The sequence below is a fragment of the Pelophylax lessonae genome, assembly GCF_965119305.1.
Source record: "Pelophylax lessonae genome assembly, chromosome: 4".
Classification (NCBI taxonomy): domain Eukaryota; kingdom Metazoa; phylum Chordata; class Amphibia; order Anura; family Ranidae; genus Pelophylax; species Pelophylax lessonae.
In genome coordinates, this window is record NC_138771.1 from 360,296,088 (window position 1) to 360,584,445 (window position 288,358).

Genomic DNA, 288,358 nt, shown 5'->3' on the forward strand with positions numbered 1-288,358 from the left:
CACTGGTGGGCGGCACTGATAGATGGCAATAACGGCACTGGTGGGCAGCACTGATAGATGGCATTGGTGGGCAACACTGACAGGGAGGGCACTGGGGGGCTCTCTGAGCCCTGCTTGCCATCCCTGGTGGCCATGGTGGGCATCCCTGGTGGTCATGGGTGGGCATCCCTGGTGGCTTAGTGGCACCCCTCCCCCCCCAAGGCTGTACTGGTAATCAATCATCTGATTACCAGCACAGACCCCCCCTGTGATCAGTGAGTAATTAGAAATACTCACTGATCACCCCAGCAGCAGCACCGATCCTCTTCTCTTCTCCTCACTGACAGGATCTGTCAGGAGGAGAAGAGATCGAAGCCGTTACAACGGCTGTATTTACATTACATGGACACAGCCGTCATGGGATCAGGAGGGCCAATCACAGGGCCCTCCTGCCGAATGATGTTGCCGTGTGTCCGAGGGACACAGGCACATCGAGATCGCGCCGCTGCGCGTGCCCGCGGCGGCGCGATCTCTCTCCTTCTGAAGGACGTTCCGGAACGTCCATTCAGAAGGAGGAGACTCCCACCCGGCCGTATATTTACAATGGCCCGGGTGGGAGGTGGTTAAAGAGCACTTGCACTTTTTTTGCAGCTAGCAGCTTTATTAAAACACCTATTTATAGCACTAAGTAATTAATCATTTTTTCTAAAATCCATAAGCGCAGGGTCCCACAGTTCACATGACAGTGTTGACTACCTCACATTTATAAAAATGAATGAGGCATGGATCTCTGAGGAATTCAACACATGTGACCAGTAGATCATGTTTGATTGCAATTCCTCATGACAGGCCACAAATATCCGCCAGACCGCCATCCACCCACAACAATTCATGGTCCTTGTCTTCGGTAAATACAGCGGCATACAAGGCATTTCATGTCCACTGAATGCCTAATTTTTGGGGCCTTTCATGGCCGACAATTATTTTTTCTGTCAATGCCTAATGTACCCCCAGCCACAGAATACATTGTTCTTAGCTGTCAGGTAAACGCATGTGGGCTAATTTTTGGGGCCTCTACTGGCCGACACTTACTTCTGTATCCTGTGAATGCCTAATGTACCTTCAGCCACAGAATACAACATTCTTAGCTGTCAGGTAAATCCATGTGGGCTAATTTTTGGGGCCTATACTGGCCAACACTTACTTCTGTATCATGTGAATGCCTAATGTACCTTCAGCCACAGAATACAACATTCGTAGCTGTCAGGTAAACCCATGTGGGCTAATTTTTGGGGCCTATACTGGCTGACACTTACTTCTGTATCATGTGAATGACTAATGTACCATCAGCCACAGAATATAACATTCGTAGCTGTCAGCTAAACGCATGTGGGCTAATTTTTGGGGCCTGGAATGGCCGACACTTACTTCTTTATCCTGTTAATGCCTAATTTTTCAGACTGGAATTGAAAATCAATGGGTCTGTAAACGTTCCACCAAATTGTGGAAGGGATGCGGACCCATTTTACAGACGTGTGAATGGACCCTATATGTATTTGTCATGTATTTATCGGCTGCTGTCAGTTCTGGCTGATTTAGGAAAAAAAAATAAAAAAAGTTTTTTGCTGTAAAAAAAAATAAAAATGTTTTAGGGCAACTTTTACTAGTAAGTATTTTGTGGCTGCAAATATGACCTAAAGGTTTTTAAAGTTCGCCTCCCATTAAAGTCAATGAGGCCCGCCGCGAACTTGCGGTTCGCGAACATTTGAGAAAGTTTGCGGCTAACGTTCGCAAACCGCCCCAGCCGATGTCCGTCCATCACTAATCCCCATGAGTTTAATTCACGATAACAAGGCAGAGGGAAATAAGATTTGGGAGATTTCTCCCCTTATAACTATTATTAATAATAATTATTATCACAATTCACAATATATATTATATATATATATATTGTGATTTTTTTATTTGGAGTTTTTCTCTTTTTATTTTCTTCTTATATATTTGTATTGATGGAAAAATTAATAAAAACATTTAAATAAAAAAAAAAAAATGTTTTGCCATTTTTTCAGTTTGCTATTGAGGAGATCCTTAAGGCCATCGGGCCAGGATCAGACTGTTCTAACCATTTAAATGACCATATTATGGACTGTTTGGGCCAACGGGCCAAAAGTGGAACTGTGTTCGGCTGCCATCTAAAGGAGGATGGAGAACAACCAGAAGCTTGTTGGTGGGGGCTGCCCTGGTGCCAGGGACCCCTGAACAAATTGTTGCCCTCGCAGGTTGGACAGGTTGCTCGGTCTCCAGCAAAGAATGCCTGTCAGAGAAAGACTGGTTGTCACAGTTCTGCAAGCAGAAGGGAAGCTGCAGGCACTGGCCATTGGACATCGCATGTCTTCTTGACCTCAGGGCCATGGCCGGAGTAGGTAGACAGATTAAGGTTTGGTGTCACCTTTCAGTAGTGGCATTAGATCTTCGAGTCAAGACCGGTGGAGAAAAAGAAGCTTGAGGGATCCCTTAGTTAGGGAAGTGTGTGAGAAGGTTGCCTCTGCGGAGAGGATCTTCTTACCGGCCTTAGTTAGCAAAGATAGTGCTGATTATGTGCTTTTGCAAAAGTGTCTAATTTGTACTTTTTTCCTTACAGGATGTGTAGGGCTTGTATAGTGTTAGATAGTCAGGAAATTATAGCACCTACCGAACAGAGTTTGTTTGGTGGGGGGTGCATTCTTCTAATGTGCCTGATGTATTTGTATATTTTGTACAGCAAATGCCTCTATTTTTTCATGTAATTTATTATTGTATATTTGTTCTTTCCTTTTCCAGGTTTGTGGGATACTCCGTAGATTTTTCCAGTGGGATTTTTGTAGGGGGCGGCTGCCCCAAAGCCAGTGGGGACATGGCTCATTTTGGAGGAGGGGTGGATGTAGCACCCTCCTAGGTAGGTGCTAGGAAGAGAAAGTATAGTTTCTCCGTCTGCTTATCAGGGGAGCCTGATTAATAGTTAGGCCCGTTGCATGTGTCCAGGGTGTGATTCATCTGGGCTGAGGGAGTGTCCCCATTGTATACCATAGGGGAGCCTGTCGGACAGTGCAGGAAACCCAGCCAGTGACACACAGACTTTTGTAACTATCTCAGTGGGCTGGCACAAACAGTGGTGCATTCTGGGATATGCTATAAAAGCCAAGGGCGCACGTGACAGGGCATTTTTGGGCAGGAAGCCAAGTCCTATAAGGAGGGTGATGGCTGTCTCCTCTTCTGAAGGTGTGGAAGGTGGTCACAGGCAGTCGGCCTAGTGGACCAGCAAAGTGTGGCTTAACCCAGAGGTCCAATGAAGTTGACTGAGGAGGTGAAGGCAACTCTGGAAAAACAGTGTCTGTGAGTACAGGGGAGCCTGCCAACGAGTCTGCCCAGGAAGGGGACCACTCCAGTGGCTAGAGTCAGCGGACAGGTGTCAGAACACAGGCAGTGAGAGTAAAGGGGGTGCCAAGTCGTTAACCCTGAAGAGAATATTCAAGCGGCAACAGTCAATTTATCTTCACTTCCATGGCAGGGTGAAGCAGCGGCCTTGCCGCATTCTACAGTCAGTTGTCCTCAGAGTTGTGCATAGTTACTAGTTGGAGTATCCCACTCATCCCTTCTACCAACCCAGTTCTAAATAAAACACAAAAACCAAATCCCTTGGACTGATTATTGACTGAGCCAAGAACTTTTAATGCCGTGTATCTACTGTCAGTTGCTATTGGTAACCCAGGGGAAGTGTAATTCTCAGCAGCCCTCTAGGGGGCAGTGCTACATATATATATGACTGAGGATTTTGATACTCCCCAAGAACAAATGAGGAGGCGCGCTGGGACCCGGTCCCCCCTTTTGGGCATCGAGCACCCTTTCGCCGGGGATTCCACATGGTAGCTGCAGCTGGGGATTAATCATCCCCTTAACAGCACGTCCTCTAATGAGACCGCTGGTGCTAATTTACTCATTGGTGAAGACCTCAAGCAGGCATATAACATACACCATTACAAACTTGCCTCCATGGCGGAGACATCAGACCTGTTTCAGGAAACATTTCAGGACTTTTTAGTCCCAATACTATCTGCTCAAGAAAGTATGATAATTTGTTTGACTTTTTCATTTGATTTTGTCATAACTTTAAAAAACACCTTTATTTATGTTTTATTTTCCATACTACCCTTTATATATATTAATCAGAGTGACTTTGCTGGAAGTATCAGGTGAATATCACCTGGTCATGCAGTCACTGATTCCGATTATAACTATGAAACATATATACATCTTCCATGTCCATCTGTCTTTTTGTACATACCTCTGTTACACAACCATTATCATAACATATCAGTATTATTGTTTATTATTATTATTTCAGGCACTTATATAGAGCTGTCAATTTACACAGGGCTTTACATATACATTGTACATTCACATCAGTCCCTGCCCTCAAGGAGCTTACAATCTAAGGTCCCTAACTCACATACATACATACACAGTAGGGCCAATTTTTTTTTATACAGGATCCAATTAACCTACCAGCATGTCTTTGGAGTGTGGGAGGAAACTGGAGTACCCGGAGGAAACCCATGAAGGCACAGGGAGAACATGCAGACTCCTGGCAGGTAGTGTTGTGGTTGGGATTTGAACCAGTGACCCTCTTGCTGCTAGTTGAAAGTGCTAACCACTACACCACTGTGCCGCCAGTATAAGATGATTACCATATATCTTTGGTGAAACTTTGCTTTATATATCCAAAGACAAAACCTCTACCCCTTTTTTGCCTTATAGTTACCCGGTTGAGTCTCTTTTTGGACACATGGACACTTATATTTTTGTGTCCATTTGGAATCCTCGTGACTTTGAGCATACAGCGGTCGTTTTTTTTGCCATATAGGAAGTGCCATCAGTGGTGAAGTGCTATGACACAACTGCAACATTTTGAGCACCTTAAGCCTATGATTGTTTATAATCAGATGCTACATCATCCTGGGATTTATGTTGTTGAAACCGTTCCTGCATGTGAATTCTGTGCTGATCTATACGTATGATACACAGCACAGTTTATCGATACTATTACTACAGTAAACTACTGAGATATCTTGTTATTACTAGTATAATTTTGAAAAATAATTTTCTTATATTCATAGATACTGTGAACTAAAAAGTCCAAGGTTAATCAGTGCCACATATACCTTAATACAGTAATCCCCCGCTACATCGCGGTTCAGTTTTTGCGGTCCCGGTAATTCGCGTTTTTTTTTGTAATGTTATTTTACTATATAAATCATTAAGAATGAAATATTTTTGTGTTTTCCATAGCTCTTGCTATGTCTCTTAGTATCTTTTATGTGTTTAAATGAGTTTCTATTGTTTTAAAAGTGTGTTTAAAGACCTTAAAATGCTTCTACACGTACAGTGACAGTAAAAAAACATGCCTACAATGCATTTTAATAGGGTTTTCCTATTTCGCGGAATTTCACTTTTCGCGGCTGAGTCCGGAACGTAACCCCCGCAATGGAGGGGGGTTTACTGTAGTTCGAAACGTGTCAGGTGCCGCCTATATACCAAGAGACTTTCAAGTACAGTAAAACCTTGGTTTGAGAGTAACTTGGTTTAAGAGCGCTTTGCAAGACAAGCAAAATTTTCAAATAAATTTTGACTTGATATACAAGCGATGTCTTGATATACAAGTAGCCTCAAGTCACAGCTAAGTATAAAAGAGAAGAGAGGCGCCTCTAAGTGTAGCAATATGGTTAAATTTAATGAAGGTACAACATTTAGCAATTCACATGGTTGATGATTGGAACAGGCACATCTAAGGATGCAGGCATCTGGGGGTCAAGCTGTCCACATAGACCATCCTCCGCACCGCCATCTACGTCATCCTTTCCATGCTGCCCCTCGCTTTCATATCGCTTTACTGCAGGGTGGTCTTCCCGGTCAGGATTACAGACTGGCAGCCGGCGGTGCAGAAGATGGTCTATGTGGACAGCTTTACCCCGGATGCCTGCATACTTAGATGTGCCTGTTTTATTCATCAACCATGTGAGTTGCTAAATGTTGTACCTTCATTAAATGGAACCATATTGCTACCCTGTAGCTCCTGCTGGATTTTGCTTCCAATCCCCTTGTGGAAGTGGCTATTTGTGGATGGACATTTTATGGTTACACAACCTATCGCAATGCTATAATCTTTTTATATGGACTATAAATTGAAGGATTTATGAATAAATGGTTGTGGAACGAATCATCTGAGTTTCCATTATTTCTTATGGGGAAATTCGCTTTGATATAAGAGTGCTTTGGATTACAAGCATGCTTCCGGAACGAATTATGCTCGCAATCCAAGGTTTTACTGTATATTGGCTCTACTAAGTGGGAGGCACATATACAAACTGTTGTAATTCCTACACCTTTCCCCTGATTTGGATGTAAATACCCTCAAATTAAAGCTGAAAGTCTGCAGTTAAAGCACATCTTGTTTGTTTCATTTCAAATCCATTGTGGTGGTGTATAGAGCCAAAAAGATTAGAATTGTGTCGATGTCCCAATATTTATGGGCCTGACTGTATTTTCTGAGCAAACTGTGGACCAGTTCTCAATGGACTCAAAGTACTTTCTGGCACACCATAAAGAGGCCTTAAAGTTAGGGTCCTTTCACATGTATTTCCACCTGGCGGACTCAGTTTTTCTCAGCGGGGATCGATCCGCTGATCTCCACAGAGCAGGCAGATGACAGGTCCGTCTTCGCTCTCTGTGCTGAAACGCACCTGTCAAATCTCTGCTCTCCTCTATGGGAGATCGGATGAAAACGGACCGTCTGTCCGTTTTTCATCCGATCCTATCCTCCAGATGGATGGAAAAAAGGGTTTCCATCTGTCTGGATTTCATGGACAGGATCAGATCAGATAGCAGCGGGTGACAGCGGACATGTCACCACTGACATCCACTGCTCCATAGGGGTGCATGGAACATCCGATCAGGTCCACCTGAAAAACAGACAGGCGGACCTGATCGGAAAGCCTGTGTGAAAGGGGCCTAACACAACAACCCCCAGGTGCCATCAATATCCTCTTGTGTATATGCATCACAAAATAGTACATCCAACACCCCAAGGTAGATGATGCCTGCTTGCAGTGAAAAGTCTTTGGGGGGGGGACTTTACTAAGACTAGAGCAGACAGAATCTGTCTTGTTTTCCAAAGCTTAACTGAACAAGCTGAAGCTAGAAGCCGGTTGGTCTCCATGCACAGCTACTTTAGATCTATCTGCTCCAATCTTTTTTTAAATTCTCCCCTTTGAGCTCATGCTCCAGGGCCTCAACAGGTCCTGTACAAGGGGGCACTCCCAAAAGACTTGCAAAGCAGTTTCTTCATGGATGGTACAAAAGGGGCAGTTGCCCACAATGTCCTTAACTCTCATTAACTTGTAGAGTCTTTGGGATTAACTTCTTCCACCCCCTGCTTTTTGATAAACTTAAAAGTGTCCAAGAAAACACAAGGAGTGTCCAATGCATGGTTCCTCTAAAGAGGTAAGAGGAAAACATGAGACATGAGTTGCCACCTGAGTCTATTCTTCAACCAAAGTGCTATGGATACAGTTGCAAACAAAGAACACCCTCAGTTGAGTGGCGATATTGGGCACACTTATCACCTTTTGAGGGGCTCCTTGATTGTGACTGCCTGCTTTACTCTGCCCACCTTGGAGTCCCAGATGAAGTAAGTAAAACACTGCCCTGATGATCGCTTTACAGGGGTTGACCTGGGGTAGGTGAGGTACTGCAAAACAGGGAGGATCTTCCTGCAGAGCACCAGTGTCTTTCCTTTAATGGTGAGTTCTCTGAGGCTCTGGAATACAAATTTCTGCTTAACCACTTGCCTACTGTGCACTTAAACACCCTTCCCATCCAGGCCAATTTTCAGCTTTCAGTGCTGTCACACATTGACTGACAATTGCGCGGTCATGCTACACTGTACCCATTTGAATTTTTTATCATTTTTTTTACACAAATAGAGCTTTCTTTTGGTGGTATTTAATCATCTCTGGGTTTTTTATTTTTTACAAAAAAAAAGAATAAAGACAGAAAATTTTGAAAAAAAAAAAAAGTTTTTCTTATTTTCTGCGAGCAAATTTTGAAAATAAATTTTTCTCCTTCACTGATGTGCGCTGATGAGGCGGCACTGATGGGCACTGATAGGCTGCACTGATGGGCACTGATGAGGTGGCACTTATGGGCACTGATGAGGTGGCACTTATGGGCACTGATGAGGAGGTACTAATATGCCGCAATGATGAGCACTGATAGGCGGCATTGATAGGTGGCACTGATAGGCGGCACTGATAGGCGGCACTGATGAGCACTGATAGGCGGCACTGCTGGGCACTGAGAGGTGGCACTGCTGGGCACTGAGAGGTGGCACTGCTGGTCACTGAGAGGCGGCACTGACGGGCGGCACTGATGGGCACTGAGAGGCGGCACTGATGGGCACTGGCGGATGGCACTGATGGACACTGACGGGTGGCACTGATGAGCACTGATGGGCGGCACTGATGAGCACTGATGGGCAGCACCATCAGTGCCCACACTCAGTGCCCATAGTGCTGCCAGTCAGTGCTTATCAGTGCCTAGATGAGCAGGCACTGATGGGCACTGATTGTGGGCATTGATGGGGGACACTGATGGCGGGCACTGTGTGTGTTTTTTTACCTTTTAGTAATCAGGGCACTGGTGATCAGTGCCCTGATTACATGTCTCTGTGTCCCCGGCGGCTGACGGCTCCCCCTCCTTCCTCACACTGCAGTCTCCGTGTGAGGAAGGAGCGCCGGCGATGAGAGATGATCTCATATGTTTACATATGAGATCATCTCTCATTGGAGGGTCTGATCACGTGGTGAATGGCCGCTGTGATTGGCCATTCACCACGATCTGTGATCGGCTGTGTCCAAGGGACACGGCCGACACAGATTCTCCCCGCTGCGCGCTCGCGGGAGCGCGCGGGGGGCGTGTCACTGGGAGGCCGTTTAAAAACGGCCTCCCGAAAATTCGAGTCCACGCTGCAGCCGTATATAGGCTGTAGCGCGGATGTGAACAAGTTAATTTTAGACAGTCTCTCCTCCCAAGACTTCATGGCTGCACCGTCAGCTACAAACTAGACTCTAAGGATTTTGATAACACACTTTAAATCTGGCCACATGTACCAGGGGAGAAAAAGCCACTTATATACTTAATCCGATTCTCAAACTAATAAGGTTGAGACACTGGTCAGTGTCTCTTTTGGAAGGAGAGGCAATGTCCTCAACTCCATCGCTAGCCACACATGGTCAGTATCCTCTATGCAAGAAGTGGCAAGACAACGTTACATAGCAGGGTGAGTATTTCCTGTGAAAGGAGAGGCAATGTCCTCAACTCCTTTACTAGTCACTCATGGTCAGTGTCCCCAATCGAAGGAGAGGCAATGTCCTTAGGACCTTCCCTGGTCACACATGGTCAATGTCTCCTATGGATGGAAATGCAATATTCTAGCTCCTTCACTAGACACATGTGGTAAGTGTCTCCATTAGGACAGGCAATGTTCTCCACTCCATCACTAGCAACACATGGTTAGTATCCTCTATGAAATGAGATGCAAGACAATGTTGCATAGCAGGGTGAGTATCCCCTGTGAAAGGAGAGGCAATGTCCTCAGCTTCCTCTATTCACTCATAATCTGTGTCTCCTGTGGAAGGAGAGGCAATGTCCGCAGCTCCTTTAGGCTCCATTCACACCTGAGCATATCGTTTTCTGGCTTTTTTTAAACATTTTTTTTTGGGCGTTTTTCAGGTGTTTGGAGGTAGGCATTGACATCTAACAAAAACGCTTGTAATCTGCCAAAAAAGAAGCTCATGTACTTTTTTGAGCTTTAGGTGTTTTGCTTCAGGCGACAAAACGCTCAGATGTGAACAGGGGTCCTTGAAATGAATGGGATTTTGCTTTTTGGGCGTTTTGAGACTTTAGAGATGAGCATTTTACGAGCTGAAAAACGCTCGGGTGTGAACAGGGCCTTGCTAGTCACACATGGTCCTGTGTAAGCAGACACAACTTCACAACACAGGTTGAGTGCCTCCTATGGAAGCAGAGGTAAAGACACAGAGCAAGGTAAGTGTTACCCATAGAAGGAGAAAAAAAAGCCAGAGCCGGGTGAGTAGGTAGAGACAATAACACAGAGCAAGTTGGGTGTCCCCTATAGAAGAAAAGGTAAAGTCAAAGAGCAGAGTGAGTGTCCTCTGTGTAAGGAGAGCGAATGTCACAGAGCAGGATGAGTATCTCCCATTGAAGTGACAAGGTCAAAGAGGAGGGTAAGTGCCCCCTGTGTAAGTAAAGACAATAACAACAGAGCAGGTTGCCACATAGCAGGGTGAGTCAATGGCGTAGCGACTAAGACAATGTCAGAGCAGGGTGTAGGAAGAGACAAAGTTACAAAACAGAGTGAGTGTCCCCTGTGTAGGAAAAGACAAAGTTACAAAACAGAGTGAGTGTCCCCTGTGTAGGAAGAGACAATGTCACAAAACAGGGTGAGTGTCCCCTGTGTAGGAAGAGACAAAGTTACAAAACAGAGTGAGTGTCCCCTGTGTAGGAAGAGACAATGTCACAAAACAGGGTGAGTGTCCCCTGTGTAGGAAGAGACAATGTTACAAAACAGAGTGAGTGTCCCCTGTGTAGGAAGAGACAATGTCACAAAACAGGGTGAGTGTTCCCTGTGTAGGAAGAGACAAAGTTACAAAACAGAGTGAGTGTCCCCTGTGTAGGAAGAGACAAAGTTACAAAACAGAGTGAGTGTCCCCTGTGTAGGAAGAGACAAAGTTACAAAACAGAGTGAGTGTCCCCTGTGTAGGAAGAGACAAAGTTACAAAACAGAGTGAGTGTCCCCTGTGTAGGAGGAGACAAAGTCACAAAACAGAATGAGTGTCCCCTGTGTAGGAAGAGACACTGTCACAAAACAGGGTGAGTGTTCCCTGTGTAGGAAGAGACAATGTCACAAAACAGGGTGAGTGTTCCCTGTGTAGGAAGAGACAATGTCACAAAACAGAGTGAGTGTCCCCTGTGTAGGAGGAGACAAAGTCACAAAACAGAATGAGTGTCCCCTGTGTAGGAAGAGACACTGTCACAAAACAGGGTGAGTGTTCCCTGTGTAGGAAGAGACAATGTCACAAAACAGGGTGAGTGTTCCCTGTGTAGGAAGAGACAATGTCACAAAACAGAGAGAGTGTCCCATGTGTAGGAAGTGACAAAGTCACAAAACAGAGAGAGTGTCCCATGTGAAGAGAATGTCAGGGTGCACAGTGAGTGCTATTTAATGTCAGTGTTATGAGAGTGCAGGGTGTGTGTGTGTCTCTGTGTGGGGGGTGTGTATAGATCTGTACACACACACAGTACAGCCCGCCCCATGCAGTGTGTGTCTCTGTGTGGGGGGTGTGTATAGATCTGTACACACACACAGTACAGCCCGCCCCATGCAGTGTGTGTCTCTGTGTGGGGGGGGGGTGTATAGGTCTGTACACACACACAGTACAGCCCGCCCCATGCAGTGTGTCTCTGTGACTGCGGGGTGTGTGTTTCTGTCAGTGCAGTGTGTGTGTGTATAGGTCTGTATACACACACAGTACAGTCCGCCCCATGTCTCTGAGTGGAGGTGTGTATAGGTCTGTATAAACACACAGTACAGTGCGCCCAATGCAGTGTGTGTCTCTGTGACTGCGGGGTGTGTGTTTCTGTCAGTGCAGTGTGTGTGTGGAGGTGTGTGTAAAGGTCTGTATACACACAGTAAAGTCCGCCCCATATTTCCTCCTCCCATCTCCCATGTGAGGCCTGTGTACACACACACACACGGGGCTGTACACTGAATGGCCGTCCTGTCAGGCCGGTGCCGGTTCCTGTGTGTATCGCTCTCTCTCGCCGGGCTCGTCCTCTTCCGCTCCCGCCTCTCCCCGCCCGCCACCAGCCATGCGCGATTACGATGAGGCGACCTCTTTCCTAGGAGAGTGGGGTCCCTTCCAGCTGACCATCTTCTTTCTGCTCAGCGCCAGTATCGTCCCCAATGGCTTCACCGGGCTCTCCGCCGTCTTCCTGGTCGCCACCCCCGAGCACCGATGCCGTGTACCGGACAATGCCAACCTGAGCCTGGCTTGGAGGAATGTCAGCATCCCCTTGGAGGAGAAGGACGGCGCTCTGGTACAGAGCAGGTGCTGGAGATACAAGCTGGACACCCTGAGGAACTACTCTGATCTGGGACTCCTTCCTGGACTACATATCAACATGAGTGACTTAGAGACGGAGAAGTGTCTGGATGGATGGGAGTATGATAGGGACATCTATCACTCCACTGTCATCACTGAGGTGAGGGAGGGAACAATGGGGGGCAGGTGGAACCTTTCCTCAGCCTGGAATACATTTTGCTGTGATCTGATTGCCCTTGATAAATCTTGGCAGGCAGCTTGCTCATGTTGCCAGTTTCCTCTTTCTTTCAGGTCTGGTTTCACTATCCTCTCTGCGTTGAAGGAAAAATAAATCACATAGACCCAGCAACAGGCCATTTATTCCTAAGCATGTGTTATCATCCTCTTCCTACACAGGGAACACTCAATCCTGGTTCACATATATGCGATTTGGGAACCCTGCGAATACACTGCGGGTTCCCACATCACACTAGACTCACAGGCAGTTCACACTGCTCTATGCGAATCGCTGGGGTGTCCGTACAAAGTTACCGACACCCCCAGATCAGTTCGCATATCGCAGTTCCAACTGTTAGTTTGGACATTGCATTCGCACATCAGTGCACTCCGAATCATATGCTGTGTCTGTCATCTCACATATGTGAACTGGGATGCACTCTGTTCTGTGACATTGTCTCTTCCTACACGGGGGGCACTCAATCTGCACCCTGACATTGTCTCTACATACACGGGGGGCACTCACTCTGCACCCTGACATTGTCTCTACATACACGGGGGGCACTCACTCTGCACCCTGACATTGTCTCTTCCTACACGGGGGGCACTCACTCTGCACCCTGACATTGTCTCTTCCTACACGGGGGACACTCACTCTGCACCATGACATTGTCTCTACATACACGGGGGGCACTCACTCTGCACCCTGACATTGTCTCTTCCTACACGGGGGGCACTCACTCTGCACCCTGACATTGTCTCTACATACACGGGGGGCACTCACTCTGCACCCTGACATTGTCTCTTCCTACACGGGGGGCACTCACTCTGCACCCTGACATTGTCTCTTCCTACACGGGGGGCACTCAATCTGCACCCTGACATTGTCTCTACATACACGGGGGCACTCACTCTGCACCCTGACATTGTCTCTACATACACGGGGGCACTCACTCTGCACCCTGACATTGTCTCTTCCTACACGGGGGACACTCACTCTGCACCCTGACATTGTCTCTTCCTACACGGGGGACACTCACTCTGCACCCTGACATTGTCTCTACATACACGGGGGCACTCACTCTGCACCCTGACATTGTCTCTACATACACGGGGGCACTCACTCTGCACCCTGACATTGTCTCTACATACACGGGGGCACTCACTCTGCACCCTGACATTGTCTCTACATACACGGGGGCACTCACTCTGCACCCTGACATTGTCTCTTCCTACACGGGGGACACTCACTCTGCACCCTGACATTGTCTCTACATACACGGGGGCACTCACTCTGCACCCTGACATTGTCTCTTCCTACACGGGGGACACTCACTCTGCACCCTGACATTGTCTCTACATACACGGGGGCACTCACTCTGCACCCTGACATTGTCTCTACATACACGGGGGCACTCACTCTGCACCCTGACATTGTCTCTTCCTACACGGGGGACACTCACTCTGCACCCTGACATTGTCTCTACATACACGGGGGCACTCACTCTGCACCCTGACATTGTCTCTTCCTACACGGGGGCACTCACTCTGCACCCTGACATTGTCTCTACATACACGGGGGCACTCACTCTGCACCCTGACATTGTCTCTTCCTACACGGGGGACACTCACTCTGCACCCTGACATTGTCTCTTTCTACACAGGGGGAACTCACTCTGCACCCTGACATTGTCTCTTCCTACACGGGGGACACTCACTCTGCACCCTGACATTGTCTCTTCCTACACGGGGGGCACTCACTCTGCACCCTGACATTGTCTCTACATACACGGGGGCACTCACTCTGCACCCTGACATTGTCTCTACATACACGGGGGCACTCACTCTGCACCCTGACATTGTCTCTACATACACGGGGGCACTCACTCTGCACCCTGACATTGTCTCTTCCTACACGGGGGGCACTCACTCTGCACCCTGACATTGTCTCTTCCTACACGGGGGGCACTCACTCTGCACCCTGACATTGTCTCTTCCTACACGGGGGACACTCACTCTGCACCCTGACATTGTCTCTTTCTACACGGGGGGAACTCACTCTGCACCCTGACATTGTCTCTTCCTACACGGGGGACACTCACTCTGCACCCTGACATTGTCTCTTCCTACACGGGGGGCACTCAATCTGCACCCTGACATTGTCTCTTCCTACACGGGGGGCACTCAATCTGCACCCTGACATTGTTTCTTCCTACACGGGGGGCACTCACTCTGCACCCTGACATTGTCTCTTCCTACACGGGGGGCACTCACTCTGCACCCTGACATTGTCTCTTCCTACACGGGGGGCACTCACTCTGCACCCTGACATTGTCTCTTCCTACACGGGGGACAGTTAAATGAAAATCATACATTCTGGTATCATACGAGGAAACATTTTCTTGTTTGTCCCTTCGGATAATATTGGATGATGTGTTGTGTTGGGCTCTCAAGCTGTTAAGTAACCATCAAATTATTGTAAAATCACTTCCAAAGCTGTATTTTTCGTCAGATTTTCCGATTGCGTGTACAAAAATACCGCTTTCAAAGCGATCGTACAATAATATAATGGTTGGTACACAGTTTCCGAGAGCCAATCACAACACTTCATCCAATATTTTCTATAGGGACAAACAAGAAAAGGCCTTTTAGACTGCATTCACATCTTTTGCTTTTATGTCTCATGTGTCTTCCATTGAAATCAATAGAAATGCACCAACACGTGCATAAGGCCTCATGCACACTGGACGTTCCTCTCTTAGACGCCTTTCCTCCTGTCAGAATTGTGGCAGAAAAAACACTTGACGCTTGTAAACGCGTTTGGGCACTAATTAATTTCATTGGCCAAAATGGTAATTTATTCTGGCCATTGAAATGAATTCACACTCAGCGCTAAGCGTGTGTTTAGAGGCATTTACATGCATCAAGCTGTTCTGCCAAAATCCTGCTGCTCCTAGATGCGATGGCTGTGGGTTTTCTTCCTTCTGCCTCTAAAGATTTGAACCATGTTTGGGCAGGCTGAATGTACCCAAGTTGATCAATCGATCAACTTTGGTACAGCCAGCCTGCTGGATTTTACAAACATTTATTGCCAGTGGCTGGTATAGCTACTTTGCAGTATGCATTGTGTTCTCCCAGCGGGATGAACCTCTCCCGCCGGGAGAACACAATAGTCCTTGGGAGGGATTCCTCTGTCAACACGGAGTGTATTGATGGGGGAACCAAGCAATTTTTCTATCCTGCATCCCTTGGTTGCAGGATAGAAAATCGTTTTGTCTATGGCTGGCCTAAGACACACGTTGTAACCCACGTCAAGGCATCATAATACATATAAAGTGTATCATTCATAACACACATGAAGGCATTCTAATGCACAGAATACACAATGTAATACCCTTCAGTAGCTTCTTTACAAATTGGTTGTATAAGAATAAAGCAAATTGTTACAGTTGAAAGATATGGTTTCTAATAGGCAGTGACCAAACATAATATAGGTACAGATGGTTTCATAATGTGATGTGTGCGTCATCGGACAAAGTACATATCATTTCAACAGAATTGCAAAGATTAGGGGGGGAGGTTACCACTAGTAAGGATTTTGATGTGCATCTGCACACAATGATGGTAGCAAGAGAACAGAAAGAGAGAGGAAAACAGTAAGACTCCATTCATACTTGTGTGACTTATCATGCGACTTTGGACACTAAAGTTGCATGACAAGTCACACCCCATGTGTTTTAATGACACATTCAAATATGTATGACTTAAAAAAGTTTCCTGTTCTACTTTGGTCTGACTTTTTGGTTTGCGACTTGAAATGCTATAGACTGCAATGTAAACCCTCAAAAGTCACATGACAGTCCCACGTAAATGTTATACATGCAACAGTTGTCCATTATCATTGGTCAGAGCCAAAGTTGCATCTAGGTTGCACCCATAGAAAATTGCGTCAGGCTCCATTCACACTTGTACGACTCCAGCTTTGACGCAACTTTAGATGAGTGTGACTTGTTGTCCCTCCTGTAAAGTTGGATCCACTGTTCAGGTATGACTTTTATGTAACTTTTGAGGGTTAACTTTGAAATCTGTGGCTCTCAAGTTGCATGAAAGCTTAACCAAAGAAGTGCATGAACTACTTTGAAGTCGGTGCCTCTTTAAAGTGGAGTTCCACCCAAATGTGGAACTTTTGCTCATTTGCTTCCTCCCCTCCTCTGGTGCCACATTTGGCACCTTTCAGGGGGGAGGGGGGAACGGGTACCTGTTTTTGACAGGTACCCTTCCCCACTTCCGGGAACGGTGCCGTGGCAAAGTGAGGACCCCTCCTCCTACCCTCCGATGCCGAGCCAATCTGAATGCGCAGCGCGCTTCGCGCATGCGCAGTAGGGACCCGCTTGTGAAGCCGCAAGGCTTCACTGCGGAGTTCCCTCACCAGCAACGGCAGCAGGAGCACCCGACAGCTGATGGAAACATCGGCTGCGGTGCCGACATCGCTGGACTCCAGGACAGGTATGTGTCCTAATATTAAGAATCAGCAGCTACATTATGTGTAGCTGCTGACTTTTAATTTTTGGAGGGGGGGGGGGGGTGGCGGAACTCCGCTTTAAGTCACACATACAGTATATGAATGGTTATCATTGGAAAACATAACCTTGATCTTTGATGTCTAAAGTCGCATGACAAGTTGTACAAGTGTGAATAGGGTGTAAGCATTGCACTCCAAAGTTGTGGGAGGAGGGGGAATTAAGGGCCTGTTCACACTAGGTGCATTGGACAGGCTTGTTCAGGGGAAGGCAAAAAGCCTTGTTCCCTTTGATGTCATTTTATTCCACCATGCAGCATTGGTGTGGACAGAAAAAAGTACAGCATGTAGTAATTTTCTTCAGCACACAGGGCTGCCATCAGGAGGGTACAGGCAATACACATGTCCGAGCGTCAGGAGGTGCCAAGGCCCAGGCAACCAGGTAGTGTGCAAGAGAGAGGAGCCAGAGGCGGCTGGTCCAGTCTTTGTTATTCCAGCCCTCCCACCTGCATAGTAAGCTAGCTGGCAGGGCTGGGAAGCTGCAGGAGGTGAACTGCTCCGCCTCTCACTGCCCCCTTAGCCAATGGGTACAAAGGGTGCTCTGTCCATCACTACTGAGCCTGTGGACAGATCCCCTGCTGAGAAAAACTGGTTTGGGCCCGTGTGAAGATTGCAGCTAGAGTGCCATAGACGGTTTGAATCTCAGCTTGTTCAGCAGGGACTGGCCGAGACTGGAACCATATATGGCAGGCTGAATGTACCCGAGTTGATCAATCAAACAACTTTGGTACAACCAGTCCCTCGCGATTTGCATACGATTATCGCTAGGAGCTGTTATAGCCACTAGTAATAATTAATGTGTTCACCCGGTGGGGATGGCTTCCGCCTCTCCCGACACCGGGAGAACACAATGGCTCTGCAGGAATGTTGATGGGGGGAATCAAGCAATTTTTTTTTCCTGCAATCTGTGGGACACAGATGGGTGAAAAAAATGAGTGGGGTTATCCATAATTTAGTCAAAATAGGGAAAAAAAGGGCTGGCTTTATATGTAAAGTAGTGAGTGTATAGCTTGTATAACAGTGTAAATTTGCTGTCCCCTCAAAATAACTCAACACGCAGCCATTAATGTCTAAACCACTGGCAACAAAAGTGAATACACCCCTAAGTGAAAATGTGGGCCCAATTAGCCATTTTCCCTCCCCGGTGACTCATTAGTGTTTACAAGGTCTCAGGTGTGAATGGGGAGTAGGTGTGCTATATTTAGTGTTATCGCTCTCACTCTCTCATACTGGTCATTGCAAGTTCAACATGGCACCTCATGGCAAAGAACTCTCTGAGGATCAGAAAAACGGAATTGTGGCTCTACATAAAGATGGCCTAGGCTAGAAGAAGATTGCCAAGACTTTGAAAATGAACTGCAGCACAGTGGCCAAGACCATACAGCAGTTTAACAGGACAGGTTCCACTCAGAACAGGCCTCGCCATGGTCGACCAAAGAAGTTGAGTGCACATGCTCATCGTCATATCCAGAGGTTATCTTTGGGAAATAGATGTAGGAGTGCTGCCAGCTTTGCTGCAGAAGTTGAAGGGGTGGGGGGTCAGCCTGTCAGTGCTCAGACTATACGCCGCACACTGCATCAAATTGGTCTGCATGGCTGTCGTCCCAGAAGGAAGCCTCTTCTAAAGATGATGCACAAGAAAGTCCGCAAACAGTTTGCTGTAAACAAGCAGACTAAGGACGTAGATTACTGGAACCATGTCCTGTGGTCTAATGAGACCAAGATAAGCTTATTTGGTTCAGATGGTGTCAAGCGTGTGGGGCAGCAACCAGGTGAGGAGTACAAAGACAAGTGTGTCTTGCATACAGTCAAGCATGGTGGTGGGAGTGTCATGGTCTAGGGCTTCATGAGTGCTGCCGGCATTGGGGAGCTACAGTTCATTGAGGGAACCATGAATGCCAACATGTACTGTGACATACTGAAGCAGAGCATGATCTCCTCCCTTCGGGAGACTGGGCCACAGGGCAGTATTTCAACTTAATGACCCTTAACACACCTCCAAGACGACCACTGCCTTGCTAAAGAAGCTTAGGGTAAAGGTGATGGACTGGCCAAGCATGTCTCCAGACCTAAACCCTATTTAGCATCTGTGGGGCATTCTCAAACGGAAGGTGGGGGAGCGCAAGGTCTCTAACATCCACCAGCTCCATTATGTCGTCATGGAGGCGTGGAAGAGGAATCCAGTGGCAGTGTTAATTTCGTCGACTAAAACCGACTAAAACGTTTTTGTCGACTAACATAATTCAGATGACTAAAATACGACTAAAACTAAAATGACATTTTAGTCTTAAGACTAAAATACGACTAAAACTAAAATGGCATTTTAGTCAATAGACTATTAACTGGTACTAAATGGAAATTTGCTGCCAAAATTAACACTTGTGCATGCTCAAAGCTTAGTACCATAAATAACATATATTCGATTTTTCACTCCAGGACCAGCAGTAGTATATAATGAGTTTGGAAATTGTAGAGAAATGCTTAAATAATGCATTACAAATTACAATTGAACTACACCCATTCGATTAGAGGACTAAAATGAGTTTTAGTCGACTAAAATATACTGGAGTTTTAGTCGACTAAATACGACTAAAACTAAAACACTTGCAGAAGACTAAAATGCGACTAAAACTAAAATGCCATTTTAGTCCTAAGACTAAAACTAAATTGAAATTTGCTGCCAAAATTAACACTGTCCAGTGGCAACCTGTCAAGCTCTGGTGAACTCCATGCCCAAGGGGGTTAAGGCAGTGTTGAAAAATAATGGTGGCCACACAAAATATTGACACTTTGGGCCCAATTTGGACATTTTTACTTAGGGGTGTACTCACTTTTGTTGCCAGCGGTTTAGACATTAATGGCTGTGTGTTGAGTTATTTTGAGGGGGCAGCAAATTTACACTGTTATACAAGCCGTACACTCACTACTTTACATTGTAGCAAGGTGTTATTTCTTCAGTGTTGTTACATAAAAAGATATAATAAAATATTTACAAAGATGTAAGGGGTGTACTCACTTTTGTGAGATACTGTGTGTGTGTGTGTAATATATATGTGTGTGTGTGTGTGTGTATATACAGTGCTTTGCTAAAGTATTCGGCCCCCTTGAACTTTTCAAACTTTTGCCACATTTCAGGCTTCAAACATAAAGATATAAAACTGTAATTTTTTGTGAAGAATCAACAACAAGTGGGACACAATCATGAAGTGGAACGAAATGTATTGGATATTTCAAACTTTTTTAACAAATAAAAAACTGAAAAATTAGGCGTGCAGAATTATTCAGCCCCCTTAAGTTAATACTTTGTAGCGCCACCTTTTGCTGCGATTACAGCTGTAAGTCGCTTGGGGTATGTCTCTATCAGTTTTGCACATCGAGAGACTGAAATTTTTTCCCATTCCTCCTTGCAAAACAGCTCGAGCTCAGTGAGGTTGGATGGAGAACGTTTGTGAACAGCAGTTTTCAGTTCTTTCCACAGATTCTCAATTGGATTCAGGTCTGGACTTTGACTTGGCCGTTCTAACACCTGGAAATGTTTATTTGTGAACCATTCCATTGTAGATTTTGCTTTATGTTTTGGATCATTGTCTTGTTGGAAGACAAATCTCTGTCCCAGTCTCAGGTCTTTTGCAGACTCCATCAGGTTTTCTTCCAGAATGGTCCTGTATTTGGCTCCATCCATCTTCCCATCAATTTTAACCATCTTCCCTGTCCCTGCTAAAGAAAAGCATGCCCAAACCATGATGCTGCCACCACCATGTTTGACAGTGGGGATGGTGTGTTCAGGGTGATGAGCTGTGTTTCTTTTACGCCAAACATAACGTTTTGCATTGTTGCCAAAAAGTTTGATTTTGGTTTCATCTGACCAGAGCACCTTCTTCCACATGTTTGGTGTGTCTCCCAGGTGGCTTGTGGCAAACTTTAAAGGACACTTTTTATGGATATCTTTAAGAAATGGCTTTCTTCTCACCACTCTTCCTTAAAGGCCAGATTTGTGCAGTATACGACTGATTGTTGTCCTATGGACAGAGTCTCCCACCTCAGCTGTAGATCTCTGCAGTTCATCCAGAGTGATCATGGGCCTCTTGGCTGCATCTCTGATCAGTCTTCTCCTTGTATGAGCTGAAAGTTTAGAAGGACGGCCAGGTCTTCATAGATTTGCAGTGGTCTAATACTCCTTCCATTTCAATATTATCGCTTGCACAGTGCTCCTTGGGATGTTTAAAGCTTGGGAAATCTTTTTGTATCCAAATCCAGCTTTAAACTTCTCCACAACAGTATCTCAGACCTGCCAGGTGTGTTCCTTGTTCTTCATGATGCTCTCTGCGCTTCAAACGGACCACTGAGACTATCGCAGTACAGGTGCATTTATACAGAGACTTTATTACACACAGGTGGATTCTATTTATCATCATTAGTCATTTAGGTCAACATTGGATCATTCAGAGATCCTCACTGAACTTCCGGAGAGAGTTTGCTGCACTGAAAGTAAAGGGGCTGAATAATTTTAGACGCCCAATTTTTCAGTTTTTTATTTGTTAACAAAGTTCGAAATATCCAATAAATTTCGTTCCACTTCATGATTGTGTCCCACTTGTTGATTCTTCACAAAATATTACAGTTTTATATCTTTATATTTGAAGCCTGAAATGTGGCAAAAGGTCGCAAAGTTCAAGGGGGCCGAATACTTTCGCAAGGCACTGTATATGTGTGTGTGTGTGTAATATATAATATAGCAATATTTCCAGGCATTGGGCCTGATATGGTTCTGTCATTGTTACAGGTAACACTTCCAACACATTAAGTTGAAAACCCTAGTGTGAGAGCTGGGACAATGACCATTCCGGCATCTTTTGGTTTGTTTTGTTTATTTTGTAATGGGGATGGGAGAAGGGAATGAGTGGGATACTCCTCTGGCTCAACTAGGTTAAACTGGGACACTGTACAGAAAAATGCCTGTTAGCATTGTCTTGACGCCAGCTGAATGCCAACCAATTCTCCCTGGCGCTTGAAGATACTGTTCTGCTGAACTGTGCTGAAACTTCGACTTTAATACTCAGATTAACTCAGAAGATCCAGAACTGTAAGACATTTGACTCCTGACACTCTGTTTAGCTCAAAAGTCCGGTGAACGGCTCCCTCCAGCCCTTCCCTGACTAAGTTAGCTCCCTGTAACTGCTGCAGCTCTTAACACTTAACTCTTCAGGGCCCAACCTCTGGCACCCTGTCTAACACTTCAGGGTCCTCTCGCTAGGCACCCCCTCTAACCTGATATAACCCTGTTAGATGTTCTAGTGATGTATAAAACTAAAGTATCTATAAAGCCATCATGTTTTCTCCCATTTTGGCTAAATTATGGAAGAGTTAAAACATGTATGTATTTTTCCCTTCTGTACTGGAGTCCCTATTGGAAGGTTTCTCTCATTTCCTGCTCTGGGGACAACTCGATGTTTTGGATTTTCCATATGGAGTCACTGGCACAAGGATCTATTTGTCCTGGTGACCAAAAGGAAAAAAAATGGAGTTGTTATGAAAAAGGGGGGGGGGGGGGTTCTAACCTTTCACTACTACATCCAAAACTAAGATAAAAATGTAGATTTACTTTCACTTTAAAATGACAGGTTTCTGAACATCTGTAGTGTGATCCTGGGATATGACGCTGTGTTCATACACTGCTGATTGTGTCTGTTCATTATGTCTGCAGAATTAAACTCCTGGAGGGGATGGGGCTGGAGGAGGACCTGGGGTGGAGTGGATGGGGCTGCAGGAGGACATGGGGTGGAGGAGATGGGACTGGAGGAGGATATGGGGTGGAGGAGAAGGGACTGGAGGAGGAAGACATAGGATGGAGGAAAAGAGACTGGAGGAAGAAGACATGGGGTGGAGGGGGATGGGACTGGAGAAGGAAATGGGATGGAGGGGGATGGGACTGGAGGAGGAGGACATGGGGTGGAGGAGTTGGGACTGGAGGAGGAAGACATGGGATGGAGGGGGATGGGATGGAGGGGGATGGGACTGGAGGAGGAGGACATGGGATGGAGGAGTTGGGACTGGAGGAGGAAGACATGGGGAGGAGGATATGCTATAGAGGAGATGGGACTCGAGGAGGAGGGCATGGGATAGAGGAGATGGGACTGGAGGAGGAGGGCATGGGATAGAGAAGATGGGACTGGAGGAGGACATGGGATGGAGGAGATGGGACTGGAGGAGGAGGAGATGGGACTGGAGGAGGAGGAGATGGGACTGGAGGAGGAGGAGATGGGATGGTGGAGGAGGACATGGGATGGAGGAGATGGGACTGGAGGAGGACATGGGATGGAGGAGATGGGACTGGAGGAGGACATGGGATGGAGGAGATGGGACTGGAGGAGGAGGAGGACATGGGATGGTGGAGATGGGACTGGAGGAGGAGGAGGACATGGGATAGAGGAGATGGGACTGGAGGAGATGGGATGGAGGGACAGAGGACATTGGATGGAGGAGATGGGGACGGAGGAGGAAGAGGACATTGGATGGAGGAGATGGGGATGGAGAAGGAAGAGGACATTGGGTGGAGGAGATGGGGACAGAGGAGGAAGAGGACATTGGATGGAGGAGATGGGGACGGAGGAGGAAGAGTACATTGGATAAAGGAGGAATGGGATAGGGGAGCTGGGATGGAGGAGGAAGAGGACATGGGATGAAGGAGATGAGACTGGAGTAGGAGGACATGGGTGGGAGGGATGGGACTGGAGGAGGAGGACATGGGATGGAGGAAATGGGACTGGAGGAGGAGGACATGGAATTGAGGAGTTGGGACTGGAGGAGGAGGACATGGAATTGAGGAGTTGGGACTGGAGGAGGAGGACATGGGATGGAGGAGTTGGGACTGGAGGAGGAGGACATGGGATGGAGGAGTTGGGACTGGAGGAGGAAGACATGGGGAGGAGGATATGCGATAGAGGAGATGGGACTGGAGGAGGAGGGCATGGGATAGAGGAGATGGGACTGGAGGAGGAGGGCATGGGATAGAGGAGATGGGACTGGAGGAGGAGGGCATGGGATAGAGGAGATGGGACTGGAGGAGGAGGGCATGAGATAGAGAAGATGGGACTGGAGGAGGACATGGGATGGAGGAGATGGGACTGGAGGAGATGGGATGGTGGAGGAGGACATGGGATGGAGGACATGGGATGGAGGAGATGGAACTGGAGGAGGAGGAGGACATGGGATAGAGGAGATGGGATGGAGGGACAGAGGACATTGGACGGAGGAGGAAGAGGACATTGGATGGAGGAGATGGGGATGGAGGAGGAAGAGGATATTGGATAAAGGAGGAATGGGATAGGGGAGATGGGATGGAGGAGGAAGAGGACATGGGATGAAGGAAATGAGACTGGAGTAGGAGGACATGGGTGGGTGGGATGGGACTGGAGGAGGAAGACATGGGATGGAGGAAATGGGACTGGAGGAGGAGGACATGGAATGGAGGAGATGGAACTGGAGGAGAAAGACAAGGGGTGGAGAAGGTAAGACTGCAAGAGGAGGGGATGGGATGAAGGAGATAGGATTGGAGATGGAGGATGTCCTGATGGCTGCCCTGTCAGCACAGCATGGTTATACCACCTCAGTGCACTGGCACTGTTCCTCCCAGCCTAGACCAATAGCCGTGCGTTCAGAACAAATGCTGGTGTGTACGAGCACTAAAGTAGGTGGGAATAAGGCCAAGGCATGGGGGGGGTTAAGGATTAGGGAAGGTAACTAGTATGACATCAGATGTGGGACTCAAAAACGGCCCTGTCTGACTGCAGAAAACCACCATCAATATAGAATATTGGGGAGTGGATTATCCAATGTTTGCAAGACTATGGATTTGTCAAGAGAGTTAAGTTGTCTGGCAGTGAGCAATTCCATTACTCATACATCTGTTAAATGACAATAAGCCCATTAATTGTCAGGGGTGTGTTGGTTTCCATGTCAAAGCTATTAGACTTTGAGCTGCTGTCAATACACCTGAGATAAATTTCCATAGTTGGGAAGACTTGCCACTCATGGGCTAGCACAGAAGACGTGTGAGGAGGTCATTGACCTGTCACCAGGAAGGAATCAGAGCCCATCAAAAACAATAGATGTGTGCCAGAGGTTTTCTGTGTGTGTGTTACCTCTCCAGCATCCATCTAGATCGCTGTGGGTTAATTTATAAGCAGTATAATACAAAGGCAAGAGAATTTTGTAGGCATTTTCTTTCTATATGATGTGATGACAACTCTCTCCCTAGGATATCCTCCCATATTTTCCCTTAGACCGTACGTTCTTATTAATGATAGTTGGGTAAGGTAGTCAGTGGCTGAAGTATGACTCCATCCACAAACAGCGAAATCACAAATGATTCCCCATATATTTGTATTACGAATATGGGCTGCTAAGGTTTCAATGGATAGAGCAAAAATTAGACACGTTTTTGTAAAGTGACTGTATGTTAGTAAGAAGAGGTCTATGGATTCCTGTTGCTCTGTGGGTCAATAGTAAAAAAAAAAAAAAAGGCCAACTTAAGTGATCAAACACTTTATTGGCATCCAGACTTAAAAGCAAGGGCTCTTTGTCCCATTTGTTGAGGATATTGATGAGGTAATTGATTGTGTTGTCTCTGACTTCTCTAAAGAGGATGAACCCAGTGTAATCATTGTGGATGATATGGGAATGTCCTGCAAAATGTTTTTAAATGGATCTATAGGCAAAAAAATGATTTGTTTTTTTTTTCGAAATGGGGAAGGGTTATACCCTCTGTCAGATTTTTCTTTTTAGAAAATGTTGCTGTCTGTGCCCCCATTGGGAACATTGACCCCTTTTTTCCTTGATGACCAACAACTGTCTAAGAGGGAAATTCACTCTTAATTTCCTGTTGCATTTCTAGGAGAGGAAGTGAGGGGACAATTTTGCCAACAGACTGAATAAACAAACTAAACCAGAGAGGCTGTAAGTATTCATGAGGATGTCTTTAAAGCAGAGTTCCACCCTGAAAAATTTTACTTAGGTAAAAATACCCCCGGGACAGTCGGGGCTAGTGCATTTAAGCAACGATAGCCTCTTAACTGTCCCCTGTTTCACTTACCTTTTAGAAGAAATACTTACCTTGAAAAGGTCTTGTCCAGCGCTGCCATCTCAGGTGTGGGCAGCTGAAACCGGAGCGTCCTCTTCGGTGTCCTCTTTGGTGACGTCGGAAGTCCCAGAATGCCCTGCTTGTCACTTCCGGTGTAACGTTAGAAACCATAACTCGTTAGAATTCCATACCCTCGTCACTTCCTGTCAGAAACAGCTGAGCAGAGTAGCAGTGCGCATGCTCAGAGCCCCGGATACATCATTGAACAGCGGAGAAGCTGACAAGTGCGCATGCTCGGAGGGTATGGATTTATGACGGTAGTGTGTGTAATGTTTTACTTGGGGCAGTTACATTAAAACAGCTCGGCTGCAACATGAGTCATCTCCGCTCCTATCCCTGTCACTTCCCAGATGTCGGCTACTAAATATAAAAGCGGTGGTGGGTGTATGAAATGTAAATGACGGAGATCTCGGCTCCGTGATCCGCTTTTATATTTATTAGCCGACATCAGGGAAGTGAGAGGGGTAGGAGCGGCGATGACTCATGTTGCAGAGGAGCTGTTTTAATGTAACGGTGGCAAGTGTAACGTTACACACACTACTGTGATAAAACCATACCCTCCGTAGGTGCACCGGAAGTGACGAGGGTATGGTTTTCTCACGGGTATGGTTTTTTCACGGAACACCGGGGCAGGCGCGCCATCACTGCACAGCTTCTGGGCATGCCCAGAAGCTGTTCAGCAGGAAATAACGCGCCTGCACCGGAAGGGACGAGCAGGGCCGGTGCAGGTGGATTGATTCCAGGGATCAATTACGTAGGAAGTGACGTCGGCGGCCATGTCTGCAGAGGGAGGAAGAGGAAGGAAGGTAAGTATATTTTCTTTAAAAACAAGGTAAGTGAATGAAAAAAAAAATTTTAATTATCCAATTGTTTTTCAGGTGGAAAAAAGCAAGTGGACGGGGAAAAGTAAATTTTGAGGGTGAAACTCTGCTTTAATATTCATAGGACAGTCTGCCAGGTCCTGGGACTTTGATTTGGTAGCTTTTTGATGATTGCAGTAACTTCTTCCATCTCTACAGAGTGGTTAAACGATTCTGCCCATTCTCTTGTTAATTTGAGAAGGTTAAGTGTCAGTGTACACATAGGTTTTTAGCAGAATTTAGGAGCTGCCGCATTTAGATGAGCTTCACCCTCTCTCTCCTGAAAGTGAAAGAATTGCGTTCAGGATAGGAACGCTTTGACTGCCGGCCGCGGTAAAACGCTGCAAAATCGTAGCATGTTTTTGCTGTAATTTTGCCACATTTTGCGTTTTTCTGTGGCCTCAGTAAATGTAGGCTAGTGTACATGAAGCATAATGGTATCTAGGTAGACGTTTGTGTGTCCCAACCTTTTCAACCAGATTGCCTTGGCAAAATGCCTAAAACTTGCCCAAAGATTGTATATAAGCCAGTGGGTGAATAAAGCCTGCTTTTTAGTTAAACAATGCCACAGGTTTTCATTGTGCACTATTACAACCTTCTAGCCCCAGTGTCCTAGCATCCAATTACATCATCGGTTGATACGGAGGAAGTTGGGCACCTGCATAGCATCCTTGTTTGCCCCTCCCTTGCCCCCCCTCCGTCAGCACTGGGGGTCACATTAGCTGAGTAAAGCCTGGCACACAACTCTTTTTTTCATTCAACCCAGCAGGATTAACAAAAAAAAAAGGATCAGCTCCGATCTCCCCCGCTGAGCTGTTGTTCTGACAGGGGGATCCCCCCCCAGAACACTCTAATCAGCGCTTTCCACCATTGGCTGAGAGTGCTAATCGGAAGCCAGTTGGCTACTGGTTTTCCAGCATGCTCATCCAACAGAAGCCGGCCAAACGGATCAACTCGCATACACATGGGCCAAATGTCGGACGGTTTGTTTTTGACCGGCCAATATTGCCCGGCAATCAGCCTGTGTGTATGGGGCTTTAGGGAGGGGAATATTGGGATACTAATCGGTACTAGTGTGTAAAGGTGTATTTGCTTTGGAAGAATATATCACCTCTATCATTGGGTGTCCTATGTTTGTGGACGTTGCTGCATTATTTAAAACTATTTGTTTAGTTTCTTTCATTTTAGAATGAAATGCAGCGAGATTGTTCATAATTTTAACCACTTTCCAACTGCTCACTGTGCTGCTATTGCGGCACAGTGGCAGCCCTGTGTCCAGCGACGTAGACCTATGTCACTGGACTCCTGCCTGTCTCGTAGACCTACGTCACTGGACTCCTGCCTACCTGCGCGCCGCCGGAGGCTCGCTTCCGCTGTGTTTAGACACAGCGGGAGTCAGGCCGGAGGAGGAGAGGCGGTGATCACCTCTCTTCCCTGATCGTCGGGGAAAGAGTGAGAAAATCCACCCCCTTGTGTAAACAAAGGGGGCGGATCTTCTCTGTGACAGACAGGGACAGATCACAGGATTCAACATAGCTGAACCTGCGATCTGTCTCTGTCACAGAACCCCCTCGCAGATTGCCGCCATTACTAGTAAAAAAAAAAACAATAAAAATGACAAATCTTTCCCGTAGTTAGTAAACGCGATAACTTTTGTGCAAACCAATAAAAATATGCTTATTGCGATATTTTTTTTTACCAAAAATATCTAGCAGAAAACAAATTGGCCTAAAATGTTAAATTTTGATTTTTAATTTTTTTTTTGGGAATGTTATATATCAGAATGTGAAAAATATTGTTTTTTTTTTTTTTTTTTTTTTTCAAAATTGTCATCTTTTTTTCAAAAATTAAAAATCGCACAGGTGATCAAATACTCCCAAAAGAAAGTTCTATTTGTGGAAAAAAAAAGAAAGTAAATTTAGTTTGGGTAGAATGTCACACGACCGCGCAATTGTCTGTTAAATTAATGCTGTACTGAATATATGGTCTGGTCAGGAATGGGGTAAAATCTTCCGGTCTTAAAGTGTATAAAAATACGCTCATTGAGAATTTTTTTGTCAAAGACATGTAGCTAAATACATTTTGGCCTAAATATATGACAAAAATTGAATACGGTATATTGGATATTTTTTAACTGTCAAAGTAGAAAATGTCAATTTTTCGCAAAATTTTCGCTCTTTTTTTTTTTTATTAATATCACAAAAAATAAAAAGCACAAAGGTGATCAAATAACACCAAAAGAAAGCTCTGTGTGTGGGGAAAAAAGACGTAAATTTTGTTTGGGTACAGCGTTGCATGACCGCGCAATTGTCAGTTAAAGTCACGCAGTGCCAAGTTGAAAAAAGTGGCCTGGTCATTGAGCAGCAAAATCCTCCGGGGCTAAATTGGTTAAAGGGTGCCTTGACTGAAAAAAAGTTGAGAAACACTGGTCTAATGTAGCTTGACTTGATCCTTCGTACTATATAAATGGCTAAAGTAATCACCATAAATATCTGCTATGGCTTGAGGGATGGGATGTCCCTTATTGGTGTACCATTATTCTTTCTAATGGCTGAAGGAAAAATCATCTTTGCTTGTAACTTCTGAGCAAGGAGAGTGTCGGCCTTGTTGCCTTCATTATAAAAATATTGTCTGGTGTAAAGCAATGCTTTTTCAATGTTGCTGATACACTTCTCTACTTCTTTTGATTGCTTATGATCACTATTTTAGCCGTTTTGAGGGGTGGAAGGCCAGCTTATTTCTATCTAGTGCAAATCAGTTGAGTGTAGGGTATTACGGTGAGCTGTATCACTTTTATGCATGGACACTAGAGCATTGCACATAAAATATTTTGTGAGCCTTTCATAATGTAACGACCTGGGGGGACTGATCCTACATTTTTTGTAAAATATTGGCCAGTAAGGGAGCATTGTTCATTCACCGATGACACATTCTTACTTTTTTAGGTTTGAAGCATACTTCTAAAGAAATGGGAGCATGGTCTGACCAAGGGATCTTGGGGGTATCTTTGGATTTTATATCATTCTTAAGGGTTGGTAGGTTAAAAAGGAAGTAATATGCGTATGGGCTTGACGAGGAACAAAAAGTGGTTGTCTTTAGGGGGGGGGTCTTGATTAGGGATGCACCGAAATTTCGGCCACCGAAATTATCGGCCGAAAATGAGCCTCTCTCATTTCGGCCGATAATGGGTTAACAGTGCCGAAAATAAAAATGGCCGCCGTGGGGAAGGAGGAGGGCGCAGCGCAGCGCAGGGCAGGTTTCAAAAGTCCCGCCTCTGGCCGGCCGTCCGCCTCTTAATAATGTCCCTACTACTCTGTGCATTATGAATGGACATACTAGGCGGGGGGCGGGGCGAGCGGCCGCTATAGAGAGAACTATTGTGATCCTTCACTGTCAGCTCCTCACGTCTATGTATGAATGAGAACTGAACTGAGCTGACACCGGGCGGGGGGGCGGGCGGAGCGGCCGCTATTAGCTGTGACTATGTGAGAGCTTCTCTTCACTGACAGGCACGTATCTCCGCTGACAAGGAAGAGAAGCTCTCACATAGTCACAGCTAATAGCGGCCGCTCCGCCCGCCCCCCCGCCCGGTGTCAGCTCAGTTCAGTTCTCATTCATACATAGACGTGCTGAGCTGACAGTGAAGGATCACAATAGTTCTCTCTATAGCGGCCGCTCGCCCCGCCCCCCGCCTAGTATGTCCATTCATAATGCACAGAGTAGTAGGGACATCATTGAGAGGCGGTGCCGCCGGCCAGAGGCGGGACTTTTGAATGCAGGAGAGGACACCCGAGGAGGAGGACGCTGAGGCAGTGGGGGAGGGGGGAGGGGAGCTGAGGCAGCTTACCAATGCTATTAGTATTATGAGGCATGAGGGGTTAATGTATTGTCACTGCTGGTCACTCATCTATTAGTGACTGACCAGTGGCAGTTAATTAACCCCTTTTGTGCTGCATTAGTGCAACCAGTGTCAGTGTTAATTAACACTGGTTGCACTAATGCAGCACAAAGGGGTTAATTACCTGCCACTGGTCAGTCACTAATAGATGAGTGACCAGCAGTGACAATACATTAACCCCTCATGCCTCATAATACAAATACCATTGGTAATTAAATTAACCTCTTGCCAACCCATCACAGTACATATACTGTGACAGGGTGGCAGCGACAGGTTTAGGTGTACGTCGCTGCCTGTTTTTGGTTTATGTCCCTGTTCTATCCATTTCAAATTTTTTTGGGGGAAAAAGTCATTTTCGGTTTCGGTTTCGGTTTTCGGCCAAGGGCATCCTGCATTTTCGGTTTCGGTTTCGGCCCAAAATTTTCATTTCGGTGCATCCCTAGTCTTGATGGAACATAATGGTTATGCTGTAGGCATTGTGATTGTGTGAATGTTGTTTGGGGGGGGGGGGGGGGGGCTCAGGTGAAGGCCCACATGTTGTATAGCTGCTATTTCCAAGGCAGGCCATCTTGAGGCCTTTTTTTAACTCCCTGCCAGCTTAAAAAAAAGTGTCCTGTAGTTATGCGGGCAGAGATTATTTGTGCAAAGTGCTACGATATTGTAGCAGGATTGGAGCTCCGTTGTGCAGAATCGGATTCCGAGGCCATCAAAACCCAGGGTGGCAGATAGGGGGGGACCACCAGCCTGAACAGCAGGGGAAATCGCTGTGGTAGGGCGGAGGGGCAATTACAGAAGAATGCCCTGTGCGGCTCTGCGCAGCAGCTGAAAGCCTATTTTTCTCCCTCCCGCCGGCTTTCAGCTGCTGCAGGGAGAGACACAGGGCATTTTTCCTGTAATTGCTTCCCCAGCCCCCGCCCAATTCTGTCTGTTTCTGACCCCCCCCCCTCCCCATGTGCCCCCTTTCAGTCTGACACCCCCAGGCTTTCAAACATTGTAATCGATAATTTAAAAAATGTGTAAAATAAAACAGTTTAAAAATTGTAAAAAACAATTAAAAAGGGGCTATTTCACACAGGTTCTCTGTTATGTTTGTGTCCGCTAATAATGATTTTAGTGTATTTTAAGTGAAAATATTACTTTAATATATTTGGGGGGGGCCTGCAAGGTAGGCTGTACTTGGTTTCTCACAGCAGCCCTGTCTAAACCACTCCCTCACCTGCGGTATATTTGACAACACAGAGCAACATAATGCACAGAGTATGCATGTCTGTTCATTGTGGTACACTATGCCACAATACATTTCTTCTTACTGTATATGTGCAATAAGGTGCCATTCAGTATTACGGCAATACATTCAACCATAGAGAAAAGAGTTTACCATTGTTTTCAGTGGTACTGCTGGTTTCATTTTGTTACAGTTTAGCAAAATGCAGCAAGCAGCTTTTATTCTTTCAATTTTGCAGAAAGGCCGTACGTATTGGATTTGATTGCAGAATTGGAAGTCTACATTTAGGCTCCATGTACACGGGACATTGTAAATGGCCATTTAGGAGCAGTTGGGCGTTTTTTTCAGAAGCCCCTGAACCCATCTACATTTTATCTTATCTGTCCATGTACACAGGGTCGTTTACAATCATTTGCAGGCAGTTGAGTTCAAGCACGTTTTTTGGAACGCAATTATTTGCCTTCGACCGCGTGTTTCCCGGCGTTTCAAACGCAGAAACGCGGCCGAACGTGATGAACGTACGTTTAGCCACGTTATAAGTTTTTTTTCTTCCATTCAAAATCAATGGTTCCCTATGGGAGCCTATAGATTTGAATGGAAGTCGCACCGCAAGTCGGATCAGGATGATCCGACTTGCGGCGCAACTTGCACTGTGAGAATCTTGAGGGGGAACTCCACGCCAAAAATGGGGAAAAAAACAGTGTGGGGGTCCCCCCCAGGTTCCAAACCAGGCCCTTCGGGTCTGGTATGGAATTCGAGGGTAGCCCCACGCCGAAAAAACGGCGTGGGCTCCCCCCCAAAATCCATACAAGACCCTTATCTGAGCATGCAGCCCGGTAGGGCAGGAAGGAGGAGGGGATGAGCGAGCGGCCCCACCCCCCCTGGACCATACCAGGCCACATGTGTTGGTGCTTTGGGGCAGGGGGAGCTCTGCACCCCCCACCCCAAAGCACCTTGCCCCCATGTTGATGAGGGCAAGGGCCTCATCCCCACAACCCTGGCCAGTGGTTGTTGGCGTCTGCGGGCAGGGGGCTCATCAGAATCTGGAAGCCCCCTTTAACAAGGGGGCCCCCCAGATCCCGGACCCCCTCCCTATGTGAATGGGTATGGGGTACACTGTACCCCTACCCATTCACCCCATAAAAGGCAGTGTATGTAAATAATGACAGGAGACGTTTTGGAAAGTTTATTAAAAATCTTCATCTGTTCTTCTCTGCTCTGGTCTTCTCCCTCTCCGCTCTTCTTGTCTTCTGCTCTTTTGCTGTCCGCTCTTCTGCTCTTTTGCCCTCGGCTCTTCTCTTCTTCCTCCGGTCCTCCTCCGACGGTGTCTCCGGTGATTATGCCGGTCTCTGGTCTCTGCAGCTTGTTATATAGCCATTGTGGGCGTGTCACCGATGATGTCATCAGGGGCCACGCCCACAATGGCTATATAACAAGCTGCAGAGACCGGAGACCGGCATAATCACCGGAGACATTGTCGGAGGAGGACCGGAGGAAGAATAAGAGAAGAGCCGAGGGCAAAGGAGCAGAAGAGCGGACGGCAAAAGAGCAGAAGACAAGAAGAGCAGAGAGGGAGAAGACCAGAGCAGAGAAGAACAGATGAAGATTTTTAATAAACTTTCCAAAATGTCTCCTGTCCTTATTTACATACACACTGCCTTTTATGGGGTGAATGGGTAGGGGTACAGTGTACCCCATACCCATTCACATAGGGAGGGGATCCAGGATCTGAGGGGCCCCCTTGTTAAAGCCCCCTGCCCGCAGACCCCCACAACCACCGGCCAGGGTTGTGGGGATGAGGCCCTTGTCCTCATCAACATGGGGGCAAGGTGCTTTGAGGTGGGGGGTGCAGAGCTCCCCCCCGCCCCAAAGCACCAACACCCCCCCCATGTTGAGGGCATGTTGCCTGGTATGGTCCAGGGGGGGTGGGGCCGCTCGCTCGTCCCCTCCCCCTTCCTGCCCTACCGGGCTGCATGCTCGGATAAGGGTCTGGTATGGATTTTGGGGGGGAGCCCACGCCGTTTTTTCGGCGTGGGGCTACCCTCAAATTCCATACCAGACCCAGGGCCTGCAGTTTTTTTCCCATTTTTGGCGTGGAGTTCCCCCTCAAGATTCTCACAGCGCAAGTCGCATCATCCTGATCCGACTTGCGGTGCGACTTCCATTCAAATTAATAGGCTCCCATAGGGAACCATTTATTTTGAATGGAGGCAGAAAAAAACGCTGCTAAAAGCAACGTGGCCAAACGTGCAATAACGCAAATGGAAAAAGCTACTGAAGGCACGTTTAACAGCTGCTTTTTCCCGGCGTCAGAACTAGCTTTGCAGCACGTTTTTTCTAACGTCCCGTGTACATGGAACCTTATAGTTCACTGTCTTGCTGCATTTTTGGTCCAATTTGCAGAAAAGCTAATTTTTCAAGTGAATGAAAAGTAATGCCTGTAAAATAAATCTAACATTGTGTAGAACACACAAACGTCCATGAAAAATGTAGAGAGGTGAATGCGGCCTTTGAGACCTGTAAAGAGCCGTCTCGCTGTAATTACATAATCCAGGCATCAAGGGGATCTTTGTTTATGCCCATTCTTTGCTTGATGGCCTTCTTAATTTGCCTGATGTTACACAAACATGTTTTGGCAACTTTCAACCAGTTTTTTATCTGAAAAACAGCCGAACAGATAAAGACCTCATACCAACAATAGCTTCTGTCAAAATCATTAAACAATGTTTTGCTCAAATATCAGGCAAAAGCTGGTTGGCATGCAGTCTAAAATGGCAGAAAATTAGGCTGCATTCACACCCGAGTGTAGCAATTTACTGGCGTTCTTTTTTTAGCATCCTTAGAAGTGTAATACAAGCGTTTTACAGTTTTAGTGCTAGTTCACACTGGTGTGATGCGGGAACCCTGCGAACCCACTGCGGGTCCCGCATCGCACCCGACTTGCATTTAGTTCACCCTGCTATATGCGAACTGCTGGGAGTGTCAATACAAAGTTAATGACACCCCCAGATCAGTTTGCATATCGCAGTGCGAACTGTCAATTCGGACAGGAATCGGATCGCATAGTTGTGCACACCCATGCGTTTCAATCCCGGAGCGGTCAAAAAAAATGGTCCTGTACGACTTTGGTCCGAATGCCATGTGAATTCAGCCATACAATCTGTATGGCTGAATTTGCAATGCACAGACATTGCATGTGATTTGCAGAGCAGTGTGGTGTGAATCACATGCAATGTCTTACATCGCTTTAGTTTGGCCCGGCACTCTGGTTTTTGTTTAGCCAATAGAAAGCACTAGGGGGAAGAGAGTTGGAGGAGATTAGGGGTGGAGAGCTGCTGCTTGAGCAGAAAATGAGAAACCAAATGCTTGTAAAACACTCATGTCGCACATTTTCAATTGTTCCCATTGAAGTCTATGGGCCCAGTCTGCCTCCAATCTGCCAAAAAGAGGCTCATATAATTTTTTGGGCGACAGTCGTTTTTCTTCAGGCGACAGAATGCTCAGATGTGAACACGGGCAATTGAAATGAATGAGATTTGGCTTGTTGAGCATTTAAGAGCTTCAAGCAGAAGTGAGTTGGAGATCATTTCCAAGAACTTGGTGTTACCAGTGCCCATTACTAACTGAAATGATATTGGGGGGCACACCCTAAAAACGCACAATTCTCTGGTTGGTGCTGCTAAAAGACCAATATACAAATTGAACAATATAATAGCGCACACATACACAGAAAGAAGTGGTTTTTAAAGTTTGCAAGGCTATTTAAAAACACCTGTTCTTATATATTAAATATGGGGATTTAGTCCCACCATATGGTCACACTGTGCTTAAGCCCACCACTACGTCAAAGTACCCCATTTTCAGTGGGTCCTACACTATCCATAGAGAAGATAATCCCACTTCTCAAAACCATAGGGCAATACTCACTCCTGTGGTGGGAAAAGTTTGCAGGCTGCAGACTCCTCTGCTCAAACTGCAATGAAGGGACACCTCCTGGAACTACTTACAGGTGGACCATGCTGATGAGGTTTTGGTGTGGGAGAGTGGGGTGCTCCGCCCATAAGTCTGGTCAGGACTATACATGAAACAAAAATGATATTGGGGGGCACACCCTAAAAACGCACAATTCTCTGGTTGGTGCTGCTAAAAGACCAATGTACAAATTGAACAATATAATAGCGCACACATACACAGAAAGAAATGGTTTTCATTTAGAAACACCTGCTCTTATGTATTAAATATGGGGATTTAGTCCCACCATATGGCCATACTGTGCTTAAGCCCACCACAGGAGTGAGTATTGCCCTATGGTTTTGAGAAGTGGGATTATCTTCTCTATGGATAGTGTAGGACCCACTGAAAATGGGGTACTTTGACGTAGTGGTGGGCTTAAGCACAGTGTGACCATATGGTGGGACTAAATCCCCATATTTAATATATAAGAACAGGTGTTTTTAAATAGCCTTGCAAACTTTAAAAACCACTTCTTTCTGTGTATGTGTGCGCTATTTTATTGTTCAACCCATTACTTACTGCAGAGCATGCATGGCCTTCGTATTGCAGGGGCCAATTTACAGCAGTGATTGAGCAGAGCTGATGATTCGTGTGTTGCAGCCACTTCATTTTGCAAAGGTTCGGGTTCAAATAGGGGGGAGTTTAAAGAGACCCTGACAGGTTTCTATAGATTTGAAAAGGGCAGCTCTCCAAGAGAAGAGAGGCTCACTTCTTTGGTGGTCTAAATCTTCTGCCTCCTTTTCATTCCTACTCTGTCATTGTCTTCAGCATTTTGTACTTCTGAGAGTGTCTGATTTCTGGGTCCTTCGCCACACACTTTGGTTTCATCCTCCAGCCTCTTTGCCACTAGGAAACTCAATAGTGATATGGGAGTCAGAGGAGCAAACCATGACATGACAGGGGACACAAGACATCCAACATTGGTGGAGGCTGGAGTGAAGAGGAGATACAAAACATGGGCAACCAGAGGGTGAGTATACTTTTTCTTTTTTCTGAAAGCTGCCTGTTCTTTAGAAACTTGACAGGGTCTCTTTAAGTATAAAGGCCAGGTTAATCATTGGTGTTAGGTTGCAGGTTAGGGATGTTTAGGGACATTGTTTATTGTTTCTCTGATGGACTTCCAGCCCCAAAAGCAAACGTGTTCTATCTTAGTAGCAGGGATATTGGTGCAAAATTTACACTAACCTGGAAAATAATTAAGGCTTCATGCACACTGCTGCTCCTAATCTCACGTTTAGGAGCTTTTGGCATTTTTTTGCCAAATCCCCTAAATTCAACTTAATGAAAGCCTATGTTTCCATGCACACATAGGCTTTTACTAGAGTTTAGAGGCAGTCAAAGTGTCTCTCCTAAACGCAGAAGAATTGCGTTCAGGAGGGGAGCTTTTTGGGCATAAAAAAAACTACTAGGTGCATTTAGAACTTCAGCATTTATCCAGTTGCTGACCCCGCCAAGTACATATACTGCAGGGAGGCGGCTCTTCTGTGCAAAATCACGCACAGATGAGTGATTTCGCTCTTCTGGGTCTGCAGTGCACATGTGCGCTGCTGGCGACCAGCTCCCTCTGTGATTGCACACAGCAGGAGCCAATCAGCGATCATTCCTTAGAGAGGCAGAACGGTGGTCTGCCTATGTAAACAAGGCATATCGCTATTCTGTGACAAGATGGTGATCTTGTGTTTCTACTAAGCCGGAACACGCATCTCTGTCTTCCCAGGATTAAAGTATCCCTTGCACTCCCTAGGGACACATTTAACCCTTTGATTGCCCCCGGTGTTAATCCCTTCCCTGCCAATGTCAATACAGTGACAGTGTGTATTTTTTAGCACTGATTACTGTATAAGCCCCCGTTCACACTGGGGCGACCTGTCAGGCGACCTGGTCGCCTGACAGGTCGCCGTAGGTCGCCTGCCATAGAGAAGCTGTGGACCCGTTCTAATAGGAGCTCCGACTTAGAAAAAGGGTCCGGAGCTTCTTTGGGGTGACCTGCATTGACTTCAATGTTATGAAGTTCGTGCTGGCCGCTCCGAGGTCGCGGTGCGAGCAGCGTGCCGCGACCTGTGAGGTCGCCCCGGGAAGTAGCGTCGCCCCAGTGTGAACGGGGCCTTAGTGTCACTGGTCTCCAAAAAAGTGTCAGAAATGTCACTTAGTGTCTGATTTGTCTGCCGCAATTTTGCAGTCCCTGCTGATCGCTGCGATTACTAGTAAAAAAAAAAAAATGAAAAAAAATTATTTTTTTAAATTCCATAAAAATATCCCATAGTTTTTTGACGCTAAACCTTTGGGGCAAATTAATCAATATACACTTCTTGAGATTTTTTTTTTTTTTATCAACAATGTAGCAGAATACATATTGGCCTAAACTGATGTAGAAATAAATTTTTTTTTTTTTTTTATTGGATGTGTTTTTATAGCAAAAATTTATAAAAAAAATATATATTTTTTGTTTATAAAAAATAGAAACTACAGAGGTGATCAAATACCACCAAAAGAAAGCTCTATTTGTAGGGCAAAAAAGGACATCAATTTTATTTGTGTACATCGTCATACAACTGAGCAGTTGTCAAAGTAACGCAGTGTTGTATCGCAAAAAAATGGCCTAGTCATGAAGGGGGGTAAACCTTCCAGGGCTGAAGTGGTTATTCATTTCAATGGCCGGAATAAATTAAAATTCTAGCCAATGAAATAAAGTCCCAAACACTAAATGCTGCTAAACCCACCTTAACTGGTTTGAAAAATGAGTACTACTACTCACCTATTGCTGTTAAGAAATATTAAAACCAATTAAGGTTAAAAAAAGCACCTTGCCAAACCAAAAAGCAGTCCATAAATAACTGAGATACATCCTTGTTCTCAGCTATCACTGTTTTTTGTTAGCTATGTAGTAGAGTACAGTTGCTGTAATTTGCTGCAATGCTAGCGATCAACTAAGATTCTGTGAAGGCTGAAATTGTGTTGTAACTCTGGAATGGATACCAGCATTAGGAAATGTCACCCTGTCAGCATTCTTATCAATGAGAAAATGTGATCCACCAAACAACCACAACAGCTGACTTTAAAATGTGCACGTGATATGGCTCATGGGCTCCTGAACCGCCTTCTGTGTGCTCGGCACTTCTGCCTTCTGATAATTATAATCATTCTTTTTTTTTTTTTTTACTATACAACATATTTACTATTTTACTACAATTTACAAAGCTTTATATCACTAAAGGCAAACCATGTACAGTGATTTAGTTAGTAACTTTTTTTTTTTTTAATATAAATAAAGTGTAGATATAGGCAATACATTAAACTTTCCTTACAAAAAAAGTGCTGTACATTTTGCCTTTCTTCCTTGGCTTATCTTGTTTGTTCTGCTATGTTGCAATAATGCACATTGGTGCGTGTTTTCAGATGTAATGTTCTTCTTTTTTTTTTTTTAAGGACCTTCTTCTATTTCTTAAGGCCATTTCAGGCGGAGCGGATCTGCCTACTTAGCGAGGTATCTCTCTGCTAATTCCCACTGAGCAGGCAGATGACAGGTCCATGTCCTCTATACAGAGCGGACACAGACACAGCCCGCTCTCCTCCTCAAAAATTGTCCGTTTCCATCCGATTGTCATCCGACCCCATCCATCTGTTTTTAGTGGCCCGGAACAGATGGCGGCAGGTGTCCACTGACATCCGCCGCCCCATAGAGATTAATAGGTGGCCTCATCGGATAAGCCTGAAAAACAAACTGGCAGACCCGATCGGTCCGCTGGTGTGAAAGGGGCCTTAAATTTAAAAAAAAAAAAAAATGCAGTTCAGTGCATCAAAATGCAGCACGTAAATGTTATTTTCATGTCAGTATGTTTTTGGTCTACTCTTGATAACCGCTCATTATTTAATAATGCATTTAAAATTGGAAATCTATTAAATAAAAAAGGTAATACCTAACTTTTATAAGACTGCTTTGGGAGAGGTACAGTGGTAATGTCTAGTGGTCCTTGATGATGATATTGTTATTAAGGATTTATATAGCACCAACAGTTTTTACAGTGCTTTACACTATAATGGGGACTCTATAGTTGCAGTACAATTCAATACAGGAGGGTTAGGAGGGCCCTGCTTGTGAGCACTTACAATCTTAGATCCGGTTCACACTAATCCGACTTGTCAGGCGACTTGGTCGCCTGACAAGTAGCTCCCAATATAAAATAGCAAACTTGTGCGCTAAAATAAGGTAAACGACACCCTGGATCTAAAAACGTAAATGAATAAAGACAATCGTGGAACAACACAGAGAAAGCAGCCGATTTGGTAGTGTCACCACATATCCCAGTAATATTGAAAAGCAGAAAATCAGGGCTCCACTCTTTAAGATGAACCACTCTAACTGTATCCACACGAGAAATAAAACTGGATAATTCTAAAAAGCTACACAATGCATAAAAAGTGGGATGATCCAAAATAAATATTCCATATATAAATAAAACCCAGTCGGGGATAGTGTAAGTCTAAAAACTTCCAACCACAATTATTTAAAATCTCCAGAGATATCTAAAAGCACGGAGGTGATGTAGGCGATGATAAAGGAAATAGATCCAAATAATATTCTACGTATAATCAATCAAAAACTTGATAATAGATAAATTGACATTAATAAACAGTGAATATCAAATTAATTGGTAAAATGTGCAAAAAAATCCTGATTAAAATATTCAGTGATAAACCATCAATAAAATGAATTACAGCAAAAATGAATAATCGGTGTCAATCTAAACATACACTTGTGAATAAATAAAGTAGATATAAAAAGTGCAGTAGTGCTACATAAAGTGCATAAATGTCCATACAGTCCTTCAAATTATATTTAAGGTGATTAAAGTGCAGGGTGCCCAGGAAATTCAATAAAGAATTCAGGTGAATAGAGGAGTGCGATCAAACTTCCAATCACAGCCAGGTGGATGTGCGCAGGTGAGCAAGCAATCCGACGTTAAGTGAAATGGCCGCTCACCTCCATAACACTCAAAACGATTTTTTTGATGTTTTATGATGTAATCTTAACTCTTCTCAGGCCTCTCAATCTTCAGAAATACACTCGTTCTATCTCCAATGGTTACAGCTTACTATTTCAGGGAGAAATCCACTGGTCCCGGCTTAGCTCCCAATGCTTTCTAATCAGAGCGACTCAAGTCGCTCCGACTTTGCCAAAAAATAGTGCAGGAACCTTTTTCTAAGGGCTCTTTCACACGGGCGGTCCGATCAGATCCGCCTGTCAGTTTTTTAGGCGGATCTGATCGGCTCCTCCATGCAGCTCTATGGGGCAGCGGGTGTCAGCGGAGACACCTCCGCTGACACCCGCTGCCATCCGCATCCGATCCTGTGCTGAAATCTGGACGGATGGAAACCCTATTTTTCCATCCGTTCAGTAATCGGAGCGGATCTGATGAGAGCGGACAAGCGGTCCGCTCTCATCCGATCCCCCATAGAGGGCAGCGGGGGCTGAGACACCTCCCTCTCCGCTCTGCAAGCGGAGACAGAGCTGTCATCCGCCGGCTCAGCGGGGATCGCGGATCGATCCCCGCTGAGCAACACGGATCCACCTACGGAGGCGGACCGTGTGAAAGAGCCCTTAGTCGGAGCGACTTGCATTGACTTCTATTATGAGATGTAGTTTGCAAGCTGTGATGAAGTCCCGCTGCACGGGCGACTTCAAATTCGCCCGAAGTCAGGGCGACTTTGAGTCGGATTACTGTGAACCGGCTCTAGAAGGGGGGAGACAAGTGGTACAAAATGTAACAACTGTGTGGGATAAGCTGGATAATTTAAAAGTTCAATAATACGGACAGGGGGATTGCTTAAAGGTTCACAGAGTAGCAGATGGCTGGATAGGTTGAGGTAGGGAATTCCAGAGGATGGGAGAGGCTCAGAAGAAGTCCTGGAGACGAAAATGGGAGGAGGAGACGGGAGTTAGAGAGCAGGTGGTCTTTGGAAAAGTTGAGAGGATTGTTTGGGTGATATGTTGAGACAAGTTTGATCCTGTAGCTGGGGACAGCGTTGTGGATGGCTTTGTAGGATGTTGTTAGTATTTTGAATTTTATTTATTGGGTGATCGGAAGCCAGTGGAGGGAGAAAGGAGTGGGGGACACAGAGTGGCTGGTAAGGTAGATGAGTCTGGTAGCAGTATTTATGATAGACAGAAGGGGGGATAGTATGTCTAGAGGTAGACATAAGAATAGAGTTGCAATAGTCAAAAGTGACCGATAACCAGGGCGTAAAGGAGTAGCTTGGTGGTTTGGTTAAGAATGGAGATGTTACAGATTTGGGCAGCAGTTGGATTTGGGGTTGAAAGAACAGGTCAGAGTCCCATATAATACCTAGTACCCAGGCATGAGGGTAAGGACTGATAGTTGTAATAATAATGTTTTAACAAAAAAAAATGGTAGTTTATTGAATAAAATAGCATGATATGTTTGCACACAGTGGTAAAACAAGAATCAACAGTTATGAGAGTAAACAGATTCAAATAGAACATGTGATATACAAGTTTAGGAAGAACACAGCACAAAAAGGGGAGGATGGGGGTCCGCGTAGGCTAGATAGGAGCCCACCTCCAAATGTTGGTCCTCAACAGCCAAGCACAGGATAATTCATCCCTTACGCTGTCCATGGCTGCCAGACCCTCTTGAACTTCTTAGGACAGTTCCTATTCATATGTCAGTTTGTACATCGGTTGTGCGAAATTAATTGATTTTTCCTACTTAACCACTAATGGGGGGGGGGGGGGGGGGGTGGTGCCGCCTTAACACAATTGGGGAGATATGAGACGTTTGGTACATCTAGGCCTCTGATCGTCATCCTGTATACCCTAAAGCGTTGGAAAACTCCAGAACATATGGAAATAAGATCCCACAGCAGAGTGACAACGTCCACCAGTGGTGTTACTTTAAGGATATAGTCTCTGCAGTCTCTGGGGAATGTAATGCACCCTATGAAGGAATTTAATCTGGATTAGTTGGTCTCTAGAGGAAATGGCCAGTTTAGAGCTGCTCTCAAAACAGTCCTCCCTGTCCAGGCAATATCCTCCTTCCAAACTTCCCGTAACCTCTCCAACTTAGGGGGGGTCCAGGCTCAAGAGTGCCAGGTAGAGGGAGGAGAGGGGCTTAGGCAGGGTCTCTTGAGCCAGGAGCTTCTCTATGGAAGCCATAGCTAGTATGGGGTGGCTGAGAGAATTGTGCACGGACAGCATGCCTTAGCTGGAGATAGCGGAAGTACGGCCACCCTGGCAGCTAAAACCTGCTTGAGATGTTCCTAAATGAAAATAGCCTTTCCATGGGCATAATGTCCTTCAGCACCTTGACTTCATACCTAGCCGAAACCTGAGGGCCTGGAATCGATCTGAAATGTATAAAGATTTATATTACCCCGTAATGGGTGATATGGGGACCATTGATCTGGTTTAAGAAAGTGCCTCCTAGAAGATGCCCACACCCAAAGCGTTGTTCTGGTCAGATGCAGGAGGATAGCATAGACCCTAGGACCTCTATATATCAGATTACCAAGTTCCTAAAGAGATCCCAATATCGCCGCCTCCAGGCACACTGCCGTATTAGCAGAAGAGTTGACAAGCCAACCGGTGAACTATGACCAATATAGTAGCCAAGTAATATACCAGGAAGTTAGCCAATCCTCGCATCTCATCGGAAGAAACAGAGTGGCATTCGCCCGAGGGTAGGATGGCTCCCTTCCCAATGAAAGTACCAATGCAACGTTCTGTTTCCTTCAAAAAGGACATAGGGATCCCAATTGGGCAATTTCAGAAAATGTAATTGAATTTAGAGAGGAAAACCATCTTGATAAGATTGATACGACCCATCAGGTTGAGGGTTAGAATGCCCCACACCAAGCATTTGTCCGGCAGCTGCAAAAGTGATGGATGCAAATAAAGGTTAAAAAAAATTTAATACTGTCTACCCATATAAATGGGAACACCACTGAAACCTCCTGTTCCCGAGCATCTAGCGGAATTAGGACAGATTATGACCAACTGATAGGAACCCTGGAAAATCGCCCAAATTCTTCAAAAAGATCTATTACCACCTTCAGAGAGGAATTTGTGTTGTGTAGTTAAAGAGCATCATTGGTGTATAATGTGCTCTTTTCTTCCAGGAATCCAACCCCTCAACCCAATGGGAATTCTAAACCAGGATGGCTAACGGCTCCAGGGCTTGAGCAAAGAGGGAAGGAGACAAAGGGCAGCCTTGGCGTGTGCCTATCTGTAGGGAGAAACTCTGAGATTGTACCGTTGGTGCAGACACAAGCGTATGGTGACCTATAGAGCATACCCAACTACCCAAGAACATAGAGCCAAACCCAAATCTAGTTATCACCTCCGAAAGAAACATCCACACCACAGAGTCAAAAGCCTTTTCGGCATCCAGAGAGGCAGTGACTTTCGTGCCACTGTTGGAGTGCTCCAGTCCATAGATAAGTTGAGGAAGAGATGACGTAATTTAATGTCAGTGCCCTTACCAGGCATAAACCCAGTCTGATAAATATGAACAAGCTCGTCGAGGACCAACGACAATCGATTAGCTAGTATTTTGGCCAGAATTTTTGCATCAACGTTGATTAGTGATATTGACTGGTAGAACACAGTCCTCAGGGTTTTTGCCTGGCTTGTGCACCAGCACAATCAAAGCCTCTGACATTGACTCAGGCAGAGACTCCCTAGTGAATGCCTTGGCTGAAGTGAGTCTAGGGACTAGATCTAGATCCTGGTACAGGGCATAAAATTAAGTAGGGATGTATTAATAATGTTGATGGAAAAGTCAGGGATGACACATGGACAGGGAGAAATATTATGAGATCAGTGTTAGAAAGATTTTGTTTGAGGAAGTGGTGTGACATTCATTTTGATATGTCAGTAAGTTAGTAATGTGTGAGGAGTAGAGAGACCGATTTGGGTGTCATCATAGGGATGGTTTTAGAAGCGGTTCCCATGTGATAGGCAGGATGAGAAATAGAAAAAAGCAGAGTTTTGAGAAGAGCTGAGTTTTGGAGGTCAAGCAAATTGAGTTTTTTTTGAGAAGGCGCAGGTGGTCAACCATATCAAAAGCAGCAGAAAGGTCTAGTAGTAGGAGAATGGAGTAATAGCCATTGGTTTTAGCAGTTAGAAAATCATTAGTGAGCTTTAGTAGGGAAGTTTCTGTGAGTTTTTCGAGCGAAACACAGACTGTAATGGGTCACGAAGGTTGTTGTCAGCGATGTAGGAACTTGCCATGGACAGCGTAAGGGATGAATTATCCTGTGCTTGGCTGTTGAGGACCAACAGTTGGAGGTGGGCTCCTATCTAGCCTACGCGGACCCCCATCCTCCCCTTTTTGTGCTGTGTTCTTCCTAAACTTGTATATCACATGTTCTATTTGAATCTGTTTACTCTCATAACTGTTGATTCTTGTTTTACCACTGTGTGCAAACATATCATGCTATTTTATTCAATAAACTACCATTACCATTCATTAAACTACCAGAAGAGAGGAAGAGATTGAAGGTGTGAATGAGAGAGTAACGAGAATGACCATAGTAGTTGCAAGGGAACAGGGTTCAGGGGATAGGTGGTTAGGTGGGAGTCTAGGTAGAGTTTGGTAACCTCATTAGTAGCATGGTCAAAAGAGGAAATTATTGAATGTGGTTTTACACTGTGTTTTTTGATTGGGGGAGATATCTGCAAAATGAAGATGTCTCCACTATTTGCATCAGTCATGGAGATAGGAATTGAATTTTAGGATGGCAGATTTGTATAGGAGCAAGTGCGCCCAGTGCAGGTGAGTGTGAACTGTTGTAAACAGAAGTGGACAGGGCAGAGGTGAGATTTGATCATAGAGGGGGTCAATAGCATAATTGATCAGGGAAAGGAGGAGGTGGTGAAGGTTTCTCTAGGAAAGCTGTTTTCTCGTTGGAGGGATATGAGTTAAAGACAGGGGCACTGTGAAACTGATGAAGTTGTGGTTGTTGCAAAGGTTGCAAGGCATGCAGAGATAGGCAGACACAAGGCCAAGGCTGTTCCATTGGGGGGTCTAAACGTTTGTGTGTTAGATTAGGTCAAAAGATGAGGGTAAATTTAAAAGTTGAGATGTAGCCAGGCTGGTAAAGTGGGAGAGGGCAGAGCAGGGAGCCAGAGCATTGTGTGTATAAGGCATGTTAAATACTTGTTAGGGGTTCTAAATTGTGAGTTTAGCGGTCCGTGAGGTTCAAAAGGTTGGCGAGCACTGAGCTAGATTAGGCATGCACAGTCCAAAGAGTGGCCAAAAAACAGGGCCAAAAATAGAACATTTTGCACAACTCTGAAGAGAAATGTGAACAATTAGGCCTCTATCACTAATGATCTGCAAGAAGCCTTGGGCAGCTCTCTGCCTTTGTGATGCTATCCGGCGTTCCCCCCACCCCGCCCCAGCCCTCCTCCCTGAAGTGATTGTAAACGATCACTTTGTAAAACAACCCATTCAGTTTAAAATAATGAAAGGGAAAACATTTTTGTATAGATATAAAAATACAATATAAATACCTTTTTTTCCCATTTCCATTTCCTCTGTTCTCAGCTGCATAATAGCTGGGGGGGGGGGGGGGGGGAAGCAGCACACTGAGCTTCCCGGTGAATGGCTGTGCAGCAGGGGCGTGTCAGGACAAATCTGATCATTGGAGGAGAGCACACTGAGCTCCCAGCATAGCTAGAGAACTGACCATGGTGTGTTCTCCTGCTTAGTATGGTCAGTTTTTAATAGGAAAGCAGAGGGACTGGCAGGAACACCAGTGATTCCATACAAAGGAAGCAATACAAGGAGAGCTGGATACTTTCTCATACAAGAACGTGGTACAGTAGCCACATGTCAGGAATATGAAGTGTTGGGGTAAAAAACGCTTTAAGCTAGCTGTACACTGATCAAACTGGCTGAATAATTTGACTTCGGTTGACCAGCTTTAACATTGGTCCGATTCGAAATCGCATGTCAAATCATAGCCAATCGCTGGCAATGGCACCGTCTAAATTACAAGGCATATAAAACATGTTGAACATAGTGGTAAAATAGCAGCATTGCAGCAATTTAGACATAATGACAGCATATCAACATAGATATTGCATGACAATAAATAATTGGTATAGAAAAACTCTACGCATTTCGTGGGTCCCTACGCCCACTCATCAGGAGTATATAAAAATGTATATAAAATGAACAAATAAAATGTAAATGCCTGCTATGCGTTAAGTTGGACAGAAAATATAAAGCTTCAACAAATGTGTAACCCAAAGGGAAACCACACTTACATCTAACTGAATCGAACTGGTATGCGCTGCCAAAGGAGGGGGTATCAACGTCTTATCCGGGAGCTGAAGGGGCAAGACCACGCCGCAACACAGTGGGGAGCCAGGTGAGGAAAGATATGTGATAAAAAAGGGGGAGTATTTTTGATGATTGCAGGTAAAATGACACTGGCTGAAAATACATAAATGAATATATCAGAATATCAGACTATGAAAAAATAATAATATATCTTTATTGTATCACAAAGTGATACCAAAAAAGGGAGGGAGTATTCATGTATGAAAAGTATATTACAGCAGAGCCAGTGTCAGAATCAAAAAAGGCAAAGGAGGGCACAACCAGAAAAAGAACAGGGGGAGGCTTTGAACCCAAGAAGTGCTGATCTTAGTGCATTTGATAAGTAAAAGGAGTAGTAAAAGTGTTGTGACATAAAAGTTTGAGTGAAAGTGAGTGGGCTTGTTGAATGTATAAAAACATTGGTTGAATTGACACATGCTGGAAGTGATAGCACAAGATGAAACTGATACAAAGTAGCGATGTGATGAAAATGTAAACAGATTGAGACACGTATTAATATAAGAACCATGAGGATATTAGCCTCATGGAGTAATACCTGAACTTGGATAGAAAAAGCAGCAAGGAGTGAGGAGACAAATATGCAGGATGTTCCTAGAAACGGGAGCTCAAGACAGTGATAAAGACAAGGTGAATAGAGGAAATTGTGCGATAGCCAATGAGGTGACCAAAGAGAGGAAAAATAGAAAGAAATCAGAACATGAGAGCACACTTTTGTTTACAATTGTTTTGTTAATGAGCCAAAGAGTGGCAAGAAAAGGACTGCAATGCTTCAGTTGCAAGAACTAGGCCTTTATTACCTCCCGAGTGAACAGTAATGAGCACTTCCTGATGTCCTAGAACTTTTGTTAATGAACGTTATCCAACTTTTTTCCACAAATCTGAGGATGAGTTGGACCCACTACAGCCACCCTAAAAAAGGGAATTTAAATAGAAGGTATAGTATTTTTTTCGTTTAATGTGGTTGTAAACCTCTGACCTGAAACATGATCAAAGCATATCCTTCTATAGTGTGTACTCAATCCAGAGTACTTAGTGTAAACTTTGTTGCCTTGTTCCTCTGCTATCTGCATAAGCCACTTCTGACAGGTTTTTCTGAAGCCAAGATAAAAAAAAAAAAAAAGGTGACAGGGGAGAAATGTTCCGCACACAGCCTGCGATTGGCAGCCTCAGCATTGTTCCTGTGTGCTGTGTGAAGGGGTGTGTTTCTTCCCTCTAATCGGCTCTGAGTTCTCCTCACTTCACTGGGTGTATGCAAGGGTTTATAACTGCTTTAATTTTCTTTATGTTCAGGACAAAAATTGTTTAACAGTGTATTGAGCAAACCTGAAAGGAAATAGTGTTTTTTTTTTTTTTTTTCACTCAGTCAGCATTTTAGGCGCTTAAAATTTATCTCTAGGCAATTTTTTTTTAGTTTTGTATGGTGTGGGCAATGATTGGACCTCAAATTTTAAACATATTAGACTAGGTGGGACTTTATATGAGACCCAAGCTGGTGTTGCCCGGCGTCTCCATCCCTATAACAAAACACAAAAAGAGGTTTGAAGGATTGTAAGAGGTGCATGAAAGTCAGCCAGCCCCCAGTCTGATGTACTCACCCTCCAGTCTGTCACCAACCAAATAAACCTGTCTCTTGGTACAAAGAACAGGGGTTTAGTTGACACACATTTACAAATGCATGTGAAAGCTGCAGAGCCACTTCACGGCACCCTGTTATATCTGCAGTCCTACACTCTTAATTTAGTGTCCTCACACTGGAGGCACATGGCCGCTAATGGGTGGATGGGGGACAGGTGAGAGGGAGACAGCCCAACCTCCCCCAACCCACCCTCATCCATGACTGGCTGTTGTCTCAAAGACTCAAATAATTAGGTTTATAACCATGGTGCAAACTGGAAAAGACCAGCTGAAAAGCATTACACCTCCATCCCCTTGGTGGATGCAGTATATAGATAGGAAGGGATTTTATGTATGGGGCATGGCCTGTAAAGCTCACTGCCTTTGAAATCCCTAATTTCCTTTTGGGACTTTATATGAGACAAGCAGGTCATGCTATTGGTCTCCATCCCTGTATACGGAAAACACTAAAGTCTGGGGGCTGGCTGACTTTCATGCACCTCTTACAATTCTTAAACCTCTTTTTGTGGACCTCAAATTTTTGCTGCTGTGCATTGTGAAGATTCACTCAGCTCTTTGCACGTGGGCCCATCATTACTGATGAAGTGAGGGAGAAATCCAGAACTCTTGAGTTGTTCCAAGAACAAGAGGTAAGGGAAGTTTACCAAGGAGAACAACTGTTATAAGAGGGACATTTCCCAGAATTCCTTTAACTTCCGGTTGCATCTCTGGGATGGGAAATTTAAGGTGATCTTCCTTAACCACTTAAAGTGGAGTTCCACCCTTAAAAGACACTTTGCCCCATCTGCTTGATCTGTGTCACCTGAAAAATAAATGGATAATCACGATTTTTTTTTCTTTACTTACCTTGTTTTAGAAGAAAATATACTCACCTTACTTCCTCTTCCTCTCTCTCCGGCTGTGGCCCACACCGTCACTACCTGCTTGCATTGATTCCTGGGAGCTGAGCGTCATCGCTCCCAGGAATCAATGCGCCTGCACCGGCCCCGCTCTTCCTTTCCGGTGCATGCACGTCATTCACTGCTAAACAGCTTCTGGGCATGCCCAGAAGCTGTGCAGGAATGACATGCCTGCACCAGACATGACGAGCGGGGCCAGTGCAGGGCATTCTGGGACAAAGAGGACACAGAAAAGGACGCAGAAGAGGACGCGCTGGCTTCAGCTGCCCACACCTGAGATGGCAGCGCTGGACAAGACATTTTCAAGGTACGTATTTCTTCTAAAAGGTAAGTGCGACCTGGGACAGTTCAGAGGCTATCCATTGTGGAATGCACTAGCCCTGACTGTCCCGGGGGTATTTTTATTAAAAAAAAACTTTCCGAGGGTGGAACTCCGCTTTAAGGACCGGGCCTATTTCTGATACATGTTGTTTACAAGTTAAAATCAGTACTTTTAGCTAGAAAATGACTTGGAACCCCCAAACATTAAATACATTTTTTTTGCAAAGACTCTGGAGAATAAAATGGGGGTTGTTGCAATATTTTTTTGTCATGCAGTATTTGCGCAGTGGTCTTTTTTTTTTTTTTTAAACGAAAAAGTAAAGTTAGCCCAATTTTTTTGTATATTGTGAAAGATGTGTACATGAGCTTCTTTTTTGGCAGATTATAGGGGTTTTCATTTTTTTTTTCCTTGGTCACTTGTCAACCTAAAAATGCTGCAAAAACGCCCAAAAAAAGCCTGTAAAATAGCAACGCCTAGATGTGAACGTAGCCTTATACACAAGCATCTGTATGGATTTTTAGGAAGTGAATAATTGGAACAAACCATTCCAGGTTTTCTTTTTGGACATTGTAGCATGCTCTGCAAAAGAGTGTTATGAAAGCACCCTGTGTTAAAGCTCAGCTCCAACTTTATTTGTACTAGACCTGAATAGAACAATTCCCCACACAAGGCTAATGTAAAGTCTACAGCAGGGGTATTGAATTCCAATTCACAGAGGTCCGGTCAGTAACATTTTCTTCTAGCAGAGGTCCGAATATCATGTCGGTACAATTGTGCATTTTCACATGCGCCGAGCGGCATGTTGCTGCAGCAGCATGCCCACTTGGTGCGGCGCAGTTTTTTTAAAAAGGGAGAAAGATATCTTTCTGTGTTTCTTGCGGGTAGTGCAGCCCATGATGTGTGCACCTAATGCACATGCCACATGCACAGATCTTAACCCATTCTTACATTGGCGTCCTCAGTCCCCAGTGCACGTCAGTCCCCTCCCCCCACACATCAAGATCCCCTCTTCTTAAGTGTCTTCAGCTCCCCCTTTACATCATCCCTCTCCGCCCCTTTCACAGTAGTGTTCTCACACTTCCTTGACATCAACTCCCATTACCAGTAATGTCCTCTGCCCCTATTTACACCACTCCCCCACATTCCAGTCTTCAGCCCCCCCCCCCACATTCCAGTCTTCAGCCCCCCCCCCCACATTCCAGTCTTCAGCCCCCCCCCAACATTCCAGTCTTCAGCCCTCCCCCCCCAACATTCCAGTCTTCAGCCCTCCCCCCCAACATTCCAGTCTTCAGCCCTCCCCCCCCCAACATTCCAGTCTTCAGCCCTCCCCCCCAACATTCCAGTCTTCAGCCCTCCCCCCCAACATTCCAGTCTTCAGCCCTCCCCCCAACATTCCTGTCCTCAGTCTTCAGCCCTCCCCCCACATTCCAGTCCAGCTCCCCCCCACATTCCAGTCCAGCTCCCCCCCACATTCCAGTCTTCAACTCCCCCCCCCCCCCCCACATTCCAGTCTTTAACTCCCCCCCCCCCCCACATTCCAGTCCTCAGCCCCCCCCCACATTCCAGCCTTCAACTTCCCCCCCCCCCACATTCCAGTCCTCAGCCCGCCCCCACATTTCAGTCCTTAGCCCTCCCCCCACATTCCAGTCCTTAGCTCTCCCCCCACATTCCAATCCTCAGCCCCCCCCCACCCACATTCCAGTCCTCAGCCTCATCACTGCAATCATCGGCACCCCCCCCCCCCGTTCAGTTCTTAGCCCTGTTTATCTTCATCTCCCTTACTGTCCTACCATACACGGATCGGAGGGAGACATGCTGCGCTGTCTGGATGGAGGTGGGTGTTGCAGGATTGGCTGCTAGGACTGCCCTTAATCCTAGCAGCCAATCACCTGCTTCTTAACCTCAGGCAGCTCCGCCCTCCATCCAGAATTGTCCCACCTCCTGCTGTCGGCTCTGTGAGGATTACAGAGCAACGGCAGGGGGAACAAAAGGCTCATAAATAGCGGGACCGTGGCGGTCCAAATAAGAGAGTGACACGGTCTGCATTTGGCCCGCGGTCTGCCATTTAGTGATGCCTGGTCTACAGGCTTGAAATATCAGTTTGTAACTGGGTAGAAAACTGGCTAAAAGATAACATTCATAGAGTAGTGGTTAATGGTTCTTTCTCTGAATGGTCTAAGGTTATCAGTGGTGTTCCCAAAGGTTCAGTGTTGGGACCCTTACTTTTTAATATACACTGAACAAAATTTATAAAAGCAACACTTTTTTGTTTTTGCCCTATTTTTCATGAGCTGAACTCAAAGATCTAAGACTTTCTATGTACACAAAAGGCCTATTTCTCTTAAATATTGTTCACAAATCTGTGTTAGTGAGCACTTCTCCTTTGCCAAGATAATCCATCCACCTCACAGGTGTGGCATATCAGGATGCTGATTAGACAGCATGATTATTGCACAGGTGTGCTCTAGGAAGGCCACTCTAAAATGTGCAGTTTTATCACACAGCACAATGCCACAGATGTCAAGTTTTGAGGGAGCGTGCAATTGGCATGCTGACTGCAGGTATGTCCTTCTGAGCTGCTGCCCATGAATTTCTCTACCATAAGCTGTCTCTAAAGGAGTTTCAGAGAATTTGGCAGTACATCCAAATGGTCCCACAACCACAGACCACATGTAACCACACCAGCCCAGGACCTCCACATCTGAGACCAGCCACCCGGACAGCTGCTGCAACAATCGGTTTGCATACTCAAAGAATTTCTGCACAAACTGTCAAACTATCTCATGAATGCTCATCTGCATGCTCGTCATCCTCATCGGGGTCTCAACCTGACTGCAGTTCGTTGTAACCAACTTGAGTGGGAAAATGCTCAGATTCGATGGCGTCTGGCACTTTGGAGAGGTGTTCTCTTCTCTTTCACTGTACAGGGCAGATAGCATGTATGGTGTCATGTGGGTGAGCGGTTTGCTGATGTCACTGTTGTGGATCGAGTGGCTCATGGTGGAAGTGGGGTTATGTTATGGGCAGGTGTATGTTATGGACAGCGAACACAGGTGCATTTTATTAATGGAATTTTGAATGCACCGAGATACCGTGACGAGATCCTGAGGCCCGTTGTTGTGCCGCTCATCCGGGACCATCACCTCATGTTGCAGCATGATAATGCACGGCCCCATGTTGCAAGGATCTGTACACCATTCCTGGAAGCTGAAAACATCTCAGTTATTGCATGGCCAGCAAACTCACCGGACATGTCACCCATTGAGCATGTTTTGGATGCTCTGGATCGGCGTGTACAAGGTCCTGCCATTATCCAACAACTTCGCACAGCCATCGAAGAGTGGGCCAACATTCCACAGGCCACAATCAACAACCTCATCAACTCTATGTGAAGGAGATGTGTTGCACAGCATTAGGCAAATGGTGGTCACACCAGACACTGACTGGATTTCGGACCCCCCCAATAAAAACTGCAAATTTTAGAGTGGCCTTTATTGTGGCCAGCCTAAGGCACACCTGTGTAATAATCTTGCTGTCTAATCAGCATCTTGATATGCCACACCTGTGAAGTGGATTGGTTATCTTGGCAAAGGAGAACACAGATTAAGGGCTCTTTCACACGGGCGGTTCGATCAGATCCGCCTGTCAGTTTTTTTAGGCGGATCTGATCGGATCCTCCATGCAGCTCTATGGGGCAGCGGGTGTCAGCGGAGGTCACCTCCGCTGACACCCGCTGCCATCCGCATCCGATCCTGTGCTGAAATCTGGACGGATGGAAACCCTATTTTTCCATCCGTTCAGTAATCTGAGCGGAGCGGATCTGATGAGAGCGAACAAGCGGTCCGCTCTCCTCCGATCCCCCATAGAGGGCAGCGGGTGCTGAGACATCTCCCTCTCCGCTCTGCAAGCGGAGACGGAGCTGTCATCCGCCGGCTCAGCGGGGATCGCGGATCGATCCCCGCTGAGCAACACGGATCCACCTACGGAGGCGGACCGTGTGAAAGAAGCCTTAGACAGATTTGTGAACAATATTTGAGAGAAATAGGCCTTTTGTGTACATAGAAAAAGTCTTCGATCTTTAAGTTCATCTCATGAAAAATGGGGGCAAAAACAAAAGTGTTGCGTTTTTTATAATTTTGTTCAGTGTATTTATAAATGATATAGGGTTTGGGATTAAAAGTACCATTTAAGTCTTTACAGATGACACCAAGCTTTGCAGTGCAATGCAATTTACAAACCATCCTCAATGCACTGTTTCATTGGGCAACTATGTTGCAAATGAGGTTTAATGTTGATAAATGTAAAAGTTATGTACATGGAGGCCAAGAATATGCATTCATCATACATGATAGGGGAAGTACAACTGGGGAAACCCATAGCGGAGAAGGATCTGGTTGTTCTGGTAGCTCCGAAGCTTAATATTAGCATGCAATGCCAAGCTGCGGTTTCCAAAGCAAGCAAAGTCCTTTCTTGTATTAGGAGAGGTATGGACTCCAGAGTGAGAGATATAATTTTGCCCCTGTACAAATCATTAGTAAGACCTCATTTGGAATATGCAGTTCAGCTTTGGGCACCAGTTCTCAAAAAGGATATTGGGGAACTGGAGAAAGTGCAGAGAATGGCAACTAAACTGATAAGAGGCATGGAGAAGCTCAGCTATGAGGAAATATTAGAATTTATTTATTCTCTCTTGAGAAGATGAGATTAAGGGGGGATTTGATCAACATGTATAAATACATAAGGGGTCCATATAGTGAACTTCGTGTCGAGTTATTCCCTTTTAAGGTCATCACAAAGGATAAGGAGGCACTCTTTTTACATCTAGAAGAAAAAATATTTTTTCTCCAAATACGGAAAGGTTTCTTCACCGTAAGAGCTGTGAAAATGTGGAATAGACTCCCTCCAGAGGTGGTTCTGGCCAACTCAGTAGATTGCTTTAAAAAGGCCTGGATTCTTTCTTATATGTACATAATATAACTGGGTACTAATATAAATAAATATATATACCGTATATAAATATATAGGTAAATTGATCCAGGGAATATCCGATTGCCTCTCGGGGATCAGGATGGAATTTTTTCCCCTGCTGTAGCAAATTGGATCGTTCTTTGCTGGGGGGTTTCACCTTCCTCTGGATCAACTGTGGGCATAGGATTGTGTATATGGGATTGTATGGTTTGTGTTTTTCTTTTTGATTAGTTGAGCTGGATGGACTTGTGTCTTTTTTCAACCTGACTAACTATGAAAGTCACGTGACTTCCAGCACCACTATCATTATCACACAGAAAATGCGTGCTTTTTCTTGCAGATTGCCCTGCATTTAGAAACTCACAGATGTGAAGGAACGGTAATCCAAGCACGACATGCTTTTCCACAGGTTTTCGAAATGCACAGCAAAGCACACGATTTCAATGCAGGTTACCACTCGTTTGGAAATGCACAGATGCGAATGCAGTCTAAATTGTAACACATTGCTACACATTTTCAAACACATGGCAAAGTGTGTGTTTTCTTGCTGTTTGGTGTGCATTTGGATGCGATCGAATGGTAATGCAAGTGCACTGCACATTGCCACGGATTTTCTAAGTGCATGGATTTTGGTTTCAAAACACGGCAATGCGTGCGTTTTTTTTGTAGGTTGTCATGTGCTCAGAAATGTGCAGATGAGAATGCAGCCTAAATGGTAATGAAAGTACAGCGTGCATTGCTACACATTTTAGAAACGCAAATCAGGGCGTGTGTTTTCTGTGTGGGTTGCCGTGCTTTTATTAACAAACAGATGCAAACCCAGCCTAAATGACACTGTGAGAGTGATGCATGTTTGGTGGGATTAGGCATGCATTTTCTGTGTGGGTTGCATGACTGCTTTCACCGCAAGCGGCAGTGGAGGAAGATCGGGGCTGCTCTCTGCAAAACCATTACAGGCAGCAGGGAAGTAGAACGTGTTGATTGGTTTTTAAAAAATCTCTTTAGAATCACTTTAATTTTCTGACTAAAGTTCCACTTCCTACTTCTTCCCTATTCACTGCATAGAGGAATGGAGTGTGGGCGGGGATAACCCAATTCCATTCCTTCCCTATTTACCACCCACATTAAGGGCCAGAAACACCCACAGTAACCCTTAGACCTACCCATATCAACCTGCACAGCTGCTATAAGTGACTCCCATAGCCTGCCCTAAAACTACAGAGGCTAAAAGGATCATGGGACATGTAGTATCAGGACTGGTATAGCAAGGGAAACAGGAAGTGAGAACTGAGAAATTCAGCCAGGTAGAGGAGTGACATCACAGAGGCACAAAACCTGCTGCATACAGCTAAGCTAAAGGAGGTAAGATACAGAGAAACTCACTGTGGGGTTGTGATTCATTTTACATGCACAATGAATTTGTTGTTTTTGAGAGGAAAAGCTGGAGTTCTGCTTTAAGACCCCGTTCCCACTGGGGCGACTTGTCAGGCGACCTGGTCGCCTGACAAGTCGCCATGGGTCGCCTGCCATAGAGTAGCACAGGACCCGTTCTAATAGGAGCGACACAAGTCGCTCCGACTTAGAAAAAGGGTCCTGAGCTTCTTTGGGGCGACCCGGAGCGACCTGCATTGACTTCAATGATATGAAGTCCGTGCCGGCCGCTCCGAGGTCGCGGTGCGAGCTGCGCACTGCGACTTCACAGGTCGCCCCCGCAAGTCGGGTCACGCCTGTGTGAACCGGCTCTAAATGTTTCTCTGAAATATGTTATATATAAAAAAAAAAATACATCCTGTATAAATAAGCCATAGGAAAAAATGTTTTTAAGTGGAAATGCTTTAAAAAAATGCTATGATTAGTAAAATCTGTAAACTTTCAACAAATTGCAGTAAATGTTAAAACAACATTTAAAATAAATCTATATGTGGTGTGTTTACATTTGCCCTAAAATTCTCAGCTAAGTTACATGCATGGTTAGGTTGTTCCAAGAAGCTCTTTTCAACCACAGACTGGCTGACTTGCTTCCTTTTGTCTTTACACATAATCCTAGACTAGTTTTGATGATGTTGCGATCAGGGCTCTGTGAGGGCCATGCCATCTACTCCTGTTGTCATTACTGACAGTTTTCGGCAGTATGTTTGGGGTCATTATCATACTGTGAATGAAGTTAGGACTGAACAAATGCCTGCTTGGTTTGATGGATAAAGCTAGCCATACGCTGTAATTATTTTGGTTGCTTCTAAATAAACCAGACAAAATTTGCTGAATGCGTGGTCCTATTGACCACTTTGAGCCCCTAGCCACTGTTTGGGTTTTTGACAGCTGTCACTGGTCGCTGATCAGTGTATTCTGACTGTCTGTATACAATGTCATGGCAGGGGAGAGGAGTAGCAGGGATTTTGCTAGTTTTCTTTAAGAGGAAGTAAAGCTTCCTCTGTAACTTGTACCTATAGGTAAGCCTATGATGAGGCTTACCTATAGGTACTGTAAATATACCCTAAATGTGTACCGTTTAGGAGATATTTACTTTGCATGCAGTCAGTGACTGTGAAAAAGGAAAAAAATTAAAACAAAAATTTTGCAATTGTAAAATAAAAATCCAAAACAAGGGTAGATTTAGACATGTGTCGAAATCTCCCTCGCCTCAGAAGCCTGAGTCTACTGACAGGAGTTGAGCTCCCACTGTCTGCGTTTTGGGGCCATGGACCTACACCCCCATGGATGTCACATCTGTCCTTGCAGCTGCTGTGTACCAACTGACATGAATAGGACTGCCTGCAAAGGCATGCACAGAATACCTGGGTATTTGTGTGCAAGTAACCACTAGGGATGTAACGATATCAAAATCTCACGGTACGATACAATTTCGATATTGACCTCACGGTACGATATTTATTGCGATATTGTGGAAAAGCTCATGGTATTGTTAAATAGCTCATGATAGTGTTTGTGATGATAATAGCAAAAAAATACCGACATTTATTCTGCCTTTGCCAGTCAACAGGCAATTTATTGTTGTATTTATGGATCCATGACAACATAAAACACTGATCACATAGTGCTTTTAAAGTGCAAGTTGTAGTCAGGAACATCAATATTCTGTATAGTAATATTTGGTTGCATAACTGATTCTTCTGTGCAATATTCAAGTTAAGAAGCAGCTAGAACAATTGTAAACAAACAATAGGCAATTCCCTTTAAGTGCAAACAAAGATCAAGTTAAGTCAGGTTTAAATGTGCAAGGCAAATAAAGGCAGCCTTTTAAAACTGGTATTTAGGAACATAACTTAAATAAAATAGTCAGTCAAAAAGCCTTTAAAAAAAACATTGACCTATCATTTAGCTTATGTTCACGTTTTTCATCAGAAAGATCAAAATATCTACATTGCAAGAAAAAAAAAAAAAAAAAAAAAAACAGTAAAAAAAATCCTTAAACTCTGGTCTATGTAGTTAACAATGATTTGTTCCGCGGGACTGTGTTTATTCCGCTTGCTTTTTGACGGACACCTGTCCTTTTAATATTGTAACCCAACCACGACGATATCGAGACACGACCACGACGATATCGAGACGACCACGACGATACGATATCGCGATATCTTCGATATCGTTACATCCCTAGTAACCACAGCCCTACATGGGTGTACATTGAGCACACCCCCACTAAACGAGGCCTTATTAAGTTATATTATGTTATGTTTGTGTGCAAATAAGGATTTTAGTGTTTTTTTTCACAAAAAAAAAAGGGGGGGATTTGATAAACATTTGCACAACTATTATGGGGCCTAAAAGAAATCAGCTCCTTCCTTTTATTCCACTGGTCATGAGAAAATAATATATATTTTGGGTTTTTTAAAAAGTCTGAAAGCTCGAAGTAAAAAATGAAAAATTCCAGAGAAATTTCGTTATTTACAGTTTTGCATACGTTTAATTTTCACTATTTCGCAAAAAGGCGCAAAAAGTTTACAAACATTTGTTATTAACTTAACCACTTCCCGCCCGCCCTATAACAGATTGACGGCGGGAATGTGGTTGTATTATCCTGACCGGACGTCATATGACACCCTGCATCTCCGATCTCGGTAAAGAGACTACTGACGTAGCTCTTTACCATGTGACCAGCCGTGTCCAATCACGGCTGGTCACATAGTAAACAGGAACAGCCGTTGATCGGCTTTCCTTAGTTCGTAAAGACAGGCTTTAGCCTTAGACAGGCACGAGTAAAGGAGTGCCGATTGGCGGCTCCCCTGACAGGGGAGGGGTCGGCACTGGTAATCAGATCATTGATTACCAGTGCAGACACTCGGGGGGGGGGGTGCCACTAGAACCCCCAGGGATGCCCACTATGACCCCAGGGATGCCCACTATGGCCACCAGGGATGGCAATCAGGGCTCAGGGAGGCCCCCATTGCCCTCCCCATCAGTGCTGCCCGCCAGTGCCCTCCCTATCAGTGCTGCCCACAAGTGCCCATCATTGCCATCTTTCAGTGTCGCCCACCAGTGCCCATTATTGCCCATCAGTGCCGCCTATCAGTGCCCGTCAGTGCCACCTATTAGTGCCCGTCAGTGCCACCTATCAGTGCCTATCAGTGCCGCCTATCTGCCCACCAAAGCTGCATATCTGTGCTACCTATCAGTGCCACCCCATCAGTGCCTCCTCATCAGTGCCTGTCAGTGCAGTCTCATCAGTGCAGGAAAAAACTTATTTATTTACAAAATTGTATAACATAAACAAAACTTTTTTTTTTTTTTTTTTCCAAACTTTTCGGTATTTTTTTATTTGTTTAGCAAAAAGGAAAAAACCCAGAGGTGATAAAATACCACCAAAAGAAAGCTCTATTTGTGGGGGGAAAATGACATAAATTTGGTGTAGGTACAGTGTTGCATGACCGTGCAATTGTCATTCAAAATGCAACAGCGCTAAAAGGAGAAAATTGGCCTGGGCAGGAAGGGAGGAAAGTGCCCTGTATTGAAGTGGTTAATACAGGTTTGTCTATCCCAGAAGTAACTAAACTGGTCACTACGTTTTACTGGAGGCTACAGGCGGCCAGTGCAGATCCTTTTAAACTGGCCATGCGCAAGTGGGTCACGCTGCTTCCTGTGCTGTCCGAAGAGGGGTGGGATGAGGCCTCTGAGGTGTGCTTCCAGGACCCTATTAGTTCTAACCACAGATTCATACAGTTTAAATTTATTCATCATCTACACTACACGCCTCACAAATTGGTCCGTATGGGTGTTGTCCCGGGAGCCGCCTGCCCTAGATGTGGTTGTCCTGCAGCAGATCTCCTCCATATGTTCTGGTCTTGCCCCCATATTAAGTGCTACTGGACGTCTATTTTTGATCTTTTTTTAATGATAAATTACACCTGCTGGTCCCGGAGGTGGGCTTGTTGGGCGTCTTGAATGACTTTGTCCACCAAGTACATGCCCGGGCCCTGATCCACATACTACTGTTCTATGCTAGGAAACTTATCTTGTTACATTGGAAAAGTGTTGAACCGCCTACAGTGCAGCAGTTCTATGTTATTGTGCGAGGAGATGTTCACTATATAAATTGATCTATAAGAGTAGAGGATGTCCTGGCAAGTTCTCTAAAGTTTGCCAACCCTGGCTTAATGTGGATGATTCGTTCTGGGCGGATACTCCTCTGCCTTCAAGCTTGTCTGTTGACTGAGACCGTGAAGGTCCGATGAGAGTTAAGCATTCTATGGCCTGACTGTAGTGTAATGACTGTTCCCTCTCGGGGGGCTGGACTGTTGAGGGTAGGGGAAGGTGTGTGAGTGTGTATGTGGGATTGCAAGTGTGTATGTGTGTGAGTCCTTGTCTGTATCAGCCATACCTGGCTGGTTGTCTTTCCTGTCTATATAGGGTTGGGACCACTTAAGATGCCCTGCTAGGCTCGTACCACTGTTGCTGCTACGGCTCCTATGACACCCTGTCTTTGGGGTCCCCCCATCTCCCCCCCCCCCCAGGCCACGTTGGCCTGCTGTTGAATTATCTGTGATGCAATGTTTTCCATTGATTCGTTGTATATAACCTGATATGTTTTATTGCCATTGCTGTAAAATTTGGTATGCTTGTATCTGCTTAAAATGATTGTAATCTATTTTTAGCAAAAAATTGCTTTGATAAACATTTGCGCAAATATTCCAGGGTCTTAAATTAGTAGCACCTTCTTTTTATTTTACTGGTCATGTGCTTTCAGAAAATATACAGTTTGGGTGGGTCTTTTAGAATTTCTGAAAGCTTTCATTGAAAAATGAAAAACAAATTTTTGCGTACGTTTTTGATTTTCACCATTTTGCAAAAAGGGGCAATTTAAAATGTACAAATATTTGTTATTAACGCAACACAGGTTAAGCTTTTATATTTAGTAGGAATTTAGTAAAATTTGCTGTGTTTACCTGCTAATACTTTTTTTGTGTTATGGGGGGTCATTTACAAACTCTAAAAGATCTAAGTGAAAGATGAAAACCTCCAGATTTTTAGAGAGATTTAGATATTTCCAATTTTGCATAAAAATGCAATTTGAAATTCACAAATATTTGTTATTAACTCAACACAGGTTAGGCTTTTTTATATTTAATAGGCTTTTGTAAAAATTGCTGTGTTTTTATCTCCTAATAACGATTATAGTGTATTTTTAACAAAAAATATTGTTTTGGTAAACATTTGTGCAAATATTGTAGGGCCTTAAAAATCAGTAACCTTCTTTTTATTCTATAGGCCACGTTCTTTCAGAAAATATATGGTTTGGGGGGTCTTTTACAAACTCTGAAAGCTGTAAGTGAAAAATATAAAAACAATGGAAAAATTGCAAAAATGGTCCAGCTAACTGTGTTTGAAAGTGGAGAGCAGGGCCTGGCAATGAAAGGGTTAAAGGAGAAGTATGGTCTTAGAGAAAAAAAAAACATAAACATGCATATACACTAACCTCTATGCTGCAGTAGAGTGATCACATGACTGTTGATCGTTCAGTTCTCAGTCTGCTCAGAGCAGAAAGCAGTGACTCCAGTTTCCTCCAGCTCTCACTGGAGTTCCGAGTTGTTGAGCAGTGTTTGTTTTGAAAATTTTCATTTTAGTTTTAGTCATTCATTGTATTGTAGTCATCTGAATTGTTTTAGTTTTAGTCAACTAAAATCTCCAGTACATGCGCTACAGACACAGATTTAGCCGTTGATATACTGTATAACCAGTGTTATTTTGACGTCAAATTTTGTTTTAATTTTAGTCATAGTCTTTTAACTAAAATGCAATTTTAGTTTTAGTCCTATTTTAGTCATCTGAATTGTTTTTTAGTTTTAGTCGACTAAAATAGTGTTAATTTTGTTGACGAAAATATTTTCGTTGAGGAAATGAACACTGCTGTTGTGGGGCTACCTCTGACTCTCAGCCATTCTCTGAAAGGCTTAGCCAGCTTTCAGTCACGCAGCGGGGTAAATCTTGACAATTATATCGGGATCCTTCCTGAGCAAGGTGTTGCTCTGCCTTGTCAGCTGATAGCGGGCAATAGCCTACCATCGGCTGACTGTGGGTGACGGGGGGCTGATTATATTAGCAAAAAAAACTTTAATGTGACATACCTTCGAGCATCAAGCAAACATATTAACTAAAAACTAGAAATAAAGGTTGTTGCAATCATTTGCAGACCATCTAGTAATATAGTTGCATTGCTTTTAACTTTTCATTGACATTGTACTATTGTGTAAACTAACCAGTGTTCATATTGTGTAATCTATTAGTATGACCTCCTTTCTGCTGCTTTGCTTGTGTTTGTAGTGTAACTTGGAAGTAGGTCAATAATGCATAACTAAAACAGTGTCTTGCGTTGTTAAAAACATTTTCAGCTGTATTCATTCATTTTTATATTTGAAACCTTTTAACCACTTGCCCTACGGAAGATTTACCCCCTTTATGACCAGGCCTTTTTTGCGGCACTGCGTTATTTTAACTGACAGTTGCACGGTCATGCAACGCTTTACCCAAATTATATTTGTCTTTTTTTCCCCATAAATATAACTTTCCTTTGGTGGTATTTGTTCGCCATTGGGTTTTTTATTTTTTGTGCTATAAACAAAAAACTGACAATTTTTAAAAACAATATTTTTTACTTTCTGCTATAAAACTTAGTGTTTGTAACCCTAAAAAAAATTATCCTGTTCCCTTAAAGCATGCATAACAGCACAGTGCTTGTGCTGTGTAATTTTGCCCCTTGTATAATCTAAAATACTTACTTGATCCTGCCTAGTTCTGCCCTCCCCCCTGTAAACTGACCACGGTTTATTACAACTGCTGGGTCCTGACACAATGGTCAGTTTACGTGCCTCCGTCATCCGCTGTCTCTCCTCCCTGCCTGTCAGCTCATGTCAGTACCGCTCTGTTCCCCACCCCTTCACATCCTGCTGCTATAATAACTGTTCGATTCATACAATTCCCAGTGTTAGATAACGATATGTGCCCCACTGTATGTGCTTTAAAAAAAAAAAAAAAATTATGCCGATTTCTACCTTATTTCAGAGCACCTTCTACCACTCACGTGACCGCTCTCCTCTCTCCTCCTCGCCTTCCCTCCTCCCAGCTAATGTCAGCAGGAGTTCTCGGCCTCTCCTGCTGTAGCTGACAGACTAGGAGAGAATAACAATGAGCAGTCACGTGAGCGCCGGGAGGCATTCTGAAATAAGGTAGCCCCACATAGCACCTTTCAGGTACTTCACCCACCTCACTCTCTGTCACTTTCCTCATTTGAGGCACACTGCATTCGTCTTTGCTCTCCAGTTTCTCTAAGGATAGCTGTGATCTACCGCCCCCCTTGGACCAGTATCAACCTTTATTGACGACTTCTCTGCCTGGCTAGCCTACTTTCTCTCTTCTGAAATCCCCACAATCATTCTCGGCCAACATCCCTATTAATACTAACACTCCTGCCACATCCAGACTTCCAGTTTAACCTCCTCCTTTGACCTGAAGCAGGATACATGAACCTGGATATATGCTTCTACTCACTCTGAAGGCAATATCCTTGACCTTGTTTTCTCCCACCTATGCACTCTGTGCAACCTCTCCAACTATCCTTTCCCTCTCTTATCACTACCTTATTAGTTTCACTCTCTCCCTCTCCTCTTTCTCCTCTCCCTCAGCTGCCTTACAGTTACCCGTAGAAACTTACACCATTTCAACCCTTCTCTTCTCTATTCTGCTACTGACCCTCTCTATGACAAATCCGCACCTCTGTCCTGCACCAACCTAGCCACTTCTGTCTACAATGCTTCACTTTTAGCCTCCCTGTACACACTGCCCCCCCTCACTACACATCGAATCAGGCCCGACCCCTTCAACCTTGGCAAACAGAGAATACTAGAAAGTATACTATAGCCGTATAGTATACTATAGCCGTGCTCTTGAGCACCTATGGCGTAAGCCTAGGTCTCGGAAAGATTTCAACCAATATAAATCTGCCCTCCAAAAATATAATTCTAGTCTCCACACTGCCAAGCAGACCTATTTTATCACTCTCATTAACAGCTTATCATCCTGTCCCCGGCAACTCTTCTCTACCTTCATTTCTCTACTTCCTCCTCCACTGCCTCCACCCACTAACTCACTCACAGCCCAGGAGATCGCCAATCACTTTAAACAGAAGATTGATACAATTCTAGAGGAGATCTCTGCTGTTCAGATACCCTCCCATGCTTTACACTTCATACTAGGGATGCACCGAAATGAAAATTTTGGACCGAAACCGAAAATGCAGGATGCCCTTGGCCGAAAACCGAAACCGAAAATGACTTTTTCCCCCAAAAAAATTTAAAATGGATAGAACAGGGGCATACACCAAAAACAGGCAGCAACGTACACCTGTCGCTGCCACCCTGTCACAGTATATGTACTGTGATGGGTTGGCAAGAGGTTAATTTAATTACCAATGGTATTTGTATTATGAAGCATGAGGGGTTAATGTATTGTCACTGCTGGTCACTCATCTATTAGTTATCGACCAGTGGCAGGTAATTAACCCTTTTGTGCTGCATTAGTGCAACCAGTATCAGTGCAACCAGTGTTAATTAACACTGATACTGGTTGCACTAATGTTAACCCATTATCGGCCGATAATTTCGGTGGCCGAAATTTCGGTGCATCCCTACTTCATACCCACAGGTACAATCACTACTTCCTCATTCATCCCCACCATTACAGACGAGGTTACTAATCTCCTTGCTAACGTCCAGCTAACCACCTTCCCTCTGGATCCTGTTCCCTCGCAAATGCTACGTTCACCCTCTGGCTCTATTCTACACTCTCTAACCCACATCTTCAATCTCTCCCTTTCTTCTGGCATCTTCCCCAACTCTCTAAAACATGCACTAGTCAGCCCCATACTTAAAAAGCCCTCACTGGATCTTACCAATCTTAACAATCTATGCCATATTATTTGCTCCCCTTTTTATGCAAACTCCTTGAACGTCTAGTCTACAACCGACTGAGCGACCACCTTGCTGAGAATAGCCTTCTTGATCCCATCCAGACTGGCTTTCGGCCTCAACACTCCACAGAAACTGCTCTCCTAAAACCTACAAACGATCTACGAATGGCCAAAACCAATGGACACTATTCTGTACTCCTACTCCTGGACCTTTCTGCTGCCTTTGATACGGTTGACAACCCCCTCCTCCTCAAAAAACTCCACGCCTTTGGTCTCTGTGACTGTACTCTTTGCTGGTTCTCTACCCACTCATTCAACTGCACCTTTAGCATTACTTACAATTTTACTTCCCCCCTCTCCTCTTCCTTTCTCTCTCTCTCTGTTGGGTTCCCCCAAGGTTCTGTTCTTGGACCTCTCCTATTTTCAATCTACACCTCCTCTCTGGGTCAGCTTCCAATACCATCTCTACACTGATGATGTCCAAATCTATTTATCCACCCCTCAGCTCACTCCCTCTGTCTTCTCACGTATCACTAATTTACTAGCCGATATATCAGTCTGGATGTCACACCACTTCCTCAAACTCAATCTATCCAAAATCCAACTAATAATTTTTCTTCCACCACGTGCCCCTTCCCCGGATCTCTCTGTCAAAATCGATGGCAACTATCAGCCCATCCCCGCATGCCAAAGTCCTAGGTGTAGTCCTGGACTCTGAACTCTCCTTCAAGCCCTCCATCTAATTACCTGTCCAAATCTTGCCTCCTTAACCTCCGCAACATCTCCAAAATATGCCCCTTTCTAACCAATGACACAACAAAGCTCCTAGTTTACTCCCTGGTCATCTCGCGCCTCGACTACTGCTTTTCATTTCTCATTGGCTTACCTCTACATAGGCTATCCCCCCCCTTCAATCCATCATGAATGCTGCTGCCAGACTCCTCCACCTTACCAATAACTCAGTGTCCGCTACTCCTCTCTGTCAATCCCTCCACTGGCTTCCCAACTAATTTAAATTCAAAATATTAACATCTGACAAAGCCATCCACAATTTAGCCCCCAGCTACATCACTAGCCTAGTCTCAAAATACCAACCCGATTGCTCTCTTCGTTCCTCTCAAGGCCTCCTTCTCTCTAGCTCCATCGTTCCCTCCTCCCATGCTCGCCTCCAGGACTTTTTCAGAGCCTCTCCAATCCTATGGAACTCCTTACCCCAATGTGTCCGATTTATCTCCTACTCTATTAGCTTCCCTGAAAACCCTCCTCTTCAGAGAAGCCTATCCTACCCACACCTAACAACTGTACTTCCATTTTCTCCATCAGCTCATCCCCCACAGTTTATTGCCTTTTGTCTCACTTTACCCTCCCTTCTGGATTGTAAACTCTAACGAGTAGGGCCCTCTAATTCCTCCTGTATTGAATTGTATTGTAACTGTATTGTCTTCCCTCATATTGTAAAGCGCTGCGCAAACTGTTGGCACTATATAAATCCTGTATAATGATGATAGATGATGAAGGGGATTGTATGTTTATGACATACAGCACAACCACTTTAACTATTTAAAAGATCTAATTTCTTTATAAATTTAGGCCAATTTGTATTCTGCTACATATTTTTGGTGAAAAAAAAAATCCCAATTAGCGTAAATTGGTTTGCGCAAAAGTTATAGCATCTACAAACTATGGGATATATACTGGAATATTTCTTTTTATACTAAATACTGTCTGTAAGTCAAGATCATCATCCTAATTGATCCGACTTGTGCTCTGAGGATCTTGAAGGGGAACCCCACGTCAAAATAAAAAAATAAATAAACTGCGTGCCCCCCCCCCCCCCCCCAAAGACAATACCAGACCCTTTGGTCTGGTATGGATTTTGAGGGGGGAAACCCCTATGCCAAAACAAAATTTAGAAAAACAGTGCCCCCCCCCCCCAAAATCCATACCAGACCCTTATCGAGCATGCAGTATGCCATGCAGCCTGGCAGGTTAGAAAAGTTGGGGGGACGAGCGAGTGCGCCTTTACCAAGGTGGCCCCCAGATCCTGCCCCCCCCAAGTGAATGAGTATGGGGTACATTGTACCCCTACCCATTCACCCCCCAAAAAAGTAGTGTAAAATAAAAACAAGAGACGGTTTTTGACAAATCCTTTATTAAAAATGAACAATGTCCCCTGTCGTAGCTCAAACATGTTTTCTCCCTTCGCGGCTGTCTTCTCCCTCCGGTGATGTGTTCTCCCTCCGGTGATGTGTTCTCCCTCCGGTCTTCTCCTTCCCCTGCTGTCTTCTCAGCTGCCGACCTGGCCCTCCAAAGCTGGCTCCTACCATTGTGTTATCTCCGATGTCTGCCAGTTCTTTTATAGCCAGGGGCGTGGCCATCTAGTGACGTCACCTTGAGACCCTGCCCTTGTGACGTCATGAGGGACGGAGCCCCATGGGGACATCACTGGATGGCTGCGCTCCGTGGCTATAAAAGAACTGCCAGACCTCGGAAGAGACACAGCAGAGGGAGAAGACCGTAGGAAGAAAACCTCAATGGAAGGAGAAGACCGGAGGAAGAGCACATCACTGGGGGGATAAGACCTGGAGCTACAACGGGGAACATTCTTAGTTTTGAATAAAGGACTTGTCAAATACTCTTGTTTTTATTTACACTACACTGCTTGTTGGGGGGTAAATGGGCAGGGGTACAATAGTAACCCATACTCATTCTTATTTGGGGGGTGGGATCTGGGGGCCCCCTTGTTAAAGGGGCTTCCAGATTTCCGATAAGCCCTCTGCCCGCAGACCTCCACAACCACTGCCGAGGGTTTTCGGGAAGAGGCCCTTTTCCCCATCAACATGGGGACAAGGTGCTTTGGCATGGGGGTGGCAGAGCCCCTTCTGCTCCAAAGCACCCACACATTCATGTTGAGGGCATGTGGCCTGGTATTGGCCAGGAGGGGGGGGGGGGGTGGCTAGCTCCCCCCCCCCCCCTTCTTTCCCAACCTATCAGGCTGCATGCTCGGATAAGAGTCTGAGATGGATTTGGGGGGGACCTCACGCCAAAATTTCTTTCTTTTTTTTTTTAAGTTGTCCTGGTGTTCTCTCTCAAGAGTTATACCAGACTCAAAGGGCCTGGTATGGTCGGATTGAAGTCACACTACGTCGTAGAGCAATGTCAGATTGGAAGTCATCCGACTTCTGTGTCGGAGCAGTGTGAACTCGGCCTTATACAGTGATCAGTTGCACGGAAATATGCATGGTCACTGTAGTAGTGACACTGGCTGGGAAGGGGTTAAACATCTAGGGCGATCAAAGGGTTAAATTTGTGTCAAACCAGTGTTTGTGTGTACTTTGTGTGCTGCTTTTACCAAGGGATATGATGGATTTTCTTCCTTGCCTTGCATTTACATAATTTGCATATTGTATATTTACATATTGCTTTCTTTTTTGCATAAATTGGTAGCCCATCATTTGTGCCGTTGTAATGACCTGATTAGCTTAAGTGGTGTTTACCTAGATATGACTAACAATGGCTTCCATTGAAGCATCTTTTTGTGTCCTTAGATACAAAAATATCTAAGTGTGTTGATAGATAGAAATATTACATAAAAGCTTTGTGCACTTTCACCTACATTCAGCTTTTCCATTTAATCGGCTTTCCTGAGGCTAAAGTGCACTGTAATCGTGATATATTTACAAACCCCAGCTTTTGCCAGTTGATTAATTTGCTGTTTTTACAGCACTTTGCCCTATGATGTCTAATGTAAAGCAAACACAAGACTGATAAAAAGCTATAGTGTAATATAAGAATTATTCTTTAGTTGGACGTGAGAAAATGTTTTGGTATATGAAATTCTTGCAGTTCTGTTTCTGAAGTTTTACACACCCACACAAACGAATAGGACTGTAAGTGCCGGTTCACATTGGTGCGATGCAGGAACCCTGCGAATCCACTGTGGGTTCCCGCATCACACCTGACTCGCACGCAGTTCACACTTCCTTTTTTTTTTTCTTTTTTCAAATATAACTTTTATTAAGGGTTTGTAATAAGGCTGTACAAGCATCAGAAGGTAAAAAATAAAAAGAACAGAGCACCATATAATCATATACTTTAACAGTCAACATAAAGTTCTTATTACATCACAATTAATACAGGTGTCTAACTATCAGGGTCTCCTCTCTCCTCTTAATCTTCATCAAATCAATCTCTACCTCTTACCCTGCTCTAATCTTCCCCTCTCGGTCTGAACACCCTCTACCTACCCTATCTTTTCTATTTTATATATATATATATATATATATATATATACTAACTCAAATAACAGAAAAATAAACACAACCCCCAAAAAAAAAAATGAATAAAAAAAAAAAGGGAAAAACAAGGGGAAACACAAGGGGAAACCTATCTCTTCCCTCTCTTATTAAGACATTAAACAATTGGCCCAAGTGTCTCTCGTAGTTTCATATTTGTATTCTTTCTGGTCCAGAAATCACATTTTAAATGGGGTTTTACCTTCTTTCGAAAGGATAAAAGAATTCCATGTTCCCCACGTCTCTAAATATTTTTCCCTTTTTATGGTGAGCTGTCATTACCAGGTCTTCCATTTTATTTATTTCTTCCATTTTCTGTATCCAATCTGCTATTGTTGGTGGTGTTTGTTTTTTCCAATTTAGGGGTATACACACTTCCATATGTGAATTGCTGGGAGTGTCAATACAAAGTTAATGACACCCCCAGATTAGTTTGCATATCACAGTGCGAACTGTCAATTCGGACAGGAATCGGATCGCATAGGTGTGAACACCAGAGATGTATAGTAACGAAGTAGAACTACTTAAGTACTGTACTTAAGTACCGAAATGCGGTATCTGTACTTTCCTAGAGTAGAATTTTTTTCTCCTACTTCTACTTTTACTTCACTACATTTTTTTGATGATTTCGATACTTCTACTCAAGTATTTTTTTTTTGTGCTGCATAGTTACTCGTTTAAAAAAATTACCACTGCCAGAACAGTAGATGGCAGGTTGCATAAAGCTCAAAAAAATGTGTATAATGTCATTTGTAAATCAGCGCATACGAAAATAAAGGCTGTGTATAATAAAAGCTGCTATACCAAATCTTTCCAATAAAAAGAAAATATGAAACAAACAAATAAATGGTGCTACAGCGCTTAAAGTGCATCAAGAAACTACTAACAAACACCGGTTAATCATTTGAATAAATAATTTGAAATAATAAAAACAATATGATGTTCATACTTTTGACTTCTTTCTTTAATAACTACATAACACAGTACTTGTACTTCTACTTTCAGTACTTGAGTAGAATTTTTTTTTCAAAACTACTGGTACTCTTTACTTTTAGTACTTAAGTAGCAAATTTTTTGAAAAAACTACTTGCAATACTTAAGTAAAAAAAATGTTGAATACTTTAGTACTTCTACTTAAGTAACTTTTTCTGCGAGCACTTCCACTTCTACTCAAGTAATTTTTTGATCGAGCACTTGTACTTTTACTCAAGTAGAAATTTCGAGTACTTTATACAAGTCTGGTGAACACCCATGCGATCCGATTCTGGTGCTGAGGGTCCTGCACGACTTTGGCCCGAATACCATGCAAATTCAGTCATACAATCTGTATGGCTGAATTCGCATTGCACAGACATCGATGTGATTTGCATAGCAGTGTGGTGCGAATCACATGCAATGTCTGACATCGCTATAGTGTGAACCGGAACTCAAACAGAAGTGTAAATGTTTGACCAGGGGTGTCAAACTCAATTTCATCGCGGGCCGCATCAGCAATATGGTTACCCTCAATGGGCCGGTTATATCTGTAGGATTAAATGTCCAGAGCACCCCACATCCCCTTACACTCTTACACGAGATGTCAAGAACCCCCCACCATCAGAAGTCAAGAGTCACCCACTCTTCCTTACATCACAATGCACCCCCTTACCTTGTGCTGCTGCCAGGAAGAAGATGCGGGTGGATCTGGGAAGAAGTGCAGGCTCTGAAGGAGAACCAGAGGAGGGCTGGAGTCATCTTCCAGAGTCTGCTGAATGCTGGGACCAGGGGAGGAAAAGGCAAGGTGGTGTTGCAGCCTGCACAGAGAGGTACAGGATCTGTAGGAGGAGTTCTGCCCTCCTATCTGCTGCGGACTGCTGAGAAGGGGGGTGGGCAAAGACGAGCCTTTCTGCAGCTGCACAGAGAAGTGCAGGATCTGGCAAAGGAGTTCTGTCCTCTCTGCTGCTGACTACAGATACAAGATGGGGCAGAGACAAGGGGGGTGCCACAGGTGCAGGAGAGGTACAGTACGAGGGCCACATGAAATGGCCTGGGGGGCCGCGTTCGGCCCGTGGGCCTTGTGTTTGACACATGTGTGTTAGACACTTGACTGAAGATTATCATGTAAATTAACAGATTGCCAGATGATTTATGTTGAAACAAGCACTTGTATGTATATAGAACATGCACACTTTTAAATTATAAACATATTATACTTCCTTGTTCTGTGTAATGGTTTTGCCCAGAGCAGCCTAAATCTTCCTCTTCTCCGGTCCCTTTTCAGAGCTCCTGGCACCTTTCTCCTATTGAGTGCCCCTAAAGCAAGTAGCTTGCTATGGGGGCACTCAAGTTGAGCCACAGCTCCCTGTGTCCATTCAGACATGGAGCAGCAGCCTGGCCCTGCCCTGCCCCCTTTCTCTCCTCATTGACTAGCTGACTTTGACAGCAGCGGGAGCCAATGGCACGGTGCTGCTGTCTCAGCCATTGAGGAGTGAAGTCCCGGGCAACTGAGACACTTCTGCAACATGGCTGGATCTAGAGGGACCTCCGGCAAGTATTAGGGGGGCTGAGGGGGCTGTTGCACACAGAAGGCTTTTTATCTAAATTCATAGAATGCATTAAAATAAAAGACCTTCTGACTATACAATCACTTCAAAGTGTCCGAGGTGGAGGATCAGTTATTTCCCTTCCAGCCCCCCCCCCCCCCCAAAAAAAGAATATTCTTCCAGTAGAGGTGTCCATCTGCAATCATGGGGTCCTTATGTTTTCTGCTCCAATATGCCCACTTATAGGATAACAAAGAGGTGGCCCACGAGAATGTATACCCTAGAATCGGAGCAGAGCAAGTCCAGATGAGGTCTAAACTCTTGTCACTCCTGTCAATTTTCAGAGAACCTGAATATATTACATCACTACTACTTCAGTTTGCAAAGCTGTTATGGGTATGCCATTTTTCCCAGCTGGTAAGGAAGACCAAAGAGTTTACTATCATCTCATATTTGTACACCAATGTTCTGATGCATTCTTGAGCATATAAGACTTCTCATACGAAGTTATATTAGTAGCTCTTATGAACATGTACAGTACATATGGTTTAGGACCTCACTTTCCGTATCTGTATGCTGCATCATATGTGCAGTTTAAAGTGTATCTAATCACAAGAAAAAACAGCAATATATTGTAGCTTAAAATTGGATGTAGTTTTTTGATTCGTTCTCTTTTTTAGGAGGGCTTTTTTTCCTTTGTTTTTACCTGGTAAGCCTACCAGTAACGTCCTGTGGCAGGAGGGCAACCCTATACCCCATGCTCTCATTTATGGAGGTGCAGTACTGTTATATTAGGGCAGAAAGTGTGTTAGGACTATAGAATACCCTCCCCCTCATTTCCATAACAAGAAAAAGAGGGGGGTGTTCTGTAGTACACAGAGAGAACTGGGAATAATGTTAATTGAGAGTTAACAGAGTGTACAGGAAGTTATCAGTCAATTACATTTTTGGCAGATTTAATGGGTTTTCTTTTGCACTTGCCAAACAGATATATACCATGACACTTTCGATGGTATATTTAAAGCGGAGTTTCGGGCAGAGAAACGTTTTTTTTTTTAACATACCCCCGGGACAGTCAGGGCTAGCACATTCCACAATGGCTAGCCTCTGATCTGTCCCGGTTCGCACTTACCTTTTAGAAGAAATACTTACTTAGAAGTTTTCTTCCACAGCGTTTCCATCTCGGTTGTGGGCAGCTGAAGCCGGCGCGGTCCTCTTCTCTGTCTTCTTCCGCGTCTTCGTGTCCCAGAATGCGCTGCACCGGCCCCTCTCGTCACTTCCGGTGCGGCGCCGCATTCCTAAACAGCTTCTGGGCATGCCCAGAAGCTGTTTAGCAGGGGAATGCGGCATCGCCCGGAAATGACGAGCGGGGCCGGTGCGGCGCATTGATTCCTGGGAGCTATGACGTTTAGCTCCCAGGAATCATTGCGAGGCAGGAAGTGAAGGGGAGAGCCTCGGCGCTGGAGGAGGAAGCTGTCATAGGTGAGTATTTACGATCGTCAATTACAAGGTGAGTTTTAAAAAAAAAAAAATCTAACTATCCAATTCCTTTTCAGGTTAGGCTGAACTAGCGGACGGGCACAAAAAAAAAATATAGTTTTTGTGCCCGGAACTCCGCTTTAAAGTAGAACTAAAAGGCAAAACTTAAATGTTGGATAAAGTAGGGGGGTTATAACCTCTGTCAGTTTTCTTTTTTTTTTTTTTTTGCCATCTGTGTTCAGTTGGGGAGATTTTTCCTCACATCTTGTCCCAAAGCCAAAACAGGACCTGAGAAGACATTGCTTCAAAGTGAGCCTAGCCCCTGGTTGTGACCAGCGTCACCAGAACTAGTGTCCACATTGGACTATTTCCCCTCTATTTCTGTTTTGTTGATGACCCAAAATCAGGGCTTTTCTTTTATGTTTGATAATGGAAAACAGGACAAGTAGAGAGGGTGAATATCCCTAACAGGGGGACAAAGAGTAATAAAAACATGACCGGTGTTCTAATCCCTCTCCACTCTATCTCAGACTAAAAGAAAAATGTTGCCCTTAGTTATAATTTAACTGACCGAAATGGTGAAAGTAAGAAAAATTGTTAGGTCTACACTAACCTGAAATATATGGCTTTGTGGCAGTCATAAATGTCAATTAAAGGTTTTTAAAGTTGTGCTACCGTTCACGGTTACCCAAACCATCAGCTGTTTTTGTCCCAGTGACCAGAGACCCTTCACCCCCTGCTCAATCACAAATATTAGTCCTCCCAAAACATGGCATGGTGGCAGATAGCATTTTCTGTTTTTAGCCAGCCATCCAGGTCACTGTGCCACAATGGAACTTTCACTAAATGCTATATTAACCACTTGCCGTCTGCTCACTAGAGCTCTACTGTGGCAAAGTGGCTCGATAACGTCTGGCGACATAGTACTACGTAACCAGACATTCCCCTCTCTCGGCGGCGCGTGCTGCGACGGAGGCTCGCTCCCGCTGTATTCAATCAAGGCGGGAGTCGGGCCAGGGGCCGCTGCTCTTCTCTGATCGTCGGGGAATCGAGTGTGGAGATCTGCCTGCTTGTGTAAACACAAGTGGGCGGATCTCCCAAGTGACAGGCAGGGACAGATTGCAGGGTTCAGCGTAGCTGAACCTGCGATCTGTCCCTGTGTCACTCAGTCAACTCCCCCCACACACGTCAGTAAGCACCAGGCATACATTAACCCCTTGACCACCAATAAAAATTAACCCCTTCCCTGCCAGTGTCATTTTTACAGTAACAGTGCATATTTTTAGCACTGATTACTGTAGTAATGTCACTGGTACCCCCAAAAGTGTCAAAAATGTCAGTCAGAGGTCCGATCTGTCCGCCGCAATGTCGCAGTCCTGCAAAGAAAAATCGCAGATCGCCGCCATTACTCGTTAAAAAAAAACACCAAAAATGACATAAATCTTTCCCTTAGATATTAAACGCAATAACCTTTGCGCAAACCAATCAAAATACGCTTATTGCAATTTTTTTTACCAAACATAGGTAGCAGAAAACAAATTGACCAAAAATTTAAAAAAATTTAGATTTTTACATTTTTTTGGGGGGGAATTTCATATAAAAAAAATGTGAAAAATATTTTTTTTTCAAAATGTACGCTCTTTTTATGTTTATAGCGCAAAAACTAAAAATCGCACAGGTGATCAAATACCACCAAAAGACAGCTCTGTTTGTGGGGAAAAAAGGACGTAAATTTTGTTTGGGTACAGTGTCGCACGACCGCGCAATTGTCAGTTAAAGTCGCACAGTTCCGAATCGCAAAAAGTGGCCCAGACGTAAGACAGCAAAATCCTCCGGTGGTAAAGTGGTTAAGCTTGCATATACAGGTGGACTTGAATTTAGCTTTAAATAAATAAGCAGATTATAATGTATTTTCCGTCGGTATACCCTAAAAGTCAGTAATCATTATTCCAAGCTGTTTTTAAATGCCAAAATATGTGTTAGTTGTATTTATTTTAAAGTAGTAAGGCCTTGTTCACATCTGAGCATTTTTCAGCTTTTATAACATTCAGCTCTGAAGGTACCGAACGCCCAGCAAGCAAAATCCCATTAATTTCAATGGCCCCTGTTCACATCTGAGCATTCTGTCGCCTGAAGCTCAAAAAAAGTACAATAGCTCCAAAAGCTTCTTTTTGGCAGATTATACAAGCATTGTTGGCCCCATAAACTTCAATAGAAATGCCTGATTTGAGCAGAAAAACACTTGTAAAACACCCATAAAGCCCATAAAACACTCACACTCAATGCTCAAATAGCAGCTCTCCACCCCTAATTTCCTCTCCCTCTTCTCTCCCTAGTTAGTGCTTTCTATTGGCTATATAAAATGCCTGAAGCTGTAAAATGCTTGTAATACACTTCTAAAATGCTTTAAAAAAACTAGTAAAAAGCTGCAAAATAAAACTTTAAAAAAATGCCAGTAAATCGATATGCTCAGGTATGAATAGAGCCTAAAAGGAACCAAAATCATTTGAGAAAAATGGGAGCTCCTGACTCCATTCTGAAAGCTTTTTTAGTTGCCTTGCTGTCTCTTGCTTCAATAATTATAGTTGTTGCCCTGAAATAATTATGCAGTAAGCAAAGTCAGAGTGGAGTCAGAAATCCTAATCTGCATGCTTGGTATGCGGAAGTAGGCTCAGAAAGTTTTGATTTCATTAGATCATCAGAGCCAGTCAAAGCTAGCATTTTAAGAAGGGGTTAGCTTCCATATTTCTTACAGCTTTCCTATAATGGGAAAAGGGCATATGCTAATTTTTTACTCTCTGCTTTCTTGTAGTGGGACTTGATCTGTGAAAATGACTGGAAAGGACCATTAACTACCTCACTTTTCTTTTTGGGAGTGCTCATTGGTTCATTTGTGTCAGGACAGATGTCAGACAGGTAAATTCAATGCAATACTCTTCCTTAAACTAGTTCTTGAAAAATTTGCATTAGATTATACAGTATCTCATTCTTACCAATGATACTCTGAAACCATGTAGGAAAAATTCAGACAGCTATTTTAGGCCTTGTGCTTGTCTCCTTTTTTTATTTTTTAAATTTCAAGCCCAACTCTGGGCAAATTTGGCATAGCTAATTAACGATTTCATTAACAATTTTTTTTTTTTTTTTAAACCCTCCCTTGGCCGTTTTCTTACTGACCTTCACCTTCAGTCACGGGACCCTCTTGGGTCTGGACCTGCCACTGACCAATCTTGTTTTTTACCCAAACCTCTTCCCACTCTCCCCTTGTCTTGATATTTATAATGCCTCCACTAGAGGCTTTAGGACTTTTTAAGGACTTCACTGATGGACCCAATTAGAACGGTCTATGTCACCAGGCGGTGACATGGGTCTTCAAGGACCCTCCTACTCTGCAGTTCAGAAGATACCAGACTTGGGATCCAGGGCCCTATGTGACCAGAGATTCAGGTAAGTATTTCTTTTTTTCTTTAATAAGGTTGCTAGAGAGGGTGGGGGTAATAAATAATGGTGGTTAGGGGCATCTATAGCGAGACTTCAAGAATTGTAAATATTCATTGTAATTCATCCTCAAATTTTACAACAGAAGTATTTAAAAATGTTCAAGTTGTTTTCTCAGCAGCGCGGTACGCTGAAACGTTTCTCCACCTACCCCTGCCTCATCTGATGTCTCGACTTCTGAGTCTGACTCAGCCGCCACAGACAGGGCCCTCCCTGCCAGGTTTGTGCCAGCCAGACCTTGCGCCCGGTCTCCTCGGATAATGAGGATGACATTGCTACCTCCCCTGCCGCGCTTGATACAGGCGCTGGCGGATGCACTGGTTTTCGGGGCGTGACACCCTGCAATTGCAGGATGCAGCAGTGGCTGCGCCTTGGGCGCGGGTTGCATCTGGCACACTTGCAGTCCGGAGCAGCCTGATTTGCTAGCATGCTCCTAAAGAATGTGACCATCTGAGACGTACCCCTGTGGTGTTGAGCGGCTGCTAGACGTTACCCTTTTGCGGAGTCTCTGGTAAGGGGGACTATAATGCCTAAGGTGGACCTACGGTCTCTAGGCTGAATAGGACTACCGTTGTTCCGGTGGAGGTATCCCTGTCCTTTTAAGGACCTTGGGGATAGGATGGCACGGGCTGTGGCCCACGATCTGTACTCCCTGCGGGGTCTGCACTGGGAACAGTGTTTATGATTGCCCTTGCCAAGAAGACTCTGCCTGATGGGCAGAGTTCCAATGCCATGACTTTGAGGAGCGAGTGCCTCCTGCCCTGAGGGAGCTGTTGGACAACTGGCGCGGGGGCTGCAATTTGTTGTGATGCTGCGCTGGGCACGGCTCCCTTATTGGGTCACCTGTCGGTTTCGACGGTGGTTATCCGGTGTATCCTTGACCGGAGTGTTGGTCTGCGGATCGAGTTTCTAAGCAGGCCTTCATGGATCTCCCTTTTTCGGGGGATCGCCTGTTTGGCCCTGGATGACATTATATAAGGGTCTCACAGGAGGAAGAGTGCTTTTCTTCCACAGGCTAACAAGGGTAATGGCCTTCGTCGTAAATGGGGTCCCTCCCTATCGGCTCACAGTTTCTTTGTGGCGCAGTCCTTCAAGAATTCTTTGGGTCATTCCACACCACCCTGGTCTGGCGAACCAGAGATAATTTTTCTTCCAGACCGGCGCACATGGCATACCCGGCCTGAAGGTGCGTCCTCGCCCATATCCAGACGGGGGAGACATCCTTGCCGGTTCTCGGACCTGCGGCTGGCCCAGATCCCAGGCAGCTGGGTTCAGAAGGTCATGCGGTCCAGTTGCACGATCGAGCTTTCGATCCGTTTTTTCCGGTAAGGTTTTCCCTTCCAATGTACGGCTGTCCCCGGATCGCTTGCAGGCGTTCTATGGGGCCATTTAGGCTCTAGTTCAACAAGGCTGGACCTACTAGCCTTTGGTGGTTCCATGCGGATCAAAAATTCTAGATGGTATCTGTTCGCACAATAGTGGCTTCCCTACATCAGGGGGATTCCTGGCCTCCATAGACATCAAGGATGCCTACCTTCACATCCCCTTTATGTGCAGGACACCAACGGGTTCTCTGTTTTTACTGTGGGGAGGGATCTCTATCGTTTTGTGGCGTTACCCCTTGATCTCGCTTCTGTTCCCAGTGTCTTCACATAGGTGTTGGCTCCGGTTCTGGTGCTGTTGCCGCAGCGGGGTGTATCGGTCCTGGGTTCCTGGCCAATCTGCTTCTCCGTGGGGAGTCCCCTATGGTGCTGACAACGAATTGAAGTCGCCATGAGAACTCCGGAGGAGTTCGGGTGGGTTCTGAACCTTCAGAAGTCATCCGTGGCCCCTTCAATGAGACTGGACTATCTGGGCAAGATGGTGGCACCACGGATCCGAAGCCCAGCAAAGAACCAGCCCATGTGTAGACAGCGCTGGACTCCTGGACTGGTAAGTGATAAATGCCTTTTGTTAAAACTTTTGAAAAGTAATGGAAGAGACTCTTCACGTTTCTCCTAGGCCCTCATATTCTCCTATTTTTTAACTAGAAGCATGAAATAGTAGAAATATACAAGGGCATGTTATCCTCTAGATACTTTTCCACCACTGCATGTTCTATTAAAAAAAACAAAACAAAAACCAAAGCCTAGTGCTTTATCTATATTACCTCCTACTGTCCACTTAGCCTTTTAGGGTGATGGGGTATAAAATGAGTGTACAGTATGTTTCACTCCTCCACACTTGACATTTCTGTGGATGCGTGGGAAAGCAGATGATCAATATTTGCATGCCACATTAATTTCCCCACAAAATACTTAGATTTGTTCAATGGACCATAATGATGATGTGCTGCTCATTAAAGTTTTGCTCATTTATTTATAAAGGTTTGGAAGGAAAAAGGTCCTGTTTGCTACCATGGCTGTTCAGACTGGATTCAGCATAGTACAAGTTTTCTCTATCAATTGGGAGATGTTTGCAGTCTTATTCCTCATTGTTGGCATGGGACAGATATCCAATTATGTGGCAGCTTTCATACTTGGTAAGGATGCAGTATGTGTAATCAAGTGCTTATTGTATTTTTTAATATATTTTTTTTACAGGTATTTATATGTCATTGATTAGAACGCAGCACTTTTCAAACTGTATATTCACTTCAGTCCCTGCCTTCAAGGAGCTTACAATCTAAGGTTCCGATCTGACATGCATGCATACATACACATACTAGGGTCAATTTAGACAGGATCCAGTTAACCTTCCAGCCTGTTTTTGAGTTGTGGGAGGAAACAAGAATACCTGGAGGAAAGAACAGGGAGGACATGCAGAAACTCCATGCAGGTATGGTCCTGCTTAGGATTTAAATTGAGACCATCTCTTTGCTCTCCTGCTATTATCGTGTTCTTTGTCAGTACATGTACATGCAGCGAAATTGAAGGCTGCTAGTGTTGGACTTTCTTTTGCCAATCAGAGTGTTTCTGTAAAATGGATTACAAGAAACTGAAATTAAATCAGTTTCTTTATATTGGTTGTGCAAAAAAATAAATGTATGACTTTATAGTATACACTATACATACAGTAACTTTATTCATTGTTGTCTTCTAAAACGTGCCTGAAGTTCTGCTTTTAGTAGAATTTATCTTGGAGATCCTCAAATTAGGATTGCACAGATACCGTTTTTTTTACCGCCGAATATGAATACTGATACTTTGTACACAAGTACTTGCCGATACCGAGCACCGATACCTTTGTGGTGCAATTGTGTGAACCCAGGCTGAAGTACTATGACAAGCCTGGATACACACAGGAGCAGAGTGGCAAACCGCAAAGGTATCGGAGCATTTGCACAAGTTCCTTCCTTGGGCAGCAGATATTCGGGGCCAGAACGCAGTGAGCGAGTGGGAGCATGCATGCGGTCCTCCCTGCAGGCATGCACGTGGCACACCTTGCATGGGCAGTAGCGGCCAGAAGCTGCAGGCGCCCATGTAACTTAGGTGAGCAGTCTGCTCCACATTGGGCTCCTGTCAGGTATCTGCAAGGAACACAGAGCAGGCTATCCTTTTTGGCATGTGAGTCCTTGGACGTGTGTGATTGCAGGCGGTCATTATGTACTGATACCTGGCTTAAGTGTTGCATCTTGCAGTTTGGGCTGTGATAGCTGCTGATTGCTGGATTACAACACACATAGGGGTGCTGAGTTGGTGGTTAAGTGTTTTATCTTGTCACAAGCCCCGTTGCATTTCAGTTAGCTTTGGAGTAAGCAATGTCTTCCAGAAAGCGGAGTGGGAGAGGCACAGCAGGAAGGGGTATATGTGCAACGCCATCAGGTTCTGAGGATTCTAGTCGTAGTTTCGCTGTGGTGACTTCTCCTGAAAGATCAGAAGTGACTGGTCAATCTGAGCTGCAACACTTATTCGGTATTAGGGCTACTACCAGTACGCCGGCTTCAGCTTACGTTACTAAGGATCATTTTCCTCCAATGCTCTCATACCAGTTAAAAGGAGAAGTAAGCGTCCATCTTTAAAGGGCTTATCTGCCTCTATGCTAATTCCTCATCTTGCAGGCAGTTTCGGCACCCTCAGGCATCTTCAAGGCCAAGGGCAGAAAAAGCCCTTGGTTCAGAGGTCCTCTAATGCAGGCTCCCTAATCTATGCCTTTTAATAAACAAGAAAGAGAATACGGCACCCCAGGATCACGTTGCTGGGTAGTAACACTGCCAGCAAAATTGGGAAACCGACTCACCTAATAAAGGTGGCGCCTAGCCATTCAAACTTCAGACAGTAGCCGAAAAGGAAATGGGGAACAGAAACCCGAAGGAGTTCTATAGTGGAGGAAGGGAATCAGTCAGACCGCGGTGACCCCATGTAAAACAATCTTTATTGTTGCATAATATGTAAAATCGAACACAGATAATGATAAGAGCATACTACACAGAAGGGTTAATATGACAAAGTTGCCGATAAAAAAACACACAACCCAGGATCACTCATACACCAGTATGATACAGCAAATAGAGCAAGTAGTAAAGATTGCACAATGTATTGATCTGGCCACGGTGAGATGCAGGAAACCTCAGCAGTGTCAGCTAGGTGTCAGCTGTACAAACCTAATGAGGACATCTGCACTCACCAATTGCCAACGATCCCTGCGGTGCCATGTAAAACAATCTTTCTCTATTGTGCATTGACAGACACAGCACCATATTCTTCTTAACCATTGGGTTATGCTGCCCCCTACAGTAGTAGGACACTAGGCAGGAAAAATCTTTACCACGCCTATGGGGCAGTCCCTGAGGGTATACACCCACTCACTCTGGTATAGGCATTTCATTTATTTTTTTGTCTAGTCAGGAGTAAGGACCTAGTTCCCTGCTGGGATTTCAGTCCTAGCATGTTTTTTATGTAAAAAGGGAACTTTTTGTCAAAATTATTATTATTTAGCTAGTTAAGTTCCTGAGAGGACTTCAATCAACAGCCAAACTGGATATTCTAGATCCTGATGGTTTCCCAGTCTGGCCAGCAAGCATGTGCAGGTCGCATCCCTGGGCTAGGCCTCGCCACAACATAGCCCCACTGGAGGGGGGCTGGCCCACGATTAAAACACCTCGCCGGGATGCACAGGACCTAGTTTGGCTTGAGTCGCAGTGTATTCCTTGTCCGTCAGCACCCCCACCCCCGGTGGAGAGGTGGTCTGCCTGGAGTGGCGCCCACCCGAATATCGTTGGTATGGTGAGTGGTGTCACCCCATATCTCTTGCGGTCTCGGGGTGGACATGGGCCTCTCCCTGGGACGGTCAGACCCTCGGGTTACCCCCATGCCCCCCTTGTATGTGGGGTCCCTAGGGACCATCCCCCATCAACCATCCAAGGCTCCCCCTGCAGGCCATCCTCCCCACTATTTCATATGCGGCCCCTACCTATGTCGGGTAGGGTGCAGGGTCCCTGGGGGGGGGGGGGGGGGGCGATGCCGCTAATCGCACAATTCGCTGGGGGGGCTTAATCCTGGTGGGGGTCCCAGGGCCCCCCTATGCCTGATTCATCACTGGACCCCTCAGGGGATCCTGTAGACCGCATGGCATACCGAGGAGGCCACCATTTTCTTGTAGATCAGCTGTACAAGGCTTGGCAGCCATTTTTTAGTAGCTTTAGTATTTTCCCATTGAAATGCATTGGACGGCCATTTTGCTGTGGTCTCCCCATTGAAATGTATTGGGCTGCCATTTTCTTGGAGCCCGAGAACGTTTTACAGCAGTGAGTGGCAAGGCTTTAACTCTGGTGCTGACCCAGGTACTTCCTCTTCCTGTGAGGATCGTTTTTCTGCACATGTCAGGCCGACTCTCCCTAATATCGGGTGGTGCTGAGTCTATTGGGGTCCCTGTAGGTTGCTCTCTCACTCTGCTATATTGCAGTTTAGTGTGCTGGGACTTATAGTATTGCTGGTGCAGCAGTGTGGGGCCGTTTTTTTTGCAGTATTCTTAAAGTGACACTGCGCTGTCCCCAGGTTAAAATAGAGTCCCAGGAGCAAGTATCACCTACTGATCCCCTTCTTGGGGTTGCGGGGACCTCCAGGTCGCAACCCTTGTCTGCCTTACAACGGTTTTGGAAACCCTGGTGTCAAAAGTTGATTTGGTCCTAAAAAAGAGGACTAGTAAAAAGCGCCCACTGCCCTCACCTGCCTCATCTGTATCCTCAGAGGTTGATATGGCTGCCACGGACGCGAGTCACCCTGAGGGATCTGCATAATTGCACTCTGATGGCGAGGATGAAATATCCTCATTTGCAGCCGCGCAGGAAAACGTTGGTGGAGGCACTTAGTGTCAGTGCGGGAAACTCTAAAAAATGATGGATGATTCTACAGCGTCAGCGACGCAGGTGTCCTTTGGCACACGCAAATTCCCAGGTTTTCCCTTGTCAGGAACTTTTTGACAAACCACATGTTAGCGCTGCCGAATCGCTTTAAGAGGCGTTACCCCTTTGCGGACGCTGTAGTCAATAAATGGACCGTTCCACCAAAGGTGGACTATCTAGTCTCCAGACTGAACAAATCTACTGTGGTCCCGGGGGAGGAGTCTCCTGTCTTTAAAGACCCTTTTAATAGAAGGATTGAGACTCTGTCCCACCACTTGCATGTGATAGCAGGCTCAATACTTAGACCGGTCTTCGCTATCACTGTGGTGTCCCAGACCATAACAGAATAGGCAAAGTTACTAAAAAGTGATTTGGAAGCAGTGATTTGGAAGCAGAACAGTTTCCCCCGGGCCTTGCAGAGCAAACGGACAGGATGGTCCAAGCCTTACTATTTATATGTAATGCATCTTTAGATGCGGCCCCCCCTTGCGACTAGAGTTTCCGCGGTAGGGGTTAACCTTTAGACGCATGATGTGGCTAAAAGCTAAAAAGCTGGTCTGCGGACCAGGCTTCTAAAATAGCTCTGTCAGATACCCCCTTTCCCGGGGACCGCCTATTTGGTTCTTCATTGGATGAACATATCAAAGGGCTTACAGGTAGGAAGAGTACTCTTCTTCCTCAATCTCCTACAGGCAAGTCTCCATGTCACAGATGGGGTCTTTATTTTTCAGCACACAGGCGGCCCTTTCGTGCCTCCGGCACGCAGGAGAATGGATCAAACCCATTTAGATCTTCTGGGGTTTCCAAGAAGACGTGGTCAGGTAAACCGAGAGCAGATCCCTCCAGATCTGCAGACAAGTCCCCTTCTGCATGAAGCAACGCCCTCACTCCTAACTGGGGTGGGGGGACGTCTTTGTTTTTGAAACCATGGACCTCCTTGATTCAGGACAAATGGGTCGATGGACTGCTCTGGTCGGGTTACAAGATCCAATTCGGGTCTCGATCGTCGGACAGATTCTTCCTGCCAAATCTAAGCCTATCTCCAGATCGGTTAAGGGATCTACGAGAGGCAGTACAAGATCTGCTGTCGCAAAGGGAGATTTTGCCGGTTCCCTCTCAGGAACGCTTTTAAGGCTTCTTTTTAAACCTGTTCACTGTTACCAGGAAAGAAGGCAAAGTGTGTCCAATCTTGGACCTCAAGGCTCTGAATCGCTTTGTGCAGGTACAGAAGTTTTGAATGGAGTCCATTCACACGGTAGTGGCATCCGTACACCAAGGGGTCTTTTTGGCCTCTATCGATATCAAGGACGCATATTTGCACATCCCTATAATATGTAAAATCGAACGCAGATAATAAGGGGAGACCACACAGAAGGGTTAATATGACAATGGTACCCTGAGGAAGTGCACGCCACCTAGTAAATGAAACGCATCGGTGCATGTGCCTCTGCACCAAGTGTTGGGGTAGTTACTCAAAAAATTTAATTAGTTACTTTTGTAAATTGTAATGAGATTACTTTACTAGTTACTGCATTTGAAAAGTAACTTCACTACTTATTACTTTCTACTTTCCTTTTTCTTAATTTACCGTGTAGAAGAAGATACATGGACAAACATTTACTCTTTCTGCATAGAGTTTATTGTATAGTTGCTGGTGGCCACATGGAGGCGTGTATCTGTGTGAGATGAATGAAAAAAGTATAAAGTAAGCATGTACTATATAACGCTTCATACTGTGAATGAGAAAGTGAGAGCATGAACTGATAGAAAGGGTAACTGAGAGGTAAGTGCAGTGTAATATGAGTAAGAAAATGACCGAGTGACCATTCAGACTGGGTGTGAAAAAACTGAAAAACTAAGGAGGTGTCATAATGGACCAAAATAAATAAGCGCCATAAAGAAAAGGAAGGGAGTAAGTGATATAGAATACACCCAACTAACCGCAGTGCCTGGGGTGTTACCAACAGAGGTGAGGTGGGGAAAGTGTATAGAGAAGACCAGGAGATGAAAATAAAGAGAAAAATTACCAAGAGAGTGGATGCCAAGATGTAAGGGACGTGTGTTCCGGATTCGCCACAGGCCGCTGACCCTGATGCGCCCAGCGTCATGTCAGTGCACGTGTGAGGACCCGTGGGAACGGCAGGCGTGGTGCCAAACCGTCCAGCGGGCTGCCTCAAATGCACTGGGGTGGAAATGCGGCTAGACGGTGTGTTGGAGCCAAAATGATGTCACGCGCTGGCACAGGGCGTGGCGCCGATATGCAGCGGCGTCACCCACCCGATCCCCAGCGCTCAAGAGGAGCATAGGGAGATGTCGATCTCTATGGCAACGGCGGCACACGCACCCATGCACGCCACGCACGCATTACACAGCTTGGGTAATGCAGGAAAGCACATTCCTATAGCCTAGTAAAGTGTAGTTACCAATATTAGTGTAATGCATTACTTTACTTCGTTACCCAAAAAAGTAATGTAGTTACTGTAATCCGTTACTTTGTAACTCGTTACCCCCAACACTGTCTCCACCTCCTGTCTCACTTTTGCACCTTTGTGCTATATCCCCTCTCCCCCCTTGGATCTGCTCTCTGAAGCCCTCGCATTTACTTGATGGGCTATCACTAAGGAAGTCATTTTGGGCCCCTATGAAGCTCATATAATCAAGATGAATGCCTTTGGAATATCTCCCTAATGGGATTCAACACAGTGGCATCTGTGAACGGCAAGCTCCATGCGCTACAACGTTGATTGAGGCTACCACTGGCGGCCTCTCTGCTCCTACCTTCCTAGCATTGCTCTAATGAGAGAGAAGTGCTCTCTCGGGCTGTTAGGGTGCAAATCATGGTAGGTGTACATCTAGCATCTCTACTGATTTACAAAACTTTGGAGCCTCCTGAGGCAACTCCTGTTTAGGAGAATCTATCACCCTTCAGTGAATTTGGCTAGCAAGGATAAAGAGACTTTCTGAACTGCAGATTGTAGCACCAGCCAGAGTGACCCCGCTATCCGTGGTATTCTCAGCCATGGAACAGTGAGTACTTTATTGCCTTGTCTGGGCTTGGCCCCGTTTTACCTTCAGTCCTCTTGCATTTGATGCGGCTCAGCCCATTCATCTCTATGGGTTTTCTCCCCCTTGTAACTGTTTGTTTGACACTGTGTACCAGAGCCGGCTCCTTACGAGAGACACTCAGCTGACTCAGGGTTTCTGGAGGGAACTTTTTATTACTACATAAACACAAGCTTACACTGCAGGGATCGTTGGCAATTGTTGAGTGCAGATGGTCCTCGTTAGGTTTGTACAGCTGATACCTAGCTGACACTGCTGAGGTTTCCTGCATCTCACCGTGGCCAGATCAATAGATTGTGCAATTTTTTTTGCTACTTGCTCTATTTGCTGTATCATACTGGTGTATGAGTGATCCATGCAAATTAACGTGCGCATGCGCACTCACATTTGCATGTTGCGTGTTTTTGTCATATTAACCCTCCTGTGTAGTATGCGCTTACCATTATCTGTGTTCGATTTTACATATGGGGTCACTGCGGTCTGCCTGATTCCCTTCCTCCACTATAGAACGCCTTCGGGTTTTTGTTCCCCATTTCATTTTTGGCTAATCTATGCCTTCCCTTTGGTTCAGCTTCTGCCTTGTCTATTGCGCAGAATCCGAGGTTAAGTAACACCAGTGATATTGGTAAACCCTGTCTGGCCCAGGAGGGCTTGGTATGGACAGAGTAAATCTGGCTGCGGACAGTCCATGAACACTTATGGTTAAGCCAGACCAGCTTTCTCAAGGTCCAATATTCCACCCTGCTTTACATTCACAAAATTTGACAGTTTGGCTATTAAAGCCCAAATCTTGATTGATCTGGGGGTCTCAGGCCCAGTTATTTCCACTCTGCTAAACAGCCAGGAGGGCGGCTTCTAGGAACGTCTTTTACAAGGTCTGGAAATCTTACTTTTCCTGGTGTGAGGCCATGAGATGGCATGAAAATATGTCATTGGGAGAATTCTCTCCTTTCTCCAGTCTGGTGTGGCTATGAAGATGGCCTTGGGCACTAATAAGGATCAGATTTCAGCTCTGTCAGTATCTTTCCAAAGGCATATTGCTTCACACCCTTTGTCTTTCCGTAAGGGATGATTCATACTGTCCCTTTTCCGAATATTTGCAATATTCCATTTGTCCTTTTGACATGGAAGGTGTTTGTTTTTTTGTTTTTTTATTGCAATCACTTAGACAAGAACGTGTCAGAGCTGGCAGCTCTTTCTTGCAAGGAGCCATTTTTAATTGTACACCATGATCAGATGATGTTGCGCCCTCATCCATCCTTTTGTGCCAAAAGTGGTTTATAGCTTTCATTTGAATCAGGACATTGTCCTACCCTCCTATTTCCCAAGTCCTCGGTCTACAGGAGAGAAGGTGCTGCATTCCTTGGATGTAGTACGAGCCATCAGAATCTGAAAATGTCGGCACAAATCGGAAGGTCCGATTCCTTTTTAGTGCTACCAGAAGGGCCCAAGAAAGAGCAGGCGGCGTCTAAAGCAACTATTTCTCATTGGATCCGCCAGTTAATCATTCAAGCCTATTGTTTGAAGGGTAAAACTCCACCCTTTCGGGTCAGGGAGCATTCTACCAGAGGTGTAGGAGCCTCTTGGGCGATCCGTCATCAGACTTCAGTGGCTCAGGTTTGCAAGCTACCTGGTCTTCAGTGCATACATTCACAAGGTTCTACCAGGTGGATGTTAGAGCTGCAGAGGATATGGCCTTTGGTCTCAAGTGTGTTAAGAGTGGCAGAATAGGTCCTTGTCTGGTGACGGTTTCTGTGATTTGTGTCTCTCTCCCTTCAAGTGCATTGCTTTGGGACATCCCAGATAATAATGAATATAGCTTGCTCTGTGTCCCATGATGTACGATAAAGAAAATTTTGATTTTTTAGTACTTACCTGTAAAATCCATTTCTTGGAGTACATCATGGGACACAGAGGTCCCTCCATTCTTTCTGGGATTTCATTGCTTGCAATAAAGCTGAAATACTTCCTGTATAGGAGGGGTTATATAGAAGGGGACTTCCTGTTTTGTTCAGCAAGTGTCCATTCACCTATAGGTGGCGCATAACCCAGATAGTAATGAATATAGCCTGCCCTGTGTCCTGTAATGTCTTCCAAGAAATTGATGTTACAGGTACAGTAAGTAGAGAAAAATATCATTTTTTTGGGGATAGAGATTAAAGGACATTCCCATTCATTTCTATAGCCCAAATCTGTTCCTTTGCAGTGTAGTGGAGGGACCTGGCTCCAGACAGACTGTAAACAATACTTGGTGTGGCAGAGCTCTGGGAAGTGAAGAGCAAGTCCACACTGCTTCGGTGTGTTTAATTTCAATAGGGAAAATGGGGTTTGGTTGGACACTGACTGTTTTTTGTTGTTAATATGTAGTTACAATTAATAAGGAACGGTACCTGTGCTGCCTACATTAGCCATGTGAAAACCAATGTTATAACCCTACTATAAAGACTTCAATGGGCATCTACGTAGATTGCAAATTTCAATTGTAATTTCATTTCAGAAATTCCCTCATAAAGGGATGTTTGTATTGTAGCATATCTTAAGATGCTATCATAGTCATTTTTAATAATGTAACTTTCCGGAAATTATTTTCCTAGGTGCAGAAATACTAGGCAAGTCCGTGCGCATTATATTCTCCACGCTGGGAGTGTGCATATTCTATGCCATTGGATACATGCTGCTGCCACTTATAGCATTCTTCATTAGAGATTGGCGGATGCTTCTGCTGGCCCTCACTATTCCTGGATTGTTCTGCATTCCTCTATGGTGGTAAGTTAAGCCTTTGCTGGGCGTTTCTTTAGAATCGATGATATTTGCTCGTTACCCATATTTTGGATTGCTAAGATACTACATCTGTTTTTAATGTTATCTGCATTCTTCATACATATTTTTTTTAATATTGAGATATACAATTAGTTTTTAAATGTGACAGTTTTTGTTACAATTATACTGCGTCACATACCGGTGGATCTCAAAAACCTAAATCAAAAACGTAATTTATTTAAGTAATTCTGTTCAAAAAGTTAAACTCGTATGTTATATAGATTTTTTTTTTTTACAAACCGAGTGATATATTTCAAGCATTTCTTTCTATTAACTTTGATTATGGCTTACAGCTAGTTAAAACCCAAAATTCTGTATCTCAGAAATTTTGAATAGTAAATAAGTCCAATAAAAAAATAAGGATTTTTAAAACAGAAATGTTTGGCTATTGAAAAGTATGTCTATGTACAGTATAGTTTGCACTCCAATACTTGGTCTGGGCTCTTTTTGCATAAATTACAGCATCAATGCAGCGTTGCATGGAGACGATCAGCCTGTGACTCTGCTGAGGTGTTATGGAAGTTCAGGTTACTTTGACAGCGGTCTTCAGCTAGTCTGCATTGTTGGGCCTGGTGTCTCTAATCTTTCTCTTGACAATACCACACTGATTCTCTATGGGGTTTAGGTCAGGCGAAAACCAGGTATTGGTACTTTTGGCAGTGATGGCAGGTGCCAGGTCCTGCTGGAAACTGAAATCAGCATCTCCATAAAGCTGGTCAGCAGAGGGAAGCATGAGGCTGCGCTGACTCTGGACTTGATAAAACACAGTGGACCAACGCCAACATATGACATGGCTCCCCAAATTATCACCGAGTGTGGAAACTTCACACTGGACCTCATGCAACCTGGATTCTGTGCCTCCACACTCTTCCTCCAGACTCTGGGACCTTGATTTTTTTTTATCTGAAAAAATGACTTTGGACCACTGAGCAATAGTCCTGTCCTTTTTCTCTTTAGCCCAGGTAAGATTCTTCTGATGTTGTCGCTGGTTCAAGAGTGGCTTGACACAAGGAATATAACAGTTGTAGCCCCATTATGGAAATAAAATAACAGTTGTAGCCCATGTCTTGGATATGTGGTGGCTCTTGAAGCCCTGACACCAGCCGTTGGTTACTTCTTGTATATTTCCCCCAAATTCTTGAATGGCATTTGCTTCACAATCCTCTCAAGGCCACGGTTATCCCTGTTTCTTGTGCACCTTTTTCTACCACACTTTCTGTAAACAGCCAGCTTCTTTAGTAATGATCTTTTGTGACTTATCCTCCTTGTGGAGGATGTCAATGACTTCTGGACAACTGTCAACAGTCTTCCTCATGATTGTGTAACCTACTGAACCAGACTGAAGGACCATTTAAAGCAGGGGTGGGGAACCTATGGCCCGGCCCTCGAAGTCATTTGGTCCGGCCCCCTGTGCAGCTGAGTCTGTGTCTCTCAGCTGATCTGTCAGAACGGAGCTGATGCTTCCTGTATAGTTCCAGCTTTGTTCTGACAGTCTGAGTGAATCACAGGCAGAGTATTATGAAATGCACTCTGCCTGTGACCAATACAGGAAACATCGCCTCTTCCTCCAGCGCGGAGCCGCTGATAGCCAGCATTTCCCGCCAGTAGCACACACAGCAGTACCGGCCAGAGCCAGCAATACCGGCCAGAGGCGTACCTAGGGTCTCCAGGGCACTTGGCGAAAAGCTGTATCGGCGCCCCCCCCCCCCCCCAAGAGAGAGAGAGTCTGACAGAGAGACGGGGGGTCTGTCAGAGATAAGGGGGTGACAGAGAGAGAGAGATAAGGGGGTGACAGAGAGAGAGAGAAAAGGGGGTGACAGAGAGAGAGAGAGAAGGGGGTGACAGAGAGAGAGAGAGAGAGAGAAGGGGGTGACAGAGAGAGAGAGAAGGGGGTGACGGAGAGAGAGAGAAGGGGGTGACAGAGAGAGAAGGGGGTGACAGAGAGAGAGAGAGAAGGGGTGACAGAGAGAGAAGGGGGTGACAGAGAGAGAGAGAGAAGGGGGTGACAGAGAGAGAGAGAGAAGGGGGTGACAGAGAGAGAGAGAAGGGGGTGACAGAGAGAGAGAGAGAGAAGGGGGTGACAGAGAGAGAGAGAGAGAAGGGGGTGACAGAGAGAGAGAGAGAGAAGGGGGTGACAGAGAGAGAGAAGGGGGTGACAGAGAGAGAAGGGGGTGAGAGAGAGAGAGAAGGGGGTGACAGAGAGAGAGAAGGGGGTGACAGAGAGAGAGAGAGAGAGAGGGGGGGGTGACATAGAGAGAGAGAGAGAGAAGGGGGGGACATAGAGAGAGAGAGAGAGAGAGAGAAGGGGGTGACAGAGAGAGAGAGAGAAGGGGGTGACAGAGAGAGAGAGAGAAGGGGGTGACAGAGAGAGAAGAGGGTGACAGAGAGAGAGAGAAGAGGGTGACAGAGAGAGAGAGAGAGAGGGGGGGGTGACATAGAGAGAGAGAAGGGGGTGACAGAGAGAGAGAGAGAGAGAGAGAGAGAGAAGGGGGTGACAGAGAGAGAGAGAGAGAGAGAGAAATGGGTGACAGAGAGAGAGAAGAGGGTGACAGAGAGAGAGAGAGAGAAGAGGGTGACAGAGAGAGAGAGAGAAGGGGGTGACAGAGAGAGAGAGAAGGGGGTGACAGAGAGAGAGAGAAGGGGGTGACAGAGAGAGAGAGAAGGGGGTGACAGAGAGAGAGAGAAGGGGGTGACAGAGAGAGAGAGAAGGGGGTGACAGAGAGAGAAGGGGGTGACAGAGAGAGAAGGGGGTGACCGAGAGAGAGAGAAAAGGGGGTGACAGAGAGAGAGAGAGAAGGGGGTGACAGAGAGAGAGAGAGAGAGAAGGGGGTGACAGAGAGAGAGAGAGAGAAGGGGGTGACAGAGAGAGCGAGAGAAGGGGGTGACAGAGAGAGAGAGAGAAGGGGGTGACAGAGAGAGAGAGAGAAGGGGGTGACATAGAGAGAGAGAGAGAGAAGGGGTGACAGAGAGAGAGAGAGAGAAGGGGGTGACAGAGAGAGAGAAGAGGGTGACAGAGAGAGAGAAGGGGGTGACAGAGAGAGAGAGGGAAGGGGGTGACAGAGAGAGAGAGAAGGGGGTGACCGAGAGAGAGAGAAGGGGGTGACAGAGAGAGAGAGAGAAGGGGGTGACAGAGAGAGAGAGAGAAGGGGGTGACAGAGAGAGAGAGAGAGAAGGGGGTGACAGAGAGAGAGAGAGAAGGGGGTGACAGAGAGAGAGAGAGAAGGGGGTGACCGAGAGAGAGAGAAGGGGATGACAGAGAGAGAGAGAGAGAGAGAGAGAGAGAAGGGGGTGACAGAGAGAGAGAGAGAGAAGGGGGTGACAGAGAGAGAGAGAGAGAAGGGGGTGACAGAGAGAGAGAGAAGGGGGTGACAGAGAGAGAGAGAGAGGGGGGGTGACATAGAGAGAGAGAGAGGGGGGTGACAGAGAGAGAGAGAGAAGGGGGTGACAGAGAGAGAGAGAGAGAGAGAGAGAGAGAGAAGGGGGTGACAGAGAGAGAAGGGGGTGACAGAGAGAGAGAAGGGGGTGACAGAGAGAGAGAGAAGGGGGTGACAGAGAGAGAGAGAGAGAAGGGGGTGACAGAGAGAGAGAGAGAAGGGGGTGACAGAGAGAGAGAGAGAAGGGGGTGACAGAGAGAGAGAGAAGGGGGTGACAGAGAGAGAAGGGGGTGACAGAGAGAGAGCGAGAGAAAGAGAGGGGGGTGACAGAGAGAGAGAGAGAAGGGGGTGACAGAGAGAGAGAGAAGGGGGTGACAGAGAGAGAGAGAAGGGGGTGACAGAGAGAGAGAGAAGGGGGTGACAGAGAGAGAGAGAGGGGGGTGACATAGAGAGAGAGAGAGAGAAGGGTGACAGAGAGAGAGAGAGAGAAGAGGGTGACAGAGAGAGAGAGAAGGGGGTGACAGAGAGAGAAGGGGGTGACGGGGGGGGGGGTGACAGGGAGAGAGGGCTGGTGATGGGGGGGTGTGACAGGGAGAGAGGGGGGTGTGACAGGGAGAGAGGGGGTGACAGGGAGAGAGGGGGGTCACAGGGAGGGTGACAGGAAGAGAGGGGGTGAAAGGAAGGGTGACAGGAAGAGAGGGGGTGTGACAGGGAGAGAGGGGGTGTGACAGGGAGAGAGGGGGTGTGAAAGGGAGAGAGGGGTGTGAGGGGGGGGTGACGGGGAGAGAGGGGGGTGACGGGGAGAGAGGGGGATGATAGAGAGAGGGGGGTGACAGGGAGAGAGGGTGATGACAGGGAGAGAGGGGGGGGGGGGTGACAGGGGGGATGACAGGGAGAGAATGCTTCTGGTACCTGAGGGGCCAGCCAGGGCAGGTCTTCCGTCACTGCAGAGAGAGTACACTCATCCACCAGCCTGGAGCTGCCTAGGAGCCGACTGATGAGGTCATGTGGGCGGAGCCCTGTGACGAGGGGAGCCGCCCATTGCACCGAGCTCCGACACAGACTATCATCTCCTGAGTCCTGCCTGGCCCTGGACACACAAAGAGCTCCGGGCGGCTTCCGGGATTGGAGCCGGTGGGGGGGCGCCGGGGTTGCAGGCTGAACGGAGGAGCGGCAAGTCACTGTGTCTGCTACACTACACTGCCAGTGATTTTGCCCCCCCCCCCCTCGGCCTGCGCCCCTGGTGAGCGCCATTCTGGCCAACCCCACGGTTTGCCCCTGGAGCCAGCAGTACCCACCAGAACCAGCAGTACCTACAGCAGTACTAGCCAGAGCCAGAAGTACCCACAGCAGTACCAGCCAGAGTCAGCAGTACCTGCAGCACAGTACCAGCCTGAGCCAGCAGTACCCACAGCAATACCAGCCAGCAGTACCGGCCTGAGCCAGTAGTACCCACAGCAGTACTAGCCAGTAGTATCAGCCTGAGCCAGCAGTACCCACAGGACAGTACAGCCAGCAGTACCAGCCTGAGCCAGCAGTACCCACAGCAGTACCAGCCAGCAGTACCTACAGCACAGTACCAGCTTGAGCCAGCAGTACCAGCGAGCAGTACCAGCCTGAGCCAGCTGTACCCACCAGCAGTACCAGCCAGCTGTACCCACCAGCAGTACTCGCCAGCAGTTCTTTTCAAAATTTACCACAACAAAGAGTTGACTGCGCTCCAGACTGACCGACGCAAACCTGGAAAACCAGTTGGGAGTAGCAACATCATCCATACCAGCTAACATCCCACACCTCACCAAAGAGAAGCAGTTGCAGCCATCACATTAGGGGGGAGTTAATTAAATGTTTGACTTAATATAACAGGCACATTTTTAGGTTGATCATTTTGTACGGCACCCAAATTATTTTATAAATACAAAAATGGCCCTTGGCAGAAAAAAGGTTTCCCACCCCTCATTTAAAGGCTCCGGAAACCTTTACAGGTGTTTTGAAATACATAGCTGATTACAGTGAACTCCATAAGTCTACAATATTGAACCTTTTCGCAATATTCTAATTTTCTGAGATACTGAATTTTTTTTCACTAGCTGTAAGCCATAATCATCAAAATTAAAAGAAATTAATGCTTGAAATATATCACTTTTTGTGTAATGAATATATGTACAGTATCTCACAAAAGTGAGTACATCCTTCACATTTTTGTAAATATTTTATTATATTTTTTCATGTGACAAGACTGAAGAAATTACTCTTTGCTACAATGTACAGTAGTGAGCTTGTATAACAGTGTCAATTTTGCTGTCCCCTCAAAATAACTCAACACACAGCCATTAATGTCTAAACTGCTGACAACAAAAATGAGTACACCCGTAAGTTAAAATGTCCAAATTGGGCCCAATTAGCTATTTCCCCTCCCCACTGTCATGTTACTTGTTATGGTTACAAGGTCTCCGTTTGCTAAATTAGGTGTTATTGCTCTCTCACTCATACTGGTCACTGGAAGTTCAACATGGCACCTCATGGAACAAAACTCTGAGGATCTGAAAAAAAGAATTGTTGCTCTACATAAAGATGGCTTAGGCTATAAGAAGATTGCCAAGACCCTGAAACCGAGCTGCAGCATGGGGGCTAAGACCATACAGCGGTTTAACAGGACAGGTTCCACTCGGAACAGGCCTCGCCATGGTCGACCAAACGAGTTGAGTGCACATGCTCAGCGTGCTATCCAGAGGTTGTCTTTGGGAAATAGATGTATGAATACTGCCAAGGTTAACGGGGTAGGGGTCAGCTAGTCAGTGCTCAGACCATACGCCGCACATGCATCAGTTTGGTCTGCATGGCCGTCGTCCCAGAAGAAAGTTTCTTCTAAAGATGATTCACAAGAAAGCCGCAAACAGTTTACTGAAGACAAGCAGACTAAGGACATGGATTACAGGAACCATGTCCTGTGGTCTGATGAGACCAAGATAAACTTATTTGGTTCAGACGGTGTCAAGTGTGTGTGGCGGCAACCAGGTGAGGAGTACAAAGACAAGTGTGTCTTGCCTACAGTCAATCATGATGATGGGAGTGTCATGGTCTGGGGCTGCATAAGTGCTGCCGACACTGGGGAGCTACAGTTCATTGAGGGAACCATGAATGCCAACATGTACTGTGACATACTGAAGCAGATCCCAATCTCCTCCCTTCTGAGACTGGGCCGCAGGGCAGTATTCCAACATAACGACCCCAAACACATCTCCAAGACGACCACTGCCTTGCTAAAGAAGCTGAGGGTAAGGTGATGGACTGGCCAAGCATGTCACATACTCACTTTTGTTGCCAGTGGTTTAGACATTAATGGCTGTGTGTTGTTATTTTGAGGTGACAGCAAATTTACACTGTTATACAAGCTGTACACTCACTACTTTACATTGTAGCAAAGTGTAGTTTCTTCAGTGTTGTCACATGAAAAGATATAATAAAATATTTACAAAAATTTGAGGGGTGTACTCACTTTTGTGAGATACTATAATATGCGAGTCTCACTTCTTGAATAGAACTACTGAAATAAATTCACTTTTTGATGATATTCTAATTTTTTGAGATGGAGACAAGAGGTTCCCCTATAAGTGCAGTATGAAGGTTGTCATACATGTATTTATTCAGATACACTCACATGATAGAAGAATTAAAAAGGTCCAGGTGAGGGGCTGTCATCTACAGTGGTCCACGTTGTCGGCTGCAACAGTGGCATCCGGGGCTCTGGAGCCGTGGGCGGGAGACTGATCAGCTGGATGTTGCCACAGGGACACAGAAACAGCAGTGGGCATGGTCAAAAAGGCACGCGTTTCCGCTCCTTCCTCAGGCCTGAGGAAGGCAGCATGTGTGCTCCTTCCTCAGGCCTGATGGCTGTAGATGACAGCCCCCCACCTGGACCCTGGCAGACAGCATAGACTTGTGACTAAAAGCCTTTTCTCTATCGTTCATTGAAGGACGCAGTTTTCTCTGATTCATATCAGTAGGGTAATACTGCCCCTACAGGAGTAGGACACTAGGCAGAAAAAAGTTCTTGCTACTCCTATGGGCAGTCTCGGAGGGTACACCCAGTGGTGGGATTCAAAAATTTTAGTAACCAGTTCCGACTTTCCCAGCAGAATGACCAGCGTGCCCCCTTTCAATGTACAGTGACCAGCGTGCCCCCTTTCAATGTACAGTGACCAGCGTGCCCCCTTTCAATGCACAGTGACCAGCGTGCCCCCTTTCAATGCACAGTGACCAGCGTGCCCCCTTTCAATGCACATTGACCAGCATGCCCCCTTTCAATGCACATTGACCAGCGTGCCCCCTTTCAATGCACATTGACCAGCGTGCCCCCTTTTAATGCACAGTGACCAGCGTGCCCCCTTTCAATGCACAGTGACCAGCGTGCCCCCTTTCAATGCACAGTGACCAGCGCTGCGTGCCCCCCTTTCAATGCACAGTGACCAGCGTGCCCCCCTTTCAATGCAGAGAGACCAGCGTGCTCTCTTTCAATGCACAGTGACCACAGCATTGCCCCCAATCATTGCAGAGTGCCACAGCATTTCCCCCAATGATTGCAGAGTGCCAGCCACAGCATTTCCCCCAATGATTGCAGAGTGCCAGCCACAGCATTGCCCCCAATGATTGCAGAGTGCCAGCCACAGCATTGCCCCCCAATGATTGCAGAGTGCCAGCCACAGCATTGCCCCCCAATCATTGCAGAGTGCCAGCCACAGCATTGCCCCCCAATCATTGCAGAGTGCCAGCCACAGCATTGCCCCCCAATCATTGCAGAGTGCCAGCCACAGCATTGCCCCCCAATCATTGCAGAGTGCCAGCCACAGCATTGCCCCCCAATCATTGCAGAGTGCCAGCCACAGCATTGCCCCCCAATCATTGCAGAGTGCCAGCCACAGCATTGCCCCCCAATCATTGCAGAGTGCCAGCCACAGCATTGCCCCCCAATCATTGCAGAGTGCCAGCCACAGCATTGCCCCCCAATCATTGCAGAGTGCCAGCCACAGCATTGCCCCCCAATGATTGCAGAGTGCCAGCCACAGCATTGCCCCCCAATGATTGCAGAGTGCCAGCCACAGCATTGCCCCCCAATGATTGCAGAGTGCCAGCCACAGCATTGCCCCCCAATGATTGCAGAGTGCCAGCCACAGCATTGCCCCCCAATGATTGCAGAGTGCCAGCCACAGCATTGCCCCCCAATGATTGCAGAGTGCCAGCCACAGCATTGCCCCCCAATGATTGCAGAGTGCCAGCCACAGCATTGCCCCCCAATGATTGCAGAGTGCCAGCCACAGCATTGCCCCCCAATGATTGCAGAGTGCCAGCCACAGCATTGCCCCCCAATGATTGCAGAGTGCCAGCCACAGCATTGCCCCCCAATGATTGCAGAGTGCCAGCCACAGCATTGCCCCCCAATGATTGCAGAGTGCCAGCCACAGCATTGCCCCCAATCATTGCAGAGTGCCAGCCACAGCATTGCCCCCAATCATTGCAGAGTGCCAGCCACAGCATTGCCCCCAATCATTGCAGAGTGCCAGCCACAGCATTGCCCCCAATCATTGCAGAGTGCCAGCCACAGCATTGCCCCCAATCATTGCAGAGTGCCAGCCACAGCATTGCCCCCAATTGCAGAGTGCCAGCTATCCCCCCGCGAGAGCCATGCACTTACCTCACGGACGGTCACACGGTTCGCAGCTTCTCTTCAGTCCCCGGCTCCCCGCGTCTCCGAGTCCTCAGTCCTCCCGCGACGCCTCCTCCTTGTCCAATGGCACGGTGTTTGCCTTTCGGCCAATCAGGAAGCGGGAGGACCCGCTCCCTGATTGGCCAGGAGGAGGATCCGTGTGTCAATAGCGAATTCTCATTCGCTATTGTCACAGAATGGGCGGGTCGGGGCGCACTGCTCCGCTCTGCGGCTGCGCGGTCCGAGCGCGGGACATTCAATTGTACTGCGCGTCCTTAGATGCGCAGAGGGAATCAGCCGGTTCTACGAACTTGCAGAAAGTTAGTAACCGGTTCTATGGAACCGGTGCGAACCGGCTGAATCCCACCACTGGGTACACCCTCTTTCTTCCTGCATAGGATGTTAGTTTTTTCTGCCTAGTAAGGAGTAAGGACCTAGTTCCTTGCTGGGATCTCTGGTCCTGGCATATAAAGTATTTTTTTTTACGTAGATTTTTTTAGCTAGCCTTTTTTTCTCCGGAAAATTTCCTGTGAGATCTTCAAGAATTTATGCCGGGCTTGGCGACAGACTGGACCCCCATATCCAGTGGTCATCCCAGTTTGGCTATCGAGCGTGTGCAGACCTTAGCTCCGCGCTGGGTCGGTCGCGACATAGTCCCACTGGACGGGGACTAGCTCCGCAAGTCAAACGTCTCGCCAGGACTTACACGACAGGGCCGAGGCTGATGTCACCGCGTTCCTATTTGGCCCCTACTCCGATGGCATAGAGTCCTGTCAAGAGATGGCGCCTGCCTGTGTTCCCGGTATGGTGAGTAAATGTCCCCCCCCCCCCCCCCTGGTGGATTTTGGGGTGGATGCGGGACCTCTCCCTGGGACGGTCAGACCCACATATTCCTGGGTTTCCCTCTGTCCTGTTGTGTCCCCCCTCCTCTCCACCCCCCCTAAAACGTGGGGGACTGTTTGGGCCTGCCTGGGGCCTAGTGTGCAGCCCGCATGGGGGGCCGGGGGAGTGCGCCGTCCACAGTGCTCAGCGATCCTGCGGGGGGGGGATCGGGGCCTTGGTGGGGTATTTCTGAAGTGGATGGGAGTGTTGGGGGTCCCCCTGTAGGTCCCGATTACCGCAAATTCCCCTGCAGAGCCGCCATTTGGTTGTAGCCTTCGTCTGCTTCTATGGAGGCGGCCATCTTGGTACACCCGTTTTCGGCCATTTTGCTGTAGATTTTTTGCTGTGAAGGCCAGTGGGAGTGTCTAAAGGACAGTGAGTCTTGAGGGTAGTCTCTCCCTCTCTGTGGGGGTCTCTTAGCGCATGCCTGACCTCTGGGGGGCGCTGTAGCGCTGTGGGGCCGTTTAAAAAAAAAAAAAGTATTTTTACTTTTTGAAAATTTGCTGACGGGTTCCTCAGGTTAAATTTGGACCCTGCAGGCCATTTTTTCCCACCTAACCCCCTCACGGAGGCCGCAGGGCCTTATAGATCTCCACTGTCCGTCAATGCCTTTTCAGCAGTTCATGATGCGTTTGGGCCCGGGGGGGGGGGGGGGGGTGATGTTAGGTGCGCTAAAACATTTCTCCACCTACACCTGCCTCATCTGATGTCTCGGAGTCTGAGTCTGGCTCAGCCGCTGCAGACGTGGGCCTCCCTGCTGGGTCTGTTACCTTGCGCCATGTCTCCTTTTGGATGATGAGGATGACATTGGACCAGGTGGTACTTCGTCCGGATCCGTCCTTTCCTCCGAAGGTGGTTTCTAGTGTTCACTTGCACGAGGCCATTGTGTTGCCGTCTTGTATCCTAAGCCCCCTCATCCTAAGGAAGGTGCGCCGCATACTCTGGATGGAGTTCGGGCACTCGAGGGGTACTTGGCGACTGAGTCTTCCCGTAGTCAGGTTCGCTTTCTGTGCTCACCGATGGGCCAAGGACAGGGCTGCCTGTGTCTGCTGCGATTATTTCCAGGTGAATCGGACAGTCGGTGGTGCAGGCTTCTTCATTTATGGGTCAGGTCCTACCTTTCCCTGTTTCGGCGCCTTCTACTTGGGCACCTAGTGCTTCCTGGGCTTATTGCCATACAGGCATCTGTGCTTCAGGTTGCAAGACGACTACCTGGTCATTTGTTCACACCTTTGCCACGTTTTAGAAGGTGGATGTGCTGGCATCTGCAGATGCCTCTTTTCAGCCGCAAGGTTTTTTGCTGGCTGCTGTTTGGAGGGCTTTTGGCCTGCCTTGAGGGTGTTTACTGTTTGTTTTCAGGTGGGCCTCATCCTTTGTTCTGATGAGTCCTATGTTGCCTGGACGGCTATGTTTGGCCTTAGGGACGTGTTCTTTTCTGCTGTTCCCACCCCTCACTTTATGGCACTGCTTTGGGATGTCCCTACTGATATGAATTAGAGAGAACTGCGTCCGTCAATGAACGATAGAGAAAACTGGATTTTTGACTTACCGTAAAAACCTTTTCTCTTAAGTTCTTTGACAGACGCAGTACCCGCCCCTTGGGTTGGTATTACTTTCTGACACTGCTTTGATACAAAACTGACATCCTATGTAGGAAGAGAGAGGGTTTACCCTCCGGAACTGCCCATAGGTGTAGCCAGAACTTTTTTCTGCCTAGTGTCCTACTCCTGTAGGGGGCAGTATTACTCTACTAATATGAATCAGAGAGAACTGCGTCCGTCAATGAACTTGAGAGAAAAGGATTTTACAGTAAGTCAAAAATCCAGTTTTACTTCTTCTATCATGTGAGTGTATCTGAATAAATTTGTGTATGACTACCTTCACAACTATCACCACAACTATTTGCTTCCTGTTTTTTATTCATGTAACTTGAACACAGCACTCTTCTCCATAGCTCTTGACATAATCTCTCCTAATTTTTTGAGATGCACCTGTATGTTTTTAGCGCAACATAGTATTGCTTAGGTATTTAAAACTTTTATAGGACATCATAAGACGTGTCCATCAGACCAATCCTTCCTTGTCCACATTATTGATCATTTACAGCCTATAAAAAAAAAAAAAAAAATTATAAGAGGTAGTATTAGGGCTCTACTGTAGCTGTTTTTGGATCAAGCAGAGGAATTAGAATCTTTTTATGTTTTTATTACTGTCTTTGTCCACTTTGTAAAGATGTCCCCTCACTTTCTCTATCAGTGCCCCCATAATTTGCAGGGTTTCATTAGGACCAAAAATGAGAGGAAATCTCAGCAAAGGTACAGCAAGGAGAATCTGACAGGTTCAAATGAATCCTGACCCTGACCCTGACTACTTACTTATTACTATATTGTGTCAGGGTAATCCCCTGAGTGAAGGCAGAGAGAATAATAAACAGTTGAACATTAAAGGGATTTGTGGTTTTGCACAGATTTTCTTTAATAGAATCAGGACTAAAAAAAGATTTCCTAAAATGTTTCTTTTTCCAAGTTGGGTACTAATATTTTGTTTGAATATTTTGTAATATTTTATCCAGCCAGCAGACTGGGTATCTTTTGTCTTATTTACATTTCCTCTGTCTCCCTCACTACTGTGTTGTAAAAAGACTCTGGTTTACAGGGCTCAGTAGCTGAACTTTGCACATGCAAGTGAATGAATCAGCACAATTTCATAAAACGCTTATGCTCAGAAAAAACTCAGAGAAACTCAATAAAAATGTGCAAAGAGCCCAAAAAAGTACACTCTTCTTCAAGCTGAAATAAAAGCTCAAATGCCTGTAAAAGCAGCTTTCTTTATCGTACATCACAGGACACAGAGCCATATTCATTACCATATGGGTTATACGCCACCTATACGTGAATGGACACTGGCAACCAATCAGACAGGAAGTCCCCCTATAGAACACCTCCTACAAAGGAAGTACCTCAGTTTTTTCGTCAGTGTCTTCAAGGTGATGGTCACAGTGGAGAAGTGCACCACATTTTTTGTTTTTTCAAAGAAGAAAGAAAGATTATGCTACAATCCCCGATCAAAGATCTCTTAATCTAAGGGGTTAGCAATCCAATCCATCCAAAAAAAGCCAAAGACTAAAAGGATGGCACCTGAGCCTTCGGGAAAGGAGATACAAGGTTTTTCCTGTAATGTTGTCCTTTTTAGGCACTGGACCCTGGGATCCGGACCCTTGGTAAAACCAACCCCAAAGGCGCTCCGTCTGGGTACTCTACAGGTCCAAGGGAGTAGCCCCTCAAAAACAAGGGGACCCAGTCCTTGAAGGTCGGCAAGTGACAGAAACTCCCTGTAATGGGTGAAGATTGGATACTTGTTACAAGACCAAATCCTGCAGCGGTACTGCGAAGTCCACTTTAAAAAAATATTTGTAAAAATATTTTTATGCACTGTTCCCTTTAAAAGATAACCGATACTGTGTGCCATGTTGCTCTTTATAAAGAGACAGTAGGTGTATTGGCTGCATCAAAGCACACCTTGTTTGTTTAAATGTTTTTTGCTCTACCTGTGCAAAACAGTAGGTGTATCAGCTATGTTAAAGCACACCTTGTTTGTTTATTGTTTTCTTCATGTGCTGATGCTGATCACCTGTAAGGTGTATCAGCTGTGACGAAACACACTTTGTTTGATTAAATCTGCTCTCACCCTATGTTTGGCGTACAGATTTTCGCCTTGGCGCGAAAGCGCCCGCACTTTCGTCTCCTTGGACAGCTCTGGCAATGCAACGCCTTCTGTGGTGAATAATCGTCCGTGCGTGCTAATAGTTGCCATTTAAGCACATGCATGAGGGGCATGTCATGACACAATTGGCGTGCAAGTGGTTGTGACCTATCACGCCGCACATGCGCAGTACAAGCACAAACGGCGCAATTTCTTTAAGGAATTGTTTCCAGTGCGCAAGCCTCTGTCAGAGGCTGGAGGTGACACAGAGCAACAGAAGCTGGGTTGCGTGAGTCATTGTGGGTGCATGTTTACAGACAGGGTCTGGTTCTGTTCGTTTGGGATAATTAGTGCTATGTGGGATAAGCTGTATAGCTTGGCACAAGCCTTGAGTAAACTAAAGTTAGTGTGTGGGAAATAGGGTAATTGGCGCTGCCGGTATATAGGGTGCGAATAAAATGAATAAGTATAAAACTGTGATGTAATAGTACAGAAGGTATGTGTGTAAGATAGAGCAATAATATTAAATATATATAAATAAGTATACACTTCAAAATAATATGCAATCAACCCCTAATACAATGCAATATGAGTGAATAACCAACAGGAGGCGTGGAGAAAGTGAAAAGTGCGTATCAAAACAATAAATTGGTAAGTGGTATAGTAAATAGAAAGATGCAATAGTAGAATAAATATGTGCTCATGATATACAGTGCTAGATAAGTGGCACTGAAGATGAAGTGAAAAAATATTAAAAAAATAAAAATACTATACTAATAAGAAAATTTTAAGTGAGTGAATCGCACAAAAAATAGTGCAAGATTGTGCACAATGAGTAACAGTGGGGTGTCTGGCTGGAAATAAAGTCCAATAGGCCAATACTTGAATAAGAGAAAAGGAAATTAGTCCATAACTTGATAGATGTGCAGGTAAATAGTGGGAACAACCTTACGATAACCCCAAGGTGGGTGACTGGCGAGGTGCGGGGTGACCCCTAGTAAAAAGACCTACTAACCAGATATACCCACCCCACACAGGGGTATAGTGCGGGCATTGGAATATAGCTGGGTATTCCTTCCTTTTGGCTCCTTAGTTCCCTTCTGTGTAGGGGGAAAGCGTTGTGGGCAGTCCCTGGGGGTCCCGGGTGTCCCAAAGGGAAACAGGCTTAGTGGGGTCTTCTCCTAGTAATGTGAAATCCGGGGGTCCGTGGGTGGAGTCCGGTCACTCTATAGTATGTACAGGTGGGAGGGTCACATAGAGCAAAGAAAGGCTCGATAGTGTGATATCGTTTACACCTTTATTCAGATCAATGTACAAAAAATGGGTACTCACATGTAAAAAGACAATTCAAAGCGAGGGAATGGCGTCCTGGAACGCAATGCGTTCCACCAGGATACCGGAACCGGAAGTGATGTGACGGCGCTGTACGCGTTTCGTCATCAGACGTCTTCTGCAGATATCACACTATCGAGCCTTTCTTTGCCCTATGTGACCCTCCCACCCGTACATACTATCGAGTGACCGGACTCCACCCACGGACCGCCGGATTTCACATTACTAGGAGAAGACCCCACTAAGCCTGTTTCCCTTTGGGACACCCGGGAGACCAAGGGACTGCCCACAACGCTTTCCCCCTACACAGAAGGGAACTAAGGAGCCAAAGGAAGGAATACCCAGCTATATTCAAATACCCGCTCGATACCCCTGTGTGGGGTGGGTATATCTGGTTAGTAGGTCTTTTTACTAGGGGTCACCCCGCACCTTGCCAGTCACCCACCTTGGGGTTATCATAAGGTTGTTCCCACTATTTACCTGCACATCTATCAAGTTATGGACTAATTTCCTTTTCCCTTATTCAAGTATTGGCCTATTGGACTTTATTTCCAGCCAGACACCCCACTGTTACTCATTGTGCACAATCTTGCACTATTTTTTGTGTGATTCACTCACTTAATTTTCTTATTAGTATATTATTTTTATTTTTTAATATTTTTTCACTTCATCTTCAGTGCCACTTATCTAGCACTGTATATCATCAGCACATATTTATTCTACTATTGCATCTTTCTATTTACTATACCACTTACCAATTTATTGTTTTGATAAGCACTTTGCACTTTCTCCACGCCTCCTGCTGGTTATTCACTCATATTGCATTGTATTAGGTGTTGATTGCATATTGCACCTTTCTATTTATTTAGGTTTTACTATACCACTTACCAATTTATTGTTTTGATACGCACTTTGCACTTTTTCCACGCCTCCTGCTGGTTATTCACTCATATTGCATTGTATTAGGGGTTGATTGCATATTATTTTGAAGTGTATATATATTTTATATTATTGCTCTATCTTACACACACATACCTTGTGTACTATTACATCACAGTTTTATACTTATTTATTCATTTTATTCGCACCCTATATACCGGCAGCGCCAATTACCCTATTTCCCACACACCATTTTATATAGTCTTTGGACTGTAGTCTGGGGTAGGCTGCAGCCGATCTCTCTCTCTCTCTCTCTCTCTCTCTCTCTATATATATGTATATATATGTATATATATGTATATGTATATATATGTATATATATGTATATATATATACCCTTTTATTCCTTAGATAACCTTAGCGCAGATTTTACTCTTACCAAACTAAAGTTAGTACCTCAAGTTTGTCTTGCGTAAGAGCAATTTCTTCCCAAAATAGGAGTGGGGGGGTGGTGGTGACACAGCTGGAAGGGGCACTGCTGTGGTGCCGCCGACAGGACTTGAAGATCCTAGTCGTGCTTCCTCTGTTTTTACCTCCCCTGAAGGGCCAGAGGCGACTAGCCAATCTGAGCCATTACGGTGGTCAGGCATACTAGCCACATCTAGTGCTTCTGCCGCAGCATACGTCACCAAGGACGATTTGGCATCTGCGTTGGCCAGCCTTGAGGGTAAGATTGCTGGTATAATTGCAGCATCGCAAGGAGGGAGGAAACGTGATAGATCCCCCTCACCTGAGCCACCCCCTGAGTCAGTTCAGGATTGGGCAGAGGATGTGGAAGAAGTAGCTGTAAATTACCCTGTAGAAGGTCAAGTTGAGGTTTTCACTTCTTGGGCCAGAGATTGTTGATTCAGTCTCTCACTGAAATGGTCCGATTTGGATGCAAATCACCTCCCTTAGAGGTGGTCTTTTACCTCTCTAGGCTCATTGCGCTCTCCTCATAGTCTTCAGGCTTTTCTCTTACATCCGCTCTTGGAGTAGGTAATGTATGCTGATTGGGATCATTCTGATAGGATTTTTGTTCATCCCAAAAGGTTTTCACTTTTGTATCCTATGGAGGAAAAATTCATGAGAAAATGGAGTATACCTTTTGTGGATGCTGCCATTTCTAAGGTTAACAAAAGTTAAAGTTGTTCTGTTGATGATGCCCAGGTTTTTAAAGATCCAGCTGATAAGAAGTTGGAATTTTTGCTAATCGCAGACCCTGCTGTTGCATCTTGCCATCAAGAAAGGTCACAGACCTGAAGGATCTGGTTGATCCATAAGAAGGCAAAAGTATCCTTCGGTACGTCTTTGCATGAGGTTATTAGAGAAGATGATGTCCGCATTCGGAGCAGTTCCCTATGCACAATTCCATACCAGACCTTTATAGAACAACATTCTGTCAGCATGGACCAGAAAGGTTCAGTCCCTAGACTGGTGCATGTCTCTGGTACCAAGAGTACGTCAGTCTAAGTTGGTGGTTGATAATCAGAAATTTGAAAAATGCAAATCCTTTCTTCCAGTAGTCTGGAAAGTAGTGACTACAGATGCCAGTCTCTCTGGCTGGGGAGCAGTTCTGGAGGAAGCCACTGTCAAGGGAAAGTGGTATTGGGTAGAAAAGAGTCTTCCCATCAATGTCTTGGAAATCCAAGCAATTTGTCCGGCTTTAAAGTACTGGACGCCCAGACTTCGAGGTTATCCTGTGAGGGTACAATCTCACAATGCCACAGCTGTGGCTTATATCAACCATCAGGGAGGCACCAAGAGTCAGTCAGCTCAGGGGGTGGATATCATCCTATCCTGGGCAGAAAAATTTGTCCCCTGCCTATCAGCGGTTTTCATTCCAGGATTAGAAGACTGGCAGGCAGACTTTCTAAGTCGTCAACAGATATTTCTGGGGGAATGGTCCCTACACCCCGAGATCTTTGTATTGATCTGCCAATGCTGGGCGGTCCCAGATGTAGCTCTATTGGCATCCAGGTTCAATGACAAGTTGAAGAGATTTGTGTCCAGAACCAGGGATCCACTCGCAGTCGGAATAGATGCTTTGGTGGCTCCTTGGGAGGATTTTTTTCTGATCTATGCCTTTCCTCCGGTTAAGCTGCTGCCCTGTCTGCTATGCAGAATCTAGGTAGAGGGCAAACCAGTAATCCTTGTAGCTCCAGCATGGCCAAGGAGGTTTTGGTATCCACAAATTAAAAAATTGGCAGTGGCAGGGCTTTGGGTTTTTCCACTACATCCAGACCTGCTCTCTCAAGGTCGGATATTTCACCCTGTTTTTCAGTCTCTAAATGTGACGGCTTGGCCATTGAAACCTTGATTTTGAAAGAGCAGGGTATATCTTGCCCTGAAGTCTCTACCCTGATAAATGCTAGGAAACCAGTCTCTAGTGGCATTTATTACAGAGTCTGGAAATCTTGCATTACCTGATGTGAGGCCAGGAAATGACATCCCCGCAAATATATAATCGGGAGAATTCTATCCTTCTGGCAAGTAGGAGTAGATGTGAAATTAGCCTTGGGCACTATTAAGGGTGAAATTTCAGCCTTGTCGGTTTTTTTCCAGAGACAGATTGCTTCACATTCCTTGGTTAAAACCTTTGTTCAAGGGGTGTTACATTTGCTTCCACCAGAGAAGCCACCATTGTGTCCTTGGGATCTAAATTTGGTGCTGGCAGTTTTACAGAAATAGCCTTTTGAGTCCATGGGGCATATTTCCCCTTGTTCTTTTTGACCAGAAAATTTGTCTTTTTGATTTTACATCAAGATAGGTGATTCTACGTCCCCACACAGGTTTTTTGCCCAAGTGACATTATACTGCCTTCCTTTTTACCAATTCCTCAAGCAGCGGGGGAAAATTTATTACATTCTCTTAATGTAGTACGTGCATTAAAGATTTTCTTGAAAAGGTCAGAGACCTTTTGTTCGTGCTGCCAGAAGAGTCCTGGAAAGGGTAGGATGCATCCTAAGTCTACAATTTCTCGGTTGATTTGCCAGGTTATTATCCAGGAGTATGGTTTGAAAGGGAAGGTTCCACCTTTTCCAGGAAAGGCACACTCTACCAGAAGAGTAGGTGCCTCTTGGGCAGTTCACCATCAAACTTCTATGGCTCAGATTTGCAAGGCCGCGACTTGGTCGTCAGTGCATAAGTTCACTAGATTCTATCAAGTGGATGTTAGGACCCAGAAGGAGTCTGCATTTGGCTGCAGTGTTCTGCAGGCAGCTATGTAGAACTTTTGTGGTCTGATGGCGGTATTTATGGTGTCCCCATCCCCTCAAGTGCATCGCTATGGGACGTCCCATATGGTAATGAATATGGCTCTGTGTCCCATGATGTATGATAAAGAAATATGGATTTTTCCTACAGCTTACCTGTAAAAATCATTTTCTTGGAGTACATCACAGGACACGGAGATCCCTCCCCTCTTGTATGGGATGTTTATTGCTTGCTACAAAACTGAGGTACTTCGTGTGTAGTAGGGGTTGCATAGGGGACTTCCTGTCTGATTGGTTGCCAGTGTCCATTCACCTATAGGTGGTGTATAACCCATATGGTAATGAATATGGCTCTGTGTCCTGTGATGTACTCGGATTTAGGTAAGCTGTAGGAAAAATCCACATTTTTTAAGTGTAAGTATAACCGATATTAAGACTTCACTTTTAAAATGTATAACCTGTACAAAGAAAGATTTAAACTTTGACAAAAAAAAATTATAATTTTTAAATAAAGATAACCAATCTTGTTGCATGCCTAAACGCTACACAGCATCTAATGTGCTGTAATGCTCTGTTACTACTCACTCCCTATTTACACCTCTTTTCCTATATAAAGGCTGCAAATTCCTGGCAGTTCATATGCAAATATTAAATCAGTTTGTCTCCTAAGCTGCAATGTTTTTCCATTGTGAAAGAAAAGCTAGCCAACACTTGATTGGTAAAACCCCAGTTACTAATTACTAATAGACAGTGGGGTCGATTTACTAAAAGCAAATATACTGTGCAATGCAAGTGCAGTTGCTAGATCTTCATAAGGTAGGGAAAGCTCTGCTGATTTCTGTCATCCAATCATGTGCAAGCAAAAATGCTGTTTTTTTTTTTTTTATTATTTATTTTCCTTGCTTGTGATTGGGTATTCTTTGCAAAGTGAAGCTTTATCTCATTTACTAAGCTCTGGAGCAACTGCACTTTCAGTGGACAGCATATTTACCTTTCGTAAATCAATCTCAAAATATTATGTCTGACTTCAGTTAGAGAGGACTCTGTAGGTGAATGCATTTCGCCCCAGTGACAGTGATATCCCTGCCCCCTTCACAGCAGAAGAAAAATTATTTTTATATGCATACTTGTGTTGGACGCTTTTTCGTAATGCATACTCTTGAGGTATGTAGCATAACTGTTTTCCTTTAGCTACTTCAAGGTAAGGGCAATTTTTACATTTCTCACACATAGTCAAATCTGTATTTGTTGCTTGAAATTTACTTAAAATCTCAAACCATTCTATATTTTCTAAAAGCAGGTACCCTGTAGATTAAATGTGTATTAAATCAGTATTTTTAGAAAAAAATACACTTAAACCAGTTTTAGCACACACAACCCAATGTAATCCCATTTTTTTTTTTTAAAATATAAATGATAGGGTTGTATAAATAGATGCCAAATCTGTCTAGCCTTAGGCCTCATGCACACTGGACATTTTTGCAGCTGCTCCTAGGTACATCAGGCATTCATTTTTTTCCTTCCTCTAAACTCCCCTGCATCTAGCCTATGTGTACATGCAGACATAGGCTTTTAGCAGCATTTAGTGCCAGGGGCTTTTAGAAGCAGAAATCAAAGAAAACCCATTGCCAGTGCATCCAGGAGCAGCTGCGTTTTGGCTGAAAAAACGCTTGTCGCTCAAACGCTGTTAATGCCAGGCGCATTAAGCGATTGAGAGTTATTTCATTTCAGTGGCCAGAATATTCTGGCCAATGAAATGAATTGATGCTCAAGCGTTACACACTTTTACTAGTGTCAGGCGTTTTTTCTGCCAAAATGCTGCTGCCAGGAAGAAAGGCTTTTAGGAGAGTTTGCTTCCTGCGTGCCTGAGGTCTTAAAATTGAAATGGCAAAAAAAAACTACCCAAAATGTCCTTAAGTGACCCTTTAAAAGCCGTTACTGGTTTAGACTTAACTGTGAACTGTGGCCCTAGAATTATTGTTCTCACTCTAACATCCACAGTGGTTGCATTCACAAGTATGCACGGGTTATGAGGTTGCTTTAAAAAAAAATTGTGAAATTTATTTTATCATAATTTGAATTATATTTTTAATTTTTTTAAACCTGTTTTTTTTTTTTCCTTTTAACTTTATTGCGATCACAAAGAGGCTACTAACTCTTGTATGATAGCATAGGCAGTTGTAGGTTTCCGTTTTGAAGACAACAGAGGTCTATTGGACCACAAATGTCTTCTCTGACCTCCGCTTCAGCTCTTCAAGCATAGGACTGTGCATGTTTAGCTGTTTACCTGTCATTTTAGCCAGGAGTTTGGGGGATTCTTTATCTGCATGCAGTAAATTGATTGCAGTGTGGAGTAATACCATCCACTGCATAAAAAGGAGAAAAAAAAAAAAGGGAGTGGAGTTCTCCATGTTCACTGATTGCAGGACAGATCGGGGAACAAATGTACTTCAATCTGCTTCCAATCTCCACCCTGAATAATTTACTGTGGTCCCCGAAGGAACAAGAGGGGCAGAGAGTAAACTGCAGCACCTTCACAGTGTAGAGCCACCCGGATCATTTTAACTGGAAAGTTGGGCGCTGCCTGAAAAAAGAAAATATGCAAAGTTAGCTTGTTTTAACCACTTAAAGCCCAGGTTCTTTATATATGGCCTAAGACCCATGATTATTCTTGTGCATAAATAGCAGCATCCTTTGACTCACCAACCTACCAGAAAGCACATTCTTTCCTGGTCACATTTAGGTGGCATTATTTTCTGCTTGTCTAGCAAAAATAACATATCATGGTTCACCATTTACCATGCCTGGGTCATTAGCTTTTAATAATTCTCCAAATTCTAATACACATCAGTTTTTTAGGGTTAAACAGTAATGTATTGAGATAGCATGTTTTTCTGTGTTAAATAATTTATTATATATGTAAGAAATAAATGGCACACAAACACTATTCATTAAAAGTTATTTTGAGTATTTCAAGTTGGTAATCTCATGAACAGCATCTTCTGGAAATGTAGAAAACTATTTTTTTTACCCTCAAGATGGCAGTGTTGCATCATTAAACAGCAGTTTACAGGCCACATTATCTGTTTCCAAGTAGTTGGATGTGATAATAACGTTCATAAATTATATATGAAATGAAAAGTAAAATAAATATCAAAACAAAATACTATTTGGTATAAATTAAATATATATGTAACTTCAGTCTCATTCATCTTTGTTCTTATATCCCCTGTTTTTGTGTGAAGATATTAGTCATAAAATCAGTAAAGGAGAAGTACAGTCAAGGCTCGTTTGGCTGTACTTCTCCTATGGATCACAGGAGTGCAGTTCATATTGCACGCCTGTGACCCATTTTCAGCAGAGAGTGGGCTGAAGTCTGCTCCCTGCTGACATCACAGACAGCTGAGCTGAGAGCCTAAGCCGGCCGCTCCCGCCCCCTCCATAGCCCAGCGCTCCAGAGAGCGAGGAGGGAGCAGAGAAGAGAGCTGCTGATTGACAGTCAGCAGCTCTCTGCTCAAGGAGCTGTGAGAACCGAGCAATCGGCGGTGTTCAATCGCTCAGTTCTCAGTATTCGAGGCGCTGGGGGACAGATGCAGCATGGGATTGATGCTGCATCCATCTAGGTAGTCTAAAAAAAAAAAAAACATGCATCTCTTTTAATTGGTACTGATTTTGTGGGTAGCAGTATCCTGATATTTTTTCGGGTTATAAAAAGCCTTAAAAAAAGACATCCATGTGTTGAACAAACATATACAAGTGTGCTTGTTCTCTGCCCACACCATTGGATGGAAATGTCCAGCCCATTGTTTAACAACTTTACACCTAAGGGTAAAACAAATCCAAATGCCTAACCTCAATTTTGCAAATTTGAGATATGTTAGTAAAACTGTATATATTGTAACAACTACTTAGTGTATGCAGGTGGATTATACCTTGTTTTAGGAAAAATTAGGCTTTCTTTTGGTGGTAAATGGTAATGGATATCTCCTATATTTTATTTTTTTTTATTATCAAAGGAAAACTGGCCCATGATAGTACAAAAATTTTATTTTTAATTTAGTTGTATATTTCTTGCTATTATCGTACTTTTTCTACCAAAGAACAACCCAAAATAATTCTCCTTCTCCTGATAATTCCAATGATACCCCATACAGGTATGTGTATGTTAGTTGTTGTGTATACCCGTAGTACAACCCAGAAAGAATGGTGCACATTTTACATTTTTTCTCTCCTGCCTAAAACGCAGACATTGACTCTGACACTGATACCAATTTAAAATTGTTAAAAAAAATGTTTAATTCTAATTCCATTCAAAATACGCTGATCTTGACCTTTGACCCTGAAATTGACTCTAACAATAACCCTGGCAACCTTGATCTTTTTTTTTTTTCTTCTTTTTCACACTTGGTTTGTTTACAATTCTTCTGCTCCAAGAAGAGGAAAATACAATGTATCTTTCTCTTTATTCAGAAGAGGAAGGAAACCTAGGGGCAGGCTCACAGTGACAGATCACTGCAATAGCAATCAGGTGACCCGGAACAGACAGTCCTGGCTCACAATCATTGGTACAAGACCGGGGGCTCTCAGGTGAGATCCCTGTCTCTGTGCTGGGAGAGCACTGTACGGCGCTCCCAGCTCAAAGAGAGGTATGCATATATCTAGCCCCATGGAAAAAAGCCCACTCCCAAGGGGTCGCATATGTGTACGGTTGGCGCAAATGGGTTAAAATATTTTTCTTTGTGCAAAGTTTTGAAAAATGTGTCTTTGGCAATCATAGATGCTGCGATCATTGTCCAGTCTTACCAAGATGAACATCTAAATGTGTTCTTATTGATGACAGGGTAGCAGTTTCCAGTTTATGGTTTTCCTTCAACCCTAAGTAGTAATATTGGAGCTTTTAAATGTGTTGCAAAACTCATGTACAACATTCACTATATTACCAAAAGTATTGGGAGGCCTGCTTTAACACGCAAATAAACTTTAATAACATCTCAGTCTGTTGGGTTCAATATTGAGTTGACCCAACCATTGCAGCTATAACCGCTTCAACTCTTCTGGGAAAGCTGTCCACAAGGTTTAGGAGTGTCTATGGGAATGTTTGACCATTCTTCCAGAAGCGTATTTGTGAGGTCAGGCACTGATGTGGTATCTGCTCTAATTCATCCCAAAAGGTGTTCTATCGGGTTGAGGACAAGACATGTCAAGTTCCTCGACCCCAAACTCGCTCATCCATGTCTTTATGGACCTTGCTTTGTGCACTTTGTGCTAATTTTGGTAATTCAGTGTACTGTATATGAAGTAAGAAGTCAAGTTGAAACGTCTTATTTATTGATCATCGGAACAACATTTTGCTTGAAGCCAGTATACCTAAAGGTGGTATTTTTGTTTGTTAGGTGTTAAACCACCTGGTAGTTCCTCATTTATCTCAGAAATTATATTGGTGGGATTTCTGCCCTTGAGTTCCTGGGATTTTAAATATGTTTTTATATTATGGAGCATGAGGAGGGGCTGGAAAATACAAAGGTAGGAGGGTGAATCCTAGATTACCAGATGGCTAGAAATACAGTTGGTAGAACTGGCAGGGAGATCTCTCTGATGGTTGGTTAAAAACCTAACCTTTCACGAAAAAAAAACTTTTTATTCTTTGACACAACTTTGAGCGTTCTTGACCTTCTTGCAGGTGTGTGTATGGGTTGTGACCCTCTGCATTGATCTTATGACATACTGTGTGTGATTTTTACATAACGTTTGCTTCACCTCATTTAACATTTCGTTGCAGGATTATCCCAGAATCACCGCGATGGCTGCTATCTCAAGGCAGAATTACAGAAGCTGAAGCTATAATAAGGAAAGCAGCCAAGAAAAATGGCACAACAGCACCAGAAATAATATTCAGTTTGTCTGAGGTAACCTCCATAGCTATACACTGTACTGTACAATACGAGGTGTGTCTAAAACGTTTGGTGAATGGTATCAGAAAACAAACAAAACAGAAGATACAAACAAATTACCTTTTTAATGGCCTTCAAAATAATTGCCATCCTTCACAACACACTTTTGGCAAAGTTCATAAAGCTTCTGGAAACTGTCTGCAAAGTCCTCCTTAGGAATCGATTGCATGTCACACATTCTTGGACTGCCTTTTAGATGATGTCATCATTGTCGAAGAAGGCGATCACCGTTGTCTTGACCTTGTACTTTTGCAGGCAACTCTTTTTTGGGTTGCGGGGAAGACAGTGAACGCCATTCCATTAATTGCCACATGGATTCCAGATCGAACTGGTAGCACCAGGTCTCATCGTGATCAATGTGATGATTCTTTACAGAAAGGATGGACCCTGGCCACACATGGTAATGAGATTTCCATCCGTTTTACTTTCTGTGTGTCACAAACTGGGAACAGATCTTCCGCTTACCCAAATCTTCCTAGACGATGATGCACACCGAGTCCTTGCTAATGCCAAATTCCTCCACCGTCAGTCGCTGATCTCGTGCCAGAATTTGTCACAATCGCTCCATCACGGCTTCTGTTCCGTACACTTCTACCAACATTTCATGCATCTCAGTTGCCGTTTTCCCCACTTTGTAGCAGAATTTGATGTTTACTCGTTGCTCCATTGCACTGTGACCTACCTCTCACACTTACTGCATTCAGCTGCCAGCAACGAGTTTACTCTGACAGTCACGTGTACTCCATGCTAGGTGGCACTTCTTGACATGTCTCTGGATAGCCATGTGCATGTGCGCGCACCTGGCCTATGTTGCAATTGAGATATCAGACCATTCACCAAACTTTTCAGCTTGTATATGCCATAGTGTCAGCCTATTCTTTTTTTTTTTTATGTAGTGTGCAGATATATTAAATAGGATGCATAAAACAAGCAGTAAAGACTTAGGTTATGGCACTTTTCCACTGCAAGTACCGGCTCGGCTCCACTCGGCCCTGCTTGGCTCTGTTTGGTTTTCCACTGCATGGTACCGCATGGTACGGTGTTGGAACGGTTCGGTACGGTTTGTTACGGTTTACTTTTCCATTAAAGTAAAGTGGGTGGGATAACAACGATTCTCTGACCAATCAGTGGCTAGTAGTGACAAACAGTCAAGGCTGCATGCAAAGGATTGTGGGATATGGTACCGGTACAGCCCTCTTGGTACCACAACTGAGGCGGTACTGTTTAAGCGAGCCGTACCGTTCGGTTCCACGAAGTGGAAAAGCGCCGCCGTACCAAACCGAACTGTTCCAACACCGTACCATGCGGTACCATGCAGTAGAAAAGCGCCATAAGTGTAGCTTTCGTTTAACCACTTACCGACCGCCAGCAGTACATTTACTGCGGCAGGTCGGCTCTGTCCCGCGAAACGGTGTAACTGTACGTCGTTTCGCAAGACCGCTAGTGGGGGCGCGCACACGCTCCCATAGGCTACAGGGGAAGCCTATCAGCGGGTCCGGTGGCCGCGATGTCAGCCGGGCACCTGCGATCTCTCCCCATGGAGACAGAACAGCGGTCTGCCGTTGTAAACACGGCAGACCGCTGTTCTGTCAGTAATAAACAAATAGGAACCCTGTGTTCCTCTTATTTAGTGTTCATTCAGCAAGTCCATCCCCCACAAAGTTAGAAAGCACCCCCTAGGGACACATTTAATCCTTTGATCGCCCCTGGTGTTAATCCCTTCCCTGCCAGTGTCATTATTACAGTAACAGTGCATATTTTTAGCACTGATTACTGTAGTTATGTCACTGGTCCCCCCAAAAGTTTCAAAAATGTCAGGTGTCCGATCTGTCCGCCGCAATGTCGCAGTCCCACTAAAAATTGCTGATCGCCGCCATTACTAGTAAAAATAAATAAATAAAAATGACAAATCTTTCCTCTAGTTTGTAAAAGGGCACTGTGATCCACATATAGTATAAACCTTAAAGTATAATTAAAGGAAAAACTTTTTTTTTTTTTTATATGAAAGTTCAGAGGGATTACAACACGGTTTTTATTGCTGTCTGTGCCCCTGTCCGGGGATTCATCCTCTCTCTTTGTCCTGTTTACCATGATCATTGAAAGTGAAAGTAAAGAAAATCTCAAGTTTTTGATTGTCCCCAGAACATTAATAGACTGCAAATCTTCAACTGGGGACACTAGCTCTGGTGACTTACTTGGGGGTCCCTAAAGAATTCCTTTAATTTGCAGTGATTTCCTCTCACTTCCTGTTTGACTGTGGGACAGGAAGTTAAGGGAAATCTCTGCAATGGGACACAGATGGCGAAAATAAATCTAGCAGGGGTTATACCCTCCTACACTCTATCCAAACATGGAAAAAAAAAAAAGTTTGCCTGTAGTTCTACTTAAATTTTATGCCACAGGTAGTATTTGATGCTATCTAACCTGCTGCTGAACATAGATCTACATTGCGGTGGATTAAAGTAGACATCCAACACAGTATACAGCTGAAATAGATACTTAAACTGTTTAACCTGACAAAATATTTGTTCAGCCACTCTTGTCATTCACACACCTCTTCTACACCTTATTAAACAGTGGTGACCCTGTGGTGTTGATTTACAAAAGGACAATAGACTGTGCACTTTGCAAAGTGAGGAGAGCTAAATAAGTGAGCCCTGCTGACTTCCATCATCCTATCATGTGCAAGCAAAATGCATTTTTTTTCCTTGTGCTTGATTGGATATTCTTTGCAAATTGAAGCTTTACCGAATTTACCAAGCTCTGGAGCAACTGCACTTTGCAAAGTGTACAGTCTATTTGCCTTTAGTAAATCAACCCCTGAGAGTCCTTTTTAATGTAGACCTTTAATCCACTAAAATTCAAAGTATCTTGTGACCTGCCCTGTCACTGTGGAGAGGTGTACATGATTGGATAGCGAATGGTTCATTCTGTAGAGGTTCTCTGAACAGGTGTGAGAATAATTGTCAGGTAGGTGTTCTCCCACAATGGGAATCGGGCTCGACAGCCAGTGACACATGCTGCAAGGACTGGCATGTAGGTGCAGACACACAAGGAGTTTGCATGTCCTAGCCTTGTATAAAGGTGCCTTGACCAGACTGTATTGCACAGAGGGAGAGAGTGCTCAAACAGGCTAACACCTGAGAGGAAATCTTTCAGTCTTGGCTAAAACACACTGAGGGTCTGGGAAGACCAAATGGCCAGGAGGCTGAAATATTGTTTGTCACAGTGTAATGCTGAAATCCCCTGCAAGAGCAAACCTGGTGTCAAGGTCCTTTTGTTCCTGGAAAGCACTCCATTTGAAAAGACTTATCGGAGTATCTAGTGTCAAAGCACTGCCAATACCCTCTCAATATAGTGCAGCGCAATTAGAAAAGTGCATTAAACACCACCCTCTTTCAACTGCCTATTGTGAAAAATGAAATTAAGTCTTTTCAAACTTTTATAATGAAGTCTAAATCAATAAAAGTCCATTAATATTCGTTCTACTCTGCCCAAAAGTGACACCTAAATAGATGATCCAACTTAATTTCTTCAGCGTACCACCACCATCTTTTTAACCCTCTCACTAAAAGGCCATATGCAGTCTAGGTGTTTAGCCCCCGTGCAAGAGATTCTCGCATTATCATGCTGGCAGAGGACACAGTTGCACTGTCCAACCCCACTACCGGCAGCCTGTAAAACTGTGAGAGACTGAAAGCTACTGTGGCTGAATGGTGCACTGAGTGGTACTAATGTTTACGCCCAGGGACAAATGTCCCGAATGCAGACTTTCTGCACACTGCTGCAGATCCTGTGCATTGTAATCCTGTGCATTGTTTATCTGGTTGCATATTAAAGTGGAGTTCCACCCTATTTTTATACTTACCTCCATCTTCTCGCTCCGGGTCACCTGAAAAAGAAATGGATAATCGCATATTTTTTTTTTTTTTTACTTGCCTCGTAGCGAAGAAAATATACTTACCTTACTTCCTTCTTCCTCCTTCCTCGGCCGCGGCCCGTCGTCACTTCCTGGCTCTGCAATGATTCCTGGGAGCTGGACGTCATAGCTCCCAGGAATCATTGCGCCTGCACCGGCCCCGACGTCAGTTCCGGGTCGCGCGCGTCATCCCCTTCTAAACAGCTTCTGGGCATGCCCAGAAGCTGTGGAGGGGTGACGCGCGCGACCCGGAAGTGACGTCGGGGCCGGCGCAGAGCATCGTGGGACCAAAGAAGGCGGAAGAAGACGCCGAAGAGGACGCGCTGGCTTCAAGCTGCCCACATCTGAGATGGCAGCGCTGGACAAGACGTTTGCAAGGTAAGTATTTCGTCTTGCAGGCAAGTGCAACCCGGGACAGATCAGAGGCTAGCCATTGTGGAATGCACTAGCCCTGACTGTCCCGGGGGTATTAAAAAAAAAAAAAATCCAGGGTGGAACTCCGCTTTAATTGTTCTAAAATAGTTGCCTGTGAGATTACATACTAAATCTGTTTCTCATTATTTTTGGGTTTTAATTTTCTGTGAAATCAGCTGAGGTAATTGTTTAGAATACATATGGCAAACGCAAGGCCTGCGGGCCGAGTTTGGCGGGCTGAGTTTGGCCTGCCAGACCATGTCATGTGTCCTTCACAGTTTTTTTGCTGGCTCCAGCTCTCACCCTCTTCTCCTAAATGTGGCACTCTGTATACAGCATACCTGTGAACATTGCATTCTATATACAACGCACTCCTGAACTCTGTACATAGGGCACACCTAAACTCTGTACATAACGTAATCCTGATCTCTGCACTCTGTACGTAACAAAACCTTAAACCCTGCTCGTTGTACATAGTTTACTCCTAGCACACAACCGGCCCTTTGAGGGCAACCATACTGCTGATGTGGCCTACAATGAAATGGACTTTGACAACCCTGGTTTAGAATGTATCTATTGTATATTAGAGCTGCCCGATTCTGAATAAAATGAAAATCACCATTTTTTTTCTTAGAATAAAGATCACGATGCTCTCACAATTCTCGACGTAACATCATCTTTTACATTATACAAAAAAATTGGGCTAACTTTTACTGTGTATTTTAAGTGTATTTTTAACCAAAAAACTGCATTTGAAAGACTTCTGCCCAAATACAGTGTGACATAAAAGATTGCAATGATTGCGATTTTATTCTCTAGGCTCTTTGCTAAAAGAAATACATATGATGATTGGGGGTTCTAAGTAATTTTCTAGCAATAAATATTGATTTTAACTTGTAAGCAGCAAGTGTCAGAAAAAGGCTTAGTCTTTAAGAGGTTAAACTGCCCTCACTTATGCTAGCCATACACTATACAAAAAATAGTTCAATTCATTTTCTAAAAACGAACACTCGGCCGTGAGAGAAAACAATCGTGCTATCATGTAATGACCGATAAATCGTTTAGTGGACATAAATTAATCTGTTTTTTTGTTTTTTATTAACCTTTCCATTTATCGTTCGTTCGGCAGAAAATTTCCATACTTGTCCTTCGTTTTTTCGGCTCAAAAAGGTCACATCCGATTACTGATTCGTGCCCATTAATTGGCCGAAAAACTAAAGGTCCATCCAAATGACCGAATTTGAGCCGATTTTTCATATAGCGTATGGCGAGCATGACGGAAGTTCATTTCTTTGATCAAAAGAACTAAATGATACATTGTAAAGCATTGTGTTTATAGTTATCTAGCAGCCTTAACAATGTTAGACCCCGTTCACACTGAGGCGACCTGGTCCCCTGCCATAGAGTAGCTGTGGACCCGTTCTAATAGGCGCGACACAAGTCGCTCCGACTTAGAAAAAGGGTCCGGAGCTTCTTTCGGGCGACCTGCATTGACTTCAATGATATGAAGTCCGTGCCGGCCGCCCCAGCAAGTAGCGTTGCCCCAGGGTGAACGGGGTCTTAATAAACCTTTGCCAGAGGCTTTTTTTTTTTTGGACAGCTGTGAGTCAGCAGAGAACGGCTGTAAGAATTGAGGACAATTTTTTTTTTTTTTTTTTACGATTTAATCGTGCAATATTGTTTATACTGTAAATACTCTTGTGGCGCATTTAAGGCATACATTGAAATGTATGCTGGGGACAGTAATTTTTAAAACTTTTAACTAAATGTATACCAAAAAAAAACTTTTAATGCTTTGCATTTTTTAGTTTCCTGTCATAAGAGACTGTATTGAGGCATAGTTGTACAAATACATTTTATTACAAAACCCTGACAAATATGGTAGTGTCCCATGTCTCTTGGCATATGCAAGTAAAGCTTCAAATTTCTTTTAATACCTAGGAATCCTTTGCCAGTTGACCTTTAATGGGGTCTCATACCATGTTTCTTATTGCAGTAGTCCAGCCGGAGAGACATCTGGAAATTAACAACATCACAGCCCCATGGGGATTGTTAAGGCTAAGTTTGTTTTTGTGTTTGTTAGGAATCTCTAAAATTTGCTGTCTTATTATGGCTTGCTGCTTTATTTATTTATACTATATATTCCGACATTGCACATTTTTTCTGGTTTGCTCATTTTGTTTTTTTGGATTAAAGTTTTATATTCTTTGACTAAAAATTTTCATAGAATATTGCAAATTTAACATCACTACCTCTGAAATCTTCACAGCCAGAAAATGTATGCACATGAGAAAGCCAATATAAAGACTAACTCCTCTTTTGTTGAGAAAAAAGCAATTCCCACTGGGTGATCAATGTACATTGCAAGGACTTTACCAAACGTTTTTGCAGAGTCCTACATTTTATCGTTCTGAAGAAAAAGCGGCTTGTTACGTGCAGAGTCAATCTGAAAGGGAGTGCCTTTTTCATTATCATCTGATGAACTTGGAGTGTTCTAATTAGAAAAGTTGCAAAGTCTGCATCCCTTTAAAAGTGGTTAACCCTTTGGGAGCATCTCGCAATAATACATGACATTTTTGTTGCAGAAGATGCCTAAAATCTGACTTGTATCTTGTGTTTGGGAAAATCAGTGATCCAATTACACAAGCAGGAGATTACATTTCTGGGGGCATTCTGTACACCAACTGTGTATACATAAGGCCTCCAAGTTGCCATATTGCATTAAAATTTACAGAAAGATACAACTGCTGCAGATTAAAAAAGGAAAGATAATTAAGCAGACCCTTTTGAAAAAGTAATCTTGTATATTATAAGATTTATTAGAAATCTATAGAAACAGACAAATTAAAGGTAATCATTTAATATCATTAAACTACAAAAGGGGGAAATTCAGTAAAGCTGATGCGCCACATTTTTGCCATTAATCTCTTTTGTTAATGTTTTGCGCCAAATTCATGAAGCATTTGCGGCAAGTTTGGTTCTGACAGCGACTCTGCACCAAATACAGTTCCAAAATGTGCCACTTTTACATTGTGTGGCATTGAACGCACCACTTTTACATTAAATGCGCCAAATGTGAAAGTTGAGCTAAATGAGACCAACTCTTTAGCGTACAGAGACAGATTTTGCAAAAGTGTCTCGTGTGCATTCTAAAAGTGGTGCAGCATGATAAGCAAGTATAAGATCTAGACAGATATTTGAATTTGGCGCATGCTGAACCACCTTTAGAAAGCATTAGAGACACTTTCGCAAAATCTGCCGGCACCAGTCTTTTTTTTTAATGTCTTGTGTTGCAATTGTATGTGATGAGTGTGTGTGTGTGTGTGTGTGTGTGTGTGTGTGTGTGTGTGTGTGTATATATATATATATATATATATATATATATATATTATATTTTTTAGAACTTTTTTTTACCCGCAAAAGTGCAATTCCCAACATGAACATGGAGGAAACTTAACTTTTATAAAGGCAGAGGGCTTTCTGTGATCTCTTATGATCACAGAGCCACAGTTACATTGTTTTTGCGCAGGTCACCATTTAGAAACTCTCCCTGGAATTCATAAAGACGAGCATGCAAATTTTGAAAAAGTGTCTCTCACGCATTCTAAAAGTGGTGAAGAATGCTCCAAATTCGTGTACCTTTCTGGAACTTCTACTTGAATTCGGCTCATGCTGCGCTACTTTTAGAATGCACCCAAGATACTATCACAAAATCTGTCTGAGACGGTTTTACTCTGTATGCCAAAAGAGAGTTGGTCTTAATTAGCTCCACTTTTACACTTGGCGCATTCAATGCGGCACAATGTAAAATTGCCGTGTTCAATCGACACAGTGTAATAAAAGTGGCTCATTTTAGTACTATCTGAATTTGGTGTCGTTGTCATAACCAAAAGTGTTGCATAGGAATTATGCAAAATTTGGTGCAATGCATTAACAAGAGGGATTAACAGCCACTTTATTGATTTCCCCTGTGTATAGACTTGCTTATTAGTCTAGATACCTTGCATTTCATTCTTCAATTTTCTTGTTTTTTACTTCCAGTTGCAAGAGGTGAAGGACCAGTCTCACAAGCCTTACACCTTTTTGGACCTCATTAAAACGACGAATATCCGTATTGTGACACTTCTATCAATTTTACTCTGGTGGGTAGAAAACTCGTAGGCGATAATGAATCTACATTTACCACTGTAAAAATGTTAGCAAAGGAGTTAAGAGTGAGCAAAGTGATGACTTTATCTCTTTGCTGCTGGTCTTTTGTTGCCCAATCAGACTGGGCAGGTCAGTGACTGAGCTGTATTTAGTGAAAAATCATAAGGTCACCAACTTGGCAATGCTGTTAAGGAGGTCCCTGCATCTCCTAGATCTGAAGACTAAACAGAACTCAAATCTTTTAAAGTGATACTAAAGTGTCTGTTATTTTAATTAAGAAAAAAAAAAAAAAAAAAACATGTTATACTTACCTGCTCTGTGTGGTGGTTTTGCACAGAACAGCCTGGATCCTCCTCTTCTTGTGTCCCCTTCGGTGCTCCTGGCCCCTCCCTCCTGTTGAGTGCCCCCACAGCAAGCAGCTTGGCATGGCACCTGAGCTGAGCCACAGCTCCCTGTGTCTATTCAGACATGGAGCCGTCGCCCGGCCCTGCCTCCTTTCTCTCCTCGCTGGCTGACTGACTTTGATTGACCGCAGCGGGAGCCGATGGTGCCACGCTGCTGTCTCAGCTAATGAGGAGGGGAGTCCCGGGTAGTACCTGGAGTTCAACTTGAAGATATACTAAAGTAAGAACCCAATTTCCACAACTGACTTCCATAATATGATAACGAACGTCAAAAAAATAAATGTTGATGGCTAAATTGAATGATATAGTAGGAACATTTAGAAAATATGGATATTATGAGCATTTCCTTGTGATCTGAAGCTGATGTAGCACAATCTTTCCATGTGTGTTCGCATATGTTTATCCACTTTACCTAAGGAAGGTTTTACCCCCTTGATGACCAGAGCTTTCTTTCATATAGACAGCCAGATAGTCACTATTCACAGTACATGGAATTCTGTGTGTTTACAAACATAGAACTCTGCGAGTGATTGGCCACAGCCGATCAGCTGACTTCAGCCAAAATCATTGGCTGAAATCGGCTGCCAAACTCGTGCTGTGTCCAATCACCTCATGGGCTGGCAGGGGGCATGTGACTGTGCACCCCAAACCTGGACACGAGCCAGCGATGTACCAGTACATTATCCAGCCTGTCTGTGCTTCCTGCAGTGAATCTACTATGGTTAGGCAATTTGTACAGCATTGTTTAATTTCTTCTACAATTTGATTCCCTTTTTTGTTGAATTTTTTTTTTTCTCAAAATCAGAAAGACAAAATATTTTTCATGCAATCTCTTGGGTATTTGTTGCACTGATATAGCTATATGGGTATCCAGTTGTGATCTAGCTAGTAGTAGATTTATTTTAAAATTACCAAAGCAGATTTTTCAGTTCAGAAAGCAAAAAAGCTGCTTGGATAAGCAACAAAGGTCTTCAACATTATAGAATAAGTCCAGTTAAATGTAACTAACTACTACTAGTAAATGTGTGTGTATATATATATATATATATATATATATATATATATATATATAAGAGAAAACAAACTTGCATATTACTTGTAATAGCCAATGATCCCACACCGGCACCACCGAACCTAAAGCTGGGAACACACAGTCTGAATATCCAACATTCAGACCATATGTACAGCTGTCCTTCCGACAGAAGCCGGTCTAAGGACTGGGGGACATGCTGGAAAACCAGCATCTCATCAGTGCTCGTGTGAGAGATCACTGCACGAACATTGCTTGGTACAGCAAACTCTCTGTTTTTTTTTGTTCAGCCCGCTGGGTTGAAGGAAACAAAACTGAATGTATGTACCAGGCTTAAAACTAAGCTCCGCTTGTTTGCACCCTCCCCCCCCCCCCCCTCCACTGCTACATTTGGTAGTTTTTGGGGGGAGCGGGTCCCTGGTTTTGACAGATACCTACTCCTACTTCCTAGTAAGAGCGCCGCACAGTGATCCATGTCATTTTCAGCCCCTCTTTGTTCCTCCTGCTGTTTTCTGGGACAAATGATATTCCAAAAACCGTATCTCTCCTGTGCTCAAGTGGTAGGCAGGAAGGGGAGTGATTTGAATGGTCTTTTTGCACAAAACTAGCGGTCTTGCTGCCCCCTCAGAACCAAGGGTATCCAATAACACTGAAAAACAACAAGAGAAGGGCTCACTAACCTTGTACATTACTACTAAAAAGGTTTATTAAAATCCAAAAAGGTAGCATACATAATACTCACAAACATATATACACGCATGTAGGAAAAAGGGACCAATCGCCTCCAGGACACTTCTATGCTGCTGGATGGCGTGATGGTGTCCGAAATGACCTGGCTGACACGTTTCGAGGGAGAACCCTCTTCAGAGCCAAAAATGAGTGGCATTTTTGGCTCTGAAGAAGAGGGGTCTCCCTCTTACGTTTTATGAGTATAATGTATGCAACTTTTTTGGATTTTAATAAACCTTTTTAGTGGTAATGTATAAGGTTGGTGCGCTCTTCTCTTGTTGCTTTCTGGGACACACAGAGGTTCAAGAAGACAGCGAGACCATTCAGAAAGTGCAGCACTACTCGCGCATTCGCAGTAGGAAACAGGCTGTGAAGCCGCAAGGCTTAATTTCCAATTTCCTTTACTACAGATGCTGGCGCCTGCACTCAAAGCCGATTGACGAATCGGCTAGGGGTGCATGGACAAGATAAGTGTTCTTGTATTTAATTCAGCAGCTTCAGTATTTTTTTTACAGACTGGAATTCCTCTTTTAAGGCTGGCTCAGTTTTCTAATGGGTAGTGGGGTCAAAACAAGGTTGTTTTTTGACTGTAATGATGAGAAAATTCCAATCAGATGGATGGAACATTTCTTTCTCAACAAACAAAATTCTAACTGTGAATGTGGTATTCATTTGGGAAAAATCACACATATTGTAATAACACCTGTTTAATTAGTCTGGGACTCCATTCAAATAGCAGGTCTGGATGAAATTTCCAACTGCTTTCAAAAGAAATTGGTTAACTCAATGATGACAAGAAAGAATGTTCTGATTATTGATTTTTCGATGAGCATTTAACTGAAAATCTAACCCTGTATGGCCAGAATTACTGGTGCTAAGTGGCCCACTTAACTTTCTTTTTTTATTGGCAAGCTGAAAAATTTCTGCATTGCTCTTTTTCAGAATGCTATTTACACTACGCATCCAAAGTATACATATATGGTGTGAGTTTGTCTTTTTTGTTTTCCTTGTATACCTTCAAGCTCCACTCCAGCCAAAACTTGTCTTTTTCCCTATTTGTAGAGGAAGTGATTGGAAATCTCCCCGGTGGGGACACAGACTGAAACAAAGAAAAATGTTCACTTAAATGGGGAAGGATTAAAACCTATGTCAGGTCGTTATTACTTTTTATGGCTTCCTGCGATGGCCACTCCCCTCAGTTCTTGTCCTGATGTTAGACTGTAGGGGATAGGTGTGACAAAATCCCCCCACAGAGTCATGGACAGCAATAAAAAGTTGCTGTTACTGTAGTTGCTGTAAAAGTTGCTAAAACCTGAAAAAATTGTAACTTTGCGTCACTTTTCAAAACATCTTTTACAGGATGATTATATCTGTAGGATACTTTGGATTATCACTAAACACTCCTAATTTGCATGGTGATCCGTATGTGAATTGTTTCCTATCTGCTATCATTGAAGTACCTGCATATGTCATAGCATGGGTGCTGCTCCGAAGCTTCTCTCGCAGATACTCCACGTCAAGCACACTGTTTCTCGCGGGTGTGGTTCTTCTTTTAATCCAGCTTGTGCCTCCAGGTGAGATATGGTTTAGCATGTTACATTTTAGATTTTTTTGTCAATATTGTAATCTTTTCTTTGAATGCAACAATTAATTCCTTTTTTTTTTTTTTTTTTTAATCCGTAATGGTTCTGCTTTAAAGATGTCCTGTTTAGGGCAGATTTCTAGAATCTATTTAGGGTAAATGAGAACTCAAGGCTAATTTGGCCTGGTGATGTGTTCATCAGTCTTGCCTGTTTTTTGCAGTGAGCACTTGAATCAGTGGCTGTGATAGATGGCCACATTAACTAACAGGGAGGCAAGGCGGTAGAAAACAGTGGACCACAGTGTGATTACACAAGGTCTGTTTGGTCTTGCATGATAACGCATGCAGGGTTGTGCTGGGGCAACCACCTTCTAACAGGGATTCCAACTACCTTGTAGAAGGAAGATGCTTACACTAAACCTATTCACAGTGTGCTCTGTTCAGGTCACGTGATCCGCCCCCAGTAGCTGGCCTTAGGGTTGAGGAGGGACAACTAACAATGGATGCCCAATAGTAAGCCTATGGTTTTGTCACCACCTAGGCATTTCATCTGTTGCCAGCACTCTCTCCTCCTTTGAAGCTGGCCTCTGGGGAGATCACTTGACTGGACCTGAACGCTCTGAGAATAGGTAAATAGAAGTAGCTTCCTTTTACAGGGTTGTTTGTACGTGAATTATGTGGGTGGGAGCCATTTTAAGCTTAGTTAGTTTCTTCTTTTTTTTTTTTTTTTTCTTTTCCTTTATTTTTCCATTTACAAAAAGGTTACACACTTAATATTGAATTTCTTCTTGTACACAAACGTTCCCTTATACCCTTCTCCCACATACCCCCCCCCCCTTTGCCACCATGCTGCAGCTCAGTTTCAGGGTCTTGGGAATCTTCTTCTAGCCTAGCCATCTTTATATAGAGCAACAATTCTTTTTTTCAGATCCTTAGACCGTTCTTTGCCATGAGGTGCCATGTTAAACTTCATGTGACCAGTAAGAGAATGAGAGCGATAACACTAAATTTAACCCACCTGCTCCCTATTCACACCTGAGACCTTGTAACACTAACGAGTCACGTGACACCAGGGATGAAAAAATGGATAATTGGACCCAATTTGGACATTTTCACTTAGGGATGTACTCACTTTTGTTGCCAGCAGTTTAGACATTAATGGCTGTGTGTTGAGTTATTTTGAGGGGACAGCAAATATACACTGTTATACAAGCTGTACACTCACTACTTTACATTGTAGCAAAGTGTAATTTCTTCAGTGTTGTCACATGAAAAGATATAATAAAATATTTATAAAAATGTGAGGGGTGTACTCCCTTATGTGAGATACTGTGTGTGTGTGTGTGTGTGTGTATGTGTATATATATACAGTGGGTACGGAAAGTATTCAGACCCCCTTAAATTTTTCACTCTTTGTTATATTGCAGCCATTTGCTAAAATCATTTAGGTTCATTCTTCTTCCTCATGAATGTACACATAGCACCCCATGCTGACAGAAAAACACAGAATTGTTGACATTGTTGCAGATTTATTAAAAAAGAAAAACTGAAATATCACATGGTCCTAAGTATTCAGACCCTTTGCTCAGTATTTAGTAGAAGCCCCCTTTTGATCTAATACAGCCAGGAGTCTTTTTGGGAAAGATGCAACAAGTCTTTCACACCTGGATTTGTGGATCCTCTGCCATTCCTCCTTGCAGATCCTCTCCAGTTCTGTCAGGTTGGATGGTAAACGTTGGTGGACAGCCATTTTTAGGTCTCTCCAGAGATGCTCAATTGGATTTAAGTCAGGGCTCTGGCTGGGCCATTCAAGAACAGTCACGGAGTTGTTGTGAAGCCACTCCTTTGTTATTTTAGCTGTGTGCTTAGGGTCATTGTCTTGTTGGAAGGTAAACCTTCGGCCCAGTCTGAGGTCCAGAGCACTCTGGAGAAGGTTTTTGTCCAGGATATCCCTGTACTTGGCCGCATTCATCTTTCCCTCGATTGCAACCAGTCGTCCTGTCCCTGCAGCTGAAAAACACCCCCACAGCATGATGCTGCCACCACCATGCTTCACTGTTGGGACTGTATTGGACAGGTGATGAGCAGTGCCTGGTTTTCTCCACACATACCGCTTAGAATTAAGGCCAAAAAGTTCTATTTTGGTCTCATCAGACCAGATAATCTTATTTCTCACCATCTTGGAGTCCTTCAGGGCTTTCATGTGTCTTACACTGAGGAGAGGCTTCCGTCGGGCCACTCTGCCATAAAGCCCCGACTGGTGGAGGGCTGCAGTGATGGTTGACTTTCTACAACTTTCTCCCATCTCCTGACTGCATCTCTGGAGCTCAGCCACAGTGATCTTTGGGTTCTTCTTTACCTATCTCACCAAGGCTCTTCTCCCCCGATAGCTCAGTTTGGCCAGACGGCCAGCTCTAGGAAGGGTTCTGGTCGTCCCAAATGTCTTCCATTTGAGGATTATGGAGGCCACTGTGCTCTTAGGAACCTTAAGTGCAGCAGAAATCTTTTTGTAACCTTGGCCAGATCTGTGCCTTGCCACAATTCTGTCTCTGAGCTCTTCAGGCAGTTCCTTTGACCTCATGATTCTCATTTGCTCTGACATGCATTGTGATCTGGAAGGTCTTATATAGACAGGTGTGTGGCTTTCCTAATCAAGTCCAATCAGTATAATCAAACACAGCTGGACTCAAATGAAGGTGTAGAACCATCTCAAGGATGATCAGAAGAAATGGAAAGCACCTGAGTTAAATATATGAGTGTCACAGCAAAGGGTCTGAATACTTAGAACCATGTGATATTTCAGTTTTTCTTTTTTAATAAATCTGCAACAATGTCAACAATTCTGTGTTTTTCTGTCAGTATGGGGTGCTATGTGTACATTCATGAGGAAGAAGAATGAACTTAAATGATTTTAGCAAATGCCTGCAATATAACAAAGAGTGAAAACGATATTATAAGTAGTAATCAGCATGGATTCATGAAAAATCATTCATGCCAAACCAATCTATTAGCCTTCAACGATGAAGTGAGCTGCCACTTAGATAAAGGTAAGCCTGTGGATGTGGTGTATCTGGACTTTGCAAAGGCCTTTGACACCGTTCCCCACAAACGCTTACTGTACAAACTAAGGAAGGTAGGTATGGACAATAAGGTGAGTACCTGGATAGAGAACTGGCTCCAGGGGAGAGTACAGAGGGTGGTGATTAATGGGGAGTACTCGGATTGGGTGGGTGTGGAAAGTGGGGTCCCCCAGGGTTCTGTCCTGGGACCAATCCTGTTTAATTTATTCATAAATGATCTAGAGGAGGGGATATCTAGTACAATCTCAGTATTTGCAGATGATACTAAATTAGGCATGCCAATATCTTCTATGCAGGATGTGGAAATCTTGCAAGCAGACCTGAACAAAATAACGGGGTGGGCAACTACATGGCAGATGAGATTTAATGTAGAAAAATGTAAAGTAATGCACTTGGGGGCCAGAAACCAGAAAGCAAGCTACTCACTAGGGGGGAACCTCTGGGTGAGTCTAGGATGGAAAGGGACCTGGGGGTACTGGTAGACAACAGGCTTGGCAGTGGCATGCAATGCCAAGCCGCCGCAAGCAAAGCCAACAGAATACTGGGTTGTATAAAAAAGGGGATTCACTCCAGAAATAAAGAGATTATTCTTCCACTCTACAAGACTCTGGTCCGGCCACATCTGGAGTATGCTGTCCAGTTCTGGGCACCGGTCCTCAGGAAGGATGTGCTGGAACTGGAGAAAGTCCAGAGAAGGGCAACAAAAATAATTAGGGGAATGGAGGACATCAGCTATGAGGAAAGACTACAAGCACTGAACCTATTCTCTCTGGAGAAGAGACGATTGAGGGGGGATATGATATCAATGTACAAATACTGTACTGGCGACCCTAGCATAAGGAACAAACTATTCAGAGAAAGGAGATACAATAAGACACGTGGCCACTCACTAAAACTTGAGGAAAGGCGCTTTAACCTTAACCACTTCCATACCGAGTCATGTAAAATGACGTCGGCAAAGTGGTTGTCTAGATCCGGGCCGCCGTCATATGACGTCGGCCCGTTCTAGCTGCTACTGCGCGCCCCCGGCGGCGCGCAGCGGCGCGATCAGGGATGAGGCTCGTCCCTCGGACATAGCCCATCCCTGATCAAGGTAAACAGCCAATAGAAATTGGCTGTTTACCACGTGATCGGCTGTGTCAATCACAGCCGATCACATGAGCGGCTCCAGCACGAGCCGCTCGTTCTCTCTGCAATGCGCGCCCCCGGGGGCGCGCAGAGCAGCGATCGGGGACGAGGCTCGTCCCTCGGGACAGAGTCGATCCCCGATCTAGGTAAAGAGCCAATGAAATTGGCTTTTTACCACGTGACCGGCTGTGTCCAATCACATCCGGTCACAAATGTCAACAGAGAACACGGTAACTAGCTGTCACCGTGTTCTCCTCCTCACACACTGATCCTGTGTGAGGAGGAGATTGTGGTAACAGCTAGTTACCAACTACAGTGCACCCTAAACACACTGATTGCCCCCCCCCCCAATAAAGAGCACCTGTCACTAGCCCATCAAAGTACCCGAGTACCTGTCACCAGCCCATCAGGTACTCAGATGACAGGTACTCGGGTACTCTGATGGGCTGGTGACAGGTATTCGGGTACTCTGATGACAGGTACTCTGATGACAGGTACTCGGGTACTCTGATGACAGGTACTCGGGTACTCTGACGGGTACTCGGGTACTCTGATGACAGGTACTCGGGTACTCTGATGACAGGTACTAGGGTACTCTGATGACGGGTACTCAGGTACTCTGATGACGGGTACTCGGGTACTCTGATGACAGGTACTCGAGTACTCTGATGACGGGTACTCTGATGACGGGTACTCGGGTACTCTGACAGGTACTCGGGTACTCTGATGACAGGTACTCGGGTACTCTGATGACAGGTACTCGGGTACTCTGATGACGGGTACTCGGGTACTCTGATGACAGGTACTCGGGTACTCTGATGACAGGTACTCGGGTACTTTGAGTACCTGTCAACGGAGTACCCGTCATCAGAGTACCTGAGTACCTGTCACCTACCCATCAGAGTACCCGAGTACCTTCCACCTGCTCATCAGAGTACCTGACGCCTGAAGTACCCAAGTACTTGCCGCCTGCTCATCAGTACCCATCACTACTCATCAGTACTCATCAGTACATATCACGTATCAGTACTGATCATCAGTACCCATCAGTACAGTATCACCTATCACCTATCAGTCAGTGAGTACTACTCATCAGTACCTATCACCTGCCTGTCACCTGCCCATCAGAGTACCCGAGTACCTGTCACCTGTCTATCGGAGTACCCGAGTACCTGCCACCTGCTCATCAGTACCAGAGTACCTGTCACCTGCCCAACAAAGTACCCGAGTACCTGTCACCCTTCATACAGCCACCATGTCCAAGTCCAAAAAGGTTTATATACGTCCTCCGTTTAAACCTAAATACCGGTGTTATGGCAGCAGATAGCTGCCATAACCCTGGTATTTTTTTAAACGGTGGACGGTTGGCTTTCCGATAAGGGTGGTCCCAGCGGGGGATTCGCCGTGGGATCACCCTTTCCGGGATGGCGGAAGAGGCGCCCCCCCCTCCCGACGCGTTCCGGTCCTTTTCCCCGCTTACCGGACCCGCCGGCAGCGGGGAAAACGATCCGGTCCCGAATCCTCACAGACAGGATGTCGAGTGAGGGCAAGCTTGCCCTCGCTTGACTCTATGGTCTTGGAGGACCGGAGCTACGGAAAATGTTGTTGCCTAGCAACCGGTTTAAAGGTCCTTTTTTTTTTTTTTTTTTTTTTTTTTCATTTTATATTATAATTATTTTTTTTTTTTTTCTATCTTTTAGTGTACTTGTGAGATCTGAGGACTTTTTGACCCCAGATCTCACAAAAAAGAGGTCCTGTTGTGCCTACTTCTATTACGAGGAATATTTACATTTCTTTTAATAGAAATAAAAATGATCAATTTTTTTTTTTTTTTAAACGGTGTAAAAATAAAAAATAATAAATAAAATAAATAGTAAAAAAAAAAATTAAAGCGCCCTGTCCCCGTTAGCTCGCGCGCAGAAGCGAATGCATACAGAAACCCCGCCCACATATGTAAACGGTGTTCAAACCACACATGTGAGGTATCGCCGCGATCGTTAGAGCAAGGGGAATAATTTGAGCCCTAGACTTCCTCTGTAACTCAAAGATGGCAACCTGTAGAAATTTTTAAATTGTCGCCTATGGGAATTTTTAAGTACCAAAGTTTGTCACCATTCCGTGAGCGTGCTCAATTTTGAAACATGGCATGTTGGGTATCTATTTACTCGGCGTAACATTATCTTTCACATTATGGAAAAAAATTGGGCTAACTTTACTGGTTTCTTATTTTTTAATTAAAAAAAGTGAATTTTTTCCCAAAAAATTGCGTTTGGAAGACTGCTACGCAAATACGGTGTGATAAAAAATATTGCAATAATCTCCATTTTATTCTCTAGGGTCTCTGCTAAAAAAATATATAATGTTTGGGGGTTCTAAGCAGTTTTCTAGCAAAACAACTGATTTTAGCTTGTAAACACCAAATGTCAAAAATAGGCCTAGGCAAGTGGCTAGGATGCATGATGATGCTCCTTGGATGTTAGGCCCCTCTATATGGCTAGGCTGTGAAAAAGTCTCACACATGTGGTATTGCCATACTCAGGAGGAGTGGCAGAATGTATTTTGGGGTGTCATTTTTGCTGTGTACATGCTATGTGTTAGGAATATCCTATAAATAGACAACTTTGTGTAAAAAAAAAGTTTTCATTTTTTTCCCACATTTTCCAAAAACCTGTGGAAAAAAATGATATGTTCAAACGACCCATAATGCCTCATAGAATATACGTTGGAGCGTTTGCTTTCCAAAATGGGGTCATTTTGTGGACTTTTCCATTGTATTGGTGCTCTAGGGCCTTGAAAAGTGTGATAGGTAGTAAGAAAGTTTTATGTGTATTTATGCTCCTAGAACGCCTGAATGTGCTTCTTGGACGCGGAGTCTCTTTTTGTGGCCAGGCTGTGTAAAAGTCTCACACATGTGGTATCGCCATACTCGGAAGGAGTAGCAGAATGTATTTTTGGGTGTAATTTTTGCTGTGTACATGCTATGTGTTAGAAATAGCTTATAAATTGACAACTTTGTGGGAAAAAAAAGAAAAAAAAATTTTTTTCTTCATTTTCCCAAGAATTGTGGGGAAAAAATTACAACTTCAAAAAACTCACCATGCCTCTTACTAAATACCTTGGACTGTCTACTTTACAAAAAGGGGTCGTTTGGTCGGTATTTGTACTGTCCTGACATTTCAGGGCCTCAAGAAAGGAGATAGGCAGTCAGTACATCTGGTGTGATCAATTTTCAGTAATTGGTACCATAGCTTCTAGACTCAATAACTTTCACACAGACTAAATAATATACACTAATTTGGGTTAATTTTACCAGAGACATGTAGCAGTATACATTTTGGCCCAAATGTATGAAGAAAAATTTATTTTTTGCAAAATTTCATAATTGAAACTAAAAAAAAGTGTTTTTTTTTCAAAATTTTTGCTCTTTTTTTGCATATATCACGAAAAAAAAAAACCCCAGTTGTGATCAAATACCACCAAAAGAAAGCTCTATTTGTGTGAAAAAAATGATAAAAATTTTGTTTGGTTACAGTGTAGCATGACTGAGCAATTGTCATTCAAAGTGTGAGAGTGCTGAAAGCTGAAAATTGGTCTGGGCAGGAAGGGTGTCAAACTGCTCTGTATGGAAGCGGTTAAAGTGCGTAAGGGGTTCTTCACTGTAAGAGCGGTAAGGATGTGGAATTCTCTTCCACAAGCAGTCGTATCAGCGGGGAGCATTGATAGTTTCAAAAAACTATTGGATGGACACCTTAAAGACCACAACATACAGGGGTATACAATGTACGGTTAAAAGCAAACACACACACACATCATAGGTTGAACTGGATGGACTTGTGTCTTTTTTCAGCCTCACTAACTATGTAACTATGAAAAATTTAAGGGGTCTGAATACTTTCCGTACCCACTGTATATGTGTGTGTGTGTGTATATATATATATATATATATATATATATATATATATATATATATATATATTCAATTCTTTTAAACCACTCTTTTATCGTGGGGCTTTCTGGCTCTTGCCATTCTTTTGGTATTACCTCTTTTGGTGCATTTATAAAATTGGGCACTACCGTATTCCTGTCTTATTGAACAGTTTGTATTATGAAATCGACAAACCGATGGATCGTCTACAATATGTATGTCCATGATCTCTTTTATATACTGCCGTACTCTCTACCAGTACTCGCGTATCTTTGGACACTCCCACCATATATGCGTCATTGTGCTTTTCAGATCACCCCCCCCAGAACAATAGAGATTTTTTTGGTTCATATTGATGTGCTTTCACGGGCATTATATTCCAACTGGTCAAGCATTTACAATTCATTTTTTAATCGAGTTTATATCTACCGCCGAATTATGGACAGCTCTCAAGACTTTGCTTAATTGTTGTTCCTCCAACCGTAATCCCAAATCTTTTTCCCACCTTTCAATGAATGGCAGTATTCTTGGCTCTGCTATCTCCATAGATATTTTATAAATCTGAGAAATATGGTGTTTTGTATTACACAGTCGTTCAAATAGAAGCAATTCCTCTTCTGACCTAAGGGCTGAGGTAATGTTGTTATAAAGTGCCTTAGCTGGAAATACCACCATTCATTCAAAATCACTAATTCCCTTCTGTGTTTCTTTTCGTGATTTAAGCATATATTTCTATTTTTCATTTATATCCTTTGTGTGCTTTTTTTATCTACTATCCAATCGCCAAAGTGTGCTTCGTTTCCCGGTAAAAAAGTTTGTCCCTGTGAGTGAAATTAATGGTGAATTATAATCCCATTTTTTTTGTTTATAAATTAAATCCCATATCCTAAATCAGGGCTCAAAATTTCTAGTTCTGAGCTACTAGCCAGACCCTAAGCATTACTCACCACCAGTTGCCCCACCCAACCGTCCCCTGCCCCACCCTATCTCTGCCCCTAAACACGCCCTCATAAATTATCTTATGAAATTACACTCTTAAATGTTTTATGCAGAAATAAGTTACAAAAATAAATATTAACAACAACTTTTATCAGTGCCCATCAGTGCAGCTTCTTAGTGCAGCTTATCAGTGCCAATTAGTGCAGCCTCATCAGTTCCCATCAATGCAGCTTCATCGGTGCCCATCAATGCAACCCCATCAGTGCCGCCTCAACAGTGCCCATTAATGCAGCCTTATCAGTGCCCATTAATGCAGCCTTATCAGTGCCCATTAATGCAGCCTTATCAGTGCCCATCAATGTGGCCTCACCAGTGCCCACCAATGCGGCCTCACCAGTGCCCACCAATGCGGCCTCACCAGTGCCCACCAAGTAGCCTCACCAGTGCCCATTAATGCATCCCCAATGCATAGCAGTAGAACTGGAGGTATAGGTATGATAAATGGGGGGGGGGGGGCAGGCAGGTGGAATTGGAGGCAAAAGTATGATTCAGACCTATGCCTCCAATTCATTATAAATCCACTATAAGACACACAGAGCAATGCTTGGCCCAATGGCTCCTGCTGCTATCTCTGAGCCAATGAGGCAGAGAGCTGGAATAGCAGCTGCTCTCGTGAGCATCGCTGGATGGAGATCAGGCTCAGGAGCTCAGTACTCAAGGGAGTATGGGGGAGCTGAATACTGGAGGTTTTTTATTTACCTTTATGCATATAATGCATGAAGGTAAAAAAACTTCAGTCTTTACAATTGTTTTAACCCGTGTCTGGGAGCACAAGGATTTATTTGAAGAACAACACGAGTACTTTCATATACGTTGGCATTGTTTTTACTTTGGATATGTTTCAGACCATGCCAGGTTCATTTTTAAAGCTAATTGGTGAGTTCAGTAACCAATGTAAATTCAGCCAGCACTGGCCTTACTGCAGCAAAGTTCATTTCTAATTGGCTGTATACCAAGGAATTGGGACCTAAATATTATTGAATAATGCTGTGTGTGAGGATAGTCAGTTGACCTCTGATTGCTTTAGCAATACAAATGCTCTATTCCTGTTCTGACATATTTCTTTCTTAAAACAAACTTATCACAAACCTGGGCAGCTCAATGTCAGATATGATGAGAAAATGCATAGGTGGCCGTACTGTTGTACAGTGAGGCACACAATCACATTAAAGAATTAACTGGAAGGCTTGGAAGATGAAGAAGGTAGGTCTACAAAAAAAAATACATATAGCTTTGAGGCTGTCTGTATCCCTGGACTTGTTAATAGTTTTGTGTTTTTCCTTGAAGGTAGCTGCAAATTTTTTTTTTTCTTTTTCTGTTTTTTTTTTTGTTTTTATCATATTCTGAGCCTGAATATTGATTTTAGCAACTCCTCTGTTTTTTGGATTTCTATATTTCATTCTGATTTTGTACCCTAACTCCTTTGCCCCTAAGGGTAAAACATAAAATCTAAACGCCTAAGCACGATTTTGAAACCTAAACTGTACATAAGATACAGCTACTTTGCACATCCAGGTGAATTATACCTTGTTTTTTTCTTCAGATTTTTTTTTTTTATTATCAAAGGAAAAGTGGCCCAAAACAGTAAAAAAATACATATTTTTTAAATTTAGCAGTATATTTCTTACTTCTACAATAAGCTACCACCAAAGAACAACCTAAATTTTATTTCTCTGTCGCTCATTGACAGACGTAGTCCTCGTTGATTATTAACAACTCGGGTTATACTGCCCTCTACAGGAGTAGGACTAGACAGGAAAGAAAACGTTCTGGCCACACCCTAGGGGCAGTCCCAGAGGGTATATCCTCTCACTTCCTGCTACAGCAAATCAGTTTTTTTCTGTCTAGTTAGGAGTAAGGACCTAGATGCCTTGCTAGGATCTTCGGTCCTGGCAGGATTTTTTTCTTAGAAAGATTTTTTAGACAGCTTTTTTCTCCAGTGTTCCTGTGAGATCTTCAAGCAAGAAAGCTGGAACTGGGTGACGGGCTGGATGTTGAGATCCAGTGGTCACCCCAGTTCAGCCTACGAGCGCGTGCAGGCCATAGCTCCGCGCTGGGTCGGCCGCGACATAGTCCCACTGGACGGGGACTGACCCTGCGAGTTAAACGTCTCGCTTAAACGCCAATGACCATGAGTCACGGCGTCCGTATTGGTCGACAGCCCTCCCACCCTGGTGGAGAGGGGTACTGTCAGGAGTTGGCGCCCGCCTGGTTCCGGTATGGTGAGTAGTATGTTCCCCCTTTTCCCCCTGACGGGTTTGTGGTGAACGCGGGCCCCTCTCTGAAATGGTAAGGATGGGTCTTCCCTCTATCCTATAACATGTCACAGATCCCCCTATTTGAGTGTGATTTTTGTGAACAAGAAACCAGGAGGCTTGGTTTGGGAGCTGACAATCTAATGTCATTTCAAAACTGTAAAGATGACTGAAGTCAGTGGCAGTACTAGAATATTACTGTGGTAGCATAAGGTATCCTACCTGTCAGAGGTTCACAGGGCGATGTCTATGCATGTATAACTGCAGTCCAGATCGCACGGACCGCATGCGGCCCGCCAGGGTCCGGTACCGCCGGCCAGGCTGATCACCATCCAGGGTGAAGTTTGGGGGGCCGATGCACTCCCGCAGGCCGCTAGGCCGAATACAGCATCCCGCAGGCCACTGCTAAGCCGCCGCTATCCTAACAGGCCGCCGCCATTGTCTTGCAGAGCACACGAGGCCGCCATATTGGCGTAGCCTCGTGTCTCCAGCATGGGGGCGGCCATGTTTGAGGTGACCAAACACCTCGTGGAGGCAGGGGGAGGCGCCGGAAGGCGTGTTAAGGGGCAGAGCTGCCTCCTTTACCCAGGAAATAGGGCCAAAGACTTCCTGTCTGTAACAGGACAGCACTGAGCAAGCTGATGAAAACTTCTGTGCATCAGGGATGAGCCTTGGGGTCTCTCTCTCTCTCTGTGGGGTCCAAAAAAGGCAGGTAACACTGAGGGGCGCTGTTGTGACTGGGGGATACAAAAAAAAAAAAAAAAGTTTTTTACTTTGTCATTTTTTGTCGCTGGCAAATGTCTTGTATAATCATTGACCCTGCCGCATAGGTATCCCCACCTGATCCCCTCAAGGTGGCCGCAGGACCCTCCAGTACCCCACTTGTTTTTAATGCATTATCGGCAGTTTTGGAGTCTTTGGTATCCCGGGTGGAGGTAGCCTGTCAGGGACGGGGGTCAAGAAGCGACCCCCGCCTACCCCTTCTTTTTTATCTGATACTTCAGATACGGATTCGGAGCTGGTCAATGCAGCTGCAGGTCCCTCTTATGGGGCTGTTGTCTCAGGCAATGTCTCCTCAGCAGTGAGGAGAACGTTTCTGCCTCCGCCATAGCACAAGAGTGGTGGATGCACTAGTTGTGTCCGTCCGGGAAACCTTTAGTCTTGAGGTTACACCGGCAGAGGTAGCTGAGACTGAAATTCTTTTTTGGTACTTGTTAGCCTACCAAAAGGGCGAAGGATTTTCCTTTACCCAAATGGGGTCATTTTGAAACGAACCCCTGTTATTTCCTAACGCATGGAGGGCGGGCGATAAGGCAAAACCCTCCAAAGCCCCTTCAGAGGGTTTTTCAAAGGGCGCTGGTCGGCTAAACAAAAAGTCCGGCTCAGCCAAGCCTGAAGAATACAACCTGATGCGCCCCTACCCATCTCTGGGGTGGGGGGATGTCTTCACCGGTTTCCGGATCCATGGCTTGCCAGAACCCCGGACTAAGGGGTTCGCGAGGTCATACGGTCAGGATACAGGATCGAGTTTCGATCACTTCCACCAGGACGATTCTTCCCTTCTAACATTGAACGGTTTCAGGGGTTCTATTCGAACCTGTTCACAATGCCCAGGAAAGAGGGCAAGGTGCGTCCAATTCTGGACTTGGGGAAAGATGGAGTCCATCCGAACAGTGGTGGCCTCCCTGCATCAGGGGGAGTTCCTGGCGTCCATAGACATTTAGGATGCCTATCCTTATATCCCCATCATCGCAGGACATCAGAGTTTTCTTCGCTTTCCCAAAGATCATCCCTGGTTCCCACCAGGAGACTGAACTATCTGGGCCTAATGTTGGATACATCCTGGGCAAGAAAGTTTCTCCTTGCGGAGAAACTCCAGAAGGTTCAGTCAACGATTCGGATGTTGCTGTCCGTCAGTTGGCTGGGACTGATGGTGGCCTTCTTAGAGGCAGTACCGTATACCCAGTCTCATACCCGAATTCTCCTGAAGGAGATTTTTTTCTAATGGAATCAGAATTCCGGTTTCCTGGACAATCGGATCCGGTTGAGCGAGCGGACCAGGAAGTCTCTGATGCTATACCAGGGGAAGTCATTCCTTCCGATAGCATCCAGGTTACCAATAGGGTATCGGAACTGAGAGCGATCAGATTTTGTCTGATTTACTGGACCGAGCAGCTCTAGAGCAGCCCGATTCGGATCCAATCGCACTATGCCACGGTCGTGACTTATGTTAAGAAAGGGGCACTTAGAGTGTCCTGGTAGCCATCGAAACGACTAGCATCTTTCATTGGACGGAACAGTTTGTTCCGGATCTCCCAGCAGTGTTCACTCCGGGGGTGGGAAATCGGCAGGCAGATTATTTCAGCCATCAGATTCTGGATCAAGGGGTAATGCCTCTTCATCCAGAGGTTTTTCACTAGCTGTCCCTTCATTGGGGCACCCCGGATGTGGATCTGTTGGCACCTTGGCTCAACAGGAAGGTGCGGAGGTTTGTAGCTCGCACCCGCGATCCTCTAGCGGACGCAGCAGAAACGCTGATCGCCCCGTGGGAGCAGTATCAGCTACGGCATGCCTTCCATCCTCTCAAGTTACTGCGGGAACTTCTTCGCAGGATAGAGGTGGAGGGAATTCCAGTTATTCTGGAAATTCCGGACTGACCTCGTCGAGCCTGGTACGCCGACTTGGTGAGGCTAGTCGCGGACGCCTCTTGGAGACTTCCTCTCAGGGAGGATTTGCGGTCTCAGGGACCGATCTTCCATCTTGCTTTACAATCGCTGGCTTAATGGCCTGGCCATTGAGACCCAGGTACTGAAGGACAAGGGAGTGTCAGCTTCAGTTTTTCCTACCTCTAGTTAAAGCAAGGAAAGCGACTTCCAGCACAGGGAAGTCTTATATGGCGTGGTGTGAATCTTTTGGATTTCCCCCACATACCTATTCGGTGACCCGAATCTTGGTCTGTCTGCAACAAGGGGTTGAGCAGAAACTGTCCTTGAGCACTATCAAGGGTCAGGTTTCAGCGTTAGCAATCTTCTTTCAGAAACCTTTGGCTAATCATTCCTTGGTGCGGAATTTCATCCAGGGGGTGCGACATCTGGCTCCGCCAGTGCGCGCATCCTTACCGCCTGGGATCTTAATTTAGTGTGGTCGGTTCTTCAGAAACTTCTCTTTGAAGATATTAGGGAGATTCCCTTGCTTACATTATCCCAGAAGGTGGCCTTCTTGGTGGCCATTACTTCTGCACGCAGGGTGTCAGAACTGGCCGCATTATCGTGACATATAGATATGTCGTTCCCCATATCTGGTGGTTCATAGGGATAAGGTGGTTCTTCTTCCAGATCCATCCTTCCTTCCTAAGTGGTTTTCAGAGTTTTCATCTGAATAAAAATAATGTGTTACCTTCCCCGTGTCCTAAGACTAGCCATCCTTGGGAGTTGGCATTACACTCCTTGGATGGGGTTCAGAAGGATACACTTTACTACTACGAACTTGTTTTCGTAAGACGGACTCACTTTTTGTGATCACGGATAGCCCTTGAAGGGGGTTGCCTGTGTCTGCCGCGACCATATCTAGATGGACCAGTCAGACGGTGGTACAGGCTTATTCTATTAAGGGTCGGAATCCTCCGTTCCCTGTTAAGGCGCACTCTACTCGGGCGCCTAGTGTCTCCTGGGTCTTCCGCCATCAGGCGTCAGCGATCCAGGTTTTCAAGGCGATGACTTGATCGTCTGTTCATACCTTTACTACATTTTATAAAGTTGATGTGATGGCATCGTCAGATGCCTCTTTTGGCCACAAGGTTCTGCAGGCCGCAATCTGAGGAGACCGGTGGTCTACGTCAAGGGTTTGTTGGGTGTTTCACTTAGGTCTCCTCTTTTTGCTCAATGAGTCCTTGATGCTTCTGGTTGGCTCCGGTTGGGCCTTCTGGATTTTGATTTCTGTTATCCCACCCCTCATTTGTGGTACTGCTTTTGGACGTCCCGAGTTGTTATTAATCAACGAGGACTACGTCTGTCAATGAGCGACAGAGAAAAATTGATTTTTGTAAAATCTTACCGTAAAATCCTTTTCTCTTAAGCTCATTGACAGACGTAGTACCCGCCCCTCTGTTTTTGAGTTGGGTTGGGTTAAATTCTCTAAACACTGCTTTGTGACATAACTGATTTGCTGTAGCAGGAAGTGAGAGGATATACCCTCTGGGACTGCCCCTAGGGTGTGGCCAGAACGTTTTCTTTCCTGTCTAGTCCTACTCCTGTAGAGGGCAGTATAACCCGAGTTGTTATTAATCAACGAGGACTACGTCTGTCAATGAGCTTAAGAGAAAAGGATTTTACGGTAAGATTTTACAAAAATCCATTTTTTCCTGTTCCTGGCGATCGCAGCGATCCTACATATATTTATGTTGATGTTTGTACCTGTAGTACAGTCCAAAATTGCCCATTTTGCTTTTTTTTTTTCCTACCTAAAACACATTGACACTAATTGACACTGATACTAAAAAATAAAAAAATAAAAATACTGACCTTGACCCAAACACTAACCCTGGCACTGATCTAGATATTTTTTTTATTATTTATTTATTTTTTTACACACACACTTTTTTTTTTTTTTCTTCCTGCAAGGAGAGAGAGAGCTATGATGCATCTCTCTTCCCCATTCACAGAGGAAAAATAGTGATAGTCTTTGCTTGGCACAGCGATAAGGTGACCCGGAATCGGGTGATTCGGGTCCCAACTGTTAGTAGGGGCCCAGGGCTCTCTCTGAGACCCTGGTCTCTGTGCTGGCAGTGTGGCATATTCTCAGCACAAAGGGAGATGCACAAATATGCAGCCCCATGGAAAAAGCACAGTCCAGTGGGGCCATATATTTGCTTACGGTCAGCGCGAAGGGGTTAATATTGCTCTAAGCAGTTTTTCTCTTTGAGGAATATTTTCTGAAATAAATATAAGTACTATTAGATTGTAAGCTCCTATAAGCAAGGCCCTCTTTACCCTCTTGTATTTTATTTTATTGTATTGTAACTGTACTGTCTCCCTTTGTATTGTAAAGCGCTGCCAAACTGTTGGAAATATATAAATCCTGTGTAATATTAATACTTATGGGCCTGATGAATGTAAATTGCTGGAAAGTATCTATTTCTTGTTCTTACTAACCAAACAGAACTTAGATTTTAGTGCACATAAGGAAGATAAAGTAGTGACTTGCTTTCACTATAGAGAATTTCCTACACTTTCTGTTATGTTTGAACTCAGTTTTGTGGGAATGAAGGTAAATCCTAAGCTGTAACCGTTGTATGTTTCATTGCAGAATTGAACATCTTGTCCATTGTGCTGGTCATGCTTGGAAAATTTGGTATTACATCAGCCTTCTCCATGGTATACGTATATACTGCTGAGCTCTACCCTACAGTAGTAAGAAACATGGGAATTGGGGCCAGTTCTATGGCATCCAGATTGGGCAGCATTATATCTCCTTATTTTGTTTACCTTGGTAAGATTTGTTCCAATAAACACTTTCAGGTGCTAACTTGACATTTTGTCTTTATGCGCCTAACCAGCTAAGTATCTGTGTATGTAACCATGCAATGAATGTCTAACTTAATTCAAACAGTAAACTCCAATGAAAAAAAAAGGGCATCCAAGAGGCACTGGTTAGGCTGCTCACAGCAGGAAAGGCTACCTTTCTGTGGGTACTCCAGCAGGTTACCAGGAAGATGTGCATATTTGGAAGGAGTGCCAGACCAAAAAAAAGTCTGAATTCATTCATTGATGTTGTGTTCAAAGGCTGTCTTTTGGTCTGGCACTCCTTCCATATATGCACGTTAATTCAAACAGTAGGCAATATTAGATAAAGTAATTCTGCAATGCACCGCACCTCAATAATTAAAAAAAGAATATTAAGTTGCTTTGCTGTTTTAAAGAAGCAGTATAACAACAAGTATAAAATCTTCAATAAATCCCCTAGGGAGCTAAGTGCATGTAGTACTTAATCCCATTCTGATTCATCCAGTGGTTGCTAAGCAGAATAGTCAGACAGTTTTTCCCTACCCCTGACTATTCTGCTTGCAGGGAGACAAATCTATAATTTGATGTGAGTGATCACACTGATGTCTGGCAGCTGGGGAGCTGGTGTGAGCAGGGTGTAAATGCAAGCTTTTGGGGAAAATGTTTCCCCATTTTATAAAAAAAAACGCATTGTTACATGTCTTTATATGCTTTTTTAGTATATAAAGCAAAAAGGTGGAAGATGAAATATTTAGCTGTTTGAAATTGGGGATTTATGGAGTCTAAAACAGCCCAGGTCTCTCAGTCAAATTTTAAAAGTGGCCAAGCCCAGCTAAAAGTTGTAATATGGGATTGTAAAAACCAAAAAAGACCTTGCGCTTAAGGATAATATATAAAAAAATTTAGAAAATGTGCTAAGCTGCTGTGGGATTGTGACATGTCTGACCTTGATTTCTTTTCTTCTTAGGTGCCTATGATAGACATCTTCCTTTTGTCCTGATGGGCAGTCTAACAGTTCTTGTGGGGATTTTTTCCCTCTTCCTCCCAGAGACAAATGGCATGCCTTTGCCGGATACTATTGAAGAGATGCTCAGAGTGAAAGGGTATGTCTGTTTCTTTGTATGACTGTGTATGCTGAACTGGTCGAATTTCAATTCATCTATGGCCAGTCTAAAGCTGGTCAAACACTGTTAAAATTTCAGACGGTTCCTAAAGAACTGGCCAAAATTTGCTTAGAGGGTGGCCCTGTTGGTCGTCTCCCTCAATATATCCTTCAATTACAAAATTAAAGGAGTTGGGTAGAAAATTGCCAGGTATCCAATGGAGCATAACAGACACACTTTAACTCCATAATATTTTGTTAATTAATTTAACCTAGGTTCACACCAGTGCCTACTGCATAATCATGCATTTTTAATTGCCTTTTTTTCTATTGTGTTTTGTGTGTGATTCCATGCGTCACATGGTTTGTTTTTTTTCCTCTTGATGAGACTGGTTGTTAAACACAAAACCCTACTAAAAACGCACCAAAAAATTCATGTACTTGCATTTTCGTTGAAGTCTATAGGGTCAAATACGCATAACGCGGCACCAAAAGAAGCACCTGCACATTGTCGAAATCACACTGATCCATGTTGCATTCATGCAAACAATCGCCATTGAAAATAATGTAATTTCCATGGTCATGCATTGGATCACAGCAGCAGACTCAGGAGAAATTGTACTACTGCACCTAAAGAGGAAGTAAAATCTTTTTTTTTTTCTTACCTGGAAAGTAAAGGCATAATGGGCTAGTATGCATCGTATACTAGCACCTTATGTGACACTTTCCTCCAAACAAAGCCCTCGTAGTCCTCGCTGGAGGCCGCATCCATCCACAGGGCTCGGAAGAAACGGCGGCTGTTCCTTCAGAGCGCATCCTCCGATGACGGTGTCAGCTGCATGAAATGTAAATATCTCCTAAACGGTACAAGTTTAGGAGATATATACAGTACCAGTATGTCATGGCACTGCCATGCTTAAGCAGTATAAGACCCACATTGTGTTCTACATTTCTACCGTTCAGCAAATGGTCATACTTTCCTTGATGTTTCAAATCTATATTTGGTTTTAACTGCTGATCATTTTGTAGAAAAAACTGATTTTCTTTCAAACTTAATAAGATAAGCAATGAATACTATGTGGAAATTGTAAAAAGGTACAGCATCCTTTTTATCAACAATTTTTTTTTTTTTTTTTTCAGATTTAAGTATAAAAGAGGAATTCCCGTTTCAAAGCAGCATAATGGGAATATGAAAGTCCTTTCAAATACTGCATTATAAGACTCCAAGCAGTCTTCCTACATGTATGAGATTGTTCATTTGATGAGTTTCTCTGTGGATCTGCACAGCTTTCTGTCGACTGTTATCCAACAAAAACTGTAAGAAACCAACGCTACTGACAGTGCCTTCAACTCTTCCAGAAGGTCATGGTTTGGATTTTTTTCATAAGTCCCCTATAAAAGTCAAGATTTGGACCCATTATTTATTTGGCTATCTTGGCTCTAAGAATATGAATGAAAAGCTGCTAGGGCTAAGCTATCAGTAGTTATATTTTTGTGATCAGTTCAGCAATGACCATTATGTTCTTATTGCACCTGGGAAAAAAGCAGGTCCACACAGTCAACCACGAGGAACATAATTTAAATAATCAACAGGGGATGACTGTTTTAAACTGATGAATGTACAATGAATGTATTTCAATGACTACATTTTTATTGTGTTGAAAAGTATTTTATTATATATCTTTAGTATGTGTGAAATGGTTTATACATGCCAATAACTTATTGGAGTCTTGGTTTCAGTGTGGGTATCTGGGATTTTTAGCGGGAATAAGCATCTACCTGGATGTCTGATTCCTGTGTTAGTAACCGTATGGACATCTTGTACTGTTGATTTCAAGCAGTGCTTATTCCGTAAAGAAACTGGTTGACCAATTATCACGTTAAGCCATCTGGCATAAGCACTTGAGTTCCAGGGTTTTTTCTCTATAAATCCCAGAGTCCCAGAGTATTTCTTTCATTTCCGAAATGTCTTGGTTCTGCACCTAATCCCTTTAAGCATTTGTAGTTCACCCTAATGTATTATATATCATTTTTTGGGACAAATAGAACTTTAAATTGGTAGCAATTTTGGATGTATATATTTTATTTCCTAGGCCAGGGGTCTCTTTCTAAGTAAAGGGCCATATTACTGTCCTTCAGGCTTAAGGGGGGCGGGACTGTAGCCAGTGGTTGTAGAAAATGCCCCAACATTGGTTTTCAATGGAACAGCGCTCCATTGTTGGTATTAATAAGAAAAATAGGAAACCAATGATGGTGTAATTAGGGGGAATGTTGCCCCATCATTGGTGTCAATTAGTTGAATAGTGCCCCAAAGGGCCAGATAAAGGCAAGCAAAGGGCCACATCTGGCCCCTGGGCTGCAGTTTGGAGACCACTGTCCTAGGCTCTCATTCAAAAGACATAATGAAAAATGTGAAAATTGCATTTTGTGGTACTTTTTCATGACATTTCTTTTTTTTTGTTGCATATCCCCAGATATGCGTGCTAAAATGTAACCAACAAATTTGCCAATTGAAGTATCACATCTGTGTGATTTTTACGTAACCCAGCGGACTGGTAAAAGCCAAAGTAAACATTTGCCTTTTAATTTAGGAGAGCTTTATTCCCCTTTTGATGGTACGTTGTGACACACACACACAGGAAGAAAAAATTGGCTTGGTTAAATGGTTGGCATCATGTTAAGATGAGATCAAGTTGGATTGGGGAGGACACAGCATGTTGATACCTTTTTTCACAGGGTTGTTCTTGCTAAAAATCTGAATGGCATTGTGTTTACTTACACAAACAGCCCCTCATTCAGCCATGCAGTAACAGAACACCTCTAATAATCGCCTATTGCTGGCTGCAATCAGTCAGCAGTAGACTACAATAGAAGTGATCTACTGCTGCAGGGGGACGCAAGTTAATAGGTGCTTCAGCTCTGTCCAAACCTCCATATGTGGAAGAAGTGCTGTGACTGCACTAGAAGGGATATAACATTACAAGTGATAACACAATGCAGAAGTCCATCCTGTGAGAGTCTTCCAAGAGTTTTCTGTTCTGCAGTCTCCCAATGGAGAGAGGGTGTGTTCTACTAGTTAAAAATATGTACCTGACCAGGTGTTTTAGGTGCATTCTTTTGTTCAATAGTTTTATTTTGGTAATGTAGCCATATTAGTGCAGTTGCAGCTATCTGTAATCATTTTTTCTTGTTTTGCACGAAAATCCACATTTTCAGGACAATGTCCTGGGGTGTAGTCCCTTCTTCAAGGTTTAACTCTGTCCCATACTATTTTTCTGATGATTTGCACTAAATTCACTTGGAACTACATTCACTTAGACACTAGCAAAATGTCTGCCTCACCAGTGTTTTCAAAGAAAAACGTATTGTCCTAGTACTTTGCACTGGATAATGAATGCAAAGAAATGTATCATTTGTAGTAACTAGTTAAGAGAATGCTTTGTTAGTCAAGTGAAAGATTTGTATCATCTGTACTAGTGTAACAAAGTGTTAACGCCACATTTTCCAAAATCCTATTTCAAATTTCCACTTACTTATTTAAAAAGTTTAACAAAAACTAGATAATATATTTTCACCTAATAACAAATAACACTAGTCTATTACTCAGGGTTCATTATTGTGAAGACAGGTGGTTTCTAGATGGTGAAAAATGTATTTTGTCTTTGATTACAATGTTTGTTTGAGATGTATATAGATAGCTATAGATCTAGATAGATATGATAATATATATCCTATCATTAACATTTTAATATATATATATATATATATATATATATATATATATATATATATATATATATATATTTGAGGGGGGTGGACTCTTTTATGAAGGACAGGATATGTTGCCCCCATTAACTTTTATGAGGAGCTTAGAATTCGCCAATTTGCAGTAATTGCCATGTGAGATGTATAAACCACTGCCTGGGAAAGCTTTGTAGTATGGCAGAAAAGGGGAGACAATACTTCTACCTCTTAAACTAGCATGTAGGCATTTGTATTTTAAATATAATGAATTCAGCTTATATATATATTTTTTTTTTCTTTTTTTAATACTACAGCTCCTGTGAAAACCTACTTTATTTTGTGATTTTTGATTTTTTTAATGCTTCTAACTGCCATCCACACATTGAGAGATTTTCATTTTTGATCCTATGTGCAGCTACTCTTTAGGATGCCTTAGCTGATCTAGTCCTGAATCAGGAAGAAGAGGCACAGACAGAAACATGCCCAAAATGTTAAGCACTGAACTCCATATTCGCTCTATCCCCCGTGCGCTAAATGGAGGTGAAATTGAAAAGGTTATATTTGGTATCCTGTTTTTCTGTTAGGCTCTAATGTTATGTTGGCTGCTGTTTAGTTAATGCTGAATTCTGGGCAGAAAAACTTTCATTCAAATATGTAAAGGCTAAGGGGAGATGGATACTTTAGAGCGGATACAATACCAGTCACCCTGCGCAAGGAGAGCATGCAGCAGTGAGCAATCTTTATTACAGAAAGCTTTTACACAAAGAGCAGGAGGAGTTCTTTCAATTTGTATTATTGTGTTAATTCAAAAGAAATACATAGAGGACCCCAAGATTTAACCCCTTTACGCCGACAGTACCCAAATATGTGGCCTCTCAGCAGGTGGATCTTAACACTGATCGGCGGTATATTTGCGTATCAGATTTTAAATGCAGCTGTGCCAAGAGCGCGTGCCCTGCATGCTCCCGCCACAGTTACTGGCAGCTAACGGAAAGCTTTCCGATCATGTGATCGCTGTGACAGCATAAACCCCGCCCCACCTCCCAGCATCTAAAACCCCTTAAAGGGCCGGGAGTCGCCCGTGCTTAGGGCTCCAATGTTTATCTGAGAGCATAGGGCATAGGTGTCCCGTTAAGCCCTGCTGTTGGCAGCCTGTCAAATGCTCTGACAGCTGCTGTGGCTGGACAGGGCTGGACAGTGCACCTAGGGGGTACTAATGGTTAGAAAAATATGCACCCAGGGACAAATGCCTGAAATGCAAGAAGTCGGTTTTCCAGGCGTTTCCCTGGGTGCATACTGTCCTAAACATTCGGCTATGGCCAGGTTCACACCAGTGCGCTGCCCGATTGTATTGCATTTTACATTTGTATTTAGGTGTGCTCCAATCGACTTCCATTAGACCGTACATTTTCATGAAAATGCATCAAAGTCCTGCATGCTGCATCTTTGATGGGCTTTCAGAAAACATGCAGTCTAATAGAAGTCAGTGTGAATGCATGTAAAAAACAGATACAGTCGCACTGCACCCAAACCGCAGAGCACCAGTGGGACCCTGACCTAAGTCTACACATCCCTCTTATGTCTAGACTATATTTGCTTTGCCCAAATTTCAGCTTTAAATAAAAACTTAGTGAGTAGATGTACAAATGGATTTTCTGGCTACACTGGACAATATTACAAAATTTATTTTGCATAATATTTAATTTTCAGTTACGGTCATATTACCATTCTTGTGATAAATACTACTTATTTTTAATGGATTCCTTTGCTTTTCATATGAAAACAATATTGAATGTTTTTAGAACATTCTTTTAGGTCTCATATTTGGCCAGAGACCTATGGAACTCCGTGAGATTCTGGCTATTAGGAGATCTCACTGTGCTGTATGCTGTGCAATGTGGAATTACAGCAGTAATAAAGGGTCATTGAGCAGGCATTGAAGCCATTAGATCAGCATGAAAGAGGAGAGGTCACCAAGTTTGCTTTGAAGGAAGTGTTTGTTTGTAATGTGCACTTCACTGTAAGAATTATTTTTAGAATCTTCCTTTATTAAAGTGATATTAAAGGTTAATTTAAAAGAAAAAAAAAACGCACATGTAATACCTACTTGCTCTGTGCGATGGTTTTGCACAGAGCAGCCCCGATCCTCCATTTTTTGGGTCCCCTGCTAGTGCTCCTGCTCTTCAGCCTATTCCCCCAATGACAAGCCCCTTGAAGAAGCTCTGCACTTGTGCACATCGCTGGATCAGGAGGGAGCTCAGGTGAGTATTGGGATGGGGGGCTTCATAGAATACATGAAGGTAAAAAAAAAAAAAAAAAAAAACCTTGAGCCTTTAAAACAATTTTAAACCTGGTCAGTTACAGAAAAATATTTTTTTCTCAACTAGATTTGTGAGCTTGGCAGCATAAAGAAAGTTATTTATAAGTTATATTTAAAGCTTATGTTTGGCAGAACCAGTAATATTTTTAATATACAAATAGTTTTTCTTTATTTTGTGTATTTTCTGGTTTCCCCAGTGTAATGTAAATATGTGTCATGTGTTTTTTAACGGATTATATTTTGTGTTGTATGTACAATGAATTAACTGTCCAACATATTACTTAATTCACTTACATTTTGGTGCTAAAAATGTTAAAGCAAACCTGTGATGAAGTTAATATATCACCATGTGGATGCCTTCGCTTTAGCCTTATCAGAGCACCTAAGGAGCCCTAAATCCTGCAGAGCTCTTTTATTTAAATACCTCAGCTAGGAAGTTGGCCCCTAAAGTAGTTATAAAGACTATTTTCTTTCCTCTAAAACAGTGGTCCTCAACCCTGGTCCTCAGGGCCCACTAACAGGCCAGGTTTGCAAGATAACTGAAATACATCCCACGTGATATAATTTGCTGCTCATTGATTGCAGTACTCTAGTCTGCATCTCCCAAAGGTAATACTTAAAATCTTGCCTGTTAGTGGGCCCTGAGTACCGGAGTTGAGGACCACTGCTCTAAAATAGTAAACATGTTATAATTACCAGCAGTCTGCAGTAGTATTGCACTTTCCTGGGGTCCCCCACCAGCACACTCTGCTGCTCCTTTTCTGCGAATGCCCCCATAGCAAGCTGTAGGAGCACACATGCAGATACGCTTTTGAGCTGGACTTTGTGAATCCATAGACACACACTGTGCGCTGGGCCCTGCCCCCCACTCTCTACTCGCAGGCTTTGATTGACCGCAGCAGGAGCCAATGGCTCCTGCTGCTGCCTCTGTGTGTTATGAGAGCACTGCTACAAATGGGCACAGCGCTGAATAGAGAAAAAGCCCAGGTAAGTATTTATAGAGGTGGGGGTGGTGATTTAACTCCTGTGACATTTTTACTGTAATGCAAAGAATGCACAAAGGTAAAAATGTCTTGTCTTTAGAACCACTTTAAGTTCACTGATTCCCAAAGCATACTACTAGCAACTGCCCATCACACTGATATCCTGATAATGAGTCATGGGAGGGTAGGTGCATAATTGTGGCCTGGGTTTCAAGGTGCTCTTGATTTATTAACCTCATTACAGGTACACTTTACTCCTTTTTTCCCTTAAAAAAAAAAAAACATTTTTTTTTTATGTTTTAACAGTCAAATATAATATAATGAAGGAACTTGCCATTAGTTTGTCTAGTACTTGAATCCAGTTCTTAGAAGTGAATTCAATTTTTTTTACCCAATCTGGTGAGTAATGTACAGATCAGGGAATATTTGTATGTCTATAGAACCCCTTATCTTTCCCTGCACCCCCAAGGCTAATGGAATAAATAGTCGTAATGCATTTTCCAGCTGAAGACTAATGTTCACATGATACAAGGCATGTGTGTAAAACTACATATCCTGACAAAGAAGTGTTCTTTCCCATAGGCGTTCAGTCCGGATCGATCTGCCAGTTTTCAGAAAGATCCAGACTGAACCACAGGGGCAAATCTTCTAATGGGGACACTAGTTCTGGTGACCTGGGGGTCCCCAATTTATTCCGTTGATTTGCATGGATATGCTCTCACTTCTTGTTTGGCTATGGGACAGGAAGTGAGGGCAAATCTCCAAATGGGGACCCAGATGGTGAAAAAGAAATCTGACAGGGGTTATGATACTCTATCCAAAATCTAAAATAAAAGTTTTGCTTATAGTTATACTTTAATGTACTAGTTTTAAGGCAAGAAACATATTTCTGTGTATACTCTTTAATACCTATAACTATTTTCAAAACCATCATAAAAAACCAAATGTAATGTAAACTGAACTGAAGATGGATGTAAAAACTAATGTACAAGGATTCAGTTTTCATGCATTTTTTTTTTTTTTTAATCCGTTTTTATGACAGAACTGATTATGCTTGTGTGAAAGGACCCTAAAAGTACAAACCTCAAATTCAGATGTACTGGACCCGTTTTTGCTCCGATTGTATACATTTTACAATTTTTCATACCTTTCTTTTAATGTTTTCTTAAACATCAGGAAAAACTATAAAGCTGGGAATTTGGACTATATTCCCCCAGTCACACCAGTGCGACCAGTCATGCAATTTGATAGCTTCAAATTGCATGACAAGTCGCACCCTATTGTTCACTATGGAAGCGATTTTGAAAAAAGTTCTCGCAAGTTCAGGTGCGACTAGCATAGACCTCGGTGCATGAAGTTGCACAGATGCCTTACAAGCTGAGCCTGAAGTCACACTGACATGGGGCTTAGAAATCGCGTGATTTCAAGTGAAGTTGCACTATTTCAAAGCCTCGTTCCGTGTGACAGAAGACTTAGGGGAGTAAAAGCAGGATTTAGTACAGCAGTACAAAAATTTTAGTTTCATTCTCTGCCGTTTTTTTCTCATCTTTCAAAAGCCACTTCACCGCTTTTTTAGTTTACCAGTCTGTTGATCAGCTGATTGGTGGGTACTTTTTTAGTGACAAAACTGGTGAATCAAGAATATATTTTAGTTTACACATTCTTTACCAAACAGGCTCAGTTTTCTATAATGCTGAAATGTGAAAATGGAAATGGTTGGTATGGAAAGACCTTGCTGTTTCCTCTTCTGGAATATTATTGACAAGTTCTTTAGGAAGTAGGCCACACTAACTTTTAGAAATATCCTTAACTGGCTCATCAAAGTAGAGATATAATATGTTTGATGTTTTTATTTTAAAATAGAACTATAGGCAAACCCTTTTTTTACATTTTGTACAGAGTTAGGGAGGGTTATAACCACTGTCAGGTTTTTTTTTTTTTTTTTTAACCAATCTGTGTCCCATATGGGAGATTTCCCTTCACTTCCTGTCCAATAGCCAAAACAGGAAGTGAGAGGCAATTCCTAAAAATTAAGGGAGTCCTTTAAAGCCCCCAGGTTACCAGAACTATTGTCCTTATTGGAAGATTTCCCTCCTTCTTTTCTGGGGACAACCCAAAATTTTGAATTTTTTGTAACTTTCACTTTCAATGGTAATGGAAAATGAGAGGAAATAGAGAAGGTAAACTTTCCTAATGGGGGCACAAACCACAATAAAAACAGACAGATGTAATTCCTCTTCACTCTATTCAAAATAAAAAAGGGGGTTTGGCCTTTAGTTAAACTTTAAGATCAGTTTTTTATCAGTTAAACAATTTTCCTTCAGTTTCTGACAGCAAGGGGTTTTATTGCATTTATGTTGGGCCTCTTTCACACAAGCGATTGTTCTGCTGCTTGTAAATGTGTTTTTTTTTTTTTTTTAATTTTGAAATTCCAACACTCCTGGCACAGTGATCAGTTGCATTTGTAACATGCCATTACATGGGTTTACATGCAGCTGTGTTTAGCTGCGGTAGTAAATTCTTGCCTTTTCCATAGCAATGAAGCTGCCTGTTGCCATTAACTGTGTTAATGTACAGAAAGCTGCGATACATCGCTCCTGGACGCTGTCAACTTTTTTTTTTTTTTTTTTTTTCTAAACCTACGAAACCTTTTGTTTTGTAATCGTTGCTAACTGCAGTGTGTGAAAGGGGGCCATAGGGATGCATTGTCTGCACTTGGTTATGGTAAGTCCCTTCTATCTGCAGCTAAAAGCTGAAATCCAACCACCTGTGTGAAAGGAGCCTTCGGTTTAGTTTAAGTCCAAATCGTCTTGTACAGTTTCGTATACACATTGTTATAGCCATTTATATTTGTAAATCACTTGTTAAAAGTGATTTTTAAGCCTGTAATTTCCACTGATTTACTTTGTATTTATTTTTAATGTTAATTTAGCACTTTTTTTTTTTAAATACTTGAAGTGTATGTAAGCACATCAATGCAAAATGTGTGTACAGATAGATGTATGTTCTATATCTTTTAAAAAAAAAATAATTACTACAGTCATGTAGCAGATTTTGTAATGAAAAGAAAATCTAATAAATTATATTCCTTTCAGAACAAATAATTGTCATTTCTTGGGAAGCAAAGGGGGTACTGTTTACTTTAAAAAAAACATCAAAATAATATTTACCAAAATGTTGCTTCCAAGTTGTTTATGTGCAATATATGTTACATAGTTACATAGTTAGTCAGGTTGAAAAAAGACACAAGTCCATCTGGATCAACCAAAAAAATATGTGGCATATGTGAGAAAAGACAAAGCTGAAATTCATAGCAAGACTCCAGGCAAGCTGATATTCTAGTATAAATACATATTTCTTTATCGTATTTTACAGGATACAGAGTCTTATCCTTAAATTATTGGGTTATGAAACGAAACTACCTTAAGATGATTGGACAAAGTTGTAAGGGCAGCCCTAGCATAACCTGTCCTACTCCTAGCAAGCAACAGTTTTCTTGCTAGTGCCCTCAAGTATACATACACTTTCCCTCCAAAAGAAGCAAACTTTTTATTTGTTATTTTAATGTCTATTTGCAAATTTTTTGCATCCTGGTTTTTCTTTCAGGTTTTTAAGATAGCCACCTTGACTTCCATTTGACAGCTTTTTGGATGGGTTGACTCTTTGGCTGAGCCATGGGGGGCTGTACCTATGTTGCTTTGGGCCCAATACAGTATGTCACCTGCATTAGGCACTCACCTAGGAAATGCAACACATTACATTGGCCACAGGGTTCGTTTTTTTTTTTTTTTTAAACAGAGACTTTATTGTGAAAAAATAAACCAACATGGTACAGGTAGAAATCCAAATTTGAACAAGAACATTCGTTAAAGTGCAAACAAAAAAAAAAAGAACAGGTTACAAAATGCAGAGGGAGAGAACAGTACAGGCAATGCAGTTCAATAAGGCACAGTACACATACAGACAGAGCAGCGTGGATGATGAAACTGTTAGGTACATGTGGCTGAGTTCTGGAGCCATCTGTCCCAGATCTTGTTGTATTTAGTGGGACATCCCCGGTTCTTATACATGATTCTATGATACGGCAAGACAGAGTTGACTTCCTTCAACCAGTGTTGGAAATCTGGGGGGTTCTCCCTCATCCACTGTCTAGCCGCCAACTTTCTAGCTACAAAGAGTGTGTGTTGTAGAAAGATTTTCGTGAATTTATTCATGTCTTCTTCTGGGTATATACCCAGTAAGCACTGCTTGGGGTCTAGCTGGAGGGGGGATCCCATAGTGTCATGCAGGAAGGCCACTATCTGTTGCCAGTAGGCCTGGATTCGGGGACAATGCCAGAGTAGGTGGTAAAATGTACCTGGGTATAAGTGACACATTGGGCAGTCCTGAGAGAGGTTAGGTCTGTATCTTGCCAGCCTGACAGGGGTGAGGCAAGTACGGTGGACTATGAACAACTGGGTCAGCCTGTCAGACAGTTTAGGTGACACCTTCTGACATGTCTCCAGGGCCTCACTCCAATTCTCATCTTCAATTTCGCCCACCTCCGGTTCCCAGCTAGCTTTAACAGCGTACGCTATAGTAGTGGAGGAAGGTGAGTGCAACTCTGAGTACAGTATAGAAATCAGGTGGCTGGGTTCGGTGCTCTTAACTATCTCCAGAACCAGAAGGGATTCCAGTGGGGACATATCTGACTGGATTTGGGCTTGAAAGGCATGTCTAAGCTGGTAATAGCGAAACAACATGTAGTCTGGGAGTGAGTGGGAGGCGCGCAAATCATCAAAGGTGCAAAGAGTGGACCCCCCTTACAATGTGTGAAAGGTAATACACACCCCTACCACCCCACATCTCCGAGTCCGGCACTGAGCAGAATTCTGGAAGAGCCCCATTATGCCACAAAGGGGTAAGGGTATGCAATGGGGGGAAACCCATTTTATCCATCACCACCGCCCAAATGCGGCTGTAATTGTGTAACATGGAGGCTGTGTCTCCCCCCATCACTACACCCCTGCTGCCCCTCAGAATGACCGACAGGGGGTCTCCCGTTGTGTGGGATTATTCAAGGCAGAGCTCCAGGGTCCCAGACTTCACCACATAGCATACCTGCCCTGCAAACTGTGCATCCTCCACAACCGCAGTGGAAGTAACATAGGTAATCATACTGCACCATCTCTGCACAAATAGAAAAGAGAAACACAAAGTAAAATTGGTCATGTAACATAGCATGAAGAGCACTTCGCCAAAAACAGTAACCCCCCACTCCGCCCTGCACCAACCCCAACATGTGCGGGCATGAAGTCCCAAAAAAACACAAAGGTCCCCAGGAAACACTGCTGCGTAGAAATATGGAGGGCTCGGGCATACAAAAACCTGAGTAGCACCACAGTGATCGGAGATCCGTGGAGGCGAACAACAAGCCTCATGCATAAAGGATTTATAAAAAAAAAAAGAAGAAAAATAAATCCTTGGGGACCAGGCACCCGAGCTGAGCGGGTGCAGGGGGTGGAAAATCGATGGGCGTCAAATCGAGTTGTGAACGCAGCCCCAGTAGTAGAGCGGGGAACGGTGGATCCGGTACCCTCCGCCGGATTAGAAGCAGGTTAAGTCTCCATACTGATGCGGATAGTGTGTCATGGTAGGTGCGGCTGCCCAGGCCAGGAATTGAAGTATCCCCCCTCTTTACCCCGAGTGGTAGTCCCTCATGTAGGTCGACTATCCGGATGTCCGTGTACAGAGGGGGGGGTGGAAGATGGAAGGATGATCACCGATAAAGGGCAGCCAGCATCATAAGGCATTGGTGAAAGGGAGGACAAATAAGGGTGTGATGAGTAAACAAAAGTAGCAATGGAGAAAAAGGTGGCCACTGACCTCTATCCACGGGTGTCAAGGTGTTCCAACCAGGAGATGACTGCCTCAGGGTCATTAAAAAAGTGGACACGGTCCTCACCTTCCACCCAGAGACGAGCAGGATACATCATGGCGTATTTGATGTGCTTGACCCGAAGCCTCTGTTTAGCCTCCATGAAGCCCTTGCGCCGTTTTTGTACCTCCGCCGAGAAGTCCGGAAACACCGCCACTCTCTCATTGCTTAGTGGGATATTCCCCTTCAGCCAGGCGAAGGATGGTGTCTCTGTCGCGATAATTGAGGAATTTTGCTATGAACCTGCGCGGTGGGGCTCCTTGAGGCGGCGGACGGCCTGACAGTCAGTGTGCTTGTTCCACTACGAATGTTGGCGACAGCGACTCCCTGCCATAAGTCTGGATGAGGAGCTGTTCCAAATAATTAGATGGGTCCGAGCCCTCCACTCCTTCTGGTAGCCCTATGAACCGCAGGTTACAGCAGCGCAGCCTGTCTTCTAGATCATCCTGCTTTTGTAGGATTTGTGTAATTTGCTGCTGGAGAGGATCAGTGGAGTGCTAGGGGGGGGGGGCAGGGAATCCTCCATGCTGCTGATCCTGTTCTCAGCCTCGGACACCCTGTCCCGCAGCTGTCTCATGTCTTGTCTGATCAGGGAGATGTCGACCTTCACCTCATCAATTTTGGTGGCAAAGGTTGCCTGGCAGGCTGATATAGCTTCCAGCACTGCTGCAGTGTCTGCGCCCGCCGTCGCTCTGGCGTCTGAAGGTTGCTCGGCGCCATCTTGGGAGGAGGTCTCTTTGTCCTGGCAGCAGAATTTATCTAGTTTGGCGGCCGCCTCGGACGTTTTTTCGGCGGGGACATAGCAGGATAAGCGCCGGAGTGTCCTGGGGAGCAGCGGGTCGCAGTGAGAAATCGCGGGGAGACAGGATGGGTGTTTTAGGATAGGAATCCGGCGGAGCTCCAGCTATTCACGTCCTATATCATGCCATGCCAGGCCACGCCCCCGGCCACAGGGTTCTATACAGAGTAGGAGCACTACCCACTGGTGTGATTCTGTCTCTGATGAATACTTGGGGGGTGTGTGCCTAGCATCCACTATCTTCCCAGCTGAGAGGACCTTGAAACCAGGGTACTCAATGTGCTCAATGCTCTGGTCCCTTAGATCAGTGGTCCTCAACCCTGGCCTACAGGGCCCACTAACAGGCCAGATTTGCAAGATAACTGAAATACATCCCAGGTGATATCATTTGCTGCTCAGTGATTGCAGTACTCTAGTCTGCATCTCCCCAAGGTAATACCTAAAATCTGGCCTGTTAGTGGGCCCTGTAGGCCAGGGTTGAGGGCCACTGCCTTAGATAATCCAGAAGCACTGGCTGTGATTTTCTCTGTCACAACCAGGGGTCTGGGACAAACCAGGTGATAGCTTTATAACTGCAGGCACTGTAGTGTTTTGTTTCCCTGCTTCTTCTTGGGCTCTTGGGGTTGTGTTGCTGTGTTGCCATCCCTCACTTGAACTGCTTTGGTACATTCCAGTGTTTCTGAATTCTACTCTTCCCATGTCCCTTGGTGGATGAGTAAAGTAGAACTAAAGGCACAACTTTTTTTTTTCTCATTTTGAATACGGTTATACCCCCTGGCAGTGGTGTTTATTATTTTTGCCACCTGTGTCCTATTGTGGAGATTTCCCTTCACTTCCTGCCCCATAGTGAGAGGAAATTCCTGGTTTTCACCAGAACTATTGGCCCAGATGAAAGATTCCCCATCTATTCCTGTTCTGGTGGTGTCTCAGAATTTGGGATTTTCTTTCACTTTTGGTGAAAATCTCCCTAATGGGGGGACACACTGCAATAAGAACCTGACAGGTATTCTAATTACTCTTACTTTAACCACTTCCATACCACTGGATGTCATATGACGTTTTGGACTTTCAGTGGAGATATCTGAATGATATATATACTTTTTTTTCTGCCAGCGATTCCCTGCACCGTAAAAACAATCATAGTGGCATCGGCCACTTGATTGTTTTTACAGGCAGCAGGAGGTGATGTCAACCCCCCTCGGTGGCAGAAGTGTTTACCATAGAGCTGACCAAGGACCAGATGGTCCCCGGTCAACTCTATGACCTTTGAAGACTCGGCGCAGCATTATGACATCATTTCCAGCCCCACCAGATGTAAATACTGTCTTTTTTTTTTTTTTCGTTTTGCCTGGGAAGCTGAGACGGTAAGAGGTAAGATCTGGGGACTCTGGGGACTTATAGACCCTAGATCTCACTGTAAAGAGGACCTATTATGCCCTATTCCTATTACAAGGGAAGTTTACATTCATTGGAATAGACTTAAAAGTGATAAAAAAAAATTATTTTAAAGGGAAAGTGTAAAAACAAAAAATGTAAATATAAAAAAAAAAAGAAAGCACCTCGTGCTCGCACACAGAAGCGAACGCATACGTAGGTATGGTCCACATATGTAAACGACGTTCAAACCACACGTGAGGTATCTCCGAGAATGTTAGAACGAGAGCAATAATTCTAGTGCAAGACCTTCTCTCTAACTCTAAACTGGTAACCTGTAAAGAGATTTTTAAGTACCGAAGTTTGGTGTCATTCCAGGAGTGTGCGCAATTTTAAAGCGGGACATTTTAGGTATCTATTTACTCTGCGTAACAACATCTTTCACACTATACCAAAAAATTGGGCTAACTTTACTGTTTTTTTTTTTTTTTTTTTTTTAATTCATAATCATGAAAGTGTTTTTTTGTTTTTTTTTCAAAAAAATTGCGTTCAAAAATTGATGCACATATAACGTGTGACATAAAAAATTGCAAAGACCGCCATTTCATTCCCTAGGGTCTCTGCTAAAAAAAATATATATGTTTGGGGGTTCTGAGTAATTTTCTAGCAAAAAATTATGATTTTTACATGTAGGAGAGGAATGCCAGAATTGGCCCCGTATGGAAGCAGTTAAGAAAACATGATTTTTAATCAAGGTACACAGGTCCCACCTTTCTGTATTTATGATCTATTTCTCATACTGCCTTTCAAAAATTGGACCATCATGGGAATGGGAGTTTTCCAGTGTCCATATATTTTTAAAGGCAGCAGTATAAACCACAGTTCATGAATTCTAGTGTTCCTTTGTCCCTTGATAAACTTCAACAATAGGGTTTTATGGTGAATGCAGTCATTTTAAATGTTTTACATCCAACTGGAATTGTCATTCTTTTCAGCTGTGCTTGGGATTCACACATCTCTGCCGCCCTGCACAGCCACAGTTGACACTGCTGTTTCATGGCTCAGCTTTATAGCTTAAGTGCCATCTGTCTGTAGGCAGGTGGAGTTGTTAGTTCCCCATTAAGGATGCTCTATCTTCTCTGTAGAGCATTGTGGGAGCCCCCTAGATTAGGTGGGTAGAGTTGAGGCTTGGTGTGTTGAGCTGCCTGGAAGACCTGAGAGGTTTTTCCTGCTTCCCCCTAAGGGAGGAGGGGCTGTAGAGGGCTCCCCTACAGTGGATAGTCTGGAAGTTATGGGGGTATACGTGAAGGGAAGAGGAGTACAGTACGGCCATGGATGGTTAGAGGGCTTAGGCAGAGTTAACTTGATCACTACAAAGGTACACATGTGAAGATCCTCTATTTAACTACCTGATCTACTGTATCTACTGGGAACTGTAATCACTTTTACCATTTGCCGAATGATGTTTATGCCGTCCATTGAACTGATTGTATTGCTGACTGAGGCCTTTCAGTAAACAAGGTTTTTCGTTCAGATCTGGCCTCCCATGTGATTATGTAAATGGGAGGTGTATCCACAGCCTAGACCTGGGAAATGAAGGAGAAGTGTTATCTGTGCAAACCTGGAAGCAGTGTCCTGAAAGCAGGTGCTGGGCTCAGTGTGTGATTATCCCTGAGAGTAAGGGGGGGTTAAACAAGCTCAGTAAGGCAGATGGAAGGGTTCGGTCCCCGGCCACCATCCCGGCCTAGTACAGGTTGGGCAGAGAACTGTACGGGCCCTGGAACCTGCGTAATCTGTGGGTAGACCTGCTGCTCGCAGTGGCCACGTGTTGGGCAGACTGGGTACTGTCTACATATCTGCCTCCTGCTTGCCCATTGGACAGTAAGTTAGCTACATCACACTACTAATGCCTCGTACACACGCAACGATTATCGGCCGACCGATCGGCCGACTTTTGTTCAGTGTTGTTTTGTTGGTTAAAATGTGCTCTAGACTGCACACGAATTTTCTCGGCCAACAACAACCAACTTCAGAAGTGATGTCATGTGCTGGTTTACTTTCTGTGTGTTTTTTCTTCTCTGAGCATGCCTATTCTTGCTCATCAGATTTTTTTTGTCTGCCGAAATCTGTACTGACTGACAGAAAATCGGCCGTTGTGTTGACGGCCAACAAAAATTTTATAGCCTGCACACCAGATTTTATTCGGCCGAAAAGTCGGAGTCGGTTGTCAAAAGCATCATACTAACAAGCCGAAAATCGGCCGATCGGACGTTGGCCGAAAATTCACGGCCAACTATCGATGCGTGTGTACGAGGCATAATTCACTGTCCAGTAAGTAGGTAGGTGGCAAGGGAAGCTGTAAAACTGAACTAGCAACTAGTAGTCATCTGTCCAACTGTACTGTGTGACAGATGTCTTTGAATAACCAGACAAAAAATAATTCATATACTTAAGGTAAAAATGAAAGGATTCACGTTCATTTTTTTCAGTAGTGTATTTTGCTTTTTTATTCTGGTTACTTATCCTTGAAAAAAAAAGGACAAAGACAAATGACAGCTACTTAGGGCCCAAAACATAATTTAGAGATGCGTATGGCTAATTGGTGATGTGCATTTTGTTAAGCACTTTGTGATAAAATAAGTATGGATGCCCAGGAAACCTCTAAACATGTTTACAAGCCAGAGGCATATGTATAATACAAGGAAATAGCATTTATACATTTTTATTTATATAAATTCTTCTTATGAAGGTTTTACTACTTTATTAAACTTGAAGGTTTGTCATAATGTAACTAAATGCAAATTTTGTTTGTTTACTAGCAACATGCAGTAACATGTGCTACAAAGAACAATATGCACAAATAATGTGAAATTATTTTATGTTAAAATACATTACATGACCTCTGCTTTGTTTTATGTTTGTTAGCGGTATAATATAGTAAAACTGGAAATACATTGTAAAAAGCTGTGTGGAGGTCCCTGGTCTAGTGGCTGGGGGTCACAAATGTGACTTTTGACTATACAGTTGTGGAAAATGTGTAATGCATAAAGTGTACAGACAGGTGATAAATACCTGCTGAGAGCCTGCCATGGACCACACAAAAGATGGCAGAGAGGCAAAGGCCTCTCATAATGAGCATTGATTCTTGATAAATTACCCTTACCCTTAGGCAGATTAATCTGCCGCAGCGCACAGCTGAAGCCTGATCACTGGTCTCTTCAATATGAATAGACTGTGACAGGCTCGGAACTCTGCGGCGGATTGATCCGCTGAAACTAAGAAATCGTGGCTATACTGTCCCGCTCTCAGGGAGGTACCAGCGAGGGGGGGCGCGTGCACTGGGGGGTGTCAGGCCGGTGTCCGCGGGGCCGCCCGCATCTCCGCACTGGGGGGGGGTGTCAGGCCGGTGTCCATCGGGCCGCCCGCATCTGTGTGAAGAAGGCAGCGGCAGAAGGAATGTCAGTGAGGAGTCTATTGTGGAATGTCAGTGAGGAATGTCAGTGAGGAGTCTATTGTGGAATGTCAGTGAGGAGTCTATTGTGGAATGTCAGGAATGTCAGTCAGGAATGTCAGTGAGGAATGTCAGGAATGTCAGTGAGGAGTCTATTGTGGAATGTCAGTGAGGAGTCTATTGTGGAATGTCAGTGAGGAATGTCAGTGAGGAGTCTCGTGTGCTGGATAGGAGGGGGATGGGATGGGACAGCTGCATAGAGAGGAATTGAACTTTCATATTCCTCATGTCACTGAATGTTGTTTCTCCTCCTCTCAGAAGCTGCACTAGGAATATGGAAAGTTAAATTCCTCTATATGCAGCTGCCCCATCCCCCTCCTATACAACTTCCTTTGCTGGCCCCCCTAAGTGCTCTTTTAGCCCCCTCCGTGCTCTTAGTCTGGCTCCCCCAGTGATCTCCCCCCCCCCCCTGGCTCCCCCTCAGTGATTTCCTGCCCCCCCCCAGACAGTGCTCTCCAGTTCCCCCCCTCCCCCTGTGCTCTACATCCCCCCCTGGTTTTCCCTGCCTGCCCCCCCCCCCCAGTGCTCTCCGCTCCCCTGCGCCTTCCAACCCCCCCTGCAAGCCTCTAACCACCTCATGTATTATGTCCGCAGCCTCTAACCATCTCCTGTACCATGTCCACAGCCTCTAACCATCTCTTCTATCATGTCCGTAATCTCTGACCATCTCTTGTCTTTTATCATGTCTGCAGTCTCTGAGGGGGTCTGCAGAGGAGTCAAAAGTGGGAGTGCTGTCGGGATGGGGATCACAGGAGAAGTCAGACATGTGTGGACTGGGGAGAGGAGACTACAGGATAAAACCAGAGCATGGTGCACCTAAGAGGAGGTCAGTGACAGTGCTGCCCGGCCAGTCTGAGGGGGGGGGGTCACTGATTTAAGGGGGCACTGTTATAAAGGTTCCTCCTTGTATCAGGACCCCCCCCCTCTCCCTTCCTTAGTGCATTCACTCTGTGGAAAGTGGTCTTTGGTCACCAGAGTCCCCCCCTACATCAGAGTTCTCAGCTTTTTCACCCGTGCGCTCGAAGTGACACCCGCTCCCAGCTGCGGCAGTGGTGCTTCCATCTCATCCACTGTAAAACAAGGGACCAATTTTAGTCGCGCTGTATCCAGAAACTAAACCCTAACTGCAAAGGTATTGTACACTACAAAGATTGTCATTTATTTTAGTAAAAAGGGTGTGACATGGATTTTCTTCTTATTTAACATGTATACATAGACATTTCATGAAACTTTAGGTCATGAATATTTACGTAAAGTCATGGAAGTCAAAGTCATGGAATTTTATTGGTTAAAATGTGTATGAACCCTGTGTATATATATATATATATATATATATATATATATGTATGTATGTATGTGTGTGTGTGTGTGTGTGTGTGTGTGTGTGTGTGTATGTATGTATGATACAAGTGAGCATGGTATGGCAATTAAGCAATTGAACAATTAACCAATACATCAATTGCACTCCCACTACTCTACTGAGTCTATGCTCCTTGCCTTCCCATACTAACATGTCATATAACACATAAATCAAAAAACAGTGGCTACTGGATCTGTATTGGTGGGCAATGGATTTCTGTAGCTTGTTTTGCTTGTGGTTTTTTTTGTTTGTTTTTGATTTATGTGTTATATGACATGTTAGTATGGGAAGGCAAGGAGCATAGTCTCTCAGTAGTGTAGTGGGAGTGCATCTTTAATTGATTTATTGGTTAATTGTTCAATTGCTTAATTGCTATACCATGCTTACTTGTATCATACATACATGTATTTCATGCAATGTATGCGTATATGAGGTTTGAGTTAGCGCTGACTTTAGCGTGAAACGCGTTACCTTTTATGTTCCTGTCATACCTGTGATGTCATTTTAACACTTCAATAAAGTTACCAAGGAGTGCAGCAATATTGCCAATTTTTGCATGTCTCTGAATCTCACAGATGAGCTGTGCAGCACCCTGGGTTCCTGCTCACGTGTGAGTCGGTCACTCATCTAGAGCGGCATTTATTTGGCTTTACTGTACCTAATGGCATGTCTTAACAAAACTGCAGTCTTTTAGCTCACTGCAGTCTGCAGTCTTTTAGCTTTGGTTCCTGACCGATAAACCTTAAAGTTGACCTTCGGGCAGGGCCAGATTAACGTAGGGGCTATTGGAGCTGCAGCTCCAGGCCCCTACCTTTTATATAGGCCCCGGGTTGGCCATATTCACTGTTACCGCTCTTCTGTCACTTGTAAACACAGAAGTCTGGCTTCTATGCTCGCTTCCCCAGGCAGCTCCCTCAGAACCTCCCCACACAGCACGAAGGCCGGACAAGGAAGGACAGTTGCCGATGCATGGATGTGTTTATGGGCTTCAGAGACAGCATCCCATGTTGAATTAGGCATGCATGGCTGCACCCTTCCTCCTCTGGGTGCATGCCAAGGCACGGCCCTTAAGGCCCTTCAAAATCCTCAGCACCAAGCCCATGATGCTCTTAATCCGGCCCTGCCTTCGGGCAAACCACTAAATACACAGGAGAAATACATATAAAGAAGCTAATTTACCTGCCAAAAGAGTTGTATTTCTGTCTATCCAGTTCTGCGATTTAGGGCAGAAGACCTGATTTCTTTTCTTCTTCTAATCCACCCATACCTTGTGACTTGACAGCAAAGGAGAGGCAGCATAGTGGTGAGCTATTCTCTTTTCTCCTATGAGCAAATTCCTTGTTAGAACATTAACACTGAAACACAACTGACTGGTTCCTTGTGCTGCTTTACCTTCATTCAGTCTGAGCTTATATATATATATATATATATATATATATATATATATATATATATATATATATATATACAGGGGATTGAAACACAATTTACCAAGTCAAGGTTAAATGTCTGAGGGGAAGTATGCTGGACTTCCTTGTTGGTAGAGTGCTGTTCCTGTTTGTGTTTACTGTGGTCTGTTATTAAAGGAGTGATAGTCCTCCAGATTCCTTTTTTTAACCCTGTTATATTAGTAAATATTTTAAATGGTATAAGCACTATTGTGAGCTTCTTTACTTCCATGTTATGCGGATTACTGTGGAGAAAAACGGCCAGCATATGGGATAAGATCACCTGGAATCGCTAGACATCCAGCATTTGAGCCTAATTGTATTATATATAAGGTGAGCGCCCAATCACAAGGGGGTGCACGAATAGGATTAAGTTGTGACACCCTGGTCACCCACTTGGTTTGGGATCACAGCCACAGACTGGTGGTCTGAGCACGTATAGAAGACTTCATTGCACTAATTGTCACCAAGATATTATTGGACACTGGAATATATATTTTTTATTTAAAAAAAAATGTTTTTGGTATTTGCATGGACTCATATTTAATTTTTTCTCTCAACCAATATTGATTATTATTATCATTTTTACAGTGTATGGATTGTTATACAGCTTTTTTTTGCACTGGAAATCCTTGTGACACACAGGAGTATCCTAGCACTTTTATATAGCACAACCTTTTATTCTATTTTTATTCACCTTTTAGGATTATATACAGCACAAGCACTTTTATATATTTTATCTCTCAGCAACAGGTTTTATATATGATATAACATTTTAAGAAAACAGAATTGGGGTCCGTAGCTGGAGGGCTAATATTTATTTTATTAACATATGACAATATTCATTTTTACACATTTGAATAGGTTTTTATTTGCGCAACACTAATTTTATATTTAACGGTTAAATGTATACTTTTTCTTCAGCTCACAAATATTGAGGTATACCCAAAATATAAGTAACTGCTGAATTATAATAAAACTTTTCCTAAGTTACATTGTTTATAAAGCATTTAAAATTAATCTCTCACCTCAGTCTTATAAACCAGATTAAAACCGCACGTTAATAAGGTTGCCAACTAGTTCTTATCCAGGAGCCTCAAATGTGCACAAATGGTACTGATAAGTCTACGTCTTCAAAGGATATAGATTGTGAGTCCACAAGGCTGCATAACTCCTTCTCATAGATGTAATTATGTAGTAAAACCTCAAGTGAAATTGTTTGTCTTTCTCAAGGATTTATTCTCAATAAACCTGAGTTTATGTGGCAACAGTCCTCTTGGGTTTATTTGCAAAAGCTTGAGAGTGCAAAATAAGGCTCATTTCTGCATAGAAACCAATTAGCTTCTAACCTCAGTTTGTTCAATTAAACTGATTGTAAAAGTGTTTTTTTTTTTTTTTTTTTTAAATAACAAACATGTCTATACTTACCTGCTCTGTGCAATGGAATTGCACAAAGTGACTGCGAACCTCCTCTGTTTGGGTCCCCCGCTGGAGCTTTCCATGGGGGCACTCATGCTTGCTCACACCCAAGCCCCGCTGCTGCGTCCATTGACACAGACAGCAGGACTCGGCCCTGCCCCTGCTCCCTTGTCACTGGCTTATGATTGACAGCACTGGGAGCCAATGGCTCCCAATCCCCCAACAAAGCAGCAAGATCCACAACTGAGGGGAGAGAAGAGCTGCAGACATGCACTGGGCTGAATCAAATGAGGGCTCAGGTAAGTAAAAGTTGGGTGAGGGGGGATGCTGATACCTAAAACATTTTTTACCTTAATGCAAGGAATACATTAAGGTAAAAATGTTCAGGCTTTACAACTACTTCAAGTTTTGATAATAAAACCTGGAAGCTGATTGGTTTATATGCAGAAGTGAGTCTGAGTTTGCACTATCCAGCTTTAGTAAACAAACCTCTAATGGTCCTTTAAAGTGGTAATAGACCTAATAGGAAACATTTATTATATTGAAGCCAACCATTTCTTAGATGGGATGGCTGCATTTATTTTATTGTTTGGTATTTCTATTTTCAACTGGTGATCAACTGTTTTTCAAAAGAACACACTTTCCAGCAGAATGCAGCAGTCATAGATAAGACAAAGCACTTCACACTAGTGGGTATGCCTACAATGGTCAGCTTTTGTTTATGTAAAACCTTTATCCCAAAAAGATAACCGCTTATAAAGTCGAGTTAATGTATTTAAATCTGCTAGTACATCTAACACTCACCTCCCCCCATATTAATAACACTGCTGCCCAAAGGTGCCCCTGTACGCTTTCATCCAGAGTGGAGGCACTCTAATACAGGAGGTGTGTTGCTGGCCAAATCACTAGATGAAAACCAAAAGAGGTGAAAGCCTTAGGCCCTGTTCACACCCAAGTGTTTTTCAGCGCATAAAACGCTCATCTCTGAAGTTCCAAAACGCCAAACAAGCAAAATCCCATTCATTTTAATGGTCCCTGTTCACATATGAGTGTTTTGTCACCTGAAGAAAAACACTTGAAGCTCAAAAAAAGTACATGAGCTTCATTTTTGGCAGATTACAAGCAATGTTGGTCAGATGTCAATGCCTTCCTCCAAATACTTGCAAAAAACACCTGAAAAATGCCCAAAAAAAGCCTGAAAATGATATGCTCAGGTGTGAATGGAACCTAAGAAAAGATAAGTGATGCAGTCACCGCATCTAAAGATGGGCAAGCTGCAATATATTACATTTTTGTTTTTGGGTTTAATAGCACTTTAACCACTTGCCTACAGGGCACTTAAACCCCCTCCTCCCCAGGCCAATTCTCCGCTTTCAGCGCTGTCGCACTTTGAATGACAATTGCGCAGTCATGCAACACTGTACCCAAATTACATTTTTATCATTTTTTTCAAACAAATAGTGCTTTTTTTTTGGTGGTATTTAATCACTACTGGGTTTTTTTTTTTTTTTTTTTGCTGAACAAACAAAAGACTGAACATTTTGAAAAAAAAAAAAACAAACAAAACGTTTTTATAGTTTGTTATGATTGATGGGCAATGATAGGCTGCACTGGTGGGCACTGATAGGCGAACATGATAAGGCAGCACTGATGGGTGGCGCTGAAGGGCACTAATAGGCAGCACTCATGGACACTAATAGGTTGCACTGATGGGCAATGATAGGCACTGGTAGGTGACACTTGTGATGGGGCACTGATTGGTACTGATAGGTGGCACTGGTAAGTGGCACTAGTGGGCACTAGCAGATGGCACTGGTAGGTGGCGCTGGTGGGCACTGGTAGATGGCACTGATGGGCACTGGAGGGTTCCTGTCACTCACAAAGGGTTCCTGTCACTGACCATCCACTCACCTGAAGGGTGCCAAACTAATGTGGGTTCCCTTATTAAAGTGGTTCCCTCATCCAAAATGGCCACCAAAGTCTCTCTAGAGTTTAGAGTCTAATCGGTCTACCTCTCCTCTTGAGGCACTGTATGGTATCTCAAAGGGTTCAATTACCTTATACCTTATGAAACTCCCCTTCCAACAAAAAAATGGCATTAAGCCACCTACAGAGGGGAAGGCTAACTGCACCTGCCTACATGTATTATGAAAAGTGGGGCAATAATGAGACTGAAGCACTCAAATAATGAGACTGAGGCACTTAGGAAGTTAGTTACAAGTCTAGAACTCAGCATTTCCTGTACAATCTCGAACATAAATTCCATTAAACTTTCCAAGCAGTGGCATGAATTCCAGACAGGAAAGCAGGACCATGAATCTTACTCAGCAGAACCTTTAGAGCCAGTTCACATTCATGCGGCTGCGGCGTTCCTTTTTTGCAGCCGCATCAGGATCGGATCGCACAGCGGTTCACACTTGTGCGATCCGATCCTGTGCGAACTGCAAGATCGCACTGCGATATGCGATCAAACTGGGGGGGGCGTTAAGATTACATTGACACCCCCAGCGTATCGCATATGGCAGTGTGAACTGCCGGGGTGCGTTTGCGATGCGGGAACAGGCTGCAAATTCGCAGCCTTCCCGCATCGCGTAAGTGTGAACCGGGGCTTACCGTGGAGCACAAGCTAAATATTGAAACAAATAATGAAATGTATTAACAGGATATCCGGAACATAACACTTCAGTCCTTTGGTAGTTGATTGGCATCATAATGTCATCATGTCTGTTAGCAGTAAGTGTTACCACCACTTAGGTGGGTGTACACATATACATATTTCAGTTGTATAAGCTATATAGTTCTTTACAGAGGCAAAGTTCTTTAACTACCTCCCGCTCAGCGTATAGACAAATGACTGTGGGCAGAATTCTCAGTTGTTCTGGGATGACGTCACTCCAGTCTCACCGTGCTTGCACTTGTGCTGTGTTACAAGGATGCGGCGCGACCCCAATCTCGGTAAAGAACCAATGACGCAGGTCTTTTCCCAGCTGTGTCTAATCATGTGTAAACAAGGAACTGCCGTTTATTGGCTCTCCTTGTGAAAATTATATATTACTGCGCTAACCTGATAAATGAGTTGATAAAATATATATGTAAGGTGCACGTGCAAACGTGTAACAATACTAATAACTTATGCTGATAAATAGAATAATTTGCAAAATAAATAAGTAAAGTGCACGTGCAAACGTGTAACAATACTAATACTTATGCTGATAAATAAAATAAATTAATTAAATAAACAAATAAATAAATAAGCCGTGTATATATTAAATCATTAAAGTGCACGTGCAAACTTGTAAACCATATACTGTTAATAATGGTAGATCAATGCATAAAAACAGTTCAAATATAGTCCGTGAAGGTGAACACAACTTAGTAATGTGCAAAACGTGCTCAGAAAAGTCTCTGGTGCAAGATTGGGGTCGTGCGTGACGGTGATCCTTTGGGTTTTAGCACTCTGTGCCCAGGGGTAAGGTAGCACACTTACCAGAGGATGTGGATTCCAATGGCGTACGCCAAAAGGAATCTAAAGCGCTTGAGCTGCTGCTCCCGTGTATGGATGGGTGGGTGGACGATCTCCTTATGGATAAGACTGGACACTCGGCATGGAAGAAAAAAGGTAAAGGCTCCTCATAGTGTAAAAAGGTTTTCCTTTTATTGAACTCCAAAAAGAATGCACAACAAACTTCACATACAACGTCCATAAAAATTATCCATAAACCCACGATCGGTACTGCAGCAAACTTTAAAAACTCTCCAAGGTGATGAAATCACTCCAAATAAAACGTGGGTAACACATCAAAAGCAAAAAACAAACTTGGCCCAATATGAGAAAAAGGGGCAATAAAAAGCCGCTATTGAGCTCCTATGTTGCCTCGCGGCTGGATAGGACGCTGGCTCTCTCCGCTTGTCTCGCCTAACCCGGAAGTAAGAGTCTCGGCGTGCGGTCCAGCTACTAGCTCAAAGCGAGGCAACGTGCGTGCCAACTTGACTCGTTTCGTCAGAGTGTGACGTCTTCAGAAGTGGCCACTTCCGAAGTTTTCTCATTACAATGCATGGGCTGCCATGTTTTGTTAGTTCCCCATAGGAATGCATGGGGTGGCCATTTTCTTGAAGTCCACAATTGCTGGACAGCAAGGGGATACACTAAAGGCTCTAGGCATGACCCAGGTGCTTTTTTATCTCTCGTTTCTATCTTCTGCACAGAACGTTCCTGAAGTCTGAGACCATTTTGGGGGTAATGTTTTGGGGTCTCTGTAGGTATTCCTCACTCAAACTGCTGCTGGCTGTGTTATGCTGGGACTTGTAGTAGCGGTACAGATCGCGTTTTTGCAACTTTTTGAAAGTGACACTGCATTTTTATATTCAGTGCTAATGGAGTCCCAGGACAACATTTTACCTACAAACCCCCTCAGTGCAGCTGCGGGATCCTCTGGGTCGCAGCCCCTATCTGCTTTTACAGCAGTTTTGGAAAGCCTGGTGTCAAAAGTGGATTTAGTTTTAAAAAGTGCCGCTAGCCGTAAGTGCCCTTGCCTTCACCTCCCTCTGTGGTATCCTCAGATTCTGAGGCAGATATGGCCGCCGCGGACGCACTTGGTGGATCTGTGTCATTGCATTCTGATGGCAAGGAGAACATGTCCTCGTCCGCCACCGCGCGGGAAAGCGCGCTGGTGGAAGCACTTATAGATAGTATATGTGTTAGAGACTTTAAAAATGGCAGATGAGTTTATAGCGTCAGGGATGCAAGTGTCTTTTGGCACCTGCAAATCCCAGAAGTCGGGCAAGGTGTTTCCCTGTCTGGAATTCTTTGACAACATTATCAATGAACAGTGGGGTCGCATCAAACAAATGTTAGTGGTGCCTAAGCGCTTTAAAAGGCACTACCCCTTCGGATCCGGTTTCCGGACTAAACAAGTCGACTGTGGTCCCGGTGGAAGAGTCCTCGGTATTTATGAACCAGTGGATAGAAGGATTGAGTCTCTGTCCCGCCATTTGCATGTGATAGCGGGCTCAATACTAAAACTGGTCTTTGTGATCAATCTGGTGTCACAGACCATCACAGAATGGGCGAAGTTGCTAAAAGGTGACTTGGAAATGGAGCAGCGCTCACCGGGCCTGATTGCACTAACGTACCAAATGGCCCAAGCCCTTCTGTATATATGTGATGCGTCTTCACTGGTGGCCAGAGTGTCTGCGGTGGGGGTTGCTATTAGATGCATGGTGTGGTTAAAAAGCTGGTCTGCGGACCAGGCTTCCAAAAAGGCTCTTTCTGACCTTCCCTTTGAGGGATAGGTTGTTTGGATCCTCCTTGGATGAGTTGATTAAAGGCCTTACGGGGGGGAAGAGTACTCTTCTACCCCAATCCACCAAGATCAAGGCACCGCGTAAAAGACGTGGGCCTTCATTTACTGCTCATAATTGGCCCTTTCGTACCTCTGGGTCGCAGGAGAATGGAGCTAAGCCATTCAAGTCTTCTGGGGGTCCCAAGAAGGCATGGTCGGGTAAGCCGAGAGCAGGCAACTCTGGATCCGCGGATGAATCATTGTCGACATGAAGGGACACCCTCACCCGTTTCTGGGGTGGGGGGACGTCTTCGCTTCCTTCCGGAACCATGGACTTCCTTGATTCAGTACACATGAGTCCACGAACTGATTCGATTTGGTTACAAGATCAGATTCCAGCTTCAACCATCGGACAGGTTCCTCATGTCCACTGTACGCCTATCTCCAAGATCTGCTGTCGCAAGGGGTGATTGTGCCAGTTCCTTCTTGGGAACGCTTTCAGGGGTTTTACGCAAACCTGTTCACTGTGCCCATGAAAGAAGGCAAAGTGCATCCAATCTTGGACCTCGAGGCTCTGAACTGCTTTGTGCGGGCACAGCATTTTCAAATATAGTCCATTCGCACGGTAGTGGCGTCTCTACACCAGGGAGACCTTTAAGCATCCGGAGATATCAAGGAAGTATATCTACACATCCCTATTTGCTCTGGTCATCTGCGTTTTCTTTGCTTTGCTGTGGAAGAAGAGCTTTATCACATTGTGGTATTACTCTGGTCTCACCTCCGCCCCCAGGGTCTTCACCAAAGTATTGGCTCCGGGGCAACGGGGGATTTTGGTACTGGGGTACCTGAATGATCTCCTAAGAGCAGACTCACATTAACCCCTGTTGGACGGCTTGACAATTACTGTACAGACTCTGCAAGAGTTCGGTTGGAACATCAATTTAAAAAAATCTGCCCTGATACCATCCTTAAGGCTGGATTATCTGGGCCTGATTCTGGACTCCGCTTCAGTGAGGGTTTTTTCTTCTCCCGGACAAGCTGCAAAAGTTGCAGGGGGCGATTCCTTTGCTGTTAACCAGCAATCTGTCCTATCTGCGGACTTGCATGCGGGCCTTGGGTCTGAGGGTGTCAACCTTCGAGACAGCTCAGTTTGCTCGATTCCACATGAGACTCTTACAAGGGAGAATCTTGTCAAATGGAACAAAGATCCAAAGTCCTTGGGCATTATGATTCGGTTGAGTCACAACACAAGGACTGCCCTATTATGGTGGCTTCACTCGTTAGCACTACACCAGGGCAAGTCCTTCCTCTCACTGTATTGAACAGTGGTAACCACAGACGCCAGCCTTTCAGGCTGGGGAGGAGTGCTGGGGAAGCTCTACCTCCAGGGGTTCTGGATGGTAGAAGAGTCCCAATTTCTGATTAATCTTCTGGAACTCAGAGCGATAAAGCTTTGCCTGAGTCACTGGACAACTCTTTTGTAGGGTTGTCCAGTCTGGATTCAATCGGACAATACCACGGCCGTGGCCTACGTCAATCTTCAAGGGGGCACCAAGAGTGTCTTGGCAGCCCGGGAGGTGGCTGAGATTCTGGAATGGGAGGAAAAGTGCAACCAATTCCAGATGGATCAGGCAGACGGTAGTTCAGGCTTATTCCCTGAAGGGTCATGTTCCTCCTTTCCCTGTGAAGGCGCATTCTACGAGGGCGTTGAGTGCCTCTTGGGTTTTTCGCCATCAGGCGTCAGTGATGCAAGTTTGCAAGGCGGCAACTTAGTCGTCGGTGCACACGTTCACAAAATTCTACAAAGTAAATGTGTTGGCATCTTCGGATGCATCTTTTGGCTGCAAGGTTTTGCACGCTGCTGTCTAAAAGAGAACTTTTTTCTCTTTGAGGGCGTATGTTATTTTTAGGTGAGCTCCAGTTGTTCCTGGTTGAGCTCCAGGTTACCTAGTTGGCTAAGTTTAGCCCTTGGGGAATTACGTTCTTTCTTGCGTTGTTTTTCCCACCCCTCATGCTAATACTGCTTTGGGACGGTCCCAATGGTCAAGAAGATATGAAACTGCGTCTGTCAATGAATGATAGAAAAAAACTGGATTTTTGACTTACCGTAAAAACCTTTTCTCTGAAGTTCATTGACAGATGCAGCACTCGCCCCTCTAATTATGAATGGGATGGGGTTTTTTCTTCTAAACACTGCTTGCAACAAAACTGGGGGCTATAGCAGAGTGTGTGGGTGTATGCCTGAAGGGACTGCCCCACAGGCGTAGTAAAGCTTTTTCCTGCCTAGTGTCCTACTCCTGTAGGGGGCTGCATAACCCAATGGTGAAGAAGATATGGAGCTGCGTATGTCAATGAACTTCAGAGAAAAGGATTTTACGACAAGTCAAAATAATCTATTTTTTTTTTTTAATTTTCAGTCTTTTTTTTTTTTAATTTTCAGTCTTTTTTTTTTTTAATTTTCAGTCTTTTTTTTTTAATTTTCAGACTTTTTTTTTAATTTTCAGTCTTTTTTTAAAAAATTTTCAGTCTTTTTTTTTTTAAGCAAAAAAAAAAATTAAAAAAATCCAGTTGTAATTAAATGCCACCAAATGGAAGCTTTATTTGTGTAAAAAAAAGATAAAAATTGAATGCGGGTACATCGTTGCATGACCGCGCAATTGTCATTCAAAGTGCGACAGTGCTGAAAGATTGCCTGGGTAGGAATGGGGTAAGGTGCCCTGTATTGAAGTGATTAATTTCTAATTAGAGTATTCAGAGATTCAACCTCATCACAACACAACAGTGCTGTTTTAAAATGGCACAGGGAGAGCAGCTCTTGGTCCTAGCACAGTTTTTAAGTGTAGGTTCACACTGAGGGCGGGTTTGAAATCTTGCGAGTTCAAACCGGCATTTTCAGTCCGACTTCGGGGGGAAATCGTCCCCCGAAGTCGCCAAAAGTAGTGCAGGAACTACTTTTGGGAATCAGTGGGGTGCCATAAAGTCGGCGTAGCACCGATTTGGATGGTGCTATTGCATGTCAAATCAGCCCAATATGAACATCGGCTCAAGGATATCAGAAATTAGCGGCTCAAGGATATCAGAAATTAGCAGCACCTGCAAGGGTTCAGCTGAGAGCTACCAACTGCCTGTGACAGCTCACATCCTGCACAAAGCCCATCAATCGCCCTTGGTCTGGAGCTTCATGCAAGATTTCGCCTCATGGTGTAAGGACGATCATGAGAAAAGTTAGCCCCACAGTTCCCAAACAAACCATTGGTAACACAATATGCCGGCATGGATTGAAATCCTGCAGCGCCCGCAAGGTCCCCCTCCTCAAGAAGGCACAGGTACAGGCCGGTCGGAAGTTTGCCAATGAACATCTAGATGATTCAGAGAAGGATCGGGAGAGAGTGCTGTGGTCAGATGAGACCATAATTTAGCCCTTTGGCATTAACTCGCCTCGCCATGTTTGGAGGAAGAAAATTCTGACTATGAACCTAAGAACACCATCCCTACAGTCAAGCATGGAGGTGAAAACATTATGCTTTGGGGCTGTTTCTCTGGTAAAGGTACAGGCCGAATTTTCCGCATTGAGGGGCCAATGGACGGGGCCATGGATTGTAAAATCTTGGATGAGAACCTTCTTCCCTCAGCTAGAACACTGAAGATGGGTCGTGGATGGGTCTTCCAAGATGACAGTGACCCAAAACATACAGTCAAGGCAACAAAGGAGTGGCTCAGGAAGAAGCACATTAGGGTCATGGAGTGGCCTAGCCAGACTGCAAACCTTAATCCTATAGAAAATTTATGGCGGAAGCTAAAACTTCGAGTTGCTAAGCGACAGCCAAGAAACCTTAAAGATTTAGAGATCTGTAAATAAGAATGGATGAAAATCCCTCCTGAGATGTGTGCAAACCTGGTAACCAACTACAAGAAACGTTTTACCTCTGTGCTTGCTAACAAGGGTTTCTTCATCAAGTACTAAGTCATGTTTTGCTGGGGGATCAAATACTTATTTTCACTGAACTGCAACTTCGTTTTTAACATTTGTATCATGTGTTTTTACTGGATTTTTGGTTGATATTCTGTCTCTATCATTTAAAATACACCTATGATAAAAAAAATTATAGACCCCTACAAAACTTACAAAATTTGCAGGGGATCAAAGAATTATTTTCGCCACTTTATATCTACGTTAAATGCAATGAACGATGTCCGTCAACCCACTGAAACAATAAATGTGCTGAACTGTCTGTCACTGCAGTCTACTGAACACCAATAACAGCTTCCCAAGCTGTCATCTGGAAAGTGAATACAAAGGTGGCAAGGATAGTGCTGGGCATCATAGACTAAATATACCATGGCTATATTTGGTCAATGACACTATCCTTGTCCATTTATTTTTAAGGCCAGCGATTCCTAGCCAGCAAATGAATGGGGCTCGATGATGTCGCTGGTTGCTAAGGATGAGCTGGGTTGCAGCACCTGCTACTTCCTTACAACAATTGATAGGGGAAGCTGACACATTAAAGACAGCAGTCCCATTAAAGGCTAAGTTCGCCTTTGATTAAAAACACAATAATAAATGCACATCTTTTTGCAGGTGCATTTATTTTTCTTTACTCTGCAGCCTGCAAGGCATTGCACTCACGATCAGCATATTGCAAGTGCAATGGTTGGATTCTGTGGACCCTCCGTAAACTGTCTGTCTGTACCTTTGATATGGTCAGATAGTTACTGAATGGCAGGAAGAATCAATGGACTACGCGAGTGCACCCCAGCACTCTTGCAGTTCATTTCAAGAGCTACAAGCTATTGGACGCAAAGGCCGGTTGTATGTGTAGTTCATTAATTCCCTGAACCTTTTGAATAAATGACGAGGCCATGTGGGCAGAGTCCCGCATGGCTGCACTGTTTTCAAATTGTGGCGCAGGTGCAGGGAGAAGATCCACCAACCGCTGTCACAAGGAATGGGGAGCAGGAGGAGTATAGGCAGGAGCTGGAAGGTGTTACATGTTCCGTTCTAAATATGGATAGAACATGTATCATGTTCCAAAGGTGAAATGATCTTTTAACCACTTACCGACTGTAAGTTTTACAGCTGGGCAAAGCGACGTAATATAACGTCACTCGCTCCCCCCGCTCTGGGCCCCGCTGATGGTCTAATTGGGTTCAGAACCGATCAGTCATCAGGTCCAGGCCAATATATTCTGACCTGTGCCTGTGTAATATAAACACAGGCACAGAAATGACCCGCTCTCTCCTCCCAAAATCCTTTTTGGATTCTTCGAGAGAAGAGAGAGGATCAAAACGGTGCACAGCGAGGGAGCTGTGTGTGTGAGAGAGGAGGAGGAGCGGAAGCCTTGCAGGAAGCCGGAAGCGGCGCAGTGATCGGTGCACAGCGAGGGAGCTGTGTGTGTGAGAGAGGAGGAGGAGCCGCGAGCCGCACGTGCGGGGGGGAAGCCGCACCAGGGAGCCAGGGGCCGGGTGAAGGAACCTCGGAAGGTGACCGACCGACAGGAGACAGAGCGGGTACGGAGCAGCGGCGGCGGGGGTGACCGAGCGCGTGCGACAGGGTGACAGAGCAGCGGCGGCAAGGACAAGGACCTGACAGGACCTGACCAGGGACGTAAGGTAATAACTGATCAACTGGTAGGGGGGTGGGGCTGGTGGGGTGACTAAAAGCACAACACTACAAGCAATGGTGAGCATCTTGCGACTGGTGAGTATCTGCGACTGGTGAGTATCTGCGACTGGTGACCATCTTGCGACTGGTGAGTATCTGCGACTGGTGAGCATCTTGCGACTGGTGAGTATCTGCGACTGGTGAGTATCTGCGACTGGTGACCATCTTGTGACTGGTGAGTATCTGCGACTGGTGAGTATCTGCGACTGGTGAGCATCTTGCGACTGGTGAGTATCTGCGACTGGTGACCATCTTGCGACTGGTGAGCATCTTGCGACTGGTGAGCATCTTGCGACTGGTGAGTATCTGCGACTGGTGACCATCTTGCGACTGGTGAGTATCTGCGACTGGTGAGCATCTTGCGACTGGTGAGTATCTGCGACTGGTGAGTATCTGTGACTGGTGTGCATCTTGCGACTGGTGTGCATCTTGCGACTGGTGTGCATCTTGCGACTGGTGTGCATCTTGCGACTGGTGAGCATCTGCGACTGGTGAGTATCTGCCACTGGTGACCATCTTGCGACTGGTGAGTATCTGCGACTGGTGAGCATCTTGCGACTGGTGAGTATCTGCGACTGGTGAGTATCTGCGACTGGTGAGCATCTTGCGACTGGTGAGTATCTGCGACTGGTGACCATCTTGCGACTGGTGAGCATCTTGCAACTGGTGAGCATCTTGCGACTGGTGAGTATCTGCGACTGGTGAGTATCTGCGACTGGGACCATCTTGCGACTGGTGAGTATCTGCGACTGGTGACCACCTTGCGACTGGTGAGTATCTGCGACTGGTAGCATCTTGCGACTGATAAGTATCTTTGCGACTGCGGAGTATCTTGTGACCGGTGGGTGAGTATCTTTGCAACTGGTGTGAGTATCTTTGCAACTGGTGAGCATCCGTGCGACTGGTGAGTATCTTGCGTCTGGTGAGTATCCTGCGTCTGGTGAGTATCCTGCGTCTGGTGAGTATCTTGCGACTGGTGGGCGAGTATCTTTGCGACTGGTGAGTATCCTTGCGACTGGTGAGTATCTTTGCGACTGGTGAGTATCTTTGCGACTGGTGAGTATCTTTGCGACTAGTGAGTATCCTTGCGACTGGTGAGGATCTAGTGACTGGTGAGGGTATTAGCGACTGGTGGGTACCCCAGGTTTAGTACCAGGGAAGTTAGAGGTAGTGTAGGTAAGGAAGAGCAGGCCGTTAATATTATCCCCATAGAGTAGTGGGTAATAATGTCCGACAGGATTGCGGATGCCACTCAGTGCATTTCTTGCGCCATGTATGCGTTTCTTGATGAACCAATCGAGGACGAATACTGCTGTGCAAGATGTGAGCGACTTGTTGCTCTGGAAGCCCACATCGTGGATCTAGAGAACACAGTGACAAGACTGCGTGGCATCTACAACCTGGAAAGGAGCTTGGACATTACCCATCAGGCGCTGGCAGGGGCCAGCATAGAGGAGGGAGGAATAGAGGAGACGCAAGCAGCAGAGGTACGCAGCTGGGTGACCGTTAGGAATGTTAGGGGGAGGAGAGTCAGGGAGGCCAGTCCTGAGTTGATAGACCCTAACATGTTTGCCGAGTTGCAGGTTGAGGGGGATATCAACTCAGGGGTGGCAGTGCTGGAGCATGCGCCCTCCCCCAGCTGCCAGGGGAGGGACGGCTCCAGGAAGAAGGGGGGCCGTAACTCAGAAAAGGTTAGAAAGGTTGTGGTAGTTGGGGACTCAATTATCAAGAGGATAGAGAGGGAAATCTGTAAAAAAGATCTCGTGAACCGAACAGTTTGCTGTTCACCGGGCGCCCGAGTTCGGCACATCGCAGATCTGGCAGACAGATTGTTGTGCGGGGCTGGGGATGACCCAGCGGTCATGGTGCATGTGGGCACTAATGACAAAGTTAAAGGTAGGTGGAGGATCCTTAAGAACGATTTCAGGGACTTAGGTAATAGATTGAGGAAAAGGACCTCCAAGGTGGTTTTCTCTGAAATACTGCCTGTACCTCGAGCCACACAGGAGAGGCAGAAGGAGATTAGGGAAGTTAACCGCTTCCATACAGAGCAGTTAGACACCCTTCCTGCCCAGACCAATTTTCAGCTTTCAGCACTCTCACACTTTGAATGACAATTGCTCAGTCATGCTACACTATAACCAAACAAAATTTTTATCATTTTTTTCACACAAATAGAGCTTTCTTTTGGTGGTATTTGATCACAACTGGGGTTTTTTTTTTTTCGTGATATATGCAAAAAAAGAGCAAAAATTTTGAAAAAAAAACACTTTTTTTTAGTTTCAATTATGAAATTTTGCAAAAAATAAATTTTTCTTCATACATTTGGGCCAAAATGTATACTGCTACATGTCTCTGGTAAAATTAACCCAAATTAGTGTATATTATTTAGTCTGTGTGAAAGTTATTGAGTCTAGAAGCTATGGTACCAATTACTGAAAATTGATCACACCAGATGTACTGACTGCCTATCTCCTTTCTTGAGGCCCTGAAATGTCAGGACAGTACAAATACCGACCAAATGACCCCTTTTTGTAAAGTAGACAGTCCAAGGTATTTAGTAAGAGGCATGGTGAGTTTTTTGAAGTTGTAATTTTTTCCCACAATTCTTGGGAAAATGAAGAAAAAAATTTTTTTTTCTTTTTTTTCCCACAAAGTTGTCAATTTATAAGCTATTTCTAACACATAGCATGTACACAGCAAAAATTACACCCAAAAATACATTCTGCTACTCCTTCCGAGTATGGCGATACCACATGTGTGAGACTTTTACACAGCCTGGCCACAAAAAGAGACTCCACGTCCAAGAAGCACATTCAGGCGTTCTAGGAGCATAAATACACATAAAACTTTCTTACTACCTATCACACTTTTCAAGGCCCTAGAGCACCAATACAATGGAAAAGTCCACAAAATGACCCCATTTTGGAAAGCAAACACTCCAACGTATATTCTATGAGGCATTATGGGTCGTTTGAACATATCATTTTTTTCCACAGGTTTTTGGAAAATGTGGGAAAAAAATGAAAACTTTTTTTTTTTACACAAAGTTGTCAATTTATAGGATATTCCTAACACATAGCATGTACACAGCAAAAATGACACCCCAAAATACATTCTGCCACTCCTCCTGAGTATGGCAATACCACATGTGTGAGACTTTTTCACAGCCTAGCCATATAGAGGGGCCGAACATCCAAGGAGCATCATCATGCATCCTAGCCACTTGCCTAGGCCTATTTTTGACATTTGGTGTTTACAAGCTAAAATCAGTTGTTTTGCTAGAAAACTGCTTAGAACCCCCAAACATTATATATTTTTTTTTAGCAGAGACCCTAGAGAATAAAATGGAGATTATTGCACTATTTTTTATCACACCGTATTTGCGTAGCGGTCTTCCAAACGCAGTTTTTTTGGAAAAAATTCACTTTTTTTAATTAAAAAATAAGAAACCAGTAAAGTTAGCCCAATTTTTTTCCATAATGTGAAAGATAATGTTACGCCGAGTAAATAGATACCCAACATGTCATGTTTCAAAATTGCGCACGCTCACGGAATGGTGACAAACTTTGGTACTTAAAAATCCCCATAGGCGACAATTTAAAAATTTCTACAGGTTGCCATCTTTGAGTTACAGAGGAGGTCTAGGGCTCAAATTATTCCCCTTGCTCTAACGATCGCGGCGATACCTCACATGTGTGGTTTGAACACCGTTTACATATGTGGGCGGGGTTTCTGTATGCATTCGCTTCTGCGCGCGAGCTAACGGGGACAGGGCGCTTTAATTTTTTTTTTTTTTTTTTTTTACTATTTATTTTATTTATTATTTTTTAATTTTACACCGTTTAAAAAAAAAAAAAAAATTGATCATTTTTATTTCTATTAAAAGAAATGTAAATATTCCTCGTAATAGAAATAGGCACGACAGGACCTCTTTTTTGTGAGATCTGGGGTCAAAAAGTCCTCAGATCTCACAAGTACACTAAAAGATAGAAAAAAAAAAAAAATAATTATAATATAAAATGAAAAAAAAAAAAAAAAGGACCTTTAAACTGGTTGCTAGGCAACAACATTTTCCGTAGCTCCGGTCCTCCAAGACCATAGAGTCAAGTGAGGGCAAGCTTGCCCTCACTCGACATCCTGTCTGTGAGGATTCGGGACCGGATCGTTTTCCCCGCTGCCGGCGGGTCCGGTAAGCGGGGAAAAGGACCGGAACGCGTCGGGAGGGGGGGGGGCGCCTCTTCCGCCATCCCGGAAGGGTGATCCCACGGCGAATCCGCCGCTGGGACCACCCTTATCGGAAAGCCAACCGTCCACCGTTTAAAAAAATACCAGGGTTATGGCAGCTATCTGCTGCCATAACACCGGTATTTAGGTTTAAACGGACGACGTATATAAACCTTTTTGGACTTGGACATGGTGGCTGTATGAAGGGTGACAGGTACTCGGGTACTTTGTTGGGCAGGTGACAGGTACTCTGGTACTGATGAGCAGGTGGCAGGTACTCGGGTACTCCGATAGGCAGGTGACAGGTACTCGGGTACTCTGATGGGCAGGTGACAGGCAGGTGATAGGTACTGATGAGTAGTACTCACTGACTGATAGGTGATAGGTGATACTGTACTGATGGGTACTGATGATCAGTACTGATACGTGATAGGTACTGATGAGTACTGATGAGTAGTGATGGGTACTGATGAGCAGGCGGCAAGTACTTGGGTACTTCAGGCGTCAGGTACTCTGATGAGCAGGTGGAAGGTACTCGGGTACTCTGATGGGTAGGTGACAGGTACTCAGGTACTCTGATGACGGGTACTCCGTTGACAGATACTCAAAGTACCCGAGTACCTGTCATCAGAGTACCCGAGTACCCGTCATCAGAGTACCCGAGTACCTGTCATCAGAGTACCCGAGTACCCGTCATCAGAGTACCCGAGTACCTGTCATCAGAGTACCCGAGTACCTGTCAGAGTACCCGAGTACCCGTCATCAGAGTACCCGAGTACCCGTCATCAGAGTACTCGAGTACCTGTCATCAGAGTACCCGAGTACCTGTCATCAGAGTACCCGAGTACCTGTCATCAGAGTACCCGAGTACCCGTCATCAGAGTACCCGAGTACCTGTCATCAGAGTACCCGAGTACCTGTCATCAGAGTACCCGAGTACCCGTCATCAGAGTACCCGAGTACCCGTCAGAGTACCCGAGTACCTGTCATCAGAGTATCCGTCATCAGAGTACCCGAGTACCTGTCATCAGAGTACCCGAATACCTGTCACCAGCCCATCAGAGTACCCGAGTACCTGTCATCTGAGTACCTGATGACAGGTACTCGGGTACTTTGATGGGCTAGTGACAGGTGCTCTTTATTGGGGGGGGGGCAATCAGTGTGGTTGGGGTGCACTGTAGTTGGTAACTAGCTGTTACCACAATCTCCTCCTCACACAGGATCAGTGTGTGAGGAGGAGAACACGGTGACAGCTAGTTACCGTGTTCTCTGTTGACATTTGTGACCGGCTGTGATTGGACACAGCCGGTCACGTGGTAAAGAGCCAATTTCATTGGCTCTTTACCTAGATCGGGGATCGACTCTGTCCGAGGGACGAGCCTCGTCCCCGATCGCTGCTCTGCGCGCCCCCGGGGGCGCGCATTGCAGAGAGAACGAGCAGCTCGTGCTGGAGCCGCTCATGTGATCGGCTGTGATTGACACAGCCGATCACGTGGTAAACAGCCAATTTCTATTGGCTGTTTACCTTGATCAGTGATGGGCTATGTCCGAGGGACGAGCCTCATCCCTGATCGCGCCGCTGCGCGCCGCCGGGGGCGCGCAGTAGCAGCTAGAACGGGCCGACGTCATATGACGGCGGCCCGGATCTAGACAACCACCTTGCCGACGTCATTTTACATGACTCGGTAAGGAAGTGGTTAACAAGTGGCTGAGGAATTGGTGTAGGAAGGAGGGGTTTGGGTTCCTGGAGAACTGGGCTGACTTCTCAGTCGGCTACCGGCTCTTTAGTAAGGATGGGCTGCACCTTAATGGGGACGGTAGAGCTCTTTTGGGGAGAAAGATGGCCACCAAGTTGGAGGGGCTTTTAAACTAGGAGACGGGGGGGGGGAGGGCTCAGAAGTAGAGTCAGTCAGGAGGGAGCAGAGGACTGAAGGCAGTTGTAGGGTCAGCAGCGACAGTAGGTCGACAACATCAATTGGCAGGTCTGTGCGGGAAAACCGCAGACCAAACAGAAATAAACATAACCGCCAATCACGTTTAACTTCTGTAAAACTAAGAGGAGTATGTGCTAATGCCAGGAGCCTAGCTAATAAGATGGATGAATTGGAAATGTTAGTACATAAGGATGACATAGACCTTGTAGGAATAACAGAAACTTGATTCGACCCCTCACATGACTGGCTGGCCAATATCCAAGGGTATTCGGTGTACCGGAAGGACAGGGTAGGAAAAAGAGGGGGAGGGGTATGTCTCTATGTCAAGAACAATATAAAGGTGCTAGAAAGGAGTGACATTACGGATGGGATGAGCATGGATTTAGAATCTGTGTGGGTTGAACTTGATAGGTAAGAAGATAAGGGAAAAGTAGTTGTGGGGGTTTGCTATAGGCCACCTAACCAAGGGGAGGAGGTAGAGCTGGAATTTTTAGCACTAATGGGTAAAGTGGCAAAACTGGGATCAGTCATCATATTGGGGGACTTCAATTATCCCGACATTGACTGGGAAGAGGGGACTGCACACTCACAGAAGGCCCGTCTATTCACGGAAACCTTACTGGATAATTACATGTCACAGTTGGTGGATTCTCCTACTAGAGAAAATGCAATCCTGGATCTATTGATCACTAATGACCCAGACATAATCTTGGAGGTAGAAGTCCAGGACAACCTGGGCTCTAGCGATCACAGGATGATCACATTTAGCGTAAATAACAATATAAAAAGGCAAGTGGGGAACATAAGAACCCTAAACTTCAGACGGGCAAACTTTCCAAAATTGTACTCATTGATGGAAAGGGTAAACTGGGACCAAACCCTGGGATCACTGACCACAGAGGAAAAATGGGAATGCTTTAGGAACATATTAAGCAAAGGCATCTTGCAGTGCATTCCTATGGGAAATAGATTTAGAAGAGACAAAGCCAAACCTGGCTGGTTAAACCGTAGCGTTAAAAAACTTATTAGGGGAAAAAAATTGGCCTTCAAGAAATATAAATCAGAGGGCACAGTATCGGCCTTCCAGCAATACAAGGAGGCAAATAAGAAAAGTAAACAAGAAATCAAGATGGTTAAAATCAACTTTGAGAGACAAATAGCGGAGGATAGTAAAAAAAAAAACAAAGAAATTCTTTAAATATATCAACAGCAAAAAAACTAGGGCAGAGCATATTGCACACATAATTAACGATGATGGGAGGATGGTTACAGAGGACACTGAAAAAGCAACCGTGCTGAATGCTTTTTTCTCGTCAGTATTTACACAGGAAACGGAGGGGTACACTGACCAGGACTGTATGGTTAGTAGTAATACACAGGACTTGCCACTATGGCTAACAGAGGGTGAAATCAGGGAAAGACTGGACAAACTTAACACTAACAAATCACCAGGCCCGGATGGCGTACATCCGAGAGTTCTCAAGGAACTCAGTAAGGTTATATCTAGACCACTGTTCCTGATCTTTGCTGACAGTATTAGGACAGGAGATGTACCAGGGGATTGGAGGAAGGCTAAATTGATTCCGATATTCAAAAAGGGCCAGAGGCATATCCCGGGAAATTATAGGCCTGTCAGCTTGACATCAATTATATGTAAACTTTTGGAGGGGATGATAAGGGACTATATCGTAGAATATGCTAAAGACAACAACATCATCAGTAGTAACCAGCATGGGTTTACAAATGGGCGTTCTTGTCAAACCAATCTCTTAGCATTCTATGAGGAGGTGAGCTGTGAGCTAGATAGGGGCAGACCAGTGGATGTGGTGTACTTGGATTTCGCTAAGGCGTTTGATACAGTTCCCCACAAGCGCTTAATTTATAAAATAAGGTCTGCAGGTATCGACAGCAGGGTTTGCTCTTGGATACGGAACTGGCTAAAAGGCCGTGTCCAAAGGGTGGTAATAAACAGTGCATACTCAGACTGGTCTGTGGTAGTAAGCGGGGTGCCCCAGGGCTCAGTCCTGGGACCAACCTTGTTCAATTTATTCATAAACAGCATTGAGGACGGGATCAGTAGTTCGTTATCAGTTTTTTCAGATGACACAAAATTGGCAAGGGCAATAACTGCACAGCATGAAGCAGATATCCTACAGAATGACCTGGACAAAATTACGGAGTGGGCAACGACATGGCAAATGAGGTTTAACGTGGAGAAGTGTAAGGTTTTGCACTTGGGGACTAAAAACATAAAAACACAATACACGTTAGGAGGGGAACCCTTGGTGGAATCTAAAATGGAGAAAGATCTGGGAGTCTTGGTTGATGATAGATTAGGCAACAGCATGCAATGTCAAGCGGCAGCTTCCAAAGCCAACAGAATATTAGCATGCATAAAGAAAGGGATGTATTCCAGAGATAAGACTATAATCCTTCCACTTTATAAAACTCTGGTCCGACCGCATCTGGAGTATTCTGTCCAGTTCTGGTCGCCAGTCCTCAGGAGGGATGTGTTGGAGCTGGAGAAAGTCCAGAGAAGGGCAACTAAACTGATTAGGGGGTTGGAGGACCTTAACTATGAAGGGCGGCTGCAATCGCTCGATTTATTTTCCCTGGAGAAGAGACGTCTGAGAGGGGACATGATAGCAATTTATAAATATCTTAATGGGGATCTCAGCTTAGAAAAAAAGCTGTTCATTCGAAGGAATTGCATGAGGACTCGAGGACATACAATGCGATTAGAGGAGAAGCGTTTTAACCTCAGGCAACGAGGAGGGTTCTTTACTGTTAGGGCTACAAGATTGTGGAATTGTCTACCACAAGAGGTGGTTTCTGCGGGTAGTATGGTGACTTTCAAAAGACTCTTAGACTTACATCTCAAGGATCAGGAGATTAAGGGCTATGTTAGATGATTACAGTCACCCACACCTACACAGGTTGAACTGGATGGACTATTGTCTTTATTCAACCTCACCTACTATGTAACTATGTAAAACTGTGAGTACTGCATACAGCACGCTTGCACACACCTAGCTAGGCACATTTAACCCCCGATCACCCCCCCCCCCCAGTTAACCCCTACACCCCCTGTCACATCGCACACTGTATACAGTATATAGCTGTTTCCTATATTTCTGTATTAGTGTGATTGGTTTAGCGCTTGCGACCGTTCCTTTTAGGCTTAGGACACCCGCCAACCCCCTTAATAAAGATTTAACCCCCTGACCCCCCCCCCATCACCCCCAGTTAACCCCTTCCCCCTGTCACATTGTACACAATATACAGGTAAATTTGTGTTTTTCTGTATTTCTGTGATAGTGTGATTGTGACTTCAGTCAGCGCTAGCGAGTTAGTTTCTGTCCCAAGTAGGTTTAGGGTCCCCGCCACCCCCCCCCCCCCAATAAAGATTTAACCCCCTGATCACACCCAGTTAACCCCTACACCCCCTTTCACATTGCACACTATAGACAGTATATAGCATTTGCCTATATTTCTGTATTAGTGTGACTTGGTTTAGCGCTTGTGACTGTTCCTTTTAGGCTTAGGATACCCGCCACCAACCCCCCATAAAAATTTAACCCCCTGATCACCCCCAGTTAACCCCTTCATTGCCCTGTCAGTGTCACTTTTATAGTGTATAGTTTTTTTTTTATGTCACAGGTGACATTCGTTAGCGTCAGTCTAGGACAGTGCAGATCCCCGGCGCCTAGTTAGAAATATTAGTTAACCCCTTGATTACCACATATACACACACACACACACCTCCATTACTAGTATATTGTTTGAACAGATCAATATCTGATCTGAGCAGAACTATACTAGTGTCCCCAATAGTTTAGTGTTCCCAAAATGTGGTGTTTGCATGATTAGCACTGATTCCTGCCAGCACCTGCGTTTAGCCCCTCAGCCCAGCCCACCCCACCAAGGCAAGTGCAGTAATCAATAGATTACTGTCACCTCCAAAAAACACAAAACACACAAAACCGCTGTGTTAGCAGAGTCAGGTCTGATTCCTGCTAGCATTAGCAGTTTTTTGGTAGCGGTTGAAATAGTCCTTGGCAACCAGGTGCTTTTTTACCTGTGAGTCACACTACTATACCTGTAAATTTAGTTGCTAAAATGTCAAAACAGTGGAACATTAGTGAAGAGGCCTACAGTATACTGACCATGACAGATGAGAGCGATGGGGAACCTCACTGGCAGAATCAGGGTCAGTATACGAACCTTTAGAGAAAAGTGGCTCCCTGACAGATAGCTCAGACGACGGATGGGTCCCTGTTAAGATCAGGCGTACCTGACCCCATTCTGGAGTTGCTGATGTGCAGGAATTGCAGGGTGCTCTTATGGAGCAGAGTGTCGGTACTTCTGGTGAACTGGCAAGCACCAGCGGCCTAGTACACCCTGGACCTAGAACAACCAGCACTGCAGTATCACTTGGTGATGTGGCGAGTCCCATAAGTGAAGTTGAAGCTGGTGAGGTGGCTAGCACAAGTAGTGGTCGCAGCCACCGCAAATTCGAAGACAGGCCTGTAGAGCCCATAGTGCCCTCCCTGATGCGCTGGCATATCCTAATTGGCAGCCCACTGATACTACAGCGCCCGTACTTCCCCCATTAACTGCCCAACCCGGAATCCATGTGGAAACAGCCAATTTTACTCCCCTGAATTTTTATTAGCTGTTTTTCATGGAAGATCTTTTCAGATCTATTGTGGACCAAGGCAATTTATAAACGCTGATCAATACATCACTGCCAACCCAAATTCGTCCCTTGCCAGACAATTCAGCTGGAAACCTATAACGGTTTCTGAGTTTAAAACCTTTCTGGGACTTCCCCTTAACATGGGCATAACCAAAAGGAGTGAGTTGTGGTTATATTGGTCCACTAACCCAATTCACCATATGCGCGTGTACTCTGCTTCCATGTCCAGGGTGAGATACAAGCAAATTCTGCGGTTCATGCACTTAAACGAGAATGAAATCTGTCGTCCTCGGGAAGACCCTGAATATCACCGAATCCACAAAATTTGCCCCCTCATAAACCACTTCAGTCAGCGGTTTGCAGCCTTGTTTACCCCCCAACAAATTGTCTGCGTTGATGAGTCCCTGATTAAGTTTACTTGCCGCCTTGCTATGAAGCAGTATCTCCCCAGCAAGCGTGCCAGATACGGGGTCAAGCTGTATAAGCTGTGTGACAGAGCCACAGGCTATACAGTTAGTTTCCGGGTTTACGTGGGAAAAGATAGCACTGTGGAGCCCCCCCAACTGCCCAGACTACATAGGGAGCAGCGGCAAGATAGTTTGGGACTTGGTGTCACCCTTATTCGGGAAGGGGTACCATTTTTACGTGGACAATTTTTATGCAAGCGTGCCACTTTTTAGTCACTTGCTTGAATTACAAATTGGCGCATGTGGCACCGTGCGACCTAATCGCCAGGGCTTCCCCCAATGGCTTGTAAATTCCCGTCTTAGTCGGGGGGAGAGAGCCTGCTTGAAAATAGACAAATTGCTTGCAGTGAAGTGGAGGGATACACAGAATATTTTCGTTCTGTCCTCCCTTTACGCAGACAAGACGGTCCAAATTCCTATGGCAACTGGCGTTTTGGAGAAACCCCTCTGTGTCCATGAATATAACCTTAATATGGGAGGGGTGGACCTCAATGACCAGCTTTTGGCGCTGTACTTAGTTGCCTGTAAAGCCAGACGCTGGTACAAAAAAGTGTCTGTTTATTTATTCCAATTGGTTATGCTGAACGCTTTTGTGCTATACAAAGCGTCAGGACGAGCTGGATCCTTCCTAGAATTCCAGGAAGAGATCATCAGAGCCTACCTGTATCCAGGAGGTGCTCCTGCCCCACTTCCCCTACCAGATGGTGCGGATTTAGGCGTGACACCCGTTTTTATTGTCCCTTCTGTCCTGACCAACCTGGTCTCTGCATCGGGGACTGTTTCCAACGCTACCACACACTAGTGGAGTATTAGCGTAGGGTACAGCACGACACAGTGTAGGGCACACAAACACAGGGTCTCGAAAGATGTTCGATGGCTATGGACATTTTGAGAGACCCTAACCTGGAAAGTTGCAGTTAAAAAAAAAAAAAGTTACAAAAAAAATATAAAATAAAAAAGACAAAAATAGTTGTCGTTTGAGTTCTTTTTCTGTTCTTCTACTCTTCCTACTGTACTTTGTTATTGTTTTTCATTCTATTGTTAACCAGTTTGCCTTGCAGGTACACTCATCGGCTGCCACACTGATGCTCAGCATATATGGAAATCTCTGATGGCAGTGCTGTAGGAGGTGATTTCACCACTGCAGTTAAAAAAAACATTAGGTATACGTGGAATTTTGTCATGTATACCCATTATTAGGAAGTGGGTTTGGATGCTTTGGGCGGCTAATGGTGGGTATACTACACAATTTTCATGCAGAGATTTCTGTTAGGTTCTCTTTTTTTCGTTCAGCCCACAGACTGCATAAAAAAAAAAACCTACACTATATGCCAAACAAGGACCAGCAATGTACTGGTACGTTGCTGGACTTTGAGTGGTTATACCAGGATGATGCCTGCAGATTTAGGCATCATCTTGGTATCATTTTTTACAGCCAGCAGTCAACTTACATGTAAAAGCGATCCTAGCAGTTAATTAGCCGCTAGACTGCTTTTACAAGCAGTGGGAGGGGACCCCCCCCCCCCCCCCCCGCTGCCTTCTGTGGTTTTTCTCGGGCTCTCCTGTTCCACCAGTTAACCCAAGAGTGCAGCCGGTGGTTCAATTATCTCACCATAGAGCTGATTGGAGACGAGAATGGCTATGGCCCAAGATACCGGAAGCTATGAGCATTTAATGACTTCTATTTCGCCAGAAAAAAACAACGCCATTGGGAAAGCATCTTATCACACCAATCTTGGTGTGGTCAGATGCATTAAGGTCAGGGGAGAGATCTAGAGTCTAAAAGACCCCAATTTTTTAAAGAAAGAGTACCTGTCACTACAGATTGCTATCATAGGGGATATTTAAATTCACTGTGATAACAATAAAAAAATGAAAGGAAAGGTGTCAAAATAACATAAAAAAGCAAAATAAATAATAAAAAATCAAGCCCCCCTGTCCCCCCGTTCTTGCGCGCAATGGTGCACGCGAGCGTTAGTCTAGTGTCATATGTAAACCGCAATTGCAGCATGCAAGTGAGGTATCACCAGGAACGCCAGGCCGAGGGCAGTAATTCTTGAAGTAGACCTCCTCTGTAAGTCTAAAGTGGTAACCTGTAAAGACTTTTAAAGGCTTTTAAATATGTACGTAGTTTGTTGCCGCTGCACAGGAGTGCGCAATTTTTAAAGCATGTCATGTTTGGTATCTATGTACTCGGCATAAGATCATCTTTTAAATTTTACCAAACAATTTGTAATTATATAGTGTATTTGTGCATTAAATTTAAAAAAATATTATTTTTTTCGCACAAATTGCGTTTGGAAAATCTGTGCGCAAATACCGTGTGACAAAACAATTTGCAACATCCATCATTTTGTTCTGTAGGGCCTCTGCTTTAAAAAAAAATATAATTTTTGGGTGTTCAAAGTAATTTTCTAGTAAAAAAAAATATTTTTTCATGTAAATGAAAAATCACAGAAAAGGCTTGGTTTTCAAGTGGTTAGAAGAGTGGGTGATGTGTGGCTAAGATTGAGCATAAAATGCCAGGACAGTTCAAACACCCCCAAATGACCCCTTTTTGGAAAGTAGACACCCAAAGCTATTTGTTGAGAGGCATATTGAGTCCATGGAGTATTTTATATTTTGCCCTAATTTTCGGGAAGGTGACCATTTGTTTTTTTTTGTTTTTCATTTTTTTTCACAAAGTTGTAACTAAATTATATATTGCTCACGCAAGGCACGGGTATATGTGAAATGACACCCCAAAATACTTTCTGCTGCTTCTCCTGATTACAGGGATACCACATGTGAGACTTTTTGGGAGCCTAGCTGTGTACCGGACTCCGAAAACCAATCACCACCTTCAGGTTTTCTAATGACGTAAATTGCTTATTTTACCTTGGCACTACCTGTCACAATTTCAGAGGCCCTGAAATTTCAAGATAGCACAAAACTCCCCCAAATGACCCCATTTTGCAAAGTAGACACTCCAAGCTATTTGCTGAGAGGCATGATGAGTTCATGGAATATTTTTATATTTTGCCACAAGTTCCGGGAAAATTATTATTAATTTTTTTTTTTTTTACACAAAGTTGTCACTAAATTATATATTGCTCACACATGCCATGGGTATATGTGAAACGACACCCCAAAATACATTCTGCTGCTTCTCCTGAGTACAGGGATGCCCCATGTGTGAGACTTTTTGGCAGTCTAGCCGCGTACAGGACCCCGAAAACCAATCACCGCCTTCAGGCTTTCTAAGGGCGTAAATTGTTGATTTCACTCTTTACTACCTATCACAGTTTTAAAAGCCATGAAATGCCAAGATAGCACAAAACCCCCCCCACATTACCACTTTTCGAAAAGTAGACACCCCAGGGTATTTGCTAAGATGCATGGTGAGTATTTTGCAGCTCTCATTTATTTTGGAAAATTAAGGAAAAAAAAGGAAAATGCATTTTTTTTCCTCTTTTTTCATTTTCCAAAACTTTGCGACAAAAAGTGAGTTCTGCAAAACACTCAATATGCCTCTCTGCAAATAGCTTAAGGTGTCTACTTTCCGAAAAGGGGTCATTTTGGGGGGGGGGGGGGTTTGTGCTGTCTTGGCATTTCATGGCCTCCAAAACTGTGATAGGTAGTGAGGAGTGAAATCAACAATTTACGCCCTTGGAAAGGGCCACAAAGTCTCACACATGGGGTATCCCTATACTCAGGAGAAGCAGCAGAATATATTTTGGGGTGTAATTACACATATACCCATGGAATGCGTGAGCAATTTATCTTTTAGTGACAACTTTGTGTTAAAGAAAAACATTTAAAAAAAATTATGTAATTTTCCCAAAACTTGTGGCAAAATATAAAATATTCCATGGACTCACCATGCCTCTCAGCAAACAGCTTAGGGTATCTATTTTCCAAAATGGGGTAATTTGGGGGGGGGGGAGGGTTTTGTGGTATCTTGATCTTTCAGGGCCTCCTAAACCGTGATAGGTAGTGAGAAAATGGAATGAAAAATTTACGCCCTATGAAATTCTGAAGGTGGTGATTGGCTTTTGGGGTCCCGTACACAGCTAGGCTCCCAAAAAGTCTCACACATGTGGTATCCCTGTACCCAGGAGAAGCAGCAGAATATATTTTGGGGTGTAATTACACATATACCCATGGCATGCATGAGCAATATATGATTTCAATGACAACTTTGTGTAAAAAAAGAAAAATATTTTTTTCATTTTTAGTCATTTTTCAAACACCTGTGACAAAAAAATGAAATATTCAGTGAGCTCAACATGCCTCTCAGGACATTCCTTAGAATGTTTACTTTCCAAAAAGTGGTAATTTTGGGGGGGTTTTGTACAGCCCTGCCATTTTAGCACTTCATGAAATGAGATAGGCAGTCGGAAAGTAAAAGCTGCATAAATTCCAGTATATACACCATAATTTGTAGACACTATAGCTTTTGCGCAAACCAATAAAAATACACTCATTGAGATTTTTTTGTCAAAGACATGTAGCTAAATACATTTTGGCCAAAATATGACATAAATTGAGTATATTGAATATTTTTTAAAAGACAAAGTTGAAAATGTCATTTCGCTCTTTTTTTATTAATATCACAAAAAACAAAAAGCACAGAGGTGATCAAATACCAACAAAAGAAAGCTCTGTTTGTGGGAAAAAAAGGATGTAAATTTCATTTGGGTACAGCATTGCATGACCACGCAATTGTCAAAGTCACGCAGTGCCAAGTTGAAAAAAGGGGCCTGGTCATTGAGCAGCCAAATCATCCAGTCTGAAAGTGGTTAAGCAGCAGTAGAAAAGCTGCAACTATAAAAGACATTTGGGTCCAGCTGAAGAGCCAAATGTTCAGCATTGAATTATATGCCAGTACAGGCAAAGTTCCTTAATTTTTAATGCCAAATATCCTAAATATATCTGTTTCCATCTGGCAAAGTTTTACAGTTCAACTATTAGCTTAATGAATACTGGCTTTCCATAGTGAGGACTTGAGCAGAAAAGCACCATTTGAAGGCAACTCATGGTTACTACACTGTGTGCACAATTATTAGGCAAGTTGTATTTTTGAGGAAGAATTTCATTATTGAACAACTTCAGTGCTCTTGGTCAATCCAAAATGTTAATAAACCTCAAACCTGAATATTTAAAAAAGTAAAAGTGAGGTTTTGGCTTTGTTAGGAGAATATCTGTGTGCACAATTATTAGGCAACTATTAGTGTGCAGAATTATCATGCAACTAAATGAAAAGCGATTATATAAATATTCCCATCTCACTTGTTTAATTTCATTTGGTAAAGTGAGGATAATAAACAAACAACTCAAATATTAACCACTTGCCTACCAGGCTTATTTTTGACACTTGGTGTTTACAAGCTAAAATCAGTTTTTTTTTTTGCTAGAAAACTACTTAGAACCCCCAAACATTATATATATTTTTTTAGCAGAGACCCTAGAGAATAAAATGGAGATTATTGCAATATTTTTTATCACACCGTATTTTGCGCAGCGGTCTTCCAAATGCAATTTTTTTTTAAAAAATTTACTTTTTTGAATTGAAAAATAAGAAACCAGTAAAGTTAGCCCAATTGTGTTCCATAATGTGAAAGATAATGTTACGCCGAGTAAATAGATACCCAACATGTCATGCTTCAAAATTGCGCACGCTCACGGAATGGCGACAAACTTTGGTACTTAAAAATCCCCATAGGCGACATTTTAAAAATTTCTACAGGTTGCCATCTTAGAGTTACAGAGGAGGTCTAGGGCTCAAATTATTGCTAACGCTCTAAAGATCCCGGCAATACCTCACATGTGTGGTTTGAACACCGTTTACATATGTGGGCAGGGTTTCCGTATGCGTTCGCTTCTGCACGAGAGCTAACGGGGACAGGGCGCTTTAATTTCTCTATCGCTCATTGACAGACGTAGTCTTCTTGATTCTCAAGAGCTGGGTTATGTTGTCTCCGCAGGAGTAGGACTAGGCAGAAAGACAAAACGTTCTGGCTCCACCTTAGGGGCAGTCCCTGAGGGTATATCCTCCCTCTCTCTGCTACAGGGAATCAGTTTTTTTCTGTCTAGTCAGGAGTAAGGACCTAAGTTCCTTGCTGGGATCTTTTGGTCCTGGCAAGACTTTTTTCTTTAAGAAAAAGACATTTTTTAGGTAGTTTTCTCCAGTGTTTTTTCCTGTGAGATCTTCAAGCAAAAATGCCGGACTGGGCGACACTTGTGGTCACCCCAGCCGGCCTACGAGCGCGCGCAGACCATGGCATTGCGCTTGGTCGGCCGCGACACATTCAAGTAAGTATGCGGGGCCGGGCGACGGGCTGGATGTTGAGATCCAGTGGTCACCCCGGTTTCTGCCTACGAGCGCGTGCAGACCAGAGATCCGCGCTGGGTCGGCCGCGACGGAGTCCCAGTGGAGGGACTGACCTTGCGAGTTAAAAGTCTCGCTTGGACGCCAGGAACCAGAGGGTCGAGGCGTCCGGAGTGGTCCACAAACCCCCACCCCGGTGGAGAGGGTATTGTGAAGAGAGGGTGCCTGTCGGTTCGGTATGGTGAGTAAACGTTCCCTTTTTTCCTCGTTATGAGGCAGTATGTATTATGGGCCCCTCCATATATGGTCAGTATATATCTGATACTTACAAGTCCCCCTTGTAATACAGCATGTGTTTGTGGGAAGTGGACTTGGTTTAAGAGCTAACACTCTACCCAGCAGACTGTAACATTACAGCTGACATAGGAGGTATAATCCTACCTTATGTGTAGTATATCTTCTGTAGATCCATATATCGCCTCTTAGCAGAGATGCAGGTGGATGTGCTGGGAAAACGATTTCGGCGGTCCGCCGCCATTTTGCCGTAGACCAAATGCATGTATGTCCTCAGGTCACGCCGGCCGCCATGTTTTTGGAGTCTTATGTCTCTTCTATGGGGGCGGCCATGTTTTGTGAGCCCAGCTACCTCGTGGAGAGCTGGGAACGCCGGAAGGCGTACACAGGGGGCGGAGCCACGTCCTTCTACCCGGGAAAAAGCAAACAGCTCCTTCCAGTCTGTGTAAGACAGACGCTGACTGCAGTTGGTTGGAAACTGCACTGCATCGGTTGGTGAGCCTTGGGGGTCCCTCTCTCTCTCTGTGGGATCGAGAAGCAGGTACTCTGAGGGGCGCTATTGCGCTAGGGGGAGACACACAAAAAAAAAAAAAAAAAAAAAAAAGTTTTTTTGTTTTGCTGGCAAAGGTGTCCTGAATTAACATGGACCCTGCCACTCATGTATCTCCTCCGGATCCCCTCGAGGGGTCTGCGGGATCCTCCAGCACCCCATTGACAATTGAATCATTGTCAGCTATTATGGAAACTTTTGTGTCCCGGGTGGAAGTGGCTTGTCAGGGACAGGGCGCAAGAAAGCGACCCCCGCCTAACCCCTTATTATCTGAAACCTCGGATTCAGACTCTGAGTCTATTTCTGCAGTTGCAGGTACTTCATCTGGGATTGGTGTCTCGGGTACTGTCTCTTCAGACAGTGAGGAGGATGTTTCGGCATCAGCCATAGCCCGAGAGGAAGCGTTGGTAAACGCACTCATTGTATCTGTTCAAGAAACCTTAAGGTTACAGGGTATTCCATCGGAAATAGCTGAAACTGAAATCCCTTTTGGGACTAAAAAACGCATCAAAGTGGCGAAGGTTTTTCCATTGCCCAAATGTTTTGGCAATCCAATCGAAGAAGAATGGCGTCTGCCAAAACGCACTTTTACTATTTCTAAACGCATTGACAGGCGTTATCCGTTTGAGGAAACCCTTATTAAGAAATGGACAGAACCACCTGTGGTGGATTCACCAATTGCTAGATTGAATAAAGCCACTGTTATTCCTTTAGAAGACGCTCCGTCTTTTAAAGATCCAGTGGATCGCAAGATAGAAGCTATGTCTCGCACCATGTTTTCCTTGATTGGATCAGCTTTCAGACCTATAATAGCTATTGGTCTGGTTTCGCAGGCTGTAACTGAATGGACCAAGTGGTTACGCCGGGACTTAGAAGAGGTCCCTCAGGCGGTATCAGATTTGTTGGAACAAATGATACAGGGGTTACAGTTTGTGTGTGATGCGGCGTTAGACGCCACTCCATTATTGGCGCGAGCATCAGTCTCAGCAGTGGTTCTCAGGCGTACACTGTGGCTAAAAGGTTGGTTAGCCGACCAAGGTTCCAAAAAAGCATTGGCTAATATCCCTTTTTCAGGAGAGCGTCTATTTGGAGCCAACTTAGATGAGATCATTAAAGATCTCACGGGTGGAAAGAGCACCTTTTTACCGCAAAATTTTAAAGGTAGAGGAACTCGTCAAAGACGAGGGCCTTCTTTTTCTGCTCACAAGAGGTTTTTTCGTCCCGCGGGTGAAAAAACTAAGTCCTCCAAAGCTCCTGCAGGAGGCGTCAGGGGTCGTTGGTCGGGCAAGCAAAAGCCCGCCCCCTCCAGACCTGAAGATAAACCATCCAAAGCCTGAAGGTGCGCCCCCACCCATAACTGGGGTGGGGGGACGTCTTCGCCGGTTCCCGGATCCATGGCTTTCCAGAATCCCGGACAAATGGGTTTGCGAAGTCATAAGGTCAGGGTACAAGATCGAGTTTCGATCTCTCCCACCGGCGCGATTCTTCCCTTCCAATATCCGACTATCCTCAGATCGTTTAGAAGATCTGCGGAGAGCAGTCACAGATTTACTACAACAAGGAGTGGTAGTCCACGTTCCTTGGACAGAAAGGTTTCAAGGGTTTTATTCAAACCTATTTACAATACCCAGGAAAGAGGGCAAAGTGCGTCCAATTCTGGACTTAAGAGCACTCAATTCTTTTGTCAACATAAGAAGATTCAGAATGGAGTCCATTCGCACGGTAGCAGCCTTCCTGCATCCAGGGGATGTCCTAGCGTCCATAGACATCAAGGACGCCTATCTTCACATTCCCATTTTCGCAGGACATCAGCGGTTTCTACGCTTTTCCGTAGAAGAGAACCACTATCAGTTTGTGGCGTTACCTTTCGGTCTCGCCACGGCTCCGCGGGTCTTCACAAAGGTGTTGGCCCCAATGTTGGCACTTCTGCGCCAAAGAGGCATATCGATCCTTGGTTACCTAGACGATCTTCTGCTTCATGCAGAGTCTCCTCAGACCTTGCTACAAAACATAGAAATTACTATGATTTCTTTACAGGAATTCGGGTGGCTGGTGAACCAGCAAAAGTCATTTCTGGTTCCCACCCAGAGGCTCGAATATCTGGGTCTAATTCTAGACACAGTCAGGACAAGAGTTTTTCTTCCGGTAGGGAAACTCCGAAAGATTCAATCAGCAGTCCAGTTGTTACTGTCCAACAGCTGGTCTTCCCTTCGGACTTGCATGAGGGTTCTGGGGTTGATGGTGGCTTCGTTCGAAGCAGTCCCATTTGCCCAGTCCCATACCCGAATTCTTCAGCAAGAGATTCTTCTCAGATGGAATCGGAATCCGGAATCCCTGGACAATCAGATCCGATTGATCAAACAGACCAGAGAGTCTCTGGTCTGGTGGCTTCGGTCTCCGATGCTCAGCCAGGGAAAGTCATTTCTGCCAATATATTGGACGATAGTGACCACGGATGCCAGTCTATCCGGATGGGGAGGAATTCTCGGTCAGTTATCTGTCCAGGGACTTTGGTCCCCGGAAGAATCCAGGTTACCGATAAATGTATTGGAACTGAGAGCGATCAGACTTTGTCTGATTCACTGGACCGAGCAGCTCCAGGGCAGCCCGGTTCGGATCCAGTCAGACAATGCCACGGCCGTGGCTTATGTCAATCACCAGGGGGGCACCAAGAGTGTCCGAGCGGCCAAAGAAGTGGCTTGCATTCTTCGCTGGGCGGAACGATTTGTTCCAGCAATCTCTGCGGTGTTCATTCCGGGGGTGGAGAATTGGCAGGCAGATTACTCAGCCGTCAGACCCTGGATCAGGGGGAATGGTCCCTCCATCCAGACGTTTTCCACCAGTTGTGCCTACGGTGGGGCACCCCGGATGTGGATCTGTTGGCATCACGATTCAACAGGAAAGTTCAGAGATTCGTGGCTCGCTCCCGCGATCCTCTAGCAGAAACCGCAGACGCACTGATCGCCCCGTGGGGGCAATACCAGCTAATATATGCCTTCCCTCCTCTCGCGTTACTGCCAAGACTTCTTCGCAGGATAGAGGAGGAAGGAATTCCAGTAATTCTGGTAGCTCCGGACTGGCCTCGTCGAGCTTGGTACGCCGATGTGGTCAGACTGGTGGCGGATGTCCCGTGGAGACTTCCTCTCAGGGAGGACCTACTGTCTCAGGGACCGATCTTCCATCCTGCTTTACGATCGCTGGCTTTAACGGCCTGGCTATTGAGACCCAGGTGCTGAAGGACAAGGGATTGTCAGCTTCAGTTATTCCTACTTTAGTTGAAGCAAGGAAAGCGACTTCCAGAAAGATTTATCATCGCACATGGAAGTCCTACATTGCATGGTGTGAACCTTTGGGGTTCCGTCCTCGGTCTTATTCGATTAGTCGAATATTAGCTTTTCTGCAACAAGGGGTTGAGCAGAAACTGGCCTTGAGTACTATCAAGGGTCAGGTCTCAGCATTAGCTATCTTCTTTCAGAAGCCTTTGGCTACTCATTCCTTGGTGCGGAATTTCATCCAGGGGGTGCGACATCTGGCTCCGCCAGTGCACGCGCCGTTACCCCCCTGGGATCTTAATTTAGTGTTGTCGGTTCTTCAGAAACCTCCCTTTGAAGATATTAGGGAGATTCCTCTACCTACGTTGTCCCAGAAGGTGGCCTTCTTGGTGGCTATTACTTCTGCACGCAGGGTGTCAGAACTGGCCGCATTATCTTGTCGTTCACCATATCTGGTGGTTCATAGAGATAAGGTGGTTCTTCGTCCGAATCCATCCTTCCTACCAAAAGTGGTTTCAGAATTTCATCTGAATGAAGAAATTGTGTTACCTTCCCTGTGTCCTAAGCCCAGTCATCCGCGAGAGTTTGCTTTACACTCCTTGGATGTGGTCCGGGCGATCAGGGTATACTTGAAAACGACAGACTCGTTTCGCAAGACGGATTCACTTTTTGTGATCCCAGATGGACCCAAAAAGGGGTTGCCTGCATCTGCCGCGACCATTTCCAGATGGATCAGACAGACGGTAGTACAGGCTTATTCTATTAAGGGTCGGGAGCCCCCGGTCCCTGTTAAGGCGCACTCCACTCGGGCACTTAGTGCGTCATGGGCCTTTCGCCATCAGGCGTCAGTGGTCCAGGTGTGCAAGGCGGCTACCTGGTCGTCGGTGCATACCTTTACTAAACATTATAAAGTTGATGTAATGGCATCGTCTGATGCCTCGTTTGGCCGCAAGGTTTTGCAGGCCGCCATTTGAGGAGACCAGTGGTCTACCTCGAGGGTTTTTTCCGTTGGAAAATTTTTCTTTTAGTCTCATTCTTTGTTTATAATGAGCCTTTAAAACTTCTAGTTTGGCACCGGTTGGGCCTTCTAGATTGGATTTGATTTTGTCAATCCCACCCCTCATTTGTGGCACTGCTTCTGGATGTCCCAGCTCTTGAGAATCAAGAAGACTACGTCTGTCAATGAGCGATAGAGAAAAATTGATTTTTGTAAGATCTTACCGTAAAATCCTTTTCTCTTAAGCTCATTGACAGACGTAGTACCCGCCCCTCTATCATTGAGTTGGGTTGGGTTAAATTCTCTGTACTGCTTTAAAACAGAACTGATTCCCTGTAGCAGAGAGAGGGAGGATATACCCTCAGGGACTGCCCCTAAGGTGGAGCCAGAACGTTTTGTCTTTCTGCCTAGTCCTACTCCTGCGGAGACAACATAACCCAGCTCTTGAGAATCAAGAAGACTACGTCTGTCAATGAGCTTAAGAGAAAAGGATTTTACGGTAAGATCTTACAAAAATCCATTTTTTTTTTTTTTACTATTTATTTTATCATTTTTTATTTTTACACCGTTTTTAAAAAAAAAAAAAAAAGTGATCATTTTTATTTCTATTACAAGGAATGTAAACATTCCTTGTAATAGAAATAGGCACGACAGGACCTCTTTTTTGTGAGATCTGGGGTCAAAAAGTCCTCAGATCTCACAAGTACACTAAAAGATGAAGAAAAAAAATAAATAAAATGAAAAAAAAAAATAAAATGAAAAAAAAAAACGGTTGCTAGGCAACAACGTTTGCCGTCCCTCCGGTCCTCCAAGACCATAGAGTCGAGTGAGGGCAAGCTTGCCCTCACTCGACATCCTGTCTGTGAGGATCCGGGACCGGATCGTTTTCCCCGCTACCGCTGGGTCCGGTAAACAGGGAAAAGGACCGGGACGCGGCGGGAGGGGGGGCACCTCTTCCACCATCCCGGAAGGGTGATCCCGCGGCGAATCCGCCGCTGGGACCACCCTTATCAGAAAGCCAACCGTCCACCGTTTAAAAAAATACCAGGCTATCTGCTGCCATAACACCGGTATTTAGGTTTAAACTGCGGACGTATATAGTCGTTGGGCGGTTGGCAAGTGGTCAAAAAGAAAAAATCAGTGACCAATTTGGCCACCCTTCTTTTCAATAACAGTCATAAGCCTTCCATTTATGGAATCTGTCAATTTCTTGATCTGCTGACGATCATCTTTTTGGGCAGCAGCAACCACAGCCACCCAGACACTGTTCAGAGGGGTGGACTGTTTTCCTTCACCATAAATCTCCCTGTTAAGAAGGGCCACAAGTTCTCAATAGGGTTTAGATCAGGTGAGGAAGGGAGCCATGTCATTATTTTATCTTTAAGGCCTTTACTTGCTAGCCATGTAGTGGAGTACTTGGATGTCTGCGATAGAGTGTCCTGCATAAATATCATAGTATTCTTGAAAGATGCATACTTTTTACTATATTGCTGCTTGAAGAAAGTGTCTTCTAAAATTTGGCAGTAGGTTTGGGAGTTGATTTTGAAAAGGTCCAAGTATCTCATCTTTAATACTAGTCCATACCAGTACCCCACCTACACCTTGCTGGCATCTAAGTCAAGTGGAGCACAGTGCCTGTTGCGGATCAAGCCGCAGGCTCTCATCTCATCGGCCTATAAACCCTCTAAAAAAATCTGTCTTCAGATATTTTTTGGCCCAGTCTTGTGTCTTGTTCAGTGGTGGTCGGGTTTCAGACTTACTTCCCTTGGCCAGGTCTCTTGGCACTGAACACCTTGTACTTCTGGCCACTCAAGGTAGGTTGCAGTTCTGGAATATGACAGCACTGGAGGATAATGGTTTCCTCATAGCTTAACGTTTGATTCTTCTCAAATCTTTGTCAGTTACTTTTTGTTTTTTTCTGAACACATTTCTTGCGACCCTGTTGACAATTTGCAACAAAACATTTGATGGTTCTGTGATCACGCCCCAAAATCTAAGCAATTCCAATAGTGTTGCATCCCTCTGAAAGACTTTTTACAATTTTTGACTTTTCAGAGTCAGTAATTTATTTATTTTTTTTTGCCCATTTTGGCTGAGGAAAAGAAGCTGCCTAATAATTATGCACATCTTGATAGAGAGTGTAGATCTCCTTACCCTACGTCATTACACACATACTTATCATCTGATATGCTTAAATCCAATAGGCATTCAAGTTTATACATTTTGGAGTTGGACAATATGCATAAAATTATGATTTGGTCAAAATACTCACTTGCCTAAAAATTGTGCACACGTTGTAGTGCTAGATAGCTAGCAAATTGTATCTAGTCAAGGTTTGCATACGATAGGAACCTTGCAAGACCCTGGGAAACTGCTTTTCTTCAAAGGAAGTCCACAATAGGCTACCAAGAGAAGGCATTAGCATGAACATAAGGGTCATTTCTATAAGAAAGGCCTGGGACTGTTGAAGGGCACAGAAGAGTTAGGTTCGTGTTAGGAAGGGAAATCTAAGTGAATGATCCCTGTTGACCTTGTAGATCAAGAGGTCCCTCAGAGGAGGGAGAGGGCCTAAGAAGGTGTAAGTTCAAGAAGGATACCAATCCTAAGGATAGACACTTAGCAAAGCAGAAATCTGAGTTACCAGGGTGCGGAGAACTGAAATAAGCCTGGGAAGATGCACAACAGGATGCAGTAATGGGAAGGGGCAGCTAAAGAAGGTGCCTGACTAATAAGCCTGGAGTGTAGACTACAGAGGGATACCCGAGCACCCAAAATGCCAAGGAGGAAACTACTAAAATACAGAGTAGAATTAACAAAACAGTCTCCCATTTGTAGAAGTGGGAGCACACCTGCTCGCAGAAGGCTAAGCAGAGGGGGTTGTGGACTTTGGCTTTGAGACCTGTGGTTTAAGTGGGAGGTAGGCTTTGACTGAATGAGTACTGCAAATGTAGTAGATGAAGGCGAAGGGTGGGGTTCTTCTACCCTAACCGCAGACATCCAGCATTGAGGAAGGAACGCATTCAATTCCCCAGTGGTATAACTAATGACTGAAAAGCTAGTCTGATGAGACAAATTTCTTTATAGGGCAACTGAATCAGATGTTCCTTGAACGTATCATCAGCATTTCTAGATATGTAGAAAAATTACCCTATGCATATGAATGGATATCACAGTTAGATTTTGTTGTTGTTCCAAACACTCATTGTCACAAGGGTTGGGATAGATGGGTTCTTAAGGGATTCGGTCTATATATATATATATGGTTTCACAAATAAATGTCACTGCCAATAGAGGACCGAGAGTCACTATAGTTAAATCAAACAGATTAAGCAGGGAGTCTAGTTGTCTGTCTATCAGCCCACTTGGAGCCTCTGCCAGAAAATTGCTCCAGTGATTCGGCACAAAATGACCAATGTGGGCAAGGGAGAGGCCTCAGCTTAACCTGATAGAGCTGACAAAGTCTCACACCCAAGTAACTGGTGTTTGATGAGGGTTGCAGAGGGCTAGAAGTGACCAAGTTCCTGTAGACAGTTATTGGAAACAGACCAGAGGTCGGATGGTCTGTGTAGTGCTTTAGCAGCAGAAGCAAGATGATACTTTCTCTAGGCTGAATGGTGGGAGAAAAAGCTTTGGGTGTGTACACACTCCAATGAGGAAGTAAGCCCTTCAGTCCTAATTCTTACAGTAGAGAAACTAGCAGTGGAGGGATTTTTTTAAATTCACAACTGCGAAACAGTGAGAGAGCTCCCAGTTCTTCTGCTCGACTGGCCTTATGCCTCGTACACACGCAACGATTATCGGCCGACTTTTGTCCAAGTTGTGTTTTGTTGGTTGGAATGTGCCTAGACTGCACACGAATTTTCTCGGCCAACAAAATTCTACTTCAGAAGTGATGTCATGTGCTGGTTTACTTTCCGTGTGTTTTTTCTTCTCTGAGCATGCCCAGTCTTGCTCATCAGATTTTTGTCTGCCGAAATCTGTACTGACTGACAGAAAATCGGCCGTTGTGTTGACGGCCAACAAAAATTTTATAGCCTGCACACCAGATTTTTTTCGGCCGAAAAGTCGGAGTCGGTTGTCGAAAGCATCATACTAACAAGCCGAAAATCGGCCGATCGGAACGTTGGCCGAAAATTCACGGCCAACTAACGATGCGTGTGTACGGGGCTTTAGGCTGGCCATACATGTTCAACTTTTGTTGTACACTTTCTGTTAGATTTACCACAAACCATTATATGAGGTCAAAGCTAAACAACACTTTCACTTGTATCTAATTAGGCAGGCCTTTGTACCACATATTTGAAGGTAAATTTTAGAAAATTGGACGGAAAATTGTAAGAAAATTGGATCATGTATGGCCAGCCTTACTCACAAAGGGTTTCTTCAATGACTGGGTCACACTAGAAGCTGTGCAGCAGTCCTGGACCCAGGTAGCAATCTGTGGCTATTTGACCCAGTAGACAAAGGTCTGGAAAATGCCATAATGCAGAGTCATTTAAGACTAGCCCTGCAGTCTTCCAGTCCAACAAAGCTCTGTTATGGCCTCCAAAGCTATTGCCGAGGATACGCTAATCCTGATAGCTACTGTGATAGCTAAGGGGAAAAAAAAATAGTGTCTCGTGTATGTTGAAGTTAACAGAGAAAAATATAAAGTTATAGAAAGGCTGACTTCAACATTGCTTTTTTTTTGTGCCAGTGTCTAAACCACCTGTAGGCAGCAGGTATAACTAGACTGTTTTAAAAATCCTGTGTTCCTCAATGGACAGTAAATATTATTCAGTAATATCATATTTATGATAGTCATATGAGGATTCAGCAAATCTCTGATCTTTGTACAGACAGAACTCGTTTCATCAGCAAATTGCACAGATTCACTCTGTTTATCTGAATAACTTAGACGCCCTAATAATTTATTAAAATGTACTACAGAACAAAGTCCTCTGTTATAAAAATAAAGGTAATTATAGTTTCTGTATAACTTTCAAGTTAATGATAAGTGCTGACTTGCATCTTTGGGCCTTATTTGTTTGTAAGGCATTTCCTACCCACAATATTAACCAGTTATGTGTCTGAAGTCAACTTTTAGATAAAGCTCAACAAACCATCAATGGGCTCCTTAGAGTATCTAAAGCTATAACTTCCTTATTTTTTTAATTTTTCAGTAAGGAAATTGTGAGGATTGTGAAGATTTCAATTTACTTCCTGACAGAATAAAGCCTGAGGCCATGCGTTTCATGAAGAGTTTGGAATTGAAGAGGCTGCAAATGTGACTACGAGCCAGAGTGGCCAGGAAGTACAGCGGGAGCTGCACTTCCTTCACCATATAAATTGATTGATTTACAGGTCTTAAAGAGGAAGTAACAAAAGAGAGGTGGGTAGGCAAGCGCTGTAGCAGGTCTAGTGTGACTAGGGTACTGTGGTAGTGTCTTGGGGATGATAACAATAGCAGAGCTGTTGGGGAAACCTATATGAAGGGTTCAGTTCAAAGTACATAAAGTACAATTCAGTAATTATAGTGAAGAAGAGTCTGTTAAAAAGGCAGCAAGCTCGTCAGAGTAGGAAAGGGCTCTGTATGAAAAAAGCAGATAGGAAAAAGCAGTGCCGGTATAAGTGTAGATGATGGGTAAAAATAGTACATTTTATTAAAATTGCACTTACTAAATAGATGTAAGTTAGTGGCATGTAAAGAATGACAAGTCAGTTGGGGATCAGCACGGCGTCCTCCAGAAGACATGTTGCTGGCAGCGCCGGTGGCTTCCAACACTTCAGGCCTGTGTGCGGAGGGAGGAGCTGGGAGTTGCCACGGCCTCTACGTCAACCCGCCCTGCACTGACCTCCATCTCCGTGGCAACTCCCAGCTCCTCTCTCCGCCCACGGACCAAAAGCGCTGGAGCCACCGGCGCTGCTGGCAACGTGTCTTCTGGAGGACGCCGTGCTGATCCCCAACGGACTTTCAGGATGTCATTCCTTACATGCCACTAACTTACATCTATTTTGTTAATGCAATTTTATTAAAATGTACTTTTTTTACCCATCATCTATACTTAGATCGGCACTGCTTTTTCCTATCTGCTTAAAGAGGAAGTAAACTTCCATCTTCAGGTTTTACCTATAGGTAAGCCTATAATAAGACTTACCTATAGGTAGTGTAAATATCTCCTAAATGTGCACCGTTTAGGAGATATTTACTGTAAATGCAGCCAGTGAAATCACTGGCACATGCACTCTGAAGGAACAGCCGCCGTGACGTTTCTTCAGAGCCCTTTGCCGTGACCCACGACCCCCACGCACATGCACGGGAGTGATGTCATCGCAGCTCCAGCCAGTCACAGAGCCAGGGTCCGCAAACCCAGAAGAAAGACTGGGTGAAGATGGACGCTGTCGATGACATCGTATGACTGGAATGCTTCGTTTTGAAGGAAGTTTCATATAATGTGCTAGTATGCGAAGCGTACTGCACATTATGCCTTTGCCTTCCAGGTAACAAAAAAAAAGCAGCAGTTTGCAGCCGCTTTAAACGTATGCCGGTATAACAGTGAGGTCCTCCTGAGAAAGCAGAATACAGCATGTAAAGTTATTCTGCCCAGAGTTGGGCTTTAACATTTTTGCAAGATTTTGCTTCCATACTTTTGTTATTACAATACTGAAATACACAGATTTGTAGATTATTTACTAGAGGTAGCTCGCAATGATACAGTACCATGCCCCTGTCTCTCCTTTAACATCTGTTAAAATAAGGTGACTCTGTATATGGAAAATATTTTTTCATTGAGTTCAGCTCACGGACTTGCACTTTAACCACTTGCCTACCGGGCACTTTCACCCCCTTCCTATCCAGGCCAATTTTCAGCTTTCAGTGCTCTCAAGCTTTGAATGACAATTGTGCAGTCATGCTACACTGTACCCATATGAAATTTTTATAATTTTTTTCACAAAAATAGAGCTGTCTTTTGGTGGTATTTAATCACCTCTGTGTTTTTTATTTCTTACAAAAAAAAAAGAAGACAGAAAATTTTGAAAAAAAAAAAGTTTTTCTTATTTTCTGCGAGTAAATTTTGAAAATAAATACATTTTTCTCCTTCACTGATGTGCGCTGATGAGGCGGCACTGATGGTCACTGATAGGCTGCACTGATGGGCACTGATGAGGTGGCACTTATGGGCACTGATGAGGTGGCACTGATGAGGAGGTACTAATATGCCGCACTGATGAGCACTGATAGGTGGCACTGATAGGCGGCACTAATAGGCGGCACTGATGAGCACTGATAGGTGGCACTGCTGGGCACTGAGAGGCGGCACTGATGGGCGGCACTGATGGGCACTGAGAGACGGCACTGATGGACACTGACGGGTGGCACTGATGAGCACTGATGGGCAGCACCATCAGTGCCCACACTCAGTGCCCATAGTGCTGCTAGTCAGTGCCTAGATGAGCAGGCACTGATGGGCACTGACTGGCAGCACTATGGGCACTGATGGCAGGCACTGATGGTGGGCACTTATTGTATTTTATTTACCTCTTGTGTAATCAGGGCACTGGTGATCAGTGCCCTGATTAAATTTTTCTGTGTCCCCTAACCGCTGATCGGCTCTGCTCTTCCTCACATGCAGTCTCTGTGTGAGGAAGGAGAGCTGGCGATGAGAGATGATCTCATATGTTTACATTTGAGATCATCTCTCATTGCACGGTCCGATCACGTGGTAAATGGCCGCTGTGATTGGCCATTCACCACGATCTATGATTGGCTGTGTCCAAGGGACACGGCCGACACAGATTTTCCCCGATGCGCGCTCGCGGGAGCGCGTGGGGAGCCTGTCGCTGGGAGGCCGTATAAAGACGGCCTCCTGGAAATTAGAGCCCGCGCTGTAGCCGTCTTTCGGCTATAGCGCGGGCGGGAAGAAGTTAAGAATGTTTAGTAAAGCAAGTCTCTGTAATGGCTGCCCTAAATCACCTATATCATTAAAAAATGTACATTATACAAAGTTACATACATAGAAATATTTTTAAGATGCTAAGATTATTTACATCAAGTCGATCTTTTTCTCTGTGGTCAAAAACTTTTTTTTTTTTAATTATTATATATATTTTTTAAACAAATTGATTTTTGTGCGTGCCAAAGGGTGTAAAGCTGTTCAGATTGTTGTACTTGACAAGGTCACTTTATTTTTACTCCATGTCCTGTAAGGAAAGCGAAGGCAGCTTCTATTTGATATTTAGTGGTGTGCTAACGGGTCTTAGGCCTAAGCACAGAATTTCTGGAGAATGACAGGTATAACACTTCACATACTTATGTGTTTTGGCTGTGAAGTCAAGAGTTCACTCTGAGATTATGATCAAGCACCATAAACTCCATTTAGTTGGGATCACTGTGTAATACATATGAATAGATGGAACACGATTGCTCAGATTTGGACTTTAAGCAGATGGATTGACAGAATGGCATAATAAAAGTGAGTGTTATTTACACGATCACTGTAACCTCCTCTGATCCTCATTTAGTAGATTTTATTTTTGTAATCAGATATTACATATTTTTCAATGAAAGGAATCAAATGGCATAAGCAATCTAGCAATTGTTCTATATTGATCTGTTTAACCACTTCAGCTCCGGAAGGTTTTACCCTGTTAATGACCAGGCCATTTTTTGCGATACGGCACTGCATTGTTTTAACTGACAATTGTGCGGTCGTGTGAGGCTGTACCCAAATATAATTGATGTATTTTTTCCCCCCACAAATAGAGCTTTCTTTCGGTGGTATTTGATCACCTGTGCGGTTTATATTTTTTTTGTGCTATAAACCAAAAAAGAGCCACACTTTTTTAAAAATAAAACAATATTTTTTTACATTAAATGCTATAAACATACCCAATAAAAAAAATTTAAAAATCTATTTTTTTTTATCAATTCAGGCCAATATGTTTTCTGCTACATGTTTTTGGTTAAAAAAAAAACAAATCCTAATAAGTGTATATTGATTGGTTTGCGCAAAAGTTATGACGTCTACAAACTATGGGATACATTTATGGACTTTTTTTTTTTTTTTTTACTAGTAATGGCGGCGATCAGCGATTTTGAGACATTGCGGTGGACAAATCTGACACTAAGTGACACTTTTTGGGGACCGGTGACACCAATACAGTGATCAGTGCTAAAAAAAAATGCACTGTTACTGTAAAAATGAAACTGGCAGGGAAGAGGTTAACACTAGGGGCAATCAAGGGGTTAAGTGGGCACCTAGGGAGTGCTTTCTAACTGTGGGGGCAATGGATGTACTAGAGGAAAAGAGAGATCTGTGTTTCAACTTAGCTGAAACTAGATCTCTCTCTTCCTCTGTGACAGAACGGTGGTCTGCCATGTTTACATAGGCAGACAGTGGGAGCCGCACTCCGGCGGCACGTGCATGCCCCTGAAAACCGGTGCACATGTACGTGATTTTATGCAGCTGGGCCGCCCTCCTGCAGTATATATGCAGCAGGTGGTCCAGATATGGTTAATATTAAAATACACTTAATAATATTATAATTAACGCATGCAAGTTAAGTTAATTTTTTAGTTTAGCTTATATCCACCAACTCTATCAAAATCAAACACAATATTTTCAAAACCTACAAGATAGATTTAGGATACCCAAACACTGGTTCTTCCAATATTTACAACTAAGACATGCCCTTTTGGCACAGTCAAAGTATATGAAAATATGTTAACACTCCTGTTCTTATGCAGATTAATGCCATACAGTAATACAGTTTGTTAAACACTAACCCTCCAATGTAGAAGGGGATGAGAGATGGATGCTGACTTTGTCAAATACTGACTGGGTGGGCATTACCATGTCCTGATGGTATCACTTTCCCTCGCCCAGAAACTTACACAACTTTATCATCATACACAGATCTTATCACAACCCCACAAAAACTGTCTTTATGGAATAGAAGGGTCACACCACTATGCACAGGGTACGAGACCTGGTACTATGCTATATATATGATGTAGAAATACCCTTGATAAAGACCCCTTAAGTCTCAAATAACTAACTACTAAACAATTAAACAAACACAGGCATATTTATCTGAGTTCCCATGTTATTTTTTTGAGACTCAGGAATCACAGGCGAGGCCTTCCAATATATTCCAGCTAGAACCGGGATGAGATGTTAAACTAAAACCCTACAAGACAAATGTATGGAACCATGACCTTGGTATTATCCATTAATTAAAAAAAAAAAAAAAAACAGAATGAAAATGCTTAAAGTGTTACTAAACCCAGAACCTGCATTCACTATATCTGGCCTCCCACAGCACACAGAACATGGAAATACAATAATTTAAGTAAATATAAACTGATAAATACCTTTTTTCATCAGTTGTGTATATATAGCAATTAGAGCAATCTTGTGACTTGTATCAGTAAGTGTTGATAGCTTGTAGGAGGAGTTTTCATTTCTCCCAGGATTTTCCTATCAGAGTTCAAAACCCTTGATTCTCTTTCTGAACGTGTCTGAACAGTGCTGATTGGCCCTGTGCTGATCACATGTACCCCCCTCCCCCGCCAAAAAAAAAAACTCTCAAGCAATACACACCAAACTGAGCAGCCTGACTCTATAGACTTTGTAAAGATTTGGTTATTTTTTCAAGTCTGTGGAGTAAGGAGATGATCAGAGATGACAGGATTGAACAGCCTTTTTACACATAGGATCCATACTAAGGGGTTTAACAACCATGCTTTAATGCATATACAGACTGATTTTACTGTTGCAGGGTAAGTAACACAATACATGATCATTCACCTTGGGTGGCCTCTTTATTCTTAACACAGACCGCATTTCCTGTCCACAGACCACGTTACCCACCACAACACATTCATGGGGAAGAGATCCTTGTGCTTTCAACATTACAATAAGCTGCTTTCTAGCTGCTGGGGATGACAGGGGGTAGTGTATTAGGAAGGTATCAGTGGGTTGCCGGGTGTGATGAAGATGAGTTTGACAGGGGGTGGAGTTTTAATAAGGGTTGCAGTGGGGTGCCAGATGTGATGAGGATGACAGGGGGTGGGGTGTTAGCAAGGTTGCAGTGGGGTGCCAGCTGTGATAAACATGAGGATGCCAGTGGTTGGGGTTTTAGCAAGGCTGCAGTGGGGTGCCAGGCGTGATGAGGATGACAGGGGGTGGGGTGTAAGTATAGTATAAGTGAGTTGCCAGGTGTGATGAGGATGACAGGGGGTGGGGTGCCAGGTGTGATGAACATGAAGATGCCTGTGGTTGGGGTTTTAGTAAAGTTGCAGTGGGGTGCCAGGCGTGATGAAGATGACAGGGGGTGGGGTGTAAGTATAGTATAAGTGGGTTGCCAGGTGTCATAAGGATGAAAGGAGGGGGGGTGCCTGCAAGGTTGCAGTGGGGTGCCAGGTGTGATGAGGATGATGGGGTGGGGTGTTTGCAAGGTTGCAGTGGGGTACCAGGTGTGATATGGAGAAGGATGGCAGGGGGTGGGGTGTTAGTGAGGTATCAGTGGGTTGCCAGGTGAGAAGAGGATGGCGGGGGGGGGGGTGTTAGCAAGGTATCATTTAGTTGCCAGGTGTGATGAAGATGAGGATGATGGGGTGAGGCATTAGTAAGGTATCAGTGGGTTTCCAGGTGTGATCAGGATGAGAATGACAGGGGGTGGGGAGTTAGTTAGGTATCAAAGGTTTGCAATGTGTGATGAGGATGACAGGGGGTGGGGTGTTAGCAAGGTTGCAGTGGGGTGTCAGGTGTGATGAAGTTGGGGATGACAGGGGGTGGGGTGTTAGAAAGGTATCAGTGGGTTGCCAGCTGTAATGAGAATGAGGATGGCAGGGGGTGGGGTATTAGCAAGGTTGCAGTGGGTTGCCATGTGTGATGAGGATGACAGGGGGTGGGATGTTAGCAAGGTTGCAGTGGGGTGTCAGGTGTGATGAGGATGGCAGGGGATGGGATGTTAGCAAGGTATCAGTGGGTTGCCAGGTGTTATGAAGATGAGGATGACAGGGGGTAGGGTGTTAGTTGCCAAGTGGGATAAGGATGAAAGGGGAGAGAGGGAGAAAAAAAAGGAAAGGCACATAAAGAGAGAAAGAATGATCACAAATATGAAAAAAATAAAACAAATTTTTGTCATGATCTGTATTATTTATGAATTTAGAAATTGGGAAATAAATGTATTTTAAAAGTTTTGAAATATCTATGACCTCAATATGCACGTCTGCAGGCTGTAAATGATGCTGTTGAGAAGTCAAAAAAGAACAAAGTGTTATCTCCTTTATGGACTCACTGCCTCTTGAGAGGCCTAGAGACCAAACTGAGCATGTGCAGCTGAACTACACTTACTGAGGCTTATCTGGACTTGTCCAGCGTGAACGTGCGTGAGGGGGAGGATTTGTGCATACAGGAATCACACTGCCTTTTTACACAATGCAGAGGATTTTAAGTTACACAATGAGTATAATAAGCATGTTTTTCTGCATCTACAGACAGACTTTACCGTTGTGGGTTTAGTAACACGTTAAGGCTGATTTCACACTGCCGCACAGAGCGGCTCACTGTAGGGGTCTGGTTCATCCCTGTTCAATGTTTCAGGTTTGATTTCAGTCCAAATTTTTGGCTGAATTCGGACCTCAAACGGACCAGAAGATGCAAAGGACTCCTGTGCAATTCACTCCGGAGATATGTGAGGCGGTCACAATCTCCTGACATGCGAAGTGGATGCGGGCAAGAGTGTGAACCCAGCGTAAAGGTTAGGTTCACTTTTTTTTTTTCTGAACTCAAGCTCCCCCTATGTATCAATATACCACATTAATGTACCTCGGTTGCAGAAAAATACAAGCATTCTTTGTTTTTGAGAACAAGGCCTTACCTTAGCCCTTGCTATGTTTCTTAGAAAGCTTCATCACTTGCTGATATGTAGATTTGGGATGGAGAAACCAGTAAGACAAAGAAAGGAGTTTACCAGCTGACCTCATTAGCACACACCCTTCACCCATCAACCCATCAATGTTTTCACAGCATCCCCGGCATTTCTCCAAGCATGCATTTGCCTCTCTTCCCCAGCATCCCTTAAGACAGGGTCAGGCCACATGCTAAATTCCTTGGGCCTACATGCAGCCCACAGGACACCCCTGATGTAGTGCAAGAGTCTGCCTGATTGGATACAGAGTGATTGGATAGATGGTGTGTCCTCCTATTATATAGTTTCGGTAAATCTAAGGAAAATTGTACAGAGATTGCGCAATAGCATTGTATACTGTATGGCTATATTTCTTCTCTTCATCTTTTCTCAGTAACGCACCTGAACATACTCCTTAAACACCCCTGAAGAAGCCAAAGGTGAAACGCATTGATATGAGTCTCGCCCGCTCCACAATCTGGGATAACTATTATTTGTAGTTCACTTATGAGGGGAGGAGCCTTAGTTTTAGGGGTGTCTTTATGGGTTACTTTTTGTGATGTGCAATATCATGCATGTTTCTAGGGGAAATGTCATTCCCCAACTTTTGGGCATTTTAAACAATAATGATTGTATTTGAATGAAGTATTCTTTTCTTTTACCAATGTATCTATAAACCTGGACAAAAAACAAAAATGAAATAAGGGGACTTGCTGGGGCTTCTCTGGGGCGAATGTCTCGTGGAGGGCAGCTCATTCAAGGGAATGGGCTGCCCTATGTGTGACGAGTAAAAACGCTCCAAAACACCCAAAACAAATGCATGCAGAAACTTGAGTTTTCACTACGTGGAGATGTGAATGAGGCCTGACAACTGAGTATCTCCGTCCACTCCCTGCTATGTACTTGTATAAAGATGGCCTTAAACCTGCAATCTGATTGTATAGTCTCTGTGTGATTTCCTTTAGATTTACCAGAACTATGGAATAGGATGACACACCTGACCAATCCATTTATTTGTGTAGCAATATTTCCAGGCCTGGGGCCTGAGATGGGTCTGCCATCAGTACCGGTAACACTTCCAACACAATTAATGCCCCATACACACGTGCAGATTATCTGCAGACTTTTGTCTGCAGACTTACCAAAACCATATAATATGAGGTCAAACCTAAACACTTTCAATTTGTATGCAATCCGGCAGGCCCTTGCACTACATAGAAAAGGTAAGTCTGCAGACAAAAGTCTGCAGATAATCTGCATGTGTGTATGGGGCATAAGTTGTGAACTCAGGAGTGAGAACTGAGACAATGACCATTCATGCATCTTTGGTTTGTTTTGTTTTATTGTATTTAGGGGATGGGAGAAGGGAATGAGTGGGGTACTCCTCTGGCTCTTCTAGGCTTAACTGGAACTTTGTACAAAAATGCTCACTAACGCTGTCTTGGTGCCAGCTGAATGCCGACCAGCGCTTCCTGATGCTTCAAATGCTGTTTGACTGAATTAGTGCTGGAACCTCGACTTTAATTTGTTTGTTAGCTCAGAAGCTCCAGGACTGTAGAACTCTTGATTCCTGATACTTGGTGTAGCTCAAAAGTCACTGAACAGCTCCCTCCAACCCTTCACTGGCTGAGGTAGCTCTTTGTCACTACTTGTGCTGTTGCAACTCTCAACTTTGTACACTTCACACTGTACACTGACTCTTCAGGGCCCGAACTGCAGGTACCCCCTCTAATACTTCAGGGTCCCCTGACTAGGTACCCCCTCTAATACTTCAGGGTCCTCTGACTAGGCACCCCCTTTAACATTTAGCTGACTCCTGGATCCCTAGAACCTTCTCCGGAGTGGTCCCCTCTGACACTAGGCAGACCCCTACGGACAGTCCACAGGTACTCATGACCTTTGTAGGCTTTCCTGGAACTGGACCCCTCTCTCTCTCCGCTGGTTCTCGGCACACCGGATCCCCTCTGCAGCTCAGCTCCGCACTCTTTGGATTCCCAGGCCGCCACCCAGGACACCCGCTTCCTCTGACAGGAGGAGAGACAGCCATACTCTTCCTCCTGGGACTCTGCTTCCCGCCAAAGACGCTGCGTCATGCATTCCTTCAGAACTTATACCCACTCCCAGAATTCTTTGCAGCAGAATCTGCCTTCTGGGGTAGATACAGGCCTGAGTGTGTCTCTGATTGGGTTTCCTCCACTGTCCAATGAGAATCCTCTATTGGAGCCAGTGGGGAGTCTCCCCTCTCAGCAGACACACCCAGGAGACATGACAGCCAGCTGAAATCATGGCCCTGCTGTTATGCAGCCAAGGCCCACTATACTTTTACCTAGCACCTACATGTAAGGTGCTACATCTGTATCAAATCAGACAGGCCCTTGTACTACATAGCTGATGGGAAATCTGAAGGAGATTGTACAATCAGATTGTATAGGAAGTTGGTGGAAGGTGGTATTGTAATGAGGAAGATGTGGTCTAGAGTGATGAACACGCCATATTACACCCTCTTCTGTAATGCAACAAGAAAGTGAAGGCTTCTGGGAAATGGCCTACAGCAAGTGAATGCTGAGAGATGATCTACAGGAAGTGATGGAATCTGAAAATCATTTTAAAAATCCAAATAAGACAAGATTTTAAACCTCCTGTGGATAAGGTAAGTGAGAGAAAAGCACATTGGGATGACTGGGTCAGAAATTACATTGTAAAATGCTTCTATTTATTATGAAAAGTGAAATTCTGCCCAAAAAAGTTAACTTATTCTTAAAGTATGTGACAAGGGTAATGATGTTGGAGTGTAGATTAAACAATTTCAATGTATTTACCTACTGTTCTCTTGTCTCAGTTTCAGTGATGGTTGGAAGGGGGATGTGGAAGATAGGGGTGGGGTATATTTATACACTTTGTCCTGGAAAACCTTTCAATAAAATATATATATTTTTTTTTTTTTGCACAAGCAAACCCAATGTTCCATTTTTTTCTTTGTATTTTATTTATTCAAAAGTATTTTAACAAACAAATGTGCCATAGAAAAAAAGAACATCATTGCAAGTAAAAACACACCCAAAAAGGAAAAAAAAAAAAACCAGAAAAGTAAACTTAACCTAGCATTACTGTAGATACAGTAAAACCTTGGATTGCGAGTATAATTAGTTCCGGAAGCATGCTTGTAATCCAAAGCACTCTTATATCAAAGCGATTTTCCCCATAAGAAATAATGGAAACTCAGATGATTCGTTCCACAGCCATTTATTCATAAATCCTTCAATTTATAGTCCATATAAAAAGATTATAGCAATGCGATAGGTTGCGTAATCATAAAATGTTCATCCACAAATAGCCGCTTCCACAAGGGGATTGGAAGCAAAATCCAGCAGGAGCTACAGGGTAGCAATATGGATACATTTAATGAAGGTAAAACATTTAGCAACTCACATGGTTGATGAATAAAAGAGGCACATCTATGTATGCAGGCATCCGGGGTAAAGCTGTCCACATAGACCATCTTCTGCACCGCCGGCTGCCAGTCTGTAATCCTGACCGGGAAGATCACTCTGCAGTAAAGCGATCTGAAAGCAAGGGGCAGCATGGAAGGGATGACGTAGATGGCGGTGTGGAGGATGGTCCTATGTGGACAGCTTTACCCCGGATGCCTGAATCCTTAGATGTGCCTGTTCCAATCGTCAACCATGTGAATTGCTAAATGTTGTACCTTCATTAAATTTAACCATATTGCTACACTTAAAGGCGCCTCTCTTCTCTTTTATACTTGGCTGTGACTTGAGGCTACTTGTATATCAAGACATTGCTTGTATATCAAGTCAAAATTTATTTGAAAATTTTGCTTGTCTTGCAAAGCGCTCTTAAACCAAGTTACTCTCAAACCAAGGTTTTACTGTATATATAAAATATCCTATAAAAAGCATCCTATTCTTTCTGGTGAAAGAAAAAAGAAACCCATATACCAAATATCACTCCAATATTCCTGAGGTTGTAACCAGAGCTGTCTTTAACCGCTTACTACCCCCCCCCCCCCCCATCGTGAAATGATGGCGGAGCGGTGTAGCTATTGTTCTGGGACGCCGTCATGTGACGGCGCACCAGAACGGGTTCTCTCTCGCGCCCCCAGGGGCGCGCAGTGCGGCGACCATGGCCGCGCTGTGTTGCTTGGACACAGCGCGACTCCGATCTTCGTAAAGAGTCAATGACTCTTTACCCATGTGATCGGCTGTGTCCAATCACAGCCGGTCACATGTTAATGAGGAAGTGCCGTTAATCGTCTCTTCTCGCCTCATACTGTCAAAGTGTGTGGCGAGGAGAGCCAATCAGCGGCTTCTCCTTACTGGGAAGACCAGGACAGGTAATCAGGGCATTGATCATCAGTGCCCTGATTACAGAAAAATGAAAACAGTGCCAACCAGTGCCCATAGTGCTGCCAGTCAGTGCCCATCGGTGCTGCCCAATAGTGTCCATCAGTGCCACCTATCAGTGCGGCATATTAGTACCTCCTCATCAGTGCCACCTCATCAGCGCACATCAGTGAAAGAGAAAAATTATTTATTTTCAAAATCTACTCACAGAAAATAAGAAAAACTTTTTTTTTTTCCTAAATTTTCTGTCTTATTTCTTTTTTCTTTGTTGTAAGAAATGAAGAAACTCAGCGGTGAATTAATACCACTAAATGAAAACTCTATTTGTGTGAAAAAATTATAAAAATGTCATATGGGTACAGTGTAGCATGACCATGCATTTGTCATTCAAAGTGTGACAGCGCTGAAAGCTGAAAATTGGCCTGGGCAGGAAGGGGGTGAATGTGCACTATATTGAAGTGGTTAAAATTGATTGGACCCCGGACAAACAAGCTGTTGTAAGTAGGGTTGAGCGAACCCGGACTGTATTGCTTGGGATCGTACCTGACTTTTGGATGTTCGGTACCCGGACACGGACCCGAACATTTCACTGTATGTTCGGGATACAGCCCGTTGTTCGGTTATTTTGGCGCGGTTTCAACAGCTGCAAGGCAGCCAATCAGCAAGCGTTTAACTAGTGTGCCCTTAGAAAAAAAGAAGCGAATAAGGAGTTCTATATATCCTATGCACAAAAATAGATAAGTTATTCCCTGAGAGGTACTGTAGATAATGACACAGAGGGAAATACTTCTAATATCTCTGACCACTTGTCCTCTTCTGCATTACTTATGTCTCAGACAATAGCTCTCTGCATTTGAAAGGATATTTCATCAGATATTTATGAATTAAAATATTTTATACAGAGAAGATAACTGTAATCTCATAATATATAATAAACATTATCTTCGCTTGTGAGCCTATGGCATGACGCAACAGTAAATATTAGTAAGAACTTTGGTTAGTCATTGGTTAGAACTCTTTCTGTAGTTCTTGAAATTATTTTGAGAAATCATTGCAATACAATTGTATACATTGCAAAACATCCCATTGTTTCTATGTTGTATATCGCTGCAATTTTGCCACTTCCGTTTACAACGAGTTACAGGTTCACAAAAGTAACTGCCATTATGCCTAGTAAATTCTTAATTGTTTTTTCAAATTTTAATTTGTCAATTGAAAAACCCCAACCCACACACACTGGGCTTAACCTCCCTGGCGGTATGATTATGTCAGGAATTCTGTACCAAAAGCAGTACAATTTTTTGCATGGAAATTTGGCGTTATGTATTATAGGCCTACAATTCTTAGTAATTACTGACTTAAACCTGACCAAAACAAGACTCTAGTAGACATCCCAGATGTGATAAATTTGAAACACAAACGCATGAATTATAATCGAATCAATAATATAATTTTATTATATAATATATATATATATATATATATCATATAATAAAATTATATTATTGATTCGATTATAATTCATGCGTTATATAATATATATATATATATATATCTGTGTGTATATATATATATATATATATATATGTGTGTGTATATATAACGTTTGAATTTCCCTCCCTAGTTCCGCTCCCTCTTCATTGAAGTCTGTGAAGACGAGCACGTAGGGTACGGCGTGCTGACGTCACTACGCTGCCCTGCGGAACGGGCTACATGAGAGCCGGCCGGCTTATGTCCATGCGATCTTACACTTGGAGATTGTAAGTGTGATTCTTTTAATTTGATAATAAAGCTTGATGGTATTTCACTATCGAGTTTCTTCTCTTTTATGACCATCCTTTTGCATCCTGGATCGATCCTGCCTCCATGGTTTGTTGGTCTGACTGTGTGCATTTGGAAGCTTGGTGTCCTGATCCCATTGAGATCTGTGAGGATAACATTATGCCATGCTTGTTTGGCTTAGCTATCTGGTAAGGAGATATGCATGACCTCTGTGTGTAGCACCGTGGTGAATAGCCTGACTGGATCTTCTCCTCACTCCACTGACCTTGCAAGCTTTCTGGGACTTTGGGATTATTTATGGACTGCTATGATTAGTATGCTTCTGCTCTACAGAACTTACTGACATGTCGTTATTTAACTTATGCTCAGTATACACAGTTATGTCTATTATCAGCATATGGTTTTGATGTATTGGTGTACATTTTTTTGTCTTTAGTGGATTTCCTTATGAGCCATTCCTAGGATTTTCATCATAGGAGTTTTTTATCAAGTTCAAATTAGCGCAGCTTTTTTCTCTTTATTGTCTGTTTGGTGCTGTCTCGCCTGAAGCTGCAGCTTATTATCTAGTTAGCGCGGTTACCCTTTCCCAGTGGCGTAGCGTGGGTTGTCAGCACCCGGGGCAAGGCAAGTAATTTGCGCCCCCTAACCCGCGGGATTTTAGCACTCGAGTCTCTTGCACTAGATTAGTTAAAGAAACCCTTACCCCCTAAGCACATGTATTGTTTGTTATGAAAATACTGATGTAATTAAAGTAAAATGCATCTAAATACAAGTTTGAATGACCAGAGTGCCCCCTTTCAATGCAGAGAGACCAGCGTGCCCCCTTTCAATGCAGAGAGACCAGCGTGCCCCCTTTCAATGCAGAGAGACCAGTGTGCCCCCTTTCAATGCAGAATGACCAGTGTGCCCCTTTTCAATGCAGAATGACCAGCGTGCCCCCTTTCAATGCAGAGACCAGCGTGCCCCCATTCAATGCAGAGAGACTAGCGTGCCCCCTTTCAATGCAGAGTGACCAGAATGCCCCCTTTCAATGCAGAGAGTCCAGCGTGCCCCCTTTCAATGCAGAATGACCAGCGTGCCCCCTTTCCATGCAGAATGACCAGCGTGCTCCCATTCAATGTAGGGAGACCAGCGTGCCCCCTTTCAATGCAGAATGACCAGCGCGCCCCCTCCAATGCAGAATGACCAGCGTGCCCCCTTTCAATGCAGAGAGACCAGCATGCCCCCTTTCAATGCAGAATGACCAGCATGCCCCCTTTCAATGCAGAATGACCAGCATGCCCCCTTTCAATGCAGAATGGCCACAGCGTGCCCCCTTTCAATGCAGAATGACCAGCGTGCCCCCCTTCAATGCAGAATGGCCACAGCGTGCCCCCTTTCAATGCAGAATGGCCACAGCGTGCCCCCTTTCAATGCAGAATGATCAGCGTGCCCCCTTTCAATGCAGAATGACCAGCATGCCCCCTTTCAATGCAGAATGACCAGCATGCCCCCCTTCAATGCAGAGAGATCATCGTGCCCCCTTTCAATGCAGAGTGACCAGCGTGCCCCCTTTCAATGCAGACAGACCAGCGTGCCCCCTTTCAATGCAGAGAGACTTACCTGCAGCGGCGACTTCTCCTCGGTTCCCCGGCGTCTCCTCGAGTCCTCCCGCCTCCTCCTCGGCCAATGGCATGTGTTCCCCTTTCGGCCAACCGGGAGCAGGATACTTGTGACAATAGCGAATTTTCATTCGCAATTTTCACACAATGGGTGGGCTCGGGGTGCACTGCTCTGCGCCCGAGTCCACCCTTTTTTGAAGCCTATTAGAGCCTCTGGCTCTAATCAGGTGATTAAAAAAAAAAAGAAACCCACTCTGTGACAGCGCCAGGCTGCTGACTCACTCGCTGCTAAACTGACTGAGCAGTGAGGCTAGGCGGCATAGGTGGGGCTTGGCTTGCAACGCCAGCCCACCCTACACCAATGGACAGGTGAGGCACAGTCCAGCCCCGACCCGCCATTTTCAGTCATAGGGCGGCCGTGCTGGACATCTCCCAGCCTAAAGATGGAGGCAGCCGCAGACAGTGTGTGAACTGTGTATGTCAGAGTCAGACAGACAGAGTGACACTGCGGATGCGCCCCCTCAGATGTTGCGCCGGGTGCGGCCGGCCCCCCCTGCACCCCCCACGCTACGCCACTGCCCTTTCCTTTTTTACTATCATATGCTATAGATTCATTTTAAAGAAGAATGTATTTACCATACCTGGTTGATGCCCATGAAAGCTGGAAATCACTTAAGTAGATACCACTACTTCAGTGATCTCCACTTTCCTGATGCATGGTGAACACAGGAGGTCAGATTCTCAGCACGGGCACCACTCAGAGAATTCTTTACATTTTATGAATAAATGCAAAGCATTCTCTAATTGGATGAGGTGGAGAGGCAGGGCAGTGATGTCATGCTCTCTACCTCATCCAATTAGAGATTGCTTTACATTCATTCAGAAAAGTCATTCAGTGTCAGTAGTGCATCATCAACATCTGTCGGTTTCCCCAGTGCACCATCAACATCTGTCAGTGTTCTAGTGCACCATCAATATCTGTCAGTGTCCCCAGTGCACCATCAACATCTGTCATAGAGTGTCACCATCTTGCCAGTACCTGATCACCATCAAACCAGTTCATTGTCACTAGAGCCAGCAAAAAACAGAAAGCTATTGTCCAAAAAATTGTACACCAGTGAGAAGGCATTTCAGATCTTTAGCATAACAGATAAGAGTAGTGGGGAACTCTCACTGTCAGACGCAGATTCTGAGTATGAACCTATGGGAAACAGAGGGTCACTAACCAAATCAGAGAAGGAAAAGGTGCTAAAAAGGTGCAAATGAATGAGGCATTCTGAAGAGCAGCAGGCAACCACTAGCAGAGTTATACATCCTCGTGAAGTGGCGAGAACCAGTAGTGCAAAATGGCCCTGAACTTGAACACCTTAATTCTGATGCAGTTATCAGGCTGCATGAAAGACTCTTCCTCGATATTGTCCTCCTACCCAAACAGGACGAAGACCCTGTATGCATTAGAGAAGTAAGGCGTGAAATCTAATACTATTGCATTCAATGTCCCTCAGAACTTGGCCATGTGGCATATACACTCACCAGCCACTTTTATTAGGTACACCTGTTCAATTGCTTGGTAAGAAATTGCTAATCAGCCAATCACATGGCAGCAACTCAATGCATTTATGCATCTGGATGTGGTAAAGATGACTTACTGAAATTTAAACCAAGCATCAGAATGGGAAAGAAAGGGGATTTCATTGATTTTGAATGTCGCATGGTTGTTGGTGCCAGACGGGGCTGGTCTGAGTATATCAAAAACTGTTAATCTACTGGGATTTTCACATACAACAACCTCTAGAGAAAGAGAAAATATCCACTGAGCGGCAGTTGTGTGGATTGTTGATGTCAGAGGAGAATGGGCCGACTGGTTCAAGATGATAGGAAAGGCAACAGTAACTCAAATAACCACTAGTTACAACCAAGGTATGCAGAATACTATTTATAAATGCACAACACATCAAACCTTGAAGCAGATGGGCTACAGCAGCAGAAGACCACACAGGGTGCCATTCCTGTCAGATAAGAACAGGAAACTGAGGCTACAATTCGCACAGGCTCACCAAAATTGGACAATAGAAGATTGGAAAAACAAATCTGTGTAAATAGTGAAAACAACTGAAATGTCAGCAGCTGTACACAATCCAGACACCAGATTAACATAATCAGAAAAAACAAAAGTGCAGCGCTAATTAATGATTAATAAGTTAAACCTAATAAAGTCCATATAAAACAGTCCCATAAAGTGCTTTAAAAGAAAAAAGATGAGAAATCCCGCAATCCATGGATAGTGATGAAAAAACTATAACAGAGGTGCCACCAACCTATGATCTCACACCATGCTTACCCTGTATAAAGTGACCACCTAGTAAGGCAGGTCTCGTTCGCTTTGTTTATAGTGGATAAGGCAAAGTCGGATGAACAGCACCATATACAATAAACAAGCAGACAGCGCCCCCCGTTCATGGTGGTTGCACAAAGGAGAGCTCAGATGGCCTTTAGTATGTCGTCATTTTTTTAAAACTCAATATTGGAAAAGGGGGGGGGGAGATGTTTGGGACTTTACATGAGGATATGACATGGTAGGGTCATATACCTCCATCCCTAGAGCAATAGAATTAAAAACAAGGAAAAGTTTGGGACTTTATATGAAACCGCCGGTGCAATCCAAGGGAATTGGATAAATGGGTAATGACATATGTATGATTAATATGTGTATATGTAAGGTCATAACACAGTAAAGATATATATAATATCAAATTTAATTAATGTAGAAACACATGACATATAATATGGTAATAATGATAATAACAGATTATTACATATAATAAATACATGAATAACAGCATATTGATACAAAGCATAACATGATTGCACATACTAATGTCAATATTGACCTGAATGTCTCTCTGATCAAGCAACAAAATAGAACCACATAAAATCATGAAATAAATAATGCTTAAAATTTTGATTTCACTGGTAATATACGTATGATGGTAGGACGTTGCATCTAAAATAGCTCTACATATTTCGTGAATATATTCACTCATCAGGAGAAGTGTATGAATGTACATATCTACAATAAGATACAAATTGATTAGGTTAATATACCAGTGGGCCAAAGAAAGAGGGGGGGGAGGGATAAAAGAAAAACAAAGGAATTACCCTAATGATACTTACAGAACTACCAAGGGAATCATATGTAAAAACATGGAAGAGAAAATATGAAAAAATAATAATAGATGGTGCGTGGGGAGCGTCTTCTTCGGGAGCTGTTACAGTAGGTTCGTGGGAGCAACCCGATAACGGCAACACTGGGTGGACAATAGAGATGAGTAATAATCCCTAGTAATGAATAGAAAATATAAATATGTCAAAAGAGAGACTATTGGGGAAGGTAAAAGTATGTACAAAAATGTGGTAACATATATACTAGTCAAAGACATTGACCAAGGAAATATATAGGTGTGATGGTGACTCTAGATGAAAACAGGAAAAAACTACTGAAAAAGGTAAAAACATAGTTCACCAAAGTTAAGAAATTAGATGGTAAAAAAAGAAAAAAGGGGGGAGGAAACAAAAGGGGAAAAAAACGAAATAATGGAAGAAACCAGTAGTAATGTAAAAAGATGATACCTTATGTGGCAACGTAGCGACCGTATTAAAGGTAGTGCAAAATTCCAAAAAAAGGGGACATAGAAACATAAGTGTCTGTTCCACCCGAAAATGTTGCCAAAAAAGGAGTCACAGCCGGCGGACCCCCCCCAAACGTTACGCTGGCGTGTATCATGGAGGGGGGGAGAGAAAAGAATGCCCATGCTGGACGGCAACCAACTCCCCCACAAGACCGCAGATGGAGAATGGAGAAATAACGACCCTGCGTGCAGCATCGGGCTAAGGGCGTGGCGTCGATGCGCAACGGGTATCCGCCTGACACTCCATAGCAAAAGGGCGGAGGGAGAGGGGAAAAAGCCCCGGGAGTGCATCGAAGCTCCGGAAATGGAGGAAACCGGAGGCACCTAATAATAAAGTACACTAATTTTAAAGGTATCAATCCAAAGGTAGGTTCTTCTGTAAGGAAAAGGAAGAAAAAGGAAAGAAAAGAAAAAAAGGGGGAAAAGGGGGAAAAAAGGAAAGAAAAAAGGGGAATGACGCTGCACGCCGGGATGTTATTTCTCCATCTGCGGTCTTGTGGGGGAGTTGTTTGGCACCAGTTGCCGTCCAGCACGGGCGTTCTTCTCTCGCCCCCCTCCATGATACATGCCAGCGTAACGTTTGGGGGGGGTCCGCCGGCTGTTACTCCTTTTATTGGCAGTATTTTCGGGTGGAACAAACACTTATGTTTCTATGTCCCCTTTTTATTGGAATTTTGCACTACCTTTAATACGGTCGCTACGTTGCCACATAAGGTATCATGTTTTTACATTACCACTGGTTTCTTCCATTATTTAGCTTTTTTCCCCTTTTTTTTCCCTCCCCCCCTTTTTTCTTTTTTCACCATCAAATTTCTTAACTTTGGTGAACTACAGTGCCTTGCGAAAGTATTCGGCCCCCTTGAACTTTGCGACCTTTTGCCACATTTCAGACTTCAAACATAAAGATATAAAACTGTAATTTTTTGTGAAGAATCAACAACAAGTGGGACACAATCATGAACTGGAACGAAATGTATTGGATATTTAAAACTTTGTGCACCTCCACTACTGCATAACAGCCTAAGCAAGATCCAGAGCACAGAGTCCAGGTGTGCCAACAGGTAAATTGCACTTGGTGCAGAGCAGAGAGTGGACTAATCACTATGTGTGACCAGGTGGTGAGCTGCAAAATCGTTGGGACTGCAGAGCTGCTGCAATGGGGATTTCCTATCTGCTGCTAGAGAGACTAAGCCACTTAGGAGCTGACCATCCAGACATCTAGTAGACTTATTGCTGCCCCCAGATTTGTCTGGGACTATTCTCATGTGCACCAACAGTACAGCTGGACCTCAACGCTAGCTTTCTGAAGCATTTGCAGTGACTTTCATTCAACCAGGTGTGTCAAAGGGGCTAAGGGTGTTTTTGGAGTCGAGGCGCAGAGCAGAGAAACCAAATTACCTATTGGCTCCTGCAAGGGTAACACTACACACGTTTCTGCCTTCTGCCTGAACTGACCTCTGCCTGTTAATTGACCAAGTTTTTCACCAGCCGTCTGGACTGATCTTTACTGAAGTAGTGGAATTGAAGAAAACACTTGGGTTTTACATATGCAGATGTTTTTTTTTGTTTTTGTTTTTTTTTACTTTTTTTCTCTGCGTTTTGTAATTCCCTGATTAGGGTCTTGAGTCCAGAAGCTTTGAAGAGCTTTGGGTGGAAAGAAACCTCTACCTCTGTTTCCAGGTCTTACCTGCCTGACATTTCTGTCTGCTGTCTTGATTAATCATTTGGCTGTTTGCTGACTGTCCTGCCTGCTGCCTGTACTGACCCTGGCCTGTTTATGGACCATGTTCCTGTCTGCTGCATGAACCACTCTTTTGCCTGTTTACTGACCACATCTCTTGCCTGCTGCCTGTACTAATCCTGGCCTGTTTATGAACCATGTTCCTGTTTGCTGCTTGGACCACTCCTTTGCCTGTGTGCTGACCACGTCTCTGCCTAGCACCAGTACTGACCCATCTAGAACCATAGGTGCTCTTTTGTTTACCCTGTGTTAAGCCTCCTGTAGTTCCTGGCCAATGAACATAGCAGTGTGCTACGTGGGCAGCCATGTATTGAACCAGTAGGTTAGGACTGCTTTGCCTTTAGGAACGGGGACTGCTGTAGGTAAAGCTACACTATACTATATCCCCTGGCCACTCAGAGGCGACTATTACAGCATGTTGTTTTCTACACAGTGTTGGTTGATTTTTGTTATGCACAAGTTGTAATGTCGGGTACATAATCAGTCGAAACATTGAAAAAGTCTTACACGTGATATTGCCATACTCGGGAGGAGTAGCAGAATGTGTTTTTAGGTGTAATTCTAAGTATGCCCATGCTGTGTTTTAGAAGTATTCTAAAAAATAACCAAACATTTTCCTTTTCTTTCCTTATTTTCCAAAAACTTGGGGCAAAAATTACATTTTCAAAAGATTCATTATGCCCCTTAGAAAATACCTTGGGGTGTTTGATTTCCTGAAAAGGGGGACATTTTAATTTTGTGGGTGTTTCCACTGTCAAGGTGCTCCAGGGACAGGTAATCCGTAGTCAGAAAATTAGATATGTAATTTATGCCCCTAGAATGCGTGATTGGTTGCTTGGCCCCTCTATTTGGATAGGCTGTGAAAAAAAGTCTCATTTATGTGGTATCGCCATACTCAGGAGGAGCAGTAGAATGCATTTTGAGGTTTAAGTATATCTACTGTATGCCGTGTGAGAAATATGAAATTAAATCTTTGTGAAAAAAAAAACTTTATTTACTTTCACAATTTTACAAAGAATTGTGGGGGAAAACATTACAACTTTAAAATACTCACTATGCCTCTTTTTTTTTTCCAACAAGTTTATTGAAGAGTAATGAGGTTAACAACATGTAATTATACTTTTCAAATTGTATGTAGAAATAACAATCCTATCTGATCCAATAACATTATAAACGAGTAAGTATCAATTTACATTAGGCAAAAGAAATAATCAGATATCGAGGAAAACGTATGTTGTAACACGTGTTAATACAGGAATGATAAAACTGAGGTGATTCGCCCTTTAGAGTGAGAAGTTTTATGTTGAAACAACATAGCCCATGAAATATGGCTGTTAAGGGCTAACATCTTTTTTTCGCTTAATAAAGCTAAAATAACAGAGTAAGAGGTAGTATATCAAAGAGGAAGTGGGGGAGCGGACCCTCTGACCCGCATTGGGTCCGCAGGGATGCGGGAGGAGTAAGCTAGAAAAGTGAGATGGAGAAGAGGGAGAGGGAAGGCAAGGAGAGTGGGCTGAGGGGAGGCGGGTAAGGACCAAAGCAACTTATGTGTTTAAGTCACTTTAGGAATCATGGATATAATAACTGATAATACGGAGTGGATTAACTAATTAGTAGATGAGTTAATAAGCTGTTCATATTCGTGTAGGGATGGGACTTTCGTGGTACCCCAAAGTCTGGGGATGCAAAGCTTAGCAGCATTTATCATGATCATGGGAAGGGATTTGAAGTACTTAGGAGGCGAGTTAGGGTGAAAGTGCAGTAGAAACCGAGCTGGATGTAATTGTAAGTCTTGGGTGGTAATTTTGAGTATGTAGGATTTGACCGTATTCCAAAATGGCTGTATCAGGTGACAGGACCACCAGATATGTAGTAAATCTGCATGAGATTGTTTGCACCTCCAACATTCATTTGGGATAACTTTGTTATATTTGTTGAGCAGGAATGGGGTGCGGTACCTATGCCTCTTACTAAATACTCTTGACTGTCTACATTCCAAAATGGAATAATTTGTGGATATTTTTATTGTCTTGCCATTTTAGGGCCTCAAGAAATTAGATCACCAGAATTGATGAATTTTCCAATATATTGTATAAATCATAGATTGTAGAATCTTATAAGTTTCACATAGACTAAATAATATATACTGATTTGGGTTATTTTTACCAAATAAATATAGCAGAATACATTTTGGCCTTGATTTAGAAGAAAACATTTTTTGTTTTCAAAATGTATGGCCTTTTTTTCCATTATATAGCAAAAAAAAAAAAAAAATAAACCCAGTGGTAATTAAAAACCATGAGAAAAAAGTCTACTTGTCTCAATAAAAATACAAAAAAATGTATAGTGTAACAGTGTTGCAAGGCTGAGTAATTGTCATTCAAAGTGTAACAGCGCTGAAAACTTAAAAATGGCCTGGGCATGAAGGGGGTGAAAGGCTTGCGGTGGTTAAGGCACCACACCAGAAAAAATATGATTAAAAGTGGTTGTAAAGCTTTAAGGCTTTTCAACCTAATGCATTCTATGATGCTGATTTTCATGGGGGCACTGGGCAGGGGGAGTAGCCTGGAGGGCCGGCGCGGGACCTCAGAAGAAGAGGATTGGGGCTGCTCAGTGCAAAACTACTGCATAGAGCAATGAAACAAAAAAAGCTGCTCCAGGTGAGTGAGTCTCTAGTAAATCCCCACACACACACTAGTCAGGTGCTAGCCCAGCTTGCATACTGTGTAACATAAAGCAAATGATTTCAGATGGCTGCACTTCCAATAATCCTTTTTTTTGTTTAAGCTTCATATGACAAGTGGTTAACAAATGGAGCAGAGGACAAAGTGGTAGACATGTTTCGCCTAAATAGTCATTACCTAAGCTCTCATATGAAGCTTCAATTTAAAGGATTATTGGAAGTGCAGCTGTCCGCAATCATTTGCTTTATATTGCACAGAGCAGGTAAGTATAGCATGTTTGTTATTTTAATAAAGAATAATAAAAAAAAAAAAATATTGGTGCTTAAACTCCCCTATAACCCATCCGGATAGATTTTTTTATTTTTCTTACCTGGGGAAGTAAGATATACCGTCCCCTGTCCAATTCACACACTGCTGCTGTTCTAAGTATAGGGAACCCCTAATGCAGTGATGCAAATGCACTGCGACTGCCAGTCCCTTACAGTCCTCTCCACTGTTGTCAGCCTGCATCCTTAGAGGATCCCACCACTGCACAGTCTATTGGAAGTATCTACATCATTCAGGCAGTGATGTGGACAGCCAAAGTACTTATATTCATGCAACACTGTGAGCAAGTTTCCTGCCAAAACATAAATTACATCGGCCTATAAATACCCATGTACCAAGAACACTGTGGTATGGCCATTGTGATGGACCTTTTGAGGGTCCGGGGACCTTAGCGGTATACTACCTATTCAAGTTGGTGAGTTTTTGAGTACCTATATGGTGGTCTCTGTTTGGGGGCTTGAGATCTTATTGTATTCATGAGCTGTTTTTATTTTTTATTATTATTTATTTTTATTCCAATAGACTGTCCAACTATCTCCTACTTTGTCCACTTTCAGACGATCGCTGAAAACACATCTCTTCAGAGAAACCTATCTGGCAACCACCTAACAACTGTACTTTTATTTTCTCCATCAGCCTATCCCCCACAGTTATTACCTCTTGTATCTCTTGATCCTCCCTCTTAGATTGTAAGCTCTACTGTATTAAAGTGTATTGTATTTGTACTGTCTACCCTCAAGTTGCAAAGCACTGCGTAAACTGTCAACGCTATATAAATCCTATATAATAATAATTTATGTTTTGGCAAGGAACTTCAGTGTTGCATGAATATAAGAATTTTGGATATACTAGGTTTATATGTGGTTGTCTATACCCCTATACTTTATGGATGTGTGTTTATTGGAGAGGGTTATGGATGTGTATTTGTTGGACAAGCCTTCCATGTTCAACCTCTGCATGTTTTAGCTGTGTAGTAGCTAATTACTTGATGTGGTATCTGATATAAACCCTAACTGGGGTAATACCGCATTATTATAGTGCACCTATATATTCTAATATTGTACGCCACAGTATTTAGGGCGCCGCTTAATCCCACTCACACACCTATCCCAGGGGGAGATATTGTATATTCTGACTGTGAACTCTCCCCTTTGAGTGTGTGGACATCCAGAAGGTCTGGTGAACTTTTGCATTTGTATTATGTTTTACTGATTATGGTTTTTCACATGTATGGGTAATCCTTTCCTTTGTAAATTTCAGTTTGTTACTAGTGCTCCCCTACACCTCCCTAAAGAAGCGGAGATCCCAGCAAAACGCGTTGAGGCGTATTACCCACGCTGAAATTACTATATAATATTGGGGTTTTAGTACCTGTGGGTACTAAATTAAGGGAGGCATGTGCAATAGTATATATTGTATATTGGTGATCGACCGATATCGGTTTTTCGTTGCCGATACCGATATTTTGGCCATTGCATATCGGTATCGGCCCATTTTTGTACATTTAAAAAATGTTTTTTTTTAATTTTTATCACTTGACAGGTACTCTTGTGGAGGGTTCAGGGGGTCTAAAAGACCCCAAACCCCTCCTCTATACATAAAAGCATTCATAACGCCAAGTTTGGCTGTTTTGAATGCTGTCATTTTTTTTAATCTGGCGCCAGTATCCGGAAGTGATGTCATGACATCACTTCATTGCTTATATCTTTAATTAGTACATATGTGAGTGGCATATTCAATAACATTTGTAAACTGAATTATGCTATGTGACATCATTTTACACTCAAATGAGCAATATTTGGAATATCGGCAATATCGACCAGTTCCAGGGCCGATACAGATATATCGGCAAAAGTCAATATTGGCCCTCGATATATCGGTCGATCCCTATTGTATATGGTTTTAACATTGTCCTTTTTTTCTTTGTAATAAAATTGTATTTTTTAATTATGTTGTGATAGTGTCTTAGCACCTAAAAAATCCATCTTTCCTTTTTGTTCTATTGCCTATACAGCTAACTAGCCTAAAAACTGCTAACTAACATGTGTAAAAGTTGTATATCTTTACCTATTTTCAGCCCGCTCCAGTCCTGCAATGTTATGTCCTCTGTCAGCCAGCGGCAGGCTGCAAGGAAGAAGAGAGAGCACTCGCCAATGGCTTGGAAAGCCTGGACCGATGACTGCTTACATAGACTTCAAGGGCCTATCTGTTCTCCTCTTCCCAAAAGCTGCACTGGCTGACAAAGGGGGGCTGGAACACGTGACTGCATCAGAGTAACATAAAAACACAAAACATAACACCAACATTCAATCCTTCCCTCAGCAACATGAGGGGGGAAAAAACTGAATTGATCACTTAACCACTTTACCACCGGAGGATTTTCCTGCTAAAAGACCAGGGGTTATTTTGCGATTTTTTACTGCGTGACTTTAACGGACAATCGCGCGGTCGTGCGACGCTGTACCTAAACGAATTTCACGTCCTTTTTTTCCCACAAACAGAGCTTTCTTTTGGTGGTATTTGATCACCTGTGCGATTTTTTGATCACGCGCTATAAACAAAAAAAGAGCGTAATTTTTGCAAAAACAACAATATTTTTCACTTTTTTTTATATGAAATTCCCCCAAAAAAAAATGTAAAAATCAAAATTTTTTAAAATTTTCGGCCAATTTGTTTTACGCTACCTATGTTTGGTAAAAAAAATCGCAAAAAGCGTATTTTGATTGGTTTGCGCAAAAGTTATCGCGTTTACTAACAAAGGGAAAGATTTTTGTCATTTTTGGTGTTTTTTTTTTTAACGAGTAATGGCGGCGATCTGCGATTTTTTTTGCGGTACTGCGACATTGCGGCGGACAGATCGGACCCTTGACTGACATTTTTGACACTTTTGGGGGTACCAGTGACATTACTGCAGTAATCAGTGCTATATATATGCACTGTTACTGCAAAAATGACACTGGCAGGGAAGGGGTTAACAGTATTGGACAGGGAGGGGTTAAGTGTGTCCTAGGGGCGTGATTCTAACTGTGTAGGGACATGGCTACTAGTGTAAAAACAAAGATCAACAGTTCTACATAGTAGAACTGTTTGATCTTCACTTTTACACAGGGAGAACTGACAGGTGGCTTGTTTACACAAGCCGCTCTGTCTTTCTCCCGCTGTAGCGGCGATCGTAGTGTGACCGGCGGACATCGGGTCCGCCAGTCACACTCCCGCACTCCTCCGTGAACGAGCCGAGGCGGGCGCGCGCCTCGGCGGGCGCGCGCCCGCCCGCTATTGGCTCTGGAAGGAGTGACAGGCGAGCGACGTAGACCTACGTCACTCTGCCTGGCCGGGGCCGACTGCCGCAGTAAATATACTGTGCGCAGTCGGCAAGCGGTTAACCGCTTGCCGACTGCCGCACGACTATTTACTGCGGCAGTCAGCCCCCTACAGGCAAACTGACGTAGGGCTACGTCGCTGGCCCACGAGCCTCTAGGGGGCGAGCTCACGCCGCTGGAGGCGCGCTTCTGCCCCCGCTCGTTTACTAACATCCCCGCGCGAGTGACCGGCGGCTCCGATGTCCGCCGGTCACTCGCGATCTCCCGCTGGAGGAGAAAGGCAGCCGGCTAATGTAAACAAAGCCGCCTGTCATTCTCCCTGGTGTAACTGCAGAGATCATACGATCCTGCTATGTAGGATCGTATGTCTCTGTGGTTACATCACAAGCCACGCCCCCCCACAGTTAGAATCACGCCCCTAGGGATACATTTAACCCTTTGATGACTAATAAAGTTAACAACTTCCCTGCCAGTGTCATTTTTACAGTAACAGTGCATATTTATAGCACTGATTACTGTAGTATGTCACTGGTACCCCCAAAAGTGTCAAAAATGTCAGTCAAGGGTCATCTGTCCACCACAATGTCGCAGTCCCACAAAAAAAAATCGCAGATCGCCGCCATTACTAGTAAAAAAAAAAAAAAAACAATAAAAAATGACATAAATCTTTCCCATAGTTAGTAGACGCAATAACTTTTGCGCAAACCAATCAAAATACGCTTATTGCAATTTTTTTTACCAAATATATGTAGCAGAAAACAAATTGGCCTAAAATTTTAAAAAATGTTGATTTTTACATTTTGTTTTTGGGATTTTCATATAAAAAAATGTGAAAAATATTGTTATTTTTTTCAAAACTGTCGCTCTTTTTTTTGTTTATAGCACAAAAAGTAAAAATCGCACAGGTGATCAAATACCACCAAAAGAAAGCTCTGTTTGTGGGGAAAAAAAGGACATCAATTTAATTTGGGTACATCGCTGCACGACCGCGCAATTGTCAAAGTCACACAGTGCCGAATCGCAAAATAGGCCCTGGTCTTTGAGCAGCCAAATCCTCCGGGGCTTAAGTGGTTAATCACGCTAGGAGACAACTGGTCTTTGCTCCACACACCAAAGAGAAAAACTAAAAACAATAGATGTACAGTAATATTTGCTCAGCCAAAAGCTATTATCAGCTGTTGGTGTATTGGAAACAATGTGTATCATCCTTAGTAACAATTCTTAGCTATGCTGGATAAAAGGATGTCAGAAGACACTTTTAGCTTTTGCAAGCGTTTGAATTTCTTGGAAATTAGCCATTTTATTTTGAACCTCTGCAGAAAAACCTTTATATAATGAGATCTTTGCAACATTTCTTGCAATATCCCTGAGGCCGCATGATTTTCACAAAATAGTGTCTGACTTGCTAATTAAAAAATCTGGCTAAGATTTGTCTTGGCATTCCCACAGTTGGAGGAGGGAAGGTTGGGACTCAGTGTGCAAACAGGGAACAAAAATGTATCTTTCTCAAACCCAGACAGAAGCAATTTCTCATTGTATTCTATTGTATTACCCCCTAAATTCTTTCAAGAACTTCAACAATTCTGATATTATTCTGACACATTCAGCTTTCAATACATTCAATTCACCATGATTATTATTTGCCTTTCGCTTAAGACAGTGAATAAGTCGCATCTTCCATGTCAACCTCCAAAACCAAGATATATTCTCTCAAGTCATGTCTGATAAAAATATTTCTGCTTCTTCTGTAAATGCATTAGTTGTTTAGAGTTTTTGGCAAAGTAGTAGATGAACCACATTCTTGCACTAAAATGTAAACGTCTCTCAATGTAGGCTAATTTTCACCTAATGGCTGTTCAGAAGCACATTAGGGAGCAAATACACTCTCTATATCCTGGTAGTCACTTCTCCTCAGAAGTCAATTCAGATGCATTGGATTGAACCTGGTTTGTCGGCTTCCATAGGGGAAATAGGGTGTTTAGATACAACTTTATTTCAATAAAAATTAGGGGGAAAATCTAAAAAAGTAGCCAATGTGTTTTGGGGTCCAAGAATGCCCCCTTCATCAGGGCTTGATTGACAACAATGTTGCAATTTTTTGGTTCCTCAAGGCAAAGGAAAAAATTGGGACTTTTAAGGCAGTTGTTGAATGAGTAAAAGTATAATGTGATTTTGGAAGATGCGTTTTTTAAAAAAATATTTGTTTATTTTCTTTTAGACATAATTCATAAAAGGTGCTTCATTTGGGCAAGTGGCCCAAAGGTGAGTGGTGAGAAAGAGTAAGAAAAGGTGACACATGTGAGATTGGTGACTTTTTAGAATGCTCTGTTATCCATGCGATTCTGGATTCTACAGAGGGCATCCCAGTCCTACGCGTTTCGGTTCTTGCCTTTTTCACGGATTTCACCATATCTACGAGTATATTGAATCATTGTTAGATATATATTGTTGAAGTGGTTACAGTTAGTTTAGTGTATTTGTACGAAAATCACAATTGTATTTTTTGTGCAGGTGTACTAAAATCAGGATTTATAGGGTACCTTCATAACACTCTTGTCCTATGCAGCAGCAAAATCCCTAAAATTGGAGGACACCAGATAGGAGTAATATAAGTAAGTTTATATTAAAGGTTGTTGATAATTCTTTATATATGATTGATATATAAGTGAACTAGTTTACTTATATGGCAAGTCTCTCCTTACCACAGCAGTATTCAATAGGATGCTGAAAGTTGGAAACTTGGGTACATCAAGGAAACCTAGCAGCCAGTTCTACATGTTCAGATACATCAACAATCTCACACAAAAAAAAAAAAAAATCAACACATACTTCCTAAGTAGGAAACCACATATGCAGCAGTAAGGCCTAGGTTCACACCTAAGCAGGCTACAGTTGATGCATATAGCCTGGTGCATTTTGCGTTTTTCAATATTCATTTTTTCATTAAAGACCTTGAAACCAAAAACACAGCCTGCTGGTCCCTGACCCTTTCCATAAAATGCACAGATGTGAACATGACTCATAGGAAACCATATTAGATTGTAGAGTGTTTCTGCAAAACTAAAAACGCATTAAAAATGCATAGGTGTGAAATAGGTCTCAGTGTAGCCTTAAAATAAGCAGAAATACATATTTATTATTATATAGGATTTATATAGTGCCAACAGTTTGCTCGGTGCTTTACAACATTAGGGCAAACAGTACAGTTACAATACAATGTAATACAGGAGGAATCTGAGGGCCCTGTTCGTTAGAGACTACAATCTAAGAGGAAGGGTCAAGTGATACAAAAAGGTAATAACTGTGGGGGGTGAGCTGATGGAGAAAAATAACAGTACAGCCTAGGTGGAGGCAGGATAGGCTTCTCTGAATAGAACCGTTTTCAGGGATTGCCTAAAAGTGGATAGACTAGGAGATAGTCGGACAGATTGGGGTAGGGAATTTCAAAGGATGGGAGAGGCTTGGGAGAAGTCCTAGAGGCAGGCATGGGAGAAGGTGACAAGAGAACTAGAGAGCAGGAGGTCTTGGGAGGAACGAAGAGAACAATTTGGTTGGTATTTTGAGACCAGGTTAGCGATATAGCTGGGAAACAAGTTGTGGTTGGCTTTGTAAGTTATTGTTAGTATTTTGAATTTAATTCATTGGGTAAGTGGCAGCCAATAAAGGGATTGGCAAAGAGGGGTACCAGACACTACATGCAATGTAAAATATACATTTACAAGAAATTAAAAATTGACATTTCTCATAACAGGTGAATTAGCACCACTACATACAGAAGTATTAACAAAATGGACCTTGGCCCATGGAGCAAACAGAGAAATGAGATAAAATATTCTTTGCTTTAAAAGATGTTTTTAATTTTTAATTGAGAGAGTGAACGGAAGATCATTTCCTTTAAAAAAAGCTAGGTATTTCTGAGTAAGTACACATCAATATTTTATTAGCTGCGGCAGGAGATGGTAAAGTTGAGGAAATTTGTATTTGCAAAAAGCTATTTGTCACAGGTATCAATGAAAGTGGAAAGCAGCAATTACTACAGTGCAGACAGATTCAGGATAAGACCAGTGGCATAAGATATGGCTGGGTACAAAGTTTGACAAATGCGTTTGGTGTTTTAGATAAGCCTTTCTATTTTGCATTACCTGATCTGTACTGGCTGCAGCTTCAGATATTGTTTGCCTGTCTTGGCTTTGACAGCTGTCCCTGCCTGTTTGTATGTGTATCCTGTTTCTTCTTGTACTGTCTCTGTCTGTTCCTGTCTGTCTGCACTGCACAGTACTGGCACTGTTTGCTGTTTCCCAACAAGGCAATCCCCTGTGCCACAAACTGGAAGTTATCCTGAGCTATTTACTATCAATTAATAAGGTGGTATATTCTGGTTTGTCTACCTTAACCATGTACCTGCTCTCCTTTGTGTCGGCACTTTGGTCAGATTTCTATTCTGCTTTGCCTTCAATTCTCATTTTAAAGAGGAAGTAAACCCTCCTCTGACACTTTTACCTATAGGTAAGCCTATGATAAGGCTTACCTATAGGTACTGTAAATATCTCCTAAACATGCACCGTTTAGGAGATATTTACCTTACATCCAGCCAGTGACGTCACTGGTGCATGCGCTCTGAAGGAACGGCTGCTGGTGCCGTTCCTTCAGAGTCCCGTGCCATGACCGTCGGCTCCCGCGCGCGTGCGCGCGGGAGTGACGTCACCGCGGCTCCGGCCAATCAGATGGCCGGATGCCGCGATCCCGGAAGACGGACGACTGGAAATGTTGCCCGTCATACAGGTAAGCGGGCGGCACGGCGGGGGCTCGTTCTAAGGTAAGTATTTCATAATGAGCTAGTATGCGGTTACGAAAAAAAAAAATATATATATGGGTTTACAACCTCTTTAAAAGGGTCACCATTCATTCATGTTTCCCAGGCACAGTCCCTATTGTGAGTGATCTGTCCTTGGGAAACGGGTGTCCCTGGATTTGTCCCTGGGAGCCAGATACCATTTAGTAAGCGTTGCAGTGCACAGGCTCCAACGTAGGTCAAAATGCCATAAAACATCGTCTAATAGTCATTGGGCAAGGGTAAAAGAGGGAGCCTTCAACAAAGCCATACAGCTCAAAAAGTAAATAACCTTCTTCTATACTTATATAAGATTTAACTCAAATGACGTTATCTCTGGGCTTAAACTAATGATTGCATTAGATAGTGCCTACCTGATGTTGTAACAAATTCCTTTATTAATCTTTCTATTTAAAAAAAGGATGTACAAACAAACAATAAACAGTAAATAAATAATGAATGAAAAAAATTCCACCCATTTTTTTTTCTTTTGGTATTTGATCACCACTGCATTTTCTATTTTTTGCAATATAAACTAAAAAACACTGAAAATGGAAAAAAAAAAACAAACTATATTTTCTACTTTCTGTTATAAAACATATCCAATTAAAAAAAAAAATGTATTCAGCTACATGTCTTTGGTGAGAAAAAATCCCAGTAAGTGTATATTGGTTTGCGTGATAATTATAGCATCTACAAACTATGGCATACAGTATCTCACAAAAGTGAGTACACCCCTCACATTTTTATAAATATTAATTCTATCTTTTCATGTGACAACACTGAAGAAATGACACTTTGCTACAATGTAAAGTAGTGAGTGTACAGCTTGTATAAGGGCTCTTTCACACAGGCGCTCCACATGTCCGTATTTCATCCCATTTTTTTGCGGATGAAAAACGGACATAATGCATTTCAATGGGATTGCGGATGTCAGCGGATGTCAGCGGATGACCATCTGCTGACATCCGATTTTCATCATTTCAGTTCTGTTCCGTTTTTTGGAACGGAACAGAACCCTATTTTTCTTCCGTTTAAAAAACGGAACGGATGCAAAATCGGATGTCAGCGGTGTCATCCGCAATCCCCATAGACATACATTATGTCCGTATATCATCCGCAAATGGATGGGATGATATGCAGACATACGGAGCGGATGACAAGTGTCATCCGCTCCGTGAAAAAAAAAAAAAAAGTGCCGCAGCGGAATAAAAAATCGGAGCAGCCGTGTGAAAGAGCCCTAACAGAGTAAATTTGCTGTCCCCTCAAAATAACTCAACACACAGCCATTAATGTCTAAACCGCTGGCAACAAAAGTGAGTACACCCCTCTGTCACTCCTCCATGACGATATCACAGAGCTGGTGAATGTTAGAGACCTTGCGCTCCTCCACCTTCCATTTGAGGATGCCCCACAGATGCTCAATAGGGTTTAGATCTGGAGACTAGGGATGATCGAACGGTTCGGGTCGACCATCGGTTCGACCCGAACATTGGGTGTTCGAAATTCGCCCGAATTCCGAACTTTTTGCTGAAAAAGTTCGGAATTCGGCAACCAGAACCGACCAAAATGCAATGGGACAGGAAATGGGCTTTAAAAGCCTGTGATTGGACCAGAACCATCAGTAAAAGCCAATTGAGGGGGCAGGAGAATGCTAGGAATGTGATTGGAGAGACTAGGGGGTCCAGAGGCCAATCATTAGTGAATACGCCCCCCAGTATATAAGATAGCCCCGCCAAATTCCTAGCATTGTAATACAGGGCTGTGGAAGAGAGTGGAAGCAGTTCTGTTACTTCTGCTTCAAAGTGTCATTTAGCAATTATTAGTGTGAGGAAAGGGATATCTAGTGTAGTTAGGGTGCTATTTTCCACTATAGTTAGATTCAAAAATCTAGTTTCTGTAGGGAAAGTGTTAAGTGCCAGGGTGACCGTAGTGTAGTGTAGGGTGAACTGACTCTGACTGCTATGGCAGGGTGACCAAACCCTTCCATTTCAGGGTGACCGCTATAGAGAAAAGATCGTTTCTCTTAGGTCACTTATAGAACAGCGATATGGCTTCTCCCCTGTCACCCTGCTTTTTGCTGCAGGCGTTTATAGGGCTTTTTTGAGGACATGTTTGGAGTCAGGCATGACATCTGAACTTCTGTATAGGGGTATATATATACACACATGTATGTATATATACACATACACATATATAGGTATGAAAGTAGCAGAACACTATGCTTGCGCTAATTAAATAATTAACAGGCATATGGCTCCGCTCCTATCACACCTATATATGTGTATGTGAATAAATACATATAAGTGTGTGTGTATATATACCCCTATACAGAAGTTCAGATGTTTTGCCTGCCACCAAAGACCCCAAAAAAATGCCCAAAAAAACGCCTGCGCCAAAAAAAACGCCCAGGTGTGTTATTGCAGGCGTTTTTTTGGGGCATTTTTTTGGAGTCTTTGGAGGCAGGCAAAACATCTGAACTTTTGTACAGGGGTATATATACACACACTTTTATATGTATTTTATACAAATATATAGGTGTTATAGGAGCGGAGACATATGCCTGTTAATTATTTCATTAGCGCAAGCATAGCGTTCTGCTATTTTCACACCTATATGTGTGTATGTGTATATATACCCCTATACAGAAGTTCAGATGTTTTGCCTGCCTCCAAAGACCCACAAAAAATGCCCAAAAAAACACCTGCGCCAAAAAAAAAAAAACGCCCAGGTGTGTTATTGCAGGCGTTTTTTTTGGGCATTTTTTGTGGGTCTTTGGAGGCAGGCAAAACATCTGAACTTCTGTATAGGGGTATATATACACACACACTTATATGTATTTATACACATACACACATATAGGTGTGGAAGGAGAGAAGCCATATGGGTGTTAATTATTTCATTAGCGAAAGTATAGTGTTCTGCTACTTTCACACCTATATATGTGTATGTGTATATATACATATAAGTGTGTGTGTATATATACACCTACACAGAAGTTCTGATGTTATGCCTGCCTCCAATAACCCCCAAAAAATGCCCAAAAAAACGCTTGCTACAAAACTGGCAAGGTGTGAAAATAGCAGAGCCATATCCCTGTTCTATATTAATTCTAATACAAACAATCTTTTTTTTCTGGTTCTGGACATGCTACAGAGCTGAAACTTCACAGGTACACTTTTTAGACCCCCAGACACTAGATCCAAAGAAATCTTATTTTTTTTTTTTCAAGAATTTTTTCAATAATTGTCTCTCTATCAAAAATGACAATTCTTAAGAACTTTTTTTTGTGTGATTAATAGTCTCTGGGGCATGACCCAGAACCCTAGGCACTTTCTAGGGGCATTTATTTGGTTTTAGGGCTTCAAAATTGGGTTTTTTGATTACCGAAGTTCGGGTCCCATTGATTTCAATGGGGTTCTGAAATCCTGGCCGAACTTTTGGGAAGTTCGGGTGTTCTGGTCGAACCGAACTTTTGAAAAGTTCGATCATCCCTACCGGAGACATGCTTGACCATTCCATCACCTTTACCCTTAGCTTCTTTAGCAAGGCAGTGGTCCTCTTGGAGGTGTGTTTGGGGTCGTTATCATGTTGGAATACTGCCCTGCGGCCCAGTCTTCAAAGGTAGGGGATCATGCTCTGTTTTAGTATGTCACAGTACGTACATGTTGGCATTCATGGTTCCCTCAATGAACTGTAGCTTCCCAGTGCCGGCAGCACTCATGCAGCCCCAGACCATGACACTCCCACCATCATGCTTGACTGTAGGCAAGACACACTTGTCTTTGTACTCCTCACCTGGTTGCCACCACACACGCTTGACACCATCTGAACCAAATAGATTTATCTTGGTCTCACCAGACCACAGGACATGGTTCTAGTACTCCATTTCCTTAGTCTGCTTGTCTTCAGCAAACTGTTTGTGGGCTTATTTGTGCATCATCTTTAGAAGAGGCTTCCTTCTGGGACGGCAGCCATGCAGACCAATTTGATGCAGTGTGCAATGTATGGTCTGAGCACTGACAGGCTGACCCCCCCCCCCCTTTCAACCTCTGCAGCAATGCTGGCAGCACTCATACAGTGCCTTGCGAAAAGTATTCGGCCCCCTTGAACTTTGCGACCTTTTGCCACATTTCAGGCTTCAAACATAAAGATATAAAACTGTAATTTTTTGTGAAGAATCAACAACAAGTGGGACACAATCATGAAGTGGAACAAAATTTATTGGATATTTCAAACTTTGTTAACAAATAAAAAACTGAAAAATTGGGCGTGCAAAATTATTCAGCCCCTTTACTTTCAGTGCAGCAAACTCTCTCCAGAAGTTCAGTGAGGATCTCTGAATGATCCAATGTTGACCTAAATGACTAATGATGATAAATAGAATCCACCTGTGTGTAATCAAGTCTCCGTATAAATGCACCTGCACTGTGATAGTCTCAGAGGTCCGTTTAAAGTGCAGAGAGCATCATGAAGAACAAGGAACACACCAGGCAGGTCCGAGATACTGTTGTGGAGAAGTTTACTGTTGTGGAGAAGTTTAAAGCCGGATTTGGATACAAAAAGATTTCCCAAGCTTTAAACATCCCAAGGAGCACTGTGCAAGCAATAATATTGAAATGGAAGGAGTATCAGACCACTGCAAATCTACGAAGACCTGGCCGTCCCTCTAAACTTTCAGCTCATACAAGGAGAAGACTGATCAGAGATGCAGCCAAGAGGCCCATGATCACTCTGGATGAACTGCAGAGATCTACAGCTGAGGTGTGAGACTCTGTCCATAGGACAACAATCAGTTGTATACTGCACAAATCTGGCCTTTATGGAAGAGTGGCAAGAAGAAAGCCATTTCTTAAAGATATCCATAAAAAGTGTTCTTTAAAGTTTGCCACAAGCCACCTGGGAGACACACCAAACATGTGGAAGAAGGTGCTCTGGTCAGATGAAACCAAAATCGAACTTTTTAGCAACAATGCAAAACGTTATGTTTGGTGTAAAAGCAACACAGCTCATCACCCTGAACACACCATCCCCACTGTCAAACATGGTGGTGGCTGCATCATGGTTTGGGCCTGCTTTTCTTCAACAGGGACAGGAAAGATGGTTAAAATTGATGGGAAGATGGATGGAGCCAAATACAGGACCATTCTGGAAGAAAACCTGATGGAGTCTGCAAAAGACCTGAGACTGGGACGGAGATTATGTCTTCCAACATAAACATATCCAGGTTTTAGAATGGCCAAGTCAAAGTCCAGACCTTAATCCAATCGAGAATCTGTGAAAAGAACTGAAAACTGCTGTTTACAAACGTTCTCCATCCAACCTCACTGAGCTTGAGCTGTTTTGCAAGGAGGAATGGGCAAAAATTTCAGTCTCTCGATGTGCAAAACTGATAGAGACATACCCCAAGAGACTTACAGCTGTAATCGCAGCAAAAGGTGGCGCTACAAAGTATGAGAAATTTATGTAGACAACTTGAGGGTATGCGTTACCATAATCCCTAAACGTAGGTTTTTAGAAAAAAAAAAAACAATTAGTATCATGTGGGACTTTATAGGTAACAGTAGATTACATATACGAGTAATTAATTGTATTATTCTAAAATGATTTTATTGAAAATTGATATCACTCTTGACCAATATTCAGTCTCATATGATTGCACAAGATATAACAACATATTATGGCCATAAACATAATGGTTCCTCCATTACATTGAAGCAATAAAAAATGCAGACATGATGCTACTTAAAAGAGTGGTACATAATCCAAAGCTATTCGATAAATGTGTGATTAATAACATGCAAATCTTCATCAGGGATTCTGATCCCTTTCCTGAAAAAGTACAACATAGTGTAAGTTTTGTACAACTTGAAAATTGTATACAAAAAACATCTATTGTTTTATATTATGCGTCTGTGACTCTTCCCTGGCGCTACAAAGTATTAACTGAAGGGGGCTGAATAATTTTGCACGCCCAATTTTTTTTTGTTAAAAAAGTTTGAAATATCCAATAAATTTCGTTCCACTTCATGATTGTGTTCCACTTGTTGTTGATTCTTCACAAAAAAATTACAGTTTATATATCTTTATGTTTGAAGCCTGAAATGTGGCAAAAGGTCGCAAAGTTCAAGGGGGCAGAATACTTTCGCAAGGCACTGTACTTCTTGTGATTGGTGTTTTTTAGGTTCTAACACATTGAGAATCGGATCCTGAAGAAGCCCATAATCCAGTCGAAAGCGTTGAACCAAACTGTGTGGGATTACCCACACAGTTTATATGGTGATATGTATAACATGATATATTTTTTTATGTCAAACCTAGGTTTTACTGTTTTAACACTTTTTGCAATGGAACAATAAAAATAGATTGCTTTCAATTATGACCTATACTGTCTGACTTTTGGGCAGACTAAAAATCCCCATTTGCTAGTTTCTCCCCCTTTCCCTTTCCCTTCCCTTCCTCCATTCCTTTCTTTTAGGGGGAGGCCTGGAACACATTTTATGTTTCCAAACTTTATTGGAGGCTCCACCAATAAATTTACCATAGTGTTCTCCAATAAAGTTTCATGTGGATGATACCAGTGGTGTGTGACACTGACCCTCCTTTTTAGCTGGCATAGATATGCCTTATTCTCGTAATAATTATAAGCAGAATAATTATAACCAGAGTCCCCCCCGCCCCTTACATCAGATGACAAGAACCCCTCCCCCCCTTTACATCAGAAGTCAAGAGACCCCTACCCTCCCTTACATCACAGTGCATCCCCTTACACGGTGCTGCTGCCAGGAAGAAGCTGGGGGCAGAGCCACATGAAATGGCCTGGAGGGCTGGTATTTGCCCGCAGGCCTTGTGTTGACACATGTGATATATTTCAAGAGCCCTATTTCGCAGCAGTGCAGTGCATTCCAGTGCAGCCAAACTAAACCAGAATATGCTGCATTTTTATGTATGGAACACATCTGGAACATAGCAAAATGCATCAAAAGCACACCAGAATGCACCGTAATGCACATGTCCTGAATTGAGATAAAGAAAAAAAAACACATCAAAAACGCACCTGGAACTTATCAACACATGGAACACATCAAAAAGATGCAGGCAGAAACACATCCGGAACGCAAACATTTTGGTGTGAGCCAGCCTTTGAAGCAGGTTTAACCACGTTTACATTGGCTCTGCTTTGTTCAACTCCCCAAAACCAAAACTAAATGGATCACGGGCACAAATGGCATAATCTGCATGGATTTTCTATGTTGTTTATATATTTGGGTGGGTTTTCTCCCACAATCTTAAAACATATGGACATTTTTTGGGGGGTTTTTACATTAGTAAAGCTGGGTTCACACTGACACGCATGTTCACACAGCTCCGGGGCGGCTATGGAGCGCACTGGAAAAGGGTCCTGTGCAGCTTTGACTTTGTTTCAGGTGTAAATACAGGCAAATATTCAGACCTGATTGGCACCTGAAACAATGAACAGGGACACACCGGATCTCAGGCACAAACCCACAGCCACATCAGTGTAAATCCAGCCTAATTGCACTAAGGACAAAAAAAGTTCCCCCGGGGTCAACAACTGCTAAGATTCTGTATGCTAAGCAAAGTGTTGTGAAATATGAAGGCCCTTTATAATATACTGTATATTGGAAATAAATAAATAATAGAATTTTTAAACCAGAAACATTTATTAAGAATTCTAGCAGCTAACCTGGGTGCTTACCTTTTTTGCATTTTTAAAAGTTTTCTTTTCTCCTTCCTGGACCTGGTCTTGGTTTCCTCAACTGGAGTGGCTCAGTTGCTTTGTGGGGTCCTACAGAGCCACCCTTACATGTTCAGTCCCAGGAGTCAGACAGCAAGCTGGGCTTTCGGATGCTGCCTGCGCCAACATGCCCAGGCAGCAACAGAGGAGTAAAAGGCTCAAACATGCACAGTGGCAATTGGACTCATTGGACATCCAGGGACTTTCTATGCTGTACTCATTGCACCCTCCCTGAATAGAAGTTCGAGGAAGTGTTCCAGAGCAAGCAAGAGGTCTTTCTGTTTGTAAGTTTTCCTGCACAATCCTTCTTTAGAGGACATACATTACCCTTAGAATTAGTGCCGGTTCACACTAGTACGACTTGTCAGGTGACTTGGTCAGCCTGACAAGTCGTGCACCGCCGCGGTCCATTGTGTGGTACAGGATAGGTTTTAATAGGAGCGACACAAGTTGCTCCGACTTAGAAAAAGGGTCCTGTACTACTTCGGGGCGACCTCGGAGCGACTTGCATAGACATTAATTTTATGAAGTCTGTGCAAGTCGCGCCGAAGTCGCGGTGCACGCAACTTCACAGGTCGCCCCCTATGTCGGATCGCAATAGTGTGAACCGACACTTAAACTGAGGGTTATATGCTACTTTGTTTCTTGTTCTGAAAATGGCAGTTCCCTGTCTATCACACTGTCATTCTTGTTTGAATATTTGTGGCACTGGCTCAGTACAAATATACAACAATGGATTTTTATACCAATTGTTTAATGTCAATGACATGAAAATATTGAAGTATTTATCAGGCCAAAATAAAAATATATGCAATACATGCACATTTCTCCATGCTGTATCCCTTTAAAGATATTTAACCCCTTAATGCCTAAGGGTAAAAAAAATCCTTAAGAGCCGGTTCACACTGAGGCTACACGACTCCTTACTACTTTGGGGGCGACTTGTGCATTCCCATGCACCAAGACTTCGGAGCGACTTGCAGGGACTTTACATAATGGAAGTCTATGCAAGTCTCTCCGAGGTCGCCCCGAAGTAGTACAGGACCCTTTTTCTAAGTCGGAGCGACTTGTGTCGCTCCTATTAGAACGGGTCCTGTAGCGGTCAATGGACCGCGAGGGAGCGTGACTTGTCAGGCTGACAAGTCGCCTGACAAGTCGCGCTAGTGTGAACCGACTCTAATACCCAAACACAGTGTAGTAACTTTGGCATGTGTTAGTAAAGAATGTACATTTCACAACTACTTAGCATATCCAAGTTATTTATACAGGATAAACTGAACATTTATTTGGTGGTAAATGTAGATAGGTATCTCCTAAATGTTTTATTATAAAAGAAAAAGTTTCCCAAAACAGTAAAAAAAAAAATAATAATTTTAGCTGTATATTTCTTTCTGTCACTATGACCCAAAATAAAATTTTCTTTTCCTGCATTTACATGATACAGTATATATATGTATATGTTTTGTGTGTAGCACCCTCCTAGTCAGGTGCTAGGTAGAAAGAGTAGTTTTGACTCTGTCTGCTTATCAGAAGAGCAGCAGTTAAAACATACAGTATGTGCTTATCAGGGAGCAGGATTTGTAGTCAGGTCTGCCTCGTATGCCCAGTGTATATTAATTTGGTCTTAGGGAGTGTCCCTAGCTGATCCAATGGGGAGGCACATTGGATACTAGGGGAAACCTGACCAATGGTACACAGGCTTTTGGTACTGTCCCAGTGGGTTGGCACAGAGAGTGGTGCATTATGGGACAGGGTATAAAAAGCTATGGGCACATGAGGTAGAGGTCTTTGGAGGGGAAGCCAGGTCCCAGAAGGAGGGTGGTGGCTGCCTCCTCTTCTGCAACAGTTGGTGGTGGTCACAGGCAGTTGGCCTGGTGTGCCAGGAGCATGAGACTGAACCCAGAGGTGCAGGAGAAGCTGACTACAGGAGTTGGGGCACAGCAGAACCCGGAAAAACAGTGTCCGTGAGTACAGAGGAACTTATCCAGGGGTCTGCCCAGGAAGGGGACCACTCCGGAGTGTAGAGTCAGTGGACGGGTGTCAGTTAGCCCAGAGAGAAAGGGGATACTAGGGGAGTGCCCTGAAGAGAAATGTATTGGAAACACTTACCTTACTCTTCATTCAAGTGGCAGGATGAAGCAGCGGCCTTGCCACATTCTCAAGTTTAGAGTTCTCAGCATTGTAAATAGTTAACAGTTGGAGTATCCCACTCATCCCTTCTCCCATCCCAATTACAATAAAACCACAAAAACAACATCTCCTGGACTGATCTTTGACTGAGCCAAGAACTTAAAGTGATAAGTTTCTGCAACCAGTTGCTACGGGTAACCCAGGGGAATCCTTAAAGTGTTCTCTTCAGCAGCCCTCTAGGGGGCAGTGCTACATGTGGTTTTTACCCGAAGCAGGGCCAAGAAATAATAGTGCACAATTTTATTTATACTACCTAGCACACACTGACACTAAATAAAGTTTTTTTTTTTTTTAATCTCACCTACAAAATAACAACCATGTCCTTTGTAAAAAAAAAAGATACCTATTTTTACAGCGCAGATCAGCGGTTTCGTGACTCCTTGAGGCTTCCCTCCTCCCAAGGTTACATCTCGGCTCTCTCCTCCCTTCCTCCCGACTAGCTGTCAGATCGGAAGAGGGAATCTTGAGGAGTCACGTGACCGCCGATCTGCACTGTGAAATCAGGTAGAAATAGGCATCTTTTTTTTTACCAAGGACATACATTGCAACATAGGAGGCTTTATAACAGAGGAGATTGTGTGTAGTTTATGAAGTGGCTTAACAACTACTTTAATGAGATTTCCAATAGGTGCACTAGATAGGCAACAACGAAACAACCTCCAAAACAGAATGGTTTTACAGGTGGAAGACTGAAATTTTTTTCTCTACTCATCTTTTCTGACTGGTTTTCACTAGTTATGCATTTGGCTAGGATAGGTGTCACTACTGGTAGCATGAGGCGATACCTATATCCTATAGAGGTTGCCCAGGCATTCCAACTCCTCCAGGATGGCACATCAATAAGTGCCATAGCCAGAAGGTTTGCTGTGTCTCTCAGCACAGTCTCAAGAGCATGAAGGAGATTCCAGGAGACAAGCAGTTACTCTAGGAGAGCTGTACAGGGCAAAAGAAGGTCCTTAACCCATCAGCAGGACCGGTATCTGCTCCTTTGTGCAAGGAGTAACAGGATGAGCACTGCCAGAGCCCTACAAAATTACCTCCAGCAGGCCACTTGTGTTAATGTCTCTGACCAAAATATCAGAAACAGACTTCATGATGGTGGCCTGAGGGCCCAACCTCTCTGGGCCCTGTGCCCACTGCCCATTACCGTGAAGCTCGATTGGCATTTGCCATTTAACACCAGAATTGGCAGGTCTGCCACTGGTGCCCTGTGCTTTTCATAGATAAATGCAGGTTCACTCCGAGCACATGTGACAGACGTGAAAGGGTCTGGAGAAGCTGTGGAGAATGTTATGCAGCCTGTAACATTGTTCAGCATGATTGGTTTGGTGGTGGGCCAGTGATGGTCTGGGGAAGTATATCCATGGAGGGATGCACAGACCTCTACATGCTAGACAATGGCACCCTGACTGCTTTTAGGTATTGGGATGAAATCGTTGGACAAATTGTCAGATCCTACGCTGGTGCGGTGGGTCCTGGGTTCCTCCTGGTGCACGACAATGCCTGGCCTCATATGGCGAGACTATGCAGTCAAATCCAGGAGGATGAAGGAATTGATACCATTGAATGGCCCCCCACATTCGCCTGACCTAAATCCAATAGAACACCTCTGGGACATTATGTTTTGGTCCACCTGACACTACCAGGTTGCACCTCAGTCTGCTCAGGAGCTCCAGTGATGACCTGGTCCAGATCTGAGAGGAAATACCTCAGCACACCATCCGTAGTCTCAAAAGGAGCATGCCCCGACATTGTCAGGCATGCATACAAGCATGTGGGGCCATACAAACTACTGAGTACCATTTTGAGTTGCTGCAATGAAATTTCAGCAAAATGGACTAGCCCGCTGCATCATTTTTTCACTTTGATTCTTGGGGTGTCTTTGAATTCAGCCCTCTGTAGGTAGATCATTTTCATTTTCATTAAACTATGTGGCATCCTTTCATTCCTAACACATTACCCAGTTCATATCAGTATAGATATCCAGCATGATATTTTTCCTCATTGAGATCTGATGTGTTTTCAAAGTGTTCCTTAACCACTTTACCACCGGAGGATTTTGCTGTCTTCCGTCCAGGCCACTTTTTGCGATTCGGCGCTGTGCGACTTTAACTGACAATTGCGCAATCGTGCAACGCCGTACCCAAAATAAATTTACGTCCTTTTTTTCCCACAAACAAAGCTTTCTTTTGGTGGTATTTGATCACCTGTGCGATTTTTACTTTTTGCGCTATAAACAAAAAAAGAGCGTTTATTTTGAAAAAATAACAATATTTTTCACATTTTTTTATATGAAATTCCCCCCCAAAAAAAATGTAAAAATCAAAATTTTTTTACATTTTTGGCCAATTTGTTTTATGCTACCTATGTTTAGTAAAAAATATCACAATAAGCATATTTTGATTGGTTTGCGCAAAAGTTATTGCGTTTACTAACTAAGGGAAAGATTTCTGTCATTTTTGGTGTTTTTTATTTAACGCGTAATGGCGGTGATCTGCGATTTTTTTTGCGGGACTGCGACATTGCGGCGGACAGATCGGACCCTTGACTGACATTTTTGACACTTTTGGGGGTACCAGTGACATTTCTACACTAATCAGTGCTATATATATGCACTGTTACTGTAAAAATGACACTGGCAGGGAAGGGGTTAATTTTATTGGAGAGGGAGGGGTTAATGTATGCCTGGTGCTTACTGACGGGTGGGGGGGGAGGTGACTGAGTGACAGAAGGACAGATCGGATGTCCAGCTATGCTGAACACTCCGATCTGTCAGTCCCTGTCACTATGGAGATCCGCCCGCTGTGTTTACACACAGCGGGCGGATCTCCAGACTCGATCCCCGACGATTGGGGCAGAGCAGCGGCAATCGCCGCTGCTCCTCCCCTGGCCCGACTCCCGCTGTGAATGAACACAGCGGGAGCGAGCCTCCGGCGGCGCGCGAGCGCCGCCCACAAGGGGCGGAGTCCAGCGACGTAGGTCTACGTCGCTGGACGGGATCGCGGCACTTTGCCGCAGTAGCCTCCATGTGAGCGGGGCTAAAGTGGTTAAATTTTTTTAAATATAGTATGTTATGCTGGTGTAAATGGGTTACGTACAGAGAAACACCTGTTGCTCCACCAAAAATGCATTTAGCTCTTATGTCTTGGTATGGGCTAACAACATTTTCAACAGCATTTTTGAGGGGTGTCAGCTCTGCTCAGATGTTTTTTCTAAAATACTCAAACCCAACTCCCATCCAATGCCTCACAACATAGAGACTAATCATTCTATAGTCCCAAGGTAGCAACTAGGTGGGTTAATGAGAATCCTTGAGATATTACCGGAAGTGTACACAGGACGGATCAGAATTTCTGACACAATGGACAGGTACTGTCAATTTTCCACTCTGAAAAGTTATAACAGGATGCTTGGTTCAATGGTATACATAACAGACAAAAGGGACCAAATAACAGAAGGTTTACATGCATTTTAAAGCCACTGAGAAAGCGGCTAGAATTTTCAGAAGAAGCTCAGCAAAGGCAGCCCCATTATCCTGTCATGAGAAGTTTATTTGAATAATACAAATGTCTCCATTGGCAAAGAATAACTGAAAATTTGCTATTTATATAGACACATTTCATTTTACAACTCCCTATTTCCCCATAATCTGTTTAATGGGCACAAAGGTGTCTATTTTGTTTCAACCATAAGTGAAAATGCCAGCTTGCCCAGAGTATGAAATGAGCCCTTTCATGAGCAGCATTGTGGTGAGAGTTAGATTTGATCTAAACAGATGCAGCAGTGTTTGTATGTGAGAGGACCTTGTATGTCCTCCGTAAAAGAGATTCCAGAATGTTGGAATCAGAAACTGGCATGTGACCAAAACATAATTGGCACAGAGAGTGGCAGCTGTCTCACATTTCATCCTAGATGAAGATTAACCACTTCTGGACCGGAAGGTTTTACCCCCTTAATGACCAGGCCATTTTTTTTGGCACTGCGTGACTTTAACTGGTAATTGCGCAGTCATGCAATGCTGTACCCAAACAAAATTTATGTCCTTTTTTTTCCTCCCACAAATAGAGCTTTCTTTTGGTGGTATTTGACCACCTCTGCAGTTTTTATTTTTTGCGATATAAATGAAAAAATTCCAAATATTTTAAGGAAAAATTACATTTTCTACTTTTTTCTTATAAAAAATAACCAATAAACTCAATTTTTGTCATAAATTTAGGCCAAAATGTATTTAGCTACGTGTCTTTGATACAAATAAATCCCAATAAGCATATACAGTGGGTACGGAAAGTATTCAGACCCCCTTAAATTTTTCACTCTTTGTTATATTGCAGCCATTTGCTAAAATCATTTAAGTTCATTCTTCTTCCTCATGAATGTACACATAGCACCCCATACTGACAGAAAAACACAGAATTGTTGACATTGTTGCAGATTTATTAAAAAAGAAAAACTGAAATATCACATGGTCCTAAGTATTCAGACCCTTTGCTCAGTATTTAGTAGAAGCCCCCTTTTGATCTAATACAGCCAGGAGTCTTTTTGGGAAAGATGCAACAAGTCTTTCACACCTGGATTTGGGGATCCTCTGCCATTCCTCCTTGCAGATCCTCTCCAGTTCTGTCAGGTTGGATGGTAAACGTTGGTGGACAGCCATTTTTAGGTCTCTCCAGAGATGCTCAATTGGGTTTAAGTCAGGGCTCTGGCTGGGCCATTCAAGAACAGTCACGGAGTTGTTGTGAAGCCACTCCTTCGTTATTTTAGCTGTGTGCTTAGGGTCATTGTCTTGTTGGAAGGTAAACCTTCGGCCCAGTCTGAGGTCCAGAGCACTCTGGAGAAGGTTTTTGTCCAGAATATCCCTGTACTTGGCCGCATTCATCTTTCCCTCGATTGCAACCAGTCGTCCTGTCCCTGCAGCTGAAAAACACCCCCACAGCATGATGCTGCCACCACCATGCTTCACTGTTGGGACTGTATTGGACAGGTGATGAGCAGTGCCTGGTTTTCTCCACACATACCGCTTAGAATTAAGGCCAAAAAGTTCTATTTTGGTCTCATCAGACCAGAGAATCTTACCATCTTGGAGTCCTTCAGGTGTTTTTTAGCAAACTCCATGCGGGCTTTCATGTGTCTTACACTGAGGAGAGGCTTCCATCGGGCCACTCTGCCATAAAGCCCCGACTGGTGGAGGGCTGCAGTGATGGTTGACTTTCTACAACTTTCTCCCATCTCCTGACTGCATCTCTGGAGCTCAGCCACAGTGATCTTTGGGTTCTTCTTTACCTCTCTCACCAAGGCTCTTCTCCCCCGATAGCTCAGTTTGGCCGGACGGCCAGCTCTAGGAAGGGTTCTGGTTGTCCCAAACGTCTTCCATTTGAGGATTATGGAGGCCACTGTGCTCTTAGGAACCTTAAGTGCAGCAGAAATCTTTTTGTAACCTTGGCCAGATCTGTGCCTTGCCACAATTCTGTCTCTGAGCTCTTCAGGCAGTTCCTTTGACCTCATGATTCTCATTTGCTCTGACATGCATTGTGATCTGGAAGGTCTTATATAGACAGGTGTGTGGCTTTCCTAATCAAGTCCAATCAGTATAATCAAACACAGCTGGACTCAAATGAAGGTGTAGAACCATCTCAAGGATGATCAGAAGAAATGGAAAGCACCTGAGTTAAATATATGAGTGTCACAGCAAAGGGTCTGAATACTTAGGACCATGTGATATTTCAGTTTTTCTTTTTTAATAAATCTGCAACAATTTCAACAATTCTGTGTTTTTCTGTCAGTATGGGATGCTATGTGTACATTCATGAGGAAGAAGAATGAACTTAAATGATTTTAGCAAATGGCTGCAATATAACAAAGAGTGAAAAATTTAAGGGGGTCTGAATACTTTCCGCACCCACTGTATCTATTGGTTTGCGCAAAAGTTATAGTGCCTTCAAACTATGGTGTATGTACTGGAATTTATGCAGCTTTTACTTTCTGACTGCCTATCTCATTTGTAAGAATCAAGTGCTAAAATGGCAGGGCAGTACACCCCCCCCCCCCCTGCCAAATCCCCTTTTTGGAAAGTAGACACCCCAAGGAATTTCCTGAGAGGCATGTTGAACCCATTTAATATTTATTTATTTTTTGTCACAGGTGTTTGAAAAATGACAAAAAACAAGAAAACTTTTTTTTTTCACAAAGTTGTCATTGAAATGAGAGATTGCGCACACATGCCATGGGTATATGTGAAATGACACCCCTACATACATTCTGCTGCTTCTCCTGAGTACAAGGATATCACATGTGTGAGGCTTTCTGGCAGTCTAGCCGTGTAGAGGACCCCAAAATCGAATTACTGCCTTCAGGGCATAAATTGTTGATTTCACTCCTCACTACCTATCACAGTTTTTGAGGCCATGAAATGCCAAGATAGCACAATACCCTACCAAATTAGGCCTTTTCGGAAAGTAGACAGCCCAGGGTATTTTCTAAAAGGCATGGTGAGTATTTTGCAGCTCTCATTTGTTTTGGAAAATGAAGAAAGAAAATATTTTCAATTTTCAAAACTTTGTGACAAAAATCAAGATCTGCAAAATACTCAAAATGCCTCTCAGCAAATAGCTTAGGGTGTCTGAGGGGGTTTTGTGCTGTCTTGGCATTTCATGGCCTCCGAAACAGTGATAGGTAGTGAGGAGTGAAATCAACAATTTATGCCCTTGGAAAGCCTGAAGGCAGTGATTGGTTTTGGGGTCCTGTATGTGGCTAGACTGCCAAAAAGTCTCACGCATGTGGTATCCCCATACTCAGGAAAAGAAGCAGAATGTATTTTGGGGTGTCATTTCACATATAGCCATGGCATGTTTGAGCAAAATATCATTGAAGTGACAACTTTGTGTAAAAAAAACAAAATTTTTGTCATTTTCCCGAAACTTGTGGCCAAATATAAAATGTTCCATGAACTCACCATGCCTCTCAGCAAATAGCTTGGAGTGTCTACTTTCCAAAATAGGGTAATGGGGGGGGGGGGGGGTTGTGCTATCTAGACATTTCGGGGCCTCCGAAACTGTGATAGGTAGTGAGGAAGTAAAAAAAAGCAATTTACACCCTTAAAAAACCTGACGATGGCGATTCGTTTTCGGGGTCTGGTACACAGCTAGGATCCCAAAAAACCTCACACATGTTGTATCTGTATTCAGGAGAAGCAGCAGAATGTATTTTGGGGTATCATTCCACATATACCTATGGCATGTGTGAGCAATATATCATTTAGTGACATCTTTGTGTAAAAAAATAAAAATAAAAACATAGTAATATTCCCGAAACTTGTGGCAAAATATAAAATATTCCATGCATTCAACATGCCTCTCAGCAAATAGCTTGGGGTGTCTACTTTCCAACAAGGGGTCATTTGGGCGTGTTTGAACTGTCCTTGCATTTTATGCCCAATATTAGAAGCTTATGCCACACATCACCCACTCTTCTAACCACTTACAGACCAAGCATTTTGTGACACTTTTTGTTTACATGAAATACATTTTTTTTTTTTTACTAGAAAGTTACTTTGAACCCCAAAACATTATATATTTTTTTAAAGCAGAGGTCCTGCAGAACAAAATGGTGGGTGTTGCAATTTTTTTTGTCACACGGTACTTGCGCAGAGATTTTCCAAACGGGGTTGACAGGAGTGCTTGAACTTTTGTTTTCTTTTATTATTATTATTATTTATTTTGCTTTTTTATTTTGAAACCTTCCCTTTCATTTCTTTTTTCTTTTTTTATCATTTTTATTGTTATCACAGGGAATTTAAATATCCCCCATGATAGCAATAAGAAGTGACAGGTACTCTTTTTTAAAAAAAATTGGGGTCTATCAGACTCTATATCTCTCCTCTGCCCTTAAAGCATCTAACCACACCAAGATTGGTGTGATAAGATGCTTTCCCAATTTCGCAATGGTGCTGTTTATTTATGGCGAAAACCAAAGTCATGAAATGCTTGTAGCTTCCAGTATCTTAGGCCAAACACTGTTGCTGTCAGAATAAACAAATCAGTGCTGCAGCTGATGGGCGTACCTGCAGAGCAAACAATGGTTATCACAAAAAAACGCAATAAAACACAGTAACAATAAAACATTACAATATAATAGTATACAGTGCAGTAAAACAATAGAATGGTGGTATCTGCAAAGAAAACTATGGTTAACAATGAAAAACACAGCAACAGTAAAACATTACATTATAATAGCATACAGTATAGTAAAAATGGTGGTATCTGCAAAGAAAACAATGGTTAACAATGAAAAACAGTAACAATAAAACATTACAGTATAACAGTATGTTCTAAAGTAAAATAAAAGTAGAAAATAGAGTAAGAAGAGAAAATAACTCAATAAAACGACAACTATTTTTGGCTATTTCATTTTAAAAAAAAATTTAAATTTTTTTGCATTTTTTTTTTTCGTAACTTTTTTTTTTATACTTTTTTCTTAACTGTAAAAAAACTGTTCCAGGCTAGGGTCCCTCAAAATGCGAAAGCCATCTAACATCTTTTGAGACCCTGTGTGAAAGGGTGCCCTTGACTGTGCCATGCTGTACCCTATACTAATACTCTACTAGTGTGTGGTAACGACGATAACAATCCCTGATGCAGAGACCAGGTTGGCCAGGACAGGAGGGACAAAAATAGCAGATGTCATGCCTATATCAGCGTTTTCTACAGGCACAACATCTTCTTTGGGGTGCTTTTTGGGTAGGGGTACCAGGGAGGAAATACGGAAAATGCCTCTCATGCAGCCGGCTCACTGCATCTGGATTGTGAATTTAGGCCACAGCACCTTATGGATTCAGAAGGGCTGTGATGATCTCTTCCTGGAATTTTTGGAAGGATCTACTTCTCCTGACGCTTTGTATAGCACATAAGCATTCAGCAGAGCCAGTTGGAATAAGTATACAGACACTTTTTTGTACCAGCGTCTGGCATTACGGGCTATTAAGTACGGCGCCATCCTCTGGTAGTTGAAGTCCACCCCTCCCATGTTAAGGTTTTTTTCGTGGACGCAGAGGGGTTTCTCAACAACACAAGTCGCTGTTTCAATTTGGACTGTCGTATCTGCGTGAAAGGAGGACAGAACAAAAACATTTTGTGTGTCCCTCCACTTCACTGCAAGCAATTTATTACACTTCAAGCGGGCTCTCGTCTAAGTCAGGAATCTACAAGCCGTTCCGGGAAGCCCTTGTGATTAGGTTGCACGGTGCCACATGCGCCAATTCCAAATGCAAAAAGATGACTAAAAAGTGGTTTGTGTAATAATTGTCCACGTATAAATGGTACCCTTTCCGAATAAGGGTGACACCAAGTCCCAAATAATCTTGCCACTGCTCCCTATGTAGTCTGGCAGTTGGGGGGCTCCACATTGCTATCTTTTCCCTCGTAAATCCGGAAACGACATGTATAGACTGTTGCCCTGTCACAGAGCTTATACATCTTGACCCCATATCTGGCATGCTTGCTGGGGAGAAACTGTTTGAAAGCAAGACGGCCAGAACATTTAATCAGGGAATCATCAACGCAGACAGCTTGTTGGGGCATATACAAGGCTGCAAACCTCTGGTTGAAATGATTTACGAGGTGCCAAATTTTGTGGAGCCGGTCATATCCAGGGTTGCCCCGAGGATGACAGAGTTCATTGCCACTGAAGTGCATGAACCACAAGATTTGCTCGTATCTAGTCCTGGCCATGGCAGCAGAGAACACGGGCATATTTTGAATTGGGTCAGTGGACCAATATGACCGCAACTCACTCTTTTTAGTAATGCCCATAAGGAGGGATAGGCCCAGGAAGGTTTTAAATTTGGAAACAGTGATAAGTTTCCATGCAAATTCTATTGCATGGGTGAAATTTGGATTTACGGCGATGAATTGATCAGCATATAAATTGCTTTAGTCCACAATAGATCTGTAAAGATCTTCCGTGAAAAAAAGCTCATAAAAACCAAGGGGAGTAAAATCGGCTGCTTCCACCTGAATTCTGGGTTGGCCAGTGTTTTGGGGAAGTACGGGTGCTGCAGAAGTTGTGGGTTCCTAATCAGAATTTGCAAGGGCATCAGGAAAGACACTATGGGCTCTACGGTCCTGTCTTCGAATTATTGGTGGCTGCGGGACACTACTTGTACTAGCCACCGCACCAGCTTGAACTGTACTTATGGGACTCACCACGTAACCAAGTGTTACTGCAGTGCTGGTTTGACTTTGACCAGGATGCATTAGGCTGCTGGTGCTTGCCAGTTCACCAGGTGGTTGAGCAGCACTAGTACCGACACTCTGCTGCATACGAGAACCCTGCGGTTGTTGCACCTCAGCAACAGAAGAACGGGGTTGGGTACGCCTGACCTTAGCAGGGACCACTACTCCATCATCAGAGTTATCTGTCTTCTTGGGGGGGGGGAGGGGCGGAGGGGCTAAATGCAGGTTCTGGCAGGTGTTGGGGCTGATCCTGCTAACATTGCATTTTGGGAACACTATACTAAACTATTGGGGACGCTAGTATAGTTCTGATCAGATCAAAGATATTGATCCGTTCAGACACTATACTAGAAATTGAGGTGTTTAGTGTGTGTGTGAGTGTGTCACTGGCAATCAAAGGGTTAAAATGTATTATTAAATATGCGGCAGGCAATATGACGATATCCTGTATTGACGCTAACTAACGTTAACGCTAACTGATGTCACCTGTGACACTAATACAGTGATCAGAAAAAAGATCTGTACACTATAATAATAGTGACACTGTGACAGGGCAATGAAGGGGTTAACTGGGGGGGATCAGAAGGTTACATCTTTTTTAGGGGATATACAGTGCCTGGCGAAAGTATTCGGCCCCCTTGAACTTTGCGACCTTTTGCCACATTTCAGGCTTCAAACATAAAGATATAAAACTGTAATTTTTTGTGAAGAATCAACAACAAGTGGGACGCAATCATGAAGTGGAACAAAATTTATTGGATATTTCAAACTTTTTTTAACAAATAAAAAACTGAAAAATTGGGTGTGCAAAATTATTCAGCCCCCTTAAGTTAATACTTTGTAGCGCCACCTTTTGCTGCGATTACAGCTGTAAGTCGCTTGGGATATGTCTCTATCAGTTTTGCACATCGAGAGACTGAAATTTTTGCCCATTCCTCCTTGCAAAACAGCTCGAGCTCAGTGAAGTTGGATTGAGAGCGTTTGTGAACAGCTGTTTTCAGTTCTTTCCACAGATTCTGGATTGGATTCAGGTCTGGACTTTGACTTGGCCATTCTAACACCTGGATATGTTTATTTGTGAACCATTCCATTGTAGATTTTGCTTTATGTTTTGGATCATTGTCTTGTTGGAAGACAAATCTCCGTCCCAGTCTCAGGTCTTTTGCAGACTCCATCAGGTTTTCTTCCAGAATGGTCCTGTATTTGGCTCCATCCATCTTCCCATCAATTTTAACCATCTTCCCTGTCCCTGCTGAAGAAAAGCAGGCCCAAACCCTGATGCTGCCACCACCATGTTTGACAGTGGGGATGGTGTGTTCAGGGTGATGAGCTGTGTTGCTTTTACGCCAAACATAACGTTTTGCATTGTTGCAAAAAAGTTTGATTTTGGTTTCATCTGACCAGAGCATCTTCTTCCACATGTTTGGTGTGTCTCGTGGCAAACTTTAAACAACACTTTTTATGGATATGGCTTTCTTCTTGCCACTCTTCCATAAAGGCCAGATTTGTGCAGTATACGACTGATTGTTGTCCTATGGACAGAGTCTCCCACCTCAGCTGTAGATCTCTGTAGTTCATCCAGAGTGATTATGGGCCTCTTGACTGCATCTCTGATCAGTCTTCTCCTTGTATGAGCTGAAAGTTTAGAGGGACGGTCAGGTCTTCGTAGATTTGCAGTGGTCTGATACTCCTTCAATTTCAATATTATTGCTTGCACAGTGCTCCTTGGGATGTTTAAAGCTTGGGAAATCTTTTTGTATCCAAATCCGGCTTTAAACTTCTCCACAACAGTATCTCGGACCTGCCTGGTGTGTTCCTTGTTCTTCATGATGCTCTCTGCGCTTTAAATGGACCTCTGAGACTATCACAGTACAGGTGCATTTATACGGAGACTTGATTACACACAGGTGAATTCTATTTATCATCATTAGTCGTTTAGGTCAACATTGGATCATTCAGAGATCTTCACTGAACTTCTGGAGAGAGTTCGCTGCACTGAAAGTAAAGGGGATGAATAATTTTGCACGCCCAATTTCTCAGTTTTTTATTTGTTAAAAAAGTTTGAAATATCCAATAAATTTCGTTCCACTTCATGATTGTGTCCCACTTGTTGTTGATTCTTCACAAAAAATTACAGTTTTATATCTTTATGTTTGAAGCCTGAAATGTGGCAAAAGGTCACAAAGTTCAAGGGGGCCGAATACTTTCGCAAGCCACTGTATGGTGGGTACACTAAACATATCTGGGACTCCCTCTAACTACCACTAACTGTCTCCTACGCTAACTGATGTCACAAGTGACACTAATACAGTGATCAGTAAATTATTTGTATACTGTATATAGTGTACACTGTGATAGGGAGTGAAAGAGTTAACTGGGGGTGATCAGGGAGTTAAATGTGTGCCTATGTGTACTGGTATCAGTGTAGTGCTTATGTACTCACAGTTGATACTCTCTTCTCTCACGCTGGAACCAAAAAGGGCTCCAGGAGAGCAAATTGCATAATTTCCTGTGCCTGTGTTTACATTACACAGGCACAGGACGTTCTGCAATTGGTCAGAACCGATCACCAGGTCCAAGCCAAAAATCATTGGCCTGGACCTAATGACTGATAGGTTCTGAACTGAATCAGAACATCGCGGGGAAGGCAGGCAGACACGCGCACCCTAGCCCTGTGCACGGCCGATGTACAGTTACGTTGGTTCGCGCAGCCAAGCCACCTTGCCACAGTAAATCTGCGGTGGGCGGTCGGCAACTGGTTAAACATATTTTATAGCATGAACAGAGCACTGATGCAGTTTTTCAGCACTGTGCGGTCAGATTTTTATACCTTTCATACAGTCGTAGCTCATTCGTAGCTAATTATCATGAACCTTTAGTGAACATTGATGTTATACTATTTCAGTAAAACATTTCTGCTGATAATGCTTTCGTTTCAATGATTTTATTAAGAATAACATAGAAGCAAACCCCACATTTATCAATCGGAGAGAGAGAAGTACTCCTTTGAAAGCAAAATATTTACTTATTACTTATTTACTACTATTTAATTATATTAAATTGACTGACCAGTTTGGTGATCTCATTGAATGGCCGCAGAAGTCTGCATGCATCCCGCATGAGCAGCCACTGGCGAGGTGAAAAAAACCCAAGCTCCCCAGAACCTGTCCTGCCGCCGAGTTCGAACAGGTAGTCATTAACTGCACGTCTCTGCTGGAGTAGCCTATCGAGCATATGCAACGTTGAGTTCCATCGCGTCGGGCAGTCACAAATAAGACGCCTGAGGTGCAGGTTGTGTCGACGCTGAATCTCAGCAAGGCGAGCCATGGCTGTGTAAGATCTTTGGAAATGGCCGAGATTTTCCTGGCCTGCCGCAAGATGTCCTGGACCCCAGGGTATTTGTCAACGAATCGCTGCCCCACCAAGTTCAGGACGTGTGCCATGCATAGCACTTGTGTTATTTTGCCCTGTTTCAGCGCGGTCAGCAGATTGGCACCTTTGTTGCACACCACTTTACCAACTGACAAATTCAGGGGTGTCAGCCACTGATCTGCCTGTGAACGCAAAGCTGAAAGGAGTGCAGGACCAGTGTGGCTCTTGGCTTCCAGGCACAACAGACGCAGCACAGCATGGCAACGTATCACCTGGCATGTGGAATAGGTTCTGGGGCTCTTGGGCGGTGCAGGAGAAGAGACGGTAGCAGCGGAAGAGGAGGAGTCAGCCGAGGAGGAGAGGGTGGATGATGGAGGAGGAGAAGAAGAGGCAGGCCTGCTTGCAATCCGTGGAGGTACAACTAAATCTACACGGGTGCCACGGGTTACATGCTTAATGGCCGTCAGAAGGTTCACCCAGTGGGCAGTAAAAGTGATATACCTTCCCTGCCCGCGTTTGCTAGACCATGTGTCTGTGGTCAGATGTATCTTGGCACCAGCACTGTGTGCCAGAGATATATTCACTTGCAGCTTCACATGGCCATACAGCTCTGGAATGCCCTTTTGCGAGAAGTATTTCCTGCCTGGGACCTTCCATTGTGGTGTTCCAATGGCCACAAACTTACGAAAGGCCTCTGAGTCCACCAGTTGATATGGCAGTAGTTGGCGGGCTATCAGTTCCGACAAGCCAGTAGTCAAACATTGGGCAAGAGGATTATCCGGCGTCATCATTTTTTTCCGTTCCAACATTTGGACCACAGAAGCCTGCCTTTTTCAAGAACAACGTGACGACGGCATCATGGAAGGTGGAGTGGAGGGCAAATGTGAGGAGAGAGGAGAAGGAGAAGCAGAAGGAGAAGGGGCTGGACGGTGAGAGCCTGCAGTGTGGCTTTGTGGGTTCTGACAGTGTTGCTCCCACTGGGCTCGGTGATGGGAGTTTAGGTGCCTTCTTAAGGCGGTTGTCCCTAGGTGAGTGTTGGGCTTACTGCGACTTATGCGTTGACTGCAAAGGCTGCAGATGGCAACACTGTTGTCAGCAACGGACACATTAAAAAAAGCCCACACTGCGGAGCCATGTGCCGGCGTCCTGGGAGCGCCAGATGTGACTGTACATGGTTGATGGCTCGCTCCTGATACATTTGCAGTCTGCTTTCTACCTCTTGTGCAATGCAAGTTCTGCCTGCCTCTCCTCCCTATCTGCCGGTCCTTCTCTCCCTCTAAACTCCCTTCCTCTTCCTCTCTTGTGGACTCCCACGTGACGTCCATAGACTCGTCATCATCCACGTCATCTTCCCCACCACTAACATTCGAGATCTCGGAGTAGGCAGCAACAGCGGGGACCAACCTCCTTTGGCTGATCTGGGTACTGTCATCAGACTGCTGAGTGGCGGCTGTTGATAACTCCTCTTCCTGATCCGATGCCAACAATGGCTGCGCATCGCAAACGTCTTGTCATGGATCGGAAAATAATTCCAGTGACTCTAGGGTATGTGGTGGTGGTGTCTTTGGGGGTGCACACAGCAGAGCGTGAAGAGGGTGCAGATAGAGAGGATGAGGAGGGTGCAGAGGAGGAAGGCTGAGTGACCCACTCAACCAAGTCTGGTGCGTCCTTTGTCGTAATTGCACGCGGCTTTTGAAACTTCACAGTTAGGCTCCGGCCTACTGCTCCTGCCCTACCCCTACCACCCCTGCGTATGTCTCTGCCTCTTCATCTGCCTGTCATGTTTTTTACTTACCCTGTACCAGTTCTACAAATAATTGGCCAGTAACTCTTGTCACTGTGTGTAGCACAGTTAACACAGCAAAAGAGGCCAAATTTGTGCAGGACTAAAATACAATCTTAGAAAAGTATACTGTTAAATACACCCCGCTTCAATATGTGCTATTGGGGGGCCACTGGTTTATCACACCAGTTGTTGAAAAAATTGGCCAGTGAGTTTGGCGCTGTGTGTATCAGACTTCACACAGCAACAGAGGCAATGTTGTTGCAGGACACAAATACACTTGTAAAAGTATACTCAGTCAGATAAAACCCCACTTCAATATGTGCTATTGGGGGGCCACTGGTCTATCACACCAGTTCTACAAATAATTGGCCAGTAACTGTTGTCTCTGTGTGTAGCAGTCAACACAGCAAGAGAGGCCACATTTTTGCAGGACTAAAATACACTCTTAGAAAAGTATACTGTTAAATACCACCCCACTTCAATATGTGCTATTGGGGGGCCACTGGTTTATCACACCAGTTGTTGAAAAAATTGGCCAGTGAGTTTGGCGCTGTGTGTATCAGACTTCACACAGCAACAGAGGCAATGTTGTTGCAGGACACAAATACACTTGTAAAAGTATACTCAGATAATGAAAAAGGTAGGGTATACCTGCGCTATGGAATGTGTATACAACACTAATACATGCACATAAATGAAAAGAGGTGGTTGTGTTGCCTCCAACTTACCACTAGGGTAAAAGATAATTGGGGTTTGAAGGTTTGTTGGTTTGGGGCGCTACCACCTTGCACAAGCCAATTTGTGCAAAAATTATAGATTATAATAATCTTAAAATAGTGTTGAAAGTGCACTATGCTCGAAAAGTTAGCCCTTGGGCAAAGAGTGTGCAAAAAATAAACAGAAAGTGCTTTGTGCTGCAGAAAATAATCTGTTTACTATTCAGACTTATTTGAACCAAAGATTATAAAAGTGCACTTGTGCTGTGTAAACCAATTTGTGTGCCAGTTTGCTGGATACAGATTGTGAAAAACCCTCTAGTACTACTTGCTATAAGTGCCAGAGTGCTATAAATAAGTGAATGGAAAGATATTGCTACAAATACATTTATTGTGATATCCCCATATCGGGGGTGAAAACGTATAATTTGTGACCAAAAAAGTAATACGCTTCCAATCTATACGCGAGTGGCGCCTGTTTGGCGCGTGCTGGGAGTGCAAGTGCTAATACCCATGGTAAAGCACTTACCAGACTACCTCCCTTGGGCTCGATTGTTACTTCTCCCACTGTATCACTTTGCCTTTTGTTCCTGCTGCACATATGGAGCTCCTGTGTTAGGCTCGTCTGTTTGCAGTAGCTCAGTGATAATCGTCTAGGGAGTCAGTATACAAAAAGCAGAAAGGCTTCCATGGCATTGTTTCCCCCGATATACAGTTTTACTACGCCATGGAAGCCTTTCTGCTTTTTGTATACTGACTCCCTAGACGATTATCACTGAGCAACTGCAAACAGACGAGCCTAACACAGGAGCTCCATATGTGCAGCAGGAACAAAAGGCAAAGTAATACAGTGGGAGAAGAGCCCTTTTGGAACAAGGGAGGTAGTCTGGTAAGTGCTTTACCAGGGGAATTAGCACTTGCACTCCCAGCACGCGTCAAACACGCGCCACTCACGTATAGATTGGAATCGTATTACTTTTTGGGTCACAAATTATACGTTTTCACCCCCGATATGGGGATATCACAATAAATGTATTTGTTGCAATATCTTTCCATTCACTTATTTATAGCACTCTGGCACTTATAGCAAGTAGTACTAGCGGGTTTTTCACAACCTGTATCCAGCAAACTGGCACACAAATTGGTTTACACAGCACAAGTGCACTTTGATAATCATTGGTTCAAATAAGTCTGAATAGTAAACAGATTATTTTCTGCAGCACGAAGCACTTTCTGTTTATTTTTTGCACACTCTTTGCCCAAGGGCTAACTTTTCAAGCACAATGCACTTTCAACACTATTTTAAGATTATTATAATCTATAATTTTTGCACAAATTGGCTTGTGCAAGGTGGTAGCACCCCAAACCAACAAACCTTCAAACCCCAATTATACTTAGATAACACCCCACTTCAATATGTGCTATTGGGGGGCCACTGGTCTGTCACACCAGTTCTACAAAATATTGGCCAGGGAGTTTGCCACTGTGTGTAGTGTTGCTGCAGAAATGCTCAGTCCACCACCACACCTGTCACAATGCTGCACAGTGCACAATAATACTACTAATCCACTATAATATGCTTTCTACAAAGTATATTATACTGTGGATTAACCCCCTCCCCCCCCCCTTTTTAGTGCACTGCACAGCAATACCAAAAAATTTGCAGCCCTTTAAATGACTTTTGTGGACATTGACAGAGCGATTTGTGTGTGACTGCAGCCGATCTCTAACTGCCCCTAAAGCAACCAGTGGATACCTGCCCCTATAGTAAAGAGACTGTAATAGAGCCTATAACTACATTGGAGCACTTTACATGACTTTTGTGGACATTGACAGAGCGATTTGTGTGCGACTGCAGCCGATCTCTAACTGCCCCTAAAGCAACCACAGGATACCTACACTGGCAGAAAGCGGAATGTGAAATATCCGCCAGATCAGGTCTATTTATAGGTAGGGGGACTGTCCATGTGCTGGAATGTTTCAATTGGCTGTCCCGTTCCACCTGACGGCTGTGTCACGGTTCAAAGTTCTCCCCAGTGTAAACAAATATGGCCGCCGCGAACGACGCCATGTGTCCGAAATTTGGCGAGTAGCGAACAAGCAAAATTCGCCGTGAACCGACCGCCGGGCGAACCGCAAGGCCATCTCTATTGGCCATCCTTTGCAGCAATAACAGCTTCAACTCTTCTGGGAAGGCTGTCCACAAGGTTTAAGTGTGTGTCTTTGGGAATGGTTGACCATTTTTCCAGAAGAGCTTTTGTGAAGTCAGGCACTGATGTTGCATGAGAAGGCCTGGCTTGCAGGTTCCTCCACCCCAAACTCATCTTTATGGACCTTGCTTTGTGCACTGGTGCACAGTCATGTTGGAACAGGAAGGGGCCATCCCCAAACTGTTCCCACAAAGTTGGGAGCATGAAATAGTCCAAAATATCTTGTTATGCTGACACCTTTCCTTCATTGGAAGTAAGGGGCCAAGCCCAACCCCTGAAAAACAACCCCACATCATCCTCCCTCCACCAATTTATTTGAACCATTGCACAAGGCAAGGTCCTTAAAGACATGGATAAGTGAGTTTTGGGTGGAGAAACTTGACTGGCCTGCACAGAGTCTTGATCTTAACCTGATAGAACACCTTTGGGATGAATTAGAGCGCAGACTGCGAGCCAGGCCTTCTCTCCAACATCAGTGTCTGACCTCACAAATGCGCTTCTGGAAAAATGGTCAAACATTCCCAGACATCCCAACCTGCAAAAACTCATTTCAGGGAGGTGGCAAAGTCATTTCAGGGAGGTGAGCCCCCCCCCCCCACGCCGCCGCCGCCCCCCCCCCCCACGCACGCCTGCGCCGCACCCCCCCCCCCTTTCCAATTTAACACTACCAGAGAATAATGAAATGAAATTTAATCAGTATACCTGGTCACTGGTGCTGGTCACTGATGCTGGTACTGGTTACTGATGCTGGTACTGTTCACTGGTGCTGGTACTCTTCACTGGTGCTGGTACTGTACTGGTCTGGTAACTGGTGCGGGTACTGGTCACTGGTGCTGGTACTGGACACTGGTGCTGGACACTGATGCTGGTACTGGTCACTGGTGCTGGTACTGGTCACTGGTGCTGGTACTGGACACTGATACTGGACACTGATGCTGGTACTGGTCACTGGTGCTGGTACCGGCCACTGGTGCTGGTACTGGTCACTGGTGCTGGCCTGGTCACTGGTGCTGGTACTGGCCTGGTGACTGGTGCTGGTACTGGTGCTGGTACTGGCCTGGTCACTGGTGCTGGTACTGGCCTGGTCACTGGTGCTGGTACTGGCCTGGTCACTGGTGCTGGTACTGGTGCTGGTACTGGCCTGGTCACTGGTGCTGGTACTGGCCTGGTCACTGGTGCTGGTACTGGCCTGGTCACTGGTGCTGGTGCTGGTACTGGCCTGGTCACTGGTGCTGGTACTGGCCTGGTCACTGGTGCTGGTACTGGCCTGGTCACTGGTCCTGGTACTGGTGCTGGTCACTGGTGCTGGTACTGGCCTGGTCAATGGTGCTGGTACTGGCCTGGTCACTGGTGCTGGTACTGGTGCTGGTACTGGCCTGGTCACTGGTGCTTGTACTGGCCTGGTCACTGGTGCTGGTACTGGTCACTGGTGCTGGTACTGGCCTGGTCACTGGTGCTGGTACTGGCCTGGTCACTGGTGCTGGTACTGGCCTGGTCACTGGTGCTGGCCTCTTCACTGGTGCTGGTGCTGGCCTGTTCACTGGTGCTGGTACTGGCCTGGTCACTGGTGCTGGTTCTGGCCTGGTCACTGGTGCTGGTACTGGCCTGGTCACTGGTGCTGGTAATGGCCTCTTCACTGGTGCTGGTACTGGCCTGGACACTGGTGCTGGTACTGGCCTGGTCAATGGTGCTGGTACTGGTCACTGGTGCTGGTACTGGTGCTGGTACTGGCCTGGTCACTGGTGCTGGTACTGGCCTGGTCACTGGTGCTGGTACTGGCCTGGTCACTGGTGCTGGTACTGGTCACTGGTGCTGGTCACTGTTGCTGGTACTGGCCTGGTCACTGGTGCTGGTACTGGTCACTGGTGCTGGTACTGGCCTGGTCATTGGTGCTGGTACTGGCCTGGTCATTGGTGCTGGTACTGGCCTGGTCACTGATGCTGGTACTGGCCTGGTCACTGGTGCTGGTATTGGCCTCTTCACTGGTGCTGGTACTGGCCTGGTCACTGGTGCTGGCCTGGTCACTGGTGCTGGTACTGGTCACTGGTGCTGGTACTGGCCTCTTCACTGGTGCTGGTACTGGCCTGGTCACTGGTGCTGGTACTGGCCTGGTCACTGGTGCTGGTACTGGTCACTGGTGCTGGTCACTGGTGCTGGTACTGGCCTGGTCACTGGTGCTGGTACTGGTCACTGGCCTCTTCACTGGTGCTGGTACTGGCCTGGTCACTGGTGCTGGTACTGGCCTGGTCACTGGTGCTGGTACTGGTCACTGGTGCTGGTACTGGCCTGGTCACTGGTGCTGGTACTGGTCACTTGTGCTGGTGCTGGTACTAGCCTCTTCACTGGTACTTGTACTGGCCTGGTCACTGGTGCTGGTACTGGCCTGGTCACTTGGGCTGGTACTGGTCACTGGTGCTGGTACTGGCCTCTTCACTGGTGCTGGTACTGGCCTGGTCACTGGTGCTGGTACTGGTCACTGGTGCTGGTACTGGCCTGGTCACTGGTGCTGGTACTGGTCACTGGTGCTGGCCTGGTCACTGGTGCTGGCCTGGTCACTGGTGCTGGTACTGGTCACTGGTGCTGGCCTGGTCACTGGTGCTGGTACTGGTCACTGGTGCTGGTACTGGTCACTGGTACTGGCCTGGTAACTGGTGCTGGTACTGACCTGGTCACTGGTGCTGGCCTGGTCACTGGTGCTGGTACTGACCTGGTCACTGGTGCTGGCCTGGTCACTGGTGCTGGTACTGGTCACTGGTGCTGGTACTGGCCTGGTCACTGGTGCTGGCCTGGTCACTGGTGCTGGTACTGGCCTGGTCACTGGTGCTGGCCTGGTCACTGGTGCTGGCCTGGTCACTGGTGCTGGTACTGGTCACTGGTGCTGGTACTGGTCACTGGTGCTGGCCTGGTCACTGGTGCTGGTACTGGTCACTGGTGCTGGTACTGGTCACTGGTGCTGGTACTGGCCTGGTCACTGGTGCTGGTACTGGCCTGGTCACTGGTGCTGGTACTGGTCTCAGGTGCTGGCTCTCTGGTGCTGCTCTCAGGTTAGGTCACTGTGTCTGTCACAGAGTGGGGTGTCACGATGATTGGTCCTGGAGTAGACGATGTGGCTGTAGTAGAGAGCAAAGCCGCTGCTTGCTCTCTGCAGCTCCTCCCACAGGCGGAGTGCATGACTCATATCACTCCGCCTGTGAGCCGGATCTACTTCGGCTCCGAAATGATTTCTCTGTGCAGGCTCAGCTTGCTGACAGCTGACACACTCCTGCCTGCATCGATGAGTCATCTCATCTGAGTGACTCACTCTGTGAGTGACTCACAGCCGGGATATTGCCCTGAGCTCGCGGGTGTCCGTGAGCTCAGGGCGGAAAGCGGGAGTCTCCCGCGACTTGCGGGAGACTTGAGATGTCTGCATTCCCATAGACACACCCCTAAACTTTGTGGACAGCCTTCCCAGAAGAGTTGAAACTGTTATAGCTGCAAAGGGTGGGCAAAATCAATATTGAACCCTACAGACTAAGACTGGGATGCCATTCATTTCATGTGCATGTAAAAGCAGGTGTCCCAATAAATTTGGTAATATAGTGTACAGTATGTGGGAATGCTTCTGGCAATGGAAGGTCCTCAAATGCACTACAGGTAACTCCAGTCTACAAACTCCTAATCCAATAATCCCTTTACCAGAGATGTCAATATGGGACAACTGTTGAAAGGGTTACATTGGCATGCACTCTAGCAACAAAATAGGCATGGTCAAATTATTTAAGGGGCATGAGCAGTAAAAAAGAAAGGGGACTTACAACATTTGCAGTAAAAAAAGTGGTACTACAAAATGTTCACATGTTCTCAGCTCTTTAGAAACTGTATCCAGAACAGCAAAACACATATTTACTGATTTTTACACATATGTAAATATTTTTGCTATGGTTGGTTTGGAAGCGGTATAAGAGGCGGTTCACACTACCGCGACCAGAAAGTCGCCTCATAAGGGGCGACTTGTTAGTGCGACTTCAGCGCGACTTTAGCGCGACTTCAGTGCGACTTGTGAATTATTTTAAGCAACTTATATGATAGACAACTTTGTACGACTTTGTATTTGGCCAATCAGAATATGATGTGTTGTGACCTAGTTCCCCTTTTCTGTTTTTTTTTTTACTCATTTCCTCATTGCCCACCAGTGCCACGTATCAGTATCCACCAGTGCCACGTATGTGTCCACCAGTGCCACTGCCCACCAGTGCCATGTATCAGTGTCCACCAGTGCTACTGCCCACCAGTGCCACGTATGTGTCCACCAGTGCCACTGCCCACCAGTGCCACGTATCAGTGTACACCAGTGCCACTGCCCATTAGTGCCACGTATCAGTGTCCACCAGTGCCACTGCCCACCAGTGCCACGTATCAGTGCCACGAATCAGTGTCCACCAGTGCCACGTATCAGTGCCACGTATCACGGTCCACCATTGCCACGTATCAGTGCCACGAATCAGTGTGTATCAGTGCCACAAATCAGTGTCCCCCAGTGCCACGTATCAGTGCCACGAATCAGTGTCCACCAGTACCACATATCAGTGCCACGTATCAGTGCCACGAATCAGTGTCCACCAGTGCCACATATCAGTGCCACGTATCAGTGTCCACCAGTGCCACTTATCTGTGTCCACCAGTGCCACTCACACAGACCAGGCAGAGATAATGGTATATAGGAACTGTAGGCATGACTGCAATGTGGGGAATGCCTGGCTAATTTTCCTTCTTTTTCCTGGAAAGTCGGATTACAGTCGCTTGACAAAAGATAAGGATCCGACTTGGAGGCGACTCCCATTGAAGTCTATTGGCACAAGTCGGATACAAGTCGCCTTGAAGTAGTACAGGACCCTTTTCTGAAGTCGGAGCGACTTTAGTAGTGCCAATTAAGACGGCTCTCATTCATTTACATTGCATTTGTTATGACAAGCGACTTGAGGCGATTTGAGGGCACACAAGTCGCCTGACAAGTCGTGCTAGTGTGAATGGAGTCTAAGGCTCCTTTCTCAGGAGCGGATCCACTTGGCAGACTCCGTTAGCTCAGCGGGGATCACTCTGTTGATCCCCGCTGAGCAGGTGGATGACAGGTCCATCTCTGCTCACTGTGCAGAGATGGACCTGTCAGAGTCCCGCTCTCCTCTATGGGGAGATTGGATGAAAACAGACAGCCTGTTTGATCCGACCCACTTGACGGATGGCAAGCACATCGCCATCCATCTGTTTTTAGTGGATCTTGTCAAATTGGATGCCATGTCCGCTGACATCTGCCTCTCCAAAGAGAAGAATGGGTGGCCTGATCAGATCTGCCTGAAAAAATGGACAGGCGAACCTGATCTGTCTCAAAGGGGCCTAAGGCATATGCAATAGGAAAAATATAGATGTGCTGCCTCCTATGTACCAGTTGTTGCCTTGCAAAGTTGCTGCTTCATGGGACATGGGGTGCAAAAGGACAGATTGCAAAATAAAGTGACTGTCCTGTAAAAGAGGGAATTGGGTTAAGGTCTTCTATGTATTTCAGTGCCGGTTCACACTTGTGCGATGCGGGAAGGCTGCCAATTCGCAGCCTGTTCCCGCATCGCAAACGCACATCTGGCAGTTCACACTGCCATATGCGATACGCAGGGGGTGTCAATTAAATGTTAACGACACCCCCAGTTTGATCGCATATCGCAGTGCGATCTGACAGTTCGCACAGGATCGGATCGCACAAGTGTGAACCACTGTGCGATCCGATCCTGATGCGACTGAAAAAAGGGTCCGGTGCGTCTTTTGTGCGGGTGCAGGGCGAATTCAGCCATACAAAGTGTATGGCTGAATTCGCATCCGCACAGGAGATCGCATGTAATGAAGGAGCAGTGCGCTCCGAATTACATGCGATCTCCGCAGCCGCACTTGTGTGAACCGGCACTTAGTGGGTTAGGTGTATATGTTTCAAGGTAATTTGCGGTCTATTTATGAACTCATTGAATCAAATGTTCAGTCCCTGGCAGGCTGTGAAAATAAATAAAGTCTATCAATCTCTGGCGCAGTTACCATTCCAGTGATATGGCAATACTCCTCTTCCAGGTTGAGCCCCCTGTGAGCCCAGGACATCAAGATTTCGCCCCCTGCCCTAGACTCACATGTAAATGCTACAGAGAGATGTGTCACATCAATAAGAGGTGACGCTATCTGCAGCGTTAAGGATTCATCCACTGCCAGAAAAGGACCTGTGACTCCCATGAACCAGAACAAAGATACTTGGGGAATATACACTCACTGGCCACTATATTAGGTATATCTGTTCAATTTCTTGGTAACACAAATTGCTAATCAGCCAATCACATGGCAGCAACTCAATGCATTTAGGCATCCAGACGTGGTGAATATGACTTTCTGAAATCTAAACCAAGCATCAGAATGGGGAAGAAAGGGGATTTAGGTGGCTTTTATCGTGGCATGGTTGCTGCTGCCAGATGGGCTGGTCTGAGTATTTCAAAAACTGCTGATCTATTGGGATTTTCACACACAACCATGTCTAGGGTTTACAGAGAATGGTCTGAAAAGGAGAAAATAACCAGCGGCAGTTGTGTGAATGAAAATGCCTTGTTGATGTCAGAAATCAGAGGAGAATGGGCAGACTGGTTCGAGCTGATAGAAAGGCAATAGTAACTCAAATAACCACTGCAACCAAGGCAAGCAGAATACCATCTCTGAACACACAACACATCGAACATTGAAACAGATGGGATACAGCAGCAGAAGACCACACTGGGTGCCAGGTTGGACAATAGAAGATTGGAAAAACGTTACCTGGTCTGATGAGTTTCAATTTCAGCTGCGGCATTCAGATGGTAGGGTCAGAATTTGGTGTAAACCACATGAAAGCATGAATCCATCCTGCCTTGTATCAGTGGGTCAGGGTGGTGGTATAATAGTGTGGGGGATATTTTCTTGCCACACTTTGGACCCCTTAGTACCAATTGAGCATCATTTCAACACCATGGCCTACCTGAGTATTGTTGCTGACCATGTCCATCCCTTTATGACTGCAGTGTAACCATCTTCTGATGGCTACTTCCAGCAGCATAATGCACCATGTCACAAAGCTCAAACCATCTCAAACTGTTTTTTTTTTTTGTAAAATATTTTTAGGTTTTACATAACATAACAAATATAAAAAAAAAACATTTTTTTTTGTACATGACAAAAAGTTCACTGTACTCCAATGGCCTCCACAGTCACCATATCTCAATCCAATAGCACAGGAATGTTTCCAACACATTGTTGGATCTATGCCACAAATAATTAAGGCAGTTCTGAAGGCAAAAGGGGGTCCAACCCGGTAATAACAAGGTGCACATAATAAAGTGGCCGGTGAGTGTGTATATATATATATATATATATATATATATATACTGTATATGTTGACAGGTGCAGGTTTTCCTCCATTACATAAGTGGCACTGTGCTGCCATACAGATAGAGTGGAGTATTTTGAGGAAATTGTCTCATTAGGGATTCTGTTGGTACTAGCTGTCTGATTGGATGCTGCAACCTCTAACGGCCATCTTGGATGAGGAAACCTTTTAAAAAAGGGTCCCCACATCATTTTGGCATGCGTCTGTTAAGTGTGTGGTAGGGAAAGGAACCTGCTTGCGAGAGACAGTGTTTGGCATGGTTCAGGTTTTGGGTGAGGAGGGATAGCTCAGAAAAGGCTCCTTTTCACAATGCTCACTTAGGGAAGAAGTGTGGAGGTGAGGAGCTGGTATAAACTGCTGAAACCGCTACAGCTTATGCACAAGGGACACAACCCCTGTAACAGAACCTTTTTTTCTGGTAAAAAAAAAAAACTGTGATAAACTGAGACTGCTCTTGAATTGCATATGCTGGTGCTGAAGATCTATTATCTATGTTGTTGACAGACGGTGTCAGATTTATATTAGGATATCAATTCTCAGTTTATTGTGTGCGAGTATTCCATCCCAATATGAGGTATCTAATTTAGGCCCTGTCTACATACAAATACCTACATTTTTCTATTAGAAAACCTGGTTGGGGGGCTCTAGTTAACATTTATCTGCTAAAAGTTGCCATGATCCTTAGCCAGAAAAATCTAGGCACAGTTACTATTTCCTTTGGACTGGGAAAAAATACTCATTCCTGCTTATGAACCTTTTATTTTCATAAAGCAGATCCTAATACTTACATAGATGTGTTTTTCACGGAAATGTCTCACATTTTTGTCAGTACATCAAGTGTCTAGATTTAAGCCCATGTTGTATATAGGAATTGCACTGAAATAGGAAATAGGTAGCTGATACCAGACGATTGTTGATATTACAAAATAAGCAACATCAGCATATGTGGTGCATACATGGATCAGATTTGGAATTTTTTTTATCTAGGTTTGAGTCCTTGCCATTTCCTCATCAGTAATTTATTATTTTAATTTCCTGATTCAGTTAGCTGAATTTATTATTAACAAAAGCAGACAATAAAAACATGTATATATTGCATTTATTAAGTGTTATACCCTGTCAGTTTCAGAATGTTTTTGGTTTTATATGTGATTATTATTAGCCAGGCATGCTTCAAAAGGACATTGTTAATCCTTGGTGAAAATTAGGTTGCGCAAAGATTACGAAGGTACAACATTGCGCTGTTCACTGCACATTCCAGCTTCAGTGCTTCTCGTTTAACATTTCTGCCTCCAGGCTGATGACTAGACACTGAATCAGAATCTAAACTCCGCTGATCCAATCAGCAGGCAAGTGATTAAGAAACTTGCAAATCTTTACTTAGATATAATGACTTCATATATCTGGCTTTGCATTTTGGCAGGGGTGAGAGTCTTAAGCATGGTTGGGCACAATTAAATATACTTTTGGCATGTAAAACTATTCATGCGTAGGCATTTCATCTGCATATATAGGTGCTAGAGTTCTGATTTATTACTGTAGATTAAACCAATAATTTTGGAATGTTTATGTTATACAGTGGCAGCATCTAGTATTTCAAAAAATTACCTGTCACTTGTCACAAACCAAGTTAACAATTATTTAATGCATTTTCAAACTTAATACAGATTTGCAAGGTTCATCTACCTGTAAGCAGCCTGCCTAGCTGCTTAGGCAAAAGAGGGGAAAGAAGGGGACTTTTGATGAAGCTAAAAACAATTGTACAACAATATTATATATAATACAAATATTTTCTCCCATGAACCATACCTGGGAGTGATTTTTTTTTTTTAATAAAATATTTGGAATATATATATATAAATTATTGTTGTATAATTGTTTTTGGCATCGTCAAAATTTCCCTAATTTTCCCCCTTTTGCCTAAGTGGTATTTTTCATGTTTACTGCCAAAGCCAAAACCACGTGCACAGATGCTGATCCAAGATTACCTTCCCACATCCCCCTGATCATAGTCCTTATTAACTCCAAATGTCTGAAGCACTGCTAATGCAGGCCTGTGATTTAGCGTAGTCCATATTAGGGATCCAACTTTCCTCAATTTCTAGCTCACCATCTGGTTCAACTTCTACTGGCTGGATTTCAAATTCTGGAAGGTTGTCTAATCCAGGTTGCAACAGATCTCTATTGTTGAACTATTCCAGTTTTAACCTCACTAGTTCTTCCAGGCAGGGATACAACTTCCACTTCTAGACCTGCGGACATCTCTCTGGCTTCAGAAGCTGAAAGGGGACGCGGTTGGTTTCCTGAGTTAGTGGCCACAGCCACTGAGGTACCATCTCTTTCTTATCACTGCCATCATCTTTTACTGTAGGTTGGTCGTTCTGACATCGTTGATGCAGCCGGGATTTGAGAGGTGGGGGTTCGTTGGTCTGGGAGGTTGGGGCTAATGTATTTAAATATTAGTACAAAATAAACCGTGCTTGGTTGATTGCTAAAATACAGTAAGCAGCTGCTGTTCACCCAATAGGGAAAGAAACCAAAACAAATTAATACAAACAGCGCTTGCTAAATAAGATAAATAACAAGTAAAATGTTTAACGTGCTAAAAAAAAACGTGCTAGATGAAATGTGTATCAGCATTTAAAAATAAAGTGTAAAAAATGTCTATGATATATAAGTCAATAAAAAGATGTGCAAAATACGCAATGTAACCAAAAAATAAATAAATGATTCAGTTCATCAATTAGTGCATACAATAATAAAGTTCAATTCATAAATAAGTGCATGCAATAATGAAGTTCAGAAAATGTTCAGAAAAACTGTGCAAAGGTGCTCAAAAAGGTGCTCAGGTGCCTTATTTTCTTAATGTTGGAAGATGCTCATCCGTGTCAAGGTGCCACTCTCCCCTCTTGCATCCCCACTCACCAGAAATGGAGACCCTCTCTGGGCCAAATGCAGCCTTAATGGTGAGTGTGGAGTCTTGGGTACCATCCAGCAGTAACATTTAATTCAAGTATCCAGTAGCGTTCCCTTGGCAGGCTCAGCCAAAGTAGATGTAAACATAGGCAGTAGACAATAGCAAAAAAGGCTTTCCTGGAACGCCATCTCGTGTGCGTTCCATGAGGAGACAGGAAGTGACGCAATTGGTTAAACCGGAAAGGAAGTTCCAGGGCCCCTCCTGTACAGGATGCAGTTTTGTACCTGTAACTGGTCCCATTCTCTGTGAACAATTTTGGAGTTCGCAACAGAGCTCTTTAAACTGGGTTTTTGCGTAGTCAACGTTTCTAGTTTCAGGTGGCACAACGAGTCCTCACTCTGAGCCATCTTCAGATACTTCTTTGACAATTGAGGAAGCCCCTCACTTGTAACTTGGGTCAGAACCCAGTAATACTTGGGTACTCCGGAGGAAGTAACTCCAATGGCTTCTGCCTCGACAGACCCCTTGTGATGATATGCAATACCCTGGCACAGGGCTCGCACTCCTTCTTATGTGCCATGAGTCCAACCTTTCGAGACTATGAGAACTTCGGGACAAAGCATCAGCATCTCGATTCCCTGCTCCTGGTTGGTATTTCAGACTAAATTGAAATCCAGACAGTGCAGCCAACCATTGATGTCTGGTAGCATCCAGTTTAGCGGATGTCAGTATATCCATCAGAAGGTTATTATCCGTCTTTACCACAAAGGAGGCTCTGTATAGATAATCTTTTAACTTGTCTACTACAGCCCACTTCAAAGCCAAAAACTCCAGCTTGTGTACAGGATAGTTTTTCTCAGACGGGTTTTTTCAGATCTTTTCAACGACAAACCTCCGATAATAGCAGCAAAACACTAGGAAAGATGTAAATTCTGTTATGGTTTTTGGTCGGGGTCAGGTGGTGACTGCTTCCAACTTCTTTGGGTCTGTGGCAATGCCCTTTGTGGATACACCATGTCCCAAGTATGTGACAGATGTTTGATAGAACTAACATTTTACTAACGATGACTTCAGTTCGACTTCATGAAGCCCCTAAAAAATCTTCTCGAGCCTTGCTTCATGCTCTTCCAAGGTCCTCCTAATTACAATATTATCATCTAAGTACACCAGGACCTTGATCAAGTTCATGTCACCAACTTAAAATTAAGCCGAAGCCAGCCCTGGGATGCCAATGAGTGTATCAGGCAAAGCAGCTGTATGCCAATCCCCAAAAGCCTGACACTCCTACAAGTGTCATTTAGTATTGCCTTATTGATGTTTTATTGTTTTAATCAATAAACTGGTTTAACTTGGATTTTCCTGATGTGGAGCCTTACTCAGGATACCCCCACTTGCACTTGTATTACTATTCACAACAATACAGTTGTATTTGTTACTTTACAAGATAGTCTCAACCAGAAGCGCTCCCTTCTTTTCCAATTGTGAAACAAATTCATGACCCAAGAATCAAGTGGGGGAAGATGAGACTTTTAGTCGGTCCATTCCCTCTAGGCCCTGAGGCCACAAGAACTATGAAATAAACAATATACGACTTCCCTTTTAATAAATGGTTGTATATCTATAAGGATGTTGGTTTTTGCCACAGGCTCTATGTGCAGAGTCTGTTTTGATGAAGGTCCTTGGAGTATGAGTATCCTTGATCTTCAGCTAGCTGTGGTGGTGTCCAAAGATGTTACTGTGCCATAGCAGGCCATTGAGGCTGAATGTGAAAGATGTTGTACCTTTCCTAGCAAAGACCCTCCAACTGGTCAGGTGTAAAGGTGTCTTTAGGTAAAGTGTCAGAGATAGGATGGGCTTCTACCCACTCACCAATCTGGCCAATACAGGGGTCCTGTGAGGCAGGATGTCCTTGTACATGCTCTTGAATATGTGCCGTGAGTTGTGAGGTGCCTGTAGGCACAGGAATTCAGCGATGACCATGTGTATGTGCAGAGGATATGGACCCAATCAGCAGTGCAGTGGTGATGTGGTGAGAGTGAATGGCACCCCACCAACAACACCCAGGGTGACAGCCCCTGGCTCTAATCGCCCTGAAGCCTGTGTCACAAGTGAGTGAGCCAGCTCAGGACAGTCCAGAATTCCTTTAGTCTTTCAGCACTCTGGAACTTGTAGTTTCAAACAGTATTAAGTCTAGGGTAAATCCAGGTGACCAGACTAAATGTCCCACAATCCCCTGCTATCAGCGAATGGATTTTCCTCTACATTCAGGAAGTAATGTGATTATTCCTCATGTTGAGTATTAGGGGGAAAACGCTGAATGTATAGCACACAAGGGAGTGTCCCTGAGTGAAGGTAATAACACAGCCAGGGTCAGATTAACGTAGGGGCTATTGGAGCTGCAGCTCCAGGCCCCTACCTTTTATATAGGCCCCGGGTTGGCCATATTCACTGTTACCACTCTTCTGTCACTTGTAAACACAGAAGTCTGGCTTCTATGCTCGCTTCCCCAGGCAGCTCCCTCAGAACCTCCCCACACAGCACGAAGGCTGGACAAGGAGGGACAGTTGCCAATGCATGCATGTGTTTATGGGCTTCAGAGACAGCATCCCATGTTGAATTAGGCATGCATGGCTGCACCCTTCCTCCTCTGGGTGCATGCCAAGGCACGGCCCTTAAGGCCCTTCAAAATCCTCAGCACCAAGCCCATGATGCTCTTAATCCGGCCCTGAACACAGCCAGAAACATAGTAAAATATATTGGCACTTAATTAATCACAAAAAAATCAAAGATTTTCAGTTAATGCATTCATTGCTGTTTTTACCCCCCCCCCCATGCATTTTGGGGTACTTGCTTTTTTCTTCTCGCACTTATTTATCTATATTGTGGTATTTTTATCACTTTTATGCTTTTTCTGGTTAGTTTTTACTGAATCAGCTTTTCAACACAGTGCACTTTATTCACTGTCACTTTATATTTGTATGTATTTCTTCTTTCAGTGACATAAGATTTTATATTTATCATTATTTATTGTGGTTCACTATTTTGCACCTTCAGCACAGTGCACTTTACCACATCACTTTTATTATATTGATTTAATTTATGATTGTCATTCTTAGCTCTGATGTTCATTTATTCTTGCTATGCCCATGATTTTTTTGTGATTAATTAAGCGCCGATTTATTTTACTATGTTTATGCTTTTATGTATGTGGTGACACTACTGAGAATTGGCTGCTTATTGCGTATTTCATCACACTTTACTTTCCTCTGTTTCTACATCTTGTTTGTGGTCAGCGCCTAGGTTTTTCTACCTTTTCAATAACAAAGGCAACACTTGACTACAAAAAGGCAGCAAGAGGTTACATAAAATGAATGGTTCACTTTTAAATAAAGACAATGAAACCAGATGGGAAAGTTTTAAAAAAAATGTAAACAAATACTTAACGAAGTGCATTCTGCATGAGAACATTCTCTCTCGGAATAAGAGAAAAGCTTTACGACTTACTGTATGTGACAGCACATTTATCTGGAATGGAGTATGTTGCCCAGGATTCTCAACAAGACAGGTTGAGGGGCTCCTGGATGCTTGTGGAGGAAAGGGTTTATCCAGTTTCCTTGATGGTTGTTAACCACTTAAGCCCCGGATTTTACCCCCTTCCTGAGCAGGCCCTATTTTGCGATTCGGCACTGCGTGACTTTAACGGACAATTGCGCGGTCGTGCAACGCTGTACCCAAACTAATTTGAAGTCCTTTTGTTCCCACAAACAGAGCTTTCTTTTGGTGGTATTTGATCACCTGTGCGATTTTTACTTTTTGCGCTATAAACAAAAATAGCGTCAGTTTTGCAAAAATAACAATATTTTTCAAATTTTTTTATATGAAATTCCCCCTAAAAAAATGTAAAAATCTAAATTTTTTAACATTTTAGGCCAATTTGTTTTCTGCTACATATGTTTGGTAAAAAAAAATCACAAAAAGCATATTTTGATTGGTTTGCGCAAAAGTTATTGCATTTACTAACTAAGGGAAAGATTTTTGTCATTTTTGTTGTTTTTTTTTTAACGAGTAATGGCGGTGATCTGCGTTTTTTTTTGCGGTACTGCGACATTGCGGCGGACAGATCGGACCCTTGACTGACATTTTTGACACTTTTGGGGTTACCAGTGACATTACTGCAGTAATCAGTGCTATACATATGCACTGTTACTGTAAAATGACACTGGCAGTGAAGGGGTTAACTTTTTTTTGAGAGGGAGGGGTTATGTGTGTCCCTAGGGGCGTGATTCTAACTGTGATTGGCTGTGGCTTGAGGTGTATGAACAGGGATCAATGGTCCTACATAGTAGAACCGTATGATCACCATTCATACACAGGGGAGCATGACAGGCGGCTTGTTTATATTAGCCGCCTGCCTTTCTCCCGCTCTAACGGACGATCACGAGTGACCGGCGGACATCGGGTCCGCAGGTCACACGCGCGGGGGGGTCCGTGACCGCGCGGGAGCGCGCCTCCGGCGGCGCACGCTCGCTCCCTAGACCCTCAAAGGCTAGCGACGTAGTCCTACGTCACTCTGCCTGTGAGGGGCTGACTGCCGACGTAAAAAGCTCATTTGGCTGTACTTCTCCTGTGGATCACAGTAGTACAGTTCGTTTTGCACTCAGAGCTGGCTTAGCCTCTCAGCGAGTGAACATGGGGAGTGGGGGGGGGGGGGCAGAGCAGAGAGTCGGGGACTGGCAGCCACCGGCTCTCTGCTCAGGGAACTGTGAGAAACGACCGAGCGACCGGCGGTGTTTGATTGCTTGGTTCTCAGTGTTAGAGCCGGCGGGGGACAGAGGCAGCATCGGACCAATGCTGTATCCAGCTAAGTATGATTCCCAACAAAAATCCCATACTTTTTCTTTTAAAATGCTGTTTGGGATCTGGATCCCAGAGATTTCGTAGTGATCTGGGTGGGAAGAAATCTCCAACCCTGGGACCAGGTTTTAGGAATAGCCAGCACACTTATTGTGAAGGCTGATTCTGGGCTTTTTGTAGAGTCAGGGCCAGGGTTCTGGGCTCCACCCTCCCTAGGAGTCCATGTGGGTGTAAGGGAGCAGCCACAAGGGTGCATGTTTGCATGGTGCTGTCTGTGATAGAGCAGACGGAGAGCCCAAGCCTGTGGACTGAAGCAGCAGGGAAGAAAGAGTGCTAACCAAGGAACAGTGTTTATAAGTAAATACGGGGACACTGTTACATGGTCAGGAGGGCCGAGGCACAAAGCCTGAGCAGCGGTGCTGCTAAAAAGAGCAAGGAGGCTCTATAATTAAGCTAAATGACCTTCAAACATTACACTTTTAAGGAAGGCATCTAGATCCCAAAAGGTAGAACATCTGAATCAACTGCGGGCATAGGATTGTGTATATGGGATGGTATGGTTGGGTTTTCATTACTGTTTTTTTTTTTTTTTTTTTTTTATTGGTTGAGCCAGATGGACTTGTGTCTTTTTTCAACCTGACTAACTATGTAACTATGTAACTATCTATGCTTAAATATCCTTCGTTAAATTATAAGTAATGTCATAAAAAAAATTATAAATTAATTCTTATTATCTTCTATTATAATCTACTTATTTAAGATGTTTTATAGGTATAAAAAAATCTTCCTGCCAAGCTCCTATTGCCTAGGATGTGTGGATCTGGAACACAAAGTTACACACTGTTAGAAATGTCTCATCTCCCACCTCTGCATTTCAAGGGTTCCCAGGACTTCCAGCTTAGCCAGGACTTCCAGAATCCCTTCCAGTACTTCCAATAACGTTTTTGGAATTTCTGCCATAACTTCCTGTTTCCCTGATAGTACTTCCAATGCTGCTCACAGAATCCCTGCCAGGAGTTTGCAGTAACCTTGCCAGTACTTCCAATGGCACTTGCAGAATCCCCGTTAGTACTTCCAATGATTCTCGCAAAGTCCTTGCCAGGACTTCCTGAACTCCCTGAAACAATGCTGGACATGTCCTCTAAGCAAGAATAGCATTCATACATCAGCCCTGGAAGTGGTTAGTGCTGTGTCTTCTTGTCAGCTACCCCACTTTGTGCAAAAGAGTTATACTGTACTACTAATATACTCCTTTATTGCTGACCCAAATTGACCTGACTCCTCTCTTACCTGCTACCTGCCTTAAAGTAATGAAATTTGACCTAGGCACATATATCTGCAGTGTTTTCTTATCTCTCGCCAAAGCCCTGAGTCCCGTGTGTTTCTGCTGCTCATTCTTCTGTTATCAACATGATAACTTCTGACAAGTTCTCCGACAACCGAGATAAAACCAGGCTGAAATTTGTGCCAGGGTGGGTGCTATTATAAGATTAGCAGAGAGCTGGTCTATTCACAGTACATGACTTTCTTCCTTTGCCTATGTGGAGTCGGTGTGTGTGCCTTTCCTCCACTCAGCTGTCTCACAGTGTCTGCCAAGACTACACTCCCAGTGCTGAACAGGAAGAGAAAAATTCTAACACAATGTGCACTTTCTAAAAAATATAGCAAGCTGAAGACAGTAGATATACATGTAAAATTTATGTAGGGAGATTTTTTTTCATCTCTGTGTATCATGTGAGTCTATTCACTTCACTTGGTATATGTGAGGGTTTACATCCACTTTAAAACCTCTGCTTGAACATAACCTTTCTTCTGCTGTCTTGCTTGTTGCCGACCCGGACTGCTCTCACCTCCCTTCTGCTGTCTTGTCCATTGCCAACCTCTTCTTAGTTCTAAAAATTCTCCAGTCACTCCCTAGTGTACCAATTCTGCATTGTAGCCTCCCTGTACCTACTCTCCCCCTCAATGGGGTGATCCTGAGGGCTGCGACCTGTTACCAGCATGTAGCAAAACCCATCCTCACAATCAGATGCTCTGGTGAAACCCTCTGGTGCTTAGACTTTTTCACCTGTGGTGAGCCCTCATCACCCGCAAAGAGGGTGTTGCCATAACACACACCCACTTCAAGGGGGCACCTCTCCAACTAACAATTCTAACTACATTTGGGATTCCGGAGAATTGTCTCCTTTGAGATTATTCTTTACATCAGTTGTGATATTAGATGTAAGCAGGGAGACAACTTAGAATTTCTAGCTGTTGTAAAACCAATTCTCAGCAGGGTCCTGCTTCAGTGTTGGGGTATGGCGAATGAGGGAGTGTACAGATATGGTTCTGTATAACCAGTTAGGCTTTGAGAGCCCCACAGGTTGCTACAGAAAAGAAGGTAAAATGTTTTATTGCAATTTACAAATAAATGGTTATTAATGGATATAGCCAAAAAAACTTTATATAAATAAGTAAATGTGTAATAATAATTCGTTTTATCAATTTTTAAGTTGATCATTGCACATTCTGCACAATGGACAGAAGAGAAAATACCTTCCAATCTTTTTAAAAAGAACCTTTCCTTTGTTCGCGCTGCTTCCATGGAAAGGATGACCTCTGTAAGCCTTAAATTAAATTGTTGGAACTTTCCTTTAACCAAAAGTGCCAAGTACTTCACTTTGTTCCTGATGGCAGAGTGAGGAGGAGTGATGGAGAGGTGAATATGTGTTGCTGATGGTGAGTTAAGTGAACCTTTTACTTAGACCTTTATTGATAAAGGAAGGGTTGAACTTACGGGGGTGATAGGGAAACCAAAAATCATAGGGGTTCAGTAACATTTTGGCTGCTGAAGTGACGTCAAATTAAAAAGTAGATGTATTTATTACACAAGCATGCAGGGAGAGAAACACAAATTTAGAATATTGGATTCAAGTTTCATGTATCTCGCTGGGGCCTCTAATACTATTTATATGTCCAAGGATCTGGCTTTTCTTGTCTGGGAATAGGTGCAGGAACTCACCTCTCTTACCGTCCGATGTAGCATATTGTGTGTGCTGCATCATAGAGTGGGTGTGGCCAAAATAACACCAACAGTGGGTGGGTCTTAAAGCGGAGTTTTGGCCACAAAATCGACATAGTCGATTTTGGGCCATCCACTTGCTATAGCTCACCTGAAAAAGAAATGGGTAGTTACGATTGTTTATTTTTTTTTTTACTTACCTTGTAATTGCAGAAAAACATACTCACCTTTCTTCCACTTCCTCCCTCGGTGGCCGAGGCCCGCGCCGTCACTTCCGCTTTGCAATGATTCCTGGAAGCTGAACGTCATCGCTCCCAGGAATCAATGCGCCTGCACCGGCCCCGACGTCAGTTCCGGTGCAGGCGCGTCATACCTTGCTAAACAGCTTCTGGGCATGCCCAGAAGCTGTGCAGGGATGACGCTGCAGACCCGGAAGTGACGGCGGGGCCGGCGCAGTGCATCGTGGTACAGAAGAGGACGGAAGAGGACACAGAAGAGGATCGCGCTGGCTTCAAGCTGCCCACACCTGAGATGGCAGCGCTGGAGAAGAAATTTTAAAAGTAAGTATTTCTTCAAAAATGTAAGTGCGAACCGGGACAGATCAGAGGCTAGCCATTGTGGAATGTACTAGCCCTGACTGTCCCGGGGGTATGTATGTTGAAATTTTTTTTTGTGGCTGGAACTCACTTCTGCCCACCCGTCCTAAGCCCACCTGCTGAGCACTGCACCCCAAGCCCACCCAGTTGTGTGACAAACAGGGAATGAATATTGCCACACTGATTCTCCTCCCAGCCAATCACGAAGTGGGTCCTGAGACCTGTTTTCCAATTGGCCAAAAGGAGAAGTCATGCTATTGGCCAAGGAGTGGGGTGGAGATGGCTCGGAGAAGGCACATGAAGGAGCCTTTGAGGGAAGCCGCCACCTGTCAGTCTGGAGGAACAAGGTAAGTAAACTGGCGGGGGGGGGGATGTGGTGGTGCAGGCTGGAGTGATATGGGGAGGTCCGGGGCCAGGTCCCTCTGCCGCCTCCCCCCCCTGACTAATGGAGCACCAGCTGCCAATGTCCAGACCATAGGTCTAGCATGGTGGCTGACTATTTCTTTTTAAAGTCTTCAGAGCTTATTCAATTCTGGGCACTTTATACTGAGACAGGTATCTTGGACATCTTGGACATGTGCAGACTGCTGTCTCTTATAAACTCTGTTTGATTCATCACTTGCCTGCTGTCTGGGCGTCGCTCAGTGATGATGTTGCACACCTGACTATATATATCACCTGATAGCTTGCAGTCCTTGCCCTTGTGTTTGTGCTCCAAGGTGCATCACTGCTAGCAGTCTTTTGTTTTCAGTGTTCCTTCGTCCATAACCTGGCTTGGCTGACGGCTTTCCTGGCTCTCAGTCCCACTTTGGCAGATGACCCCGCATCAGCAGAGTACCCACTACTGGACTCGACCCCGGCTTGGATGACTACCCGCTTCTAGACTCGATCCTAGCTTGGATGACTACCCGCTTATGGCTTTGACCCCGGCTGTTCCTGATTTCGCTCCTCACTCTTGCTGTGCATTTATAGTTGTTGCCCTAAAAAACTGCTTTATTTTACTTGCATCTTCGTGTGGTCTGGTTTCCTGGCACCCTGACAGTACACAAGGGCCATGAATCCTGACGATGCAGGTGCTCCTACGCTCCCCATGCTGGTTACTAGACTCGATCAACAAAATCACCTTTTGGGTCCCTTCGCTCAGGCATTGCAGATGTTGCTTGAATGCACAACACACCATGCTTCTGGTGCTGCTAGGCTGTTGGTCCCTTCCTGCTGCTGCTCCTGTTGCCGCTCCTGCAGCTGGAGTCACTGTTACTAGAGGGATGACTGGTTCAGCCCCCCTCCCACAGGGCTATGGGGGTGAACCGAGTCAGTGTTGTGGCTTCCTAAACCAAGTGGGCATTTATTTTGAGATGGTTCCTCAGGTGTTTCTCTCTGACAGGTCCAATGTGAGCTTTCTAATCTTGTTGCTCTTGGAGAAGGCCTTGGCCTGGGTGAATCCCTTATGGGAGAATGATAATCCTGTGATTCTTGATGAGTTTGTTGCCTCCTTTCATAGGGTATTTAATGTGCCCGCTTGCTCTGCCTATGCTGCTAACCTGCTCCTGTCCGTTCAACAGGGTATACGAACAGGGCATATTCCCAGTCTCAAACAACTCCTATAGCATGTTCACAGTCTATGACATTCTCCTACAGCACATCTCTTGTGTCAGGTCCGCAGTCTCTGACCTTCTCTTGTTCCATTTTGGCAGACTCTGACCTTCTCATGTACCGTGTCGGCAGTCTCTGGCTATCTCTTGTATTATGTTCACACTCTCTAACTGTCTCCTGTATTATGGAATTAGTCTTTGCTGTAACCTTTGTGAGAATAAGTTAAAACCTAAAAATATGTTTTCCTCTTGTTCTTGACACCAGGACAACAAATGGAAGCAGCAGTTCCCATCTGACCATAAAGGCACAGGGAAACAAAAACATATCAGAAGTTGTAGTTCTTCCCAATCTACTAAAAATTTGTCTTTGCATTTGTCTTTGCATGTGTGGGACAGATTTCCTTTTGTTCCTGTTTTTACAAATAGAGAGTAGGGACAGAGAAATAAATAAAAAACCTGTCTTGTCTGGAGCTGGGTGATTTTTTGGCTTCTCTTACTCTCTTTAGTAGACTCTTTCATTTTGAGTTTTTACCTGTCTAACTTCCCTTAACAGATTTTTTTTTTTTTTTTTACTGCCACTGCACATTATTACTGTTTTTTATTTTCATTGGGTTTCAAAATAGTAAATAACAACACAAGAATTGCTTTCACAAAAAAGTGCTATTACAAAAATACATTTCTCTCTTTCCCAGCAAACCCCTCCCCCTTTTCACACCTCCATAACTGTTTGTTTCCACTCTTGTGCATCCTCCCCTCTTTTTCTATACTTGTCTATGCTTGTCCCTCCTTCTCCCCTATTCCTTCCAAATTCCTGCATATCTGTTAATGTTTTTAAATTCCTCCCATTTTCTCCATTTATTCGATAAACTCTCT

At 44.1% G+C, this 288,358-nt stretch overlaps 1 protein-coding gene across 1 annotated transcript; it reads left to right on the top strand.

The window, feature by feature from the left end:
* The first annotated feature begins 11,863 nt into the window (after positions 1-11,863).
* LOC309553521 (organic cation/carnitine transporter 2-like) lies at positions 11,864-146,866 on the top strand. Its single transcript, XM_082254767.1, has 10 exons — positions 11,864-12,357; positions 76,847-76,950; positions 79,899-80,053; positions 89,512-89,683; positions 114,644-114,770; positions 123,190-123,290; positions 126,820-127,034; positions 143,734-143,916; positions 144,898-145,033; positions 146,173-146,866. The coding sequence occupies exons 1-10, from the start codon at positions 11,965-11,967 to the stop codon at positions 146,249-146,251; spliced, it is 1,665 nt and encodes a 554-aa protein (XP_082110893.1). The 5' UTR covers positions 11,864-11,964; the 3' UTR covers positions 146,252-146,866.
* The last annotated feature ends 141,492 nt before the right edge of the window (positions 146,867-288,358 follow it).

Excerpts from the sequence above, each read along its gene's own strand:
- LOC309553521 (XM_082254767.1), top strand. The coding sequence starts at position 11,965 with ATGCGCGATTACGATGAGGCGACCTCTTTCCTAGGAGAGTGGGGTCCC. Across the intron at positions 89,684-114,643 it reads TTCTGCATTCCTCTATGGTG|GATTATCCCAGAATCACCGC; the intron begins GTAAGTTAAGCC and ends ATTTCGTTGCAG. Across the intron at positions 114,771-123,189 it reads TAATATTCAGTTTGTCTGAG|TTGCAAGAGGTGAAGGACCA; the intron begins GTAACCTCCATA and ends TTTTACTTCCAG.